The sequence below is a fragment of the Amblyomma mixtum genome, chromosome 7, assembly GCF_055824585.1.
Source record: "Amblyomma mixtum isolate Tamu chromosome 7, ASM5582458v1, whole genome shotgun sequence".
Taxonomy (NCBI): domain Eukaryota; kingdom Metazoa; phylum Arthropoda; class Arachnida; order Ixodida; family Ixodidae; genus Amblyomma; species Amblyomma mixtum.
In genome coordinates, this window is record NC_143018.1 from 149430930 (window position 1) to 149719287 (window position 288358).

At 48.2% G+C, this 288358-nt stretch overlaps 1 protein-coding gene, 2 long non-coding RNA genes and 2 pseudogenes across 11 annotated transcripts; 2 read left to right on the plus strand and 3 right to left on the minus strand.

Annotated features, from left to right (window-relative positions):
- Positions 1-58183: 58183 nt before the first annotated feature.
- On the minus strand, positions 58184-60683 carry LOC149337834 (uncharacterized). Its single transcript, XR_016284663.1, has 3 exons — positions 59715-60683; positions 59403-59492; positions 58184-58303 (listed from the first exon to the last, which is right to left on the minus strand). It is a non-coding gene; the product is annotated as an uncharacterized LOC149337834 (long non-coding RNA).
- A 12210-nt stretch (positions 60684-72893) lies between these two features.
- Positions 72894-199663, plus strand: LOC149337835 (mitogen-activated protein kinase 14A-like). 5 transcript variants are annotated; one of them, XM_089553547.1, is made up of 12 exons: positions 72895-73200; positions 88736-88865; positions 98749-98807; positions 116238-116349; positions 122949-122978; positions 123977-124024; positions 127193-127307; positions 132470-132541; positions 140266-140345; positions 158705-158783; positions 161537-161710; positions 198966-199663. In XM_089553547.1, the coding sequence occupies exons 1-12, from the start codon at positions 73073-73075 to the stop codon at positions 199073-199075; spliced, it is 1137 nt and encodes a 378-aa protein (XP_089409673.1). In that variant the 5' UTR covers positions 72895-73072; the 3' UTR covers positions 199076-199663. The 5 variants fall into 5 exon arrangements, with proteins under 5 accessions (XP_089409674.1, XP_089409673.1, XP_089409671.1 ...); XM_089553545.1 differs by lacking the exon at positions 140266-140345 and adding an exon at positions 139453-139532 and having other exon boundaries at positions 72896-73200; XM_089553546.1 differs by lacking the exon at positions 140266-140345 and adding an exon at positions 141950-142029 and having other exon boundaries at positions 72896-73200.
- LOC149337836 (uncharacterized) lies at positions 177396-192030 on the plus strand (annotated as a pseudogene).
- Positions 199664-219379: 19716 nt separating the features above from the next.
- On the minus strand, positions 219380-222093 carry LOC149337837 (uncharacterized). 5 transcript variants are annotated; one of them, XR_016284434.1, is made up of 4 exons: positions 221395-222028; positions 220574-220630; positions 220029-220461; positions 219380-219658 (listed from the first exon to the last, which is right to left on the minus strand). It is a non-coding gene; the product is annotated as an uncharacterized LOC149337837 (long non-coding RNA). The 5 variants fall into 5 exon arrangements; XR_016284433.1 differs by lacking the exon at positions 219380-219658 and having other exon boundaries at positions 219667-220194; positions 220346-220461; positions 221395-222093; XR_016284437.1 differs by lacking the exon at positions 219380-219658 and having other exon boundaries at positions 219671-220194; positions 220311-220461; positions 221395-222030.
- A 10704-nt stretch (positions 222094-232797) lies between these two features.
- On the minus strand, positions 232798-236322 carry LOC149337838 (uncharacterized; annotated as a pseudogene).
- Between the last annotated feature and the right edge of the window lie 52036 nt (positions 236323-288358).

Genomic DNA, 288358 nt, shown 5'->3' on the forward strand with positions numbered 1-288358 from the left:
TTTCTATGATACACACAAACGCTCGTAGTATGAGAAACAAACAAGACTGCATACATGATTTAATTGTACACACTAGATCTCGCTTTGACATATTGTTCTTCTCGGAGACATGGCTAACCGAACGCGATAGTCCCATGCAGGTTAAAGATTATGTATGCCACGTAAGAAACAGAGCCATCAACCGTGGTGGTGGCGTGGCAGCATATGTAAGAAAGACTATAAAACACGAAGTCATCCCTGAATTTTCCCTGATAAATCAGAATGTGGAATGCCTCCTACTTCGCTTAAACGGCGCCTTAGCCGCAGTGTTGTACAGACCGCCATGCGGGAGCAAAATCCAGTTCTTTTCTTTTCTTGAGGACCTGTTGACGTATCTGAATAACTCCGTCAAAGCGTTTGCAATTCTAGGTGACATGAATATAGATATGTTGATCGACGACACGTGTTCAAGGCAGCTTAACGTCTTAATAAACTCTTACGCATGTTCAAACGCTATCACTATACCCACACGTAACACCCAGCATAGTTCCACTCTGATAGACTTGTGTATCTCAAATGTACATCCCCCAAACTCGTCAGCCGGCGTTATGTCTGTAGACATTAGTGACCATTTACCAATTTTTTTCTTCATACCGCACCATGGTGAATACAAGGGGGGTACTGCGCACAAAAAGACAAGGACAAGAAGATAACAGAACAAGCGCAGACTCGCGACTAACTTTATTTGAAAACACGATACTCCTTTTATAGTTTCAAACTGTCACATCACACACATGTGGAAACCAAAAACCTTTCTTCATTCTGATACAGTTTGATAGACGGGTCACTTACGCAATCTTTATCCTTCAGTTTGATACAGAACGCCTCCGCCAACTCACGCGCCACCTGGTCACGGCTCCTCCTCAAAACTTTTGTATCTGTCAGCAAAGGCAGGCAAGGGTTATTGCGCGTAGCATCCGGGCATGCGCCACAATGCAGGGGTAAATTCGACCCTGTCCCTGATTTCATGGAAAGCTGGTGCTCTCTTAAGCGCTCATTCAGACATCGGCCTGTCTGGCCGATGTATACCCTGCCACAGGTGAGGGGAATCTGGTATACCACACCCGTCTGGCACCTGACAAATCGAGTGGCATGACGCTTCTCGCAGTCCGCTTTCCTCTTCCCTCCGGACATGACCTGAGGGCACAATGAGGCCAACTTGCATGGGGCGGTAAAAACTACCGGCACGCCGTAGCTTTTCGCCACGTTCTTCAAGTTGTGGGAAATTCTGTGAATATACGGTAGAACCGCTGGCCTCATTTCCTTAGAACGGCCACTATCCCGGCACGTCCTATCTTTCAGTTTGCGCAGAAGCTTCTCTGCCACTGCAACAATGATTGAAGCAGGAAAACCAGCCTTCGTCATCCTAATTACCTGATTGTTGAGGCTCTCGTGCACCAGGTGAGCGCAAGACTTAGACAAGGCGCCCTGCAGGCAATACGTTCCGATAGCCCGTTTGACTGTCTTGGAATGTGCTGACCTGAACGGCAACAGGTCTTTCCGTGCACGTGGTAAGTACATCCAGCAAACGTGATCTGGTGTTAAAGTCAGGTTAATATCTAAAAACTGTAGCTTGTCATGTTCCGGTAACTCGTGAGTAAAGGTTAGACGACATGGGAAGGGTCTAACCTTTACTCACGAGTTACCGGAACATGACAAGCTACAGTTTTTAGATATTAACCTGACTTTAACACCAGATCACGTTTGCTGGATGTACTTACCACGTGCACGGAAAGACCTGTTGCCGTTCAGGTCAGCACATTCCAAGACAGTCAAACGGGCTATCGGAACGTATTGCCTGCAGGGCGCCTTGTCTAAGTCTTGCGCTCACCTGGTGCACGAGAGCCTCAACAATCAGGTAATTAGGATGACGAAGGCTGGTTTTCCTGCTTCAATCATTGTTGCAGTGGCAGAGAAGCTTCTGCGCAAACTGAAAGATAGGACGTGCCGGGATAGTGGCCGTTCTAAGGAAATGAGGCCAGCGGTTCTACCGTATATTCACAGAATTTCCCACAACTTGAAGAACGTGGCGAAAAGCTACGGCGTGCCGGTAGTTTTTACCGCCCCATGCAAGTTGGCCTCATTGTGCCCTCAGGTCATGTCCGGAGGGAAGAGGAAAGCGGACTGCGAGAAGCGTCATGCCACTCGATTTGTCAGGTGCCAGACGGGTGTGGTATACCAGATTCCCCTCACCTGTGGCAGGGTATACATCGGCCAGACAGGCCGATGTCTGAATGAGCGCTTAAGAGAGCACCAGCTTTCCATGAAATCAGGGACAGGGTCGAATTTACCCCTGCATTGTGGCGCATGCCCGGATGCTACGCGCAATAACCCTTGCCTGCCTTTGCTGACAGATACAAAAGTTTTGAGGAGGAGCCGTGACCAGGTGGCGCGTGAGTTGGCGGAGGCGTTCTGTATCAAACTGAAGGATAAAGATTGCGTAAGTGACCCGTCTATCAAACTGTATCAGAATGAAGAAAGGTTTTTGGTTTCCACATGTGTGTGATGTGACAGTTTGAAACTATAAAAGGAGTATCGTGTTTTCAAATAAAGTTAGTCGCGAGTCTGCGCTTGTTCTGTTATCTTCTTGTCCTTGTCTTTTTGTGCGCAGTACCCCCCTTGTATTCACCATGATTGACCGACTAGCCCAACAACGTACGCTCTTATACCGCACCATAATAGCATAAGCAGAAGGGGTGTTTATTATTACCGCCGCATAAATTCAAGTTCACTGGAACATTTTCACATCCTTATTCAAAATGTCAATTGGGTATCGGTAATAAATGAGTCAAACTCAAATGATGCTTACAATAAATTTTTTAGTTTTTTTATTACTTGCTACGAAAGATCTTTCCCTGTGCAAACAACGGCTAGCCAGCATAAAAAAGTAAGGAAACCATGGATAAATGTCACACTGTACAGGAAGATACAAGAGAGGAACAAAATGTTCCATTCATTTATAAAGAGTCGCGATGCGAGTGAACTTGTTCGGTACAAGAAATTTCGCAATAAGGTTAATACGGAAATAAAAACGGCCAAACTTAAATACTATGAGGAACTATTTACGCGTATTTTTAATGATCCCAGAAAAATCTGGCATGAAGTGAGAAACTTAACTGGTAAAAATGGGCAGGAACACACATTGAGTGTTACTCAAGATGACCATAGTCTGAATGTTAAAGATTCTTTGGTAGCGCTGAATGAACACTTTATCAGTTGTGGAAATTATGTTCGCAGTCTCCATCAGCATACTCTTTCTACTGTCCCGCCAAGTGAAAGCGTGGTAAACTCGCTTATATTGTCCCCTACCTCTCCTCATGAAGTCAGCAAAATTATTGATAAACTAAAGAATGATTCTGCCTCTGATTTTGATGATATAAAAGCTGTCCCCATTAAACATGTATCCGACATTATTTCACCAGTTTTAACTCACATTATCAATTGTATGCTTGAGAAGGGAATATTTCCCGAAAGTCTTAAGATAGCTAGAGTATGTCCTATTCATAAAGGTGGGAATGATAGCTCAGTAAATAACTTAGGCCCATATCTGTCCTTCCAATTTTTTCAAAAGTGTTCGAAACTATCATAAATTTAAGATTAATAAGCTTCATAGATAAATACAGTATAATGAGCGATGCTCAGTGCGGTTTCCAGAAGAACAAATCATGTGAACTCGCACTACTCAACGTTAAGCAAGAAATAATAAAGAACATCGAACATCGTTTATATACAATAGGCTTATTTCTAGATCTTCGTAAAGCATTCGACTCCGTTAATCATGACATTCTTTTATGTAAATTGCAGAGGCATGGAATACGGGGCAATGCGCACAAACTCTTAGAGAGCTACTTGACGAAACGGTATCAATATGTGTCTTTCAATAAACTGTCCTCGCCACGATCAGTAATTTTAAATGGTATTCCTCAAGGGTCGATACTGGGGCCTTTGTTATTTAATCTGTACATAAATGATCTTCCATTAATACCTTCTTCACCTCGAATAGTCATGTATGCAGATGACACAAACCTATTCTTTTCAAATGCGTCACTGCCTTACTCAGTAAAAACAGTAAATGATTACTTAGAAAACCTCTCTTACTGATTGGACACAAATAAGTTACAGTTAAATGTAAGTAAAACCAAATATGTGATATTTAAACCTATAAATAAACAGTCTTTTGCAAATATTGTAATATTATTTCGCAACACGCGACTGCATGAGGTGACAGTTCAAAAGTTCTTAGGCGTATGGTTTCAAAATGATATGTCCTGGAACACGCATGTCAATAAATTAGCTGCAGAGTTAGGAAAAACCGTGGGCTGTATGTATAAAATTGGTAAGCTCATTCCTTTGTGGTTGAAGAAAACATAGACCCTTTGCAAAACTTCAAGCAACATTGTACCACAATGGCACCACTGTGCACCGTCCGCCATGGCGAAGGATAGGTGTTCGGATCGTCTATCTGTCGATGCTCAGTGACCTGCTTTATAGTTGCGTTTAAATTGTTATTTTTTGCGGCAACAGGTCCGTCGATGCTTTAATAACGTGTGTCAAATCCCTGCCACGAATGTAATTCAACATGCCAACTCACTGCTGCGTTCCGATGTGTAATCAATGCGGTTATGTCGACAAGGACGGACGAAAGGTACGCGTACTACATGAGTGTCTTTGTAGCGTTGATGCTTGTCGGTTTAAAGCGCAGCGCGCGCTCTATTAGACAGCTTTACAGAACCTCCGTATGTATTGCAGCATTTCACAGAGTTTCCAGTTTCAATCGGCAGAAAGCCGCGTTCTATACAAACTATGCTGTTTTGCAGCATCTTGCTGCTGCTCATTGCGAGGGTGCCACCTGCGCTCCTTTGGTGTGGCAGGTTTTGGAACACTAACACCTCCCTCTCGCACACTTCTCCAGCCTACAGCCTGTACAGAGCCAGCCTAAATGGTGCTTCTCCGAGGCACCCTCCACTGCTGGGGCAGGTCTGTACAGGAAATGTGATCGGGTGCTTCCGAAAAACCTTTTGACTGCAGTAGCTGGACAGTCCGCAACATCGCCATGAGATGGTTGCATGCCAGTTTGCCAGCTGGGCATTCACACGTCCCATGAACTATGTCGCCCTGGTCGTTGATGGCTGCAATGACTGTGTATGGCGGGCTGTTTTTCTTTCTGCTGCGATAACACGCAGCCTTTATGAAGACAAGCCCGCTACTGAAAAAGAACAAAAAGAGTTTATTTAAGCAATTAAACTGCATATTTCACATGGTGCAACTTCATCCCCAAATTTCACGTAATTTAATCGAGTGGCTGCATGCTAGCAATGCTTGGCTCCCACGTTTTGTCTGAAATGTAGAAAACACCCAGTGTCAGCTGGTGTGTCACTTATTTTTTTATTTATATCAGGGCCACGGTTCATTGAGTTACCGCAAAAAAAATGCACTAAACCCCACAAAGTACCGGCCATACGGCGGGGTTGAAAAGTTGTTTACCTTGCTCAAACGTTGGACGATTTTGGCAGCTTGCTAGGTATACAAAGCACCGGAGGCTCTTTTTAACATGGAACAAGCGCGCTGAACTGTGCTTAAGCCGCATGCAGGCTGAATGACATTTGCCGCATGGATAACATTGATCGAACTTGGGATGAAAGGACTTAACAGGCACCTTTAACTATGGAACGAAATGGTACATGGGGCTTAACGTCCCAAATTGATATCGGCTACAAGAGACGCCGTAGTGGAGGACTCCAGATTAATTTCGACCACGTGGGGTTAGCACGGTGCACGGGCGCCTTGCATTTCGCCTTCATCGAAACTAAGTCTGGGGATCAGCATTCGAGCGCCCTAATCACTGAGCCATCGGGGCGAGTTAACTGCTGAATGTCCACGCCGCAAGAGGTAAATGCTCCCCCAGCGAATGTGTGATCGCCCTGCATCTTCCACTCGCTCAGCTCAAACATTAAGTTTGTGGCGAAGAAATTAGCCGAGGGCATGTATGAAACCATCCAGGAGAAACCACAAAGCGCGTGTCTGTTCGAATTGGTTTGTTCCGCGACCTGCACAACTCTCGCAAGCTCCGTATTGACAACGATCGAAAAATGCATACGCCGCGCTCCAAACCGTACAGACGTAGAACATACCTTTGACTGGAACTGCATGTCTGCAGAGGCGAACGACGTAAGAAAGACTCGATGCTAAAATTGTAGCTTCGCCCGAGTGAGCGCTCCGATCCCGACCGGCTGCTATAGAAGAGCTGCATCTTCTGCTCTGTAAGGCGCGGAAGCACCGCGAGATTATTTTCCCATCCTGTGATCGGGATCACTATCGGGGCCGTAGTGCTCGCCATGCCCTGTAGCGTGCGCACGCTGTGCAAGTGACTGCCAGGCAGCTGTCGAACTCTACACATGCACGTAGACACACATGCGAGCAACACTACGCCGCGGGACGCCGCTCCTTCACGATGGCGGCGCTCTCAGGTTGCCAGACCGGAGGCTGACTAACTGCAAGGATTTGCAAAGGGTCTATTGTATTCCTCTCTTTTCCTCTCCAAGTTATCATATTGTAGTCTAGTTTTCTTGGGATGGCGTTGCGCACACGAACAAACGTACACAGGAAGAGGCAGAAGACAGAAAGAGCGCAAACTATCAACTAGATTTATTGCTTTCGCAACAGAATATATATGCAGCATACACACGTGCAAAACAGAATAGGGAGAGGGAAAGAAAGGACAGGGGGGAATGGGATATCAAGTCAGGCCTGCATAGGTCAGCGAAAGCTACGGATAAAATTCCTTTCCCTATCATATAAGGTGACCGAGATATCGCTAATACAATCTCCGTCTTTTTCCCTGATGTGGAAAGCTTCTAAAAGTTCGCGGGCTATTTTGCTTTTGCTCTTGCCCAGAATCTTGATGTAATTGAGCATCGGCTCACAACCAGAGCAAATCCCGCTCAAGTGTGGACGCGTGAATGTCGGCCAAACTGGACGCTGCATAAATGAGCGCGCAGGGGAGCATGCTCTATCTGTAAGAAAAAGAGACGGGGCGAACTTGCCTGCCCATTGCATTTCATGCTCTGGTTGTGAGCCGATGCTCAATTACATCAAGATTCTGGGCAAGAGCAAAAGCAAAATAGCCCGCGAACTTTTAGAAGCTTTCCACATCAGGGAAAAAGACGGAGATTGTATTACCGATACCTCGGTCACCTTATATGATAGGGAAAGGAATTTTATCCGTAGCTTTCGCTGACCTATGCAGGCCTGACTTGATATCCCCTTCCCCCCTGTCCTTTCTTTCCCTCTCCCTATTCTGTTTTGCACGTGTGTATGCTGCATATATATTCTGTTGCGAAAGCAATAAATCTAGTTGATAGTTTGCGCTCTTTCTGTCTTCTGCCTCTTCCTGTGTACGTTTGTTCGTGTGCGCAACGCCATCCCAAGAAAGCTATGCACCAACTCGCCCAGCAAGAAGTTCTTCTACATTACTTGTAGTCTAGTGTGCGGTACTACTACAGCTCATAACTATAACAAACTAACGATCCTCCAAAAAAAGGTGTTGCGAATATTTGAAAATTATCAAGGAAAACCATCTGATCTTCCAACAGACAAGCTATTTATTAAACATGAAATGCTTCCAGCTGCGCAAATATATTATTTCAAGTTATTACAATACATAAAAAACAATAAATTTTACCTCTCTGAAGCAAACCTCCAAGAATCAAAATACGCCTTACGTAAACACACAAGAATAATACCGCTCACTAGGACCAATTATGGCAGACAGATCTTACATTTCCAAGTTCCTTATTTGCTGAATTTCATAGGAGAAGAAATTAAATTCCAAAAACCGGAGTTTAAGAAATATGTCAAATCGTATTTGTTAAAAAAAAACATATTTTCTTCAATAAAACATTGTATAAGACATTGTTTGCTTTCATTAATTTTCGGTGTAATCAAGGTGTATATATATTATCAGAGTACGGTGTGCTATGTGTCTGTAATCTATGTGTGTGTGTGTTTGCAATTACATGAGTTTTCCAGAGTGCCGAGATGTGCATTTAGCGTTTCTTTTTTTCCCTTAAATTCTACTAATTGTTGTCTAATTCCGTATTTATATGTTCACTTTTATATGTTGAAATATTTATATGTTCAAATGTGTTTTTGTAATTGAGAGCTGTTTCCCTGTCTATCTTTTCTTTTTATTAAGTGTGCACTGAAATGCCAAATTGTGCTACCTGGGGCAGGAGCCTCTGTCAGGCTCGTAGACACACATGCGAGCAACACCACGCCGCGGGACGCCGCTCCTTCACGATGGCGGCGCTCTCAGGTCGCACAAGCCACACCTGTGGCTGCACCTGCCATCGCAGGGCAGTGGTGCATCGCTTAATCGTTGCACCACTGCGCCAGGAGGGGTATGAGGACTCACAGGGATCTATGAATGTAAAGTAGAGAATGACCAACTCCCTATATATGGGCATTAGCTTTAGCTCCTGCTCCTTTTTTCTCTGTTGTGAGAAAATGAAATGAAATAAAGAAAGAAAGAAAGAAAGCGACTAAGGCTATGAGAGACGCCGTAGTGGAGGGCTCCGGAAATTTCGACCACCTAATTGTATGCCGGTTCCCCCCATATGCATTTCGTGCTCCCACCTAAAGGCCACCCTCACCCGAATCCTCCCATCATGCCCGGCGTCTCCTTCCAAGGCCGGGCCGGTGCCTCTCGGAACCTGACAAGAACCTGACCCCACTGCGGTCAGCGGACCTGGCCAGGCAGAAGACCGCCGTCAGCCGGGCCGCATACGCCATGGCCAACACCAGATTAACGTTTAGATTGTGAGTGGGGTCATGCGGAGAACCAGGAGGCCTGCGGACATCGAATTCTTTGCGAAATAAAGATTTTTCATCAATTCATCCATCCCCGCTGCGCGCGCGCATGCGCGGATCAGCGCGGCAAACTCCATCGTCGGCGAAGTCAGCGCCTGGGAAGAAGACGGCGCCTCCACCTCCCAGCGGCAGGAACACTGGCCACTTCCCGGCCCTCAATACAAATGGCGCTGCCAGCGCCCGGGCATCAGCGCCTCAACGCGGCAAACAACCGGTGAGCAGCTAGGCTGAGATCGCCTCCTCCCCCTCCCATGCCCACTCCACCAGCAGTTACCGCTTATATGTTTTGCCGTACTAGTAGCGTGTCCCACCAGGCATCGGGTCCAGGAGCACCGCCGCAGTGCCGAAGGAGGAAGGGACGTGGACCGGAGACGGGGAGTAGGGGAAGTGAAGGAAAAACTGTATTTACATTTTTACATGATTATTTACAAAAAGACAAACATGGTAAAAACTGAGAAGACTCAGGAAACGTTGAGCGGATCGCTCAGGGAGTCGCTCCGGGAATGGCTTCTCGATGAACGGCTCGAGCGCTTTAAATAGACCCTCCCGAGATCTTCCCGCCTTTTTTAAACCAATCGTGGGGACTTCGTCCGGGTGCTCCAAGGTCGTTCACCGCTTCGTCGTCTTCCTCGGCTGAGGCCCCTCGATACTTGGAAATGTCCAGAAGAGCGTGTTGACGGGCTAGTCGTTTCCGGCCAGGTGGATTCCATATCTTTGTTCCAAGGAAACGTCAAGGGCGAACACCTACAGCGTTGTCAACTCGCTTCATCCGCTGAGGCCCTTGGATACTCGTAAATGTCCAGAAGAGCATGTTGACCGGCTAGTCGTTTCCGGCCAGGTGGATTTCATATCTTTGTTCCAAGGAAACGTCAAGGGCGAACACCTACAGCGTTGTCAACTCGCTTCATCCGCTGAGGCCCTTGGATACTCGGAAATGTCCAGAAGAGCATGTTGACCGGCTAGTCGTTTCCGGCCAGGTGGATTTCATATCTTGTTCCAAGGAAATGCCCCAAAGGCGAACACCTGCCGCGGCGTCACCCCGCGGTTGACAAAAGAGCTAGGACCGGTTGAATGGCAGGCGCTTGGCAGACGCTCGTCTCCGCAGGTATGCAGCTGGCGTTTGGGTCATTGTTACCCTGACAGATGCACACACAAAGTCGCAGGGTCAATACTTGGGTGCCTTGGGTGACGTTTAAGGGGAACTCCGGAGGACACGTCGTGGCAGCTAGGCAGAAGTGGTGGTACCAGGAATCCAGGAGTTGAATACGTCCCTTGTGTTCGTTTCCACCTGTTATGAGGTTGCACGGGAGCGCGTGCCTGAAGACCACTTTCGCAGAACGACGCACTGCATCTGGGCATGGCCTAAGTGGAGGCAGGTGTGACGGGAACACACAAAGAGAGTTAGGGGGGGGGGGGGGGGGTAGAAACACAACACCGCCTCCGCACCGGACGCGGAATATAAAATACAGATCGACGTGCGCCGAGCACAGAATGAGCTTTTGCTCAACAAAATTCAAAATTCACAGTCAAAATTGGCGTCCGCAGTTCCGAGCCCACAGAACTCGCAGCAATGGAGAGCGACACGGAGATCTCGCCTGCCCTCGTGACAGCCATCTCCGCGATTGAGGAGCGCTTAACCTCTAAATCGCGAGCTATGATCGAGACCGCCATGGACCAGATCTTGACCAAGATAAAATTTGCTGTCCCCGCAGTGGTCTACAAAACTCATCTTGGACAGCCCCCGCCTCCTCAGTCGGACGGGGACCATTAGGGACGTATCCCGTCTTTCATGTCTGTCGCCACAGCCAGCTACGCAACGCCTGTTGTACCTGTAATCAAGAAGGATGGAAGCATACGCCTTTGCGGCGATTATAAGACGACGTAAATCCTTGCCTTGATGTCACACGGTACCCTTGCCAAAAGTCGATGACTTGTTTGCAGCGCTTTCAGGCTGTGTACATTCCTCCAAGATCGACCTGAACCGCTCCTACCAGCAAGTTATAATGTCCGAATCGTCCAAGCAATACCTGACGTTGAATACGCACAAAGGTTTGTTTCTTGTCAACAGACTGCCTTTTGGAATTTCTTCCGCGCCAGGTTTTTTCGAAAAGTTTATGGACACAAGGCTGAAAGGACTAAATGGCGTTTTCTGGTACCTAGACGACATCCTCGTCACAGGAAAGACGACCGAAGACCATTTAGCCAATCTCGAGGCGGTTCTAAAGCGGCTTCTACACCGCGGCGTCAGAATAAAAAAAAACTGCTCATTTTTTCAGAAATAACTCCGTTGCCTGGGCCACGTAATCAGTGCTGACGGCGTCTCCCCATCATCGGACAAAGTTGACGCACTACTTCATGCTCCGGAGCCGCAGACAAAGCGACAGCTCCAATCGTTCTTGGGCATCGTCAACTACTACAGCAAGTTTGTTCCTCAATTGGCAACTGTCGCCCAACCATTTTACAGACTGCTACGGGAAAAGGTAGCATGGAAGTGGGACGCGCGTTGTCGGGGAGCTTTTCGTCAAGTCAAAGCCTTGCTGGCATCACCGCCTACACTCGCACACTAACCCTGAAAGGAAACAAACTTTCATGCGACGCGTCACAGTATGGCGTTGGTGCTGTTCTTTTTCATGTTATTGAGGATGGCAGTGCCCGGCCGGTTGCTTACGCTTCGCGAACGTTATCTGCAGCTGAAAGGAACTATAGCCAACTCGAAAAAGAAGCGCTAGCTATCATTTTCGCAGTAATGAAATTTCACTCCTACTTATACTGTCGCTTCTTCATTCTAGTCACGGACCATAAGCCTCTCCAGACAATCCTGGGCCCGAAAACCGGCATCCCTACGATCGCGGCTGCTCGCTTGCAGCGGTGGGCCGTGACGTTGTCGGCATACTCGTACGATCTTATCTTTAAGAAATTGAGTGAAAACACGGAAGCTGATTACTGCTCGCGTCTCCCGCTGCCGCATGGTGAAGATAATGCTCACAAAGAAGCATTTTATTCTTTGCGGCTGGAATCGCTGCCTGTTTCGAGCCGTGACATCGCGCGCGCCGCGAGTAAAGACAAGATTCTTTGTTAAGTGAAAGAGTTCACAAGTGTTGGCTGGCCTTCGACAATCGCTGATGAAAATTTGAAGCCTTTCTTTCGCAGGCGCAACGAGCTAACCGTACATCAAGGCTGCTTAATGCTTGGAAGAAGGGTGGTTGTCCCCGGAAAACTGCAAAGTTTACTCCTGGATGAACTACATGACGGCCATCCCGGCATTGTACGCTGTAAGGAACTAGCGCGAAGTTACGTGTGGTGGCCATCCCTGGAGACGGACATAAAGCGCCGCACTAAGACCTGCGTTAGTTGTCAAGAGCAACGTAACGCTCCAGTGAGCGCGCCGCTGCACCCGTGGGCATGGCCTACATCCCCGTGGCAACGAGTCCACATTGATTTTGCTGACCCTTTTCAAGGTACAATGTTTCTAGTAGTGGCAGACGCGCCGTCCAAATGGCCAGAAGTTCTTGAAATGCGGTCGACTACTACGGAAAGCACGATTCGTTGTCTGACCGAACTCATCTTCAGGTTCGGGCTTCCGGAAACTATTGTTTCTGCCGCAGTTTTCTTCCCAGGACTTCAAACACTTACTTACAGGGAATGGGCTCCCGCCACGTCCTCACGGCTCCCTATCACCCAAGCTACAACGGCCTCGCAGAACGTTTTGTTCAGACGCTGAAGAACGCTCTCCGTAAAAACGGCGCAAGCGAAACACTGCAGGTAAAGCTGCATAAATTTTTGCTCTGTATTCGGAACTCGCCTCATGAGATAACCCAGGAAGCACCAGCTACATTGTTTCTGGGGCGGCGTTTGCGCAGTCGTCTGGATGCCGTGAAGCCGGCGGTTGGGGAGAGGGTAGCCCACAAACAGTTCACGCAGGCAATACCTCGTCCGGGTCGCAAGCGTCACTTTGTGGTGGGTGAGCAAGTATTAGCGCGGAATTATTCCAGGAAGCCTAAGTGGGTTCTCGCGGTGATTATTGCCCAAACAGGACCTGTCTCTTTCCAAGTTCGTGCAGCCACTCCCAGGGGAACCCTCACTTGGCGTCATCACAAGGACCAGCTGCTGCAAAGTCCTGTGCATGGCGCCCCTCCTGTACATGGAGCCACTGACGAGGCTGATGCCAGGGAGTTCCTGGTTTTTCCTTAAAGTGGCAGCGCACGAGTACCCCCATGATGTCACCACCGTCCACGAGTACTCGGGACACGCTTCAAGTGACTCAAGCACCCGGGACAAGACGCTACCCCACACGTCATCGGCGTCCACCTGATAGATTTCAAGTCGGACTTTAATTGGGACAGTGTGTAACTAAGAGGGGAGGAAGTGTCATGTCTGTGCGCGCGCGCCACTGATAAGGCACACTGGTACGAAGTGCGCATGTGCCGCGAGCGCTTAAAAGCAGAGCGTCGCCTGGCTAGCGACGGCAGTTTCGTCGGAGCCACCAACCCACAAGCATGGGAAGATAAACACCGTCTAGGTGGCGCTGCAAGCAGCCGTCTCGAACAGACGCACGTTCGCATCGCTCCGACTTTTTGAAGCTTTTTGGCCCGGACGTTTTTGGGCTAGGCTCCAAAAAATGAATGGGCCACCCCCATCTTGTTCCTCGCCACCTGTGAACGACGGTTTCAACGCTTCCGCGTCAAACACTACCCCAGGAAACCATCCGGATGCATCGGATACGCCTACTGCCGAAGCCGCCATCATGGGATCGCAGCAGCCTCGGCAAGACGCCGCGGTTACATCGCTTTGCAGCGGCACAGATAACGCGGCCCAACCTGACGCCGTGCTCGGCGCCGACGAAAGCATAGCGGATGACGAAGCCATTCAAGTGGTTGCGACGATACCTGTCTCCAACCCATTCTCTGTTCTTTCCACGGAAAACAAGCCGGGAAGCACCCCTTCTGAGGTAGGATCTTGCACTTTTTCGTTTTCGAAATTTGCTAAGCAACCGAGGATGGGGTCAGGCACCTCGCGGATGGCTCAAGAAAGCACTCGCTTTGAGAACAAACGACACGGCGTAAAACATGGCCACTCGCAGATAGCTATAAATGCTCGCTTCGCGGATGCGCATTAGCGATCGCTAGGCTCTGCCTCAGCATTCATAGTCACCCCAATGGGCAGAATCGATCACTTGGCCGATAATGAACATACTGAAGAAGATGATTGGCAGCCTGTTAGGCGAAAGAACAAGGCCACAGCCGCCGATCCAGTCATTGTTAAATACACTGTGACAATTAAGCTAACCTCACCTGGACAACTAGGGACACTCCCCGCACACTGGCTTCACGAAGCTGTTGCCAATGAGCTTCGAAAAATTCATTTTCACTCTGGCTTTCAAGTACGGCCTCTTGAACGAAGCATTCAGTTTGCTGTCGGCATATCGCATATGCATGCCAGACACCATCTAATTGGACTGCAGTCTCTCCTAATATCTGGAAAGGAGACACCTATCCAAGCTTATGAAACCATACGCCCCGGCCAGATCCGCGGGGTCATTTATCGTGCCAACGGGTTAACAAACGAACAGCACATGGCAAACCTCACGAGCTACTCGTGCAGGATAATAAACGCCAGGCAAATGGGCAAGAACGGAGAAGCTCTAATCACGTTTGAGGGCTCCAGACTTCCCCGAAAAATTCATCTGTGCAGCATACTCCTTCCGGTGACAGCTTATCACCTGAAGTCTATCATATGTGAGACCTGTCACAAAATCGGACACAGGGTAATTTCATGTCCACTAGTCGACCAACGTCGATGCTCGTACTGCGGTCGCCTTGCACATGGAAACCTCGAGGTTTGTCCGACTGAACCACTATGCCGCAATTGCAGAGGTCCCCACGTAGCCACGGACCCAAAGTGCCCTACTCGGCGGCACGCCACAAAACCCTTGAGGAATGGCATTTTCCGTCGTATCCGAGTATCGCGACGAAAAGAACGTAAACAACAAGCCGAGGTTCTACGTGGTAACCAAACGGTGTCGGCGACGGCGCACAAGAGCCTTTTCAGTACACAGCAATCAGCCTCGGAGCCAAGTGTGCTTGTTAATCAGGACTTCCCTCCACTACAAAGTCAGCCGTTGCCGAAGACACGGGACAGCGAACATAAAACTAAACGGCAAGGCGCACACAAGCCCCCCACACAATCTGAGAGCAATAGGACTGCCACCTCATTCTCTAAACACAGTTTTTGAGCAGTTTTTGAGCAAAGCAGGCGCACATACATCGGGTTTACGCTGAAACTCTCCGTGATACGCAACGCGGCGCGCAAATGAATCTTACAAAAGATCGTTCGCATACGCTACACTTAGATGAAAACCAGCTCACGCGCATTATCGAGCTGGTCACTGCCGGGGTGATCAAGCGTTTGCTCCCACTCTTGGGAATGTCACAGGTTTCTCGGAATCAAGAGCCCGAAATTGGGCACACATCATCTTCACTTCCGCGTTCCTTTCAGTTTAATAATGGCAGGAATTAGCGTGAAACCACATTATATTTTTTTACTTCGGACTCTCCTATATGGTTCTTGCAATGGAACTGCCGGGGAATCCGTCGCAAACAAGCGAAACTTCAGAGGAGACTGTCCATCACGCCAACGCCTCCTCTAGCTATCCTGCTTCAGGAGACTGGCATTAATAAGCCCAATCTAATAGGGTACAAACCTTACTGCACCCCTTCCATAGAGCACCGACGTCCCGGGCCAGGATCGCGATCTGCGGCTCCAACGGCCAATGGGCAGGCATGCGTTCTTGTTCTGTCGCCCACTGCCCACACTGAACTAGATACTTCCGCGTGGTGCACGCAGACGCAGGAGGTAGCGGGAGTACGCCTTAGCTTAGATGGCGACCAACAAGCCTTAGTTTTTTCAATTTATGCGAAATCATTCGGTACTACGGCATATCGAGTGGATATGTCTTTTTTAGAACACTTTTAAGGATATATCCCCAGGATCGCGTTGTAGTTGGGTGTGATTTTAACGCCATGCACAGCAGCTGGGGATATTGCCACATATCTTTGTAGCGTCCGTTCGTTCGTGCAAGGCCGCAGAAAAGGGGTGTTATCATTTTTGTTCGTGACGCGAGAAGCGACCGGTCTAATCTCGATTGTTCACAGCCATGAACAGCTTCATCTACGTGTTTCCAGATTACTCTAGATGATCTCGACCTGTTATCTCGAAGTTTCCTTGCGGGCTTTAAATTGAACGATGCCGGGAGCAGCGGCCATTCGTAGTTCGAGGATTGACGAGCACGCTTGTTGCTTACGCCGCCACCGAGTGATTCAGTTCTTTTGCGGGCGCAAGTCAGCCCAAATAAAGAGCAATGTTTGGAAGACGTCCTCGCTGTATTCCTGACCTCTGGACTGCCGTCACTACAACGTGACATCTAGTGGAAGTGCCGGGTAGCCTTCTATGTTCCGACACCCCCTACAAGTCGTGACGCCAGCCCTCTGAGTCATTCACCGCAAGACCTGACTCCAGTCCACCGCGCAAGCCGACGACTACTAGGGGACACACCTGAGTACGGGATTCTGCCGGACCCTACCCGGAAGCGAAAACCAGTAGCAACGTCCACCATGAGCTTGCCCCAGACGACGACTCCAATCATTCTTCACCAGCCCCGGGTGCCACCAACCTTCGACGCTTCGCCTGGCGCCGACCCCGAAGAATGGCTGGAACAGTTCGACCGTGTGGCTGTCTTTAACAACTGGGATGATGCTACGAAACTTAGGTACGTCTTTTTCGCCTTGGAGGGACCAGCAAGAATCTGGTTTGAGAATGAGGAAGCTAGCCTCACGAATTGGGAAACCTTCCAGGAGCAGCTTCTGAAGATCTTCACGAACGTCGTGCGAAAGGAGAGAGCCCAGCAGCTGCTACAGTCTCGCATACAACATCCAAACGAGACCGTTGCAATGTACACTGAGGAGATGAAGCGTCTCTTCCGGCGTGCCGACTCGACCATGAAGGAAGATGAAAAGGTCAAGCTGCTTATACGAGGAGTTAAAGAGCAACTCTTTGCCGGCCTCGTCCGGAACCCACCGAAAACCGTCGCGAAATTTGTAGAAGAGGCATCCACGATGGAAAAAACTCTTGATGCCCGAGCCCGCCAGTATGACCGCCAGCAGCACGTTTTCTCAGCAAGCTGCCTGGACACCGCTAACAACAATGACCTGCGGGAGGTTATACGTCAAGTTGTGCGTGAAGAGCTCCGACGATTGCTGCCAACGGGAACGCAGCCGCAGTTTTCATCGCTCACTGACGTCGTCCGGGATGAGGTTCAACAGGCCTTGGGTGTGGCGCCGACACCCACGCATCCTCTGCAGCCCCCAGCCATGACTTACGCCGCAGCTGTGCGCCGTCCTGCACCTCGACGACGGGACCCAACCCCTATCGCCCTCAGCCAGCTGCGTTGGACCGCCGCCATCTCGCCCCAACCCGCCCGTCCTACGAGCGTCGCACACAGCCAAGGAAATGCGACGAGTGGAGAACTCCCGACCAGCGCCGCCCACTATGCTTCCACTGTGGTGAAGCCGGTCACGTCCTCCGGCACTGCACATACAGAAGACTGGGCATCCGAGGGTTCTCTTACGACGCTCCACGACCCCGACCCGGCCAGCGACCATCCGAAATCGAAGAGTTTTTGCGTCGGGAAGAATGCCCATCGCCGAGCCGCCTATCACGTTCCCCGTCGCCATCGTCACCACGCTTTTTATCTCCTAACCGAGGTTACGCCGTGCGTGGACGCTGCCCCAGCCCCCGAAGGTTAAACTGAATAAAGCAGCCTCTGGAGGTGAGGTTGCTTCTAAGCGCAAGGACAAAGATCCTCCACCGACGACAACTCCGACGACAACTCCGACGACAACTCCGACGACAACTCCGACGACAACTCCGACGGCGACGACGACGCGGCCAGACTTGACGCCTTCACCGCTACCCATAGAAGTAACGTCGGAGTACGCCCACCGCAGCCTCACTACTCGACGAAGCCGAGATCGGACACCGAAGACAACGTACAATACGAGAACGCGAACAAGTGATCTTGAAGTTACGGTCGACGGTCACGCGGGTACTGCCTTGGTCGACACGGGAGCTGACTACTCTGTCATGAGCGGCCCACTCGCTATCCGACTCAGGAAGGTAACAACAACTTGGGATGGCCCGCTGATCCGCACCGCAGGTGGCAACCTGATTACGCCGTCAGGACGCTGCACCGCGAGAGTTACTGTAAACGGGAGACCCTATGCGACAACCTTCCTGATCCTACAGCAATGCTCGCGAGACGTGATTTTGGGAATAGACTTCCTGAATGAACATCGAGCGATCATCGACCTTCGATCTAAGTCGATCAAGCTTTCCACGGACAAAGCCATATCTGCAGCGACGACAGCGACTCATCACGTCGCCTTAAACGTCCTCGACGAAGCATTGAGCGTGCCACCCCGATCAAGTTTCGTCGCCTGTATAGGTACTGGAGACATCGAAACTGCCGAAGGCGTCATCGAGGGGAACACCCAGCTACTCCTGGATCGAGGACTATCCGTCGCAAGGGGAGTCGCCCAAATCCGAAATGGCCAAGCCCAGGTGCTGCTAACCAACTTCACCGAAGAATACCGGCATCTAAACAAAGGTACGACGATCGCTTTCCTCGACGAGCTGGCAGACGTCAGAGACATATTTGCCCTACCCGACCAACCCGTAGAACCATCTGACCAACGCCATCAACCAACATTTGATATCAACCCAGCATTACCACGGAGCAGACAAGACCAAATACGCAGTCTTCTTCAAAAGTACAGCGATTGCTTCTCATCAGCATCGAATGTGCGACGAACCAGGCTTGCCAAGCACCGCATTGTCACAGATGACGACGCCCGACCACTGCGACAGAGCCCCTACCGCGTATCGCCGCTAGAACGCCAAGCTATCCGCAAGCAAGTTGATGAAATGCTTCGTGACGACGTTATCCAGCCATCAAGGAGCCCCTGGGCAGCACCAGTCGTCCTAGTGAAAAAGAAAGACGGCACCCTTCGCTTTTGCGTCGATTACCGCCGCTTGAACAGCATTACGAAGAAGGATGTCTACCCCCTCCCCCGCATCGACGATACATTGGACCGGCTGTGCAACGCTATGTACTTCTCTTCGATGGACCTGAAGAGCGGCTACTGGCAAATTGAAGTCGACGAAAGAGATCGCGAAAAGACTGCGTTCATCACGCCAGACGGACTCTTCGAGTTCAAGGTGATGCCATTCGGCCTCTGGCCGCCGCGGTGGCTCAGTGGCTATGGTGCTCGGCTGCTGGCCCGAAAGACGTGGGTTCGATCCAGGCCGCGGCGGCTGAATTTCTTTGGAGGAGAAATTCGAGGCCCGTGTACTGTGCGATGTCAGTGCACGTTAAAGAACCCCAGGTGGTCGAAATTTCCGGAGCCCTCCACTACGGCGTCTCTCATAGCCTTAGTCGCTTTGGGACGTTAAACCCCATAAACCAACCAAACCAACCAATCGGCCTCTGCTCTGCCCCAGCGACGTTCCAGCGAGTAATGGATACGGTGCTCGCAGGCTTGAAGTGGCAGATTTGCCTAGTCTACTTAAATGACGTTGTTGTCTTCTCCTCAAGCTTTGAAGACCACCTCAGAAGGCTTCGGATAGTGCTGGAAACGATCAAGTCTTCAGGCCGGACCCTGAAACCAGAGAAGTGCCACTTCGCCTACGAGGAGATGCTGTTCCTTGGTCACGTCGTAAGCAAGGATGGAGTTCGCCCAGACCCCCAGACCCCCAGCCTAATGACAAGAAAGCTATACGCAGCTTCCTTGGATTGTGCGCTTATTACCGGCGATTCGTCAAGATCTTTTCGCGCATTGCTGAACCTTTGACCCAGCTTACCAAGGCTGACGTGCCTTGTAAATGGGAAAGGCCGCAAGAGGAAGCTTTCAACGAGCTGAAGCGCCGCTTACAGTTCCATCCTGTGCTCGGGCACTTCGATGAAAACGCCGAAACCGAAGTTCATACCGATGCAAGCAGTGTGGGCTTAGGAGCGGTCCTCGTTCAGAAAAATGGAAGACAGGAGAAAGTTATCGCGTACGCTAGCCGTTCACTGTCGAGAGCCAAAGCCAACTATTCGACGACAGAGAAAGAATGTCTCGCCATTATTTGGGCCACGTCCAAATTTCGCCCCTGCCTATAAGGACGGCCATTCAAGGTTGTGAGCGATCACCATGCTCTGTGCTGGCTGGCCAATTTGAAAGACCCTCCGGCCGCCTTGCTCGTTGCAGCCTGCGTCTTCAAGAATTCGACCTAACTGTAGTCTACAAATCTGGCCGCAAGCATTCCGATGCAGACTGCCTATCGCGAGCCCCCGTAGACGCAGCACCAAAAGAGGAAGACGACGACGCTTTCCTAGGACCGATTCAGCCCGAGGACATCATCATCATCATCAAGCGCCAGCAGTTTCGCGCAGCAGCAGCGCTCGGATCCTGAGTTGCAAAGCCTGGTTGATTATTTGAAAGGCAAGACCGCATCGCCTACCCGAGGGTTCAAGTGCCAACTGTCGTCCTTCGTCCTTCACAATAATGTCCTCCTGAAGAACTTCGCGCCCAACAGGACACTGCATCTTCTTGTCGTGCCCAAAAATTTCAGGCAAGAAATTATGCAGGCATGTCATGATGAGCCGTCTGCAGGGCATTTCGGGATTGCTCGCACGTTGCACCGCATCCAGGAGAAGTACTATTGGCCGCGGCTAGCTACCGACGTTTCCCATTACGTGAAAACGTGCCGTGAGTGTCAGCGACGCAAAACGCCTCCGACTAGACCAGCCGGACTCCTGAACCCCATACCGCCTCCAACTAAGCCCTTTCAGCAAATTGGGATGGACCTCCTCGGCCCCTTTCCGACTTCATCATCAGGTAACAAGTGGATCATCGTGGCCACCGACTACATGACCCGCTACGCCGAAGCAAAAGCGTTGCCTAGCGGTACCGCAACAGAAGTTGCAAATTTTTTTGTCGAACAAATTCTCCTGCGACACGGCGCCCCCGAAGTGCTCATCACAGACAGAGGAACGGCATTTACAGCGGAGCTGACGCAAGCCATTTTAAACTACAGCCAGACAAGCCATCGGAGGACAACTGCCTATCATCCACAAACCAACGGACTCACAGAGCGTCTGAACAAGACCATCGCAGGCATGCTCTCCATGTACATCGACGCCGAACACAAGACGTGGGACTCCATTCTGCCCTACGTGATCTTCGCCTATAATACTGCCGTCCAGGAGACAACCAGGTTTACCCCATTCCAGCTGGTATACGGCAGGAAGCATACGCCAACACTCGACGCAATGCTCCCGCACGTTTCCGACGAAGACAACCTCGACGTCGCCGCCTACCTTCATCGCGCCGAGGAAGCCCGAAGACTTGCGCGGCTTCGCATTCAGGACCTGCAGCACACCGACGCCCGACGCTACAATCCGCGCCGACGAGACACGCATTACAAGCCAGGTGCGTGTTTGGATATGGACGCCAGTTCGTCGCCGTGGATTGAGTGAAAAGTTGCTGCGACGCTACTTTGGCCCGTACAGGGTTCTCCGTCGCATCGGTGTCCTCGACTATGAAGTCATCCCCGACGGCACGACAGCATCTCAGCGACGCCGCACACGCCTCGAAGTCGCACATGTCGTACGCCTGAAGCCATATTATGAACGCTAAAGGACTCGAAGTTCGCATTCTCCGTGTTTATTTTCATTTTAAAGCATCGAGACGATGCTTTTTTGGGAGGGGGGTAATGCCACATATCTTTGTAGCGTCCGTTCGTTCGTGTAAGGCCACAGAAAAGGGGTGTTATCATTTTTGTTCGAGACGCGAGAAGCGACCGGTCTAACCTCGATTGTTCACAGCCATGAACAGCTGCATCTACGTGTTTCCAGATTACTCTAGATGATCTCGACCTGTTATCTTGAAGTTTCCTTGCGGGCTTTAAATTGAACGATGCCGCGTGCAGCGGCCATTCGTAGTTCGACGATTGACGAGCACGCTTGTTGCTTACTCACTCAGATGCTAGGGGAAGGCGCCTTTGGCAGCAAATTGTCAGAGCGAAACTGACCAAGCCAACGACTTCACGCTACCCACTCGCCTTGGCCAGCACAAAGTTCAGCAAGACACTTCCCCAGACTTGACATTAGTGTGTCAGCCCAGTGATATCCTACGGTCGCGGGCTGATGATGTCATGGGCAGTGATCATTACCTCGTGGTAGTCTCATGGACCCCTCGAGGGCGAAAGTCATTACAGCGGCAACAACGCCGTCGAATAGAGGAGCACGCCTCATGGGACGATTTTCGTAGGATGCTCGGTACGGTGAACGTTCCCACAGGATTAGATGAGCTCATTACTCAGATCAGCGATGCCAAGAAGAAAGCTACAACGAAGCTTTCAGTCAAATTTGATTCCCCAAAGCCGGACTCCCACCTTTTGAGTCTTTGGAATCGTAGGCTTCGTGCTCTCAAGGCGTATCGCCGATCAGGCCGGACACCCCATCGGAGGCGTGCTCTCACTCGCATCAGTCAAGAAGTTGAGAACTATACTCTGCACCTCGCTGTCCAAGACTGGCAGCTGCTGTGCCACTGACTCAATGGAGCAGCTAACTTATCGAAGGCCTGGCATATATTTCGAGCTATCCTTGGACGCAAGAAGCCAATTTCTCCTGCCCAATGCTTGGCCTTGAAATTGAATGTCTCCCCGGCGAAGTTAGCTATACAAGCAGGGAAGGTATTTTTGCCCCGACCTGAAAATGCAGATGCCTCACCTGCGGACCCCATATCGGGTACATCAAATGATTACGACGTTCCCTTCACATTAGACGAATTGGAGGCAGCTCTGTATGACTCCAATCACAACAGCGCCCCAGGGCCGGATGATATACGCTACTCAACACTTCTGAACCCTCCCAAGTCACATAAAGTTGCCCTGTTGAAAGAGATTAACAAATACTGGGCCAACGGTGATCTTCCTCTTGCCTGGAAGAAGTCAGTGGTAATACCAATTCCAAAACCTGGCAAGCCAAGTCGAACATTACAAGACCTCAGGCCCATATCGCTAACGTCCAACCTTTGTAAGGTCATGGAACGTATCGCTCTAAGAAAACTTGAATGGTACTTAGGCAAGTACAACGTCCTGTCTCCTATGCAAGTAGATTTCCGTCGAGGGCTCTGTGCCCAAGCTATTCTCAGAAGGCTTCATAACGACGTTCTCGCATACCCTAGCAGCGCACAGCTCCGAGTGGTTGTTGGGGTAGACGTCAAAAAGGCGTTTGATTCCGTGCCCCACTCGACCATACTTTGCCGGCTCCGGAAAGTGGGGATAGACGGCAACCTCTACCGCTTCGTGAAAGCCTTTTTCGCAGAAAGAACTTTCTCAGTAAGGGTTGGAGATACTCAGGGAGGATGGCAACATAACCAAATAGGTGTCCCCCAAAGCGTCGTCATATGGCCAGCTCTTTTTAACATTGCTATGTCAGGTCTCCCGCCAATGCTGTCGTCGATACCCGGTCTTAATTTTGCCGTGTGTGCGGGCGATATAACGTTGTGGACTAATTCAGGGTCCCCTGCAGAGCAAGAACTAGCCCTACAAACAGGCCTTAATGCCGTCCATGAATACATCAAGAAGTGTGGAGTGGAAACCTCTCCGGAAAAAACCGAGTATGTGGTTGTCGTAAACGGTTCGCGGGTACGGGCCGAGGCCGAACGCAAACTTATCTCTCTTCATTTCGGGCACTCAGTTATCTGCCGTAAACAAACAATCTGTATACTCGGCATGCTCATTGACGAGGATGGAGGAGCCAAAAGCTGGCTTCACAACACGATGCATAGCTGTCATCAGGCTTTACACCTTATGCGCCGCGTCTCTGCGCGTGGGTTGGAAATCAAGGAGGTGGGGCTCCATCAGATCACCTTGGCACTCATAACATCAAAAATCCTGTACGCATATTCGTACATGCGGCTTAACGCAACCCAACGCCTTCAGCTTGAGCGAATCAATCGCAAGGCGATGCGCCTGATTACTGGTCTGCCGCAGTACTGCCCAGTTGTGAACCTACACGCATGCAGCAAAATCAATGCCCTGCAGGATCTGGCAGAGCAGCAATCGCTAGCCCAGCGAGTCCGTCTCTCCACAACGGCGGCTGGCCGACAGATCCTGCGAGCATTAGGCTACAACGTTTACAACTTAGAGCCACTTTCGTCCGCTGCCCCACCATGGGAACTGATCGACTTAGTAGATGGTATGTCATTACCAAAGAATGAGTTCGGCTAATCCTCAAAGGCGCAAAGCTGCCGCCAAACGACACGAGAAGACATCATACAAGCTAGCCCAGGAAGGAGCCATCCAACTATACACAGACGCCGCTCAGTGTCAACACTGCGCCGCTATAGCTTGTCACGATTCTGTGTCAGATACCTCTGTAGTTCAACGGCTTTCCGAGGAACACACGGTCACCAATCTCGAACTCATTGCCAGACGACTGGCCATTACTCGAATAGTAGAAAGACAAGATCTGGCTCCTTGCACCTACCATGTTTACACAGATTCACAAGCAGCGTACACCACCTGCCGCGCAGGGGGAGCTGACTATGCCGTTCTTAACACTATTCGAACAGAAGCCCGTCGCCTGCGAGAGGAGGGCTACACTTTAATTATCAAATGGATTCCTGCACACGAAGGAATCGCTGGAAACGAAAAGGCACACCAGGCAGCGCGCGCAGCAGCTCTTTCCACACCTTTGCCTGGATCCACATTCGTTTCCGCTTCTTGGCCCCCTGATGACGTTGCGCACCCGTCGTCGCCCCATATGGATTGGGCGGAGACATGGCATCGCGCACAACGCTATCGTCGCAGCATACTCCAGCACTTGGTCAACCCTGAGCAACTATATCGCCGTCCACATAGCGCATTCCGGAGAGTGGAGGCAGTGCTCCTTCGCCGAGCCCAGACCGGTCAGCTTCTATCACCAGCGAAGTTGCACCTCATAAACCCGCGCTCATACCCGACTCCTCAGTGCCCGACGTTCCCTGCCAGAGGCACGGCCGAACATCTCCTGTGGAGCTGCCCTACCTTTGACGCATCACGGGAGAGAGCATTGAAGTCCCTGGGCGGGCTTCGACCTGGAACACTGCAGGAATGGGTCGATCCGCCATCGCAATTCGGAAGCCAATTCCTCCTTCTCCCTTCTAAAAATTTTAAATCGTGGACAGACACCTTAATCAAAGGAGTTCCGCCATCTCCAATTCGGCCATGTCAACTTCAGTAACACAATGGAACAGCAGAGGCTTTAAAGACCGCACCAAGCGGGCCAATTTCCGCCTCTACCTTGAAACTTTCGAGTCCCTACCAGCCGTGGTTGCCCTCCAGGGGCCAGGACTGGGCGCCACACTTTCAAATTGCACGACGTTCAAACAAGATCCCGTGTCTTGTCTTCTCGTTCACAAAGCCTACACAGCCAACGTAGTGGATTTCGGCCTCAAGCTCGAGTACTCCTTTGTAATGGTGACTATCCTACCACTCCGCCGCAAGGACCCGCCGTTGCGTATACTCATGCAACGTGTACTGCTCTCCCAAACTCAAGCGAGTGACTTTTGCGGACCCCTTTAGCCACGTGTTAAGAGTAGCGGGTCGCGATCCCCTGCTAATTGTAGGCGACTTTAACGCCCCCAGTCACCTGTGGGGTATCGCTAGGAGGAGTCGCGCGGACGTAAGCTGGCGGAACTTGCGTCCACGATGGGCCTCACCCTACACACGGACCCCGTCCACCCAACACGGCTAGGGAGTTCCGTGACACGGGACGCACCTTCATTCGCAACATACGACACGCAGACTGGCTCAACCCCACGGAGACATTCGGTAGCGACCAATGCAACCTTAACACTACATTACGCACACGCCCCTCAAGCGTCCCAGTACACAAGCCCGTATCCCAGATTGGACGAAATTCAGACAAAATTTTCACTCACTTAATAATACACCCATTTCCGAGCGAGGCTACCTAGCATGGTCCCAACAGCTGCTGACACACCTTTGCTGGCATGAAACTCAGATACAGCTCTCAGAGGCGGTCACGGACGTGGATTACCACCTTCTACACCTCTGGGAAGCCAGTCGCAGCCTCATCCGCTGTTGGCGACGCCAAAAACACAAAAGAAAGCATGAAGCTCGAATTGCCCAGCTTACCCAGAAAGCGGCAGAGTACGCCGCCCAACTCGCCGACTCCAACTGGGTGGACAGATGCAACACGGCCACGCGACAAATGTCTAGCTGCAACACGTGGCGTCTCTTTTGAGCCCTAATCGACCCAACCCAAACACGAACCGAAACAAAAAACAATTCCAGCGAGTCATGCACGCTTTCCCTGGCAACACAGCTCAACTGGCACCGAAACTTCGGGACCAGTATCTGTGCACAGCCCAAGACCCCCGTGGATCTGTGTACTGTTATGCAGGCAAAGAGAACACGGAGCTGGATCAACCTTTCCAGCTGCATGATCTGCGGGCGGCTCTCGCCAAAATGAAACGGGGCACTGCGCCAGGAAGGGATAAGTTCACCGTCAAGCTTTTGATGAATCTGCCCGACTTAGCATACCCGTCCCTTCTCGACTACATCAATGCAGGTGTCCCTGCCAATCGACTGGAAGACGGCTCTGCTCACTTTTATTCTTAAACCAGGCAAACCAATTCGCACAGATAACCACCCCGCAGGGGGGCGTCTACAGCATGCAGACGTTGGTGAATGGCGACACCACGGGGTATCCCGAGCATCCGCAGGGACATCCCCGCAGGGAGATGATGGTGAGCCATGCGTCACCACGGACCCGAGCATCCGCGCCTAGCCGTGCGTGGCATCGCCGTGTCCGGGGAAAAGGGGATGCTGGTGGTTGAGCCGATGCCGAGCGTTTGGACCCTTAAGGCCCCTCGGCGGAGGCAACACACCACTTTGGCCCCAGCTTCCTGTAGACGGCACCTCCGGCCTGACCCGACCGGGGGAAATAGGCAGTCGCCTTTTCCTGTCCTCCCCTTTATCTTTAACTTTCCTGTCTTCTTTCTTGCAACTTTCCTGTATCCTCCTCCCTTCTTGGTTTTTCCTTTTTTTCCTGGCGGCGAGGGTTAACCTTGTGTGGCCAACTACCCTGAGTTGCGTCATATTTGGTTATAGTTAAGGCGTACAGCTGGCGTGGGCAGGACTTTCTTTCAAGTTCCTGTCGCGTCCCCTTGTCGGACTCCATGGCGGGTGGCTGGCACCATGACCGAAAAACAAAATTTTTTTATTGGCTCCCCCATTTCCAAACCAGATCGCCCTCAGAAAAGAGTGCGGACCGATGTTACAGCTCAGTACATCCAGAAATCTAAAGAAACTTTCACAAAATAACATGTGCTCCACAGCGAAGCGACAGATAAAACTGCCCGAACGATATCTCCTTTCTTGGTAGCAAAAAGCCTGACCGATGCCTTGGGCACGGGTTACAGGCTAAAAAAAATGCCCAGTGGCGACCTCCTTCTGGAGCTTAAAGACAACGGCCAACTTTCCAAGCTCTGCACCATATTGTCAGTCGGGGAAACCCCATTCTCAATAACTCAGTGAACTCAATGAACAGTGTCCGTGGTGTCATTTCTGAAGCAGACATTGTCTGCCTCACTGAGGAGGAAATCATTGGAGGTCTCAGTGACCGGAATGTCACAAATGTGCATCGCATTAAAACAAGGAAAGACGACAAAGAAATCCCGACGAAACATATTGTTCTGACATTCAACTCCAGCACACTTCCAGAGACAATTGAAGCAGGCTACTTGAAAATAAATGTACGTCATTACATACCGAATCGACGAAGGTGCTTTAACTGCCAAAGGTACGGACATGGGTCACAGAGTTGCCGTGGCCGCAAAACTTGCGCTAAATGCGCCTCAAAAGACCATGCTTCTGAGAACTGTGAAGGAGCAGCAGTTCACTGCGCAAACTGCGAAGGTGATCATCCTGCATATTCTACGTCATGTCCTTCTTGGAAGTCTGAGAAAGAAATCATTACAATGAAAACAAAACAAAACATCACTTTCAAGGAAGCAAGACAACTCTACCATGCGAAGAACACCTTCACGTTCTCCACAAAAACAAACTTTGCTGACGTGGTGCGCAGGGGCGGTGCACCACGCAGCACTCCGGCATCTGCCCAGGCTACCTTCACGGAGCCTGTGGCAGGGCCATCCACGCCCCAGGCAGGGACAGCGAAGGCTGCCCTGCCATCTCCAAAGCAGGGAGTACCGGCCCACGAGTAGGCACCCCGCAGGACTTCCCCCCGCCGGGGGAGGCCCGACACCAACACACCCGCGGCTTCGCGGTCCTCCAGCACCTCTGGTGAGGTGATGGATACAATTCCCAGTCCGCCCGCTTTGCAGCGGCGGACCGGCTCTCTCGAGCGAAGAAAAGAAAGAACCCCGGTAACAGGCCCAGAACAGTAAATTCCTTCCATTCCATTCCCACCCAAAAAAACAAACATGACATTTGTAGTTCAATGGAACTGTAGAGGAATGTTGAGGAACTACAGTGATATAACACATGTTCTAGGGTCAGTGATGCCTCTAGCTTTATGTCTTCAGGAGACCAATCTTGGTCCACAACACTGCAAATATCTTAAAACATTATGAAACTTTTAGGCGTGATCGCGAGCATGCAAATAGACTCTCGGGAGGCGTCGCAATCATCATCCAAAGCGGCGTCCCGGCTCAAGAAATCAAACTGAAAACAAACCTTGAGGCGGTTGCGGTTAGTGTCATCAGCTACAAAACCATAACAATATGTTCTGTATATCTTCCCCCACACATCACATTAACATGTCAAGATCTAGAAGGCCTGATCGATGAACTGCCGGAGCCATTTCTGGTAGTTGACAATTTTAACGCTCACTCTCCGTTTTGGGGAAGCGAACGGTGTGACTCTAAAGGCCAAACAATCGAATATTTTACACTTTCAAATAATATCTCTATTTTAAACACGGGAAAAGCCACATATTGCTGCCCGAGCTCAGCAAAAATGAGCTTCCTTGATCTAGCTTTCGCATCACCATTACTTTTTAACGATTTTAAATGGGATGTTTTAAATGACCCCATGGGCAGTAATCAGTTACCTACTGTCATCAGGCTATCATCGTCTACTCCAATCATTCCCACAAGACCACGGCGCTGGAAAATTCACCTCGCCGATTGGTCACTTTTTACAAGAAGTGCCACTCTGGAAAATGAATTTTCTGACCACCTCAGCACAGATGAAATTAATGAGAAGTTTACTGAATGCATAATATCGGCCGCAACACTCGCTGTACCACAAACAACAGGACTTGCACAAAAGAAACATAAAGTGTGGTGGACACAAGAATGCACATTAGCAAAAAAAACAACAAAACAAAGCCTGGAGCGCTCTCCGTCGATATCCCACTGCAGAGAACTTACTTACCTTTAAGAAGGCAAAAGCCAGAGCGCGGTATGTGCGAAGAAATGCAGAGAAAACCTCTTGGCGGAAATATGTCTCCTCAATAAATAGTTCAATAACATCAAAGAAAATGTGAGAAAAAGTTCGTAAATTTACTGGTGACCATACCCCTTTCACACTTCCGCTCTTGACAGCACCCGGGACAGAAACATCTTTAGAAGAACAGGCCAACATATTGGGCGAGCATTTTGCTGCTGAGATCTTAAGCTCATCCAACTACACAAACACATTCCAGAAACACAAAGCAATAGCTGAAAAACAAAAATTCCCATCCGGAGCAGGTATACATGAGGATTACAACCAGCCTCTCACACTGCAAGAATTAAATAAGGTATTATCTTCTGGAAAAAATACAGCACCAGGACCAGACAACGTGCGTTACGCTATGCTTGCCCATCTCTCCGAGGCTGCTGTAGAGGTACTGGTAAAATTCTTTAATAAAATCTTGGTAACTGGAAATATACCTGACCAGTGGAAAAAAGCAGTCATAATACCTTTTCTCAAACCCGGAAAACCACCAACAAGTCCTAGCAGTTACAGACCAATAGCCCTCACCAGCTGCATTGCTAAATCTTTCGAAAGGGTAATAAACATTAGACTGACCTTCGTACTTGAATCTCGGCAACTATTAGATACACATCAATATGGGTTTAAAAAAGCATGATCGACCACAGATCACCTTGTCCGCCTAGAAAACACCATCCGGGAGGCGTTCATCCACAAGCAGCACTGTATTGGGGTCTTCTTCGACCTGGAGAAGGCCTACGATACCACGTGCAAGTTCGGCATCCTCCGTGACCTACATTAACACTTCTTCTTGGGCGAGTTGGTGCGTACTTGATTTGAAGAATATAGCGCCAGAGCATGCATGCAGAGCATGCATTCTTCAAATCTCCGTGACCTAGCAGAGCTAGGTATCCGCGGCAGGATGCTGAACTGCTTGAACGACTTCCTGGCTAACCGCACAGAGTCCGCCTAGGAGCAACTCTCTCCATGACTTTCACCCGAGAGAACGGCGTACCACAGGGGTGTATTCTAAGCACGGCACTCTTCATGGTAAAAGTGAATTCCTTAGCTAAAGCAATACCCAAGTCCATAATGTATTCAGTTTATGTAGATGACCTACAAATAGCAGGCACGTCCTCCAGCATATCAACCTGTGAGAGACAAATACTAATCACACTAAATAAACTAGGTGCTTGGGCAGACAGAAATGGATTTAAATTTTCTCCTCAAAAACAGTAGCTATTCTTTTTTCATTGCGACGAGGCCTACAGGTCGATCCCAATCTATACCTGAATCACACTGCGTTACCAATTAAACAAGAACACAAATTTTTAGGCGTAACTTTCGACAAGAAATTCACATTTGTACCACACATTAACAACCTTAAAAAGAAAGCCTCTCAAGCCCTCAATATCTTAAAAGTGCTCTCACGAAAACAGTGGGGGTCCGATAGAGCAAGCCTTTTACAAATATATCGCTCTCTGGTGCGCTCCAACCTGGACTACGGGTGCATAGTATATGGTTCGGCAAGAGCATCCTACTTAAAAAGATTAGACCCCATTCATAATCTTGGTCTGTGCCTATCATCTGGAGCATACAGAACATCACCAGTAGCCAGCCTTTACGTTGAATCTAATGAGCCCGCTCTTGAGGATCGAAGAATCGCACTTACATACACATACGTCTTAAAAATCCGTTCTCTTTCGAAACATCTCTGCCATCCAATTGTCACCAAGTGCCCATCTAAAAGATTATTCATCAACAAACCACATTCTATCAGGCCATTACTACTGCGCTTTGAAGACAAATGCGAAGAGCTAACAGTACTAGATTGCTTACCGAATATTGCGCAAAGGAATGAATATTTGCCACCATGGTACAGCCTGCCTTCAGTATGTGACTTCACAATGACACATTTAGATAAAAAGCAAACGCCAAACGAGTGCATATTACAGGAATTCTTTGCACTGCAAGAAAAGTATGACACGTACATTGAATTTTATACTGACGGCTCAAAAACAAAGTCACGTTGGAAGTGCAGTAATCCAAGAAAATAATAAACAGATAATGTGATTACCAGAATGCGCATCGGTTTTCACTGCTGAGTGTTGTGCCATCTTTGTCGCTGTCGAATAAATAGTAAGAGAGAACATCAAAAATAGCATCATTTACACCGATTCCCTGAGTATGCTTAAAGCACTGCACTCCAGAAATGCTGCTGAACCCATAATAGGAAACATCATACATAACATAGTTAAAATCGCACAACAAAAGCATAACATTAAGTTCTGCTGGGTTCCTAGCCATGTTGGAATTGTGGGTAATGAGAAAGCAGATGTATGTGCTACACAAGCCCGGAACGGTCAAATAAAACAAGTGAACATACCAAACAAGGATTCCTTAAAGTTTATCTATAGTAAACTCAGAAATAAGTGGCAGGCTGCATGGGAAAAGCACGTAAACAACAAATTACATTCTGTGAAGCCCATTTTAGGGGAATGGCAATCATGTAGGCATCAAGAACGTTTTACCGAAGTTATTTTATGTCGGCTCCGCATTGGACACACCCACCTCACGCACAACTTTCTGCTAGCCAAACAAAACAAACCGCTCTGTGAAATGTGTAGTGCTGAACTCACAGTGAACCATATTTTAATTTCATGTAAAAAACTAGAACTAAGAAAGAAATATTTCACAACATTTTACAGGGAAAGCATCCCATTACACCCTATGTTACTTTTAGGTGATCGAGCACTGGTTGACATTTCATGTATTTTTAGGTTTCTCAAGGAAGCCAGCGTTTTAAACAAACTCTAAGTATAAAAAGCTTCATCTTTAGCAAAAACTCTAACCTTGTGTTTGGCGCATCATAGCCTCAGTTGCTTTGGCGCCATTAAAATCAATATAACTAACTAACTGACACAGATAACCTTCGCCCCATCTCTCCCACCTCCAATGTGGGCATCGGTTACAGGATCGGTTCTAAGCATATCTTTAGCACCAACATGTTTTTGCAAGCGCCATGTTCGGATTCCGCCCTCACAGATCCGCACAGGATGTCCTCCTGCAACTCAGTCGGAAAGTCCTTGACCCCTTCGAATGCCCCCATAATGACCGGGTAGTACTCGCCTTGGACCTTAAAGGGGCATTTGACAATGTGACACACGAGATCATACTCACTCACCTAAGCCAGATCGACTGTGGCCTCAACACATTCCGATACAGATGACAATTTTTAATGGACCGTCAATCCTACATCCGCTTCCAAGATAGAGAGCATGGTCCTTACCTACTTGGCACGCGGGGAAACCCCAAGGCGCGGTACTTTCCCCGCTTCAATCTGGCAATGATGCACCTGCCGGCCCAGCTGGCTGGTGTCATCGGCATGCCGCACACCCTGTACGCCGATGACATCACCCTGTGGGCCACGCAGGGCAGCACAGGAGACATTGAAACCAGCCTGCAAACAGCGGCGACGATATTACGTCCATGTGAAGGCTGAATAAGGCGAATGAGCGGCTCCTTCTCACCTATACATTTCTGTGCCCGGCAGCACTAAAACATTTTGACCCCTCCTTTAGCGGCAACTGCCCGCACTGTAGTGCGGTGTCTTCGGACTCCTATCACATGGTGTCGGCCTGCCCCTTCAACCCGGCCATTCCCCTCCCCCCCCCCCCTCCCCAACCCAACCCGGGAGGACTGGGAGGCGACTCTGCTCGGCTGCCACGATTTACAGGCCCAACAAGCCTTAGTCGGGCGCGCCCGGGCGGCGGCCACCGCCACCGGGGTCCCATGCTGGGGACCTCCACCTAGTGCTTGTAAGGATCGCCATTACGGGCTGATCCAAACATACCTCCTGTCCTTTCTGGATAAATGTTTTCACCACCCACCGGTAAACTGACTGTAGATCAACCTCCTTGCTGCAGACGCCCGTGCCAAGGGGCCGTGCGCACCGAAACATACCAAAACATTACGAACTGACTGGGAGAGTGAGACACGAGGGAGGGAGCGGCTTCACGAGCACTTGGCTTGCGAAAGCTGGCTGCTTGGCGCCGCGCTCCATCCTAAGTTCTTTTTCCTCCATGCGAATGACTAAGTATTCGGTCCGTAAAGTTTGCACACGGCACACACACGGTCGCAGTTGCTCCTTTCGCGGTGCTCACGGGGACCCACGAAACACAAAAAGTGCTTGTACAAATCTATAAGTCAACTGCACCAAGACGTTTTGAAGTCTTACAGAAGTATAGCCAATATTTTATATAGCTATAGCCGTCCGAAGTCTTGAAGACCTCCTGTAGCCTAGGCTAATGCAACATTATCTGTCGACAACAAAAGGTTTTTCTTGACATCTTTTAAACTTACAGGTGATACCTTGTTTAGCTGTATAGAAGCGTTTTTGCTCTCTTGTGGCTTGCGGCATCCGATGCTGGTAGTTGACTAATAGAGGTCTTACCTAGCTGTATAGCAGTATTTTGCCAGTTTTGTATCTGTGGGAATGTAATGCTATTAAATGAACGGAACTTTACGAAGAGGCCATCTATGATGCCTCACAAATAAAAAGAACTGTGAAGAAAATACTGACGTCTCACATGCTTGGGGAGACAAAATATGTGCATTGTGGATGTGTAAGAAAACTTGTTGCTATGCTATCTCTTGCCCCTGTCGTCTGACATTTGGCCTGTTATCACCAGATTAAATGCGTATTTTCTAGGTCTAGGTACCAGGTAATTAGTTCATGTTGCAGCAATTTCTTTTGCAACCAAATTTTGCTTATCAAGAGTGCAAAAGAAACTGCTGTGTCATTTCATGTATTGACTTCCTGGTACCTAGACCTCTGCTAAGTGCAAGCCCTGTTTTAACATTAGACAACTGGCCAAATGCCAGTCAAGAGGGACAAAAAAGCATAGCAACAAGTTTCCTCACACACCCTCAATACACACATTTTTTGCTCCCAAGCGCACGATATCCGTATTTTCTCCAAACTGAGCTCTTATTGCTCGTGAGACATCAAGGTGAGCTGTTCGTAAAGACCTTTCATTGGGGCTGCAGCGTAACTACGAGTGCATTGTGCAAACATGACATATTGTCACGTAGTAGTAACTGCAGACCGGAGAGCAAGGAAACAGCGAGGATGGCCTCCAAACGAAGCTCTTTATTTGGGCTGACCTGAGCCCGCAAAGAACTGATTGACCATGCATGCGGCGGAGTAGCAACTGGCGTGCTCGGCGGTCGTCGAACAGAATGCCGCCGCTCTCGGCCGCGCTCTTTTTAAAGCTCACAGCGAACTTTCGAGAGCGATAGAAAGTTTGGAAAGTTACTAGAACACTCTGGAACAACGTAGAATCGGCTCCGCCTGAATGCGATCAATCGAGATAAATCTGTTCCCGTCTTGCATCACCCTGCCACCGGCTCCGCTGCTTTCCGGCCTCCCTCGCCCCGCTACCTATATCCAGTTCACTATAACACAATGAAAAGAAAAATTTCAACTTGAGAGAAGCTCAAAAATCGAAAAGCGCGCCACAATAGTCGGAAATGCGCAGCCCGTGACGTCACTAAAAAGGTGTCACGCGGCTATGATGTATAGCCGTGCATGGCAGCAGCGATCTAGCCCCCCCCCCCCCCCCTTACAGCGCTGGTGCCACACGCGTGGTAGCAGCCCTTACTTATAAACAAAAGTGCATAAAATCGATATAAACATTTAAAATACGAAGGATAATAATTGGTTTTTTGATGAAAGGGATGGCGCAGTACCTGTCGCATATCGGTGGACACCCGAACCGCGCAGTAAGGGCAGGGAGGAAGGTGGGAGTGAAAGAGAGAAAGAGGTGCCGTAGTGGAGGTCTCCGGAATAATTTCGACCACTTTTAACGTGCACTGACAGCGCACAGCACACGGACGCCTTGCGTTACGCCTCCATATAGAAACGCGGACGCCACTCTCACTTCCCCGTATAATATGGAGATAACAGTAAAATTTGTCGATAAATATAAGTGCCTTGGCATAATCATTTCTTCAGACTTAAAATCAGACAAGCATATAGCATACATAACATCATAGTCCTTCAACGCTTTTTTCTGGTCATGAAACTCCCGCCTCATTTTCATATAGGGTCAGCGCTGCCCGCTAGAGGCGCCGCTGGGCACTGGAGGGGAGGGGCACTGGGGCTGTTCTCAGAAACATAGTGTAGAACTATATCGATTTTGGAAAAGGCAGATCAGGAAAGAATTTTTCTATGATAACTCAAGAGGCAGTGCCCTACTTTTTGAAGCTAGATCAGGGTGTCTTAGAACGCGCAGCTACAAAAAGAAATTTAACGAAGAAGATGACACATGTGCAGTGTGTGGTAGATCTGTGGAAACAATTGAACACCTCATAATCAAATGTGATGGTATCCATCCGGATGTCGATGCAGGCACAGTCACTCTTTCTGAGGCCCTAGGGTTTAAAGATCACAATGGTCGTGTAAATAAATCTGCAGTGGAAGTCAGCAAAAAGCGATTGGAGGATTGGTGGCTGAAAAGCAGAGATTTGGCATAAGGTTAGAATAGTAGGAAACCGTAGGCAAAGTTGATGGAGAATATTAATGAGAATTGCCAACACAGTAAACCAAAAAAAATAATAAATAAAGAAAAGCTGAGCATGGTGGCAATTGCCACCACCCCGTTTCAAAGGGGGCGCTCCTATCCATCCATCCATCCATCCATCCATCGGGTAGAGTTACTGTATATGCTACCAACTCTACTGGAGGGTAGGATGCCTCGATGCCAGCGCCGCCGTTCAGGGTGGTGCCATCCTTTGACTCTAGGTCACTCTACTTTGACCGCTCCAACGCCGCCTCTCTCTCTCTGCGGCGCCATTTTGAATCACAACGGTCGGTCGGGCTGTTCTCAGTTGCTTGGTGCAAGCAGCTGAGCTCCCGTTTTTCGAGGCCCAGCGGCTGCGGACGATCGCTGGTGGCTTTATTTGTTTGACAGTGCTCTGCCGCATGACTGAGGAGCTTGTCAAGTCCACCGAGGCCATCGTTCCGAGGCAGCATGACGGGTTGTTGTGTGCCAACGCGTAAAGGCCTACGCTGTTTTCGCTTCCCACGAGACTCCGAGCGAAGAAAAAAATGTGAAGCTCAAGGAAAGCGGGATCAGTGCTAGAGTACATTGCTTTAAGTGTTACACCCCACTGTGCTTTTTTACCACTCTGTCTCGTTCTGCTATTTCGTGGTTTGCATCTTTTTTTTTTCATACTTTGTATTCATGTTTGCGGCGAAGGTTGCACCACACTGTGCACAACATTTTTCCCCTAAGTCTTGTTGACTTATTTCGTGGCTTGAACCTTTCTTCATGCCTTTCTTTTATGTTTTCCTTTAAGGTTACACCCCATGATACATGCCCCACTTTTCTGTCCCAATGTCTTGCTTACTTATATTGTAGTTCGTGCCTTTTAATGACCTGCAATTACAGTTGGCGTTAAATGAATAATTTGCATTGTCTTTTGCTTTTTTCTCTGTGCCCTCTGCAAGAGGGTAGGCTGGAAAGCTATGTTACATATTGGTCTTCATCAGTAATGAAGATCAACTTTTAGGTAGGAGTTATTTTTCGAACAGCCTAACCCATCAGCACACAATTTTGTAGACAGAATAGGAAATACACGGATAGCTGTCACCCACACTTCGCGCACTTTTACGTGGGAAGCTCCCAGACACCCTTAGAGCGTGTGGGGGTAGCAGTCTCGGACTCAAAGGAGATGCCCTCGACTCGGCGTGGCAAGCTCAGCGGAGACCAGCTACGAAGTGACAAGAGGTTTTTGGGCGTTCGGTGCCCAGCTTTCGCTGGTCGCAAGCCAGAAAATGGGTCGGAGCCAAAGGTTCACAAAAAAAAACAAAGTTTATACAGCAAAGAGACGATACAGAGGATTTCACAATCACTAGTACAGACACATACAAAGTGATTAATAGAACAATGCAGCTCGTGCAAAGTTAAACTCGAGAGAGAATACAATTCAAAGGCAATATTGCACCTAAAGTGCACTAACACAAGAGAGAGAGGTAAACAAACAAAACACAATTTGTTCACCGGGCACTGCGGCAGTCCGACGACCAGAGTTCCACGACGATGCCGTCCCGCCGACTGGCGAACGTTGCTTCGTTGGTCCGATGCTGGCCGAGTGGTGTTTTCCCTGGAGTCGAACGGGCGCGCTTGGATGAAGCTTAAACGGCGGTCCGGACTGACTTGACAGCGGTCAACGTCCTTCTTTATAGGCTCGCTCTCCCGTCTGTTTGTTGTACGCGCCAAAGTAGGCGCGCACATACACGCAACATCTCCCGTGCAGGTTCCCTTCCTTTATCTCGCCGGCCGCGCGTCCTCATTGGTTAAAGTCAGAAGTCGCTTCGCGAAGGTTCCAGCGTGTTCTAGCATGGCGCCGTCGTGGCGGCGTAGCCGACGTCCGAGTGCAGAGGAGGGGAACATGTCTTAGCGCACGCAAGTGCTTCCCCTTCTTTCCCCGGTTAACAGAAGAACCGACTCGCACGTTCTAGACCAGATTTTTTTACCCTCGCACGCAGGCTGCGGGCGCGCTCCTACTCTCGACACCAGTCGCCAACTGTCGGCGCGCGCGGCCCGAGGGACTGCGGGTCGCGCCGGCGCCGCGCGTAGAACGCATGTTTACGTGTTCGCTTCTGCCGTTGTTGTGCTCCATCAGCTAAAGTATGAGGGTGTGGGCTGTGCATCACTACTCACATTTTCCTTCTTCCAGACAGTACTGCGGTTATCTTGCGCGCAGTTACTCGTTAACCTGACATCCATCCGAGGGTAGTCGACCAGGTAGTGTACGGACTGGAAACCGGCACTTCTAAGCAGATTTCTGCGCTGTCGTGCCGTTTGTTGTCGCCTTTTACGTGCGATATCATCTGTGCTAATTTTAGGCATCAGAATGTCGATCTATTGATTTGACTCAGTGGAGTAGTAACTGGATAGGCGAGCTGCAGACTGAAGGTTGTCCCGACGGAGCGCGCGTTTTCGATCACCAGTACGTGTTCGGCACCCTTGTGCTGAGCTTGCTCTTGTTCCCATTAAACACATTTCATGCACAGGATTGTAAGCACGACCGCTACCGATTTCAGCTGCTTTTTCCGCACGCATGTCAGAGGTATCTGGGGGGTAAAAGTTTATCTTAGTATCTTTCTGCTGTTGGTATCTACCTTAGTTTGGTTTGGTTTATTAAGGTTTTACGTCCCAAAGCGACTCAGGCTATGAAGGACGCCGTAGTAAAGGGCTCCGGAAATTTCGACCACCTGGGGTTTTTTAGCGTGCACTGACATCGCACAGTACACGGGCCTCTAGAATTTCGCCTCCATCGAAATTCGGCCGCCGCGGCCGGGATCGAACCCGCGTCTTTTGGGCCAGAGCCGAGAGCCGTAACCACTGAGCCACCGCTGCGGTGCGGTATCTACCTTATTCATAGGAAAATACGCGCAATTTCTTTACATTTTCCACACTTAGCCAAACGGCTACGCACGCTCTTACACACGGCGAGAGCTCCTGAATAAAATAACAAGACTTCGGACCTCAAAATTAGTGAAAGCTGGGTTAGCTGTTCATATCTATTCAAGCTTTTGATAAATTAAGCGAAAGTACGTTTTTATGCACCAGGTTGCATAAACCATGACAAGATTTGTTTTCTGTTTGCGCTGCGACTCAGTTGAGCTCACAGCGGTAATTTGTTGATACACTGGCGCGGCGACAAGAAAGCCCTGTTTGTGGAAGGGGGTTGCTTTATGGCCGGCCGGCAGGAAGGAATAAGAATGCATGGGAATTGGAACTGCATGCTAGCCGCACACCTAATGCTTGATATTGAACAAATAGTTTCTTTGCGGTGGAGCACCAAGACGGAATTCGATATAAGCACGAGCGCGTTCTAAGCGCCGGCACAATTAGCCTGAATGTCAAACTAAATGCCATTAAAACGCGTCAGTGTTATCGCTTTGATAACGTAAATACTTCCTGCAACACAGCCACGCAGCGGAAGTATGCTCGACAATGTTTTTTTAGCGCCCGAAGCGCGGCTATATGCAGGCGCGGCCGCGGAACTGCCGCAGCCCCGCAGTCCCCAAAAGAAACGCCCGCACCGCGGCGCGCCAGTCGGTGCAAAATGGCCGCGCCCGGGAGGGGCTCAAAATTCTGGTCTTAGCGTGGATGACTCATTCCCTCGGCGCACGCCGTGGCGTGAGCGGTGGTAGAGGGAAGAGAGAGACACGCGCTCGGCGTGGGCTTTCCCTCTCTCCCGTTGGGCTCGCGCCGGCGAGACGCCGTGCGCGCGGCGGTTTTTCTTTGTTTCCAAAATGCGCCGAATTTTGTGACAATAGCCAACGTTAAAATGCGTGTTTTTTTTAACAAAACCCTCTGTGGTCGAAAGCGTGACTTTTCAATGTCGATTAATTCGATTTCGAATTTAAAATTTTCAGTATTACTGCAGTTTTTTAATGACTAAAATCCACCCTTTTTTTAGCAGGTTAACATGCATGGTTTATTAATGAATACCGATTGGCTTGAATAAAATAAATATGAAAAAAATGTGCAGAATTGTGTTTCACAAACTAAAGAATCGCAGGAAAGCAACCGGTGCGTATGTCCATGGCGCAAGCGAAGTGTGCATTCGAACATTCGGTGGTTGTGCGCCCCACATAAAAATGAAACGAATGAGAAACTTCCACTAATCCTTTATGCTATCGCCAACGAGGAGCGATTCGTTTTCTTTGGCCTCGAGAAAGAAAACGCAGGAGCAGTGGCAACGTCGGTATACGGCGGCATCATTTCTAATACCAGCGCCCGCCCCATAAGCAGATGTTATTGCGCCCTTGTGAGCAATAAACGGGCAAGCAACTCGCAGTTACCCTTTGAAAGATTAGAAAGCAGACAGACACCAGTGTTTGCGAACAGAAGAAACGGAAACAGCCCGCGCGACGATAGCGAAACCAGCCGCAGCGCTCGGGCGGCTGACGACACGCGGGCGTTAACAGAACGTGGGAGTTAAAATCCAAAATATCGTGGAAAAAAAAGAGTCAGCAATTTCTTCTATCCGCATGGAGCAGCAGCACCTGCCCGGCAACAGATCGTAAATATTAGCGCGTTTTTCACACCAACAGACGGAACAGTAAATGTTCAACCTCGATCACGTGGGGCTGTAAAATTAAGTAATGCAATTACGTCTTCGACCCTCGGATGTTAAAATGGTTATTATGAGTGAAAAGATACGCAGTGCGATGTTGATGAAAAAGACTGTTCTAGTCAAAAGAACTCTCACGTCCGCCGAGAGTAAGAGTGGCGTCGTTACACACACTATTTCAATTTCAATTTATTTCCCATGTACACATGGTGAGGGCCGAGGGAAAAAAGCCAGAAATTTTGGCTTGACGTGCCCCTGTGATCCCGTGTGATTCAATATGGCGGCGCCCGCGATGTTGTCTCCACCCTGAACGGCGGCTCTGGCATCGAGGCACCCTACTGGAGGGCTGAATACAAATACCTCGGGATATGGCTAAACGAAGGGCCAGTTTTGTTGACGATTTTTTAATATTTTTAGACACCACTTCAATCCCCCTCGATGAGGCCGTGGGACGTATATTAGATCATTTTTCAGATTGTTCATCTCCACTGGTCGTCACAGATGAGCTGCCTGAAAACAATAGCATACGATTTCTTGACATCAGGTTAAAGTTTTTAGAAAATCACACTTGCTGGAGTTATCATCCTAGGGAAGGAAAAATGCCTTTGCTTTTCACTTCTGCGCATTCTAAGCTCATAAAACGAAACATAGCTCGTTTAGGGTTTCTAAACTGTATAAAAAAGTCATGCCCTCATGTGACTGAGGAGAGCCTGTTTCTGCAATCAAAAAGATTGCAAGACGCGGGTTATCCGCTTCATTTGCTGGTATCAGTGGCCGAAGGACTGGTCAGGAGGAAAAAAAGGAAAACTACGACCCAGCAAGAGCAGGATAAGACAACTGAAAAAAGAAAATTGGCTGTTATTCCATATAAGCATAGGCTATCACATAACCTGAGAAAAATTGGCAACAGGGTAAATGTTAACGTTTTGTTTTCAGCCCCGAATAAGTTGAGCGCCCTGTGCAAGAAAAGCACTTCTGGAAACCAGGGAAAGGCTGCTTGCACAATCAGGCACCAAAAGCCATTTGTGAGATGCGTAGAAGGCGTCGTGTACAGGGTGCCCTTGACATGTGGCAAATGTTATATAGGACAGACGGGAAGATGCATAAATGAGAGGTTAGGAGAGCATAGTTACAACGTGGAAAACAAAAGAGGTGGGCACTTGAGTATCCATTGTCTGAAGTGCAAATGGAAAAGCAAGAAAAGCAAGGAAGGCTGCCGTCCCGATTTTCACAGGTGTAAGGTACTTTTTAAAAGTAGATGTCAAATAACGAGAGAGATTGTGGAGGCTCTTGAGATAGCACGAGCGGGCGATGATTGCGTAAGCGCTCCGTCAATTTTGTTGTCGGATAAAGAGATGTCCTATCTTACATCGGGCATGCCGGTTATCTGAAAGAACGTGCCAGCTATCACTCGTTGGTAATGTTCTTGTAAGCATGCGCAAGTGATTACTATGAGTATAAAGTTGTTTTTCGCATGAAATAAAATCAGTTGAAAGTAAGCGCTTTGTATGTCTTTCCTTTTCTGTCGTCCTTGTCCTTTTGAGCGCTTTCACTGTCAAGATGCCTCCTATCAGCGACTGTGACCTCATTTCCTGGAATTAGCTCGTTCCCCTTCTCAGTATCGCCTCTCCACTTCCCAGCTGCCACCTGTGCGTAGCTGTTCCTGCCTGAACATGTCTGACCTACTGGCTTATCACTGTACATGCCAGTGCAAGCCCCATCCACGTGGCTGGCGCTGGAATGCCCGCCATTGTGGCTTCCAATGGCGGTGTCAGCCGTTTTTGACTCCAACTGACAAAGCTGTTCTTGAAGCTTGCGCTTCTCTGCCCTCTCTATCTGTAACTCTGTTTCTAGAGCATCCATCCTTAGCACTAGTTTGCTGTTCGCCTGTTCAGCCCTGTCCAGGCATGCACCTAATACGCAGAATTTGCACATAAAATCTACGCCTTTGGCCTCCTCCACCGAATCGAAACGCGTTTCTTTTAAAATCACCGACGCCTCACACTCTGTACATGTAACCTTCAGTAGCTTAACCATCTTAGCAACACTCGATTATTGCTTCCACCAAATGCTAAGATATCTACAGGCTCAATACAAAAAAACACTTGAAAACACGTGCATAAATAAAATAAAAATCTGCCTACCGCAAATGCCGATCGATCACATAGAAAAATATAGCTATCTCTGTAAAAGTTAACGCACAAAAAAGCACTGAAACAACTGCCGGCCGAATATAGGTCATTGACCTAAATTCTATTCCTTAACCTAAACACACTTTTAAAACTTTTAAAGGAAAGTACTCATCTATTTTACGCAGTCGCTCTCGCAGTCGGTCCGGTCCCGGTCTCCACGCGTGATCCGAAGAGCATCTAAACCTACTCAAAAGTATCTTCTTGCGGACTAGTTGGTCTGAATCGTTCATATTTATAACTGCGCAAACAAAAACAAGGACCGAGCATGAACACAGTAACACACACAAGCGCAGTGTGTGTTACTCTGTTCTTGCTCGGTCCTTGTTTTTGTTTGCGCAGTTTTAAATATGAACCTAAACCTACGTCCGCACAGCACGGCTGTCAACTGTCAACTCCATTGGCAGAGCGCCATCACATGGTGTCCAAGCAACCGTGTACTGCGGAGAAGACGACGCTCGATGGGCAAAATCGACCACTTTCGGTTCTGAACCGGTTTTACCGGTGTCGAGTGCTCCCCCGCCGCCTCTGTTCCCCGATTCGAGACGCCCTGCAGCCTTTCTTCTCCCTCTGAGAGCCTCCTCGGTACGGTGCATGTTTTGCCCATCGGACCAGGAACACTGATGACGTAGGCCGGGAGAGGTCTATTCCCGACGCCGCCGCGAACTGGATTGACAGCCGGCCAAGTTCGAAGCGGATCCACTATCCAACGGCTGTTTACGTTCGCTGCTATGTCGCTGCTGTGGGGTGTCAGCGTGCGTAGCTCATGCCTTTTTCTGTTTGTTTTTTTTGCTAAAAATCGCATTGAGGTTTCTTTACCGAAAACAGGCTGGACTTGCGGATCTGCGCTTTTTCGTGTACACTGTTGAAACACCTCCTATTGGGCTATTTGGTGCATACTTGAATTAGAGGAAAAAAACGAGACACAAGCGCTTGTGTCTCGTCCTCGTTCCTTTCTTTTGGTTTGCATGGTTTCGCGCTGTTTTTTTCCTCTATTTCAAACTGTTTAAACGCTAAAATAGAGCTCTGCGTTTCGGATTTATCCCTGTTGGCATAAAACCTGAATGGCAAACAATTTTTAATCGAGGGAAACATGTTTAGGCATCTGATTGTTTACTTCAGATGGTAACGTTCATCCAGTTTCGAGTGAACTGTATTTTGGATTTCTATACTGTTCTTTATAGAGTTCCGGCTCATAACTTTTTGCAGGGTTTCGTATTTAGAAAAGGAGACTATAAACAGGTTTTTTAACGCAGGTCCAGTGAATAAATATTGCCGCAAAGATAAATGAATGCTGCATTTTCATGCCGTATTTAGAATACTGAGTCTGCCCTTAGGTTATCAGGTAAATAGTTCAGGGAAGGTGGCTGTATGAATCCCTTGCTGCCGCAGCTCACGGTGCGCGCTAGAAAGAGCACCGTTTTTTCTTCGCTATATTTTTTGACTGCGTTACGCAGTCAGCTTTTTAGATGCTTTTTGTTTGCGATCAATCGAAAAAGTGGTTTAAAAAACTCGGAAAGCGCCCACGGTCGATCGGTGATGCCTAGGCATGTCGCCTGCAGAAACAGAGTGCGGCTTCGCCGCATAACTTCGGTTGCTTGACAGGCAAGATGGCGGACATGGAGGAAAAAAACTGTTTTTTTTCCTCCATGATGGCGGACCTACGCGCAACCAATGAGGATATATAAAACTTGCTGGAGTGGAAGCCGCCTATACGCGCCGAACGGGCGGCGGCCATCTTACCAGAAGCAAAAAGCAGCAGCGCGCAGCCGCAACTGGCCGCGCTTCTGATTTTTCGCGCTGCTGTAGAAGTTCCGCACATTCAGAAAACAATTAAAACAAGTGGTTCTAGTTGTAAGCGCTCATATCCCATCAACCAGCACCAAACTGCCGTGATGAACGCAGCTTAACTGCAGATGTATTAAGGAGAAAGCCATAGCACAGCCTGCAGAGGCAAAAAGCAGCGGATCGCAGCCGTGCTTCTAGTTTTTCGCGCTACTCATGAAGTTGCTAGCATTCAGAAATCAACGAAAACGTGTGGCTCTAGTTGTAAACGTTTCGTTTCCATCAACTAGCAGCCAACTGGCGTGAAGAAGGCAGTTTAACTACGGAAATATTAAGGAGAAAAGCATAGCGCAGCCGCGCTTTTTCGCGTTTACAAAGCAACGCAAACGAGTGGTTCTAGTTGTAAACGACTATTTTTCGTCAACCAGCGGCATAATGGAGTGTGTAGAAGGCAGTTTGCCAGCTCAGGTATTAAGGAGAAAAGCTTAGGGCTGCGTCGCATCGTGCTTCTCCGCGCTGCGGATGAAGTCGCTTGCATTTGCGGAGCAACGAATACGAGTGATTCTAGTTATAAACGTTTCGTTTCCATCAACTAGCAGCCAACTGGCGTGAAGAAGGCAGTTTAACTACGGAAATATTAAGGAGAAAAGCATAGCGCAGCCGCGCTTTTTCGCGTTTACAAAGCAACGCAAACGAGTGGTTCTAGTTGTAAACGACTATTTTTCGTCAACCAGCGGCATAATGGAGTGTGTAGAAGGCAGTTTGCCAGCTCAGGTATTAAGGAGAAAAGCTTAGGGCTGCGTCGCATCGTGCTTCTCCGCGCTGCGGATGAAGTCGCTTGCATTTGCGGAGCAACGAATACGAGTGATTCTAGTTGTAAACGTTTCGTTTCCATCAACTAGCAGCCAACTGGCGTGAAGAAGGCAGTTTAACTACGGAAATATTAAGGAGAAAAGCATAGCGCAGCCGCGCTTTTTCGCGTTTACAAAGCAACGCAAACGAGTGGTTCTAGTTGTAAACGACTATTTTTCGTCAACCAGCGGCATAATGGAGTGTGTAGAAGGCAGTTTGCCAGCTCAGGTATTAAGGAGAAAAGCTTAGGGCTGCGTCGCATCGTGCTTCTCCGCGCTGCGGATGAAGTCGCTTGCATTTGCGGAGCAACGAATACGAGTGATTCTAGTTGTAAACGTTTCGTTTCCATCAACTAGCAGCCAACTGGCGTGAAGAAGGCAGTTTAACTACGGAAATATTAAGGAGAAAAGCATAGCGCAGCCGCGCTTTTTCGCGTTTACAAAGCAACGCAAACGAGTGGTTCTAGTTGTAAACGACTATTTTTCGTCAACCAGCGGCATAATGGAGTGTGTAGAAGGCAGTTTGCCAGCTCAGGTATTAAGGAGAAAAGCTTAGGGCTGCGTCGCATCGTGCTTCTCCGCGCTGCGGATGAAGTCGCTTGCATTTGCGGAGCAACGAATACGAGTGATTCTAGTTGTAAACGTTTCGTTTCCATCAACTAGCAGCCAACTGGCGTGAAGAAGGCAGTTTAACTACGGAAATATTAAGGAGAAAAGCATAGCGCAGCCGCGCTTTTTCGCGTTTACAAAGCAACGCAAACGAGTGGTTCTAGTTGTAAACGACTATTTTTCGTCAACCAGCGGCATAATGGAGTGTGTAGAAGGCAGTTTGCCAGCTCAGGTATTAAGGAGAAAAGCTTAGGGCTGCGTCGCATCGTGCTTCTCCGCGCTGCGGATGAAGTCGCTTGCATTTGCGGAGCAACGAATACGAGTGATTCTAGTTGTAAACGTTTCGTTTCCATCAACTAGCAGCCAACTGGCGTGAAGAAGGCAGTTTAACTACGGAAATATTAAGGAGAAAAGCATAGCGCAGCCGCGCTTTTTCGCGTTTACAAAGCAACGCAAACGAGTGGTTCTAGTTGTAAACGACTATTTTTCGTCAACCAGCGGCATAATGGAGTGTGTAGAAGGCAGTTTGCCAGCTCAGGTATTAAGGAGAAAAGCTTAGGGCTGCGTCGCATCGTGCTTCTCCGCGCTGCGGATGAAGTCGCTTGCATTTGCGGAGCAACGAATACGAGTGATTCTAGTTATAAACGTTTCGTTTCCATCAACTAGCAGCCAACTGGCGTGAAGAAGGCAGTTTAACTACGGAAATATTAAGGAGAAAAGCATAGCGCAGCCGCGCTTTTTCGCGTTTACAAAGCAACGCAAACGAGTGGTTCTAGTTGTAAACGACTATTTTTCGTCAACCAGCGGCATACTGCAGTGTGTAGAAGGCAGTTTGCCAGCTCAGGTATTAAGGAGAAAAGCTTAGGGCTGCGTCGCATCGTGCTTCTCCGCGCTGCGGATGAAGTCGCTTGCATTTGCGGAGCAACGAATACGAGTGATTCTAGTTTTAAACGTTTCGTTTCCATCAACTAGCAGCCAACTGGCGTGAAGAAGGCAGTTTAACTACGGAAATATTAAGGAGAAAAGCATAGCGCAGCCGCACTTTTTCGCGTTTACAAAGCAACGCAAACGAGTGGTTCTAGTTGTAAACGACTATTTTTCGTCAACCAGCGGCATACTGCAGTGTGTAGAAGGCAGTTTGCCAGCTCAGGTATTAAGGAGAAAAGCTTAGGGTTGCGTCGCATCGTGCTTCTCCGCGCTGCGGATGAAGTCGCTTGCATTTGCGGAGCAACGAATACGAGTGATTCTAGTTATAAACGTTTCGTTTCCATCAACTAGCAGCCAACTGGCGTGAAGAAGGCAGTTTAACTACGGAAATATTAAGGAGAAAAGCATAGCGCAGCCGCGCTTTTTCGCGTTTACAAAGCAACGCAAACGAGTGGTTCTAGTTGTAAACGACTATTTTTCGTCAACCAGCGGCATACTGCAGTGTGTAGAAGGCAGTTTGCCAGCTCAGGTATTAAGGAGAAAAGCTTAGGGCTGCGTCGCATCGTGCTTCTCCGCGCTGCGGATGAAGTCGCTTGCATTTGCGGAGCAACGAATACGAGTGATTCTAGTTATAAACGTTTCGTTTCCATCAACTAGCAGCCAACTGGCGTGAAGAAGGCAGTTTAACTACGGAAATATTAAGGAGAAAAGCATAGCGCAGCCGCGCTTTTTCGCGTTTACAAAGCAACGCAAACGAGTGGTTCTAGTTGTAAACGACTATTTTTCGTCAACCAGCGGCATACTGCAGTGTGTAGAAGGCAGTTTGCCAGCTCAGGTATTAAGGAGAAAAGCTTAGGGCTGCGTCGCATCGTGCTTCTCCGCGCTGCGGATGAAGTCGCTTGCATTTGCGGAGCAACGAATACGAGTGATTCTAGTTATAAACGTTTCGTTTCCATCAACTAGCAGCCAACTGGCGTGAAGAATGCAGTTTAACTACGGAAATATTAAGGAGAAAAGCATAGCGCAGCCGCGCTTTTTCGCGTTTACAAAGCAACGCAAACGAGTGGTTCTAGTTGTAAACGACTATTTTTCGTCAACCAGCGGCATACTGCAGTGTGTAGAAGGCAGTTTGCCAGCTCAGATATTAAGGAGAAAAGCTTAGGGCTGCGTCGCATCGTGCTTCTCCGCGCTGCGGATGAAGTCGCTTGCATTTGCGGAGCAACGAATACGAGTGATTCTAGTTATAAACGTTTCGTTTCCATCAACTAGCAGCCAACTGGCGTGAAGAAGGCAGTTTAACTACGGAAATATTAAGGAGAAAAGCATAGCGCAGCCGCGCTTTTTCGCGTTTACAAAGCAACGCAAACGAGTGGTTCTAGTTGTAAACGACTATATTTCGTCAACCAGCGGCATACTGCAGTGTGTAGAAGGCAGTTTTCCAGCTCAGATATTAAGGAGAAAAGCTTAGGGCTGCGTCGCATCGTGCTTCTCCGCGCTGCGGATGAAGTCGCTTGCATTTGCGGAGCAACGAATACGAGTGATTCTAGTTATAAACGTTTCGTTTCCATCAACTAGCAGCCAACTGGCGTGAAGAATGCAGTTTAACTACGGAAATATTAAGGAGAAAAGCATAGCGCAGCCGCGCTTTTTCGCGTTTACAAAGCAACGCAAACGAGTGGTTCTAGTTGTAAACGACTATTTTTCGTCAACCAGCGGCATACTGCAGTGTGTAGAAGGCAGTTTGCCAGCTCAGATATTAAGGAGAAAAGCTTAGGGCTGCGTCGCATCGTGCTTCTCCGCGCTGCGGATGAAGTCGCTTGCATTTGCGGAGCAACGAATACGAGTGATTCTAGTTATAAACGTTTCGTTTCCATCAACTAGCAGCCAACTGGCGTGAAGAAGGCAGTTTAACTACGGAAATATTAAGGAGAAAAGCATAGCGCAGCCGCGCTTTTTCGCGTTTACAAAGCAACGCAAACGAGTGGTTCTAGTTGTAAACGACTATTTTTCGTCAACCAGCGGCATACTGCAGTGTGTAGAAGGCAGTTTGCCAGCTCAGGTATTAAGGAGAAAAGCTTAGGGCTGCGTCGCATCGTGCTTCTCCGCGCTGCGGATGAAGTCGCTTGCATTTGCGGAGCAACGAATACGAGTGATTCTAGTTATAAACGTTTCGTTTCCATCAACTAGCAGCCAACTGGCGTGAAGAAGGCAGTTTAACTACGGAAATATTAAGGAGAAAAGCATAGCGCAGCCGCGCTTTTTCGCGTTTACAAAGCAACGCAAACGAGTGGTTCTAGTTGTAAACGACTATTTTTCGTCAACCAGCGGCATACTGCAGTGTGTAGAAGGCAGTTTGCCAGCTCAGGTATTAAGGAGAAAAGCTTAGGGCTGCGTCGCATCGTGCTTCTCCGCGCTGCGGATGAAGTCGCTTGCATTTGCGGAGCAACGAATACGAGTGATTCTAGTTATAAACGTTTCGTTTCCATCAACTAGCAGCCAACTGGCGTGAAGAATGCAGTTTAACTACGGAAATATTAAGGAGAAAAGCATAGCGCAGCCGCGCTTTTTCGCGTTTACAAAGCAACGCAAACGAGTGGTTCTAGTTGTAAACGACTATTTTTCGTCAACCAGCGGCATACTGCAGTGTGTAGAAGGCAGTTTGCCAGCTCAGATATTAAGGAGAAAAGCTTAGGGCTGCGTCGCATCGTGCTTCTCCGCGCTGCGGATGAAGTCGCTTGCATTTGCGGAGCAACGAATACGAGTGATTCTAGTTATAAACGTTTCGTTTCCATCAACTAGCAGCCAACTGGCGTGAAGAAGGCAGTTTAACTACGGAAATATTAAGGAGAAAAGCATAGCGCAGCCGCGCTTTTTCGCGATCACAAAGCAACGCAAACGAGTGGTTCTAGTTGTAAACGACTATTTTTCGTCAACCAGCGGCATACTGGAGTGTGTAGAAGGCAGTTTGCCAGCTCAGATATTAAGGAGAAAAGCTCAGGGCTGCGTCGCATCGTGCTTCTCCGCGCTGCGGATGAAGTCGCTTGCATTTGCGGAGCAACGAATACGAGTGATTCTAGTTATAAACGTTTCGTTTCCATCAACTAGCAGCCAACTGGCGTGAAGAAGGCAGTTTAACTACGGAAATATTAAGGAGAAAAGCATAGCGCAGCCGCGCTTTTTCGCGTTTACAAAGCAACGCAAACGAGTGGTTCTAGTTGTAAACGACTATTTTTCGTCAACCAGCGGCATACTGGAGTGTGTAGAAGGCAGTTTGCCAGCTCAGGTATTAAGGAGAAAAGCTTAGGGCTGCGTCGCATCGTGCTTCTCCGCGCTGCGGATGAAGTCGCTTGCATTTGCGGAGCAACGAATACGAGTGATTCTAGTTATAAACGTGTCGTTTCCATCAACTAGCAGCCAACTGGCGTGAAGAAGGCAGTTTAACTACGGAAATATTAAGGAGAAAAGCATAGCTCAGCCGCGCTTTTTCGCGTTTACAAAGCAACGCAAACGAGTGGTTCTAGTTGTAAACGACTATATTTCGTCAACCAGCGGCATACTGCAGTGTGTAGAAGGCAGTTTTCTAGCTCAGATATTAAGGAGAAAAGCTTAGGGCTGCGTCGCATCGTGCTTCTCCGCGCTGCGGATGAAGTCGCTTGCATTTGCGGAGCAACGAATACGAGTGATTCTAGTTATAAACGTTTCGTTTCCATCAACTAGCAGCCAACTGGCGTGAAGAAGGCAGTTTAACTGCGGAAATATTAAGGAGAAAAGCATAGCGCAGCCGCGCTTTTTCGCGTTTACAAAGCAACGCAAACGAGTGGTTCTAGTTGTAAACGACTATATTTCGTCAACCAGCGGCATACTGCAGTGTGTAGAAGGCAGTTTTCCAGCTCAGATATTAAGGAGAAAAGCTTAGGGCTGCGTCGCATCGTGCTTCTCCGCGCTGCGGATGAAGTCGCTTGCATTTGCGGAGCAACGAATACGAGTGATTCTAGTTATAAACGTTTCGTTTCGATCAACTAGCAGCCAACTGGCGTGAAGAAGGCAGTTTAACTACGGAAATATTAAGGAGAAAAGCATAGCGCAGCCGCGCTTTTTCGCGTTTACAAAGCAACGCAAACGAGTGGTTCTAGTTGTAAACGACTATATTTCGTCAACCAGCGGCATACTGCAGTGTGTAGAAGGCAGTTTTCCAGCTCAGATATTAAGGAGAAAAGCTCAGGGCTGCGTCGCATCGTGCTTCTCCGCGCTGCGGATGAAGTCGCTTGCATTTGCGGAGCAACGAATACGAGTGATTCTAGTTATAAACGTTTCGTTTCCATCAACTAGCAGCCAACTGGCGTGAAGAAGGCAGTTTAACTACGGAAATATTAAGGAGAAAAGCATAGCGCAGCCGCGCTTTTTCGCGTTTACAAAGCAACGCAAACGAGTGGTTCTAGTTGTAAACGACTATTTTTCGTCAACCAGCGGCATACTGGAGTGTGTAGAAGGCAGTTTGCCAGCTCAGATATTAAGGAGAAAAGCTCAGGGCTGCGTCGCATCGTGCTTCTCCGCGCTGCGGATGAAGTCGCTTGCATTTGCGGAGCAACGAATACGAGTGATTCTAGTTATAAACGTTTCGTTTCCATCAACTAGCAGCCAACTGGCGTGAAGAAGGCAGTTTAACTACGGAAATATTAAGGAGAAAAGCATAGCGCAGCCGCGCTTTTTCGCGTTTACAAAGCAACGCAAACGAGTGGTTCTAGTTGTAAAGGACTATTTTTCGTCAACCAGCGGCATAATGGAGTGTGTAGAAGGCAGTTTGCCAGCTCAGGTATTAAGGAGAAAAGCTTAGGGCTGCGTCGCATCGTGCTTCTCCGCGCTGCGGATGAAGTCGCTTGCATTTGCGGAGCAACGAATACGAGTGATTCTAGTTATAAACGTTTCGTTTCCATCAACTAGCAGCCAACTGGCGTGAAGAAGGCAGTTTAACTACGGAAATATTAAGGAGAAAAGCATAGCGCAGCCGCGCTTTTTCGCGTTTACAAAGCAACGCAAACGAGTGGTTCTAGTTGTAAACGACTATTTTTCGTCAACCAGCGGCATACTGCAGCATGTAGAAGGCAGTTTGCCAGCTCAGATATTAAGGAGAAAAGCTCAGGGCTGCGTCGCATCGTGCTTCTCCGCGCTGCGGATGAAGTCGCTTGCATTTGCGGAGCAACGAATACGAGTGATTCTAGTTATAAACGTTTCGTTTCCATCAACTAGCAGCCAACTGGCGTGAAGAAGGCAGTTTAACTACGGAAATATTAAGGAGAAAAGCATAGCGCAGCCGCGCTTTTTCGCGTTTACAAAGCAACGCAAACGAGTGGTTCTAGTTGTAAACGACTATTTTTCGTCAACCAGCGGCATACTGGAGTGTGTAGAAGGCAGTTTGCCAGCTCAGATATTAAGGAGAAAAGCTTAGGGCTGCGTCGCATCGTGCTTCTCCGCGCTGCGGATGAAGTCGCTTGCATTTGCGGAGCAACGAATACGAGTGATTCTAGTTATAAACGTTTCGTTTCCATCAACTAGCAGCCAACTGGCGTGAAGAAGGCAGTTTAACTACGGAAATATTAAGGAGAAAAGCATAGCGCAGCCGCGCTTTTTCGCGTTTACAAAGCAACGCAAACGAGTGGTTCTAGTTGTAAACGACTATTTTTCGTCAACCAGCGGCATACAGGAGTGTGTAGAAGGCAGTTTGCCAGCTCAGGTATTAAGGAGAAAAGCTTAGGGCTGCGTCGCATCGTGCTTCTCCGCGCTGCGGATGAAGTCGCTTGCATTTGCGGAGCAACGAATACGAGTGATTCTAGTTATAAACGTTTCGTTTCCATCAACTAGCAGCCAACTGGCGTGAAGAAGGCAGTTTAACTGCGGAAATATTAAGGAGAAAAGCATAGCGCAGCCGCGCTTTTTCGCGTTTACAAAGCAACGCAAACGAGTGGTTCTAGTTGTAAACGACTATTTTTCGTCAACCAGCGGCATACTGCAGCGTGTAGAAGGCAGTTTTCCAGCTCAGATATTAAGGAGAAAAGCTCAGGGCTGCGTCGCATCGTGCTTCTCCGCGCTGCGGATGAAGTCGCTTGCATTTGCGGAGCAACGAATACGAGTGATTCTAGTTATAAACGTTTCGTTTCCGTCAACTAGCAGCCAACTGGCGTGAAGAAGGCAGTTTAACTACGGAAATATTAAGGAGAAAAGCATAGCGCAGCCGCGCTTTTTCGCGTTTACAAAGCAACGCAAACGAGTGGTTCTAGTTGTAAACGACTATTTTTCGTCAACCAGCGGCATACTGCAGCATGTAGAAGGCAGTTTGCCAGCTCAGATATTAAGGAGAAAAGCTTAGGGTTGCGTCGCATCGTGCTTCTCCGCGCTGCGGATGAAGTCGCTTGCATTTGCGGAGCAACGAATACGAGTGATTCTAGTTATAAACGTTTCGTTTCCGTCAACTAGCAGCCAACTGGCGTGAAGAAGGCAGTTTAACTACGGAAATATTAAGGAGAAAAGCATAGCGCAGCCGCGCTTTTTCGCGTTTACAAAGCAACGCAAACGAGTGGTTCTAGTTGTAAACGACTATTTTTCGTCAACCAGCGGCATACTGCAGCTTGTAGAAGGCAGTTTGCCAGCTCAGATATTAAGGAGAAAAGCTTAGGGCTGCGTCGCATCGTGCTTCTCCGCGCTGCGGATGAAGTCGCTTGCATTTGCGGACCAACGAATACGAGTGATTCTAGTTATAAACGTTTCGTTTCCATCAACTAGCAGCCAACTGGCATGTAAAACCTAGTTTATGTGCACAAATTTTATGGAGAAAAGCGTAGTGCAGCCGCGCTCGTGCCTTTTCGCTTTGCTGATGCAGCTGCTCGCATTTCGAAAGGAATGCGCATGCGCGGTTCTAGATTTAGACATTTATTTTCAATCAACCAGCAGCCAACAGATGTGCAGAGGACAGCTCAACTGCGCAGATATTAAGGAAAAAATCTTACACGCGGTCAGAAACATCATGACAAATACCCTAGTGGTGATTGAAAATAATCGCCCTCGACAAAAGTGGTTCTCACTTTGTTATTGATCAGTTCACGGTTTCGTTCTGTTGTCATGTGATGTATTCTGACTTTCACATATGCTTCAGGGATTCTTTTGCACAAACTATAAATATGGTTGTCAAGTGGGTCAATATGAAGGATGTGGTCCTCCAGTTTCTGAAACCACTTTTCTCTGTGGAGGTTCCCAGGACTTCAAGGATGAGTTGTTTCGATCTTGTCGTCACCATTTTAATAGTATCATATTCTGCCTGTAGCCGTCGAAGCCCCTTTTCAACTGCTTCACAAAGACTAACAACGTCTTGCGCCGGTGAAATAGTCCACCTTGGCTCTTTTGCCTAATTAAAAGTGGCAACTCATCCGAATGGAGTGCTGCGATGCACTGTTCACATGTTATCGTTGAACAAACTTTCCGTTTTTTTCATTTTTTCTATGCTGGTCATGGACACCAAAAATCTAACAAACCCAATTTTCTTCCGTCCCTGTATAACTGGACGCCCTGCCGGATCTCTTAGCCCATGTATGTAGGTACGGGCCTCGGAAAAGAATAGCTTCCAGCAGCCTTCATTCTCCTTCCGAAGAGGTGCCTTGTATGATCATGCAAAGGGATTTTGAGAGTTCATGATGTCGAACAAGTGGTCAAAAAGCCTAATGAACTTAGATGTTGCAACTGGCACCCTTGAACTGTGGCAGTTTGAGCACTTGTTCGCAGAAGTCCAAGGCGTCAGCAACTCAAGCACTCGGGGCTTGTACTGCATATCGTACTTTCATTTTTTGTTTTTAGCATTGGACGTGCACTTTTGTGAGCTTGTTTCCAAGCCACAACCCTTCGCCACGTTGTAATGCCTCCAATGCTACTATATAAGCCCACTTAATTCACGTGAATTCCTTCCATGTCAATAAGGTGGCTAACAGTTGCCAACGAGTTCCGCACAAGCTTTATCATGTGACACGCATCTAAGACAAACAATGTTTTTGGTGGATTCAGCAGGTGGAATCTGCAAAACAACTCCGGAAAACAGCGGCGCGAGCCGGCGTCGCGCGCGCTTTTTGCCTCTGGTAAGATGGCGGCAGGCGGCTTCAGTCGGAGCGCGCCCTCTCCACTCCAGCAAACGGACGGACGGACGGACGGACGGACGGACGGACGGACGGCAATTCTCATTAAGATTCGCCATCATCCTTACCTACGGTTACTTACAATTCTAACCTTATGTCACATCTCTGCTTTTCAGCCGCCAATCCTCCAATCGCTTTTTGCTAACTTCCACTGCAGATCTATTTACATGACCATTGTTATCTTTAAACCCTAGGGCCTCAGGAAGAGTGACTGCGCCTGCATCGACATCCGGATGGATACCATCACATTTGATTATGAGGTGTTCAATTGTTTGCACAGATCTACCACACACTGCACATGTGTCATCTTTTTCGTTAAATTTCTTTTTGTAGCTGCACTCTAAAAAAAAAAGGTGTGATCTTAGTCTTTTTGGGGGGTAAAACACTTGTCGCTGAGCTGACACCTTTTTGGGGGTAAGGTTACGCTGTTTCTTGGAGACTAAGTATTTATGCTCTCGCACATAGAGTAATGTTACGCTCTAATAGCCTAAACTTGCACTGACATAAGAAGAGTAACTTTAAACCAGTTAGGTATAACATTACACCTTTCTAAAAGGGGTAAATGTTAGCCTGAGGAAAGCATAAACATATCCTAGCATGCAAGGTGCAAGTTTGCACCTTTAGTAGGTAAATTTATGCTATGTATAGAAGTGCAAAGTTACTTTGTCAAAGACTAAACTTATACCGTCATAAACAGAGCAAAGTTTGCACCCCTGTGGTGCATGCTTATACCCTTACATGGTGGATAAAGTTACCCTTCTAGTGGTACAAAGTAATGCCCTACTGCAAAGGGTATCTATGCACTACTCGGTGGTGTATTTATACTGTCCACACGAGAGCATTATTACCCTTCTGTAGCGTAAACCTGCCCACTGAATGCAGAACTAAAGTTGACCCATATGGTAGAAGCCCGAGTCTTTCTGGAAGTGCAGGCAGTGTCAAAATGTTGCGACGAATCTTTCATGTGAGATGGTCTGTGTCATTGTGTGTTCAGGTGCAGGTACTACTGCAGAATGTACACAAAGGATTCATAAACGAATTGGAGAAAGAAACATACCGTCATATTTATTTTGTCACATGCTACACCATATTACAGCAATGACCCTGGCAGTCTTCTTCATACAGGTGGAGGCAGTATGTACCATGTATTGACCTGCACAGAGAAGAAAACATATAATGAATTTTGCAACCACAAAGCTCAGACGACGTGACCATGGGCTTAGTTAATTCAGGTCTAAAAGTGTAAACCACACAAAAGGCAGGGATAAAGGGCGATGCATGAAAACAATGCCACAAGTGCAGGCTTCTGTTTATTAATGAGAACCAAAATCAGAAAAGATATGCAGGAAAAACAAAACATGTCCTAAATGGCAGCTACTTAATCACTCACATATGCTGACATTATCACAAGCACACTGGCTTCTCAGGAAAAATCCAGAATATTGTGCCCAGCTGCACGGTCAGGCTGTAGGCATCCCGGATGCCAGACTAAGAAGAGGGTCATATCAAGAAACAGAAAAACATGTGCATGAAATGGAAGCTACTAAAAGGTGATAAAATGAAATGCCGTTTAACAAACCCTTCCCTCCATTCTCGTGTTTTTATTTCTCTGTATCTAGAGTGGTTAAGGTTTCATGCAGCCCTTGCTAACAATATGTCTCTGGTCTCTGATGCCATTATATGTTTTGTTGCCCATACAGTGAATTTTCTTCCTAAAAGGGAAGTGTAGGTGATTATCTGAGCATCAATGAGTGATACTTCCAATTGTTATTTTCCCTGCATATATTACCTGTGAATTCATTTCCGATTAGCAAACAGCAGGAAGCTTGTGCCTGTGATGGCATTTCTGGGTGCATTGCATTGTCACAGCCTTTCGATACAGTTTAAATACCTGGTGAAAGGCCTATGCACAAAGGCTATGCACTATAAATCTTAGTCTACCACTCCTGGAAAACAAGGAAAAGCTTTCGGCTAAATGTGAAATAATAGCAAGGGCAACTTACACATCTAAAGAGTTATCTCCATGCATGAGGTAACATCATACCAAAAAAATTATTTGGACCACATTATAATAAAGATACTTTTTGTTCACGTTCATAGCCTGTTTCATACTACACCTCTACATTATGCCTGTGCAAAAAGCTTTGGTTATGGACTGGCCTTCACTGACAGACTACATTAACTATACAAGCAGCATAGAACAGTCTCCTTCTAAAGCACTATTTTTGCTTGAGGAAATTACAAAGCTCGTCTTTTTATTTAGACAGTGCTGCTTCATCCAATGCTTGCAGCATATGCAGCAGCAGTAATTCTCATGAATTACATTTTGCTGGCACAACAGAATGTTGTGTTACCTTTACACATCTTTTCAGATGCTTAGCATAATGAAATTGTAAACACTGACTGACAGCATGCAAGAATGGCTATTAAACCAGTTGCCTTCCATATCTGCTTTCACATGCAGGGCACGTGAGCTTAGTTAAATTTTAAGTTCACTCCAATGTGAAATAGAACAAATATGGGTTCACGTGAGTTATTGGAAATTATTCACATCAGTGAACAGCACCTTCCTACTCAAAAAGAAAGTGTGAACAGTGCAAAGAAGATGAACAGCCTCACATAGCTTCATATCACATTAAGCTCTACATGCATAAACGACGGTGCTAGTCATATTAGCTTGGTAGCATGCCACCCTGCCAAGCATTACCATAACTCTGCCTCATTTTTTTCTGACTTCTCCAGCAACATGAATTGTAGGCAGCGCCTCTCAAACTAATTCAATATGAAATGTTTGCTGAAGTCCAGCCTACTTTTGCAGAAAAAAAACTGGATTTATACTTCATGCCATAAAAAGTGGTCACAATTATTCAAACCATTATTCAGAAATTCTTTCGGAACTAAGTCCTCGAAAACATTGAAAAGCTCTAAAATCTCTGTAATAGAATGGCTGCAGCTGCGCAACATAGCATACTATGTTCACGGATGGATATCAAGTGATGATGAACTTGCAACAATGTCCCAATTACATAAACACATACATACCACACACGTCTAGTCCCGGCCACTCGTACGGTTTTGAAGAATCCAGGCTGAACTTCGGTGCTAGGAGTGACAATGGTTGTGCACCTTTGCATCCCTCCTTCTCCCAGGTGCACTGCAATAGAGATGTCATTTATAGCGTTAGTGTAATGGTTAGTGATAACTTATATGTTCATTAAACCACGTAATGGCAGCACACATGCTCAAAAAACGACAGGAATAGTCTGAAAACGAGAAACAACTTTTTGTTCCAAACTTTATCTATTACAGCACTTGCCACATATTTATCACAGGCATAATTGACGCAGTGCACTGGCATAATAAGCCTAGACAAACTTCTACAGCACAATGGCCTATTACCAGTGAATTGTCACTAAGTGCCTAACATAATTAACATATCTTCTAACAGCCACTGCAGAAAAAAGAAAGAACTATACTGTTACTGCTTACGAGATTGACAGTATTCATTACAGAATTTTTTTTTCGTTGACAGATTACCGCAGTGCAACCAAAATCCTTATTGTTCTAAACAGAAAAGCTTAGATACTAGCGTATTCTTCTATTCAACCTCTTAGAGCAACATCAAGCCTAAAGTTTCACTCTTTCATAAGAGAATACAAGAGCACAAAAAGAGGTGACATAGACTGTATGCTTTTGTGAGCTAATGTTTGGCCACCAACTAGCCCTGACCCTGACTTTTTCACTAATAAAAAGAACTAAACAAGTTCACTTTTCTCTATTAGTTCTCAGCCTGAGTGAAGAGCCAGTTACATATCAACTTAACACCATTAGCAAGTGCATCTTGCCATTCGAATGCAGTAAAACTGCTGGCATGATAAGTCACATTCTGGGTTAGCAAAAATATTGCAAGGTGTAAGCGAAAACGGCCGCATGCCTGGAAGCGCAGAGCACAAATGAGCTGCTAATTTCTTGCCTATGAATAAATAAATTTCACGTTTACTGTTTTATCGTTTGCTTGCTACTCCGTGGTAAAGAAAAAAAAAATTGACGCCGTCCATTCGCAAAAAAAAAAAAAAAAGCGGCCTGGCAGAAGGAGTTGCCTTGCAGCGCTAAAATTATAAAGGGATTATTGTGCAATAAGAATCACATACAGTGCTGCAGTAGATGTGAGCACTGCGCGCAGTACGTGCCACAGAAGCGCGCACACTAATTTACTCGCCCCTTTCTGAACGGAGACTGCGGTTTGGACTTACCTTACTGAATGGTCGTGAGCAGGGACAAATACTTGGCGTTGAAGAGACGACCGGCAATGTTCTTTCACACGGCAGACGAAGGATCAGAGCCTGCAGCGAAAGAAAGCATGAGAAAGACGCCTGCAGATTGCGCCGCTGCGATCGTGTGTTGTACACGATAGGCTCCCTCCGGCCGCACGCGACCGGCTCAAAACAAGAAATAGCAACAAGCAGCGGCTCGCGCACACAATCCATGATAAAAAATCTGTATTGAACACACCATAACTTGATGGCAGGAAACAACCCGTATGACCAAACGAAAATGTCACTTACTTGTACGGTTGAAATTGGGCGCAAAGAATCCGTACGATGAGGGCGCCGCGACGATCTGGCGTGCGCTGTTTCTTTCAGACGTTGACTCTTTCGCGAAGATGTCGCCCACTGCAGCATCACACATCGATGAAGCTTGCACGATGAAGTAATCGCTGAACAGAACCTAAACGCACAGAGGCCCGTACTAAAAGATGAAAAGAGGAATGCGCGTCGCGACTTGCACGCACGGCACCCAGGCGCGGTAAACAGCGGCTTCGTCTTCGACTCTACGCGAGCGGCCAATCCAAATAGACAGGCACGTGACCTGAAGAGGGAGAAGGGAGAAACTACAACCCATCGCCAGCCATCGCTTCCAAAGCTTGCTTAGAGGAATTACAGAGGAGGTTTTCCTTCCTCCATGCTTCGTGCCTTTCTTTCGTTCCGCCGGACCCCGCGCTTCCCCTCTTTTCCTTTTCTCCGCTGACTAAAAGAACGTCTGCGTTCCCAGTAGTGTCCCAAGGTCAAGCTGCCCGCGTGCGGGGCAACAACCTTTGGTCTTTGCAATGTGCTGGTAGTTTATTATTTTTGCATGCGCCTCTCTGCCCTTGTGGCACGTATTTTTCCGCGCTTTCGGCGTGCGCACAACTCTTCGTTTATCGGAGACAACGAGCGCGGCGAGACTCGTCTTGTCAGTGCTTGCTTTTTTGAAGCTTGAAGCTTTTTACGCAGCCAGCTATTACGCAGTATGAATTACGCAGATGCTGCCGTAAATGTGTGGCGTATGCAACAGAATAGTTTTCAGAGCAGCTGCAGCTTAAAGTTACGAGCATCATTCGGAAGTTCTCGTACTACCGCGTACAGGAGCTACTGCGAAATATATATCAATAAACTGCCCTTCCTGTACTTCTAAAACCGATGTAAATGCTGCAGCATTATTGATTCAATGTCATTCTGTCGTAGGCTACAACAACAACAACAATGTCAGGTACAGTAACAGTTTTAAATACTGATATTGCCGCGTGATATTGCAATGTCAGGTACAGTAACAGTTTTAAATACTGATATTGCCGCGTGATATTGCTGCGAGAAATTTCAACTTTCTTTTGTGGGGCCGCACGTGTGAGTAGAATCCGAAGAAAGCAAAAAAAAGACCGCTCTGTTCAAAAATAGTTTAACTCAATCGAAATAGATACAGCTGTAGAGATATGGATTTAATAAAGCCGCATCGAGTGATCAGAAGCGTCAGGCAAACAAAGGGGATTCACAACATTTGAACATTTGAGGAAGATGGCGCAGAAGAGGGCTTCAAACGACAGTCGACCACTGCTGATGCAGCAGTTCTCACCTCTCATCGTTCCAGTGTTCGCGAAGTTCTCAAAATATTTTCAAAATGGGTCAACAGAGCAGAAATGGAACACTGCCAGCGCTATGCCAGCAAGCATCCGTTAAGACGCTTCAACCGACTGGTTATTCGGGCGATTCCGTCTATTTACGCGCTTTCATTTTATTCTATATAGGCAGTTGCCACCGCTGAATTTATGCTTTTGTTAAAGATTGGTTCGTCAGTGCGATACAATGTGTCCTTTAGCTCAGTTTTATTTGTGCATACAAGACAAAAGTCTCAGTCATCCGAAGCAACTTACGATGATGAAGGAAAACCTGCCGGTTTATACGCCCTAGTTTCATTTATTTTCGAGCTTGGGTCTTCGGGCTGCGTCTATCTAGTGCAATGTACTGTTTAGTGCTTATCATTAGCCTCTAAAAGAAAGAGTTATTTCCTGACGCATGAACCATTCCATAAGAATTCACAATGCACTGCCGCAATATAAGCGCCTTGATTACTGTTTCCTCTGGCTCCCGGTTTGTTGCGGAATTCGATGCTTCCATAGCGCTACAGTTCGAAAAAAAAAAATGGAGGCAGTCAACTTCATTTCTGACTATCAGTACTATTTGACTGCATTAAAGCTGCGCGGAACAACCAAAAAGCTAACAGTTACGTACACGTACACTGAGTTTAAGCTAATTTCTGCTCTTGTAGGTGTGCAGCACAATTTCATACGCAAGAGAAGTTCGAATAGACTTAAATCGCTTTGGTCGCCTCGCTCCCTGTTTATCAATTTAAAATAAGCTGAAATTGAATTGCTTCTATGTGAAACACTTGTATGCGCCAAAACATGATCAGGAAATGCAGCTATCTCGAAAACTGATTACTATGGGCTTCGCTATCTTGTGCCGAGAGAAAGGATCCGTACACTTGTTGGAAAGGAAACGTAGAAATGTCTTTTACGCTGCGTTGAGGAGTTTCAGAGCAGATGTACTACAAATGCTGGTGATCTCATAGTAGACCAGCAAAAGTGCGACTCTGAGGCCTGGCTCGTGTCTTGGTAAAAGTGCTCTAAACAAAAAAGTACCTATATATATGGAATGGTCAGGCCACGTTCACAACTCAGTTCAGATGCAGAATTATTCCTTCCCTAGTTTCTTTCATTTTGGTTTTTCAGCGTTGTCAGTATTAGTGGTGAAGATCACGCGGTTATCAGCGAGTAGGGCTCTTTTTTGTTGTTGAAATGGAGCAGAAATATGAGAGTGCAATTTATTCGGGATTTGCGTGACATTGCATCTTCAGCTAACATAAAATTACTGCGTCAACAATCTCGCTCGTTCGTCTGATTTTGATTTATTAACTTGTATGCATGTTAACCTGAACCCATTCTGTTATTCGTCTGTTATTTGCTCAGGAACATGTGCCACAACGAGGGGTTATTCGAAAAGTGGTGCACGTTATTCGAAATTGTACGGAGGGAATTAACCGCCCTGGTATTTATCGTACGCTATTAGAAAATGAAGAACAGCGCTGACTAATAGAGCTTACGTTGGCTGTGAAGCAAAACTGTTCCTTTTAAAGCTTTTATTACCGCTTTAATAAAAGCGTAACCACAAGCCGAAATTATAAGCGCAATAATTTTTATGCCTCTGGTGTGTTGAAGCGCTAAACTGTTGATTTCGTTCAGAGCTGCGATTGGTCAGAGGAGTAACACAGCACCGATCATGCCGTCTGTCTTTGCTGACTTACTTCTTTTTAAAATGATATCCAATCATGAGTATGAAAGCACATGCACCGAATATTAGTGATTATTTTAGGTCGTTAGCAACCAAGAGCATGTTTGCATGCGTGATGGTTGTCGTGGCTGATCGCGGCCAATGCACCTTTTTTCAGTAACGTTCTGTGCATCCGCCAAGCCGCCTCCAGGCGGAGATGGGCAGAAGATCGCTGTACGTGTTCTTCCAAGAAATAGCTTCTGGTCCCTTGAAGAGAAGCGAGGAGGCGCGGTCAGTGTCGCCAGCGCGGGTGAAAGGATCAATGCAGTGGGGGAGCGTGAGCCAGCGTAGCTTTTAACTATTGTCCTCAAAATAACCCCGCCACCCCGCTTTCGGGAGAGGGCCATCTTCGAGAGGGAGGGGAGGCGGTGAGGGCTGCATACTTTGCTGTACAGCGTCTTCGCGCAGAGGGAACACAGCTGGTTTGAAGAGTAAAAAAGGGGGTAAGTTTTCTGAAAGAGACTAACGGCCTCCACCACCTCCACACGGGTGTAACGATGCACTCTGCAAAGTGCTTCTTTAGTCCATGCGCCTTCAGATAGCATAAGTCGTGAAGATGCACCCTTCTTACACCCTTTTTTCTTAGAGTGTGCGCGTTCTAAGACACCCTGACCTAGCTTCAAAAATTAGGGCACTGCCTCTTGAGTTATCATAGAAAAATTCTTTCCTGATCTGCCTTTTCCAGCATCGATGTAGTTCTACACTATGTTTCTTTTCCATTGAATTCATCCAATTTTTAACTTCCGCGTTTTTAACCTGTCGTTTAATGCTCTTTCTTTCTCCGTCCTCATGACCTGCATACTTACTGGTTAGTTTTCTAGTTCTTTTCCGCCACTGTGAGTCAACGGTCTTTCTGTGTAAATATTTAAATACCTTAGCTGCCCACCTGTTATCGTCCAATTTCCTCAGGCGTTCTTCATATAGTATTTTACTCTTAGCTTCCCGTGCTTCGAACGATGCCCAGCCCATATCCCCTTGTACTGCCTCGTTTCTTGTCTTGCCGTGGGCACCTAGTGCTAATCTTCCAACAGCTCTCTGATTTACGTCTAATCTCGACTGAACTTCTGCCCTTAAGCACAGAACCGCATTGCCGAAAGTAAGTCCCGGCACCATTATTCCTTTCCAAATACCTCTTAGTACTTCATATTTGTTGTACCCCCATAATGCCCTATGTTTCATTATCCCGGCGTCTCTTCGTCCTTTTGCCCTAAGATCCTGTTCGTGCTTTTCCGTGTATATCTGTCCTTCGTTTAGCCATATCCCGAGGTATTTGTATGCGGCCACTTTGGGTATTTCGTGGCCTTGTATTGTAAGCACCTGGTCAGTTGTATCGTTAAAAACCATCACACCTGATTTAGTTGCGCTAAAACTGAATCCTAGAGCGTCTCCTTCGTCTCCACAGCAATTAACCAAAGTTTGTAAATCTTCCTGGCTATCTGCTAACAGTACAATATCGTCCGCATACATTAAACCCGGGAGTCGCTGTTCAACTACATTTCCGCCTAATCTGTACGACAGATTATAACCTAGATTACTTTCTTCTAGCCTTCTTTCCATATTTATCAAGTAAAACATGAACAGCAGCGGTGATAGAGGACAACCTTGCCTTAATCCTTTGTGCACCCCCACAGTTGTGGTACTTTTTTTTCCCTTCCCATGTAATTTCAACTTCATTATCTCGGTAGATTTCCTGTAGAAAATCAATTACGTCATGACCGATACCTAAATCTTTCAATATGCTCCACAGGAGTTCCCTGTTCACGTTATCGTATGCACCGCTTATGTCCAGAAAGGCTAAAAACAGAGGTCTGTTTTCCGCCTTAGCTATTTCTATGCATTGGGTAAGCACGAACAGGCTATCATCTAAACGCCTACCCCTTCTGAACCCATTCTGAAGTTCTCCGAGTATCCGATTACCTCTGCCCATGCCTGCATTTTTAATTCCGCCTGCATGGCCAGCCTCCATCTGGCGTATGGATGGATGGATGGATAGGAGCGCCCCCTTTGAAACGGGGTGAGGGCAATTTCCACCATGCTCAGCTTTTCTTTATTTATTATTTTTTTCTGTTTACTGTGTTGGCAATTCTCATTAAGATTCTCTATCACCTTTGCCTACGGTTTCCTACAATTCTAACCTTATGCCACATCTCTGCTTTTCAGCCACCAATCCTCCAATCGCTTTTTGCTGACTTCCACTGCAGATTTATTTTACATGACCATTGTTATCTTTAAACCCTAGAAAGAGTGACTGTGCCTGCATCGCCATCCGGATGGATGCCATCACATTTGATTATGAGGTGTTCAATTCTTTCCACAGATCTACCACACACTGCACATGTGTCATCTTCGTCGTTAAATTTATTGAAGCTCCGCCCACATTCAGCCTCCGCGCACAGAATTCCTCCACGATGAAAAAGTAATCCGCATCCGCTGCTTAAACTTTTCTTGTGACCAAAACAAGAAGCTCATCACAAGAAAAAGATTATAAGCTCTAGGATTTTCACGTGTGGATTGTTTGATATAGTCAAGCATTAAAAAGCTGATTTCGTTTACAGTTTGAAGGTTTGAAGGTTTATTAAAACGAAATACAAATGAGGTGTAAGTTTCATAAAAAAGTTAGTACAGTAGGAGGTCCCAAAGTGAAAACTGTCTGGGGGACCTCCCATCAGGAATACATAAGGAAAGTGCATAAGTTTGGCAGAGGAGCTATAAAAGTATACAATCAAGTTAAAACCTATTAGTGTAATTTGCGGCAATGAATAAGTTATACAATAGTTAGCGGGCATAATTTAACAAAAGAGGCATAAAATACCAAAACATAAGAGCAATAGAAAGAACACAAAAAGACATCAGATAACAATGGGCATTGAATAAATGCAGATATAATACACAGGCGGAGAAAGAGAAAAAAAAAAGAGGTTCCAGAAGATTAACAATATGACCGTTTGCTGTCAGAGTGGGGAACATAAAATAAGATGAATGCAACCTTAAGCATGGCATGAAGCTGAATGGGTTGATAGGAGATGTTTTTTTAGTAAAGTGTAGAAAGCGGGCTGCGAACGTGCGGATTTGATTGCTAGTGGTAATGAATTCCAGGTTTTGATGGCGGAGAAAAAAGCAGTTTGTTTTCCATAATTTGTGTTCACTTTTGGTAGAAGCATATTATTTTGTTCAGAGAATCTAGTGTTATTGCTATTAGAAAGGAAAGATACGGAAAAACAGAGAAGTTGATTGTTATTATTGCGAGCGCGGTAGATTAGAAGACCTAACCTAAGATTAAGGAGGCATTTCAATGGCAGAATGTTTAGGTCAGAGTAAAGAGGTGAAGCAGTGGCTGTGTATGGGCTGAAAGATAAAATTCGAAGCGCTTGATTTTGAAGATGAGAAATACATGACATATGGCATGAATAGGTATTACCCCATGATGATAGGCAATAATTAAGGTGACTGTTAATGAAAGCATAGTAGAGGGATAAAAGAACATGGCGTTGAAAGAAAAGTCTAGTTTTTATTAACACCCTTATTCCAAATGAAATTTTTTTACTGATAGATTTGGTGTGTAGATGAAATTTTAGATGACAGTCAAGCGTGATGCCGAGAAATGTAACGGATTCGGAGGCAGTGATAATATGATGTCCCAGATAAATGGCTGGGCTCGGGATGACATGCTTTTGATGAGAGCGGAATATCATGAAAGTGGTTTTTGTAGGATTAAGTTGTAGTAAGTTATTTTCACACCATAAAACAATATTCTGTAAGTCCATGTTTAATTTGTTTATTAGGCTTGTGAAATTGCTATCCTGAGTGAATAATGTATACGCGTAAAGTATACATCTTGTGTTAATTAAGGACAAAGGTAAGTCATTGATGAAAATGAGAAAAAGAAGCGGACCTAAAATGGAACCTTGTGCAAACAACCCATTATCAATATATTGCTTAATACTGTCTGTGAATTCGATTAAAGCTAGTTCTGTGGAGTAATTAGGCCGGAATCCAAATTGCTGATCTGCTAACAGCTGGAATTTAATTAGGTAGTTCATTATGCGATTAACAATTAACTTTTCTATTATTTTACTATAAAGAAAGGCAATATAGTTATTGGACGGTAGTTACTTAGGCATTCTTTGTCGCCTTTCTTGAATATCGGCGTCACCTTACCTTTTTTAAGTTCAGTTGGAAAAACACCAGTCCTAAATACTAAATTAATAATGTGACTATAAGAACATTAGACAGCTCACGACCCACCAGCTTTACTTTGAAAGAAGGAATTTCATCGATCCCAGGAGCGGTATTTTTTAGGCTAGAAATTATTTGGAAGACTTCGTCTGGTGAAGTAGGGCGCAAGTAAAAAGAGTGAGGGCATCGACGAGGGCCACAGTAACTACTTGGAGGCGGGGAACCGCGGCGCGAGAAGAAGGAATTAAATGCATTAGCAATGTCAGTTTGATCAGTTAAAGTACACTCACCGTCAGAGACTTTCGTTATGCTCGTTTTGTTTTCAGCTATATTCAGAAATTCCTTAATTGTTACCCAATTCTTACGAGTGTCATTTCCATTTCTAAGTATTTCATTTTGGTAGTAATCTTGTTTGGAGCGTTTAAGTGCTGCGGAGAGAGTATCTGAGTATTTTTGATAGCGCTGTTTTAGGTGCACGTTAAATGGCTGCTTTCTAACCTTTTTGAGAAGGTTATTGCGGAAGTTGCGGTTGCCAGCGGAGTAATACAGGACGCCGCTCCGCGAACCGCAGCCCAGTGTTAGCAACTGCTGTTTTTTTAAGTTGTATCTAGCGTCATGGAGGAAAAAAAACTGAGGAGGGAGCGTCCGGCGACAACCTTGAAGCCTAGTCTTATCAAGTAAAGATATAGCAAAAAAAAGAGAGTGTGTCCCCCCGTGATCGCATCACGTGATAGCGTGCGGTAAAGTCTAGCCCCGCTGCGAACGCGCATGCGCCGATTAGCACGGCAGACTAACTGTAGATCAACTTCCTTGCTGTAGACGCCCGCGCCGCGAGTCGCGCATACGCGCGCACTAAAACATACCGGAATCAAAACATAAAGGACCGGCTCGGAGAGCGAAAAACTGAGGCAGAAAACGACTTCAAAACACTCGGCTTGCGAACGCTGGCCGCGTGACGTCATGCTCCCTCCTTAGTTTTTTTTCCTCCATGTCTAGCGATGGATGGATAGGAGCGCCCCCTTTGAAACGGGGTGGTGGCAATTGTCACCATGCTCAGCTTTTCTTTCTTCATTATTTTTTTTGTTTACTGTGTTGGCAATTCTCATTAAGATTCTCCATCCACTTTGCCTACAGTTTCCTACTATTCTAACCTTATGCCACATCTCTGCTTTTCAGCCACCAATCCTCCAATCGCTTTTTGCTGACTTCCACTGCAGATTTATTTACATGACCATTGTTATCTTTAAACCCTAGGGCCTCAGAAAGAGTGACTGTGCCTGCATCGACATCCGGATGGATACCATCACATTTGATTATGAGGTGTTCAATTGTTTCCACAGATCTACCACACACTGCACATGTGTCATCTTCTTCGTTAAATTTCTTTTTGTAGCTGCGCGTTCTAAGACACCCTGATCTAGCTTCAAAAAGTAGGGCACTGCCTCTTGAGTTATCATAGAAAAATTCTTTCCTGATCTGCCTTTTCCAGAATCGATATAGTTCTACACTATGTTTCTTTTCCATTGAATTCATCCAATTTTTAACTTCCGCGTTTTTAACCTGTCGTTTAATGCTCTTTCTTTCTCCGTCCTCATGACCGGCATACTTACTGGTTAGTTTTCTAGTTCTTTTCCGCCACTGTGAGTCAACGTTCTTTCTGTATAAATATTTAAATACCTTAGCTGCCCATCTGTTATCGTCCAATTTCCCCAGGCGTTCTTCATATAGTATTTTACTCTTAGCTTCCCGTGCCTCGAACGATGCCCAGCCCATATCCCCTTGTACTGCTTCGTTTGTGGTTTTGCCGTGGGCACCTAGTGCTAATCTTCCAACAGCTCTCTGATTTACGTCTAATCTCGACTGAACTTCTGCCCTTAAGCACAGAACCGCATTGCCGAAAGTAAGTCCCGGCACCATTATTCCTTTCCAAATACCTCTTAGTACTTCATATTTGTTGTACCCCCATAATGCCCTATGTTTCATTATCCCGGCGTCTCTTCGTCCTTTTGCCCTAAGAGCCTGTTCATGCTTTTCCGTGTATATCTGCCCTTCGTTTAGCCATATCCCGAGGTATTTGTATTCGGCCACTTTGGGTATTTCGTGGCCTTGTATTGTAAGCACCTGATCAGTTGTATCGTTAAAACTCATCACACCTGATTTAGTTGCGCTAAAACTGAATCCTAGAGCGTCTCCTTCGTCTCCACAGCAATTAACCAAAGTTTGTAAATCTTCCTGGCTATCTGCTAACAGTACAATATCGTCCGCATACATTAAACCCGGGAGTCGCTGCTCAACTACATTTCCGCCTAATCTGTACGATAGATTATAACTCAGATTACTTTCTTCTAGCCTTCTTTCCATATTTATCACGTAAAGCATGAACAGCAGCGGTGATAGAGGGCAACCTTGCCTTAATCCTTTGTGCACCCCTACAGTTGTGGCACTTTTTTTCCCTTCCCATGTAATTTCAACTTCATTATCTCGGTAGATTTCCTGTAGAAAATCAATTACCTCATCACCAATACCTAAATCTTTCAATATGCTCCACAGGAGTTCCCTGTTCACGTTATCGTATGCACCGCTTATGTCTAGAAAGGCTATAAACAGAGGTCTATTTTCCGCCTTAGCTATTTCTATGCATTGGGTAAGCACGAACAGGCTATCATCTAACCGCCTACCCCTTCTGAACCCATTCTGAAGTTCTCCGAGTATCCTATTCCCTTCTACCCATGACTGCATTTTTAATTTCACCGCCTGCATTGCCAGCCTGTACATAACAGATGTTATCGTAATCGGACGGAAGGATTTTATGTTCATCTTATCTCCTTTCCCTTTATAAATCAAATTCATTTTACTCTGTCTCCAGCTGTGCGGAATTTGCTGATTTGTTATGACTGCCTCCAATGCTTTTATCAGCGCGTCCTTGCTTCTTGGGCCAAGTTCATTAATCAGCTTAATTGGAATTTCGTCTATCCCTGCGGATGTGGTTTTAGGAATATTCGCTTCCGCCTTTTCCCAGTTAAGACTAGTCAGTTCTAAGCTGTTCTCTTTTGTGCTGTCCTGTGTTGCCGCCTCACTTGGGGAGATTGCCCCATTGGCGTCGCTAAAAGACGCAGCTATAAATGACGTAATGTAGTCCACAGCATCGTCTCCCTCCAAACATTTTCCCTCAGCATCTATAATCTGTTCCTGCTTTCTTTGATTTGTTTTTCCCAACCAGCTTATATGGTTCCAGAATTTTCTTGGCCCCCCTTTATTTGCCTCGCGAACTTCAGCCAGCCATTTATCAGAGGACTGCTTTATTTTAGCCTGGACTAGGACCTGAACTTGCTGTTTCTTTTGTCGATAAGATTCCCATTTTTTTCCTATTTCCTCTACAGATAACTGCGCCCTCTTTGCTTCTCTGTGTTCCCTTGAAGCCACCCGTCGTTGTTCGATGGCCTCCTTAATTTCCATATTCCACCAGCTTCGTGGCTTCCTCTTTCCTCTCCAGCGGTTAACTCCTTTCACTTGTTTCATTTTTGTAGCGATGAGCAGTTCCAACTGATTATAATCCCAATTTTCTATGTGGCGTTTCTCAATTATTTCTTCTATATCGGCTGATATTAGCGCTATTTGTTCATCATTTAATTTTGCGTTGTCTTTTGGACTTCGTTGCATTTCTCTTTTGACTAGGGCTCCCAACTGTAGACTAATACGTTTATGATCACTTCCTAGGCTGTCCTTCCCCTCTTCGTCTATTTCCATTATTGCGAGCTTGCTATAGATGCCCTGCGACATTAGACAGTAGTCAATGGTTGTTTGCCTGTTACGGGATTCCCACGTGATTTGTCCCTCACATTTAGTTTCTCTATTGACAATAACTAAGTTGTGCCGCTCACACAAGTCTAGCATTAACTTCCCGTTACAATCTGTGTATCCATCCAGATCCTCGATGTGGCCGTTCATGTCTCCAAGCAAAATAATATCGACACCGTCTCCAATCTGCTTTATATCGTCATTGAGGCACTTAACTAGATCCTTGTTTTCTTGCCTGCATTTGTCCCCGGTCCCTAAATAAACTACCCCTAGCCATGTCCTTTTGCCAGCAATTGTACCTGATACCCAGACATGTTCTTTGCAAGTTGATTTTATTCTTTGCCAATTTGTTCCTTGATGTATCAGCATACCTACTCCTCCTCCCTTCTTCTCTGTTGTTGTTCTGTTGCACCCTTCCCAGACATAGCCATCGATGAAAGGTGGATCTTCTAGATCCCTCAGATGCGTCTCGCATAGAGCGTACACACCTACTGCTTCGTCCTTTAACTGCTGTTCTATTTCTAGCCATTTCGCTCTCTTTCTACCCCCTTGCATGTTTATGTAACTGATCCTGGCGTTAAATTTCTTTTTCGTAGTTTTCTTTCTGGGCCTCCTAGTGGCCATTTTGTTGGGATCAGCCGCCATTGTTACATTTACATCGCTTCTACCTACACATACGCCCTGAGCCACCGTGGACCCCCTAAAAAAGCTACCGCTCGGCCTCCCAGGCGCCTGCCTATCTCTTCTCCTACCCTTCCACTGAAATGGATGCCATCTCGTCCAAAGTCTCTGCCCGAACCTGCCCTGTGCACTTCCTTGTTTATTTCTACCACCTCAAAGCCTTTCTCGAGGCCTAACTGCCTTATCTCGCGATTAAGATTCACAACGTCTTTAGCAACCTCTGCATTCCTTCCTTGTACCTCAGGCACTGTACACACCACGATCTGCGCTTGCTGTGCTATCGCCCTTATACCGTCAACTCCCTCAGCTAATGTTTTCCCTACTTGTGCAGCGTTACCATTCAGGACATCATTTAGCCCCGCCGCTACCACTACCAAGTTACGCCTTGCAGCCTTCTCGGAAAGTTCACTTTTAGTCGCTGTCAGGACATCGTCCATTGTCTTTCCTGGAAACACCCCGACTGCTACCCGCCTATCACCCTTCACCCGGTCCAGAATAGCTCTTTTGCAGCGCCCCATGTTTGAGTCACCAGCGATAAGCACTAGGGTACTCTGCCCCTCCCTCCTAACTTCCGGATCTCGCTGCCTCTTATCAGCGACTGTGCCCTCATTTCCTGGAAGTAGCCCGGACCCCTTCTCAGTACCGCCTCTCGAATTCCCAGCTGCCACCTGTGCATAGCTGTTCCTGCCTGAACATGTCTGACCTACTGGCCCCTCGCTGTCCATGCCAGTGCAAGCCCCATCCACGTGGCTGGCGCTGGAATGCCCGCCATTGTGGCTTCCAATGGCGGTGTCAGCCGTTTTTAACTCGATCTGAGATAGCTGTACTTGAAGCTTACGCTTCTCTGCCCTCTCTATCTGTAACTCTGTTTCTAGAGCGTCTCCACTGGCGCAGCGCCATCTGGCGAACTGTCAGGCAACCAATATCCCTGTTTGGAGCAGGAGTAGGTCTCGCAGTATCCCAGATGGCGCAGCCTGTCAAAGCGGCTGCTCACCTCGCCCTGGCAAAAATTCTCCGCGCAGTCGACTGCAGTTTTTCGCCGATTCAGGACAAGTGAGGCAATTTCAGATGTTTAAATTCATCGAAAAACGGAGGCTAATAAAAACTACCTGCGGTCTGTGCTTGAGCCGAAAAAAAAAACAGTGGTTCGCGCAGGATAATTTTTACATAGGCAGATAAATACGGAACGGCAAAGCTTTCATCACTTTCATTGAAAAAGCCGTACCTCATTCTCAAAACGCTAAAAACCGCACCAAATAGAGTACGCCAAAACTAATTCCATGGCGTACCGCTGTTACCGTTTTACAGCCCTCTCTTTACTGAACTAAAAAACTTTTACTTTAACGCTGCGCAATGCAAATAAAAAGTAATAAAAATAAAACACAACTTCTACCGCGGTCCTGTTATTATTGTTATATTTTTCACGTCGGTTGTTTTCGCCGCTTCCGATAAGGGCGCACTCGCTCGCGCGCTGTTGTTGGCTGTCGCTGCCGCCGCTCGGAAGCCGCGTCCGCTGCCGAAGGAGGTCTGCGTGATCGGTGCCGTGGTGGTGGACGGGCGATGGTGCGTGCGCGTAGTTGTGCGTGACTTAGTCGAAGCCCGTGCTCAGCAGCGCGTTCAGAGCGATGGCCACTGCGATGCCTGCCGTAAGGAGCGGGTTTCACCGGGTGGAGTTGAACAAGACGGTATGGGAGGTTCCCGTTCGCTACACCAACCTTTCGCCCATCGGCGTCGGCGCCTACGGACAAGTCTGGTGAGCGCTGCCGTACTCCTCTCTAGGCCTAAATAAAACGAATCGCCGCGGGAGGCGGTGTCGTATTACGCGGTCCCCGCCGCACGCGGGTCCGCGTGCGGCTGCGCCCTTGGACGGGCTGCTTCGGCGCGCGCCGACCCGACCCACCCGGGTCGCACTCGGTCGCTGACAACTTGCCCAATGCTCGCACCGCTTTTCAGGCGGTCGTACCAGCTGGCAGCGTCGGCGGTTATTGCTCAAGCGTTTTCTTCTGAGCACGAGGAACAGCGGATTTGTTTGTGCGAGCATGTTCCTGGTAAATTACCGTCCGCCCCTGACCCGGCAGGCCAACCATTGTCTCGTGCCATTGTTACTGTGTCGGCGCAGGCACGGTCGCCGGGCACATTTCAGCTCATTCGACGTTTCTTCCGCCATACTGATGGAGCAGGTTGAGCGCGAAGGAAAAATGTGCAGCCTGACCAAACTAGTACTAGTTTGGGCGAATAGGTGGCGGCAGTAAGTTATGTCAAACAGCGCAGTGGCATTAGACAATGTCTTTTCCTGTCTAGATCCTATCCTTAGGCTCTGGTGTCGTACACACTGGCTCTAGCTCGCTTGTGCCGAGGAAAAAGGGGAGATGATAGATTCTGAAAAACTTTTTGCTAATGGGCTTTTAACAAAACTTCTGTTTGGGCTAGATGGTGCATAGCTATAAATGAAATGAAATTTAAGCGCACACGAAAAACGCACACAAGAGGAGATACACACAGGACAGGCGCCTGTGTGTATCTCCTCTTGTGTGCGTTTTTCGTGTGCGCTTAAATTTCATTTCATTTAATGGGCTTTGCATTATGCATTGCAATCGTGTGTGGTGGCCACATTTTTGTAAAGACAAAAGTGCAGAATTTTGGAGGACGTTTTTAGGTTCGCCTTTTAGGACTGCCAGGGAGTCCACAGAAAGCCATGCCCATTGCGAACACCTTCGAGTGCAACCGTTTTTGAGGAAAGGAAAAGCGCAGTAATTGTCACATCTTGGTGGACGCCCAAACAGCAAGGGAAGGTGGGAGTGAAAGAAGAGAGAAAGAGGTGCTGTAATGAAGGAAATGAAAATTGGATTTAAGGAAAGGAAATGATGCAGTAACTGTCTCCCATACCTCAGTGGACACTTGCAGCCCTTGATTATAAGTGTATAGGGCATTGGTTTGAAATCCTGCGGCATGCTAGACTCTAGCTTAACTAGTAAGCTTATGCTGCACAGAATGCGCAACATTTCATTCCGCGGAAAACGGTGGGCATAGTATTAATATATGACGCCGACGGCTTTTCAACCGAATGAGCTGTATACTATATGCTGTGGCGTAAAACTGCCTCTAAGCTGTGCGCTATCACTATCTCTAAGCTGTGCTATCACTGTGCTGAAGCCTACTGGCACAGAAATGAGATTGGGAGGCATCTTGTGCCAGATTGTTGACAAATGCAAATAAAGGATAATTGAGTACGGTTACGGTATCAAAGATTTTAGGCATAGGCAAAAGCAAGATGTATGCGTTAAGAGACAAAGAGGGCAGTGTCATCAGCAATATGGATAAGATAGTTGAAGTCGCCAAAGAGTTTTACACAAGTCTATGCAGTAACCAATGTAGTCAGAACGTTGATGAGAGAGGCAGTAGCGCGCAGCTATGGGACATCCCGCCGGTAACGAAGCAGGAAGTAAAGAAAGCCTTAGGAGCTGTGCAAAGGGTAACAGCAGATTTGTTGAAGGATGGAGGAGAGATGGTGCTAGAAAGGCTGGTCACCCTGTGTAGGCAATACCTAGTGACCTCAAGAGTACCAGAAGCTTGGAAGAATGCTAACATTATCTTAATTCATAAGAAAGGAGCCGTTCAGCATGTTGTCCATGCTAATGGACAGTCAACCAAATGATCAGGCATGCTTTCATAAGGGATACTTGACAATTGACTACATTCACACTATGAATCAGGTGATAGAGAAATGCACAGAATATAACCAACCCCTATATATAGCCTTCATTGGTTACGAGACATCCTTTGACTCAGTGGAAACATCAGCAGGCATTGCGGAATCAGGGTGTAGAAGAACCTTATGTCAAAATACTGGAAGATGTCTATAACAACTGCACAATTGCCGTAGTCCTTCACAAAGTCGGCAATAAAATTCCAATACGGAAAGGTGTCCGGCAGGGAGACTCGAGCTCGCCTATGCTATTCACTGCCTGTTTACAGGAAGTATATAGGGGCCTGAAATGGGAACAGTTGCGATAAACGTTAATGGAAACTACTTAAGTAATTTGCCATTTGCTGATTACATTGCTTTGCTGAGTCACTCAGGACATGAACTGCAAAGCATGATCAATGAGTTAGACAGGCAGAGCAGAATGGTGGGGCTAAAAATGAACAAACAGAAAACCAAAGTAATGTTCAACAGTCTTGCAAGTTAACAGCAGTTCACAAATGGTAGCGAGGTGCTGGAAGTAGTACGAGAATATGTCTACTTAGGGCAGGTAGTGACTGCTGATCCGGATCATGAGAGGGAAATAACTAGAAAAATATGAATGGGGTGGAGCGCATATGGCAGGCTCTCTCAGATTATTATTGGCAGTTTACCAATATCCCTCGAGAGAAAAGTATATAACAGCTGTATCTTATTGGCATTAATTTATGGGGCGGAAACGTGGAGGTTAACGAAAAGGGTTCAGCTTAAGTTAAGGACAACGCAGCGAGCTGTGGAAAGGAAAATGAAAGGTGTAACGTTAAGACATCGGAAGCGGGCGAAATGGGTGATTGAACAAACGTGGGTTAATGACATCCTAGTCAAAATCAAGAGGAAGAAATTGGCTTAGGCAGGGCATATAATGCGAAAGCAAGATAACCGGTGGTCCTTAAAGGTGCAGTGAGGAGGAATCTGAACTCGTCTTTCTGCCGCGGGAACTCAGTCTACATGTTCCGAGCATTCTTAGGAACCTCGACTTATTGCCCTGTGTGGCTGATTTTCCTAATTAAATCGGATTAACGTCCAGCTCCCGCCTTTCTTTCTTAATTCTCCCTGTACGGTGGGTGGAGTCTGCTAATGCGTGCAGTGTTTTTCAACCAGCTCCGTGGAGGCTTGTCGCTCTGCCAGCGGCGGAGTAATACGTAGTATTACGCGAAAGCAAATAGTCCGCGCATATTTTTATTTCTGCGGGCTTGTTTTGCGGCTATGTTATCTGCGAATGAAACTATTTATTCACGCCAACTTAAAAAACAAAATAAAGCGAAAACAAAGCCTCCATGGAGCTGGCTGAAAGGCACTCCACGCGTTGGTCGACTCCGCCCACCGTACGGGGAGAATTAAGAAAAAAAAGGTGGGAGCCGGACGTTAACCCGATTTAATTAGGGAAATCGGCCACACAGGGCAATAAATCAGTTTCTAAGAATGCTCGGAATGTGCAGATCGAGTTCCTGCGGCAGAAGGACGAGTTCAGATTCCTCTTCACTGCACCTTTAACGGTAACGGAGTGGATCCAAGAGAAGGCAAACGTAGCAGGGGGCAGCAGAGAGATAGGTGGGCGGATGAGATTAAGAAATTTGCTGGGATAGGATGGGTGCAGCTCGCAAAGGACAGGGTTAATTGCAGAGACATGGGAGATGCCTTTGGCCTGCAGTGGGCGAAGTCAGAATAGAGATGATGATGATGATGAAGTCGCCACAGTGCTCGCTAGTGATTTATTTTGATCTTTTTAGCAAAAATTTCTGTAGCCAAAGTAGCCAAGGTTTGTGTGGCTGGTGAAAGGAAGTGCAGTCGATCTGAGAAGAGTGCAACCTAAAGTGTACTGCCCAGTGAATTTGTTTCTGCCCAGGCATTATGCGCCAGGTGCTCGCTTTCTATGGACATGCTCACAATGGGCAGTCTGGTCACTACTGAAATGCCTGGCTCTGGAGAGGAGTCATATTGGGGCTGCCATGGTAGTGCGTAGCTAGGGCATGTTCCTTCATGTGATGGTAATGGTCATCATCATGTCCACTTCATCTGCAGCCGCTACCTTATCTCTTTAGCCAACTTGTTCAACTGACTCCCTGTCATGCAAGGGACACGCACGCCTTTGCTCTGCCCATTTCTTCTATAGATCTTTCCGACTGAATGTTACACCTAACATTTTCCTTTCACTGTGTGGTTCATTTCCACCCATTTATTTATTTATTTGAATTTCCGGCAGTGCCGTGACAGCATAATTGCAGGGGGGGGAGATACAGGCATAGATACATGTCAAACAAACAACATGGGCTACCCAGTCAGTGATACATGGCAGTGACGAAGAAAATAGAAAGAAAGTAGTGGCATCAACTGGGAGTACACATCTGTCAGGTTTACTGGGGGCACCAATGCAAAACAGAAAAGTCGATAAATTATAAGTGAGCATTCACGCTCGCCTTAGCCTCGACCCATAAGCCTCACAGGTGGGATACGCCACTCACACAGTTGCACGAGACGCTTCTGGCTGCAGCGAGGTGGCATCCCCAATTTCCAGGAGGAGGCCAGGGTCATTTTATTTGGAAGTTTACGAAGTCAGGCCGATAGTCAGCCGGTCCCGAAACGTCGTGTATTTCCTGTATTTTACTTGGTTGGCGTCACTTACCTTCTCTTAACATTAAATTTCCCAACCAGACAGACTTCTGTCGAATGTTTTCTTTTGAATTCCAATAGGGCAGGGTGTCAGGCAGAGAGACACGATCTCGCCAATGCTCTTCACTGCCTGCTTACAGGAGGTATTCCGGGGACTGGAATGGGAAGAGTGTGGGATAAGAGTTAATTGAGAATACTTCAGTAATCTGTGATTCGCTGATGACATTGCCTTGCTAAGCCACTCAGGACAAGAACTGCAAAGCATGATCAATCAGTTAGACAGGCAGAGCAGAACGGTGGGGCTAAAAATTAACATGCACAAAAACAAAGTAATGTTCACCAGCCTAGCAAGGGAACAGCAGTTCACAATTGGTAGCGAGGTGCTGGCAGTAGTAAGAGCATGTGTACTAAGAGGCAGGTAGTGACCGCAGATCCGGATCATGAGAGGGAAATAACTAGAAGAATAAGAATGGGGTGGAGTACCTTAGTAACAGTTGATGTACGCAAAGCTTTCGGCCACGCATCACACGACCACATCCTCACCATACTAGCTGACACGCAATGCGGACATAACATGTACATAAGAGCTTTCCTCTCCCACCTTTTCCGCCCGTATCCGCTATCTTGGCAAGCTGTCTCCCCCTCCACCCCACTCACTCGTGGCACTCCACAGGGTGCCGTCCTCTCTCCCATTCTCCTTAACCTAGGCATGGTCCCGCCCACCCGAGATTTAGCCGATATTCCCGACCTTCATTTCCTCTTCTAGGCACACGATGTCGCCTTGTGGGTCACCACTGGCTCACCTCGAGAGGTCCAAACCACACTCCAACAGGCACTTAACACTATTTCCTCACACCTCTCCCAAGCGGGCCCGCAACCCGCTCCAGAGAAATCTGAACTTGTACTCATAACACGCTGTAAATATCAACGGACGATGAACCTCTCCATCTCTCTCACCCTTGCCATACAGCGCATCCCCCGCGTAGACTCTTGTTGCATCCTGGGTATGCCACTGACCTCCAACACGTTCACCCCTGCCCTCAATCAGTCCATACACATGCCACTCACACACTTACTCCGCTGCTTAGTCTTAAAACATGCCGGCCTCTCAGAGACACACGCCAGCAGCCTTGCTCAAGCGCTGGCCCTGAACAAACTCCTGTACTACATCACCTACTGCCCCCTTACAAGTACACAACAAGACAAACTAACCTGGCAGGATGCGTTGTTGGGCAAGTTGGCTCATATTGCTTTAGAATGATAGGATACGCACATTAAACAATCACAAGAAAGAAGACGGGACGGGCGCCCATCCCGTCTTCTTTCTTGTGATTGGTCAATGTGCGCATCCCATCTTTCTAAAACTAACCCGGGCCCTCAATACACTGAAAAGTAACACTAGGACTCCCCCTTCAGGCTTCTTCCCCTGAAGGGGCATCTGCTTCATGCAGATTTTGGTGAGTTGCGACACCATGGATTCCCGAGCATCCGCAGGGACATCCCTGCAGGGGGATGATGGTGAGCACTACGTCACAGTGGACCCAAGCACCCACACTTAGCCGTGCGTGGCATCGCCGTGTCTGGGGAAAAGGGGATCCCAGTTGTTGAGCCGATGCCGAGCGTTTGGACCTTCAAGGCCCCTCGGCGTAGGCAACACACCACTTTGGCCCCAGCTTCCTGTAGACGGCACCTCCGGCCTGATCCGACCGGGGGAAATCGGCAGTCGCCTTTTCCTGTCGTCCCCTCTGTCTTTCTCTTTCCTATCCCTTTCTCACGGCTCTCCTGTCCCCTCTCTTCTTGGATATTTCCTTCTTTCAGGCAGCGAGAGTTAACCTTGTGTAGCTAACCACCCTGCGTTACGCCATATGTGGTTATAGTTACAGTGTACAACTGGCATGGGCAGGGCTTTCTTCAAAGTTCCTGTCCCGTCCCCTTGTTGGGCTCCGTGGTGGGTGTTTGGCACCATGGCCGAAAAACTTAAATTTTTTATGTCTCCCCCCGTTCCTAAGCTTGATCGCTCTCTAAAAAGAGGGTGGAATGAAGCAGGTGACTTTTTTTCAGAAGAGGAAGATAACATTCCTGAAATTTCATGTCATACATAGTGAAGGTGAAGACAAGCATGACTTGTATCCCCATTCCTGGTAGCAAAGTTCTTGACGCCTTAGGCCTTGGATAAGATATCAAGAATGGCTGGCGGTGATTTACTGCTCGAACTACGTGACACTGCCCAATACTCCATACTCTCAAACCTCGTGTTCATAGGGGAAATCCCTGTCTCAGTCACTCCTCATCGATCTCTGAATAAGTGTGGGCCGTCATCTCTCAAATCAATTTTGTACACCTCTCTGAGAAAGAAATGCTGGAGCGCCTCACTGACCAAGACATCATAAACGTTCAGCGGATAAAGATCCGGAAAGATAACAAAGAAATAGACACAAAACGCCTGATCCTCACGTTCAATACCAGCACGTAGCCCGACACAGTCGAAGTGTGATATTTGAAGGTTAATGTAAGATCATATATACCCAACCCTCGAAGATGTTTCAATTATCAGAGGTTCGGCCACAGTTCACAGAGTTGCCGCGGTTGAAAAACTTGCGCGAAATGTGCTTCGAAATACGCTGCCCCTCGCTGGGTAAACTGTGAAGGAGGCCATGCTGCATACTCCGGGGCATGTCCATCCTGGGAGAAAGGAAAAGAAATTATTACTCTCAAAACTACTGAAAACCTTTCTTTCAAAGAAGCAAGAAGGTGATTCGCCCTAACAAACACATTCTCCTTCAGTGCAAAAACAAACTTCGCCAATGTGGTGTGTGGGCGTGGCACACCACACCAGGACCAGGCACCTGTCCAGGCCACACGCAATGAGCTTGTGGCAGGGCCATCCCCTGGTGGAGTAGCCAGCACTATTCCACCAACTTCAAAGCACGCTGCGCAGACCCCCGGGTCGGCGAGCCTGAAGACCTCTTCCCACAGGTCTAGGTCAAACAACATGCCCTCTGCACGGTCGTCCAGTGCCTCCGCAGAGGCGATGGACACGACCCAGGGCAGCCCCGTGCTGTTCATGTCGGACGGTCGGAGGAGCTCCTTGGATCGGTCAAAAAAAAAGACAGGCCCCGAGTCACGGGGCCATAAACAGCTTGATTTAGTTTTTCACTCCATTCAAACACAAAATTAAGATGGCTTTCATAATATACTATAGTATACTATATATAATATAATGAACAAGGGAGGGGAAAACCTCAGGTTGCTTCAGCCAAGCAACCTTAGGTTTTCCCCTCCCTTGTTCATTTTGTGATCGCCAAGGACCACCTTCCACACCCTCTCTCTACCATGTATATAATATACTCTAATATACTATATATATACTTCATATATACATGATATATTTTATTAATACTGTAGTTATTTTCACTTTTTGCTACGCTGCCATACTTTTGATTCTTTTGCTTATTTATGTCATGCTAATTGTTTTATTTGTGGTTTTATTGTTTTATATTTGTGGTTTTGTTTTATTTTGATCAATTGCCTGTACCCCCTTCTCTATTTAATACCCTCTCGAGGGCCTTTAGGGGTATTTTGTATAAATAGATAAATAAATAATGATACTGTAGAGGACTTCTAAGCACTACAGCGACATAAAAGGCATACCAGGAGCACATGCTCCTGTTGCCTTATGTCTACAAGAGACAAATTTAGGACCTAAAAAAATTAACTTTCTTATGAATTATAATGTTTTCTGCCACGACCAAGAGCAGGCTGTCGGGAGACGTAGCCATCGTAGCTGTCGCAGCCACTGGGCTTGCTCATAAGACCATTACATTGAGCCACAGCTGACGGTAACAGTCCATGACTTAGAGGAGAGGTTATTTCAGAGAAGCTGCCAGAGCCATACCTGGTAGTTGGAGATATTAATGCACATGCATGTTTTTGGGGCAGCAAGAAAACTGACGCTATGTAGAGGATTTTATTCTATGCAATGACGCCTATTTACTGAACTCGGGTAAACCTACATACTGCTCTCCAACAGCGGGGAAAATGAGTGTTTTGTGTTTGTCTTTTAGTTCACTGTCTGTTTTTATTCATTTTAACTAGAGTGTTTTAGATAATCCATATAGAAGTGATCATCTCCGTCATAAAAATTCAGGGGGCACTTTGCTCACCTAAAGTGCGGTGAGGCAAAAGCCTTAAGCGTGGTGTTGCTGCTTGTGTCACTGATGTGTGGTTAAGATGTTAAGCTTCGGCAAAGCAGAAATCTGGGCGAGTTGGTAAGTATTCATGATATTTTTCACAGCGCAACAAGAACGGGAAAAACGAAAGACGATTTGTGTTGTTTGTGTTTGTGTTACTCTATCGTCTTTCGTTTTTCCCGTTCTTGTTGCGCTGTGAAAAATATCATGAATGTTAAGCTTCGCCTCTAAGAGTGGAACGCGACAGCGCCTTGCAACGCTGCCAGGGAGTCTATAGAACGCCATCGCCCGTTCGGCTCTGTGCATTGCTCGTCGGTGAATTGGTTTTTGAGGAAAGGAAATGTATCTGCATCGCATGTCTCGATGGACACCTGAACCTCGCCTTAAAGGAAGGGAGAAAGATGGGAGTGAACGAAGACGCCGTATTCACTAGACGCGCCTTTGTTCATTCGAAACCGTCGCGCTGGCATGGCGGAGTGGTTAGTGTGCTTGTCTTGCGCTCCGAAGACCCTGGTTCGATTCCCCAACTCTACCAATTTCCTACTCTGTTTTATTTATTTATCTGGTCAGACTGGAAAGGTTAATTAGGCTAATTGGTTAATTAACCAATTAACTAAACTTAGTCCAACTTACTTGGAGAATAAGTAAACCATCCCTTTAATTGGTTGCATGGTTACTAGCCAAGGTACAATTGGGCCAGTTTGAAATTTGCGCACTGTGACGTCGCGACCATTTCAACCGATTGAAAAGCGTGACATTTCTGTCGACAACTCCTGCTTACAACGATGAGGCATTAAAGGCTTCCACCTTAATAAGTCTGTCATCCTCGCCAGCAGCCATTCCCTGCAAACTGCAGTGTTGGAAGCTACATTTAGCTGACTGGTCATTGTTTAGAAAAAAAGCCAGGTTGGAGGATATAATTTTAGAAAATCATACCATAGATCAGATAAATGAAATGTTCGCAGCATGCACTCGTAACATGCATCCTTTCTGCCGCGCATGTATCAATTCCCAAATCCACAAGAGTGGTGCGTCAGAACCACTAAGTGTGGTACACACAAGAATGTAAAGAGGCAAAAAAAAAAAAAAGACGGAATAAAGCCTGGGGAGTCGTTTGCAGATGTCCAACACACGAGAATCTTATTTTCACAAAGGCGAGACCACAAGCGTGGTCTCTTCGGCGCAAGGCCAAGAAAGCCTCATGGCAGAGTTGCATCTCACCTGTAAACAGTCAAATCACATCCAAAAAAATGTGGGAGCAGCTACTCACCCTTCACAATCCCCCTTTTACCAACACCTGGTACGTAAATACATATAGGGGAACAGGCAGGGGAGCACTTCGCTGCACTTTGTAGTTCGTCACACTACAGCCAGTTATTTTTAAAATACAAAAACCTAGCTGAAAACCTAGCCTAGTACTAACAAACAATACAATAGATTAATTACCCTCTAGGAAATCCATAGAGTACTGTCTGCTGGCAAAGAAACTGCTCCAGGACACGACCGGATACACTACGAAATGCTGGCCCATCTCTCTCAGCCTGCCATTGAGACATTAAGATTCTTTTGGATATCGGGGAAAATACCTGATGTCTAGAAAAAGCTATTATTGTGCCTTTTCTTAAACCCGGGAAGCCACCAACCTCTCCTAGCAGTTATAGCCCTTAACAGCTGTCTCGCCAAGTCCTTTCAAAGTGTCTTGACTATAAGATTAACTTTTGTCCTTCAATCGTCCGAACTTCTTGACAGCCATCAGCGTGGTTTCAAAAAGGGATGCTCCACTACAGATCACCTGGTTCATCTCGAAAGCACTCTTCGAGAAGCTTTTGTTCACAAGCAGCACTGTCTTACTGTCTTTTTCAATTTGGAGAGGGCGTATGGCATGACCTGGAAGTTCGGCATTCTTCACGACTTAGCTCAGCTTGGCATCTGTGGCAGGTTGTTAAAGGGACAGTGAGGAGAGCTCTATTAATATTTTTTTTTTATAGCAAAATCCGATAGTTCGGCATTTCATGGCTTTGTTGCCACTTGGCCGGCAGCGAAAGATGCATTTATTTCTGAGAAATTTGGATTCCAAGTTGAAAAAGTTTTTCCTGCCGCTCAGATTCAAACTTGGGATTCTCCTATGACGACACAGGACTAGGTGGCGTGAAACATGACGTGCACATGACGTAGCGCAGACTCCGTGATTTCTGACACCCAGCACAGCGGCCTAGCAGCAGCCGAAACGAAAGCTACCGCCGGCCGCACGTTGAAGGCATCTATCGGCTATTGTGGCCGTCGCTACCGTCGCTTCACTTACGTTTGCACCGGCGTTTTGCTAGCGTTACGATGGATCCTGTTCTCGAAGTCGTCAAAGGAGTTCTCGCAAATAGACACCTTTAGCATACCATGTACCTTGTTACCGTTAGCGGAATACTGGGAGCCCGCCTACTGCCGGTGAGCAGGCTCTGATTGGTCCCGATGCCGCAGAGGCGCGCGTAGCTGCCGGGTGCGTGGCGCCATCTGGCGACGTCAAGGAGATTTGCACATGCATTGACTGCGCCTCAATGATTCGAGGCTTCTCGTGACCTAGTGTTGCTAGAACCAATGGCTCTAGCAACACTGTTTTGTCCTATGACGTCATCACGCTTGTACTTGCGAGTTTGGCCTGTGGCGGCGATACCTGTATTTTGGCTCTTGCTCTTTTCTACGTCACAAGAGCTTTGTTGTCAGTATGAATGGCGTTTTTGTAATCAGGAGCTGGTATTCTGTCGATGCAAGTCAACTTCAATTTCTCCTCAGTGTCCCTTTAAACTGTCTAAAACACTTCTTGTCCATCCGCTCTTTTCATGCACGCCTAGGTTCAACCCTTTTGAAGAACTTCGTCCAGGAGAATGGGGTACCTCAGGGGTGTATTTTAAGCACAACGCTCTTTGTTGTAAAAATGAACTCTCTTGGTAAAATAATCCCAAGGTCCGTTATACATTCAGTGTATGTAGACGACCTCCAGATAGCTTGCACATCCTCCAACATATCAACATGGGAAAGACAAATACAGTTAACAATAAATAAACTGCCAACATGGGCACACAGAAATGGTTTTCGTTTTTTGCAGTGAAAACAGTAGCTATTCTTTTCTCATAAAAACGAGGCTTTCAGGTGGATCCCTCCCTACACTTGAACAAAACAGAATTTCCCTACACTTGAACAAAACAGAATTACCCATCAAAAATTAGCATAAATTTCTAGGTATAACGTAAAAACCGGTATATAGGTCGGACCGGAATATGGGTTGACCCCCCAACTAATAATTCTAAAAATGAAAAAAATCTTTTTCAACGGCAAACGTACCGAAAGACACCCTTACCTTGCAACAAATGCGACTCAACCAGCTGCACAATGGTGACAGTGTTTATTTTGATTTAGATGCTGCTCGTACGTACACCCAGCCAATTCTTTAACACTATCGCACGACCATCAACCCGCGTTGTTTATTAACAGTGTTGAACGGCAAAACAAGCGAGGTATGCACATCTGTACACATGCGCTTACTCTAGCTTCTTTCGCCGCTCCGTGATAATGGGCTGACAAACACGCGAGGCAATGGTCGCGCGATACAGTTAAAGAATTGGCTGGGTGTGTAGCACAGAGAAGGGCACGAAGTGGGCAAGCATTACTCCGAGTCATCAGAGTTTTCCGAACTCAGGTCGGATGACAGTTGCTTCTCGCTGCCCACGTCCCACAGAGCATCATCCTCTGTGCCATCTGGTGCATTGCTTATGCTGCATTTTCTCAAAGACTTGCGCACCATCTCTGCAGGGAGAGATTTTCATGCTGAAAACACCCAGCCACGAACTAAAATAACTTTGTGACAATGGAAACACAAATTTGCAGTGCTACAATGTCGCCATACCGTGCTGCTGCTGACGGCGATGGTGATGAAGGCTGTTGACTTCAGCCACCCTTTGTTGCAAGACTTCCGTAGTCTTTCCGCCAGTGGGGTCGAATTTTTGCCGTGGTTTTTTGGAAGAAAGTTCGACCTATATTCTGGTTTTTACGGTAACATTTGACAGAAAACTCCCTTTCTTTCCTCACATAAACACATTGAAAAAGAAAGCCTTTTGATCCCTCAACATACTCAAAAGTACTGTCACAAAAACACTGGAGGTCTGATCGGACATGTCTCTTACAAATTTACCGCTCCGTAGTACGCTGTACTTTAGATTATGGATGTATGGTGTGTGGGTCAGCACGACCATCGTACCTTAAACGACTGGACCCAGTACATAATTTAGGTTTGTGTCTTTCCACTGGTGCATACAGAACGTTGCCAGTAAACAGTCTTTATATAGAAACTAACAAACCATCACTTACGGACAGAACAATGATGCCCACATGTTCATACATTCTAAAAATCTGTTCAGTACCTAAATGCATCTGCCACGAAATAGTTACGAAGTGCCCATCTAGAACATTATTTAACAAAAACCGCAGACTACTAGGCCACTCCACTTGCGTTTAGAAGAGATGTCATTTGGGCATGGCGGCATTGCAAGGATGTGGACGCTTAATCCGTTCCTCTTCATTCGACAGTTTTGGACCGACGTGCTGTTGGCTACCACCACCAGCTTCGCCGGGTCATTGTTGCCTGCAAACGAATATGTTTAACATCACCGCCTTCCATGTGGATCCTGTAGTTCACCCTAGGCCCTGGGATAACCTGATAACTAGGGCCCGGAAATTTAGGCATTTGCCTAAACATGCCTATAAATGCCTAAACGGGGGATTTTTGCACTTGCCTGCCTTTTTGACATTTTCTAGGAAATACTACCTATTTAACCGCATTTTTTGCCTATAAATGCCTAAATCCGGTACTTTGGTCCTCGGTGATTGGTGAATTGGTTTTTGGGGAAAGGAAATGGCGCCATATCTGTCTCACATATATTGGCGGACACCTGAACTGCGCCGGAAGGTAGGTGCCGTTTTTCAATTTTGAGACATCTGTCTATTTATGGTGAAAGCTCGCTGAACATTTTTCTCGAATTGCTACTTGAATGCAGTGTAACGAAGTGTTTATCTCGAAGTGTAGCAAGAGACGAGTTTGGAAAGAGACCTGACATACATTAGTGCAAACTTCTCAAAATTGACAGAAAGGATGACAAAGTTGGAAAAGGCTGGACTCTCAATAGATGAATCGTTGAAGGTAGTGGCAGAAGTACCAGCAGCACTTCGGGGACTGGAAGGGAAGGGTGCTACTGCTTCTATGAAGATGCAACAATTAGTAGAAAAAGATATGCTTAGAAACAATTTCCCAAATCAGAGACTTTCTAGGCGGAGATGATACGGCCACATCACCTGAACTCTCATGTTTTAGGTTCGTGCCACTAACTTCCTGTGATGTCAAAAAAGCCTTTTAAAGTACAAAGCTATGCGTAGCGAAAACCGAAGGGGCTCCAAGTTCGAAAACCTGAGAATGCGCTTTATTGCTTCAGTTGAAAACTGCGTACGCTCCGTGCTTGACTTACAAATCTTGTACATATGAATAAAGAGTATTATTCAAAGTGCCTATTTTTGCTTTATAGCGCCTATTTCAATATTTTTAGAGCCTAGCTGCCTGCCTATTTCGGGGTTCTTTAGTGCCTAAATTTCCGGGCCCTAGTGATAACCGAATCAGTGGCCACAGCGTGCCGATGGCACCCCGCATGTCCCAGGAACAACGCCCTCACTCCACCCGCCTATAAACGCCCCACTCGGGACCAGCGCCTCCATTGGGCACGGTGGCATTGCAAGGATGTGGACGCTTAATCCGTTCCTCTTCATTCCGCAGTTTTGGACCGACGCGCTGTTGGCTACCACCACCAGCTTTGCCAGTTTTAGAACGGAAACCATTTTTTTCAACAAACCAGTGCTTCTCTTAAGGAGTGGCAAAATCATCACTCAGAATAAAAAATAAAGCAAACGAATCACTCATGAATTTTACTGCAAGTGAAACGGGATAAAAGGAATGCCTGATGCTCCATTTATAACCAGGGAACGTACTGAAAAAGGCTAATTCAGTCCGAAGCAAGGAGTACGTTAAGGCCCAATTTGAAATAGCGATTACCATTTTATACTGGCACTACATCCTGCAGCGTCCACTGCAGGTGTGTGTGTGTCTGTGTGCAAGTGTGCGTGCGCATGCGCACAAGTGCACTGAGGCCATGGTGGAAGAAGGCTTTGTTTGCTGATAGTCTGCGCACACAGTCTGCTTGAGAAATTCCATTCGAGCTCATTCCCTCCCTCCCTTTCTTTGTGTGCATTGGCCTTCTGAGTGCATGGTACCACTTTATAAAACTATGCACCATCTAGCCTGCCTGCAGGTTTCTGTGTGGAAGCCTACATGCTGTGGAGCCTGCACACTCGGGGCTGGCATTTGGGGGCCGCCAGTTTACATCTGAATAAAGGCAGTTTATTTATTTCTTTAGTTACACCGTCGGCCTAGTTTAGGGCCTGGGTTGGAGTGATGTGTGAAGAGAAATGAGAGTGGAATGGCACACCACAACAAAATACAGTCAGCCAGAGCCAAATGAAGTTGCTTAATATAAAACATCCGGTATCGGTGATGCAAACATTTGATGAGTTTCAGCAAGTGTTTGTTCTGCCAGCTTGTTTGAGTCTCCTTCTAGTGGATTTTCTGTCTCATAGTCCTAAACGTGTGTCTTTTTCTCATTTGCAACACAATTTTGTCATTGTCTGCGTACACGAGTTTGGTGGTGTTGGCACAGTTCGGCGCTGGACAAGGAGCGGAAGCACAAGGTGGCCATCAAGAAGCTGTCACGGCCATTCCAGTCTGCCATCCATGCCAAGCGCACTTACCGGGAGCTGCGCCTGCTGAAACACATGGACCACGAAAATGTGAGTAGTGGTGTGGCCTCCATTCTTCACAGTTGACACCATCAGCAGCCAGGTTGTTCTCTCCTCTTAGCTCTGTATTGCGCCATTCACCAACTCCCTTGCTGCCATTTGCCAAATGCCCTACCTACCATCCCCTGGATAGGTGCATACCCTGTTTCCACTGCCTTGCTGCCATTTGCCAAATGCCCTACCTACCATCCCCTGGATAGATGGATACCCTGTTTCCACTGCCTTGCTGCCATTTGCCAAATGCCCTCCCTACCATCCCCTGGATAGGTGCATACCCTGTTTCCACTGCCTTGCTGCCATTTGCCAAATGCCCTCCCTACCATCCCCTGGATAGGTGCATACCCTGTTTCCACTGCCTTGCTGCCATTTGCCAAATGCCCTACCTACCATCCCCTGGATAGATGGATACCGTTTCCACTGCCTTGCTGCCATTTGCCAAATGCCCTACCTACCATCCCCTGGATAGATGGATACCCTGTTTCCACTGCCTTGCTGCCATTTGCCAAATGCCCTACCTACCATCCCCTGGATAGGTGCATACCCTGTTTCCACTGCCTTGCTGCCATTTGCCAAATGCCCTACCTACCATCCCCTGGATAGATGGATACCCTGTTTCCACTGCCTTGCTGCCATTTGCCAAATGCCCTACCTACAATCCCCTGGATAGATGGATACCCTGTTTCCACTGCCTTGCTGCCATTTGCCAAATGCCCTCCCTACCATCCCCTGGATAGGTGCATACCCTGTTTCCACTGCCTTGCTGCCATTTGCCAAATCCCTCCCTACCATCCCCTGGATAGGTGCATACCCTGTTTCCACTGCCTTGCTGCCATTTGCCAAATGCCCTACCTACCATCCCCTGGATAGATGGATACCCTGTTTCCACTGCCTTCCTGCCATTTGCCAAATGCCCTACCTACCATCCCCTGGATAGATGGATACCCTGTTTCCACTGCCTTGCTGCCATTTGCCAAATGCCCTACCTACCATCCCCTGGATAGATGGATACCCTGTTTCCACTGCCTTGCTGCCATTTGCCAAATGCCCTCCCTACCATCCCCTGGATAGGTGCATACCCTGTTTCCACTGCCTTGCTGCCATTTGCCAAATGCCCTACCTACCATCCCCTGGATAGATGGATACCCTGTTTCCACTGCCTTGCTGCCATTTGCCAAATGCCCTACCTACCATCCCCTGGATAGGTGCATACCCTGTTTCCACTGCCTTGCTGCCATTTGCCAAATGCCCTACCTACCATCCCCTGGATAGATGGATACCCTGTTTCCACTGCCTTGCTGCCATTTGCCAAATGCCCTCCCTACCATCCCCTGGATAGGTGCATACCCTGTTTCCACTGCCTTGTTGCCATTTGCCAAATGCCCTACCAACCATCCCCTGGATAGATGGATACCCTGTTGCCACTGCCTTGCTGCCATTTGCCAAATGCCCTCCCTACCATCCCCTGGATAAGTGCATACCCTGTTTCCACTGCCTTGCTGCCATTTGCCAAATGCCCTCCCTATCATTCCCTGGATAGGTGCATACCGTTTCCACTGCCTTGCTGCCATTTGCCAAATGCCCTACCTACCATCCCCTGGATAGATGGATACCCTGTTTCCACTGCCTTGCTGCCATTTGCCAAATGCCCTACCTACCATCCCCTGGATAGGTGCATACCCTGTTTCCACTGCCTTGCTGCCATTTGCCAAATGCCCTCCCTACCATCCCCTGGATAGGTGCATACCCTGTTTCCACTGCCTTGCTGCCATTTCCCAAATGCCCTACCTACCATCCCCTGGATAGATGGATACCCTGTTTCCACTGCCTTGCTGCCATTTGCCAAATGCCCTACCTACCATCCCCTGGATAGGTGCATACCCTGTTTCCACTGCCTTGCTGCCATTTGCCAAATGCCCTACCTACCGTCCCCTGGATAGATGGATACCCTGTTTCCACTGCCTTGCTGCCATTTGCCAAATGCCCTCCCTACCATCCCCTGGATAGGTGCATACCCTGTTTCCACTGCCTTGCTGCCATTTGCCAAATGCCCTACCTACCATCCCCTGGATAGATGGATACCCTGTTTCCACTGCCTTGCTGCCATTTGCCAAATGCCCTCCCTACCATCCCCTGGATAGGTGCATACCCTGTTTCCACTGCCTTGCTGCCATTTGCCAAATGCCCTCCCTACCATCCCCTGGATAGGTGCATACCCTGTTTCCACTGCCTTGCTGCCATTTGCCAAATGCCCTACCTATCATCCCCTGGATAGATGGATACCCTGTTTCCACTGCCTTGCTGCCATTTGCCAAATGCCCTACCTACCATCCCCTGGATAGATGCATACCCTGTTTCCACTGCCTTGCTGCCATTTGCCAAATGCCCTCCCTACCATCCCCTGGATAGATGGATACCCTGTTTCCACTGCCTTGCTGCCATTTGCCAAATTCCCTCCCTACCATCCCCTGGATAGATGCATACCCTGTTTCCACTGCCTTGCTGCCATTTGCCAAATGCCCTCCCTACCATCCCCCGGATAGGTGCATACCCTGTTTCCACTGCCTTGCTGCCATTTGCCAAATGCCCTCCCTACCATCCCCTGGATAGATGGATACCCTGTTTCCACTGCCTTGCTGCCATTTGCCAAATGCCCTCCCTACCATCCCCTGGATAGGTGCATACCCTGTTTCCACTGCCTTGCTGCCATTTGCCAAATGCTCTACCTACCATCCCCTGGATAGATGGATACCCTGTTTCCACTGCCTTGCTGCCATTTGCCAAATGCCCTACCTACCATCCCCTGGATAGATGCATATCCTGTTTCCACTGCCTTGCTGCCATTTGCCAAATGCCCTCCCTACCATCCCCTGGATAGATGGATACCCTGTTTCCACTGCCTTGCTGCCATTTGCCAAATGCCCTCCCTACCATCCCCTGGATAGATGCATACCCTGTTTCCACTGCCTTGCTGCCATTTGCCAAATGCCCTACCTACCATCCCCTGGATAGATGGATACCCTGTTTCCACTGCCTTGCTGCCATTTGCCAAATGCCCTACCTACCATCCCCTGGATAGATGGATACCCTGTTTCCACTGCCTTGCTGCCATTTGCCAAATGCCCTACCTACCATCCCCTGGATAGATGCATACCCGTTTTCCACGTCCTTGCTGCCATTTGCCAAATGCCCTCCCTACCATCCCCTGGATAGATGGATACCCTGTTTCCACTGCCTTGCTGCCATTTGCCAAATGCCCTCCCTACCATCCCCTGGATAGATGCATACCCTGTTTCCACTGCCTTGCTGCCATTTGCCAAATGCCCTACCTACCATCCCCTGGATAGATGGATACCCTGTTTCCACTGCCTTGCTGCCATTTGCCAAATGCCCTCCCTACCATCCCCTGGATAGATGCATACCCTGTATGCATGCCACCAGGATGGTGCCTTATCACCCCGGGGGTTTTGTAAGAAAGAGAGTCGGGGTTTGACACCCCAGCGGCCAGTGCTGACGAAGTTTGGGTTGGTGCTCATGAACGCTGGTCTGCTGAGCAGCACTGTTGTAACAAAGACTGTGGCCGTCCACACTAATTGTGTGAGTTGCCTCTTTACAAGATAAATAATCATGAATAGCAGTCAACCAATATCCCTCAAGAGAAAAGTATATAAAGTCAAAACTCGATTTAACGAAACCCGATTTAACGAAGATATCCTAATTCCCCCTCAGATGCCCATAGGGTTTGAGACAGAGAAGGAAAATAGCGCTGCAAAAAAGACGTACACAAGAAAGACTGACACAGGACTGGCGCTAACTTCATCTGATTTTATTTACTGCAAAGACAGCAAATATATAGAAAATTCAAGGCATGCGCAATAGAAACACCGGTACAACAGCATCAACAAAACCGTTCAAGATATGCTATCTCAGTCTTGAAAAGGCGGACCGAGGTATCACTCACGCAATCTAATCCCCTCTTCCTAATGTGGAATGATTCTAAAAGCTCCTGCGCCTTCGTATCTCCACTCCTGCCCAGAATCTTTATCTCCCGAAGCCCATAGGGTCCAATGCTTTGACTAACCCGAAATAACGAAACCGATTCCGTGATCTGTCCCGATTTAATGAACCTTTTTTCGAGAAATAAAGGTGAAAATGTGTTAATTTTTGATCTATTTTGCAGAGAGCACCCCAAAATTTATTGATTGCGAGTCAGCGGTAACAGCGCGGAGCACCTTCGTCCCGCTTTTTTCAAACTGCTCGGTGCAAAACGAGAGTTTTAATGTTGAGTCGAGCTCACCAGATGGTGCCAGTGGTTTGTGCCCCATTTCGTAGATGGCGCTGTTGCAGTTCAGCGTGTTTTTTTTGTATGTGTGTTGTGGTCGGTGTTCTCTCACTGTCGTCTTTGAGCGGATATTTCCCCGTGCCTTTGAGCGCATGTCTTTGTCAAGCTCAGCTTGCTAGGCCTCGAGTCACTCTAGCCTTGCTATCGTGGACGCAGACGTGGTGTGTGCGAGCAAGCGCGCCACTAACCCTCCTGACTAGCAGATGGAGCCCTGCAAGAAATGAAAAAGGCTTACCCTGGACGAGAAAACGGACATAATTCATGCTGTGACAAGTGGACAGAAGAAATGTGACGTGGCTGCAGCACATGGCATTCCGGCGAGTACTCTCTCCGCAATATTGAAAGGGAAAGATGACATCCTCTGTGGCACTTCGTCGGGGAATCTCTCGTGCAAAAAAACGCTGAAGACTACTCCTCAAGGCAAAATGGAAGAGGCCCTCTTCGCATGTTTTATGGATTTGCGGGCGAAGAATATTCCCGTGTGTGGAGACCTGCTCCAACAAAAAGCTCGCTCTTTCACGTGCTTGCTGGGCGGCAACGAATTCAAGGCAAGTCCCAGCTGGCTGTCGTGCTTCAAAGAACGACACGGCATTGTTGGGAAAGTGCTCTGCGCTGAAGCGAGCAGCATACGCATGGCTGTAGTTGGTAACTGGCAGTCTGAAAACGTGGCCGACATTCTGTGAAAATATGCCCCCAGCGACGTCTACAACGCCGATGAGAGCGGTCTCTTCTGCCAAATGCTGCCTAAAAAAACACTCGCCCTGAAGGGGCAGGCGTGCCACAGCGACAAACAAAGCAAACAAAGGCTGACTCTTTTGCTGTGCATCAACATGGACGGTACCGACAAACGAGACCCGCTTTTCATCGGAAAGAGTGCGAGGCCGCGATGTTTTAAAGGCACCAAAAAGCTTCTTGTGAAGTACATTGCCAACTCAAAGGCTAGGATGTCGCGTGCCATTTTCGCTACATGGCTCAAGAAATTTGACAGCGACATGTGTCGCCAGAAAAGGACAGTGTGCCTGTCACTAGATAACTGCACAGCCCACTACGTGGCAGAGGTCGAGCTAACCAGCGTGGAGCTTCGCTACTTCCCCCCAAACGCAATGTCTGTGGTTCAGCCCTTGGATCAAGGAATAATTAATAGCGTGAAGTGCGCATACAAGCGTCGAGTCGTCAACAGAGTTCTCCTCAACCTGGAGCTGAAGTGTGAGACGAAAATAGATATTTTTATGGCGGTTGAGACGGTGGCGGCGGCTTGGTGAGCATTGAGGCCGTCAATAATTGTCAACTGCTTCAGGACTGCCGGTTTCGGTACACTAGGCCCTGAAACTGCTGAAGGTAGTCCGGACTGCACAAGTGCTGTGCACGAGGATGAAGATGCCTAGCGGCGCCGGTCACTTCTGCGGTCCGCAGTTTCATTTTGGGAGCATTTACGCTTCACAAATATGATGCTGCGATAGCTTTCTGGATGCTGCCATACCATATAGTCGAATGTACCGAATTATGTGCCCAAGAAATGCCTCATTCAGTTTAACGAAGTGTTCGATTTAACGAAATAATTCACGGCTCCCCTCAACTTCGTTAAATCGAGTTTCAATTGTAGCAGCTGTATCTTGCTGGTACTCACCTATGGGGCAGCAACATGGAGGCTAACAAAAAGTTCACCTTAAGTTGAGGACAACAGAGTCAGCTATGGAATGAAAAAGTGATTGTAGTGAAGAAGTGTAGCTTGATGGGACAGTTGGTGCATGATCACCAAATGTCCTTTTTTGTTGTTGCTATGTCTTGAAGGCGTGTTTGCTTGCGTGCATGTGCGCCCGGCGTGTTTACGTTGTGGCAAACTTCACCGAGTAAAATTGAGCTCTGTTTTCAGCATCGTTCTGTCAGCTCCTTCTTCTTGTGAATGCGTCCTGTTCTGCTGGTTTTTTGTGTGAAAAGTGATAGGTGTAACATTAGGAGACAAGAAGAGGGCAGACTGGGTCAGGGAACAAACATGGGTTGATGAGGCGGGTGGATGAGATTAAAGAAGTTTGCGGGGATACGGTGGCCGCACCTGGCAAAGGACAGGGTTAATTGGAGAGGCCTTTGCCCTGCATTGGGTGTAGTCAGGCTGATGAAGCTCATGATTGAACAGGTCTGGAAAAAGAAACTGTACAGATATGCTTTCGACATTTTGGTCTCTGTTATCCCGAGGAAGACAGAGCCAATTCTTCGTCGGGTGGAGCCATCCTGGGTCTTGATGGTTTGTGGAACCAGGTGTCCAAATTTGCTGGTGCTAATGGGACAGGTGCAGGTGTCTCCGCAGACGAAAGCGTTGAGACCGCGGGAGAACTTGCGGATGAAGGTATCATTGCTGATGTAGCAGACAGCGAGGACACCACTGGTGTGAATTGTGACTAGGACTTGAAAGAATGTGTGCCCACATGCCTCGACGTGCTCTGTGCGCTCGGCATGGTTCGTCGCTATTGCACGTCGATAGAAGTCTGCTCTCAGCTGTTCAGAATCCATCGATAACACCGAAAAACATGTCCTCTCTGAGGCAATGACAGTTAAAGAATGTAAAAAATTCATGACCGTTTCACTCGGTATTCTGCGTGGAATAAATGAGTATCGCAGAAATTCATTCTTTCCCATCTCGGTATGTTTGTATGTTGTTTATTTTACTGCTACTTTATTAAATGACACGTTATATTGAGCAAAGCGGAAAGTTGGGCAAGTTGGATAACGTTCATGATGTGCTCTATTTTTTACATCATGAACGTTATATTGAGCTTGGAGGAGTTTTTTTTGCGAGTTCAACTGTACTAAAATATCTCTTCTTTCTTTCCATTGTCGGCATAGCCACGAGGGTACTACTTATACAATTGCCAGTATTCACTACTTGACTCCTACAAATACCTTGGTATTCACTTAAATAAAGATTTAACCTGGTTGAATCACATAATTTCATCAAAAGGACCAATTCAGGTGATCAAGCCCCCCATATTCAGTAGAACTTTTTGCTTACTTAGTATCTGTGCATTCAGAACTTGAGTTTGCATGCGCCGGGCACGATGCCCTACATGCTAATCTTATCACCATGCTCTAATCGATCCAAAACTGTGCTGCCAGATTCATTTGCGCCATCTATTCTTATCATACTCTCGTTTCGGCACTAAAATCTGAGCTCCAGCTCTGTCATCGCAAATTCACCCGTCGTTTTTTGTATCATTAATTTAATCACGCTTTCAACCATGAAGCACAGACCCGTTTGTTGGATTGTTCATAATAGTCACCCCAATGCCATCTGCCCCGAAAAACCACGTACAAAAACATATCATCGGTCTTTTTTTTCCTTGGAACAGCCAGTGCCTGGAATGGCCTTCATCATCGGTCTTTTTTCCTTGGAACAGCCAGTGCCTGGAATGGCCTTCATCATCGGTCTTTTTTCCTTGAAACAGCCAGTGCCTGGAATGGCCTTCATCATCGGTCTTTTCCTTGAAACAGCCAGTGCCTGGAATGGCCTTCATCATCGGTCTTTTTTCCTTGGAACAGCCAGTGCCTAGAATGGCTTTCATCGGTCTTTTTTCCTTGGAACAGCCAGTGCCTGGAATGGACTTCATCATTGGTCTTTTTTCCTTGAAACAGCCAGTGCCTGGAATGGCCTTCATCATCGGTCTTTTTTCCTTGGAACAGCCAGTGTCTAGAATGGCCTTCATCATTGGTCTTTTTTCCTTGGAACAGCCAGTGCCTGGAATGCACTTCATCATCGGTCTTTTTTCCTTGGAACAGCCAGTGCCTGGAATGCACTTCATCATCGGTCTTTTTTCCTTGGAACAGCCAGTGCCTAGAATGGCCTTCATCATCGGTCTTTTTTCCTTGAAACAGCCAGTGCCTAGAATGGCCTTCATCATCGGTCTTTTTTCCTTGGAACAGCCAGTGCCTGGAATGCACTTCATCATCGGTCTTTTTTCCTTGGAACAGCCAGTGCCTGGAATGCAGTTCATCGGTCTTTTTTCCTTGGAACAGCCAGTGCCTAGAATGGCCTTCATCATCGGTCTTTTTTCCTTGAAACAGCCAGTGCCTGGAATGGCCTTCATCATCGGTCTTTTTTCCTTGGAACGGCCAGTGCCTGGAATGGACTTCATCATCGGTCTTTTTTCCTTGAAACAGCCAGTGCCTGGAATGCACTTCATCATCGGTCTTTTTTCCTTGAAACAGCCAGTGCCTGGAATGGCCTTCATCATCGGTCTTTTTTCCTTGAAACAGCCAGTGCCTGGAATGCACTTCATCATCGGTCTTTTTTCCTTGGAACAGCCAGTGCCTGGAATGGACTTCATCATCGGTCTTTTTTTTCCTTGAAACAGCCAGTGCCTGGAATGGCCTTCCTTCTGAAGCGGCAACCATCATCAGTCTTGTTCACTGCAGACCTACCGTTCAAAACCATCTGCATTCATGGTCATGCTTTTTCTTCTTTATTTTTGTCAGCCCAACCCTCATGGAATGTCCTCTGGAGACCTTTGAGGAAGAAAAAAAAAAACGACCGATATTGTTTTCAGTTTGGACAATGTAACTTTGTTTCATGCTTTCTTTGTTGAGCTACTTGATGCGCAGTGCCATGCATCTGTTCTTTTCACTGCAGGTCATTTCATTTATTTTTTTCATGTAACACGTATTTGAGCGCGAATAGCATGCTCACATATCTTTTTCTAGGTGCATGTCTGTTAAGATGAACCTCTGATAAGAGGAACAAATTCTCTGGTTGCTTCAATTTTGTCTTAAAGGGAGTGCATCGGTCAGGTTGAATGCATGATGTCAGGACTGAAACAGACTCCATGGTCGGTTCCCATGTGGAAGCGAATGGTGATGTAGGCTAACAGAAGGAATCTGCCTGAATGTCCGGATGGGGTGATGCTGGTATTTAATCTTTTCATATTTTGTGTCTTAACAAAACTCCATCCTCAATGAAAGCAGTGTCGCTAGAATGCGATAATATAGGGATGGATGCAAGTGCCGTGAATGAATGTCTTGTTGCCTCGAGCAGTTCATATCATCCTTTGTTTTCTGCTCTATTGTTTCTTTGGGGAGTTGTTATGCGATGCCAGTGTCACCCAGCGGAATCATTTGTGAGGTGACATTCTAATCTGCTGCAACATCTCGTGTGATGTGCTCTGTGCTGGACACAAGGCATGCTTATCGGGTCACGGAAATGAGGCACCTTGGAAAAACTGCACTAAAAGTGACTGTGGAAGGGTGAGAAACACTGACATGTTTTTATCCTTCCATGCTCGTTTTTGTGTGTGTGCCTCTTTTTTTTCTTGAAGTTTTCAGACATGAGCCTGACTGCTGTATCAGAGATTAATTTCTCTTTTTTTTTCAGTGACCAGTAAAGCAGTTGCCAGGACATTGGAAAGGCTGGGCCAGTTGTTGTCACCTTGGCAATAGGGCAGTGGGATATTGACCTGGGCTGTTTGATTCTCTGCTCTGTCTGCTCTGGAGACGAGCCTCTTCCTGCGGGTGTTTGACTTGCTCACGGCTGCGTCCCTCCCTGTGCAGGTCATTGGCCTCCTGGACGTGTTCACACCGTCGACCACGCTGGAGGACTTCCACGATGTGTGAGTCTGCCTGGGACCACCGCGGTGACTTAGTGGTTATGGTACTTGGCTGCATTGGTCGCATTTCGTAGGAGGTGAAATGCTCGAGGCCCATGTGCTGTACGATATCGGTGCATGGTAAAGAGCCCCAGGGGTTTGAAATTATCCGGAGCCCCTCATAGCCTGAGGACGTTCAGCCGCACAAAACCCAACCAAAAGCAGACCTTGTTTTCCCCCAGGCTGGGCTGCAACCAGTTGCCGAGGTGGCTTCTGTTTATCTTTGGTTACAGGCGTGAAAAAAAAGACAGAACACATGGCAGAAAGACTGGACGAAGCGCCGTTCACAGCCGATATAATAAATCAGTTGTGATTTAATTTAATTAAACTGATTTAAGAGATCAGTTGTGAGTGGCGCTTCATCCTGTCTTTCTGCCGTAAATCAGCTGTGAATGGCACTTCGTGCCTTGTGTTCTGTCTTTTTTAAGTTGAACAGTTACCAACTTGCCAAGCAAGATGTTCTTTTAGGCTTCTGTTTGGTGGCCATGGCTCCTTGCAGAGGTGGCACAGCGAATGGTGGGCTTCAGAGAACTGAGATCTTGGGCACCAAATCGGGGGGGTGGAATACCTTGCGCTGGTGTGAAACCACCATGGGTCAACAAGTATGAGGCCGGGATGTGAAAAACATTGGCAGCAGTGCCAGGGCTCAGTGCGCTGCCTTGAGCCAGGATGCCCCTCTGTGCAGCCTTCTTCATCAGTCGCTGACCAGTGCTGCTGCTACAGCCCCGCTAGTGAAGGATCCCCGTGGAGCTGGAACGAGACGTGTGGAGTAGCTTAGACGGGCAGCCGGCCATGTGGGCAGGCAGAGATGTCATCTATAAAAGCTGGCTTCAGGTGCTTTGTAGAAACAGAGTCAGGGCGTCCGTGAACGTTCGCGATGGAAAACTTCGACTGTAGTTTGACTACACAGAACGGGCCGTCATGGGGATGCTGATGTAGCTTGCGAACAGTCTCTCCAGACGAAAACTTGCGTGCAAGTCGCGAGCCCAGTAGGAGCGTGCGAACGTAGACGTGTCTGGTGTTGAGGTGCAGGAGCTCGGAGATGACAAAATCTGTGCTGCTGCGTCACATGATCGGTGGGATCAGTGCTTGGAATCAAAACAGTGACATCCAAACATTCACCAGGAAGACGACGCAGGGCAATGCTGAAGACAAGTTCTGCTGGAGTGCAGCAGGGATTTTGTTTCAAAGTAGCCCGGAGGCGAAGCAGAACAAATGGTAGGGATGTAGTCGAGGGACTGGTATCCACCTGTGCTTTGGAGAATGCCTTTATCGATCGTTGGAACCTTTCAGTCATGCCGTTGGCGATAGGATTAAGTGTTGGCAATAGGATGCCATTGGCAATTGGGTTTGAAGTTCCAAGCAAAGTCATCATCATCATCATCAGCCAGACTACACCCACTGCAGGGCAAAGGCCTCTCCCATGTCTCTCCAATTAACCCTGTCCTTTGCCAGTTGCAGCCACGGTATCCCCGCAAGCTTCTCAATCTCATCCGCCCACCTAACTTTCTGCCGCCCCCTGCTACGCTTGCCTTCCCTTGGAATCCACTCCGTTACCCTTAAGGACCAGCGGTTATCTTGCCTTCGCATTACATGCCCTGCCCAAGCCCACTTCTTCCTCTTGATTTCGACTAGGATCTCTTTAACCCAGTGTTTGTTTTCTCACCCACTGTGCCCTCTTCCGATCTCTTGAAGTTACACCTGTCATTTTTCTTTCCATAGCTCGCTGCGTTGTCCTTAACCTAAGCTTAACCCTCTTTGTTAGCAAAGTCATAAGGTTCTTGAAAAGGAAAGATTCAAACTGGGGGCCATGGTCGGTGTGACTGTCAAGGGAGCCCCGTATCGTGACACCCAAGTCAGTGACAAACATTCTGGTGATGACGTCACTGGTGGCATCTGGCAGAAAGCTTCTAGCCAGTGAGTGAAATAATCATTGCACATAAGCAGATACGAATATCCAGCAGAAAGGTGGCCAAGATATCGATGTGGACGTTGTTGAAACGTTTTACCGTGTATTGCCGATTATAAGTCGACTGCGATTATAAGTCGGCCCCCTTTGGGCAAAAAAAAAGTTAGACTCCGAATTTAGGTCGACGCTGCCACACCCTGCAGTCCCAGCTCACCCAAAAAGTTCTTCAGAAGGCTGAGTCATAAAGAGGCATTTATTCGTTCACGAGACATCTCTGAATCATCATCTTATGAGCCACTGCTGCCGCTGGTTTGTCGATAACAAGTTGCAATTATATTAAAACAAACCTTTGGTGCATATCTCAATTAAATTCAAGTTTTTTTAAGCAGATCCACTTTCGCACCGTGTTTGGCAACAACTGGGATTTTGAGCGCACGGGGCGTGATATTATCCGTGACTTGGTCGAAATTACTTTTGACCCCGCATATAGGCTGACTCCACATATACGTCGACTCCGATCATAAGTCGACCCCCCAACTTTGGAAGGACATTTTAAAAAATAACGTCAACTTATGCGCACCAATATTACAGACTAGGCAGGTACAGGCCCAGGAGCACACGTCTTTGTTGATGCCAGGCCAGGCGTAACACTGCGTAATGACATGCTGCATGGTGCGAGTTCCAGGATGGGGGACAGACTGTGGAGGCCGTTGAAAACAAGGCGACGGAAACGCAGAGGGGACCAGAGGGCAGTGAGTGTCTGTCGCAAATGAGGGGGCACGGAGGGAGGACAACTTCACTGAGAACCAGTGGAACCTAGAGAAGGTGTTCCACATCCTGTGGCGAGGGCGGTGAAGTCGAGGTTGGCTGCCAAGGAGGTGAGGGAACTGGTGACATGTGACAGTGGGTGATCTAGGGCAAGGCCTCGCACATGGCGTGAATTCCGCCACGTACGAAAGGTGATGGATTTCACGTGGCAAGGATTTACAGGCCTTGACTTGATGGCAAAAGTGAGGGGTTTGCAGTCGGTGGCAATGTGGAACTGGTTGACCTTCGAGGAGGGGCTTGAAATACTGAACAGACATGTGGGTGGCGAAACTGTAGCGTCTTTCAGCTGGGGAGTGAAAGGATAGAAGGCTCCAGGCACCATTCATGACCGGTGTTGGAAGCATCAGTCATGAGGTGCGTCAGGACGCGCATGGGGCAGGAGCGCGACAGCTTCACTTTGGCAGCTCCGAAAGAATGCAAGCGGTGGAAGACTGTGTAAGTTGTGCAGAGTTTGTTTGCTTACCTTGCAGCATGTCGGTCAATGGTGTCCGGAGGGCTGCGCACTGAGGGATAAAGCAGCACTAAAAATTGGTAAGCCCAAGAGATTCATGGAGTCTGCAGAATGAAGAAGGAAATTCTTGAATGGCCTTGACTTCGGTTGGAAGAGGACAGACAGCTGAACGGTCAACACGATGGCCAAGGAAGTCGAGCTCCGATTTGCCGAAGCCACATTTGGCCCTGTTGATGATGAGGCCGTATTCAGAGAGAGGCTGGAAAAGCTGCCAAGCATCGCCACAGAGGACGAGTAGATCACCATCAGCCATGCAGAAGGGTAGGCCCTGAATCGCAGTGTCCACATAAAGTGTTGAAACGTTTGTCCAGAGTTACGGGGGCCAAAGGGCATGTGAATGTATTCAAAGCATATAATGGCAGTCTTGGGCACGTTGGATGGTTCCGCGGGGATTTGGTGGTAGACCCTGACTGGAATAATTTTAGAGAAAATGGCCTGCGGCAATGCTGTGAAATCCGCAGTGTGAGGTAGGGGATGGTGGTCTGGACTTGCAGCATGGTTGAGGGCACAAGGCCACCTGGGGATTCCTGTGGTGGAAAGGTGAGGTTAGAGGATGGTCGGATAATGCCAAGCTTGAACCCATTGTGGGCAGTGTAGAACTGCTCTGGAGCAAGGGAAGAGGCAAGTCAGTGTTCTCTGTCCTGTCGTTTCCAGGGAAATTTCCGCACTGGGCGATTAGAAGCGGCGAGTGGTGTTGGCACGGAGCTCAGCTGCTTATTCTGCATTCGTGACCGCACCTCGTGACCTTAAGGGTAATGGAGTGGATTCCAAGAGAAAGCAAACGTATCAGGGGACGGCAGAAAGTTAGGTGGGCGGATGAGATTAACTCTTTCGCTACCGTGGAAAAATGCACGATTTGGAGTGTACTGAACGAAAATTTTTTTTCCCAAGAACTAATACACTCAGCACATATTGCAATGCATGAAATTGTAGCTTATTAGTTACACTTCTGAATGAAACAAACACCAGAGTTGTGTGTGCAAAAGTAAATGAACATTTATTTGTGAAATTTGCTAAAAACAAAAAAAGTGTATAGCAAAAACAAAAATTACCGGCTGCACTAAGCCCGAACTTGATTAGAAGAAAACTGGAATATACAAATTGTTGCACATGTTTATAGCTGTCATTATTCACAGTTTCAGCTATGAGAAAAATTTACTGCACTTTCCATGGCTTGTCAAGTCAGGGGTCAGGACTGTGGCGCAACTGTGAAGAGCAATCAGGGGTGAAGATGTGAAGCAGAGGTAGACTGAGAAGTGCTTCACATAAGGTTTTATCTTTGTTCCTTCCTTGTTCTCTGATAGCCGAAATTGCAGTTTCTTCTTTTTTTTTTTTCATTATTTTCGGTTGGTGTTGAATGGATTCTATGAGAGGATTGGGGGCGTGGACTTCTTTTCCCTCATCATACCCGAAGATTTCTTGAATGAGCTGCTCCCTGAAAGCAAGCTGATAAAATTTGGTATTTTAGGCAAGCTCTAAAACATCAGGATCGATGAAATAAGTTTTATCGATGTGGTTCAAAAGCCAGGACACTTTCCAAGTGTTGCCAAGAGAAGCTGCCGCCACTGAATCATCCGGGTCCGTTACGTGCAAAAAAAAAGCAAAAAACCAATTTTGAGAAATTATTTTTGATGGCAGAGGGCCAGAATAGATTATTCTGGTATTTCAGTAGAGATACAGTCGTGCCAGGTCAACAATTCCAATGTATGTGATGATTCCAATGAACATCAGAATCTCCAACAGATTCACGTCTTCTCATGAGCCGTCACGCCGAATTTGCTGAAAATCTTCATCCATGCATACTTATTAGTGTTTCCGCACACGGTCTTCATCATTTCCGCCGTGAAGAGCATCAAAAAAAAAGTCGAGAAGTCGAGTGAATCTCCGAGCGCCGCTCCGCAGCGATGTGCCGATATGGACACCTAGCTGTCGTCTTGGTTGAAAAACGCGACGCGACCTTGAGCATTTAGCAAACTGTCTTCGCTATACGTTGTCAAGACCCTGAAGCACAAAAATAAACCACTGTCATCAATTACAAACCGTATGCACCGCAGAAAACACACAGCCAACGAAAACAGAACTTACATGCAAGTACGCGCTGACGTTCCAGGCTCCCGAGGCGAAGTCTTGCTGTCGAAACCGAAATCCCACGTTTGTACATTGTTGCCCGACTAATAACTGCTGCATTTGTCGCAAAAAACGAAACCGAAACCGGCCGACAACCTCGACAAGCTTTCGAGGAGCGCGCTGTGACGCGGACGCCATTTTCTCCGGCTGACGCTGCCGCTGCCGTTCAAAGTTTTATTTTTCACGGCGCCCCCTCATGTCAAAACACTAAAACCAAGGCTGCAATCGAAAGAGCAGTTGTTGAGCTCACTAACTAGATGGCGGAGCACGTCCACGACGCTCTAAATTGAGCTTTTTTGCGCGGGCGATTTGAATCGATCATATGCGAACGATGGCCTATGGCGCGGTAGCGAAAGAGTTAAGAAGTTTGCGGGGATACAGTGGCGGCAACTGACAAAGGACAGGGTTAGATGGAGAGAGATGGGAGATGAGGCCTTTGCCCTGCAGTGGGTGTAGTCAGGCTGATGATGATGACCGCACCTCTGGCCTCCGTTTTCTTGTCATCACTGGGGAGAGGTGAGTGTCTCCCCCTCACCCTTAAATCGTCACCCCCTCGCCGCTCCGGCCCATAGCTCCAAGCTGCCAGTCTCGCTCCCATCCCTACGTAGGGAGAGCATGCTCTGATACTAAATTTGGCTTTCCGACGTGTATTTCGATGGGTTTTCCTCATCGTGGACGTGCGCTATCCAACCCTAGGAGCTGATTGCCTGTGCCACTGCAACCTGCTGGTCAATACGCACTGCCAGCGTTTTGTGGACGCCACGATGAGCTGTTGCTATGCTGTGACACTGTTGTTCGCTTGCTGAGTGCAGCAGCCAACATGTCAGAGGGGGCGGGTGGCATTATGAGAAGACTGCGTACCTCGGCGGCAGTCTCGGGTGGAAGTGACGTGATGGAATTTCTGGGAGGTAATGCGGGCAGTGATGAACTGGCTGCTTACTTGGGCGAGCCACAGCTGAGGATCGGCTGCAGCCCAGAATGGGGCAACGTGAAGGGACTGCGTGGAAACGTCGCGGGAAGGGCCAACACTGGGCAGGGTGGGTGTTCCAGCTGACGTCACCAGTTTGTTGCGTCAACAAGCGTGAGGAGAACATTGACTGATTCATTGGCAGTAGTGCCAGGGTTCAATGCACTGCCTTGAGCCAGCCAGAACAGACTCGCGTGAGGCTCCAGCGTAAGGAGGGGCCCAACGAGGATGCGCCTCGGTGTAGTCTTCATCGGTGGCCACTGCGTGAGACCAGTGCTGCTACGAGTTCTGCGCAGAGGTAGGCATCCTCAAGAGGATTTCGCTCGGTGAGAAGTGGGAATGATGGAGGATCGGTGCATGGAAATTCGTGAGGGTGAGATCAACGCGTTGGCAAGATGCACAGTCTTTTCGAGTTAGAAAATTGGCTTTATGAGTTAGAACAGGGCTTCTTTCGGCATAGTATTGTCAGTGGTGTGGTACATCAAAATACAGCTAAGACATGCTAACTAGCGAGCTGGATTACTAATATTGTGTATTTAACTTTTTAACTATTACTTTTAGGGCACTGCCGCGGTGGCTCAGTGGTTACGGCGCTCAGCTGCTGACCCGAAAGACGCGGGTTCAATCCCGGCCGCGGCGGCCAAATTTCGATGAAGGCGAAATTCTGGAGGCCCATGTACTGTGCGATGTCAGTGGACATTAAAGACCCCCAGGTGGTCGAAATTTCCGGAGCCCTTCACTACAGCGTCCCTCATAGACTGAGTCGCTTTGGGATGTTAAATCCCTATAAACCAAACCTATTACTGTTAGGCTCTTTAATTATTGAGTAATATCCGTATCAATTAATCCATATAAGCTCCATCCGTATAAGACCCAGGTTGTTGTTCCTGGAAAACCTTTAGCGACTAATCATTAATTGAACTGCCATAATGGGCAGTTTGCTCACAATCCTTTGAGCAGGTTGTGATGATGTCACGAGGTCACGTGACCTAGATGACAGGTGCGGCACCTGCTTTAAGTGCGTTAGCACTGGTGCTTCTATTCAGCTTCTTAGCCGTTGTCTGTGGGGTCTCTCTGACCACAGGGTTGTGAGTAACCTGCCAGAAGCAAGCTTTAGACAGGTAGACAGCTTCAAGTAGAGGGCTGAGTCGGGCTGGTTGGTTCATGTTGAATGGTACGGCAAAACAGCACTGACGGACGGGACGGAAGAAGATGAGACAAACACATGCGCTGAACTAACGACCAAAAAAAAAAAAGTTCAGCGCATGTGTTTGTCTCATCTTCTTCCGTCCCGTCCGTCAGCGCTGTTTTGCCGTACCATTAGACAACAGCTTTTCGGCGCAGTGGAAGCCCTAGGGCACTAAAATGGCACCCACAGGAATTGTTTACTCGAGACTCGGGGAGTTATTGATTACCATAATTCAGCCCAAATGCGGCATTTTGGGCAACCCTTTTGATTTTCAATTTGCCAGGGTAATGTTTTATTTTAAGCCTCACTGCAGTGTTAGTAAGGTGGAAAGTTGGGCGAGTTGAATCTTATTCATGATGAAGTTAGCGCCAAAAACGAGGACCAAAGAAGGAGAAAAAGACACAACACGAGCGCTTTTTCGCAACTAAAACTTTAATGGAAGAACACATGACATATATATCCATCTCGTGAAGTAAATTTACTTCACGAGATGGATATATATGTCATGTGTTCTTCCATTAAAGTTTTAGTTGCGAAAAAGCGCTCGTGTTGTGTCTTTTTCTCCTTCTTTGGTCCTCGTTTTTGGCGCTAACTTCATCATGAATGACTGCAGTGTGCAAAGAAGGCACTGACGTCTGAGGGCACTGCAGAAACCGCACTGGAGTAATGCGAAAGCGTTGACGCCTTCTCTTTGCCCCTCTGTGGATTGTGACGTCGCGTCTGACAATCGAATCACATAATTCACTTTATACCACAGTTAATGCACCTCTATCTCTAATTCATTCACATTTAATTCACAATCAATTCATTGAATTCACACTCAATTCACTATTGATTTACTCAATTCACCTTTAATTCATTGCAATGTATCATTAGTCATATTATACCCACATTAATCTACCTTAATTTATAATTAATTCACTATAATGCACCTTAATTCATCTTCATTTACGCAGTGATGTGATAGCTGCGCCAATTGCGCCGATGTGCGCCAAAAGGCAAAACCTGCTACATCCTGCTACATTTTTGTTATTCTGCGCCAAAGCTGCGCCAAACGCGTATTTTCACATTCCGAAAGCAGTGCGAGGGGCAAGCAAAAGGTACAGAGAACGTTTGGCAGCTGAAGAAGAGCAGGCTGCGAAACGGCAGCGTGCCAATGTGCCCAAGATGACACCAAGTGATGCTGACAAAACCCTCAAGCTGGAAGTAGAAACAGCAAAGAAAATGCTGGTGAATGCAGAGCTGCTCATCAACAATGGCATAAAGACGAAGAATTCTGGTGATACTGAAAGTGGGCAGGCCTTGGTTGCTGAAGGGAAAACAAGGCTTTCAGCTGCTGTTGACAAAATGTCGCCTAAGACAGCCAACTAGGCAGTATTTTGCAGTTAAAGACTGAATGATGTTGCTCAGAGAAAAAAGGCACAGAATAGGTCCACTTCTTTTTGATAGGCCAAGAAGCCGAAAAGTTGTGCTGTCGTGTACATAATTATTATTCAGTTCGAAACGTTGATAGTGTTTTTTTCATTGTTTTTCTGTAAGCTTGTGATCTGCATTCTAGTCATTTTTAAATAAAAGTTCCAGTGAATTCCTTGTTGTCCATTTATAACTGCTGTCCTATAGGGGCTTGGCGGCTATAACACAGGGCTGATCTATACTTGGTCGCATAAAAGATTACATGACACTGAAGTTTTAAACTTAGTTATTTGGGCCAACATATGATGTTTCACTTTTGCCTCTAATTTAATTAAATTATTGCCAAAACCACGATCTGATTATGAGGCACGCCGTAGTTTGGGACTCCAGAATTTGACCACCTGGGGTTCTTTAATATGCACCTAAATCTGAGTACACGGGTGTTTTTGCATTTTGCTCGCATTGAAATGCCCCTAACATCCTACTGAACAGCACCTTTTTGTTCCAAAAGGTTTACTCCTTACTTTACTATTTTACTTCTCGCAAAGTCAATTTTTTCACTTGGCAATGAGCTTTGAGCTGCTCCAAAAGCTTGTTTCCCTGCTCCAAAATTCCCTTTTGGCTGCTCCAAAAAGCTGCTCCAAAATGGCTTCAGCCAATCACATCACTGTTTACGACTATAATTTCTACAATTTGGTATTATTGATTAGATTTCGATTAACTCCAAAGCCCCCATTGTTTCACCTTGGTATGCATTTCGGACATCAAAATTTCGTGCTGCGAGTTGGCTCCGCCCACTTTTCCGGTCATGTGGGCCAATCACGTGGTACATGACACGGTGTGTCACGTGGCACCGCACTTCTGGCAATTCAAATTTCCGACTCCAGCCCAACCACGCCTACTGTTGGTCACTTTTTTGGCTCTGAATTTATTAACTAATGATCCGATCGGCACCAAAATGTTTCCACCGCATGCTCACATCATCCTCCTTCAATTATAACCACTTTTGAGACGATATGCCTTTATAGTTTTCCACAGTCGCTGCGGACACGGTTTTGATAGTAGAAAGCCACCGACATAGCCTAGTGATGCTTTCACATTAATAAAAATTGGCAGTACCTTAGCTCTGCTATGCCAGGATATACGTAGCATGAGGTATTGGTATATCTTGGTTAACTCTTTCCTGTCCGCGGGGAAAATGGTGGTTTTCAGGTCATATCATTAATATTTTTTTTTCTTTAACAAAACTTGCTTGGTACAGGAGTGTATGGTATCGAATTGTAGAGGAGGAAATTCTCTTCACATTGTTATTAGTCACAGTCAATATGTTTATTGAGTAAGAGATGAAAAAAAAATTATCAGAAAGAAAATTGTAGTTACAAAGAAAAAACCCACAAAAACATCAAAGTTTCGTCACAAAAATAAAACAAAAAAATTTCAAAATATACATTTTTTGAAACAGGGAACGATGCAACATTGCAGCAAATTTTAGTTTGCTGCGAACAGTATTAGCTGGGCTAGGAAAGGAAACAGTAGTCCTAGTGACTATCGTGCCACCGCGCGAAACAGTTCCTTGTTGCAGTGAAGCAGAGGTTGGCCGCACATGTCTCACAGAAAACATTTGTTTTTTGTTACACCTTTTTTTCTTCGTAACACAATTTGCAGTTCCGGTACTTTGCATTTTCTGCAGCTTGTGCTGCAGCCCCTGAGGTGAATCACGAGGCGGAAACAGAGGGCGAACATTGGGGTCCTCAGGATGTGGCTTATCAAATCCGAGGAGTTGCTCGATCAATTCAAGTCTGAACGCGAACTGATCAAGTCTTGATGTCCTCGACAATTCTGGCGCTTCGGGATGCTCCTGGCGATGCGCGTCAAAAAGTATGAAGCTGTTGACGACCCTGCCGCCGAGCGCCGTGCGACACTCCGGCGCGCAACGCCGAGGTCGACCCCTGGCTGTCTTCGAGCCGAAAACACGACTCTCTGCGCTGCCGGCGGCAAGTAATCCCGCCCGAAAGACGTTGACACCCTGCAGATAACAGTTATGACCTTCAGAACACTCTGATCTTTTCCGATAAGCGCGCAGCAAAAGCGGAACATTTCGGGGGAGAAAGCGAAACTTACCGAGGCATGGCTGTTGACGTTCCGGGTCGGTCTGACGCAGTTTCGCTGTCGGTGCTGAAGTCTGAAGAGCCGAAGTCGTCTTCTGAATGCTCACTGCTGCTGTTCTCGTCCAAAAAAGAACTCTCAGGAACATCAATTTCTGTGGAAACGCGCGGTTTCGGCGCAGCAGCAGCGCGCGACGTCGACGCCATGGTGGAAACAAGGAGCGCCGGTCAGCTGACTCCGGAGGGGCTTCAAAAATCACCGCTTGGCGGAAAAAGCCAAACCAAACGCGAAACTGAAAGAAGAGATCCTTTATTTCATACTGGATGGCGCTACTTGTCCAGGAACGCTTCAAAAAACGAGAAAATACGAACTTGAAACCATCGATAGCGGGCTATCGATGGGAATAGGCGCGGACAGGAAAGAGTTAAGCTTGTTATTATCTTGGTTTCCCCCCTGTTGAACCTTGGGTAACCGTTCTTCCCTTTGCTCTAGACCCTGCCGCGGTGGCTCAGTGGTTATGGCTCAGGAGAGCAATCTGCCGGGCTAGTTGGTGAAGCATGTTAAATATAAAAATAGAATACTTCGTCCCTTGTCCGTTTTTTTGTGCTGAATTATATTTAACAGTGGTTATGGCTCTCGGCTGCTGACCCGAAGGACGCGGGTTTGATCCCCGCCGTGGTGGTCGAATTTCGATGTAGGCGAAATTCTAGAGGCCCGTATACTGTGCGATGTCGGTGCACATTAAAGATCCCCAGGTGGTCGAAATTTGTGTCGCCCTTCACTGCGGCGTCCCTCATAGCCTGAGTTGCTTTGGGATGGTAGACCCCAATAAACCAAACCTTTGCTCTAGCGTCTCCGCCGTATGTTTGGCCTTGTTACACTCATTCTTCCGTTCGTTATTTCTACGCTCAACGACCAACTGCCACGCGGCAACCTCGGGGTCCAACGAGATGAGATTGTCAAGTCTCCTGCGCCGCTTGACCTTCTTTATCCTCCATGGAACACGACACATCGACTATGTATCTCTGCACATTTATACACGCGGCGCAATCTCCTCGCACATGTCCAGTAGCGCACAGCGGCGAGCGCGTGTGGCGAGGCAGCACGCCAGCTGTGCTCAGTGACGTCACTCGCTCCTCGCACATGTGCGATATGGTCGACGGAGGGAGCACGTGAAATGGCGAGACTGTGGGCAATGTAAGCTACAAAAACATTGTAGCCGGGGGAGCAGGATTCGAACCTGTGGCAGCATGAACAGATCAGTTCTGCTCGCCACCGCGTCAGACCACTACGCGATCATCGCAGCTCTTTTTTTGAGCATGGTATTTATTGCACTGAGAGTGTGTTCTGTTTGCACGAACTACATTTACAAAGCTTTTAGGAATCGCCCTGAAAGACATCTCGAAAACACAAGAGTGCAACACAGACAGGAGGGAAGGCTGAGCACATCACCAGGAGGGAGTGCCACTCCGGTTGAAAAGTCGGTCGCTTCTTGCACTTCCCTCAGGTGAACAATCAGTTCACATTCAAACTGCCAGGCTCTCGAGCTGTGCTTGCAATGGTGTCGCTTTCGTCACTGTTGTGTTTGGGATGCCCCCCCTCCTGCCTGGGTGGATTAAAGCAGCTCGCGCTTCCCTCCTGCCTAAGTGGATTAAGGCAGCGGACCCTGACCGGCGAAGGCCGAAGATGCGGCGGGGGTTGGCAAAGACGGCGGCAGCGGCAGAAACAGCGGCGATGTGGTGGCGACGTGGCGGTTGAGTCGGCCCTCGGGTCGACGGACAGAGTGGTGATGTGCTAATTGAAAGACGGCTGTGTCCTCGGCGTCTCGTGTTTTGGACATCCGGCAGGGAAGCGTCCAACATGTGCACAAGGAAGGTCGTTCACCTGCGGGAGGTTCATTTCCAGATTGTACCCTTTCCCATCGACCGAGCTGCGAGGGAGCGGGACAGCCAGCACCGCCCTTGCCGTGGGTGGTATCAACAGTATCCACAACTGTCGGTCTGATTGGACGTCATTCTTCGAACTATTTCCCCAGACAGGGATCTGGGGGATCCGTGTGCTATTTAACGGGTGTTGTTTTGAGGACTCCAGTGCACTCCTGTTGACTCCTGAAGTAGTTTCCTTTCACTGAGAGCCACTATCAGTTACCCTTATGTAAATAATGTAAATATTCTTGTATAAAGTCCGCCTTTCTTGTTTTCTTCTTCGTAACCCCGTCTCCCGCCTTCCTCATCCCTTCTCCGGCCCGACCACTCTCACCCAATCCTAATATCACCTACCCGCGTTCACGTGTGCTAAACGGCCAGTCTCTCGCGCTGTAGTTTCAGAATGTGGTCTCGATCATCCTTTATCCATGATTGTGGAAACACCATCAGACGAGCTTGCAGTGAATCACACAAAACGGTGGGAGATCAGAAGCAGTGAAATTCAGTTAGATCTGATGCCATGTCATTGGGTACTGGTAATTAAACGACCTGCAAACTTGTTCTGAGTCTGTTCTGTGCTTAGCACTATTGTGATTGTAACGGTAAATGCTGCCGCATTGTTTTCTGAGCATTCTTGGCGTATGTTCCTTTTTTTAAACATGTGCAACAAAGTGCTGACTCATTTTAGCAGTGAATGCAGATAAAAATGAAATGTTGTGTAAGTACAGGGTACATGTATGCATGCAGTACGTGCCAGAAGTAAAGGTAGAGTGATATTTTTTGGGGGTTAGCCCGTAACTGTTTCGGATTTGTCTCGCATATTAGCTCAAACGACACGCACACATTGTAAGCATCCAGCCTCTCGTTCAGTATTGCCTTGAGGGCTTGTCTTACATGTTTATTACTCCGCAATGTTGGCAGAAGTTGTCCAGTCGGAAAAATAAGTCGACTTTTAAGACAACTGTTGGTGCAAGTGAGGGACCAGCAAAGACAAAGGGCCGCTTAATATTTCAAAACAAGGGAGAGCCATGAGTTCAAAAAATTACGAGGAACTTTAGCAGCTAAAGTGGTGAAAGGCAGAAGCCTGAGTGCTGTATTCTGCTACGCAATTGTTCACTTCAGATTCTGTTGGTGCATTAATTAACTGCCAATTAATGACGCTTAAACTTTGCCTTTAGGAGTGGAACGTGAAAGCGTGCTGTAGTGCTGCCAGTAATTCTCTGCCATCTCAGTGGACATCTGAACAGCACTGTCCAGGAAGGGAGGAAGTCAGAGTGAAAGAATAAAGAGGGGTTTGAGGAAAAGAAATTGCGCAGTAACTGTGGACACCCGTCAAAATTCGTGACAGTATGAGCTATTAAAGGCCTTAAAAGGTGCCAGTCTTGTTGTCCCCGGAGTGGAGGAAGTACAGAGGCAGGCATTGGTGGCAGGGAGAACGAGTGGACCACGTCTTTGCAGTGGGGCTCTGCTTATCAGCCACATGAGAGCCAGGCATGACTGCTTTTAGACGCCCTTTTGACTTTTTTTGTGCACCATTTTTACATGGGCCATCACTGCAAGCGTCCAGTGTGGGGAGAAACTGCCACGCATTTCCACCTTGCTGGGAGTGGAACTGTTTGATCAGACGCCTTACTTTAAGATGTCTAAAGGGGCAGCACATGAGATGCCAGTCTAAAGAAGAGACTGCTTTTCCTGAAGGGGATATATATTTGTACGGGCTGCACCCACGGATGCTGTGCAGTCATCTTCTTCTCTCGCACTGTCCAGAGATACCGTTGTGGCTTTCATGGGCTGTTTTTCTTGAACTGCCAGCGAGCATTCCCTCGTACCAGGCCTTGGTGGCATTTGAGTACATGTGCGAGGTACTACAAGCTTTTCCCCTCGGCTTCCTTTGGGTGAAATCATCATCAGACAGGCAGAGAGTTTGCTCTGTTGGACAACAAGTGACCACAGTTCAACCATTGAGGAAGAAGACAAGCTGCAAAAAGTGGACTTTCCAAGGCAGGCTACGCGAGTTTCCCAAGGACTCGGTGAATGACAACGAATGACCGCATCATAAATGCTGCTTGATGTGTAGTTTTCACTCTGAAAAAAAAAAAATCTTTTTTGCATATCACGTTCATGGGCCTCACCCCCAAAATTGGATCTCAAGTCTGGAAAAAAAAATGCGTGGCCCTTGCATGGTATAAATGACCAGATATGGTAACTAAGCTTTGACTGTGCTGTGGGAAGCAGGAGCGCACCTTTGGTCACACGTTTTCCAGCGCATCTCAAAACTGAGTGAGCCCACCCTTGATCTGTTGTTCCGTACTGTCAGTGCGAGCAGCTAACCAGAGAGATGGTTGAAGCTTCTCTGAACTGGAACCAAGTGTGTCGGGGGCCCACTGATAACTTTATCTCGGAAGGAACTTGAATTTTTGGTGTGAATGGCTGGTATTGTGTTCTGATGATGTCACTGTTCCCTTTCTTTTTGTTTTTTTTTGACATCTCCCAGTGATGCAGTATAACCTGGCTTGAATGCTAGCACTTGTCCGTGTCTTCTTATCCATGCCCTCTTCTTTTGGTGCGCTATTATTTCTTTTTAAGTATGAGCAACTTACGTGCACAGACTTACTTTCATCCATGGTTTTGTCAATGAGTACTTCTTGAATTTTTTTCACATTTCTTGCCTGTTTGGCTGAGACTGTGCCCTTACCTATCATTCACTCACCTAGTGAAGCTGTCCCCCCGTTTTTTTATTCAGAATTGTCTTTTTTTTTTGCAACCTTGTGTAAAAAACAACATGCACCTGATTCTCAGAGCCGCTGTGTTCACTTTATCTGTAGCAAAGCAGACATTTGGGCTAGTTGGTGTGAATTCATGGTGGAAAAAACAGTGCAAACTAAGACAGAAAACACAGAAAAGAGGGGAGACACTACAAGCGCTGACTCGCAACTAAGGTTTATTGGAAAGAACAGAACACAATATATACAAAAACCACCCACGACTGCGTACGTCATAACACATTACGTGTAAGCGTGCAAGATAATCTAAACAGAAGCATCGCGCGTGTGCACCCGGTTATTTAAGTACCTAAATTCCAATTCTGACAAGGCCACTGAAGGATCACTCACGCACCGTTTGCCGTTTTTTCGGATAAAGAACGCTTCCATCAGCTCCCGGGTCACCTTATCTTGGTGGAAAAAAGCACGTTAGTTTTCGGGAAAAGGGGTGTACATTTGCAAACCCGGCAGTGTGCGGGAAGGTTGTCTCGCGAGTCGCTGCCGAGTAGGTTGCGGTGCTCAAAGAGCCTTACATTTACGCAGCGCCCCGTTTGCCCGGTGTACTCCTTACCGCAAGACAGTGGCAACCGATATACAACACCCTTTTTGCAAGGAATGAAAGGCGCCACATGTTTTGTTGTACAGGCCTTGCGATTCTTGTGGACACCAGCCGCCAGTTTTTTGTCCTCTTGTGGACAAATTGCACTTTATCTCACTGCAATTATAGCCAGCCCCATCCACCAACACAAAATTATCTGATCGCGCTGTGGTTCAGCAACTTGAAGCAAACACTGCTGAACACACAAATGCGAGTGATGCGGGATTGCAACTTGTGCTTTTGTTGATTGAGGGTGGGCAGATGGATGTACGACGCGAATTTTTTACTGTGGCGAAAAAAAAAAAGAAATCTGTCGACTGTTCTTTTCTGCTGTAATGAACCCTCCTCCCAAATTTGTAAAAAAAGGAAATAGTGTGGGCTCGCTGTGCAAATAAATGGGAAGTGCTTCGATCAGCTTGCTGAGGGACTTGAGTAAGTGCCAGATACATTGTTGGATTTTAACCCTTTCAGGTGCTTAGTATGCAATTGCGTAAGCGGCAGACTTACAGCTTTTTCTGAGAGACTGAAACACTTAGCAGTGATTCATTATTTCAGTCAAATTGAGCACCCTTTTCTTGTTGCAAATAAGTTTTTTTTTTTTTTGTACCATGTTGCGAATGCAGTAAATAATGTTTAACATAAGAGTGAGCTAGGTAGCACTTTGTCCGCCATTTTTGTGCAGACACATCTTGCCGCGAGTGGAAACATAGATTGTTTTTGCTCTATTTCAAGCATAATGCGAATCTTCGAAACACAAAGTGATTCCACGATCCTTACCTGACACATGAGAACATTTCAATGTTACTATTTCTAAGAAATCTGGCACACTGTGTGGAATTCTCCACATCTTTGTAAGAACTGACCTGCTGGTCTTTCACGCTCGAAAATTAACTAATGCCCTTTGTTGAGGCCGGAATATACTACTTAGATGAAAAAAATAACTGATTTCAGTCGAAGCAAAAAATGGCGCCTGAAAGGGTTAACCGGTGTAGAGAAGTGTGCAGATTGCAGTGCCTTCCCGAAGCATGTGAGGCCATCAATGGGGTTCCTTCCCGACAGCTACCTGGTGAACCACCTGATGGGCTCTGACCTGAACAACATAATCCGGACGCAGCGGCTGAGCGACGACCACGTCCAGTTCCTCGTCTACCAGATCCTGCGGGGCCTCAAGGTCAGGCATGGTCTACGTGCTACGCACACGTGTCACAATGGGACTGACCACACTGTCGTTTCGGATATGCTAAGCACTGAGACCTATCTTCACTACTGAGGCTGCCTTTTTGATGCGACATAATGTTCCACACTTCCCTTGAGAAGCTTTGAGTGACTCAAGTCAGATCTCATTAGGCTTTCTTAGCTTCTCACCAGCGTAAGTAATGAGAAGCATCTCTCTGGCATCTTGTGTGTGAAATCTCACAAGCACCTTTCGTGTATTGCCACAGTGTCTTGTGTGTGAGCACACCATTTCTGAGCTTAATGCGCTGTCTCCTTTCTCTTTGTGTAGGTTCTAAACCGCTATAAAAAAAATGCAAAGCAGTAGCTGTTTGTTGTGCACTCTGCTCACTTCACATGCCTCAGCAGTGGCTGTACAGGATAGAAACTGTGGGTTGAAAAAGAAAATGTCATAGCATTTAGGCTGCTTGCTATGTCATGGGCACAAGGAGTGACTGACGTTCTTCGAGCCCTGCCAAAACTCCTCTTGCAACTGGTTTCACTGCCCTTATACGGCATGCATGAGTCATATCACTTTCTAGTACCTTTCAGTGTGCAGATGTTGGTCAGTTGTGATGCCACCCTGAGCATCCGCAGGGACATACATCCCTGCGGAGGGACAGTGGTAAGCAGTGCATTATCACGGACCCGAGTACCCGCGCTATCACATTCACACTATCAATCAGGTGATAGAGAAATGCGCAGAATATAACCAACCCTTATATATAGCCTTCATTGATTACGAGAAAGCATTTGACTCGGTGGAAATCTCAGCTGTCATGCAGGCATTGCGGAATCAGGGTGTAGAAGAGTGTTATGTGAAAATATTGGAAGATATTTATAACGACTGCACAGCTACTATAGTTCTCCATAAAGTCAGCAATAAAATTCCAATACGGAAAGGTGTCAGGCAGGGAGACACGATCTCGCCAATGCTCTTCACTGCCTGCTTACAGGAGGTATTCCGGGGACTGGAATGGGAACAGTTGGGGATAAGAGTTAATGGAGAATACCTGAGTAATTTGCGATTCGCTGATGACATTGCCTTGCTAAGCCACTCAGGACAAGACCTGCAAAGCATGATCAATCAGTTAGACAGGCAGAGCAGAACGGTGGGGCTAAGAATTAACATGCAGAAAACCAAAGTAATGTTCAACAGCCTAGCAAGGGAACAGCAGTTCGCAATTGGTAGCGAGGTGCTGGAAGTAGTAAGAGAATATGTCTACTTAGGGCAGGTAGTGACCGCAGATCCGGATCATGAGAGGGAAATAACTAGAAGAATACGAATGGGGTGGAGCGCATATGGTAGGTTCTCTCAGATCATGAATGGTAGCTTACCAATATCCCTGAAGAGAAAAGTATACAACAGCTGTATCCTACCGGTACTCACCTATGGGGCAGAAATGTGGAGGCTAACAAAGAGGGTTCAGCTTAAGTTAAGAACAACGCAGCGAGCTATGGAAAGGAAAATGATAGGTGTAACGTTAAGAGATCGGAAGAGGGCGGAGTGGGTGAGGGAACAAACGCGGGTTAATGACATCTTAGTTGAAATCAAAAGGAAGAAATGGGCTTGGGCAGGGCATGTAATGCGAAGGCAAGATAACCGCTGGTCCTTAAGGGTAACGGAGTGGATTCCAAGAGAAAGCAAACGTAGCAGGGGACGGCAGAAAGTTAGGTGGGCGGATGAGATTAAGAAGTTTGCAGGGATACAGTGGCGGCAACTGACAAAGGACAGGGTTAATTGGAGAGACATGGGAGAGGCCTTTGCCCTGCAGTGGGTGTAGTCAGGCTGATGATGATGATGATGATGAGTACCCGCGCTTAGCCGTGTGTTTCAAAACCGTGTCCAGGGAAGAGGGGATCCCAGTGGTTGAGCCGATGCCGAGCGTTTGGACCTTCAAGGCCCCTCGAGGGGGTGGAGGCAACACACCACTTTGGCCCCAGCGGCACCTCCGGCCTGACCTGACCGGGGGAAATCAGCAGTCGCCTTTTCCTGTCCTCCCCTCCATCTTTCACTTTCCTTTCTCACAACTCTCCTGTCTCCTGTTCACTTCTTAGATTTTCCCTTTTTCATGGCGGCTAGGGTTAACCTTGTGTGGCCAACCAGCCTGTGTTACACCATATTTGGTTATAGTGTGTTGGAAAATTTCCAGTGCACACAGGACAGGGACAAAGAAGAGAACACCACAAGCTCTATGGTACAGGCGCTATAGTGGTTATAGTTAAGGTGTACAGCTGGCGTGGGCAGGACTTCTTTCCAAATTCCTGTCCCGTCCAATCGTTGGGCTCCATTGTGGGTGGGTATCTGGCACCGTGGCCGAAAAACCGATACAAAACACATACAAAAAAGACACTTTGGAAATTCTACAGTGTGCTTGGCGAAAGCCTTGTGGTCAACCCACTGCCGCTTCCCCGAACTGCTTGGTGCGGAATCACTGGGCCGCTTCGAAGCTATGCGTCTCACTCCCTCGACCGCAACGAGATGTCTGGCGAAGGAGCGAAGGAAATCCACTGAAGGATTTCGCGTTAATACATGTACAGAACGATCACCCTCAAAAGAGAGTGCAGACCAATGCAACAGCAGAATTCCTGCAAAAAAAAGTTTTCCCTAGGTAGTATGTTGTAGATAGTAAAAATGGAAACCAACCAGCTAGAAAAGCGTCTCTGTTCATTGTTTCAAAATCTCTGACTGATGCGTTCGACCTTGGCTAGAAGGTGACGAAGCTGAACAGTGGAGACCTACTCCCCGAAACCCGCGACAATGAGTAATATTCTAAACTTGCAACCATATTATACTTTGGAGAAATTTCTGTATCCATGACGCAGCAAAGGGCGTAATATCTGAACACGATTTTCTCAATCTCTCTGAACAAGAAATGTTGGAAGGTCGAAAAGACCAGAATGTCACAGATGTCTATCGTAACGAAATTGAAAAAGGCAACAAGGAAACGCAAACAAAGCACATAGTCCTGACCTTTTCCTCCAGCCATCTCCCCGAATCCATAGAACTAGGGTATCTCAAAATAACTGTAAGACCATACATCCCAAATCCCAGACGGGCAATCACTCGTGGCGTACAGGAAACAGTCCCCACCACACAAATGCACTCAACAAATGTAAAATCTTTCGCCACTACCAGGAGAATGCAAGCTGGCTCTCAGGCGGATTATAGTAGAAAGCGGCGTCGCAGCTTATATTAAAGACTAAAATCAAAGCTGCAGCAGCTACCCTACTTACATGAAAAACACCAACAGTGTGTTCTATATATCTGGAGCCTCACCCCATTCAAACTGTGCATGAATTAGCCAGACCCACATTGGGTGGTTGGATTCCTCTTTTTGGGGAAGTCAGAAAACACTGACTGAAAATGAAGGAACCAAAAAAATGAACTTTTTAAATGACGTTTCAGCTCCGCATGGGAGCCTTGTTGACAAACGTCATTTGAAAAGTTCACTTTTTTGGCCAGTGATCTGCCTTCATCTTCATATACACCCCCCGACCAGACGGGGGTTCTGTTGCAACTTTGAAAACGCTGACTCAAGAGGCCAAATCTCAAAGGATTTTATTCTCTGTACTAACACCTTCTTAATGAACATTGGTAAGCCTACATACTGGTCCCCGATTTCAGGGAAAATGAGCTGTATATACAGTTGAACCCCTCAATAACGAAAGCCCTCAGCAACGAAATTCTCGCGGCAACGAAAAATTCTGGCGCCCCCGGCGAACTCCCATAGGGTTCAATGCATTTGTCCCCTCTCAACAGCGAAGGGTTTTTAAAAAGCAGTCCCGCACTAACGAAAGTTTGAGGTAGGGATCTGCAACATTTTTTCGGCACATCAGCCAGTCGGGAACATAGAATGGGCAAAACTGCAGCAGCACTCATCCGACAAGTCGGACCCGTTCATTTCAACTGCCAACAAGCACCAGCGCAGCCATTTTTGTTTACTTTCGGTTGGTTTGGTAATGATGATGATAGCAAAGCAATTTTTTTTTTGCCCGCTGAAAGCGGCTTTTTGCTAACCCGTCTGTTGGCAAATACGCACGCACGTGACGTTTCACGTGACGACAATGCCGGCCAACCGGGAAAGAGCAGGGAACCCTTTTTTTTCTTTTCGCTAGTGCGCCCACCACGCTATCTCGCCGATCTCGCCGTCCGCCTTGTGCAAGCCGAATTCGCCCGCGACTTGCTTGTGTACAGTGTTTTTTGTTGTTTTTTTGACTGTCGGAAACATGCCGCCTCCTGTGAAGAAGCGCAAGTTTTTGACGCTGCAGGAAAAGGCTGCAATCATCGCCGAAGCTGAAAAAGGCAGAAAGAAGATGGACATTGCGGAGGATCTTGTAATAAAAACAGCGCAAGGACACGGGACGAGAACGGAGAGTAGACACACACGGCGCTGAACTTGCAACTAAGTTTATTGGAAACACACGCTGCTTTTCAAGGCAGGGCGTCAAGAAAGCGCGCGCATGCGCTTTGTCAAAAATACACTTATCGGGTAATAAAATGTCTCCTAAAGGCACGTGTGATTATCGGTGCTAACCACTGTTAAGCAACTTCATTTCCTTAGAGGACAATGCTACTGAAGGCTGGCTGACACATCTGTTTCCTTTCCTCAAGATATGAAATGCCTCTGCTACTTCCCTCGTGATACGATCGTTATGTATGAACAAGATTTCGGTGTCAACGAAAAACGGGGTGCACTTACACTCGAGACAATGCTTGGCCAAGTTTGTTGAACTCTTCCCCAAAGAATTTTGGTGCTCCAAAAGCCGTACATTAATGCAGCGACCTGTCTGGCCAATATAAGTACGGCCACAGGACAGAGGAATCTGGTAGACCACAGCAACCTTACACGAGACGAACCTGTTTGCATGATTAATTTTACACCCTGTTTTCTTTCCCATTCCATCCCTCTTCCTTTGAACAGCTGCCCCCACTTTGCCTACCTTATTAGGTGCCGAGAACACAACGTTGACACCATACTTGGCCCCCACTTTCTTGAATCTGTGCGAAAGGGAATGTACGTACGGCATTACAGCTATATTCTTTGTTCTATCGTCCACACTGGCGTGCTGCTCAGAGTCCCGTTCGGCGGTTTTCAATTTTTTCAGGATCTTTTCCGCACATGACACAAGAACTGAGTCTGGGAAACCGGCCTGCTTACAGCGGTGTACCTGGGCGCAGAGGCTAGTCATCATTTTGTGAGAACAGGATTTCTTTAACGCCATACTCATGCACCCTGTTACTATCCCGTTTTTTACTAGTTTCGAGTGGCAAGACCTATAGTTCAGCAGGGGCTTCTCACTCCGAGGGGAGTATTGCCAGCACACGTGGTCTTTTTCGAAGACCAGCAGTAAGTCCAAAAATTGTAATGTGTTATGCTGAGGAATTTCATGCGTAAATTTCAGTCCGGACCCTTTCTTTACAAAACAATCTAAAACACTTGACACGGTTTCTGCCTGAGGGGACTTCACAATCACAAGGTAATCATCAACATACCTAAAAATGCGTATAAAACCACCTGCCAATTCATTCGCCACTTCCTTGTCAACATGACTAAGGAAGATGCTGCTGAGCACCGGGGCTACTTTAGATCCTATACACACGCCAGACTTTTGCAAGACTGTTTGGTTTTCCCAAGAGACATACGTATTCTTGAGATAGAAGGTGAGGAGTTCCAAAAAGGATGCCGTAGAAATTCCGCATCTATCTTGAAAAGCATGCTCGTCATTTTGATCTTCAATGGATTGCTGTACATATTGCAGGAGAGGCATATGCGGTAGAGAAAAGAACAGATCTTCCACATCTATACTAAAACCAGAACAGTCTCCAGGGTTGTCACTGAGTAGAAAGTTAACAATTTCCTCTGAGTTTGGAACCAGGAACGGGTCATTCACATGCAGTGTTGAAAGATGTCTGTTTAGGTACGTGGAAACCACCAACTGCCAAGAGCGATGCTCGGAAACTATTGCCCTGAACGGAATCTCCGGCTTATGTGTCTTGGCCGCGAAGAAGATTTCCAGAACCCCTAGCTCAGCATCTTTCACCTTCTTTGCTAGCCCTTCTAAATTAAGTTTAAGCAGCAGAGCCTCTGCCTTCTGTTTACAACGTGCTGGTTTTACCTTGGCGGTCCTGAAATTCTTCATCACTGTATGGCGGGCTTTCTCGGCATAAAGGTCTTCCGATAAGACAACAAAAAACCCTTCTTTGTCCGACTGCACCGCTCGAAGCTGCCTATCACACAGATAGTTTACCAAGGAACTAAACCGGTTACTCTGTCCTTTAGTAGTCTCACAATGACCTACAACATCTACGCACTCAGAAACACATTTTGAGCGGTCATCTATTGCTGCTTGGATCGTTTATGCCATCCTGCTCTGTATAAAAGCGACACGTTTTGCGAAGTTACTAGTTGAAAGTCGCACTTCGTCCATCTGTGTTTTTGTCTCTCTGTGCCTTTCAGCGCGTTCAGTTGATCAGTACGAAGCACCAACTAGCCCCCCGCTCTTGCTTTGTTACCATTGTTATGCTCACAGCCGTGTGTTTCCCCTCCGTTTCAGTACATCCACTCGGCAGGCATCATCCACAGGGTAAGCAGCGCTTGTTTGCTTCCGGGGGGGGGGGGATATAGTATTTACAGTCTCTTTTAAGTTTATTTATCTATTTATTTATTTACAAATACTGCAGGCCCTTCTCGGGCCCGTGCAGGAGTGGATACAAAGGAGACAGTACAGGGGGAACAAGTTAGGTGAACACGTAATACAAAATAAGAATTCATCATCATAGCGGCATCGTGGTGGTAATGATGCCCATTCAGGGAAACGAAAATAGCGGGTTCAGCACGGAAGCAAATATAGTTCCAAAAATAATACAAAATGAAAGTCAGCATCAAAGTTTTATCACGGTGGCATCACTGATGAATCAATGCTATTGACATGCTCTATGTGAATGGTTCAACTGAGTTGCAGTTTACAGCAGCCGAGCGTAGTTTGTTCCAGCTAGATATAGCCGATGGAAAAAAGAATGTTTACGAGCATTAATGTGGCTTATGGGTTGATGAAGTGCTTTCTCATGGCTAGTAGTTCTCAAAGAGTGACGAAATGGTTCCTGGAGGTATGCTTCTCTTCATGTGTTCAAATTACTGTCATAAAGTTAGAACAGAAATTTTAGTCTTGATATTGTTCTACGATGTGCCAAGCTGTGAAGATCTGCTTTGGGAAGTAGATTAGATACGCTTGAATGTTTGGAAAAGTTTGAGTATACAAAGCGTGCTGCTAAGTTTGCTAAGTACTGCTAAGTTGGTGAGAAACCGTTTTGAGAGCCTTGCAGAAATCTAAAATTACTTCCCTTCTGGGGCTAACTGCACAGCCCCTGAGTTTTTTGCCAAGTTTTTCACTGCCTATGTGCAGAGTGCATTCTAGTATCATGCATGTGAAGTAGGGGCACAGTTGATTGCATTTTCTTTTTTTTACTGCCTTTGCGCACCAATGTCCCTCAAGAGGAAAATGTCCCTCTGGTCCTCAGAAGCTGAGGCCAACGAAAAGGCTTCAGTTGAGAGGTGATACAATGTTTTCCTTCCTCCTTTCAGGATCTCAAGCCGAGCAACATTGCAGTGAACGAAGACTGTGAGCTGAAGGTGAGCGTATTTTCTGCTGCAGCAACGGGAGGTGGGTGAGAGAGGCTTGCGAAAAGGGTGCAGCTTGGTGGTGTGGAAAGGAGAATGGTGGGTGCATCGCTGAGAAGAGGCAGGTGGGGCCAAGAAACAGACGCGGGTAGTTGAAATGAGGAACATGAAATGGCCTTGGGCAGGGCATGCAATGCAAATGCAGGATAATCCAAGGCATGGATGAACCAAGAGAAGGCAAGCATAGCTGGGGGCGTATAAAAGATTGAGAAGAAGGGCATGGAAGGGAGAACGTGTTGTCAGGCTAGTTGGTTCAATACTTCACACATGGTACTCGCACGAAACACACAAGACAGGGTATGGGACGAGCGCAAGCTTACGCCTGATTTTATTCAATGGACACAGCACATATTTGAAGGAAAATATAGCACACTTTGAGCATGCGGAGCGAAAGGGTACAGCATGCGTTAGTAGCACACCAAGGCCAGAACTTACATCGTCTTATCGAGGAAGGCTACCTCACTATTGAACAGTACAACCAAAGAATCACTGATACATGCATCTCCTCTTTTCTTTGTGAACAAGGCTTCCATAACTTCACGTGCGATTCAATCGTCCCTCTTGACCAGAACTCTGATCTCATTCAGCCATGGCCGACAGTCACTGCAGGACAGGCAATGCTTAGCCAAATTTGATCCCTCCCCCGTTGTTAGCGATAAACCATGTTCCCGTGCACGATCGTTCAAGCAGCGTCCAGTCTGGCCTACCTACGTTTTTCCACAAGTCAGTGGTATTTCGTGGACAACTCCGACGGCGCATCCCTTTGTGGGAGGGGGGAGGAATCCAATTTGGCAAAGCATTGCCTGTCCTGCAGTGACTGTCGGCCACCGCTGAATGAGATTAGAATTCTGGGCAAGAGTCGCGATTCAGTCACACGTGAAGTTACAGAAGCCTCGTTCACAAAGAAAAGGGGAGATGCATGTATCAGCGATTCTTCTGTTGTACTGTTCAATAGTGAGGTAGCCTTCCTCGATAAGACAATGTAAGTTCTGGCCTTGGTGTGCTACTGATTGTCACATGCTGTACACTTTCGCTCCGCATGCTCAAAGTCCACTCTTTTTCCTTCAAATATGTGCTGTGTCCGTTGAATAAAACCAGTTGTAAATTTGCGCTCATCCCATACCCTGTCTTGTGTGTGTGTGTGTTTGGAGCAACTACCATGTCTGAAAAATTAATTGCAGGTGTTTGTCTTGCAGTGGGCACAAGTTAGGCTGTTTCTGATGATGGTGATGATAAAAGGTGGTGGCTTATTGTTTGGGTGGCAGCTTCCCACTAATGGTCTCGCCTGGCTGTGAGGCCCTCGGCACTTTATTGCTCCTGAATGCAAGCCATGTGGAGCAAGTGTGTCACATTGCATGCATTTTGAGTTGACTGCTTGAGATGTATGAAAGTGTGAGTTAAAAGTGTAAATACTCCCCTAGAATTTGACTCATTGAAGAGAACTTGGATATTCCACAGAATGAAGTTCTCCTTGAGTTGGGCACAATCTGTGTACCTCTGCCGTTTGCTGCATGCTGAGAGTGGATGAAACTTTGTGGGGAGTTTTCATTGGACGAAAAAGCTCCATTTCTGCGTCTAAGCTGACTTTTTGTTGCTTAAGGGGGAAAGAGGGTCTTAGAAATAAATTTTTATTATTGAAGTGACAACCATGAAATCTTGAGGGAACATGCATTTTTGTGTGCTGGTTCCAAATATGTAATTTAATTTTATGTACAACAAGTCCTTGTGCGCTTAGGCAATATGTTAGGCAACTTTTGCTGAGAGATTGAAAGAAATTGTATTGCAGGGAACTTGTTACATTGCATGCCATTGGTTTCTCTTGGCATCAAGCTATGCAATAAGGGTAAAATTATCATCCTGCCTGTGATAGAAGGAGAGTTACACCTCTGTCACACTAGCAAATTTAATGTCATTCGAACCTAATGGCATTCGGTGCATCGAGTGTCATTTGGTCTCTTTCGGTGCTGCACAGAAAAAAATAATGTCATTTGAAAATGGTGGCATCGACAACGAGTGAAGAAAAAGTAGTCCAACTGAACGACATCAGTGCGCATAAAAGATGTTTGAAATTGTTGTGCAGTGTTTCAAAAGTGAGTGAAAACATTTGTGTGCCGTGTTATAAGCTTAAAATAATATTTCTGGCCATTCTGCACCACTTTAGCTATCAAAAGCCAAGCCAAGTACAAAGTCAACCACAAATCCGATAAATGTAAACAAACCAAATGGCTGACATGGCGGCGCGCGGACACGCGCGGAGCTTGGAAATGACTTCCAAAAGGTGAACTGCTCAGTTACGTCTTTAAGTACCTTCGAGCTTAACAAACATGGCACGCCTACCAGCAAGAATCACGCAACCCAAAATGACCGACGGTCGCGGGAAAGACGCTGCTTCACGCTCGGCCGCTGCTGTTGGCTGCTGCTGAGACCGAGAGTAATAGCTATCCACGACAGCCTCTAGTGTGAACAGATTCACACCAACATTACCTTTTTTTATCAGAACTAAATAAATGCACTTCCTAAGTTTGGCAGTGTGCACATTATTTTTTCGCGTCGCTTGTTTCTGCTGCGTATCCGATGTCCAGAGTATGCATTCGGTTCTAGATCGAATGCGAATGAGTTCCCCTAACTCATTCGATGGCGAATGTCATTCGAACCTAATGGCATTACATGTTCCCGTGTAGCAGCTGATTAATGACATTAGGTGCTAATGTCATTCAATTCGAATATCATTAAATTTGCTAGTGTGACAGGGGTATTATACGATTTTGAAGTGATCAGTTTCTTCCCGTTTGGGAAGTGGCAAATTCAAACCCCTGTAACTCAACTTCTGTGATAGGCAGGATAATAATTTTGCCCTCATTGCTTGGTTTGATGTCAAGACAGTCCAATGGCATACGTCCCAGCAAGTTTCCTGCTCCAAAATCTATTGAAAGCTCTCGGCAAAAAGTTAAATAACATATTGCATGAGTGCACAAGGACTTGTTTTGCATAAAATTAAACTACACATTTGGAATCGGCATGCAGAAGAGGCCTGAAAGATTGTGGGGCCGGTTTTTCTGCGTGGATGATGGCAGGAAACTCAGTGCTGCCTGGTGTACACTGCAACATTGTGTCATTCAGATCCTGGACTTTGGGCTGGCACGCCATGCGGAGGTGGAGATGACTGGCTACGTGGCGACACGGTGGTACCGAGCGCCCGAGATCATGCTCAACTGGATGCACTACAACCAGACGGGTGAGCTGGCTCAGGAATTCATCCCCGACTGCAGGGCTTCTCCCACGTCTTGCCAATTAACCCTGTCCTGTGTTAACTGCGGCCACCTTATGCCCGCAGACTTCTTAATCTCAACCCCCTGCTACACTTGCCTTCTCCTGGAATCCACTCCATTACCCTCAAGGAAGGACCAGCGGTTATCTTGCCTTCGCATTACATGCCCTGCCCAAGCCCATTTCTTCCTCTTGATTTCAACTAAGATGTCATTAGCCCGCGTTTGTTCCCTCACCCACTCCGCCCTCTTCCGATCTCTTAATGTTGCACCCATCATTTTCCTTTCCATAGGTCACTGCGTTGTTCTTAACCTAAGCTGAACCCTCTTTGTTAGCCTCCACATTTCTGCCCCATAGGTGAGTACCGGTAAGATGCAGCTGTTTTATACTTTTCTCTTGAGGGATATTCGTAAACTGCCATTCATGATCTGAGACAACCTGCCAAATGCGCTCCACCCCATTCTTATTCTTCTAGTTATTTCCCTCTCATGATCCGGATCAGCGGTCACTACCTGCCCTAAATAGACATATTCTCGTACTACTTCCAGCACCTCTCGACCAATTGCGAACTGCTGTTAACTTGCGAGACTGCTGAAGGCAAGTTTGTTCAAATGGCTGCATCTGCAGCCCCTCAAGTAGAGGGAAAATGTTGGATGGCTCTGTCGGATGACACGTTCCACTCGCTCCGAACTCGGAGCTCCTGGGTCTGCATATTCATATAGTGCCTGCATCGCTCGTATGAAGTTGACAAGTGATTCATCCAGGGCCTGTGTTTACAGCTCGAGCTCTCGTCGCACACGCAGCTTGTAATCGTATGTATGGAAAGAACTCCCTGAACAAGCATCGAAAATCAGCCATGTTGCCCGCTGTGTGGCCAGCCAACTGGTACCACCGGGCAGCTTGATCAACGAGTGCGACGGGGAGAACTCGTCTCAGAATCTTGCTCTCGCTCAGGTCACTCGCTAGCTTGTACCGGCACTGGGCGAGCAGAAAGTCATTTGCACTTTGCTTGTCCCTGTAGCCACTGTAATTTGGTATTGGCACTCCGATCCGAGGGCCGGATGAGCACGCCAATTGTAGCATCTGTTGAAAGGTGTTTGCGAGGACGTCTGCAATGCTCTCTCCCTCTGCTGGACACACTACACGCTCTTCAGCCACCTGGCTGGGTGCACGTGCCACACTTGCGGATGTCGATAGAGCAAAGCCAACTGGCCGGCTTTTGTCTGAGGTGGGGAAAGGGTAGCCTTCGCCAACTGGCAGTGGCTTGTAGTGCTGCTCGGGACCTCCTGGAGCCAAGTGCGCTGCGTCACCCTCTGCCACCTGGCGGGGAGCGCTTCCCGCATCTGCGGGCGTTGACGCAGTTAGATCACCTGGCCTGAATGCGTGCGCAGGAGTCGAAAGGAGCGAGTAGCCAGTGCCAACTGGCATTGGCTCGACGAGCAGTCCAGGATCTCCTGGGTAGAAATTTGGTTGGCGAACCGCATCTACGGACGCGCCTGAGACATAGGGGAACATTCGGAAGCCACCTGGCTTGGGCTTTCCTTGCTGGCTGGGAGCTCCCAGCATGTAACCAGTTGCGCGACCCGCATCTGTCGGAGTGCTTGGGGACATGTTCTCCAGAACGGAACTCCTGTAGCCACACCCATCTGGCATTTCCAGCTCGGAGTATTCACCAGGGACTCCTGGTGCAATATTTCGGACGCCAGCCGCGCCTGCGGCTTCATGCATTGCACCCGACAGACCTTGCGCTACCGCATCCACAGTCGGTTGAGATGTGGCCTCGGGAAATCGTCAACATATCGGAAGCATTCTAGAACATTGTAACCTCTGAATTGTTTAGTGAGCAGTCTGCCCTTTTTTGCTAAGTACAGTGGAACCTCGATTATACGACGTTCAGGGGACCGCGCGAAACCGTTGTATAATCCGGGTGTCGTATAATCGAAAATCAAAGAATGCGGCCAGTGGCGCTCGGCCTTGCGCCGAAAACTTTTGACCGGCTTCAAGCCCGCGGCAAGTACGCCAATCAGATTAAAAAAGACAAAACCCAACATTTGTTTGAAACAGATTTGTAAAAAAATCTTTATTACCGTTTAAAAAAAATCGGTAATTTTTTTTTTGCACCTTTGCCCAACCTCGGCGCATCAACTTTCAAGGGCTGCCACGTCGGGCAGTAGGTCGCCAACATCGTCGCGTGCGCAAGCAAAGCGCCGGATGTTGTCGACGCTCTGCAACACGTCCGCGTAACTAGGAATGGGAGCGCAAACCTCTGCATGGTTGTCCACTTCGGAAGTTTTATCGTGGGGCACAAGCATCCATTACTTCCATTACAAAAAGCGCCGTGGACGCCGCTGTCCTCGCTTGGGCGAGCGCGGCCTCGCCCGCTTATCTGTTTTTTCATCAGCGTCGGCTCCTGCAGACGCATCTGTTGCTGGGACGCGCGTCTTATCTTTTCTCTTTATCTTTCCTCTGATCTTTAAACTCTCCTCGGCAGCGGTGGTGGCTTGGCTCACGCCAGTAGGCGGGCCCGTGCGCTTTCCTTTTCATCCTTCTCTCAGTCGCAACAACACCCAGGCCGCGCCTCCTTGGGACTCCGACTGCACAGGCTCGACGAAAAAGAGAGCAAGTGCACTTGGCGGCCTCGGCAACGCTCTCTTCCGCGCAAAAACGGGGGTGCTTAGATTCGCATGCAGTTTTTTTTTTTCAGAAACTTTTTTTCCGAAAATAGGGGGGGTGCTTAGAATCGCGAAAATACGGTACATCCCGGCCTGCGTTTGCTGACGACCTTTTTTGACGGACGGTACGAGCCAGCCGTCGTACGAAGCGGGGTCCTTCTAAAATTTGCGTCCTATAACCGAGGTTTTTAATGCATTGTCTCTATGGGGGTTTTGCCGGGACCGCACAAATTCGTCGTAAAATGCGGGTCGTCGCATGACCGGGGGACGTATAATCGAGGTTCCACTATACAAAGCACAAACGCTATACAAGAACCGAAGCAAACACCTTGATTATGCAAGAAAATCTTCTCATTCCAGGTGTTAAAAGTAGATTCTAAGTACAGTTTTAGTAGCTCTAACAGCCCTCCTACCGAGATGCCTGCCTCATTTTGGAACGCAACTATGCCGGGCTTGTCAGTATATTCCTCAATACATGAAAAGAGTTCATCATGCAGCAGTGAATAAAACAAATATTTTACATCAAAAAAGCAGCCTAAGAAACCTTTGTTCTTGTGCGTTTCCAAAAGCTGGATTATGTCCTGTGAATTTTTCACCTCATACGGGTCGTCTAAGGTCAGAGAGTTTAAAATCTTCTCAAGAAAAACTGAAACAGTCTTTTGGCATGTTCTATTCTCAGAAATGATTATCTGTCTTGTGAGTTTTCGCACTAAAAAATAGCTGTAAGCTGAGTCCTTTGGTTTTGTCTATTGATTTACTTAATGCTTCCAGATTGAGGCGTTTACAAACTTTCTTAGCCTTTGATTTGGCCTTAGCCAAAGAAACATTCTGAACACTAAATGATTCAGAACCTTGAACACTAAATGTGTTATTTTGACAGTCCAAGCAATAAAAATTTTGGTTGCTGGTTAGCACCTGTCTATGCGTCTTCCTTCAGTCTGCATCCAAGTTGACGCTGTTCTTCAAAAAAATGTCATACCAACTCGCCCTAGGCACGTGTTTTAGCATCTTTTATTTCCTTCCCATTCTGGAGATGTTTGGAGATACTGCATTTCAAAAGTTGAAAACAAAAATTTGTGCCCAGCAAGAAAAAAAGGAACAAAGTAAGAATGTCTTGGCGTGTAGCAAGCCAGTAGGAACGCAGCCTTCCACAACATTTTTGTTAATTCTGCAGCCTTTTTACAACATTCATAGTAAAAGTATATATCATAAAAAATTTCTTGGAGATATAACAGTGAAATTTTGGGAGAGTAGTCATAATATTATACATAATTTGCTGCAAAAATTTTGTATAGACAGTATATCAAGAAATAGAAAAATATTTGCGGAAAGCTGCAGGGTCTCTGAACAGAGAAAGAGAGACTTTAATGAATAATGGAGAGGTCTGCCTGGTTATAGGCCTGGCATGCTACTCCAGCTCTGAACAGGGTGTTAGAGGTTGGTGGCTATAATACGCTTGCATTATGTAGACTATTGGCCACCGAGCATTCACGCTGCGTACAAGACGGAATCCCGTCTGGCGAGGGAAATTGCTACTGATTTGTCAAAAAAAAAAAAAATACACTCGCCAATGATGCAAAGAAAATCAAAGGAATTGACGTTTTGGCGCCCGTACGGGTGCCTTGATCACAAAGAAGTGAAGGACGGGCTGCAGGTATATCTGGGAGATTGCCACGTGTCTGGTTGATTGTGTGTGGAGTTGAGTGAATGTACAATGATTCTATGAGAAGGCGTTTAGGTAATGATTTTTCCTTTGCATGTGCTGCGTCCCAGTCGATGGTATGGTCAGTTTCCTGGTGATCTTGCTCTAAAGCGTTTGAGTTAGATTTTCCTTTGGCGACGTCATTGTGGAGCACCATAATGACGTCGCCAAAGGAAAATCTGACTCAGATGCTTTTTTGTTTTTTGACAAATCATCATTTACAGTGTGTGTCAAAAATTTGTTCTTGTGATTGGTGCCGGGCGCAATGCGTCTGCAGCCAAGGGTTCGCCGTGCCAACTCTCTGCGATGTCACGCGGGTGCTGTGGCTGGAAGGGAACTCCTACAGCATTGACATTTCAGTGCACAGGAGAGAGAGGGAGGCACGGAAACTCAAATTTTAACTACGGGCAACAAAAAGTGCTAGTAGCAAAGCTGGAGGATATGCATCCTAGGCACACCGAGATGACAGCTGCATAGTCATTCAGTGGTGACTCCTGTGATGTCCTGTGTGTGGAGGGAAGGCAAGCATAGCAGCTGGTAGAGGGTCGTCCCAGTTGGGAGACACTGCTCCCAAAACCTCCGACCTGCTCAGAACCACAATTTTGGCCTGGCCACAGTGCTGTATTTCAGTGCATACGTTCTACCGGGAGTCATTGTCTAAAGGTTAGCCTTTGTCCTTTCCCGGGCTCTGTGTGCCTCAAGCAGTCCGTTTCACTGTGCGGTGCTGCGTGAGTGATACTGACTGTGCTGTTTCAGTGGACATCTGGTCGGTGGGCTGCATCATGGCTGAGCTCATCACGGGCAAGACGCTGTTCCCGGGCAACGACCGTATCCTTTCTCTCTCCCTCTCTTGTTGGGAGGAGGCTTGGTGGTGTGTGTGGGGCCTCCCGAGGTTTTGGTCGGAAACAAAGGGTGAATTTTGGGGAGAATCGGACACGTGGTTCTATAAGACAACACCTAGCAAAACTCCATTGCTGGGGCCCGCATATCTGTCTGTTCATTATTTGGCCCCAGTGGGATTATTTATTTTTAAGGGGGTCTTAAAACTAACTTCTTTATCTATGGCTAGAATGTCATGAAATTTTGCACACAGATGGGTTTTTTTTCTCCTGATTCCAAATATGTAGCCATAATTGAGCTGGTGGTCTTAAATCTTAGAGTCTAGAGTGTAATTAGGTAATTTCCTACACAGCTTTAATGAACCTTCTCATTGCATTTTGTTGCTTTTAACTGCTTGAATTGATAGCCACAGAGTTCCCATACCCGGTGACATTCTTCGTTTTTCTCTAAAGGCATGTCATCCTCATATACTATGTTGAGAGTAAAAGGTCGCTGTATTTGACACTGCAACTCGTTAAGCTATTTTAAATTGCTAGCTATACGTGGCCTAATTCAAGAAGAGCCTTCTGGCGGGCTAGTTGCTGCTTTTCGTTCATGGTTAAACTGCGCGAAGAAAACACGGACAGTGCGTGCTCTACGCTCAGTGTGTGTGTGTGTTTTTTCTGTCTCTGTCCATGTTTTCTTCGCGCAGTTTAACCATGAACGTGGCCTAAAAAAAAAAAAGTAAGAATATCATTGGGCATACAAACTCTCTGGCTATCAAATCATGTAATTAAAAGCAACAAAATGCAATGAGAAGCTGTGTAAGAAATTACCTGATTACACTCTAGAATTTAAGATAACTTTTGACCTAAGACCACCAGCTCAATTATGACTGCACACATGGAATCAGAAGAGAAAAACACATCTGCATGCAAAATTTCATGAGATTCTAGCCACAAATAAAAAGATCAGTTTTAAGACCCTCGTCCCCCCTTAATCAGCTGAGCTATTACAGGTGTACAGGCTCCTGTATTTTCAATAATAATGTGTGACTGTCGATGATTTGGCATTCATGTGCCTTGCAGTAGCGACAAATCGGGAATTCACCAAATGTTCTTACAGGTGCGTCATCTACTGTGCCGTTCCCTAAAGCGCTCACTCGGACAGTTGTGCGCTGTTATTAAAAGTAGGGAAGACACCCTGTACACCCTGAGGAGATTCTGTTGAGCATTCTTTGCTCGCCTGTTTTTCAAGTCGCTGCTCACATTAGGCCTAAGCAGGCAGTGTCACCCTATTCGCACACACGAGAGGGTTGCATTGAGCCACTGTGTGTGTGGAGATGTTGTGACCTCCTCCTCACCTTGTATAAAGTAGTGGTATAAAAGAAACAGTGGGCTTTACTGCCGCCTCTCGGATAGATTTTCTATCGGGGAAGGGTGTTTAACCCATTAGAGAACTGCTAGGAAGACAGGGCCTCTGTAACTCTTGTCTCTGGAGCAGCGTCTGAGAACTGGACGCACCTGAACAGCTCACCGTAATCACAAAGAACCACCAGTGGCCATAGAAATGCACATTTATATTAGTGGTATCCTCTAAACAATGAAAATTACCAGGGGTGTGAAACGTTCTAATATGAATTGAATGCTTAACCAAATACGAATGTGAAGAAAAAGTGCCTATGAATATTTGGCAGAATATTGAATATCAGTTTAGTATGAAAAAGATATCAGAAAAAGGTGGATAGGCAGCTGTTGTCCTTATTTTTTTTTCCAAATAGTTTATGGCCTTTGCCGCCAAAACAAAACCAAAATGACTTGACAGCGTACTTAAATAAAATTGCCGTAACAGTGTGCAGCTTGTGTAGTGGCCATACAAAATAAGCAAAAAAACGAAATCCATAAACGATGTATGACTGGCAGCTAGATATTATGATGGGGAGCAAAAACTCATTAATATTTATTTATTTATTTATTTTATTGCTGACTGCCTTTTGGCAGTCAAGGCAGGAGTGCACAAAGTTAAAAAAGAGAATTACAAAGTAGTAACAGCAAATTAGCAGCAACAAAGGGTGATGGCAGCACAAGGACATAAATGCAATAAGACCAACGGGAACCAAAAAAAGTACAGGCAAATCATCCGACGTCAACCAGACTGAGTGAACAGAATAAAAATAAAGAAACCGAAATGCACTTCCGAAATAATATATAATAACCGAAATAGTATAGACTTCAGGGGCTGAGAAGAAATGCCCTGATTATCCAATGGTCAAGTTATATGGATGGTTTTTGGAAAGGTGTGTTGCCCCCTGCAGTAATGCCCGTGGCACTGCTGGTTCCTTTCGAATAAATAAAAAATGCTCTCAAGCCTTAGTGGAAAGCCCAGGACAAGTGAGGGGAATCCCCGTTGGTGTCAGGATGGCTTGCAAAAAGAAACAATGACGCAGCAGTCGGTGTCTGAAAGCGGCTTGCCTGGCAGATTCAGACAGCTGTCACCACCACAGTCTGGGGACATTGCTGAGAAATGAAAACTGCATCATCTTTTTGCCCAGCCCCCTGCCATCATCGTCCTGTCATGTCAGAGATGGTGCGGGTCGCAGTGCGCCATCAGTGGTTTCGTGTGGGCAAGTTTCTTCATGATTTTGTTCACAGCGCAACAAGAATGGGACGGGAGACGAAATAGTGACAGAAACAAGCGCTGACTGTCAACTAGTTTTTATTGAAGAACGAAAGGCAGCAGAAAGCAGGCAGTTTAGATACCTCACTTCCCTCTCGGATAAAGCAATGGTGAATTGGGTTATCAAAACTCCCACATGCCTTCCAGATAACTTCTGTTGTCGTGATAAGTGTTTTAATGTTTGTATATATACGCCTTTCGTTCTTCAATAAAAACTAGTTGATAGTCAGCGCTTGTTTGTGTCACTCTTTCATCTCTCGTCTCGTTCTTGTTGCGCTGTGAACAAAATCATGAATACTTACCAACTCGCCCAAATTTCCGCCTTGCTGATGTTTCTTCAAGTTGCTTAGGGAAGACAGGGCCAAGCAGAGTGACACAAACGACACAGCACAGTGTCCAACTATTTTATTTCAAGAAAGCAGCTATGTTCGTACCGTGGGGGGGGGGGGGGGGGGGGTCGTTGGCAGGCGAAGTTGCTGTAGAATTAAAGTGATGGTTTAATCAGTAGTCACCATCTATTTGAGGTTGGAGCCCAAACAGCACTCCGGTCTCACCTCCTCCTGAGCCACCAGCATAGGCAGCTGCTGCATGTTGACAACTTGTTTCTTCTGGCTGTTCTTGTTTGGCCAAGTGGATGCCATCTCCTTGCTCGACATTACTGTTGGGCTCCCCTGTGGAATGATTGTGTCTCGACTTCTTGCTTCCCTCTACTTCTGGATGACATTTCTGCGGCTGTACTGATCGATGTCGTAGTGGTGCCTCCGGTTCCTGCCTCATTCCAACCATGTCGTCTAAACCAGCTTCAAAACCACTTGCAGTTGCATCAAAATGAAGACTGCAACCGAGGGAGCCACTTGATGCAGAACAGTGACCGGTTTTGCCCCGCACTGAACACCGCATACTGGTCAAATCGCGCTAAAAGGCACAGAAAGATGAAACCACAGACGGATGAAGCGCGTTCAGTTGATCAGTATGAAGCACCAACTAGCCCCCCCACTCTTGCAGTGTCAACTGAACACTGCAGTGGCTTGAAGGACTGACGTTTGCAGTTGGAGCTGTGCCGAAAGTTGCAGGACTGGACTTGAATGGACGCTCCAAGCGTACGGACCAAGTTAGCAAAACTTTGCATTGACTTGAGTCGTGCAACTTGGCTGTTAAACTGGGGACACACGCGCCAAACTAACCATCGTCTCCAATCTAGTGATGGTCTAACAACATTGAAATTCGGGCTTGTTGGTTCATACTTCGGAGCAATAGCGCAAACAGGACAACTCTTGGCTGCTCAGCTGTCCGACTTGTTTCCTGCCTCGCAAGTTTCTCGCCAACTCGAGCAATTCTTCCACATTGCGGCTCGCACCACCGAGTTCTTCTGGACCACGCAGTTGAACCAGCGTCAGAATGGAGTCAAGCTGCAGCAGCAGTCAGATAAGGACCAAATGCATGTTCTAGAACTGCTGGATCTTCCTCCCGTTGTCTCTCGTGTCCTCACCCTAGGACCCAAGTTCGCAGTTAGCGCTGTGTGTGTGTGTCTACTCGTTCTTGGTCCCTTGTCCTGTTTGCGCTATTGCTCCGAAGTAGTGGTGGTCCTTGAAGGAACAGAAATGAGGTTTCGGGTTGACTGGTAGACAGAAGACCCTTCAGTGTTAGAAGAGGATGCCGGTACAGTGTATTGCCGTGAATGTTCGTAGTGTTTGCGTGTTCATTCTTCAAAGCTGCCTCTTTGAAGCGGGGTGTGTGTGATGCAAGACGCGCCTAGATTTATCTTGATTGATCGCATCCAGGCGGAGCCGACTCTACGTTGTTCTAGAGTGTTCTAGTAACTTTTCAAGCTTTATCTTGAAATGTTCGCAAAGAAAACTGGAACAACATAGAGATGGCTCCGCCTGGATGCGATCAATCAAGATAAATCTAGGCGCGTCTTGCATCACAACCAAAGCGATAAAGCGGCGTGCCGCTTCGAAGTGGCAGCTTTGAAGAATGAACACGCAAACACTACAAACATTCGCACCAATATACACTTCAAGCACATGACACTTAAAGCCAGTTACCAAGTACAGTATATACAAAGACAAGTCACAAGACAATACACTAAACACAAATCAGAACTAAATTGCATATGTACCAGCGAGAGGGGTCACAAAAGTAAAAAAAAAATGAAAGGAAAAAAGGAGACAATGCAGTTGACAGGATTTTTGCTCAATCAGTCATTGACTCCTGGCCCCCTTTTGGGCCACCTTGTGATATTCTACAAGTGCGCTTTCCATGTATCATTGTTGAACAAAACCATGGGGTCATTTCAGAAGAGTTGTAAAGGTGATAGGATGAATGCCGCGGGTGGCAGGTATGACATTGTGGGAGGATCAAACAAGAAGAAAACAAAAGCGCTTTCGCTCTGTAATTGTTCGAAGCAGATAGTCAGCCATCTGGTTTGCATCACGTGTGATAACAAGCCTAGTAGCATCCGAATGTGATCGGTCCACACAATAGACAACGGAGAACAAAGCAAAGAGGACATCTTTGGGCTGTTTTTTTTTTACTTTAACTCGAACTTTGGGTTATTGCTGAAATGCTGTGATTTTGTCCCGGGTAGATTTCTGAAAGTCTGTTCGGTATTAAGTCACTGATGAAAGTTTGGAGATTAAGGGAACAATAAATGAAAAATGAAATTTTCAATATTTGGAAATAGTTCAGTATCAATTTCTGAAATATGAATATCAACCGAATTGCAGAACAATTCGATTAATATTCAAAATTTCCAATATTCGTAAACCTCTACTGCTTGTGAAGAGGATGCTGATAGCTGCAGCCAGGCACTATATTCGGTGTGTAGGAAAACAAACTGTGCATTTGCTGCGTAGCCTTGGCTTCATTGTAAAGAAAAGTTGTCAGAGTATAGTGCTGAGCAAAGCAGTAGCCTGTGTATTTTTTTAGATTTCTTTGTGTGGTCCAGCAAAATATTTTGATTTTTTTTTAAGAGAACCAGTTTTTGGAGCCTTCCCGAATGATCGATGAAGACGAATCCGTAACAGCGGGCAGTTTGGCCATGTGCAATGACAGATTCAAATTTAGTTCTGAATTAGTTTAAAATTTTACAAATTAAATTCAGATTTATTATAGGTACAAATTCTTGATTTCAGTGCAGGTTAAAATTTGAAATTCAGAAATTTTAGATTCAATTTGAAATGAATTTAAATTTTACAGCTTTAAATTAATAAATTCAGATTTCAACATTTAATTTAGATTGAAAATGAATTTCATTTGAATATACGTATAAGTTTTGTATTTTAATTTTAAAACTGAATACAAAATTTAAATTTCAGATTCCCCACTTCAGAAATTAAACTAAGAAAATGAAATTTGAAAATGGTTGTTACTGAAAAAAAAAAGTTGCAAGCCTCTCCTTTTGAAGAAGTTATATAATTGGATTCATCAATTTAATGGAAGGAACGCTGACCAAAAGGTTGTTGTTAAATAGCCCGGGAAGAAGCATCAGTCATCTGAAGAGAAAAGAATTGGCTGTCACGTCGATATCTGGAATCCCTTTTTGGCTTGCACGTGGCACTGATGATAATCCATTCATTTTTTGGTGTAAATGTCATGTACTTTTTCCGGAATAAAATAGTTGAAAGTTTGCGCTCCGTCCTGTCTACCTTGTCTTATTGTGTCGTCTATCTGTGCGCATAAAAGAAATCTGAGTATGAACCAACTAGCCCCACAACGCATATTACTAATAATCCAAACAACAGCAAGAACCCTTAACCACAACGCAGGCAATCTCCCACCTATGTACGCAAATGCCCAGTGATCAAGGCTTGCGTATGGAAGCCGTAACGTCTTCGTATTGACAACAACCTTTGGTCGGCGTTCCTTCCATTAAATACATGAATCTTCCGCCCGACCAGACGAGTTTTCGTCGAACGTTAGAGTTCGTATATAATTGGACTGGTGCATTCCCACTGACTCCTTTTCTGGGCAGGGCAGGGAGTGCAAATGAATCTGTGAACAAGAGTGTTGGGGGGGGGGACTCGCAGAATTTTGTGCATTGGAGGTTGTGGTTGGCAGAAGAGCGCCTTAACAGGGTCTAGTTGTGCAGAGGTGTGTGCAGAGTTGTGCAGAGATGTGTGCACTCGATGGAGGAGCGTCTGACAGTTCACTTTCTAGATGTGTGCAGAGTTGCCATTTTCTGGTGTGTGGCCAGCGGAATGGGGTAATGCAGTGTGTGTGTAGCCCTTAGCGTCGTGCAGACATCCACCTTCTGAACATGATCATTCGGCTCTTGGGCACCCCGCCGGAGGAGTTCCTCGAGAAAATTAGCAGTCTCAGCGTGAGTGCCCTCCTGGAACAACCAGTTCTTTTCTCTTAAAGTGCTTCTGTCTTAAGCAGGTAACCATCTCTCACCTTGCTTTGTGGCCGCCGCGGTGGCTCAGTGGTTGCGGTGCTCGGTTGCTGACCCGAAAGACGCGGGTTCGATCCCGGCCGCAGCGGCTGAATTTCGATGGAGGCGAAATTCTAGAGGCCCATGTGCTGTGCAATGATCAGTGCACGTTAAAGAACCCCAGGTGGTCAAATTTCCGGAGCCCTTCACTACGGCGTCCCTCATAGCCTGAGTCGCTTTGGGACGTAGACCAAACCATCACCTTGCTTTGGATTTAATTCAATTCAATTCGTTTATTTTCCAGAGCGGTACAAATGCAAACTGCGAATATTTTTGTGCCACCCCGCACTGGTGTGCATGGTATCTCAGCACAGGCATGGGAGCCCCACTGGGCATGCTGCCAAGCGTATGGTCGTCACGAAGCTGTGTGGACTACACAGCAGACAATTGAGCAGCTTGCAACTTTTAATTATCTGTTTATTCGGGCAATGCAAAATTCTTACCCTTGAAGCAGTAGAAAAGGGCCCTTGCAAACCAGATGGAAAGAGGCATTGTGCTTGTCAGCAGCAGCACACTGACTGTTGGCTGTAGAAGAGGTCGAAGACTGTGGTGAAAGTAGACAGCATTGTGCTTCATCGGAGAGAGAGCGGTTTGACCTTGACAGCGTTGTTCTCCCTGCCAGACATTGACCAGCTCATGCACATCATGAGTGTGACGGGGACACCCGACGATTCCTTGCTCTTGAAAATGACCAGTGAGGAGGTAGACGGATTTCTCTTCTTCTGCCTGGCTTTGAGCATGCTCGACTAACTGGCTGCTGCAGTGCCCTTCAGTACGTTACTCACTGCAAAGTCCCTCCAGCCTTTCGGTCCTCAGTCTGTGGATGTTCAGTCACTTTGCTGGGACAACCTCGTAGGTGTCGGACCTAAGCGAGCCTCGTGAGGCGAACAGCCCGTGCCACACAAGAAATGGCAGTAGATGCTTCGTCAATGTCATTACTTCCAGAGTTGGCGCTACACATTTCATGTCATTATATGAAAGTCTTGATGTTGATTTTGCCCGTGAGTAAATATATACTCAGCGTAACATATACTCAGAGTAAATATATACTTGAATATACTCAGCGCAAATGAGCATATTATCTCTGCAAAGTCATAGGGATGTAGTATAACAATTATTTTGCCCAAAATGCTGCTGTTCTCGCTTGGCAAGTCGAAAAAGAAAACCAACCCACCGCCGGGCACCCACCGGTCAAAAGGGTACAAGCGTCCCCCGGCCTGGCGCTCGGCTTCCTTTAGGGGTCGTACGTTTGGGAGAAGTGAAAAAAAAATCCGCAGTCGTGGCGTAGTGGTTTGAGCGCCCGTCTCGGCTGCGGGAGGTGGGTGGTTCGAAACCAACTCACCGCCGGGCACCCACCGGTCAAAAGGGTACAAGCGTCCCCCGGCCTGGCGCTCGGCTTCCTTCAGGGGTGTACGTTTGAGAGAAGTGAAGCACCGAAGCGTGGCCTTGTGGTAGAGCATCCGCCTCGCATTCGGGAGGTGCTGGGTTCGATCCCCAGTGGCGCCGGGTACCCACCGGTTTCTTTAATGGGTACAAGATTTCCCCTGGCCTGGTGCTCGGCTCTTCTAGGGTCAAATGCTTGGGAAAAGGGTCTTGGACCAAACAGTTGCCTTGGCGGATGAGTGATAAGTTCCCCTGCAAAGCAACCATAAGTCCGCCTCGTGCGGCATAAGCCCAATTTGTGGCCCTTTTTTTCACTTCTCCCAAACGTACACCCCTAAAGGAAGCCGAGCGCCAGGCCGGGGGACGCTTGTACCCTTTTGACCGGTGGGTGCCCGGCGGTGGGTTGGTTTCGAACCACCCACCTCCCGCAGCCGAGACGGGCGCTCAAACCACTAGGTCAAACCACTGACGTGTCAGCAGACAAGCGAAGAGTATCTGACTCAAATGTGAATACACTTTGCATTGATGAATGCAGTAGAGATCTGACTGACTGTTATGAATAAAAAATTTGCTGCTATACGACAAGTTTATACTAAAAAAGTGGCATGACACGCCACTAGATAGAGCAGTGCGTACTCTCGGGAGAATGAGTTGTGGTAAACTCACTAGGTCACAGATAGCAGTTAATTAAAAGACTAGCGCATAAAACTAGGACAAAGACAGAGAAGGAGACAGGACGAGCGCTAACTGCAAGCAGCTCCCACAGATAGCAGTAAGACTGACGGCATTAAATTTGTGCATGTGGCATTGCGAAAATGGCGTTAAAATTCAAGGTCCATACGGCACAGGTATAACAACTCCTCTGTCTGAACCCACCGGCTTTGGTAGTTTGGTAGTTGTGTTGGCCTTGACCCCCGCACTAGACCTAAACCAGCTCAACAGGATCATGGAGCTGTGCGGCACCCCTGGTGGAGACCTCCTGGCCAAAATCTCGAGCAAGGAGGTGCGTGTCCTGCTCTCAGCCTGTGTGGGCTCGTTACCCACGGCCACTCGTTTGGCCTCCTTTTCTCGGTTGCTGGTCTTCCTGGTCCTGCACAGTTTCATTTTGCATGATAGTCTCTGCTTGCAAAAGCGCAGCCACGCATTTGCACGGCTCCTCCTGGACCTAATGAAACTTGGATGAGATCTCTCTGCACTTTGTATGGGTTCAGTTGTCTTTGCACTTGCCTCCCAAGCATGGCTGCGGAACGTTCAGTGGATTTCCTCTTGACTTGCATGTCTCGCTCTCTGTAGGCAGCTTCAGTTGAAAGCTTGGAAAAGGGTTTGATTGAAGCGGCTGATTAGCGTTTTTTTGGGGGGCCTGATACTCTGGCCACAAATACGAGCATCCTGTGCAACTTGCATGATTGGTCGCCAACTTCTAAGTTGGGGAGGACACTGCAAGCAGCTCCCCCTGGACCTAATGAAACAGATCTCTCCGCCATTTTCAGGCTGCACTTTTATGGGTTCAGTTGTCTTTGCACTTGCCTCTCAAGCATGGCTGTGGAATGTTCAGTGGATTTCCTCTTGACTTGCCTGTCTCGCTTTCTGTAGCGAGCCTCAGTTGAAAGCCTAGAGAAGGGTTTGATTAAAGCGACTGATTAGCGTTTGTTTATTTGTGCCTGATACTCTGGCCACAAGAGCATCCTGTGCAACTTGCATGATTGGTTGCCTACTTGTAAGTTGGGGAGGACACTGCAAGCAGCAGTGAAATTACAACCGAAAACTCCAGAGGGACGCCAACACAGTTTGAATTATGTCCACTTCAAACTACTGTATTTGCTCGATTCTGAGCACCCACTCTTATGTCACGATCGTAATACCCGAGTGGTGCTTGCACTCGAGAAATCTAAAATGACGTCCCATCCCCCCCCTTTTTCATGGTGATATCTTGACAAATTCGATGCTGAATTCCACTGCAGTGCTCTGGTTTCTATTGTCTTCAGCAAACGTGATTACTATTTGCTTTGACTTCAATGTGTAGGCAGCCCTTTTTGAACTGATGCCGACTTCCATTAGGGCTCCCGGACAGCTAACACCGTCCGCCTCCTCAGTGTTGCACATGCGCAGAGTGATGTCACAGCCTGCAGCTCGTGTGCACGCTACGCCGATGGTGGAGCAGATGCCGCCCGCCTCATCAGTTGTGTGCATGCGCAGAGTGACATCACAGCACGCAATTGGTGTGCACGCTGTGCACCTTGCCGCTGCACTGACGGTGGAGCAGATGCCGCCCGCCTTGTCAGCTGTGCACATGCGCAGAGTGACGTCAGAGCACGCAGTTGGTGTGCACGCTGTGCGCCTTGCCACTGCGCCGATGGTGGAGCAGATGCCACCCGCCTCGTCAGTTGTGCACATGCGCAAAGTGACATCACAGCACGCAGTTGGTGTGCACGCTGTGCACCTTGCCACTGCGCCAATGGTGGAGCAGATGCTGCCTGCCTCATCAGTTGTGCACATGCGCAAAGTGACATCACAGCACGCAGTTGGTGTGCACGCTGTGCGCCTTGCCACTGCGTTGACGGTGGAGCAGATGCCGCCCGCCTCGTCATTTGTGCACATGCGCAGTGACATCACAGCACGCAGTTGGTGTGCACGCTGTGCGCCTTGCCGCTGCACTGACGGTGGAGCAGATGCCGCCCGCCTCGTCAGTTGTGCACATGCGCAAAGTGACATCACAGCACGCAGTTGGTGTGCAGGCTGTGCGCCTTGCCACTGCGTTGACGGTGGAGCAGATGCCGCCCGCCTCGTCATTTGTGCACATGCGCAGTGACATCACAGCACGCAGTTGGTGTGCACGTGTGCGCCTTGCCGCTGCACTGACGGTGGAGCAGATGCCGCCCGCCTTGTCAGCTGTGCACATGCGCAGAGTGACATCAGAGCACGCAGTTGGTGTGCACGCTGTGCGCCTTGCCACTGCGCCGATGGTGGAGCAGATGCCACCCGCCTCGTCAGTTGTGCACATGCGCAAAGTGACATCACAGCACGCAGTTGGTGTGCACGCTGTATCGGTGACCGCTAAAACTGTACGGTGCACGCCAGCCAGTCTGGCAACGAGCTCGGGCACTTCCGGTGAGCGGGCAATAAACGTCAGTTGTTTCATGGCTACCGCACGTGTCGGTCTCTTGTATACATGGTGTCAGAAGTGACCAGTTCCCGCGCCACAAAATGACAGAGCTTCCGCCTCCAGAGCCGTTACGTTTCGGGGATAATGTGGCGGACAACTGGACTCGATTCAAGCAACGGGTAGAGCTCTACTTCATCGCCACTGAGTCAACAGAGCCAGGAAGACAACGCAGCAACGCCCAGAAAGCCGCCATTTTGCTTCACCTCGCCGGTCAAGAGGCAATAGATGTGTACAACACCTTCGATCTTACCGCTGAAGACAAGAAGGACTACGACAAGCTAGTGCAAGCTTTTGAAGCCTACTGCCTACCGCAGAACAATGAGACGTTCGAGCGCTACGTGTTCCGGAACCGCACGCAAGCCGAAGGTGAGCCGTTCGAGCACTTCTATCGAGACCTGCAACTGAAATCGAAGACCTGCAATTTTGACACCCTTCGGGAATCGATGCTGCGTGACCAGATAGTGTACGGCACATCTAGTAAGACGCTGAGGGAAAAGCTTCTAGCCAAAAAGGACTTGACACTCACCGCAGCCGTCGAGTGGGCAAAGGCTGAGGAAATCGCTGCCGCACAAAGCAAAGTGTGGAGTGAAGACAAAAGCGTCGACGCAGTGGGTGAAGAGAAAAACAAGCATCAGCAGCACAGGAACGACGCGCTGGGTTACGGCAAAGGGAGACACCAAGAAAAGACATGCGGCTACTGCAACCGCTCGCATAGGCCTCGCGAGTGTCCAGCATATGGGAAAAAATGTGCTAGGTGCGGAAGGCAGAATCATTTCGCAGTTTGCTGCAAAGCAAGAGCAGCGGATGTTAACGAGGTTGCCGAGCGGCCGGACGACGACGACGGCTTTACCGTGCTGCACGTATCTACAGCATGCAAGAAAGCGAGCGCTGCTGATGCGCGCGACTGGGAGGTAGCGACTCGTATTTCGGGACGGGAAGTGCGGCTGAAAGTCGACACCGGCGCGCAGGCCAACCTGCTGCCGCGCGGCGTGTTTGAAGCCCTGGGAACCAAGCAGCAGCCAGAGCCAGCCAGGGCTGTACTACGCAGCTACGGCGGGAATGAAATCGTGCACATGGGAAAGGTATGCCTCCCGGTTCGGATTGGCGCCGACACTCGACTAGTGGAATTCTTTGTTGTGAAGAAGGGCCGTCAGGCGATCTTGGGACTGCAGGCTTGTGAGCAGTTTGGTCTTGTCAAGAGAATCAGAGCAGTAAAAAAAGATGAGGCTTTGTCCGAGTGCGTTCGCCGGCAGTATCCCAAGTTGTTCACGGGCATCGGAAAACTGAAGCGGGAATACAGCATGACTCTTCAAGATGGCGCCCGTCCAGTCGCCGAGCCTGCGCGGCGGGTACCACACGCAATTCGATCGCGGCTGAAAGAGGAGCTTGATCGCCTGGAGGCTGCAGGCATCATTGCCAAGGTGCGAGAGCCATCTGACTGGGTAAGCCCACTTGTTATTGCTCGAAAGAAGAACGGCCAACTTCGCGTTTGCATGGACCCCAAAAAAGTGAACGAGGCTTTGAAGAGGGAACACTTTCAGCTTCCGCGCAGGGAAGAGATCGAAAGTGAACTGGCAGGAGCGAAATATTTCAGCACGCTTGACGCCAATAGTGGATTCCACCAAATCCCGCTTGATGACATTTCCTCGAGAATTTGCACATTTAGCAGTCCATTTGGTCGTTACCGGTTCCTAAGGCTGCCTTTTGGTATTTCATCGGCTCCAGAGATATTTCAAAGGACAATGACAGAGATTTTCGACGGACTACCAGGGGTACGCATCTACATCGATGACATTTTGGTTTGGGGTGCCTCATGGGAAGAGCACCAGGAAAGACTGTACAGAGCCTTGGAAACGGCCAGTGCTGCTGGCTTAACTCTTAATTGGGACAAATGTAGGTTCGGAGTGAAACAGATCGACTTCCTTGGAGACAGAATAAGTGAACAAGGCATCAAACCAAACCCAGAACTGGTAGAGTGCCTAGCCCATTGCCAGAAGCCAGCTACGAAAAAGGAAGTCCAGAGGCTACTTGGAGCAGTCAACTATTTCAGCAAGTACTTGCCGAACTTAGCAAGTCAGACAGAATCACTTCGTGGTCTGTTGCGGGAGGACTCTGTCTTTGAATGGACTAGAGCGCACGACATCGAGTGGGCCCGTCTAAACGAAATGCTCACGCAAGCTCCTGTACTTGCTATATTTGATCCATCTTTACCTACAAAGCTGTCCACTGACGCATCCGCCTTTGCACTGGGTGCAGCCCTTTCCCAGCAGCATGGTAGCGACTGGCGGCCTGTGGGCTATGCGTCAAGGGTCCTGACAGAGACCGAGCGCAGATACGCACAGATTGAAAAGGAAGCCCTTGGAATAGTGTTTGGCTGTGAGAAGTTTAATGAGTTTGTCTTGGGCCGAAGAATCACTATAGAGACCGATCACAGTCCATTGATATCTATCTCGAAGAAAGGACTCGGAGACATCCCGCCTCGACTTCAAAGGCTCTTCCTGCGACTGCTGAAATACGACTACCTGTTGCAATTTGTTCCTGGGAAGAAACTGGTTATTGCTGACACTCTTTCCAGGATGCAAGGGAAACGCTTGTCAGATAACTTATCAGATGACTTGGAAGTACACGCCATAAGTGTCTTGGAGGACCGGGTGAGCAAGAGAACAATGGACAAATTGAAAGATGCCACGGCTAGGGACCCGGAGCTGCAGCAAATCATGGCAAAACTGCAGGCGTCACAGTCTTTGAACGGGGAGTGGAAAACGCACACCAGTGAACTGTCAGTGGTGGAAGGTGTGTTGTTGAAAGGTACCAAAGTTGTCATTCCTTCCGAGCTTCGAAAGGAAATGCTTTGTCGGTTGCATCGAGGGCATCTGGGCATAGCGAAATGCACATCACGAGCACGCAGCCTCATGTACTGGCCCAGGATGGCAGCCGAAATAAGAGAAATGGCTGAGCGGTGTCCGACCTGTCAGATACATGCTTACAAACAGCCTGCTGAACCTCTGCTGTTACGGGATACGCCCAGTCGCCCATGGTACAGGGTGGGAGCTGACTTGTGCGAGCATGCTGGGAAGCATTACCTTGTTGTGTACGATGCCTACTCTAACTATCCGGAGGTGGAGGAGTTGAACGGCACCACAACTACTGAGGTCATAAACAAACTATCTCGGATATTTGCACGTTATGGCATCCCCCACGAAGTCTGCACTGATGGAGGTCCCCAATTCACAGCCAAGGAATTTAAAGACTTTGCAGTGATGTTTGACTTTGAACACATCATTTCCAGCCCTTATTATCCGAAATCGAATGGACTCGCGGAGAAAGGCGTACAAATAATCAAGAGGCTACTCAAGAAGGCAGGAACATCAAAGGAGGAGTTTTGGCTTGGCCTCCTCAACTATCGTGCGTCTCCGCTGCAAGACGGTGTCTCACCATCCAAGTATCTCATGGGTCGCGACAGCAGAACGCCGCTCCCGGACCCCTGCTCGGATTCAGCTCAGCAGCTCTCAAAACCTCGAAAACATAAGCAGGATACGAACAAAGGACAGCAGCTTCCGCCATTACAGCCTGGAGACAGCGTTCGGATTAGGTGCGGAAGCAAGTGGGGCACAAAAGCTATAGTTTTAGATCTTGTGGCCCCCCGATCATACAGAGTAATAACAGAGGATGGAAGCGAATTTAGAAGGAACCGTCAAGACTTGCGAAAAACGAGAGAGATTTACAACCCAACATCACAACAGCTTCATCCTACAGGACGCAGCGCTGGAGACGTGGAAAGTCGCCCAGTGTTGCAGAGAGCGACAAGACCCCAACAGGCCCTCATGCGTGTTGACACTCCGTTATCGAGTGCAAGATCAACAGCCCCAGCAAGGGAGCTGTGTACACAACCTAGACTACTAAGACCGCCTACAGCATCCTCGCCAGCAGCAGGAGAAAGGGGTTCAGCAGAGTTCGTTCCTCTCACACCCCCTAGACCAGCTGGAGTGTTGGGTTCAACCACACCAAGCGTGTCGCCCAAGCAACAAACAGGAGAGCAGCCAGCGGTGCAACCTCGAGGGGGAGCAGCAGAGACTGCTACAGAACACACTACATCCTCTGGACCGACTAGAGTGGTTGATGCAGAACTAAGACGGTCCTCAAGACTCAGAAGGCCTCCCCGCCGGTTGGCCTACCAGAATTAAGGCGCCCCGTCCTGCATATCACCCGTTCCCTATTGTGAAGGACTTACTCTGTAGTCACCTTCTAAATGTTTCAAGAAAAGAGGATGTATCGGTGACCGCTAAAACTGTACGGTGCACGCCAGCCAGTCTGGCAACGAGCTCGGGCACTTCCGGTGAGCGGGCAATAAACGTCAGTTGTTTCATGGCTACCGCACGTGTCGGTCTCTTGTATACACACGCTGTGCACCTTGCCACTGCGCCAATGGTGGAGCAGATGCTGCCTGCCTCATCAGTTGTGCACATGCGCAAAGTGACATCACAGCACGCAGTTGGTGTGCACGCTGTGCGCCTTGCCACTGCGTTGACGGTGGAGCAGATGCCGCCCGTCTCGTCATTTGTGCACATGCGCAGTGACATCACAGCACGCAGTTGGTGTGCACGCTGTGCGCCTTGCCACTGCACTGACGGTGGAGCAGATGCCACCCGCCTCGTCAGTTGTGCACATGCGCAAAGTGACATCACAGCACGCAGTTGGTGTGCACGCTGTGCACCTTGCCACTGCGCCAATGGTGGAGCAGATGCTGCCTGCCTCATCAGTTGTGCACATGCGCAAAGTGACATCACAGCACGCAGTTGGTGTGCACGCTGTGCGCCTTGCCACTGCGTTGACGGTGGAGCAGATGCCGCCCGCCTCGTCATTTGTGCACATGCGCAGTGACATCACAGCACGCAGTCGGTGTGCACGCTGTGCGCCTTGCCGCTGCACTGACGGTGGAGCAGATGCCGCCCGCCTCGTCAGTTGTGCACATGCGCAAAGTGACATCACAGCACGCAGTTGGTGTGCACGCTGTGCACCTTGCCACTGCACCAATGGTGGAGCAGATGCTGCCCGCCTCATCAGTTGTGCACATGCGCAAAGTGACATCACAGCACGCAGTTGGTGTGCACGCTGTGCGCTTTGCCACTGCGTTGACGGTGGAGCAGATGCCGCCCGCCTCGTCATTTGTGCACATGCGCAGTGACATCACAGCACGCAGTTGGTGTGCACGTGTGCGCCTTGCTGCTGCACCGACGGTGGAGCAGATGCCGTCCGCCTCGTCAGTTGTGCACATGCGCAAAGTGACATCACAGCACGCAGTTGGTGTGCACGCTGTGCACCTTGCCACTGCGCCAATGGTGGAGCAGATGCTGCCTGCCTCATCAGTTGTGCACATGCGCAAAGTGACATCACAGCACGCAGTTGGTGTGCACGCTGTGCGCCTTGCCACTGCGTTGACGGTGGAGCAGATGCCGCCCGCCTCGTCATTTGTGCACATGCGCAGTGACATCACAGCACGCAGTTGGTGTGCACGCTGTGCGCCTTGCCGCTGCACTGACGGTGGAGCAGATGCCGCCCGCCTCGTCAGTTGTGCACATGCGCAAAGTGACATCACAGCACGCAGTTGGTGTGCACGCTGTGCACCTTGCCACTGCACCAATGGTGGAGCAGATGCTGCCCGCCTCATCAGTTGTGCACATGCGCAAAGTGACATCACAGCACGCAGTTGGTGTGCACGCTGTGCGCTTTGCCACTGCGTTGACGGTGGAGCAGATGCCGCCCGCCTCGTCATTTGTGCACATGCGCAGTGACATCACAGCACGCAGTTGGTGTGCACGTGTGCGCCTTGCTGCTGCACCGACGGTGGAGCAGATGCCGTCCGCCTCGTCAGTTGTGCACATGCGCAAAGTGACATCACAGCACGCAGTTGGTGTGCACGCTGTGCACCTTGCCACTGCGCCAATGGTGGAGCAGATGCTGCCTGCCTCATCAGTTGTGCACATGCGCAAAGTGACATCACAGCACGCAGTTGGTGTGCACGCTGTGCGCTTTGCCACTGCGTTGACGGTGGAGCAGATGCCGCCCGCCTCGTCATTTGTGCACATGCGCAGTGACATCACAGCACGCAGTTGGTGTGCACGTGTGCGCCTTGCTGCTGCACCGACGGTGGAGCAGATGCCGCCCGCCTCGTCAGTTGTGCACATGCGCAGTGACATTACAGCACGCAGTTGGTGTGCACGCTGTGCGCCTTGCCACTGCGTTGACGGTGGAGCAGATGCCACCCGCCACATCATTTGTGCACATGCGCAGTGACATCACAGCACTCAGTTGGTGTGCACGCTGTGCGCCTTGCTGCTGCACCGACGGTGGAGCAGATGCCGTCCGCCTCGTCAGTTGTGCACATGCGCAGTGACATCACAGCACGCAGTTGGTGTGCACGCTGTGCGCCTTGCTGCTGCACCGACGGAGGAGCAGATGCCGCCCGCCTCGTCAGTTGTGCACATGCGCAGTGACATTACAGCACGCAGTTGGTGTGCACGCTGTGCGCCTTGCCACTGTGCCGATCGTGGAGCAGATGCCGCCTGCCTCGTCAGTTGTGCACATGCGCAGAGTGACGTCACAGCACGCAGTTGGTGTGCACGCTGTGCACCCTGCTACTGTGCCGATCGTGGAGCAGATGCCGCCCGCCTCGTCAGTTGTGCACATGCGCAGTGACATTACAGCACGCAGTTGGTGTGCACGCTGTGCGCCTTGCCACTGTGCCGATCATGGAGCAGATGCCGCCCGCCTCGTCAGTTGTGCACATGCACAGAGTGACGTCGCAGCACGCAGTTGGTGTGCACGCTGTGCACCTTGCCACTGTGCCGATCGTGGAGCAGATGCCGCCCGCCTCGTCAGTTGTGCACATGCGCAGAGTGACATCACAGCACGCAGTTGGTGTGCACGCTGTGCACCTTGCCACCGCACCAATGGTGGAGCAGATGCTGCCCGCCTCATCAGTTGTGCACATGCGCAAAGTGACATCACAGCACGCAGTTGGTGTGCACGCTGTGCGCCTTGCTGCTGCACCGACAGTGGAGGAGATGCCGCCCGCCTCGTCAGTTGTGCACATGCGCAGTGACATTACAGCACGCAGTTGGTGTGCACGCTGTGCGCCTTGCCACTGTGCCGATCATGGAGCAGATGCCACCCGCCTCGTCAGTTGTGCACATGCGCAGAGTGACATCACAGCACGCAGTTGGTGTGCACGCTGTGCACCTTGCCACTGCACCAATGGTGGAGCAGATGCTGCCCGCCTCGTCAGTTGTGCACATGCGCAGAGTGATGTCACAGCACGCAGTTGGTGTGCACGCTGTGTGCCTTGCCACTGTGCCGATCATGGAGCAGATGCCGCCCGCCTCGTCAGTTGTGCACATGCACAGAGTGACGTCGCAGCACGCAGTTGGTGTGCACGCTGTGCACCTTGCCACTGTGCCGATCGTGGAGCAGATGCCGCCCGCCTCGTCAGTTGTGCACATGCGCAGAGTGACATCACAGCACGCAGTTGGTGTGCACGCTGTGCACCTTGCCACCGCACCAATGGTGGAGCAGATGCTGCCCGCCTCATCAGTTGTGCACATGCGCAAAGTGACATCACAGCACGCAGTTGGTGTGCACGCTGTGCGCCTTGCTGCTGCACCGACAGTGGAGGAGATGCCGCCCGCCTCGTCAGTTGTGCACATGCGCAGTGACATTACAGCACGCAGTTGGTGTGCACGCTGTGCGCCTTGCCACTGTGCCGATCATGGAGCAGATGCCACCCGCCTCGTCAGTTGTGCACATGCGCAGAGTGACATCACAGCACGCAGTTGGTGTGCACGCTGTGCACCTTGCCACTGCACCAATGGTGGAGCAGATGCTGCCCGCCTCGTCAGTTGTGCACATGCGCAGAGTGATGTCACAGCACACAGTTGGTGTCCACGCTGTGTGCCTTGCTGCTGCACCGACGGTGGAGCAGATGCCTCCCGCCTCGTCAGTTGTGCACATGCGCAGTGACATTACAGCACGCAGTTGGTGTGCACGCTGTGCGTCTTGCCACTGTGCCGATCGTGGAGCAGATGCCGCCCGCCTCGTCAGTTGTGCACATGCGCAGAGTGACGTCACAGCACGCAGTTGGTGTGCACGCTGTGCGCCTTGCCACTGTGCCGATCGTGGAGCAGATGCCGCCTGCCTCGTCAGTTGTGCACATGCGCAGAGTGACATCACAGCACACAGTTGGTGTGCACGCTGTACGCCTTGCTGCTGCACCGTCGGTGGAGCAGATGCCGCCCGCCTCATCAGTTGTGCACATCTGCAGAGTGACGTCAGAGCATGCAGCTGATGTGTGCGCCGTGTGCCTCGCCGTCTTCGGAGAGGTCATTTCGGAGGGGGATATGTCTTCTCTCTCTACTACAATGGGTTCCATGCCGCCGTTGAGGCGCCGACGCGCCAGTGGTCTGAATGCGAAGTGGCGTCTCTAGTGGCATTTGGTATCGGTGACTGCTGCGTCTCGTTGCTTGGCCTCTTAGGGCAACGCTGTGAGGAAAAGATATGGACTTGACTCTTCATGTGGTAGTCCAAACTGGGAAAAGTTGGTATCAGTAGGTTCCTGACGAAAAGCGGAGGCTGATAATACTAACTTCAGACGGCTGGGATGAGATAATCCGGTCATAAAGGATATGCGGAGCGCATGTGAAGCACGTCCGCTCACACGGCCGCCGAACGCCGCTTCGTGGGTGTTACTTTGAAGCGAAACCTAAGCATAGCCAGAGGTATGTACCTGTCGCTACTCTACCGATTTAACTAGAGCTAAACCAGGGCGAATTTTTTCTTAAGTTGTATCCTGCTGTCTTATCAAACCTGTGGACGGGCAAGTTACAAGTGATTGCCGATGTGGAATGCCAATGAGCTGATCTAAGGCAGAATACGAAGTGATCGTCGATTTGGGTAGTTAGGCCTCACCCGGATGGGGTGCGCTAGTGCAATATGGCTGTTATTTTGCATTGTGTATTGTCCACGTGACTTTATGATGTCATCACAAGCTGCCAGATGTGTGTGCTTGTCTACACATATACACACGGGCAGGCGGCCTGCAACAAAGCAGGCTTCAGGCCAACAAACACATTGTCTCTAAATGTGGGCACTATAAGTGCCATCACACTGGGAAGAACTTGCGAAACATGCACATATTGGTGATTTGACAACAAGCAGTATTTGTTGGACCTCACTTTGATTTTAGCTAAAGACGATATGCTGGTGTTGTCTGAATAGCATGAATAATTGAATCTAGTGAAGTTATCAGATAGATTTGTTTAGGCATCCAGATGGAGGATGCATGTTTGGTATTTCACGCACGGAACGTCACAATGTTCTACTTTAGCAGTAAGAGAAACAATGTACTGATCATGTTTTTCCACAAACGAGAAAACAAAGTGGATGCAGAAGGGCCCCAGTGGTGAGAATAAAAACCAAATACTATACGCATCGTGCAGGATGTGGTGCGCCTCGGGAAGGTGCATTGTAGTAATCATAGAATGACAAGGTCTCGAATCAGCCTATACTGAGTAGTGAAGAAAGATTACCAGCCCATATCACTCACCAGAGCTCTGCAGTTTCTGGATCTAAACAATTTCGCAGCATGTGTGGGGTACTCCGCCTGTGAAAGTCAACCAGCCCTTTTCTTTCATGACCTGCGCGCCAACCTTGGTGCAGTTTTCCTCGACTTTGCTAAGGCATTTGACAAAGTACCTCATAATTGCTTACTTGTCAAGCTTTTCCACTTAAACTTCCATCGTGACATAATAGCATGGACAAAAGAATTTTTAGCCCACCGCTCCCAGGCAGTCATCGCCAACAAACAAATGTCTAAGTCCTTACCAGTCTCCTCAGGCGTGCATCCGTCCTTGGGCCACTTCTCTTTGTAATCTATATTAATGATCTACATCAGAAATTAGATTGCCATATTCGGTTGTTTGCAGATGAGGTTATTTACAAAACGGTCACTAGCACTTCCAACCAACAGTTCCTAAAAAGTAACCTAACTCAAGTACAAAATTGGTGCAGTTACTGGCTAATGACACCTAACACAAGCAAATGCAAATATGCGTCTCCGCCGTTGCCGTAACCCTCTCCTGTTCCACTACAGTATATCTAACGTTCCTCTCGACCTTGTCTAATCATACAAATATCTTGGTGTGCATCCTTGTCATGACCTTACGTGAAATACACATATTTCAGACCCATTTCAATCATATTTACTCGCATAATAGGCGCACCCCCAGCTTGGTCACGAAAAATCAATTTTTTTATTTCCGCGCATAATGGGCACACCCCGAACTTGGCACCATGATCAGCCGACTTCTCCCCCCCCCCACCCCCCCCCCCCCCCGTCTTTATTTCAACAAAGGTTTTGCTTAACAAAGTTTTTGCTGAACTGACTGATAGTGTTGCTGCTGTCGCAGCTGCTGCGGACCCACACACATAACAGCGACATCCCACGGAACAGCCACACACAGTTTTCAGGGATGCTCACTTTAAACGTCTGTTTGGGAAGCTTCATCTCCAGCCGGAAACCTTCCTGACTTAGGCCCCCGAAAACCTCGGCGATGGGAGTCGCATACGAAAATTTATGCACGCCGCAGCCGCAACTGCTGCACTTCTTGGTCACGCCGAATTTCCGGCCTGCCGCAAGCTTGCCATGTCTGAGAGCAAACTCCCAGCCATGTAGCTACTAAGGTGCTTGCCCATCGTGCTAATATAGCAACATTCGGCAGCAGCTTACAAAACCCACAACTACGATGAACTAACACGCTACCACAGATCCCTGGCCACAAAAAACTGGAGCTGGTGATGCTGATGCCGAAATGGATAGCGAAAGCTCGTGGCGGAGGAAGTAGTTGATGATGATGATGATCTTGGCCTTGGGCGCCATCTGTGGGCGGCACCTGGAAGCTCCTGTGCGCATGTGTGGCTTCCGCGATCAAGCGCCCGTTGCTCGCAGCTGGAGCTGATGGCGGAGGCCACGGCATGTGGAGGCCACGGAGGCTATTCCCGCTTGGGTCATGGAAAGTTTGGGCGCGGTCCTTACACAGGTCTTTTTTTTTTTTAAATATTTGCTTCGGGAAAACAGTGCGACCCGCATAGGGGCGCGTTTATGTGGTATGTTCAATTTTGCGAGTCAAAAATTTTCTCGAAATTTTACCCCACGTAATAGGCGCACCCCAAACTTTCAGCCGGATTTTCTGGCAAAAAAGTGCGCCTATTATTTGAGCAAATACGGTATCATCCGCCAACAAGACACTTGGAATTTTAAACCGTCATCTCCACTCTGCCCTTCAGCATGTGAAGCTCCTCTTATACAAATCACTAGTCAGATCAAAGTTAGAATGCGCATCTCCCATCTGGTCTTCAAAGCAAGCGTATCTCTGTAACTCAGTTGAAGCAGTGGAAAACTGAGCAACTAGATTCATCCATTCCTCGTACTCTTTTGATATCAGCATATCATCTTTAACTTCACAGTCCAACCTTGCTCATTGTCGCCACATTGCTAGTTTATGCTTGTTTCATCAGCTCTTTTATTCTGAACTACGTCAGGAACCCTAAATCTGCGCACTCCCGCTACGCATCTTCCTTTGCCATCAGCAGCAACGGCCGCACAACTGCCGCCATTCTTCCCCCAGCGACTGGAATGAAAGAGGGCTGCCCGTCTGTGTTCCTCGAACGAATTTCATGTGTGTTTGCACAATTAAAATTGTTCTTGGAAAATATCTGTACTTCCTGCATTTTTCATTTCTGCGTGCCCCACCTCTTATGTAATGCCCTCTGATGAGGATCTTTAAGGTATTAAAGTGAACTGAACGAAGCCCATTAACGAGGTACAGGTTAGAGGGAAAGTAAAGAAATTCAGAATATCATTGCAGAACAGATATTCAGCTTTAATTGAGAATGAAAACCTGAATGTTCGAACAGTTAACATTAATCTCACAGCTATCAGTAGAGAGTTATCATTAGAGGTTGGTTCGACAGGGTACGGCGAGCTGTATCAAGGGGCAAAAGATGACTAGGAAGTGCCAAAGGCCTCTAACATCACAGACTGAATAGAACAGGCAGAGCTATCAAAGCTAATCAGCAAGCACAAAGTAACAGAGATAAGGAGGTTTAATGCAGAGATAATCGAGCGTGCATCTCTAATAATGGAGGTAGCCTAGAAGTGGTGGAGGGGAAACTAGCCAACTAGGTCCACTCGTGAAGAAGACAGATGTGTACAGAAAGCGCAGAACTTCCAACTTGTGTGTGCTCTGTGTGCATCTTCTCCTCCCGTCCCATTTTTGTCGCAGAGTTTAATATTTGCTAATCCTATGAATCAAGTAGTCCAACATGCTTAAGATCTGTTCGCTAAGAGACAAAGAGGGCAATGTCGCTAGCAATATGGATGGGATAGTTAAAGCAGCATTTGCACTGGGACATCCCACCAGCAATGAGGGAGGAAGTAAAGAAAGCCTTAGGAACAATGCAAAAGGGGAAAGCAGCTGGTGAGGATCAGATAACAGCAGATTTGTTGAAGGACGGAGGAGAGATTGTGCTAGAAAAACTAGCCTCCCTGTACAAGCAATGCCTTGTGACCTCGACCATAGCAGAAGCTTGGAAGAACGCTAAGATCATCTTAATTCATAAGAAGATGTCAGTGTCTTGAAAAATGAGACTGGTCAGCTTACTGTCCATTGCCGGTGAGGTACAGTACAGTAAGGTACAGTAAAACCTCGTTGGTACATTTTTTAAAAACTGTGAGAAAAAGAAATTATCCGGAAAAACGCATGATCCAAAGTGCCTAATTTTGAGAAATGCAACTGCTGAATGAGGTACATAGACATTGACAATTTTATTTCATAAAAATTTAGATTAACAATTCTTGGCACAAGATCTCAACTGATCTCAACAGATAAAAGAAAGCGTTTATGCAACACCCATGACATCATTGGGCAGCCTATTTCATTCCTTTATGATTTGGGAAAAAAAGTCATCCTAAACAATTCAATTTTCGTCATAGTTTCACATACGTTAAGATCATGGTCAACATGGCTGGATTTATAAAAAGGCTGTTGCAAATACTTTTCACGCTCAATGTGAACAGCTGAATAATAAATTGCATGAAAAAGCTTCAAACACAGTTTCATTCGGCACGTGTTAAGCAGTTCCCAGTTGAGCACTGCTTCTTTCGTACGCGGGGCACTGTATTGGGACCAGATGCAAAACGTGAGGCAATGTTCTGCACCCTCGCCAACTTTATCTTGAGTAGTAGGCGGATCCTGAAACATGCATGCATATTCCAGAGTCAACCTGACATAACTCATAGAATGTCTGGTCATGACATTGGAAAAGTGCTTGCATTTTGGTGGAGAAATCCCTTTAGCAGTGACATGATCGACCTGACGGCACCAGTTCAAATTGGGGGTAAAATACGCGCCTGAATATTTAAATTGGGATATCTGTTCCAACGGCATATTCTTAATAACATATGAGTGCACGTCCGGATTTTTCTCTCTTGTACAGCTCATATGAACTCCTTAGACAAATTCAACTTCATATTCCATTTAACACTCCACTCTGAGATTCTATTGTGGTCTTCCTGATACCTTGCAACATTGCGATCACAAGTTTCTACTCTATAAAGAACGCAGTCACCGGCAAATAACTGCATTTGAGACCCTATTCCATCACTAATGCCATTCACATAGAGCATAAGCATTGTTGCTAATCCTGTCCACTGCAGCTCCAGTGCTGCTGTTGCATATGTGGCGGCTGTGTAAAATGTGCTGAGGCTAACTGGAATGTCTCCTATTTTATGTGTAACTACGGAATTGCATCTCATGAGATTTAGAGCTGCTCTTTGCACAGATATAATCAAGAGACTCTGTGTGCAGTGTAAATGCAGTGGAGTCATTGGTTGAGGCAACAGAGGGATAAGTGTATTCAGGTGCCCATGACTCTTCATATGATTGTTGAAAGTGGGTTCAGCGCAAAAGACTAGCACAAAGAAAGGAAACGACACACACAAAGCGCCTTTCTTCCTTTGTGTTGATCTTTTGCGCTGAACCAAGTTTCAACAATGTCCTACCAACTAGCCCAGCACGAAGTTTTGTCTTCATATGAGCTGGCAATGATATGATTGCTAATTTTGTTTAACTTGTGGCCAGAAAAGGGGAACTTGTCACATGAGCCCAAAGTTGCCAGTGATGCCATGTGGTGTGCCTGCATGTTAAAGAAGCATCCTTGGGAAACCCTTGGCAGGGGCTTTCATTATGAAAAGGGGGCTCCAGTGCTGGAAGGTGGGGTGCATTTCAATTCCTGGGTGCAGCATGTGCTGGCACTTCTGGCCTCGTTTCCCCCCTGAAACGCATGCACTGTGGCTAGAGCAGTCCTGAGGGGTGATGTGCGTGTGCCAAGAATAACGCCCAGAGTGGTGCACTGCTGTCGGAGCCCTACTGATCTCGCCACTGTGGCTGTGCCCCCTCCCCAGGCGAGGAACTACATCCGCAGCCTGCCCGTCATGAGGAAGAAGAACTTTGCTGAGGTGTTCCAGGGTGCCAACGAGAAAGGTGAGCTTGTGTTCAGGGAGGGGTTGGGGCCCTGTTTTAGACCCCGCTGGGTCCCTGGGGCACTGCGCCGTCCCGCACTGCATCAGATTGACGTCGGCAGCCTGAGTCGGGTCTGCAGACATGAGCAGGACCTCCCAGCTCGAGGATCAGCAGGACTGGTCTGGAGGCGTCTGAAGAGGAGCTGTTGGGAGTGCGTAAGAGAGGGGAGGGGGGCTGAAGTCCCTCGAGAATTCCGGATCGAGACTGTCCTGAGCCCAGCAGATCAAACCTTGGGCCAATTTATCGGCAGCCTTGTTTCCAGGGTCCCCAGAGTGAGCCGGCACCCTCTACCCTGTGTGGTAAATTTTGGGTAGGGGTGCCAGGCAGGGGTGTGGATGCTGCCTCTGGCAAAGTTGGACAGGAGTTGCTAAAGATGCATTGAGCATCCAAATGTGCGATGGTGGCCTCCTTCGCAGGCCCGGGGGAAGACGGTGAGTTGGGCGGTGGGGTAGGGTTGGATTGTAGTCAGCTGCCACCGCTTCATGCGCTTTACATGCAGCGCCTACCCAAATGGCATCGTGGTCTTGCCCGGAATACTTATGAAGGGCATTGTGCAAGCTACATGGCGAGGGATATGATATTGGGTATGGACGTTTCGAGGAAGGGGTTTCACAACTAGAGGTGTATGTATGTGTCGAGGCATAGCTGTAAGGGTTGACCAGTTAATATTGGCGCTCGCGGCACGTCTAATGTACTGTGTCTGAAGGTGCGCGTCATCTAGTTCCTGGAGGGTGGTATGCATGCCTGGTGCGGGAGTCTGGCTGTGCTAGTGCTACAAGGTAGGTTTAGGGCTGCCTTAGTCGTAAGGAGGATCATGGCGTTCGGTTTCCGTATGGCTCAGTTTGAGATATGGGGTAGGGTATAGAATGTGGCTAAGCGTAAATGGATGCACTACTTTCATGTTTTCCGCTTCGTCTAAACCCTTGCTAAGGGCCCGGAGGATACACCACGTAGAAGGTGCAACACTGATTGTGTGGAGGGCTTGAGTGTTTTAAGGGTTATGCTCATTTCGTCCAGAATCCTGCAAGTGGAGGCCAAGGAATGGGGAGGGTGGGTGTGTCGTTGCATAGGAGATCTTTGTAAAGCAATTTGGATGGGCAAATTAGCATCAAGTTTTGGTCTAATTAAGAAGAGCGCAGTATTGTAGGGGGGGTTGGGGGGACATTCAAGCCCGATGGCTGGCGTGTGAGCGGAGATGGCGTCACAGAGCTCACTTCAGTGTAGTATCTCAGTGGTTGGAGCTCTGCTCAGTGTAGGAGTGCACAACATTGGGAGCTGTGTTTAGTGTAAGAGAGCTGAGTGGTTAAAGCTCTGTTCAGGGCAGTAGAACACAATAGCTGGAGCTGTGTTCAGGACAGGATGGATGAAGCTGTGTTCAGTGTAGGAGAGCACAGTGATTGGAGCTCTGTTCAGTGTATCAGATTGCAATGATTGGAGCTCTGTACAGTGTAGTATTGTACCATGTTTTGAGCTGTCTTCAGGACAGGATGGTTTGGATCCCACCGGTGGCATGTGCTTGTTTTTTTTTCTGCTTTTATTAATCTCCCATTGTTCGAAAACTACAAATTAAAAAAGAGATCCCCTTGCTTTCGGTAGCTGTTGGCCTCGATCGTGTATGTGTAACTCATTGTGTGTTCTTACTCTGTTCGCTGTAGGAGCACACCATGGTTGGTGATCTGTTGATTGCAGCAGCCCGCGATGTTTGGAACTGTTCACTTTAGGAGAGTGCTGTTCAGGAAAGAATGGTTGTTGCTGTCTTTGGTGCAGCACAAATTTGTTGGAGCTCTGTTCACGACAGGATGGCTCAGTGTGGCAGCCACACAGCACAATGGTTGCAGCTCTGTTGAATGCAGTGGAACCAGGGTGGTGGGAGCCAAGTTTCGTGGGTCCTGTCAGCCCCCAGTGTAGTGGCTGCCCTTGTGGTAGGCTGGCACGGGAAGTGCTTGAGGCAGTCTTCACTGGAAGCAGTGCCTATGGTGAAATCTCTTATTACATTTCACTGGAGCAGCTGACTGAAGAAGAGCAAGCCATGTAGGAGATTAAAGTGGTGCCCAACTGCAGGCTAGCCTACTCAAGCAGGTTGGGCAATTTGGCGGCAGAGAAGCAGTTGCCTGCTTTTTGTCATTCGCCACTAGTCAGCCACTGTCACCCTATCTCCAGCAGCATGTCACCCCTGAATTAAGCTAAGGACGGCCGAATTCCTCCGAATCAATGAGAGCTTCACGCATTAGAATTGTACATGTGTGGTGTTCGAATTACCCAGTTTCCTGAACTAGCGAGAGCCAGATTTTTGAGGTTTTTCTGTTTTGGTGCACCCTCCATACTAAAAGAGTGTGTGGTGCTGAATGCTTTGCCATCACATGGCGCCCCTGAGAATAAGAATAGGCAGAAATGGACCCCTACCTGCAAGCAGGTAGGAAGTGTGTGCATGAAAAGGGATTATTATTGCAGGATTAGAATGCACCCTGAATAGCTAACATTCCTCAACAGATGATTCTAAAGTAAACTCGGGAGGACTGTGCAGAGCTGCACATGTGTGCCCACGCAGCACAGCAGTGACAACCAGCACATTTGGTGCTTTTACGAATGCATGTCCGCACATGTGGTTCTCCAGGCCCAGTTGGGCTGTGGTCTCTGACATGACACTATGGTGAGTGTAGACGCGTGTCAGTGGTGAGGGGAGATGAGGCTGATGAGGGACCCCCCCCGTGCAGCCATTGACCTGCTGGAGCGCATGCTGGAGCTGGATGCGGACAAGCGGCCCACGGCCACCGAGGCCCTGGCCCACCCGTACCTGGCCAGCCTGGCCGATCCGTCCGACGAGCCCTCGGCTGAGCCCTGCGACCAGTCCTTCGAGGACCGGGACCTGAGCGTCCACGAGTGGAAGCGTGAGTGGGCCTGGCTTTCTTGGGGACTCCTGGGGGGACCGTGTGATGGGAAAGGTCCAGATTTCACTCGGTATGGCTTCCAAGTATGCCTGGCCCCAAACTTGTGACTGCAAATGTGTGCGCTCATCACTTAGGAGGCACAGTTGTGGGCCATTTTGTCGGACATAAGATACCAGGCGCAGGACGAAGGTCAACACGCATAAAGCACCTGATATGACATAACCTGGACTCGTTAGCGCTCATGCTGTAAATGTTTGGACATGCACTGTCGCTCGCCATCAGCATGGCTGCACCGCCAGTTGCAGTGCAGAATTGTCTCATGTGCGAGGCTCCTCAGCGATGGTACTGCAAAAATAGCCTCCAGGTGTGGGTCTGATCACTGCTGTGCGTTTGATGAAAATTCAGTATTCATCGACAGATGGCATACTGGCTATGATACGAAGTCACGGTGGCCTCACTTTGTGCTGGGCTCATGTTTCTGAAGTTGCTGGCTTTGCTCTTCGCATTCCCAGCAGCCCTTTCTGCAGTGCAGCTCTCTGTTGTGCACCACATGAAAACGTTCAGGCAGTCTTGGCTGATAAAGAAAGTGCATATTCAGCATGATATGCAGTTCTCTGGCTCATCCCAGCTGTGCCTGTTGTGTACAGGGGAGCTTTGAGCGGCCGGGGGGAAAAAAAGGCAGGGGCGAGCCCTGGAGGAAGTGGGCAGGCCGGGCCCTTTTTCCCCCCCAGTTCGCTCAGGGCTGCCCTCTCGTTCGGTCGGACGGCAGTGTGACCCCTGCCTTCTTCCTCCAGGGCTGGTGTACGAGGAGACCACTAACTTTGTGCCACCGGCCGACAAGTCGGACCTGTAGCCAAGCACCAAGCAGGAAGAGGCTGGGTGCCACCGAGGGAGGAGGGACAGCTTGGCAGAGCACAAGAGTGTGGTTGTTGTTGTTGTGGCTGAGACGAGTGAGCACATGTGATCTGCTAGCATAGGTGCCTTCCTGTTTTGTCAGGCTCTTCTCCTGCCCGTTTCACTGCTTGTCGAAGGTATGTGGAGCTAGTGCAGGACAACAAAGACACACAAAAAGTGCAAGACAGAGCAAGAGCTCCAAGGTCAACTGGATGTTACAATGAATGTATGCATGCTACATTGGTTGCATCACGGCTCCCAGCATTCTCTCGTGAAATGCAATCTCATGATCCTGGAGGGTGGTAGACAGTTTGCTGTGCTTGAGTAAATTTTATTTGAATGGGCTATAAGCCGCAGCCGAAGGGACGTCCAGCTTGAGTGGCCTGTTGTTTCCAAGCCTTTTGAGAAGCAGCTCCTTGCTGTTCGGTCACATGAATGTTGCTAGTTCAGGCAGGGCTGAACACATTGTTCTGAGTGTGCATTTCGGGAGCTCTGGTTTGACGAGCCTGTGCATGCTCGGTTATGCCATACGTGCCTCATATCCTTGCCCTGAATGCAGTAGGTTGTGCATGTCTGTCTCCTGGTAGCAGTGGGTCAAGAAGGGACGGACGTTCTTTTATACATGCTCCGGGCATTTTTCCTTTCCTTGAAAGCACTTGTGTTCTCAGCAGTGATGCCTAATAAGGTGCAGTGAAGCCACATTGATGCATTCCACGCGCTCAATGTCGCGGCCATTGAAATGTCCCTTATTCTTCCTGTTAGCTCATTCCCGGATTACACAATTTCCGGCAGCTACTTTCAAAATTCTGACCAATCACAATGCATGAAGTGAGCACATGCTGACACACACAAGTGCGTTGAACATGAGGAGTTGGGATGCAGACTGCTCTTGGGTGCCAAAGGCTGAAGCGTTAAATCTGTTGCTGCAGGAACACAACATTTGAGACAACACAATTCGGTGAAAGGAGCAGTTCAGACCTTGTGCTGGCAAATACTAACCGACATTTTTATGAAATGAAATTCTTGTATTTCTTTAAACAGTTACAGTTTTTCAAAGGTGGGCAGCTGAGATCATGTGTTTTTCTAGACAATACATTTCTTTTTTTTTCCCCAGGGTAATGTTCGAAGAGGTTTTACTGCATTCGGTAGGGATCTTGTGTTGTCGTACTTCTCTGTTGTGTGAGTGCACTGAACGTGGTTAGTTGGGTTGCCAGCAGTGTGCTGCCCCTGCGGTATTTTCCGTGCTTCTTCTGACGGAGCATTGCCTCAGAAGTGGGTGCTGTTATGCAGGAGCACAGCCTGTGCTCCGGCATAACAGCGCCCACTTGTGCGGCAATGCTCCGTCAGAAGAAGCACAGAAAATACCGCAGGGGCAGCACACTGCTGGCAACCCAACTAACCACGTTCAGTGCACTCACACAACAGAGAAGTAGCCCATGCACTTTCAAGGGGGCTGTCTTTTTTTCTGTTTCTCTTTATATCACAGCTTTACTGTTATGAGGTGCTTGGACAACAGTTTGTGCTCTCCAATGCAGGCCAACTGTAGCTGGTCACTGTATTGATGGCTAAGTGGTGTGAGGGAGCTAGGAAAGAAACGATGCATGCATGACACAACACATTGTTCATTCTAACTGACCTCGCATTTGTTGTCCTTCTGTTCAGGACTTGTTGCCCTTCAGTGTGCAAAGCCGAGAACCATTGAAATCTCTAGCAGGTGCTGGTCAAGGCTAAGCACGACCTGCCTCTTTATTTCACTTGTTTTCAATCGTAAGGGAGCTCATTGTTCTTAAGGAGGCAATATGGAAGCGGTATTGGAATCCTGCCTCATGGATATCTGTAACCTGTCTGTCGTAACCAGGATCAGTCAAGATCAGTTAACAGGTTGGAGACATGCATCACTTCTTTCGTGCCTTCCTTAAGCCATCCTGTCAGCGCAGTAAATACAGTAATCCCTCGTTATAACGAAGTCAGCGGGACGGCGAAAAAATTCGTTATAAGCGATAATTCGATATAAGTGACCGCTCGAAAAAAAACTAAAATAGTCGAGATTTAATTGCGCCACAACTGCGAGAAAGTCAAAATACGATGTATTAAGTGCAGCAAAACTTTATTCAAGTGAAAAGAAGGCAGTGAGTTTTGCCTGTTTCATGTTCATACCGGGCGCGAGCAACCCCTGCTCCAACTTGCCCAAGCATTGCAAGAGGCCGCGGTCGCCGCCCGTGCACTCAACCTTATTTCGCAGGAGGCGTAGATACTCGCGCGTCTGCACCATAGTCGGCACTTCACGTGGCTCTTCGTCCGCCGACCCTTCGTCCTCGTCGGGACCACCAAGAGTTTCAATTATATCCGCATCCGTCGCTGGGGCAACCACGGGAGCTGCTGCATCAGCCAACGCGAATGTCACAAAGTCTCCTTCAACCTCTTGGCCAGAAAGTTCATAAACGGCCTCGTAAAGATCGCTACAAGTCCGGTCATCGTCAGGTTGGTCATCCTCAGGCTGGTCATCGTCAGGGCCGCTGACGACGGCACGGGAAAAACCGGCGTGTGCAAAACAGTTCGCGACCTTCGAAGGTGCGAGCTCTCTCCAGGATAAGTTCAGCAAGTGGATTGCACCAAGCAAATTGATGTTGTAGCTCTTGCTGGCGTCATATGCCGTGAGCATGCGCTGCAAAAGAGCCTTGCGGTACAGCTTCCGGGTGGTCTCGATGATGCCCTGGTCCATCGGTTGCAGTACCGCGGTTGTATTGGCAGGCAAAAATTCTATAGTGATTGCCGTCAGGTTTTCGATCTTCCCGTGGCTCGGGCAGTTGTCAACTATAAACAGCACTTGCCGATTCTTTGCGCGGAACCGTCTATCCATAAGGCGCACGTAGTCTTCGAAAATAGCTGCTGTCATCCAAGCCCGCTTGTTGTTCCTATAGATGCACTCCTTAGGAATCGCTGCATTGCGGAAGCACCGCGGTTTCTCTTTCTTCCCCAGTATTAACAAGGGAAGCTTGTCTTCGCCTGTTGCATTGGCACCAAAGAGCACCGTGACACGCTCCTTACTCTGTTTTCCTCCGGATGAGGATGCGCCAGGGGTAGTGAACGTGCGATTCGGTAGCATCTTGTAGAAAAATGCTGCCTCATCTAGATTGTAGACGTCTTTGTCTGCATACTTTTCAAGTAGAGCTTGGAGCCGATGTTGGCGCCATACGTCTACAGTGTCACGGTTCACGGCTGCGCTTTCGCCGACGATCGACTTCGAGGTCACGCCGTGTCGTTTCTTGAACCGTTCCAGCCAGCCATTGCTGCACTTGAAATCTGTATGGCCCATTTGAAGGGCGAGAGCTTCGGCTTTTGTGGTAAGAGCAGGTCCATGTACGGGGAGATTTGCACTCCTGGCGTTCTTGAGCCACTGTAGAAGTGCACCTTCCACTTCCGGATATTTCGAATCGTGATTCCTCTTTCTCTTCGCAGAGAAGCTCTTTTCAAAGCCATCCAGCACAGCTTCCTTGTTTTTCAACACAGTTGACAAAGTAGAAGGCGGTATGCCAAATTCCTTCGCAATGTCGGTTTTCTGCCGGCCGCCTTTTTCCACTTCTTTTATCAGCAAAACTTTCTGCTCCAAAGTCAGACACTTTCGCCCGGAGACTGACGGAGCCATTTAGGATTGAATACCACAAAAGCACACGCGAGGCACGCTCAACTAATCACACGGCCTACAGCCGGGATCCAAACGCACGCGGCGGGCGACGCAGAAGGCAGAGCGCGCTACGTCGTAGCTGGCAGCGAGGAGACGAGCGAGCGGAGTAACTGGCGTGCGAGAGGCTAGCAGACCGAAGAGCGAAAGAAGAGGGAAGAGAAAGAGCAGTTGACCTTGGAAAGAGCGTTGAGGCGCCGGCTGCGGCAAGAAAGAGGAAGTGAAAGGGCTTGCCTACTCAGTGTAGGGGGTGTTCGTCCACTGGTGGCTGAGCCGCCCGCTGCCTGCGTGTCGACAGAAAGGAAGTGGGATGGGGAGGAGAGAGTACTGGGAGAACGGGCACAAATGCGCAGCTGCCTGCCTAGCCAGCGTTGTGACATTGAGGGGGGAAGGCGGGGGGGGGAGGCAGTCGCCACTTTTGTAGGGGGGTGCGCGGGTCACGAAAGACTGAGAGTGTCGCGCTGGAATGTGGAATGCGCGCTGGAATGCATGTGCAAAGGGTCGTTGCCACGGCGGCGATGCCTGCGCTCGGCGGCGGCGATGCCTCCGCTCGCCACTTCGCTCTAAGCGGGTCAAGCCCTTCGTGCGCTTCGAGTAATGTGGCTTAAAATGCATGCGTTTGGGTCGGGACCGGAAGAAATTTCGAATAAAGCGATATTTCGAGTAAATCGATTTCGTTATAACGAGGGATTACTGTATTTCTGTTGTTGGAACACTCTTTGATGGAATTAGTTCTCACGGCAAGCGCAGACCCCCTCATTGAGACTTGTGAGAAGGGCACAGGCTCGCTTGTGGAGAGCTGTACTTGGGGCACATTGCATGCACAGCTGCAAGGGATGGAGTCCATTGGGCGCACGGAGATCTGTCGTGCCTTCACCATCATCATCATCATCAGCCTGACTACGCCCACTGCAGGGCAAAGGCCTCTCCCACGTCTCTCGAACTAACCCTATCCTTCGCCAGTTGAGGCCACCGTATTCCCGCAAATTTCTTTATCTCATCTGCCCACCTAACTTTCTGCCGCCCCCTGCTACGCTTGCCTTCTCTTGGAATCTGCTCCGTTACCCTTAAGGACCAGCGGCTATCTTGCTTTAATGGGTGGTAAATTTTTTTAGAAGCTGGAAATTAGTCTGTCAGTTTCTCATAGTGTGACAAAGCTTTCTCCACCCAGTGGATCCCACAGTACTTAATAATTTGGAAAGTCAGTAGACAGGAGCTGATGATGTTGGAATAGTGCAGAACAAGGGGTGAGTGGAAGAGAGGGACTGGGTGATGGCGAAGGGAATTCAACATGTGCAGTGTGATGCTGGGTGATAAATGTGTACCTAGGGCTAGCTATACCTTTTGAACAAGCTAATGGAAAGCATTAGCTTTCCATTAGCAGCATTGCACAGCAATATTGGTGTTTCGTGTGCCCTATGTGCATTACACCTGTGTCTTCTGGACTTTGTTACTTCTGAGCTTGCACATCTGCGTGGTGTATAAATTTTTGTTGTGTGGCTTGCGTGGTGCTTCCAAAATAAAGCAGTTGTCCAAGCACGGTACATCCGATGCTTTTTCTAGCCGTACTGTTGTGGCATCCTGGGTGTTTGTGTGTGGGAAGGTGTTCTTTCTGTTCCTCACCATGGTGGTCACATTATAATGCACTGTCTTCGTGTGGGCCAGAAGTTCTGGCTGACGAAGTGACACTGAGAATGGCACTTTTAAGGGGGCACACTGGTCTTAGACCTATTTTTCTTATTTTTATCCAATCCTAATGAAACTGTACCTCCTTGCTCAGTTTTTTATGCTGATTTCAACAACGAAGTTACCTTTCTCATAAATTAGTCAGTTCCCAAGATAATTAATATTAATTAGGCATTCATTAGTACCTCGGTGCAAAAAAAACTGCTCGATAAAAAGTCATTTTTAATCCATGGCTACATAGTATGATGAGTCAAGAGTGTAATAATCAAAACTGTTTTTCTATTTAACCCTCATTAGAAATTTTACACTTAGAATATCAATGTTCAAGGTGTGAATGTAATGCATCGATAAACATTGCAAAACTATAAATTTTTGAAGTGTGATTGAACAGATCTGCTTTCATTATTGCAGACACTGTGCCTTCAGCTTCCCTTAGCAAAAAGTCTGACATCTCTATCTGTCCTAGATGTTGAAACATCTAGTACATTCTAAGACAGCCAGATGTCCAAAATTTTCATGCCGTTAAATTATCTACTCCTGCATAAATTTAAACCAGACAATGATCTTAATTTAATACTGTGGTCAAATGTTGATTTCTTTAAGGAAAAAAATTGGTACAGTTTGAAAATAATAGTAGATTTCCTAGTCAAATTTATTTATTTATTTATTTATTTACAGATACCTGCAGCGCCCAAAGGCATTAACGCAGAGGGGGGGGGGGGGGGGGTGGCATACAACAAAATCAAGCACTGTAAGTGCTATAGTCGGGTAGTGAGACATTCAAACACACGGAACAGCCATAAAATACAGCACAATCAGGCACACACACACGTACATTAATGATACAGAGTTAAAATATTAAGTGATTCAATGAATGAGCACGAGTAAAAGCATGAAATGCTTCAGCAGATGTGCAGTCAACAACATTTTTGGGGAGTTTGTTCCAAACTGATATGACATGCGGAAAGAAAGAGTTCTGATAAACGTTTGTTCAACATTTGATTTCACGCACCTTAAAAGCATGATCACAACGTGCAGATACAAAATGTGACTGCTGGACATACAGAGTTTTGTCAATCCCGGTTTTGCTGAAATAGATGCGATAGAACATATGTAGTTTACTCCGCATGCGCCTATTACTGAGAAGTTTCCAACCAAGAGATTCCTTTATTGCTGTAACGCTTTGTTGAAAGGCATAATCATTTGGCAAAACGGGCTGCACAGTTCTGTACGTGTTATAAACCATCCGATAGCGTAATCATACATGAATCCCACACCACGCTAGCATACTCAAGATGTGTGTGAGGTACAACAATTCTTTTATATTTCCGTCCCTGGTCCGGGCATGGAAAATCTTGCAGCACGTACTGTTGAACGTAGTGCCGAGGAAACTACGTTGCATCTGTGTGGCCGTTGCGGGTGCCAGGCTTCTTTGGAGTGTTTGGTGCACCATCGACACTCGCCTATGCCGGACATGAGCTGTTGGATGCCAAAAAACAAGGAAAGCAGTGGCTTCGCAAGCACTCGCTTGCGAAGGCTGACCATGTAGCGAGGATTTGTTTGAGTGCCTCAATGGCGATGTAAAACAGTTTGGAGACTGTGCCGAAATTATTCTGCTTGGTGGCATGAACGGCCACATCGAGGATCTGGATGGATACACAGATTGTAACGGGAAGTTAATGCTAGACTTCTGTGAGCTGCACAACCTAGTTATTGTCAATAGAGAAACTAAATGTGAGGGACAAATCACGTGGGAATCCCGTAACAGGCAGACAACCATTGACTAATGTCGCAGGGCATCTATAGCAAGTTCGCAATAATGGAAATAGACGAAGAGGGGAAGTACAGCCTAGGAAGTGATCATAAAGGTATTAGTATATTTTTTGGTATAAATATCATGTACTTTTCTTGACTAAAACAGTTGAAAGTTCGCGCTCCGTTGTCTCCCTTGTCTTAATGTGTCGTCTTTGTGTACGCAAAAAGAATTCTGGGAATGAACGAACTAGCCTCACAACGCATATTACTGGAATACGTTACGGAATAAGGAAGGTTGTCCTCTACCATCGCTCCTGCTCATGCTTTCTATGATAAATGTGCAAAAGTAGGCTACAAGAAAGTAGTCTAGGTTACAATCTGTCGTACAGATTAGGCGGAAGGGTCGTTGAGCAATGACTGCCGGGTTTAATGTATGCGGATAATATTGTAATATTGTACTGTTAGCCAGGAAGATTTGCAAACTCTTGTGAAGACGAAGGAGACGCTCTAGGTTTCAGTTTTAGCGCAACTAAGTCAGGTGGGATGATTTTCAACGATACAACTGATCAGGTGCTTACAATACAAGGCCACGAAATGTTGAGAGTGGCTGAATACAAATATCTTGGGATATAGTTAAACGAAGGGCAGATATACACGGAAAAGCACGAACAGTCTTTTAGGGCTAAGGGACGAAGAGATGCCGGGATAATGAAACATAGGGCATTATGGGGGTACAACAAATATGAAGTACTAAGAGGTATTTGGAAAGGAATAATGGTGCCGGGACTTACTTTCGGCAATGCGGTTCTGTGCTTAAGGGCAGAAGTTCAGTCGATATTAGACGTAAATCAGAGAGCTGTTGGAAGATTAGCACCAGGTGCCCACGGCAAAACCACAAACGAGGCAGTACAAGGGGATATGGGCTGGGCATCGTTCAAAGCATGGGAAGCTCTGAGTAAAATACTATATGAAGAACGCCTGAGGAAATTGGACGATAACAGGTGGGCAGCTAAGGTATTTAAATACTTACACAAAAAGAGCGTTGACCCACAATGGCGGGAAAGAACTAGGAAGCGAACATGTAAGTATGCCGGTCATGAGGACGGAGAAAGGAATAGCATTAAACGACAGGGAAAAAACACGGAAGTTAAAAATTGGATTAATTCAATGGAAAAGAAGCATAGTGTAGAACTATATCGATACTGGAAAAGGCAGATCAGGAAAGAATTTTTCTATGATAACTCAAGAGGCAGTGCCGTACTCTTTGAAGCTAGGTCAGGGTGTCTTAGAACGTGCAGCTACTAAAAAAAAATAACGAAGAAGATGACACATGTGCTGTGTGTGGTATATTTGTATTGCAATGGGTTTTTCGGGCACAAATCGCAGAACAGCGTTCACTGACAGTCAGCGGTTTTAGCAGCACCAACCCGAAGCACACGCTCGCCGAGAGCAGTCCCACTGCCGCGTGGGCACTTCTTCGTCATTACAATGGCTCCTAGTGAAGGAGGAGCCATCCTGGCAACTCAAGGCGTCGTGCACATCATGGGTTCGTGCTTCAGGTGGCTAATGTGAACAGTTTCACGGCCACGGCGGCGGTGGTCAGAGGAGGATGCCCCCACAACGTAGTCTACGGGGGAACTCTGACTGACAACACGGTGAGGGCTGTGATATTTGGTGAGGAACTTGGACGACAGGCCAGGAGGACCAGAAGGGACCCAGAGCCAAACAAGGGAGCCGGCAGGTAGGCGGGTAAAGGGTTGACCAGAAGTTGGTGTCATTCTTCGGCTTGTTGTGCGATTTCAGAAGCAGACGAGCAGTCAGGGGCATTAGGATGGTAGGGGAGAATGGTGTCAAGCAGGCAGATAGGTTCGCGTCCATAAAGAAGGAAGAATGGCGAAAACCCAGTAGTAGACTGGACAGTGGTATTATAGGAGTATGTAACAAATGGGAGTACGAGGTCCCAGTTAGAGTGGTCGGGAGTGACATACATCGTGAGCATGGCACCGAGCATCTGATTAAACCTTTCGGTTAGCCCGTTCATCTGAGGATGGTACGCCGTGCTTGTTCTGTGAACTACGCGGTATTCTTGTAAGAGGGCCTGGACAACATCTGATAAAAACACGTGGCCACGGTCGCTAAGAAGCTCATGGGGAGCACTGCGGCGAAGAACGAGGGTGCGAAGAATGAAGAATGCTGCTTCCCTGGCTGCAGCCTCCGAAAGAGCGGACGTCTCGGCATAGCGCGTAAGATGGTCGACGGCTACGACAATCCAGTGGTGACCAGAAGTAGAAGGTGGCAGTGGTCCATAAAGGTCAATGCCCACTCGATCAAACGGACGGGCAGGGTAAGATAAAGGCTGCAATGGCCCGGAAAGGCGCTGCAGCATTGCCTGTCAAGGCATGAGCGAATGTACTTTCGTAGAAAGGTGTACACACTGCGCAGTAGTACTGGTGCCGAAGGCGCGTGTATGTTTTGTGGGGTTTTAATGTTGGGGGAGATAAATAGGTTCTCCCCGCTTAACCGCGGCTGACCCAGTTCAAAACCACATGACCCCACATCGTGGTCGCGACGGGCCTTGCTCTGCGGGAACAAAGGAACGACACACTGGCTGACACAAACAAGGCATTTATTGCTGTAACAACAATAACGCCAGCTAGCAACAAAATACACTGAGGAATCGAGTATGTCCGACTCACCAGCACGGCTACGAGCGAACGTTCGCCCACGGCAGGGCAAGGGAAAAGCTCCGAGGCCGGACGGGACGGGGTGGCGGGAGCGTTCCGACCACGAGGCACCCGTCAACAAAGAGCGGAGCCACGAGCGAAACGTCCACGCGCTTCCCAGGTCCCAGGGAGAAGAGAACCGGCTATCCCCCGCGCGCGCAGCAAAACGCCATCCGTGGCGCTGGTGTCGCTGCGACGCGAGCGCCCTCCCTTGTTAGTTTAAATAACCCAGCTGAGAAGAGTGCCTTGCTGGGAGCTAACCACAGGGAACTAGTGCGTTGCTGGAAATTGAACACAGGGTACGAAGGCGTCCCCGCAGTTTTTGAGACCAGCATGAGTGTTCTGGGGTTCGGCATGAAAAGATGCACAGACTTCAGTGCGTAAGTGGCGAGGTATGACAAGTAGCCATCTTCGACCGTCTGGCATGTAATTCCGGTGGTAAAGGAGACCGTCTTGCAGAGTGAAGTGGCTGGCTTGACGACGAAGCGAGCAGGAGGGCGCTGGCATAGTGCGGCCGGAAAGGAGGCGCACGAGGGTGATCCAGGCGTCTTTACACTCCTCCAGAAGCATGTTTGGAGGGTGTAATGAAGGCAGCACGGGGTCAGTGCTAGAGAGGGTCGCACCTTCGGCAAGCAGCGATGACCGGGAGAGGGCGTCAGAGTGCTTGCGTCCGGAACGGTAGATGGCTCAACTGTCGTACTCCTGAAGTCGCAGTGCTTAACGACCAAGTCGGCCGGATGAATCCTTCAAGGACAACAGCCAGCATAAAGCATGGTGGTCGGTGACTACTTTGAACGGGCGGCCGTAGAGATATGGTCGAAATTTGGTCATTATTCACAAAATGGCCAAGCATTCTGTTTTGGACACGGAATAATTGGTCTCGGCTTTAGACAGTGTGGAGCTGGCATAGGCGACAACATATTCATGAAATATAGGCTTCCGTTGTGCAAGCACAGCACCAATGCCGGTGCCACTAGCATCCGTTTGGATCTCGGTTGGAGCATTCGGGTCGTAATGGCATAGTATGGGTGGTGAAGTAAGGAGCCGGCGTAGTGGAGCAAAAGCATCATCACATTTGGAGCACCATGACCAGAAGGAGTTTTGGGCCTGAAGTCGCGTCAGAGGTGAAATGATAGAGGCGAAATTCCGGATAAAGCGCCGAAAATATGAGCATAGGCCAATGAAACTCCGCAGTTCTTTGGGCGTGGAGGGCTTTCGAAACTCTGCAACCACACGAAGTTTTGCAGGATCCAGAAGGATGCCGTGTTTAGAGACGACGTGACCGAGGATGGTCAGTTGGCAAGCTCGAAAATGGCATTTTTTCAAATTTAATTGCAGCCCTGTGGTGCTGAAGCAAGTCGGCACTTGGCGCAGACGAGTCAGATGAGTTTCTCCCACCGCACCACCAGCCGCTCGTGTGCGCCGTGGCTAACCGGAAAGTGGGGTTGTTCTCTCGAAGTCGGTGTCCGTTCCGACGGAGATGCTCGCATTCCTCGTCGCCAAACAGGGATGTGCTCGCTCCTTTGTCTAGCAAAGCCATGAACTTGCGTTGAGCAACTGTTAGCTCAATAATGTAAGCACCCGTCTGTTCTGTTCTAAGCAGCAGACAGACGCTTCGGTGGCAGCAACGCAAAAAGCTCTTTATTCGAGGCAGCAGCGTCCTTTTATAGGTAACGCTGCATGCCGGTCAGGCACACGTCAGTTCCGTTACAATGTTATCAGACCAACTGGCTGATACAGAACATTCCTTCCTCCTTAATCAAAGCTACACGCGTTTCTTTCCGCGTTCATAACTGGAGGCTTGATAGCAATCAGGAGGACGTCTTGTGCGATTACTTCTTCGCAAATGGGCCTCTTCGAGTGTAGCCATGGTTTTCACCGGAACAGCGCGCACTAAGACACGGACAAGAAGGGAGACACGACACACACGAGCGCTGACTTTCAACTGGTGTTTATTGTTTGGAACGAGGCATATATACACAGTTCCAACAACACAAGGAAAACAACCATCCATTCATAGATTCATAGTCAATTCATGCATGTCACACTGAACAAGAACGATAACAACATTATCATTTTCCCTTCACTAAAAATGCCAATTCTTTTGAACTGATCGATAGAGGGCTACTGACGCATGCGTCTTTAGACCAGGCGATGTGCGCTGCTTCGATTATTTCGCGTGTTAATTGGTCACTGTGTTTACTTAAAATTCGTGTGCTAGTGAAGTCAGGGTGGCAAGTTTTGTTTTCACAGTCTCTACAATGAATCCCGAGATGCCCTTTTACTGTGTTATGCACGTTATTATTGTGCTCCTTCAGGCGTTCATTGAGGCATCTCCCCGTCTGACCCACATACAGCTTGCCGCATGACAAGGGAATGGCATACACTACACCTTCTTCACATGACACGAATCGATTTTCATGCTTGATGTCGCAATCTCTGGGAACGAAATCAGTATTAACCATTTTGCACTTCTTCCCAAGCTTATCTGGAGCCGAAAATATAACCTTAACTCGTGCTCTATTCGCTATCTTTTTTAGTCTGTGGGAGAAATGATGAATGTAAGGTACAACAGTAAATTTTTCTTTTTCCTTCCGCGTCTCTGAATCTGCCTGCTTCCCTTTTCCCTTATGAATCTATGAATGGATGGTTGTTTTCCTTGTGTTGTTGGAACTGTGTATATATGCCTCGTTCCAAACAATAAACACCAGTTGAAAGTCAGCGCTCGTGTGTGTCGTGTCTCCCTTCTTGTCCGTGTCTTAGTGCGCGCTGTTCCGGTGAAAATGAGTTACCAACTTGCCCAAGCATCTGTTTTAGCCATGGTTGATGCGGTGGAACTTGAAGGCTGCGCTGCCATGTGTCTTGCCTCAGGCTGCGATGCCGGTTCCTCATTTGAAGTGGCGTCATCTAAGCGAACATCCTCAAGCTTGTCCGCAGTGGGACCACTAATCACGGAGCCAGCAGGGGAGTCTTATTTTCGAGGAAGCTGATGGCAAGTCTCACTGAACAGCGGCACTTGGAGTGGACTCAGGATGCGCTTCTTTTGCGACGTCGGGATGGAGTGATGACTTTGCACCCGATATCCAGCTGGGTCTCAAGTGGTTGATATGCACAAAACGAAACTGGTCACCGACTTTGACTACAAACGTAGAGTCGCTTACACGTTGCATTACGACCGCTTCCTCCCATGACAGGGTTTCCCCTCTCGTAGTCTTGACGAGAACTGCATCACCGGCTTCCATCTGCGGGTCCCTTCCTCGGCCCTCGTTGCGATGAGTGGCGTCTCTGGCTTGGCGGCTGCGCATGTCCTGCACAAAACTTGGCTTCAGGAGCGAAAGCTTCACTCGGGGTTGTCGTTTCAGGAACAGCTCAGCCGGCGTTCTTCCTGTTACGGAGTTCGGGGTGTTCCTGTAAGCAAGCAAGAAGTCGGTAAGTCGTTGGTGCAGAGTTCTGTTCTGCCCTGTTAGGTTGTCGTGAAGCACTTGCTTGAGTAGAGTGGCCTTGGTCGTCTGAACTAGCCTTTCTGCTGCCCCGTTCGATGAAGCGTGGTAGGGTGGCGTACACGTGTGGCGAATCCCGTGAGAAGAGGTGAAATTTGAGAACTCCTGCGCAGTAAACTGAGGTCCATTATCACTGATCAGTTCCTCCGGGTAGCCATACGTTGCAAATATCTCCATGAGACAGTCGATTGTTTTCGACGTCGTCGTAGTGCGGAGGCATTTTACTTCTATCCACTTTGAGTAAGAGTCTACTAGAAGGAACAAGTTCGAGCCATCCTTCATGGCGAAATCGACATGGACTCTCTGCCAAACACGAGTTGGATAAGTCCATGGATGCAATGGCCCTGGTGCCTTCGCAGGCATGGTCGTTTGGCACACTGTACATTGACGGACAGTGTCTTCTATGTTCTTGTCAATCAACGGCCACCAAACAAACGACCTAGCAAGCATTTTCATTCTTTGCATTCCAGGGTGTTCTTCATGTAGCAATGTTAATACTGCTTCTCGAAGTTCGTCCGGAATGATCACTCGCTGGCCCCACGTGATGCAGCCTTGCTCATACGATAGTTCGTTTCGGCGAACGTAAAAGGGCTGAAATTTATCATCGTGGTGCGCGGGCCAGCCAGATAAGGTGAACTGCACGACTTTGGAAAGAAGGCGATCCCTTTTAGTTGCAGCAGCAACCTGGCTCGCAGTGAGAGGCGTTGACTCAAACACTGCAAGACATTCTTCAGTGTCGTCTTTATGCTTGACCAGAAGTGGAAGCCTTGAAAGAGCGTCGGCAACTTCCATGTTTTTGCCGTTCCTGTAGCGCAGTGTGTACTGATAAGCTGCTAAGGTGATGGCCCAACGCTGAATCCTAGCTGCAGCCAAAGAAGGAATTGGTTTATCTGATGCCAAGATCCCCAACAGTGGTTGGTGGTCTGAATACAGCATGAATTTGCGCCCCTACAGGTATCTATGAAACCTGCTCAGACCAAAAATTAATGCTAGGGCTTCCTTCTCGCCTTGCACATAGTTGCGCTCCGCTGCACTCAATGTTCCGGAGGCAAATGAAATGGGTCTTTCCGATCCATCAGGCATGACATGACAAATTACTGCCCAAGACCGTAGGCCGACGCGTCGCAGCTTAAACCGATTGGCTTTTTCACGTCGTAAAAAGTCAGAACTTGACAGTCTACAAGACGCTGCTTGGCTTCCACGAATGATCTTGAACATTTGTCCGTCCACGCCCAACTCGTGTCTTTTTATAGCAGATCGTACATTGGTGCAGCTACTGTGGCTAAATCTTTGATGAAGACATGGCAGTTGCGCGAAACACACACACAAGACAGGTTACGGGACGAGCGCAATCGCTCGTCCCGTAACCTGTCTTGTGTGTGTGTGTTTCGCGCAACTGCCATGTCTGAAGTATTCAACCAACTAGCCCGACAACATGTTCTACTTTGATGAATTTGGCGTAGAAATTCAGCAGACCCAAGAAGGCTCGTAGCTCAGTTACGTTGCTTGGCTGAGGTGCTTCCGTGATGGCTTTTATCTTTGTTGATGTTGAAAAAATGCCATCAGCTGTCACTTTGTGTCCAAGATAAACGACGGACTGCTTGAAAAATTCACATTTCTGTTCTTTTACAGTGATATTGTGCTTTGCCAGTCGTTGAAGTACCTTTTCCACAGTTTCTTGACAGTCGTCTATATTGTCGCCTACGACGATGACGTCGTCGATATAGCAACCCACTTTTGGAATCCCTTTTAAGACTTCGTCCATTAACGACTGAAAGATAGCAGGTGTGCTAGAGATGCCGAATGGTAGGCGCTGAAACTGGAATAATCCGAGATGAGTGTTTACGGTTAACAGCGCTTTGCTTTCCTCAGCAAGCGGCACTTGCTGATAGGCTTGTGATAGATCCAGAACGCAAAAGATTTTACCTCCTGCGAGCATGGAATACAAATCTTCCGGCAATGGCAAAGGGTAATGGTCAGTTTTTAGAACAGGATTAACCGTGACTTTGTAGTCGCCGCATAACCTTAATCCTGCGCCGCCTTTCTTCGCGACCACCACCAGAGGCGTTGCCCAGTCACTTTTCGTGACCCTCTTTAGTATTCCGGCTTGCTCGAGCTTTTCCAGCTCCTTTGCTACTTCCTCTTTGATGGCAAATGGTATTGGCCGTGCTTTTGAGAACACTGGTTGAGCCCCTTCCTTTACAAAGATGCGAGCTTCGAAGTTTTTGACGACTCCCGGGGTGCTCTTGAAAACCTTGGGATACTTTTTCCGTAAGGCTTCTACCCTCTGCTCCAATGACTTATCCGTGGACAGGCTGTATACTGCTTTCCAGTTTATCTGCAGTTTTTCCAGCCAGTCTCTTCCCATGAGAGCGGGCATCGGCGTTCCGTTTCCCTTCACTACCACTACAGGCAAAGAGATTTCACTTGCGTCCTGCTTGACTAAGACGTTTGCTTTTCCAATTACCTTCAGCTTTTCTCCGGTGTAAGTGCGCAGCGACACATTGGATTCCACACATTTAACATGCGGGAAACACTGCTTATAGAACTGCTCTGGTACAATCGTGACCGCTGCACCTGTGTCAATTATCATCAAAACAGTCTTCCCTTCAATGCTCAGGTCGACGCTGTAGCCCCTTGAACTTTTGCCCGAGAAGAACACAGTCTGAAAACTCAAGTCTTCGGATTCGTTGTCCGTAGTGTCGACGTATCTGACAGCTTTTGCTTTGGCTCCGCTTTTGCAGATGGCTTGAAAATGCCCTTTTTTGTTACAATTTCTGCAGGTGTGGTTGCGATACCAACATTTTTCTCCCGCATGACGCTTTCCGCAATGCTTGCAAGCACTTCGCCGCTCTTCCTCGCGTTTATCTTTTGGCCGTGCAACCGTCCTCGATTTCTTTTCCTTATCACGGCGACGTTCACCCTGAATGACGTTGACGCTGCACGGTTTTGTGTCAAACTCATGCATTTGCTTCGCCTGTTGTGCCGCTAGCTCTTTATCTAGCGCCGTTTGGCACGCCAGCTCGAACGTCAAGTCAGGCTGTGCAAAAAGAGCCCGTTGCGTTTCCTCGTCACGCAAACCAGCTACAAGCCTGTCCCTTAAGGCATCATTTAAAAACGTGCCGAAATTGCAATCTCTTGCAAGATGCTTCAGTTCAGTGATGAAATCTTTGACGCTTTCATTTTCTTGCTGCATTCGGCGATTAAATTTACAACTCTCTGCGATAATTGAATGAGGTGGGCTGAAATGAGCTTCCAGAAGGCGTTTAATTTCTTCGAAAGTCTTCTGAGAAGGCAAATGAGGCACAGTTATCTTCTTTAGCTCTTCGTATGCTTGCGCACCGAGTACGTTCAGAAACAACTTCAGTTTCTTGTCTGCAGAGACATCATTTATGTCTACGAAGTTCTCGAAGCGTTCAAAATACGAGCGTATGTTGTCGATTTTCGGGTTGAATTCGGGCATTCTGCCGAGCTTAGGACCATGTCCAGGTTCTGCCATAATGAGCAAATTTCACTTATCTGCGTTCTTGCGCACCTCCGGCGTTCCTGCGCTCCTCCAGCGTTCCTGCGCTCCTCCGCCGTTCCTGCGCTCCTCCAGCGTTCTTGCGTTACTCCTGGCCTCCGATGAAATCATGGCTGCAAGGGCTCCGTGTCAACTTGCACCGTAGGCTGTTCAGCCTCGTGACCGCTGCTGGCCGGCAGCGGTTTACTGCGCGCCGGATCCCATCCTCGTCGCCAGATGTTCTGTTCTAAGCAGCAGACAGATGCTTCGGTGGCAGCAACGCAAAAAGCTCTTTATTCGAGGCAGCAGCGTCCTTTTATAGGTAACACTGCATGCCGGTCAGACACACGTCATTTCCGTTACAATGTTATCAGACCGACTGGCTGATACAGAACACCGGCGACAACTGGCGTGTCGCTGGGTCGTTGCGAATGATAAGCCAGCGGGGCGAGGAGTTCGTGTGACTCACTGAGCACCGCTGTTGACGCCACCGGCTGTGCGGTGTTGCTCACTGGCGGCTCCGTTCGTGTCCCGAAAACGCGCGCTCTGGCGTAGTGCGCTCGTTGGTTGCACCGGTAGCAGAGGGTGCTCGGCCCGTGCAGGGCGGGGCAGTTGTTGCCGCGCGCTGCTTGATCGTTCCTCCTTGCCTTAGCTCTAGCGTCCTCGGGTCAGTATGTCGGTCCTGATTCTGGTTTGGTTTATGGGGTTTAACGTCCCGAAACGACTCAGGCTATGAGGGACGCTGTAGTGAAGGGCTCCGGAAATTTCGACCACCTGGGGTTCTTTAACGTGCACTGACAATGCACAGTAGACGGGCCTCTAGAATTTCCCCTCCAAGGAAATTTGACCGCCGCGGCGAGGTTCGAACCCGCGTCTTTCAGGTCAGCAGCTGCCATAACCACTCAGCCACCGTGGCTGGCCCGCTACCGATTTTGAGTACCTTGGCCAGATGAAGCTTGTGCATAGCATATGTGTACGGGTCGAGGGCTCGATCAGATAATTACCAACCGTTTCTCAGCTGCCCGTCACTGAATGGAACCGTTTCGACTCCCCGGGAACGAGTGCGAAAAGTGTCTTCGTTCCAGGCGCATCGCGGCTCAAGTGCCTGCGACGCCGGCGGATGTGGCCGATACGCGCGGGAGGCAAGTATGTCCGCCTGTATGCGCTTGGCTGCCGAGGCGAGTTCGTCCAAATCCTTGAACTGTACGCCTCATAGGTAGCCTGAAAAGGTAGGGTGAGCTTGTCACGTGACACGTTCTACGTTCTCGCTGTTCGGAGCTGAAGGGTCTGCGAAACGATGAAGTTCGTCCATCGCCCTCACATACTCACGCAAGGATTCGTTCAGATGCTGAGTACGCCGCTCCAACGGCACAAGGCCAGAGGAAAAGAAAGGACGATACACAGCGCTGACTAACAACAGAATGTTTATTCAGTAAGCCATGCTTATAAAGGCTCCAGTTCGCGTCGCAGACAACGCTCGTAATCTGCGGGCAACAACTCCTCGCTAAACCTCGCTCGGAACTGCCCCGACTGGTGGCCAGTGAGGCGAAACAAGCGGGCAGCCTGATCAGTCAGAACCTCGCTATCGGCAAGTCCCGTCGCCTGCTGGTAAGTCAGCATGCGCTCCAGGTGCTTGTTGGCGCTGACAAGATCGTGATAGCCGTCATAGCTGTGAACGTCCATCCGTAGCCTCGGCCTCGGTGTTTTCGGGGTGTTCTGCACGATGCCCGTGAGGCTCTCTATGAGGCGCGAGGCGTTGCACAGCACAGCCTCTTGGGGGTTGGCCTGGCCAGGAAGGGGCCGCGAGAAATGAGCACGGTAGCAGAGGTCGCTCGGTGCTCTCCCTACCTGGCGGCATAGCGCTTGGTGAGAAGTTCCTAGCACCGCCCCACGTCTGAGTGGTGTCGCGTGAATCACCGCTCGGCTCAAACGATATTAGATCGCAGGGGCTAGCGTCAGCCTCTGGGATGTGGGATACAAGAGTATGCTTCATCGCCCCCGCTCCGGAGTCACGAGACGAGTGCGCGCTGCCAGACATGTGGAGAGAAGGCACTCGGCCACTCTCCTCGCTCCCTACCATGACGTGACATCACGACAACGCACTGGCCCTGTAGGGAAGGGGTGAATGCCTTACCTTGGACGCAACCGGTTGCTTCAAGCGAGGAATGCCCAAGGGGTTAAAAGGAGGAGCTCGCGGCAGGAACACTCTCTTGTTGTGGCCCTTCTTCGAGATCCCCCGACGGACCCCGTCCTGCCCGCGACCCCCGGACGACCCAACGTCGGTCGACGACGACTTGCTGAGCTACTGAACCTTATTTTTTCGGATAGAACATTTTTCCGCAGTGTGCTTTACCTGGCGTTAGGTTAACCTAATAAACTGTTTCCTAGTGTCCTCTGCCGTTGCCTATTTCGGCCGAACCTGCCGTGGCTGCGACTCCGTACCACGGGTTGGGGAAACATGTCGCGTACGAGTAAACGTCTGCGTGTAGCCGGTATGGAAGCTCGCCTTCCCGGCCAGCTGGTCACGGAGTGACCCCGTAGGAAATACGCCTGTGGTAGTTGTTACTGCCGCGTCAAGATGTTGCTGAGATGCTGTATGAGACAACCACAGCAGGGACGAGAAGTCAATTCGGCTGGCCACCATGGCTAGCCTGTGTGTCGGCAGTCGGTTTGTCACACCTCTGGCCCCACGTTGCGTGCCAGGAAGGGGGGGGGGGTGGGTTATCCTTGTAATAACGTTCAAAGGGCTAGAAGCAGTAGTCACTTTCTAGCACCAGTGTGCCAGCCCTAGCAGTCAGAGCTGTGACCCCCAACCCACTGTGTGGTAAGTCGCCACCACGGCGGGTTTGCGCCAGAGGGGACAAACACGAGTATTCTACTCGGATGAGCGTTTATTGCTCCCGAGAAATACAAAACAGCAGCAAAACAACCGCCGTAACGAGGGAGTGTTCCACTCCCATACAGGGGGAAAAGCACGAAAAGGGGAGAACGTACGCGAAATGGTGGAAGAGGAAGGTTCCGCTCACCTCGCGTGGCTCCTCGCTCATTTCCCGCGGCAGTCAAGTCACACGCGGTGACCGGGCGATATGGGCACGGCAGCGGTCTCCGTGGCAGATCTCTGTTCCGTGCATGTGCACGGCTGCCGCCAGAAGACGAGCGAGCCTCGGAAGAAACGCGCCTTCTCCTGGGCTGTGGAGAGGAGATCTCTCCGTTGTGAAAGGGGAAAGTCTCCGCGGCGGCGTCGCGAAAGGAAGCGGGTGCGGCGTGAGTGCCCGCCCCCGCAAACCTCTCGAACGGCGCGTGCATAACATCGCGTGATGATAATTACACGCGACCGTTACTATGGGATTCATGTGTATCACCACAGGGTGATCAACACTTCTCGGGAACTCCGAGGCGCCCATCTCCTCAACCAATACACGCGCCTATCACAAACGCCGTCCGGTCGCCGCATTCTTGACCGGCTCCATATCCAATGCACCATCTCCTTTGAGGAACGGGTACGAGCGCCAGAGCACTGGAGATGCGCCATCAGGGTCCACCTATTCCCCGCAGCATGTCGCATTCTGACCATAATCACGACCAAACTCCTTGAGCATGTAATGCATCAAATTTAATCGCTCACCTTGAATCACTGAACTACTTTTACCCGCACCAACGTGGCTTTCGAAAGCTACTATCATGCGAAACGCAGCTCACCGAATTCACTCACAACGTCCTTCAGTACATGGACAATCGCTTACAAATTGATGCCATATTTCTCGATTTTTGTAAGGCTTTTGACCGTGTTCCGCATAATCATCTGCTAGCCAAACTTGCTTTAATTGGAATCCCACAAACATTATTCATCTGGCTCGAGCACTTTCTGAAAGGGCACGTGCAATCTACATTCGCCAACTGCTGCAGCTTATGACATACTGACTTCACATCAGGTGTCCCTCGGGGCGCAGGATTATCACCGTTGTTATTCTTAATCTATATAAATGATCTCCGTACTAATACAAGAACCAAACTTCGACTTTTTGCGGATGGCTGCGTCGTTTATAACATCATCCATGCCCATGAAGACACCATTAAGCTACAAAGTGATATATACACAATTGCATCGTGGTGCGAAAAATGGCACATGCCACTTAACCTAAGCAAATGCCAACTCATGTCCTTCCCTCGTACACAAACCTCCTGAAATCAGACAACTGAAATCAGACAATATCAAACGACCTGCCTAGCGAGGAACTTCAATTTCACAGTGCTGCGGAATCCGTTTGGTGTCGAGTGAGCCTCCCAAAGGGAAATAGACTAGTATTTGGATCCTTCTACCGTCCACCCGATAATAATGAAACTCCAATTCATAATCTTGCTGACATTTTATCAGTGCTATCTGATACCGTTTTTCTGGGCGGCGATTTTAATCTCCCGGAGATAACATGGACTTCCAAAGGTGCAATAACTAATAAAGCACGAATTAATACAACTTTTCGTGACCTGATTACATTGAATAATTTAACCCAATATGTTTTAGTTCCTACTAGACAACAGGCTACATTAGATCTAGTACTTTGTAACGACCCGAACGTTGTGACCAATTTGTCTACGTAACCTGGCCTCAGTGATCATGATGCGGTGATAACGAACTTAAGCATTTCAGTAGTACCGACTCGTCTGCAACCCCCACGGCAGGTATTTATATACGAGAAAGGTAATTTTGACGCCATCCAGGGAGAACTAGTATCGTACTTGCCAATCTTTCAGCGTCTCTCAGAAAGTAACGACGCTGAGCATTTATGGTCCGCGTTTCGCATGAGAGTATTGGAACTCCTAGAGAAATATGTCCCTAAAAAATTCCTGCGGCTAAGGAAAAAACATAAACCATGGTTTAATTCGGATGTACATAGGTTAATACGGAAAGCTAGAAGTGCGTACAAAAAGTGCTCTAAATGTAATACTTCCCTCAGCCGCCAACATTTAAAGGATGCGAACCGGATGGTAAAACTAGGTATCAAGAATGCGAAGCGCTTATTTTTTGCCCGGTTAAACACAGATCTGAAACAAAACCCCAAAGCCTTCTGGAAATATGTAAAGACAAGTAGAACCGATGACACTTCCATTCCCGCACTAATATCGAATGATACCACTATAAAGACAGACGCTGAAAAGGTTGAAATGTTTAATCAGTACTTTAAATCGGTGTTTTCTGAGGAACTGATGCCTGCCACAACCGCATCACTTCCTCCTAACTGTGCCTCTGATCACTGCATGCCTGAAATTAACATCGATGTACATGGTATTGACTGTATTTTACAAGAACTGGACCCCTCTAAATCTACGGGTCCTGATAGAATCCCACCCTACATTCTAAAGAAATGTCACGGCATAATTGCACAGTATCTCTGTATCATATTTAGAGCCCCGCTCGAGACCGGGTTGGTTCCACAGGACTGGAAAGTCGCGGCTGTCAATCCGATCTTCAAATCTGGAGACAAGAAACTGGTGGAAAATTATAGGCCTATATCTTTGACTTCAGTTTCCTGTAAAATTTTTGAGCATATATTGTAGTCAGTTATTTAAATACCTCGAATCCATTAACTTTTTTACTGCTTCACAGCATGGTTTTCGTAATGGGCACTCATGCAACACACAATTAGTCGAATTTCAGCACTTTGTAGGTAACTCCCTCGACAAGAATAAACATGTAGACGCATTATTCCTAGATTTCCAGAAAGCGTTTGACACAGTTTCGCACCCCTTGTTAAATATCAAGTTAAACTCTTTGAACATACACAATAAAACCCATAACTGGATATGTAATTACTTAAACAATCGTAAACAGTGTGTTGTTCTGAATGGCTGTAGCTCATCATACATAACCGTATCTTCAGGAGTGCCCCAGGGCAGTGTCCTGGGGCCACTCTTATTCCTGATATATATAAATGACATTGTAGATGGCATACAGTCTTCCATAAAACTATTTGCGGATGACTGCGTTGTTTACAGGGAAATAAATTCACCATCAGATGCATCTATCCTGCAGAGTGACCTTGATAAAATAGTAAATTGGTGTCAGCGTTGGCAAATGAATCTGAATATTAGAAAATGTAATCACGTCCATTTTTCAAATAAAAAGTTAGAACTTCCTACACAATACATTGTTGAAAACATAATCATAAAAAGCGTCTCAGAGTGCAAGTACCTTGGTGTTTATTTTATGCAGACTCTTAAATGGAACACACACATACAGCAGACAATATCTAAGGCAAGTAAAATGTTGTACTTTATTCGTAGAAATTTCAAATCAGCATCAAAAGATGTTAAAGAAACACTTTATTTCTTGCACGTCAGGTCTATCCTCGATTATGCATCCATTATTTGGGACCCATATCAGGCATACTTGATTGAAGCAATAGAAAAACTCCAAAATCAGGCTGCACGCTTCGTATCCAATAATTATAACCCCTTCCAAAGTATCACTGAGATAAAATCACTGCTGGGCTGGGAACCGTTAAACAACAGAAGAAAAAATTTGAGACTTAAATTCTTCCACCGCATCTTCTATAATCAAACAGGAATTGATAGCCGTAACTACCTTTTGGAACCAACTTGCGTCTCGACTCGGCACGACCACTCCAAGAAGGTGCGCGAATACAATACTAACACAAACAGTTTTTCTAAATCATTCTTTCCACAAACTGTGAAAGACTGGAACTTGCTGCCGGAAGAGTGTGTTTCAGTCTTTGATAATCGCGATTTTTACTGTCGACTGTATTCCTGACAATCTAATCCTTTCCTACTATTGTTCAAGATTTCTGTTACCTTTAATAATGTTCACTTATTGTTTTGTTTTACTTTGATGTTAACTTCGCTTAATGTTCTTGTTGCTTTTTGTGTGAAAATGAATGCGTTGTTTTGAAACTGTCTCCCCTGCGGTAATGCCTTCGAGGCGACGCAGGTATTCTGTAAATAAATAAATAACTAGCTTATCAGACATACGTACGCCCGAAGCTCGAATACACCTCATCTATCTGGCACCCTTCGCAAGTATACCTTACAAATGAATTAGAAGCCGTTCAAAGCCGAGCTGCGCGGTTTATCATGTCCGAGTACTCGCGTGATAGTAGTGTCACTGCACTAAAACGAGCCCTTTCCCTCCCAAGTCTCCAATCACGTCGCATCGTATCACGCCTATGCCTCCTTCATTCCTTTTTCTACCGGCCTATTGACAGCCATCCATTGCTACAGCCGCCATCAAGAATATCCCCTCACCTAAACCACAGTCATCCCATAGCTCCCATGGAAGGCCGCACATCAGCGATGAATGATTCATTCTTTCCAGATGCAATAGCCCGATGGAATGCCCTGCCTGATAATATTGCTTCATGCACGGATCGAGCAATTTTCCGCACTAAACTAGCAAGTGATCTGTGACTTACGTGATGTATTCGGCTTTACCAAATAATCTGATCCTGATTCTCTTTTCATGATTTTGAAGCGAAAAGCTTCACTAGGCTCGTCAACATCGCGCTTCGCCAACACCTCCTCTATACTTGTCAAGGCCTGCGCCTCCACCTCTGACGTCACTAGCCACCAGCCTAGACTGGCCTACCCAGCAGCGCAGCCCCAGCGGCAGCGCTATCACTCTGCTTGCTTCCGCCGCGGCGTGTTCGTCCGGCTGTTAGGCTTTGCCGCTGTCGCTGAAAACGTGGTTCCTTGTTTTGTGCTTCGTCGGCTGCAGCTGAGGTGGATAATAGTTCGCATCGTTGTGTCCTCGACGGCATGTACGATGCCAAACAAGTGTTGTGTGCCGGGATGCACTGGCAATTACATTACTGGGAAAAAAGTGCAAGTTTTTTCGTTCCCTAAAGACGCTAAAAAAGTGGATGCGTGCCATTCCTCGAAAAGACTTCACGCCAACTGCGTACACCAAGGTAAAACTCTTTCATTAGTATTTATGCGGCTGTTCTTCTTCTACACGCACTGTTTGTTGGAGAATGTCATGCTTGTGCGTGCAGTCTGCAAACAGTCGGACGTGCTCTGAATTTATCGCATTGCTGACATCGCTTTAAAAATAGTTAGCCGCTGCTTTTCTTTATCCAAGACGAATGTATTTCTGAAACCCATATTTTTTCTATGCAGGTGTGCGCTGATCATTTCGACTCGAAATGCATCGAGCAAACGACAGCGTACACTGATTCAACGACTGGGAAGGTGATTGAAGTGTCATTGCCGGTGCCGCATTTACGCCATGGTTCAGTACCCACTATATTTCCGGGCCGCCCTTCGTATTTTTCGAAGGTGCAGCAGACGTCGAGAGAGGCGCCCGATGTGAAATGAAGCAGGGAGGAAGCTTGTCATCTCTCGCGTGCGCTTGAGGACTCTCTTGCTTCGTCCGCAGCCGAGAAGAAAAAGTTTTGTTTTTCAACACTTGAAGAAATGAAAACATGCCTTCTAGCACAATCAGTGCCAGAACCCTGGACTGTAATCTATGAGAGAAAGTGTACAATGTTTTTGAACATAGTGGACAGAAGTGAACCGTGCCTGAAAGCTTCTGTGCCAGTGTTTGATGATCTCCGCATTTCCGCATGTTTTCAAGGAGCTTCTATCACGAGCCTTGGGAGCAGTGTTGTACCTGAAAAGGTTCATGATGTACATTCACTGCTGTTGATTTTGGAAAATCTTTGCTTGTTATCCACTGAAAACCAGGCTGCTGAAAACCAAAGCTGTGAGCACTTATTCACTGCTATAAGTGCGCTTCTTGAGAAGCTGGAGATTAGTATTGCACATCAAAAAAAAGAGGCTGTAAAATTTTTAAAAGATCAGTTATTGCTGCTTAGTAGAAGTCGCATTCAGTACAATGCACAGCTGATGGTGTCTGCGTGCATTCTGTACACAATATCAGCTCATGTTTATAAGTTCTTCAGAAGTACAAGCGCACTGACCTTGCCCCATCCGAGCACCATAAGGAAGGTTTGCTCCTCATTCCAAATGTCTCCTATTGTCCTCAGACAATACTTTTCTACAGTATGTGGCACAGAGACTCAAGCAGCTGAAGCCCCACGAGCACCAGGTCATCTTGATGCTAGACGAAATACACATTAAACCTTGGCTAGATTATAAAGGCAGAAACATTTGTGGTGCTGCAGTCAATTCTAGTGATGCTGCAACGTCTGCTCATGTATTCATGATTCAAATTCTTCTCAGTTGTTTTAAAGAAGTGGTACACATTGTTCCTGTGAAAACGATGACTGCCGACCAGCTGCATGACATTCTGAAGAAGGTTATTCTACGCTTGGAGCATATGGGCTACAAGGTTTTGGCAGTTGTCTCCGACAACAATTCACTGAACAGAAAAACTATGATGATGTTTTCAAAACCATATAAATTAAGAATTCTTTACCCACATCCTGCAGACCCTTCACGACCACTTTTTTATGTGGTTGATGCGGTTCACCTTTTGAAAAGCATACGGAATAATTGGATCAATCAAATAAACCCAGGCACATGTCTTTTTACCCCCATTTTGACCTGTCCAACAACAGCATCCATCCTGATCGTATTGATTGGGCATCATTTAAGGATGTAAGAGAGCTGTATAAACAAGAAGCAGCACAACTTTTGAAGTGTGGATATGGATTAACCTCTAGGGCACTAAATCCCAGCAATTTGGAGCGCCAAAATGTCACGTTGGCACTGCAGGTTTTCAGCCCATTTGTAGCGGAAGCCTTGAGGGCTAATAAGAGTGAACCAGCTTTACACCATGCGGAATCAACAGCAGACTTCATCACGATTATTGTTCGGTGGTGGAGCATCGTTAATGTAAAGACACCTTTGAAGGGCATCCACCACCGCAACATTTTTGAAGAGCCAATTTCAAGAACTGAGAATGATCTCAAAATTCTTTTTCTGAATGCCATGATCACATGGCTGGGTGTTTGGGAATTCCTTAAACATGACGCTGGAATTCTCACCAGAGAAACACTGAGTGCATTGAGGTTATCCATGTACTCACTTTCGGAGTTTGCAAAGTACTGTTTGCAGGAGCTTGGCCACAGATATGTGTTGCTCGGCAAAATTCAGACTGACTGCCTGGAGAGCTGCTTCGGGCAATATAGACAGCTGGCAGGCAGCCAGTATCATATATCAGTGCGGCAGCTCTATGAAAGTGAGGGGAGAATACGTCTGCAGAGCACACTGCCTGTAGTAACTGCTGATGACTTGCAGAACATAGAAAGCAGTATACTTCGAGCAGCGCGGAGAGCACTTTCTCTGTTTCTGTCACTGGGAGTGACCTAGATGCTTTAAGTTCTCGCATGCCTGTTGCCTACGTTGCGGGATACTGTGCGCATGCTGCATTGAAAGCACTCAAGTGCGACACTTGCCAGGAAAGTCTGGTCACTGCCAGAGAGCAGGCTCAAACAGAGGATGATGATGATGACACTAATTCATTAATCAGACAATTGGATCGAGGTGGTTTAAAATTTCCATCACCATTTGTTGTCACCCTTGTAATGCATGCAGAAGTGATAGTGAAGAAGCTTGCTGAGAAAGAAAATTGTGCAGAGTTCCTGAGTGGTTCTAACCAAAAGAAGCTGGTCATCAAACTCGTAGTGGAATCTCTTCCGGAAAGTGAGGAAATGATAACATGCATGAAAGGGCACACATATGAACATTTAACCAGTTTGCTAGCAAACTGTGCAACAAACATACTTTTGAATAACCTCTGCAAGCAGAAAAATGACCTTGCACGTGTTGCAAAAGAAAATGAAAAAAAAAGGGAAGCTCGTATCTTTACTGAGAAATCAGCATTTGAGGAGTTTTTTTTCGAAATGAGCCAAATCCACAAACCGAAAGTAACGCAACCCCAACTGTAGTGGCAAGCTAAGCCAGTCAACTTTCCTTTAAAAAACAGATCAGAACAAAATGGGTCAAATCACACCTACTGAGCTAGCCCGCAGAACACGTTTCAAATCGAAAATGAGCCAAATCCTTCCACTGCGTGGATCGAAATGAGCCAAATCTGTTCAACCAATAGGAGACTGACTCGGAGACCACGTGATTCAGCCAACATGGCAGCCTCCTTGTAGGCTCGTGCCGGCGGTGCTCGTGCGTGATAGCGCGGACTGCGTGGTCTGTTTCGCGAGCTCCTTTGTTTTTTCAAGACTTTTGCTTTGACGGACTTAGTTCCGCATGGATTGCGACGAGTATGAAGAGGTCGGTGAACGTTCCCTGGAAGGCGTACTGTACGGAAGTAATGAGATCAACGTCCAACCTGCCTTTCAAGATTACTGAAACGAAGGTTTTTTACATTCAGAGAAATGTGACAGGCCAAAGCCCTCAAATTAGAGCCGAACCCCACTACAGGGTTTCGGTGTCTAATTTTGTATCAGTCCTAAAGGGGGGAAAGACCCTTGTACAAACACCGAAACAGTTCGAGCTGTATGCACACCACCTCAACGAACTGAAGGTGAGAGACGTGACCAACCTTCTGGTGACTCACTTTGGTGTGTCATGGAAAGAAAACAAAGAACTTGCGTATTTTGAGGCTGCCTTTCGTCGCTGTCAAGAAAAGGAGACCATGGCAGATTGCGAAGAAGGCTGCTTATGCTGCCAGGAAGACAGGCCTGCTATCCATGTATGAGTGTAAAGCGGGTGACGCATACTTGTAATTTCTTTTTCTGCTGAAGTCACAGCACAAGCATTTGTCCATATTGTTTTGAATGTAACCTAAAACATACTGCAGTAATAATAAAGTTTCGAGAAGAAAGCTGGGTCGAATCTAATGCTTCGCTTTGATATGAGCTAAATCCAATATTTCCATTGCTGTATAGGCCAAACTATGCACGTAAATTTTTGGCGATTAATGCTGTTCGACTGCTCTATCTGCCCCATAAAACTTGTGAGGTACTAGGTTGAATAGCAGCGCATTCCTTTCAGACAAGAAATTATGGCCTTGTTCTAAGTTTCTGTTTTGGTGGATCTGGCTCATTTCGAAAAAAAACTCATTTGTGCTTTAGTACTACACTGATGTCTTTCCATTCTGTTGGCTGTTGTTCAAAATGAATGATTCTCAATGTTATGTATGCACTGCTTCTGACTTGTTTTCATGTGCCATGTACATTGTGTATTGTGTGCTGCTGCTTGTAACCAAACCGGCTTATTTTGTGCGGTTGAGCACTCTTTTATTTTAACTTTGGATACACTATTTTCTTTTTCTGCTCCAAATCTATACGTTTCTTGTGAATTTCAATGTCAGTGCAGTGTTTAAAGATGTGGTGAATTCAATTAATCACATAAAGAGCAATAATTGACTGTATTGCAATAAAAAAAAACTTTTGATACCTAATTTATGCTGTACATACTTGTGAGTATTCTTTGCTGATATCCCCACACTCTACTTTAACTGCCTTGTATGTATGGGTTACACATTGCAATAATTTGAATTTCAGAGGCATTACAGTTCACGGTACTTGTTCTTTTGGGCTTATTTTGCAAACTACCCTCTTGTATGCTCCTCTTACAATGTGTTAATGCTGTGTCACTAAAGCTTTGTGAATCATTTCAAATAAATGCTGCACATTGCGGTTTCTGTATGTATTGCGCCGGCGTTGAGGAGTCCTTCTTTGCTCGCGTGCGGTCCGGCAGCAGTCCGTATTCAGGCGAATGCCTGTGAAGCCGACGGCTGCTTCGTACTCCGTCTTCGGATGGGACGGCTTCTGCGGCTTTCTCCTGATCTTCTTCGAGACGGTTGGGGGTCTGCTGTGGCGGGTCTCAGGGGGTGAGGGCGACAGGGACATTCATTACCACCTCCACCAGATGTCACGTAGTGGGGACCACAGTCCGGCGAGCAGGAAGAGAGCGTAAGGGGCTTCCAAACGAGCCTCCTTATTTGGGCCGACCCGCGGCTGCAAAGAGCTAAACGAGACGGTGGCGGTGCAGCAACAAGCGCTCTCGGCGGTCGTCCAACCGAATGCCTGCCAATCTCGGTCGTGCTCAAGTTTCAAGCTGATAGCGAACTTTCGAGATGAGGCGTACAGTCACTAGAACATTTTGAAACAACGTCGAACCGGCTCCGTCTGAATGCAATCAATATATGGTCGCATCACAGACAAAGCGATAACGAAGGTAAATCGTTCTTTTTAGCTTGTGTTGATGCCATATTCGTGCTTAAACTGTGATGCCCTACTTTTTTGCTTAGCTTAACAGTGGCGACAAAGAAAAGTAGGGTATATTATTTATATATATTAACTTCATAAGTCGAAAACGTCCAGAAAGCACATATAGAAAACAAAGCAGCTGCAAGAAAACAGAATAGTATATGGGCATGTGTTTTTTGCGGGTTTTTACTTCTTGCTTTGTTTTCACTTTTTTTCAGTAAACACTCAACGGTATTATAAGAAGACGTCGTTCCACTTCTAGTCGTTTATACGATGATGTCAGTAACATCTCTGGTCAATATTTTAGTTCGATCGGCTCTTTCTTTATTGGTAGTTTTCAAACACCCTGAAAGGAGCACGGCAGCTGGCGGCCCTTTTTAGGAGTAACTGCCAGGAACATGCTCGGCCTGTAACTGTTGGCCACTACGATTACTACCAGGGATAGAGCCGGTACAACTATGACCAGCTTGTCTTGATGTCTTTACTGAAGCAATACATCGTATCTTACCAATTCGTTTTTGCAGGTTTTGCAGTGGTCTGCAAGGAAACTTTCACGTTTGTTGCGCACATTTCGCAGGTGTTCAGTGGTGCGTTCGTTGAAACAGCGACCAGTCTGACCTATGTAGACGAGTCCGCAGCTTAAAGGAATCTTGTACGCTACTCTTGAAATGGTGACTCATCAACATAGGGTGAACTCATCGTTGTTTCAACGAATGCGCCACTGAACACCTGCGGAATGTGGGCAACAAACGTGAAAGTTTCCTGGCAGACCACTTCAAAACCTGCAAAAGTTGCCGTCCGAAATTAAACAAGATATGTTTTTGAAATCTCGTAGAGAAAAAGTAGAGCGGGAGATAGTAGGGGCCTATTATATCAGAAAAGCAGAAAGCTTGTGCGTCAGCAAGCTATTCATCTTGATCAGTGACGTAGAGGTGGCTTTCCTCGAAGGGTCCCGTTAGGTTTTACAATCGCGATTCTCGCGTGGCTTTGCCATCTTCTCGAATTTTAACCCATAGCAGCATATCCTTTCACTTTGGCACCGAGAGTGTCTCTCTAAGTTTTAAAGTTCGTTAGCGCCTTTGTCCCGAGTTCATGTTGGTCATTTTGTTTTCCATCGTCGCTTGCTTTGTTATACAAAGAGCACTGTTTCATGTGCACTCTGTTTTTTCACGTTCTGTTTGGCCATTTTAGTTTTCCATTGTCACTCGTATTGTTTTGTTCCTTAATGAGTCTGTGAAATGAGTACTCGCTATAGGTTGCTGCCATATGTGTTCTAATTTACCGTGTTCTTTATGGCTGTGTTAGTTCACTCCTCCAGAAGCGCTGAACCGGGGAACATTTCAAGGAATCGATCCTCTGCCATCTCCGAATAGACCACGCACATATTACACACAACTTCCTGCTGACAAAACAAGACAAACCTGTTTGCGAAGAATGCGGCGATGAACTTACGGTTAACCACACTTTATTCTCGTGTGTGACACTGGAAAAACTAAGAAAAGAGTACTTTGCTCAGTTTCCTAATGAATTGCATTCCTTTTCCACCCGACACTGCTCTTAGATAAGAATGCCATTTTAACATGCCATCCATTTTTAGCTTTTTTAAAAAAAGCAGGTGTACTTCAAAAACTCTAAATTTTGATCCCATGGTTCGCTTTATCATATGATACGCCTTAGCCGCTTTCTGATTCCTGAGAAGGCTGAGGTTTTTATCTGATTGATTTGAAGCCTTTAGATTCTTGCCCAGCCAAGGATAGCCACTGAGGCTACCTGACCTTCTTTAAGGCTTTTACCATCAGTCATTTCTACATTTCTTTCCCTTTGTAGTACAATCTAGGTAGTACAATATTTTTCGGCCATCTACAACACCGATGTTTTTTCTCACATTTGTAAAAATTCTGCAGAAATCTTATTCTATGCCTTGAGCTTGGCGCATGATGGCCCCACCTGCCTTTGGCCATAAAACTCAGCACAACAGAGCACCATGTTATTTTCAATATCTGTTTCCTGATGCATAAAACAAGGAAACTGCTCCAGTTTGAAATTTCGCCTGCCACAAAGGCTGCTCCGAAACGCTCTTCGTTATTCCCACCATTGCCAATTACTGCGCACTAAAGGTTACTTCCCGAAAGTATGAAAAAATCTTCAATTATCTTTTTTTTTTGTTTCGACACAAAAAAGCCTTCTGATTTCCACACACTGAAATTTCCCTAGTGGTTGAGAGGGCGGTGACGTCATCAGCGCCGCCTAATTTAATAATGTGATGTCTAGAATTTTCGGTTTGATTCCAGTTTGTTTTCATGGGGTTTAACGCCTCAAAGCGACCCAGGTTATGAGAGACGCTGTAGTGGAGGTGATCTGTAGTGATCTGGATCATAAGAGGGAAATAACTATAAGAATTAGGTGGAGCACCTGCCATATGGCAGGTTCTCTCAGATCATGAATGGCAGTTTGCCAATATCCCCCAAGAGAAAAGTCTACAACAGCTGTATCTTACCGGTACTCACCTATGGGGCAGAAACGTGGAGGCTAACAAAGAGGGTTCAGCTTAAGTCTAGGACAGCACAGTGAGCTATGGAAAGAAAAATGATAGGTGTAACGTTAAGAGATCGGAATGGAGTGGGCAAGAGAACAAACGCGGGTTAATGACATTCTAGTCGAAACCAAAGAGGAAGAAATGGGCTTGGGCAGGGCATGTAATGCGAAGGCAAGATAACCGCTGGTCCTTAAGGGTAACGGAGTGGATTCCAAGAGAAGGCAAGCGCAGCAGGGGGCGACAGAAAGTTAGGTGGGCAGATGAGATTAAGAAATTTGCGGGGAATACGGTGGCCGCACCTGGCGAAGGACAGGGTTGGAGAGACATGGGAGAAGCCTTTGCCCTGCAGTGGGCGTAGTCAGGCTGATGATGATGATGATGATGTAGTGGAAGACGCGAGATAAATTTGACCACTGGGGTTCTTTAACGTGTGCGCTGACATCACACACTACACGGCGTCTAGCATTTCGCCTTCATCGAAATGCGACCGCCGCGACCGGGATCGAACCCGTGTCTTTCGGGTCAGCAGCTGAACATCATAACCACTTTGCCACCACGGCGGCCTTTCTAGAATGTTCGAGTGCCTTGCATTGGTTTATGAATCTGTAAGACAGGCCTTCCATCGGCGACATTCGTCACACCCGACGGGCTCTATGAATGTAATGTCGTGCCTTTCGGCGTCTGCAATGCCCCCGCCACATTCGAGCGCATGATGGACAACCTACTCCGCGGACTTAAATGGCACATATGCCTTAGTTACCTAGATGACATTGTGATCTTTTCACCAGATTTTTCGTCTCACCTCCAGTGCCTTGAGGCTGTTCTTCGCTGCCTGGCCGAAGCTGGCCTCGAACTCAATTTAAAAAAGTGCCGCTTCAGAGCTCGGCAGCTCACCATTCTCGGACATGTCGTGTCCAAGGATGGCGTTCTAATGGACCCGGCAAAGTTGTGAGCTGTAGCAGAATTTCCGAAACCTACTTCTGTAAAAGACCTCCGCAGCTTCATCGGCCTCTGCTCCTACTTCTGCCGCTTTGTCCGCAACTTCGCCACTATCATCGACCCTCTGACCAAGCTCCTTTCCGGCCACGACCTTTCAGCCTGCTCGCCAGCCTGTGATGAAGCCCTTATAACACTCTGTCGCCTCCTGACCACTCCGCTAATTCTGCGTCATTTCGACCCTCGTTCTCCTACGGAACTCCACACCGATGCCAGTGGCATCGGCCGCGGCGCAGTCCTCACGCAGCGCAAGCCTGGCTTTGGCGAATACGTAGTCGCTTACGCCAGCCGGACACTAACAAAAGCTGAAGCGAACTATTCTGTCACCGAGAAGGAGTGTTTAGCCATCCTGTGGGCGATCGTCAAATTCCGCCCTTACTTGTACAGGCGCCCTTCTGACGTTGTCACCGATCATCACGCCGTCTGCTGGTTGTCCTCTTTGAAAGATCCCTCTGGTCGACTGGCACGGTGGGCTCTGCAACTTCAAGAGTGCGGCATCCGCATTGTTTATCGTTGCGGCCATAAACATGCCGATGCTGATGCCCTCTCACGTTCCCCTCTGCCGTCTGAGGCAGTGCCTTCTATATCCGCCCTTCATTCTTTGACGTTTGAATCCGCTATATAGCTTCCGAGCAACGCAGAGACCCATGGATCGCTTGCCTGTTGGATTTCTTATCTGGCCAATCGTATCGACCTCCTTCCCGTGCTCTTTCCGTCCACCATTTCGCTATCAGAGACGAGCTTCTTTACCGCCGGAACTACCTTCCGGATGGTCGAAAGTGGCTGCTTGTCATTCCGACCCATCTGCGCTCCTTCATTTGCTCTTCCTACTCCGATGATCCCCAGTGTGCTCATGCCGGCTTCGTGAAGACCTTAACCCGTCTACGACATCGGTACTACTAGCGTGGGATGTACCGTTATGTGCGCAAGTTGGTTCAGTTCTGCACCGCAAGCCAGCACCGAAAAAACCCACGTCGCCGACCCGCCGCTCCTCTGCAACCGCTGCCTTGCCCATCGCAGCCCTTCAAGCATGTTGGCATTGACCTCTACGGACCTCTTCCCAGCACATCAGCCGGCAACCGCTGGATCATCGTTGCCATCGATCATCTTACCCGCTACGCTGAAACTTCGCCTTTACCATCTGGTACCGGCCACGACGTTGCATCCTTCATCCTCCATTCTTCGCCATCGCGCTCCCTTCCGAGTGATAGAGGTCCGCTGAGTTGCTGAGTGATAGAGGTCCGGCCTTTATGTCTGAAGTTGTAGAAGCTCTCCTTCAGGAATGCAGCATCGTTCACCGCACCACCTCCGCCTACCATCCGCGACAAATGGCCTGGTTGAGCGTTTTAACCGCACTCTTAGCTACATGCTGGCCATGTATGTAGCTTCCGATCGCTGCAACTGGGACCGCGTTCTACCTTTCGTCACCTATGCTTATAACTCCGCTGCTCAAGCCACCACCGGATTCTCTCCATACTTTCTCCTCTACTGCCGTGAGCCTTCTTGCACATTGGACACCATTCTCCCTTACCACCCTGATGATTCTGAATTTACGACTCTTTCTAAAGCCGCCACTTATGCCGAAGAATGCCGCCAGCTTGCCCAGTCTAACTTCACTCGCCCAGCAGCAGCAGAAAAGCTCCCGTGATCCCTCTGCACTACTTCCCACTTATCATCCTGGGTCTTTGGTCTGGCTCTGGGTGCCTTCCTCAAGTTCCAGCCTTTCCTTCACACTTCACAGCAAGTACCGGGGCTCCTACCGCATTCCTACGCAGACCTCCCCCGTAATTGTACTTGGTGGGAAGACAGCGCAAAAAACGACAACCACAGGGGAGGACAAGACACAAAAGAAAGCTTAGCGTTCTTTTGTGTCCTGTCCTCCCCTGTGGTTGTCGTTTTTTGAGCTGTCTTCCCACAAAGTATGAATTACCAACTAGCCCAGCACCATGTTTTATCGAACTCCCCCATAAATTACCTCATCGAACCCCTTACTCCGTCCACTGATCCTCGAGGTCGTGAAATTGTCCACATGGACCATCTCAAACCATACTGCGACCCCGCTGTCGTCACATCACCCTACGCCGCTAGGATGGCGCCTTTTCGCCCGGTGGCAGTTGTAAGACAGGCCTTCGGCTCCCGAACCATCGGCGGCTGGCGCTTAAGGAAGAAGACGACGAAAAGTGAAACAACTTTCCGATGCTCGTGCGTGCTCTGGACTGACCGCTGCCTCCGGTCTGTACCAGGACTGCACCACTAGTCGTTCGCGACGCAGCGCCTTGGAAGACGTCCTGCACTACAATGCTAACAGGACCCACTCCTCCAGCTTAATCCACCCATTCCGCATAATCTGCCACCAAAAAATCGTTTTAAACCACCCACTAATCTCAAGTAATCCATCCTGATTCACCCACTCGTCCGCCTTAATTCGTTTTCTGGGTGGGCCTTTTCTGTTTGGAATATTTAGGGGTTGGCTAACTTCCAGATGCGCATATTCTTTTGATTAAGAAGTCTCCAAGTTTTTTTTTTTAATTCACATTACTGCAGGGGGCAGCTGACATTCGAAGTGGGCCTCAAAGATTCTGCCTCGCTTTGCCGGCACAAAGATGAAACAAAGGGCAGCGTTCCATTTTTAAATAAAAGTTATTTAGTAGCTGATTGCCAAGAAAGTAGCGTGTTTATTACATCACTAAATTGCTTGAGCAGAAATGTAATTCAGTGCATTAGAAACTACTGGGAAGGTAGAAACTACTGGGATTAGAAACTGCTGGCATTAGAAACTACTGGGATTGTACTGCAGCATTATAATTGTTTTCCTGAATGGCTCCGCTTGCAGAGATGGTGCACAAGGAGGTGATGATGTTCGAGCCCAAGATTCGTCAGATCAGCGCCGGGATCTCGGGCCTCGCACAGGACCTGCAGCGCAAGATGAAGGTGCTCTGGTGATCCCCAGAGGACTCTTTGTGTGGTCCACACTTCTGCCCGGTGGCTCTTGTGCTGCGCACACTTCAGGAGGGCTGCATCGAAGATCAGAACACAGAGTATATCACCTTCACTGCCAGCTACTCCAGATCTTGCTCAGAGCCAGTTGGCTCATGTTACGAATTTAAACGGCGTGAAGGACACGAACACAGAGCGCACAGAAAGAGCGCCAACTATATTGCGAAAACAGCACCTTTTTTGATATGCCAGTACATTATTACAGCTAGAACGACACAACAGGAAAAAACACAGAATCACCATACAGGGCCGAGCTTTCTGTACATAAGCCTCCGTTATTTCCCTTTTAACCCGCTCCTTGGCTTAGCCGATAAACATTGCCTTTTCGAACACTGGTTCACATCCTTTACAACCTCTGCAGTGATCTGGAAGGTTCCGCTTTGCATTGTTTTTCATTGACTGTTGGCGTTCGCTTGCTGTCTCATTGAAACAACGGCCAGGCCCGCCGATGTAGACATGCCCGCACTTGAGCGGTATCTCGTAGGTGACCTGAGATTGGCAGTCAGTAAAGTGCAGCCCATGCTTGATAACGCACCTGGGGGGTCTTCTGGCCACCATGGAGCGCAGATTTCCAAGCTTGCATGGTGCTGAAAAAACCACGTTCACTCATATCGACCGGCTATCTTCTTCATATTGTGTGCTAGTTTATGTATGGACGGGATTAGCGCTGCAGGTCTCTTGTCTCTGCTTTTTTTTGCAGTTCACCACTTGACGTGAGTTTCATATTCTGAAGCTAAGTTTCAGATACGCTAGTTGTCAACAGGTGCGGGTAGCCAGCGTTATCCAGTCGCTGAAGCTGAAGCTGGAAGCCTGCACGGAGTGCTCGCAAGATTTCGAGAGAGCTCCGTGTAAGCACCTCAAGGCAATGCTTCGTTTCCCCAGTTTGAAATGGGCACTGCTGAACGGCATGAGGCTTTTCTTAGACCTAGGGTGGTATACCCAACGCACACGATCTTTAATAAGAGAGTAATTACTCATTGATGTCCACCCGAGCACAGCCAAATTCGCTCTCGCCCTACCATAAGCTTGCCGTCCCGGTTAGCTCAATTGGTAGAGCGACTGCTCCGGTGAAGCGGTGGTCCCAGGTTCGAGCCCCGGACCAGGACGAATTTTTCTTTAACTACGAAGTTTCTGAGAAAGCTGTATAGATTTCCTTTGTAGCCGTATGGCTGCGCTCGGGTGGACGTCAATGAGTAATTACTCCCTTATTACAAATCTACTCCACCTTGGGGGATTCCCCTAAACATTTGGTCGACACACGATCTTTACCAGAGAAGTCACTCGGAACAATCAGAAACTAGATTTTGCCCTCGTGAGGCATTTCTCAAGTGAAGGTAAGCCCTTGAGAACTGTGACTAAACATGCTGAGGACACCTGCAACCTCTTTGTCAAACTTAAAGAATAGGGTTGCATTAAAAACAATGAAATAATCATTCACAAAGCGGAACACCCGTCTAACAGATATCCCGTTCAACTGCGCACAGATGTGCTTGTCAGTGTAAGATAAAAAAAAATAGGGTAAAATAGGGGCAGTAGACGAGCCAATGCAAATTCCTGCTCTTTGCAGATAAAACTTCTGGTTAAAATCAATGACAGTTGTATGAAGATAAAATTAAAGCAAATACATAAAGAGCCCCAGGTGGTCGAAATTTCTGCAGTCTTTCACTACGGCGTCCCTCATAACCTGAGCCGCTTTGGAACGTCAAATCCCCACCAAACCAAACCAAAATGGTCACTGTTAATCCCTATAGCATTCTGAAATCTTACTTCATCAAAAGATTTGTGCTGTCACGTAAAGTGAGTACAAGTTTTCTACATCTTTTGAAAATGCACAAGTAATATCGTCCAATCCTGTTTTCATTTCAGAAATAACTTAGCCAAATTTCTAATAAGAAAACAGCCATCAACACAAAGATTCTTCAAAGAATGTTACAGATATCAAGACTCATGGGATTGCCAAGATCCCTTTTCAGAAACAATGACTTGATTGGGCATTCAGGATTATAGGTTTTGCCAGTCAAAAAGTTTCGAGAACACCTTTTTTTTTTTGCTGTGCTTACGAGGCTGCGCACTGATTATAAGTGCAGTGCCTCTTGTACTTTCAAAGCCACCTTCTTTTGCTTGTTAGGATGAAATTTGATGGGTTTGAAATTTTTATGTATATAGCTTGCTCCAATTTGTGTCGCATTAGGTCGTCAGAAATTACAACAAAGCCTCCTTCTTTATCTGCTACAATGACTGAAAGATCGGCTTGTCTTAAAGATCTGAAAACATGTTTCAATGGCAGATTTCTAGAAGGCCTCTCACTCACAGAGAGGATAACGACATCCACACCATCCCCTATAGCTCTTTCTGGGTGTTGTACACTTGCTCGGGCTGTGGCTTGGCGAATCTTACCAGGGAGTTGGGGTGTGGAAGCCATTGGCTGAAAACTGCACTTTGGGCCTTACTGCAAAGTGTCAAATATATTGCAGGGTAGCTGAGCATCGCCCAACATGGCGAAAAGGCAAAGAGGAGTGGCCACGTAGGTTCCCTTTGGAAGGTTATGTTCTACCTGTGTCAGAAGAACTCGGTTGTGTTGGCAGTTAGCTTCTTGAATAGCAGAAAATTCTGCTGAGTGCTTTTGGGGTTCCTGGCTTTATGCACAAAGACAAGTAACCAGTCTTGTAGCCGACGGCGGACTTGTCTCCACTTTTCTGAGTCAAAAATCTAGTAAATCCTTCAGGCGTTGCCCCGACGTGGTTGTGAACAGACAAAAAGGCGTAGAACTCCTGCTAAATTGATGCGATTTTTCAGGCAGTATTTGAAGATCCTAGAATGGCATGTAGCAACTGCGATGAGGTTCGTGCAGGAAATGACAGGTGTATGTAAGAATGGCGAACACACAAAAAAGTACAGAGTAGAAGAAATTCGTTGCAGTAGTACTTGCTCCAGGGCCAGTTTCATTTTCGTTTATTTTCTCCTTAAGGGCCCAAGGGGATTACATAGGGGGGAGGTGAATTAACATGATGTATATTTCTTAAACGTGAAAAAAGGTGAAGAGAAAGATATAAAATACAATGTAAGCAAGCAAAAACAAACACAAGAAAAAAAGATACAATAAAAAATGCAGAAATACATCTAAGTGAAATAACAGCAAAGAATCAAGTGCAAGAGAAACAAGAATTACACTAAGGCGCAGAAATGCAACTAAACGAAGTAACAAAATAATGCAAAGTGGGCAGTCTATTCAGGATGGCTGAAGTTTTAGCTTATTACGGAATTGATTTCTATCTGTGCATTCGGCTATGTTTTCAGGTGAGGAATTTCATAAGACTACTGCATGAGGGAAAAATTAGCTACTCATTGCAAAGGTGCGGGTGGAAATTCATGCTAGAGACTGGCTGTGGCTCAAACGGGAAGATCTTCTTAGTGGTGTTGTTAGTAGCGCATGTCTAGACCGTGGGTGATAATAAAATGTGTGAAGAAGGCACAAACGAGATACGAAGCGGCGTGATGCGCGGGACGGTAAGTCGAGGTCTCTTTTCATTGAGGGGACGCTGGAATGTCTTGAATAGTTCGAGGTGATAAATCGTGCTGCTCAGTTTTGAATGGCTTCGAGGTTTGCGGCGAGGTATGATTGTGACGAGTTCCAGATGGCTGGTGCGTATTGAAGCTTTGGTCTGACGAACGTGAGATATGCTAGTTTTTTTACTGTCTGGGGATGAGTCGGAGAGACTACGCTGCATGTAGCCCAGCACGAGGTTAGCCTTCGGAGAAAATAGTTTCAATATGTCTAATCCATGATAGCGATTTTGTCATGTGCAGGCCAAGATATTTGTATGATGATGCGTAGGCAACGGGGATAGAGTTGAGGTGGTAGATGGTCTTAATCTGGTTGCGAAGGCAAGAAAATGTCATGACTTTTACATTTGGTCATGTTTGAAGGCATGAGCCATGTTTCACACCAAAGTGAGCATTTAGATCTTGTTGGAGGGTGCACGTGTCGTCTTGCTTAATTATGGCGCGGAATACGACGCAATCATCGGCAAACAGTCTCAGTTTAGTTTTGATGTTGGAGGGCAGATCATTGATGTCAATTAGGAACAGTAATGGGGACAACACGGCACCCTGAGGGACACCGGATGTCGCGCTCGAGAGAGGAGATGTGTAATTGTTAGCGCATGTGCACTGAACACGTCCTTTCAAGTAGAGCTCTAACCATTTCAGAAGGGTATATGCTTGGGCTTGTTGGATCATAACTGCAAGGTGAAAAACGTAGCGCAAAGAGACAAGGACACAGAAAGACGGACAACACACGGCGCTAACTTCCAACAATGGTTTATTTCAGAAAGAAAGGTGGTTTTATAACGACATCACGACCAACACGCCGTCAAACCATGAGCTAGCAAAGCGTATCAGCCAGATATGCGAGCTCTTTCGCCATCAATGATACAGAGAGAAAGCCTATGCGCTTTCTCTGTGGACATAAAAGATCTGTATTATTCCATTCCGCATGATGCTTTGTTATCCTGTATTGAAGAATGTATAGACCAGCAAGGGCCGATTGCTTTTCAAAATGCTTCTGGCATCTCGGTGAATGGATTTATAGAACTTTTGAAATTATATCTCAAGTCAACGTTCATAGTATGGGATGAAAAACCTTATCTTCAGAAAGATGGCATCTGTATAGGTTCCTGCATTGCACCCATCCTCAGCGATTTGTTTTTAGCCCGTTTGGACAGGTCTTTTGCTGATATTGTAAAAGATACCAATGTAATCAAGATTTTTAGGTACGTTGACGACTTTCTGATTGTTCTTAACAGTAATGACAGTTCCTTTAAGGATGACGTTCTTAATGTTCTCACCCTTTTTCGTAACCATTTTAGTCCTCTTGAACTAACGTTTGAACTACCTGAAAACAGGGTTATCCAATTCCTTGACATCAGCATTACAATGCATCATGACCGGACGTGCTGGATGTTCAAACCTCGCGGCGAAAAACCATTGTTACCTTTTCATTCAGCCCATTCTAAGCTCGTAAAAAGATCTATTGCTAGCCTTTCATTTTTTAATTCTCTGAAGAAGTCTTGTCCGCACCTCATGCATGAAAGTTTTTCTCAGCAGTGCAAGAGGCTTGAGAATGCTGGATACCCTTCCCATGTCCTAGTGTCTGTGGCGGAAGGTGTTTTGAAAAAAGTCTGCAATAAAAAAGGCCAGGATAACCAGGAAGCCATGAGTAAGAAAGAAAAAGTTGCCGTCATTCCTTATTTTCATAAGTTTTCCCATAATCTCAAAAAAATAGCGCAACGTTCGGGAGCTAGAGTGGTTTTTTCCGCGCCTAAGAAGTTGAGTCATCTGTGTACGAAACATTTCAAAAAATCTAAAAAGGGTGTTGGTTCTACGAAAAAACATAGGAAAAAGTTTGTCAATTGTATTTAAAATGTCATTTATCAAATTCCTCTTTCCTGTGGCAAGCAGTATGTAGGGCAAACTGGCAGATGCCTGAATGATAGGCTTCGAGAGCATGGGCCTGACGTAGATGATATGCGTGGAAAAGGGTTGTCAGCCCACTGCCGGTCGTGTCACTGCATACTGCTTCTTGAACAATGCTTGGTTTTAAAAGTGCACTATAACCGGTTGACACGAGAAATCATAGAAGCGGAATGGATATCACTTTTGAAAGATGATTGTGTTAGTACCCCCTCTGTATCATTGATGGCGAAAGAGCTCGCATATCTGGCTGATACGCTTTGCTAGCTCATGGTTTGACGGCGTGTTGGTCGTGATGTCGTTATAAAACCACCTTTCTTTCTGAAATAAACCATTGTTGGAAGTTAGCGCCGTGTGTTGTCCGTCTTTCTGTGTCCTCGTCTCTTTGCGCTACGTTTTTCACCTTGCTCTAACCATGATAACAGTTTTTGTGTTAAACCAAGGCCGGACAACTTTATCAACAAGTGATTATGGGGGACATGGGGCCCTCAATTATGGGGCCCTCGAAAAATCTAAAAAGATGGAATCAATCTGGTAATGGTCGTCCATGTACTGTAATCGGTCATGAGTAAATATGGCTAGGTGTGTTTCACATGAATGTAGCTTCTGAAACCGTGCTGTTGAGGACAGAAGTTAATTGATTCAAGGTGTGCCATAAGGTTAGATGCTATGATATGTTCAAACAGTTTTGAAGGAATACTAGTCGGGGATATTGGGCGATAGTTAAATGGGCTTGAGCGCTCGCCTGATTTAAAAACTGATATTTGGGATTTTTTCCAGTCGTCAGGTACGTTCCCAGTGTCCAGTGATTGAGAAAAGATTACGCAGAGCATGTGGCTCGACAATGATGCGGTGTTTTTTAACAATTTGCTGTTTATTTTGTCGCAGCCACCTGATACTGATAGCGGAACTGAGCTAATGAGGTTTGATATGTACTGTGCATTAATTTCTGTTTCTGTCATGGGGTGTGAACGAATACTAGGTGTGTGATTGACAGGGGTGATGCTGGCGGGTGTGAAAACAGAAACGAAGTAGTTGTTTAGTGGGTTCGCGCATTTTTCAGGGTCAGTAGTGTCGCCACCGGGATCTGCGAGTTAGATTTGGTTAGGACGGGATTTGTTCAATAGAAGACACCAGAATTTGTCCGGGTTGCATCGCAGAATTGAAAGCAAGTCAGATGTCCGGAATTTCTTCTTAGCCTCAGCTAGCTCCTTTAGGTACTGTTTTACGCATAAGTGGCACCGGTCCCATTTTTCAGGATTGTTACTCTCCTTTGCAGTCCTGTAAAGACGTCTTTTGCGATTGAGTAGATTTGAGGCGTTTATTAAACCAGGGGTTGTTATTGTCAGATTTTGCCAGAATTGTAGGAATGTATTAGTTTTTTAAGTTCACTAATGTGTTCTTGAACAACTCCCAATTAGCATTTACCGTGCGAGATAAATAAGAACTGTGGAAAGTTTCCAAAAACTAATCAAGTCTGTGATTAATGCTTTCAAAGTTTGCTGTTGTGATTAGTTTTCTTGTGGGTGATTGTTTTTTGATAGCTAACGAAATGGTAATGGGAAGCAGGTTGTGATCGCTGATACTGGGCCGGAGATTTATACCTTTTACATTATCGGGGGATGACATCACCAGGAGGTCTAGAGTGTTATCGTCTCTAGTAGGCCTAGGCCATGATACCTTTTGCTGGAAGTAATTCTAGCACTCGGTCGATAAATTGTCCGGAGTCGGCTGACGAACCATTTGAGATAGACATGAGAGACCAGTTGATATTAGGGTAATTTAAGTCGCCAAATAAAAAGATAGGTATGCCAGGAAATGTATTTTCAGTATCGGTTAGAGCCTAATCTAAGAAATCACAGAAGGCTGGGATTACGTCAGGTGGCCGATAACATATGCCAGAGATCGCCTTGGAAGGCGCATTGTCGATTCGTGTCCATGTAAGTTCCAAGTTTTCGTCATGACGTATGAGTGAAGATGATAAGCGCTTTTCCACTGCCATGAGAACTCCCCCTCCCCTCCGATAGTTCCTATCTCGTCGGTATAAAGTCTAATTTGTGTTACAAGAAGAAACTTCATTGTCACTAATGTTATCGTTCAGCCAGGTCTCGGTTAAGAGTAGGATGTCAGCGTCAATATCTCGGACGAAGCTTAGCAGCCGATTCTGCTTAGGTATGATGTTATGTATGTTGGCGAGTGCGATGTTAAGACTTGTACATGACAGTGTTTGGTGCCGGGATGGGAATACGGGAAGCCGAACTGACCGTCAATTATTGATATGCGAAGCAGTATCGCTAGCAGAACTGCTTGAGGGAATGATTATTGCAGTGGTCTTGGTGGTTTCTATCACGCTGTTAGAAATGGTGTTGAAAGCGTAACATTTGTCGCCAACGTGAGGCTTGTCGAATCGAAGTTTGAAGGGGCATTTCTGTGGTCGGATAAACTGCAATAATTTTGATCGTGCCATCCGTGTGGGAGAAGCAAACTCTTCCCTGATTGCAGTTTTGGTGCCTTTTAGTTTAGTTGCACATGCCAGGATGTTTTCCTTAGTTTTGAAATGAGTGAATTTAACTATTATCGGGCGATGCTTCGATTCCGAGAATTTACCTATGGGATGCGTGTAGCAATTCCAGCACCATTGCTCGAGCAATGGTGCTGAAATCAAGATGAAGATTCAGTTTGTCCGCATACAGTGTTAATATTTCTTGTTCTGAATCTTGCCATGTCTCGTCTTTGGTGCCATTTAAGCCAATGAAAACAGGATTATTTCTGCGTAGCCTGTTACTTGCATCAGTGCTTGCCGCTTTAAGAACGGCAATATCTTTCTTGATCTGAGCGGTAGCGCTATGTTCAGAGGTAGGCGTTGGGGGATGTGTTGATTCTAGTGCCGCAACGCGGTTTGTTACGGACACTAGTAATTCATTGTGGGAGGATTGTGCGGTTTTAAGGTGTTGAATTTCGTGCAGGATAGTTGGCTGGTTTTCCTGTATTTGTTTTATTGTTTCCATCAAAGACTTGAATTCGGCCGAACTGGAAGGGCCCGGATTAAGCTCGACATTGCCAGAAATCAACACCACCAGTTCAAAGAGCATTTCTGCGAGCATTTCTGCGCCGCAACAAGCACTAGTCAACAGCCTTCGCCATATCAAGTTGTCGGAGCACGACACCGCAATCAAGCAACTGCTGCGACATTCTTTAGACAGGCTTAAATAACTAACCTGAAACGTGAGAAGGACGTTCGACATTTTTCCTTGAGCGGTGTCGCGCCCTGTCTGGTCCGCGTCGGCGAGTGGCTTAACGCCTGCCGAGTCCCGTGACCGATGACGTGATTGAAGATTGTTGCGAGATGAAGTGGGATCCGAGCGCCAAATCTGGAATGCAGTGCCACGGCAAGAAGACGGATGCCGTCTGGGGAATAGACGCTTTACAGCGCGGGAGCATGGGCGCCGCCATATTTGGTCACATGACCATTCCGCCATCGCTGGCCTTCGGGCCTTCTCGTTTCGACGGCTGCCGGCGCGCAGGTGTCCGGCTGCAAGACGCTTCTCCGGCTCTCACTTTGGATAACGAGCTGCCGGACAGCACGAAAATTTCTTGCGCATAGAACGTGTTGGTGCTGGAAAATGTTTGCCTCAACCAGCTGATTTACTTGTCTCCTTCAGACTGCCGGCATCGGCTAGAATGTGTCAACATACCGCGGTCAGCTACCTGCATGTTCATATTTATTCAATCAATTCACCACGTAACAATATCTGTGGACCGCATAACTTGTTGTCAAACTGTAGATTAAAAGCGGGCCAATGCCTGCAAGCGTGCTTTTTAGAGCTCGATATTTTTGCCGAATGGAGCAATATGTGTTCACAGCTATCAAGAACGTTCGCTGCTCAGCACTGTGCATGCGACTTACAGCCGAACGTCCACGTGCGTGTGATGACCGGCCGATTGTCTAGATATTTACTTTATCCTCCGTTAACATTCCGGCTTCCAAAGGAAGAGTGTGGATGCTTTTCAAGGACCCCTTCAGAAGCTCAGCGATGTTTGACTGTGCTCTCTTGCTAAGTAAAACTGAAAACTGCTCAGAGTTCAGCACCCGCAGATGTAAGCAGTCGGAATAAGCTGGAATATTCGAAGCCCTGTCATGATAAATTTTACCGTTGTCCCGTGCATTAGCGCACTTCTGTAGAGCTTTGCACTGGGTGACAGAACTGCATGTCGAAACTCCTTCTTTGAGGACTTTTGCAAACGCTCAGTGGCCGCTTCCAGCGTTAAGACGGCACGACAGTTTAGTGAGCATCGTGCTGACGCCATGGAAGCACTTATTGCAAAGGTATGAAGAAGCACCGATCATTCGATGTATTGGATCAGTGTTTGTTGAAGGTGAGAAAGGTTACAGGCATATGTACGCTCGTTCTGCCATTCCTGCAGCTACTGCTGACATTGAATTAAACTGGCGCGCGGCGTTTGTGATGTTTATTTTTTTCGTGGAACAACACATTAACGTTCTGTTCTGCTTGGAAGCAACATGAACTCGCAAGACAGCTCCTCCAAAAACGGCGGTAATTGTTTCGCGGTTTCGTTTATGTAACAAGCGCGTCTATTTTTCCGACATTACACCGCAGGGATATGAGATCTAGATATTAATTCAACAAACAGCTAAATTCATTCACCGCTAAATAAATTCAACAATACGCATGACATCCGTATCACAGTTGGGTTGTTTAAGAGTCACTTGACGTTCGTACACAAGCTGTGCAATAGCGTTTCGCACTGCGCGGTGATGCTGCTAGCACCGGCTTCGAAGGCCAGAAGTGGCAGACCTCCTAGTGGCGCTATCTGTCATGGACAGAGCGAACTGCTCTATGTAAACGGTCTATATGGCGTGCCGGTTTGGAAGCGGGAAATTTAGAAGCAGGCGGGCGTTGATAGGTTCCAGGAAGGGCATGTGATGACAGGTAGCCAGCATGGCAGCGCCTGAAACTTGAGAAGGGCGTTCAACATTGTTCCTTGAGCGGTGTGGCGCCCCCTGGTTGGTTCATGTTGCAAATTTAAACGGCGCAAAGGACACGAACACAGTAAATACAGGGTGTATAGAATGAACGCCTACTACCAACTGAGTTTTTTCATCTTTTTAATACGCCAGTGGATTACAGCACCCAAAACAGCGTATTCGGAAAAAATACAGAATCTGAATACAATGACAGATTGTCAGGTTCTACACGTGGCACCGGATCGCATAGAATTCTGTTTCAACCGCGTCTTCAGCGTATAGTGTGGCTTCTCTTGAGCCGTACATTCTGCAGTGCTGTTGGTCGCTATTCCATCAAGAAACCTCCTGCGCATTCCGCTACGGCAACGACTCTTTCTTTCTGGGCTCTCCAAGCTGTCCAACCTCGCGGCGACCGCAGGGAAGATGAGCACGCAGTTTTCGATGACAAGCGCGTGTGCTGTCTGGCTTCTCTCGAATTCCAGCTGCTCAAATTTAATGTAGTCAAATGTGCGTGCTCCAACTCTTCCATCCATCTGTGAACGCTAGTGCTTGTGCACAGGCCCAAGGAGGCCGCTGGAGCTTTCGCCTGGAATGATTAGTACTGGTGCAGAAACTTAGCCCTGAAGATCCGTCTTCGGAGAGTGAGGGATTCTGTTTTCTAGCGGGTAAACCTGGAAAACACCGTAGTTCTTTATAACGCACGCCAGCTTACATTTAACAAGTCGCATCCGAGGTTATTCACCGGAGCCAATCATTATGCGTTTGATTGTTAGCGCCTACGTCTTGCTGATAAGCGCATGGAAGCTTGTGGATCACTACTTTAATACATGAGCCAGCATTTCTCGGTGATTGTGATGTAACTTGCTGCGACTACGCTGTGCGATTTTGGAGGTGTTCAGCGCACGTAGAAGTAGCGCCACAAACAGTTACCGCAAGTGCTATGCTTGGTTAATGCATATCCTTCTTGTACATCACCTGTCATGAATAAACATTTGAGACAGCCACGCTTCATTTCTGCTTACACTTGATACACCCTGTATGCTTGCTTGGGGAAAGTGAGATATAGCGCTGCTTTGTGTGCACGCTGTTATCTTCACCAAGGCTTGGCGCTCAGTTTTTCAAACTGCTGCGCTGGCTCTTCTACGCCTATTATTACTACGCTCGTCTCCTTCGAGGCTGCATGAAGTCTAAACAGAGGTGGAGGGGAACCCTATCGGTTGTGGGGATAGCGGTACGCCAGTCCGCATGCGTTCATGGACACCAACCTGAGGGGCTTTATGGACCGACGCACTGGCGGCCGGCTATTCCGCTATCCCATAACCGATAGGGCCCTCCTCTATTCTGCCTACGAAAGGCCAAGCCTTCAACTTGGCCCTTGGTGAAACGCGGTGTGTGGGGGAGAGGCGCACACAGACTTTAAATTTTACTTTATTGCTGTTTTTCTCGCGCTGATGGAAGGGAGGATTAGTAACTGAATTGGCGCCCTGCATGTATCATTGCAGTGTGTGTTCGTTCACGCTCAAGGCAGCAGGAAAGGGTCGTTATCACTTGCGCGAGAAGCGACCAGACTAATCTCGATTGTTCGCAGCCATGAAATTTTTCCAGATTACCGTAGATGATCTTGACCTGTTATCTGGAAGTTTCTTTGCCGGCTTTAAATTGAGCGATGCCGCGAGCGGCGGACATTCGTAGTTCGACGACTGACGAGCACCCCAAGCAACCACAGATATCCGTCGGACGTACGAGCTAGATCCGAACGTCCTTTGCCGAGATCGGACGTCCATCGGACGTACGAACACACTCCGATTTCGGATGTCCGTATTCGTACATCCGCCGGACGTACGGACAGTGTCCACTTTTGTACATCCGCATGAGAGACAAGGTGTACGTCCGAAGGATGTAAGGCCGAGTATTTTCCCAGGCCATGAGTATGGACGTTTTTTATTTCACAGAAAATTCGCGTCTTTCGTGTATGTATACTGTTTTATTTGCATCAGTTGGAGGGCTTAGACGCGAACATGGAGGAAGGAAAACTAAGGAGAGGCCCTTCGTATTCCCAATGCATTTTGGGCTTTTGGGCCGGCCCGATCCCGTGCAGTGCACTACTGCCAACTCGGTTCGTCGGGGAACGGCGGCCGCTTGCCACCGCGCGCCGCGCTCCTCCCGCTAGAGGCGCTAGTGATGTTATGGCATGACGTCATACCAGGAGCGAGAGACGGGCTGCCAACTCGGCTCGTCGGGTAACGGCGGCCGCTTGCCACGGTGCGCCGCGCTCCTCCTGCTAGAGGCGCTAGTGACGTTATAATGTGACGTCATACCAGGAGCGAGAGACGGGCTGCCAACTCGGCTCGTCGGGTAACGGCGCCCGCTTGCCACGGTGCGCCGCGCTCCTCCAACACCACCTAGAAGACTGAAGGCCCCCGCGTCGCCTCCTCGCACAAGCGTCTACGTCACCAAGCTCAGATCCTCACTCGGATGGAACGCTAGCCTGGTGGCGGGAGCGGACGCATGTCGGACCGCCTCCCGCATTGTGGGCTAATTTTACCAGGTTAAAACGGACGTGGCCCAACCATTTTTGGTGTGCGAGGAAAGCAAGATATCCGACGCATCTGGATACCAACTTCAAAACGGTAGGCCAATTTTGCGACTTTTTATCGAGTTGTAAAATTCGCAAGCGACCCGCCGCAGCTAAGCCTAACGAGACGAAGGCCTCCGCTAGACCAGCGCCGAGACAGAAGCCGACGGAGGGATGCTCGCTAGTCCAAGCGGGAGCGGAAACGCTCCCAAGGGCGTGCAAAGCGAGGATTCACAGTGCGAGGATTCTCACATGGAAGACGAAGTTTCTGAGGACGAAAGTTCTACCGAAACGTGCCGGGAACGCGCGAGCGACGCCAACACGGACGCGGAGGAAAACGACAACGATGGCGCGGATAACTGGACGCCAGTTATGCGGGCCAGGGCGCGACGACGAGAAAAGCTCAAACAAGCAAAAGAAGAAAAGAAAGCCAGAGCGGAAGCCAGGAGGCTACAGACGCCAGTCGGACGGGACGCAGCGGCCAATTTGGAGAAGACAGGCGCCATCGCGGAGGGTACCACCGCTACCTAAGACCGACGTGAAAGTTATTATAAGACCTAAGCAAGGACTGCAACTGAAACAGTTTCCACACTTTCTCATCTCGAAAGCAATCCAGGCGGCTACCGGCCACCACTAAGCATGCGGAGGAGAGAACTTCATTACCAGAATCCGACCTCGATCCAACATAATCATCACAAGCACGCCATCTGAAGAGACGGCAAGTCATGCATTACATTTTGAGTGCAGCAGCAAACACCCTTTTAAACAACTTGTGCAAAGCAGCAAACGATAAGTTAGCAAATGACAAGTTGTCTGCCGCAAAGGCAAAGCGAAAAATTCAAACTGTTAAAAGTTGAGGTGTCATTTATGCAGTTTTGTTTACACGGTATGGTTAGTAAAAAAAAATACCTTTTTCTCTCATCAATGTCAAATAAAATGCCCTTCATCCTACCTACATTCTCAAGATGGTTTCTCGTGTTCTAATCTGTTTCTGTTCTGTGTCACGAAAAATTGTGCACGCCTGGTTTTGCAGGCTTGAAGCAATAGTATGTGCCAAAGCAGTGAAGTGTATTCGCAGAAAAGTTACTCTACCAACTTTTTTCTGACACTGACGTGCATCACATTTATGTGCACTTTTACCAAAATGTATTCTTGTACACCGACAAGACTGTCAAGCTGTGTACAATAAACGACCCTGTATTGCTGCTGAGCAGAAATGAGTGTCATTTTATGAGTGTTCATTTCTTCCACCTTGAACTCTTGACATTGTAGTTTCGTGTAATGTCAAATTTTGCCATTTTCATAACATCCCTGATAGGGCTTTTGAAACTGTAAACAAAAAACATCAGGAAGTGTTAACTATATTATAATCGTGGCGGTAGGTTGAAAAGTGAATAGCTTATACTTACGTGACAAAGAGGTGATCCCCAACAGTGATGATAAAATTTTAATCTATCGCATCCAATTAGTCAGAAACTGTTTCTTACATGTGTAAGCATGCAAAACGCCTCCTTAAGGCACGAGGCTACAAACCGTGGCGATTTTTCCCGTCCAAGCTTCGTACATAACTGTAGATACGACATTTTAGTCAGTTCCTACGTGTAACAAGAGCCAGCGAATTTAGTTTTATTTTGCGGCAACGCGCCGCTTACATGCAGTATCGGGCGAGGTGAAGCCCACTTTCAGGACGATCTGACCTGCGTGACGTCACGCCGCCGTGTGGGGGCCTTAAGTCTTCTAGGTGGTGTTGGCTCCTCCCGCTTGAGGCGCTAGTGACGTTATAGCGTGACGTCATACCAGGAGCGAGAGACGGGCTGCCAACTCGGCTCGTAGGGTAACGGCGGCCGCTTGCCACGGTGCGCCGCGCCCCTCCCGCTAGAGGCGCTAGTTACGTTATAGCGTGACGTCATACCAGGAGCGAGAGACGGGCTGCCAACTCGGGTCGTCGGGTAACGGCGCCCGCTTGCCACGGTGCGCCGCGCTCCTCCCGCTAGAGGCGCTAGTGACGTTATAGCGTGACGTCATACCAGGAGCGAGAGACGGGCTGCCAAATCGGGTCGTCGGGTAACGGCGCCCGCTTGCCACGGTGCGCCGCGCCCCTCCCGCTAGAGGCGCTAGTTACGTTATAGCGTGACGTCATACCAGGAGCGAGAGACGGGCTGCCAACTCGGCTCGTCGGGTAACGGCGGCCGCTTGCCACGGTGCGCCGCGCTCCTCCCGCTAGAGGCGCTAGTGACGTTATAGCGTGACGTCATACCAGGAGCGAGAGACGGGCTGCCAACTCGGCTCGTAGGGTAACGGCGGCCGCTTGCCACGGTGCGCCGCGCCCCTCCCGCTAGAGGCGCTAGTTACGTTATAGCGTGACGTCATACCAGGAGCGAGAGACGGGCTGCCAACTCGGCTCGTCGGGTAACGGCGGCCGCTTGCCACGGTGCGCCGCGCTCCTCCCGCTAGAGGCGCTAGTGACGTTATAGCGTGACGTCATACCAGGAGCGAGAGACGGGCTGCCAAATCGGGTCGTCGGGTAACGGCGCCCGCTTGCCACGGTGCGCCGCGCTCCTCCCGCTAGAGGCGCTAGTGACGTTATAGCGTGACGTCATACCAGGAGCGAGAGACGGGCTGCCAACTCGGGTCGTCGGGTAACGGCGCCCGCTTGCCACGGTGCGCCGCGCCCCTCCCGCTAGAGGCGCTAGTTACGTTATAGCGTGACGTCATACCAGGAGCGAGAGACGGGCTGCCAACTCGGGTCGTCGGGTAACGGCGCCCGCTTGCCACGGTGCGCCGCGCTCCTCCCGCTAGAGGCGCTAGTTACGTTATAGCGTGACGTCATACCAGGAGCGAGAGACGGGCTGCCAACTCGGGTCGTCGGGTAACGGCGCCCGCTTGCCACGGTGCGCCGCGCCCCTCCCGCTAGAGGCGCTAGTTACGTTATAGCGTGACGTCATACCAGGAGCGAGAGACGGGCTGCCAACTCGGGTCGTCGGGTAACGGCGCCCGCTTGCCACGGTGCGCCGCGCTCCTCCCGCTAGAGGCGCTAGTTACGTTATAGCGTGACGTCATAGCAGGAGCGAGAGACGGGCTGCCAACTCGGGTCGTCGGGTAACGGCGCCCGCTTGCCACGGTGCGCCGCGCCCCTCCCGCTAGAGGCGCTAGTTACGTTATAACGTGTCGTCATACCAGGAGCGAGAGACGGGCTGCCAACTCGGCTCGTCGGGTAACGGCGGCCGCTTGCCACGGTGCGCCGCGCCCCTCCCGCTAGAGGCGCTAGTTACGTTATAGCGTGTCGTCATACCAGGAGCGAGAGACGGGCTGCCAACTCGGCTCGTCGGGTAACGGCGGCCGCTTGCCACGGTGCGCCGCGCTCCTCCCGCTAGAGGCGCTAGTGACGTTATAGCGTGACGTCATACCAGGAGCGAGAGACGGGCTGCCAAATCGGGTCGTCGGGTAACGGCGCCCGCTTGCCACGGTGCGCCGCGCTCCTCCCGCTAGAGGCGCTAGTGACGTTATAGCGTGACGTCATACCAGGAGCGAGAGACGTGCTGCCAACTCAGCTCGTTGGGTAACGGCGGTATGGTGACTAGAGGGGGAGGTTGCAGCTTCGGCGCGGGCGAGCTGAAGCAGGCATTCAGGACGCAGCGGCGGCGCTGCTTTGGGCAGTTAGATCGCCTCGCAGGCAAGATGCGCAGAGGCGCGATTGGTCAGCCCTCATCGCGGCATTTTATGCGCGCGCTTAGACTGCGCCTCAGTTATTGTTTTTGCATGCAGTATAAGCTTTTTTTTGCAGATTTATGTTCTCTGTGCAAACTATACTGGAAAATAAAATTACGAACATAACCTGGACGCGTGATACGCAGAGCTGAAGCAACGGACCCAACCTGGTCAGCTAAAGGATATGAAGGTCACTTGTGGACTTAAAAGATTGCTTGTATTTTATTTTTGTTGCCTATAACTTTTTTTAACTGGTCATGGATCAGTGCATCAGTTTATGGAGTCTACTTATGAAGACACTTGTAGCCCACTGAAAATAAATGCATAGCGTCCGCGAGAGACTGCAGTAGTACAAGCAACGGCCAGAAATAGAAACCGTTATTTACATTGAGGCATTTGCAGATCACAGAACTTTTATTTACATTGAGGCATTTGTAGATCACAGAAATTGAACAATATATGTACAGGCAACAAAGCAAACTATGTAACACGTCGTAGTTTTAGCAGCCGCGCCTTCTCTCTTTTTCCTTGTATGTTTTTGTTCTCAGCCTGAACAAGGAAATACAATCTTGCAATGGCATAAAATTTGATTGCAGAATTCGTCACCTCTTTGTTGTGTTCAGGACAGCCAACAAAGTTCAGCTGATTTTTTGCCAAGCATGATACAAGATCCATAATGCTGTTTCCTTTGAGCTTGTTAAAGCTGAAACAATGAGTAAATGAATCCTTCATCTTCAAGATGAGCGTTTCAAGCTCCTTGTAAGGATACAGCAACCCTCCTCTATCCACCTCCATATTTAAACAGGCTTCATTGAGACGGTCATATCTAGTGGCTGAGCAAAGCAATGATTTGGCACAATCCTCACACTTTGTGTTCTTCGACATCTTGCGGGCAACATATCCAGCCACATAATATGTGATGCGGGCATCACTCTTGATTGAAACAAGACAAGTGTGGTCGGGCAAATTGTTGGTGCTTTTAAGCACATCGTGCACTTCATTAAGGCACCCAATGTCCATGAGCTCATCGAGCTTGTTAATTATATTGTTTGACGCACCGGCGTCGGCAGACAGCAAGCTCTTGATCATGCCTGGAGAGACATTTCCGCCAGTAGGTGCCTTTGCCAAGCTGCAAGCTGTCGGTGTTGGATGATCATTGCATCCAGACATTTGTCGCAGGATTCCAAACATATTTTTTAAAGGGTCCTGACTGAAACGAGCAGTCATCAGGTATTTGTAACCAAGCTTGACAGTAGCATAGTCAAGGAGGGATATAGTACTGGCAAGGGTTACTCGAAGACCCTCTGCGGTTGGACCACTAAGAAAGCCCAGTTTGCCGACTTCATTCTTCTTGTAAAAGCTACAGTAGCAGTAGTTGACCCAGTGCTGCACATGCTTTTCACTTGTTCTTTATATGTATAAAGGCCCTTCAGAACTTCGTCGCTGAAAAGAGCACAAGCAAAATTTATCTCCATTTTTTCAAAGCCATTTGGCTCAATCACCGCCCGTGTAACATGTGGCATTGCTCTGAGCCTCACATCTCTGTTGTCACACTTCCATGCCTCCTTGATGACATCCATTCTCACCCTCCCTTCTGGTGTTTCAAGGCCTTTTGAAACAGAGTTGTCGACACACTTCAGTAGATGCGGAAAATCAGAGAGAAAGTGTAAACTTCTCCCAGAATCTGCAGGGTGCTGCACCTTGCATACCGTCCGCTTTGCAGACCGTTTCACCCCAAGTGCATGCCACATGCTTCTACTCCACGAGGCACCGTCTGTGGTGACAAAGTCCACGAAAAGGCCGGACCTCTTTGCAGCTAGCGTGGCATCAACAACAATCCTTGAAAGCAGATCTGCCTTCACGTTACTGTGTGAGCCAAATACTCCAAGGATTTGCTGAAAATCTCCGGAAAACGGCTGGAAAAGCACTACCAAGCCACGATCGCAGGTCTCCTGGCTCTGGGTTTGTGAAGAGTATGCACCAAGGTCAACAAACCTTTCAATAATTCCTGTGCTCGTTACCTTTAAGTTTTCAGACAGTTTCATTTCATCTATTAGGATGCCTCCATGCGGGTGGTACTCATCCATGGATTTAGTCCATTCCGCAATTGCACTGAATATGTTTTCATTGAAACCAAAGCTGCTTCTGTAATTCTTGGTGTATTTTAGGAGGCAGCTTTTACTTGGCAGAACCATTACTTTATGTTTACGAATGTGTTCATACAACTTGGGGCTCTTCATTCTCATTACAATACATTCAAGAAGCCACTCTTCATTGTACTTCATCCCCTGAGTGCCTTTCCTCCTGGAAGCATCAGAGCATACCTTCACCTGCTGCTGTTGCTTTAAAGAGCAACTCCGGCGATTTTTCGATGAGCATCGATCGAAATGAAATTTTAAGTCTGTATTCTTTATGGTAGTGTGATGCCTCATGTAAAATTTCGCACCTAAAAGCGGCGTAGTTTTTCTGCAAGCGAGTTTTGAAGACAAGCGCTCCTCGACGCGAGCGGCACCCACTGATCGAGCAACTTCTACAGTCCACCCTGTACTCTGACGTCACCGGCGTGGCGGCGTGTCAAGCTGGTCGGGCGCGCGCTGGCGCTCGCAGTGCAGAAGAAAACTGAAAATTGGTTTTGAGGAAAGTAAATGACGCAGTAATGGACACCCGAACCGCGACGTAAGGGAGGAGTGAAAGAAGAAAGGAAGAAAGAGGTCCGTAGTGGAGCTCTCCGGAATTATTTCGACCACCTGTGCAATTTCGCGCCATCTCAACGTGCCTGATGTGATTTGTACGCCAGAGTGATAGGTCACGACAACTTCTGTAGTGCTGTGGGGTGCACAAATTCTTGATCTGTGACAACGGGCGTGATCTAGCGTAGGTTTCCTAGCGATAAGAACCTTCGCGACAAGTTGGTGAGAGCTGTCCGCCGTGTAAACTGGTCTTCTAGCTTGTGCTCGGAACGTTTCGTGCCAGATTGCTATGAAGACAGCGTGTACTTCAAAGAGAGCTTTGGATTCGCTAAGACTTCGTTCAACTGGCGCTTGAAAGCATATTCTTACCAACGTTAGTCGAGTACAACCCACGAAACACGAAAAGCGCTAATAGACGTCTAAAAAAAGTCTCGGAAGAAAAAGCTTGACATCTAAAAGAAGTTTCATCTAAGCAGTTTTTTAGACTTCGACGTCTACTAGCCCTCTATTAGCTCTGCTAACGCTACGCTTGTATACGGCTAGAAAACTTCTGAGGTAGAACTTTTTTAGAATTTTTTTAGACGTTCCTTTTTTTTCGAAATGGGTGCCTGTAATATCTTACGCATTTCAAGACTGATTTTTAGTGCTGCCTTTAAACCCTCTAAAGCTTTAAAAATGTTATAGTTCATTTTTCTGGTATACACTCAAAAATGAACTCAAAGCTGATTTGCAAAGACCGGAAAAATGAGCACACTTTTCAGTCACTGCATTTCTCTTTATTGAATCCAGTGCATACACCCACACAAAAAAAGAAAGGGACCAGGAAATTAATGTTAGAAGCCATGGAGGAGGTTGCTTCACTGGTTTGGCTGACATTACAACGGTAAGCGGGAAAGTGTCGAGCAGCAACCAATTGTTAAATCAAAAATTCATTCGGCCCCAGGCCTTGTTCACAACGGATGCGTTGACGATCAAGTTGCTGTGATGTGGACGGCAATGAAGAGATCGCTAGGTGTTCCAAACATCGCTTTTCTTGCAAGGAGGATGCCAACTAGACGGTATACAAGGGGAAGTCAAATCCAGCTCTGTTCGGCAGCCTGCAGAAGTGAAAAATATTAGAGTAACCAAAAGCACAGTCAGTCAGGTGCATGTAGAATGGCCAATGAGGAGTCGGAAGCAAATAAGACCAGGAAATGGCAAGGAGTGACAGCACAGGGAATAAAATAAGCTAACCAAAAACATATATGCATATGATGTCATTGCAAGCGGCATTTCAGCAGAGTGCTACGGCTCACCATAAACTCAAGAAGTCAACCACTGTGGAGGCCTTTAAGAGAAGCAAAATTCAAACAGCGTGCATGGACACTGAAAGCCAAGCAGTCAATAGCAAGTGCACTGCCTTACTGTGATGCACACTGTACTCACAGAACCTCCTAAGCTGCATCTCGCAAACAGGCTTTCTCTTACCTGAAAGAAGTGGCTGAATCAAAAGTGGTTGATGGTTGACATCTTGCACCGTCGCACGAAATCATAGAAGAGATGCTGCTGTCCTGGTAATGCCTGCATCACTTCAGTATACACAAGAGATGCGTTAAATATTGGACCTAACCTTGACAGCCACACAGGGGCACATCTGAAAGATAAGACAAATAAAAGTGCGTGTGTATAAGGCTCTTAACACTGCATTGCCAAACAAGCCCTTTCTAATCTGTACGATGAAGCTCAAACAGCGGGCAAGAGATTACTTACACCACTGCACAAGAAGCATTTGTCCAGATTCCCACCTCAGAACTGAAACAATCTCCAGGCCAAGTCTTCTGAACAACCAAGTACAAGGTGCTGCGATTCATTTGCGTGAAACTAGACCAGGTCCTTGCTCCTCCGGCCAACAGTTGGGGTCCTAAAGGACAAACACATAATGGGGCTTGTGGAATGAACATTAGCAAACAGCCTAGACCTATACAAGAAATCATGAAGTGAAAGAAAAGGTGTCAGCTGCAAAGCGTGCTTACCAAAACTTGAGAAGTTCAGCAGGCAAGGAGGTCCTCTGAAAACCATTGTTGAACAGCCTGTACCCAAAACGAAATGCACACAGTGAAGCAGGGACAACGCCAGCTGTGCACGGCGCAATGGTTTTCCAAAAAATAAAAGCTGCCACGCCTGCAAAGCGCCGTAGTACTTCACTGCACTGTCAAACAGCCGGCACACATACAGAGCAGCACCACTGAGTAAACTACCTTTGTGCCGGGGCTCTCAATCGTAATGAAATAAAAGCTTGACGCAGTTAAGATAACCAAAAACTGAAGGCACAGCGCACGAAGGACAGGACAGGTCCTTCGTGCCTTATGCCTTCAGTTTTAACAATGTACCGACTAGCCCAAACAAATACCTTAGTGAAGATAACCAAAGCCTTTTTAACGGGAGTTTCACTGACGGCAATCACAGCAAGGAGAATTGGAGCACACAGGTGGCCAGATGAGAGTCCTTGGCAAGAATAAAACCCTGCCAGAATGCAATAGAGCACAGACTTTGTCTAGGAAAAAATTCGCGCCTTATCAACGTACGCTTAAACAGAGCTGGTTGGTTTGAAGCTTTGTCACGTTCATATTGTCACCGCCTTGGTAAAGAAAGTAACTCGCATAGCCTAGCTGTATCCACTTAACAAAAGCTCAAATAGCACTTTGGTATGTAAAGCACTGGCTGATACTGTTTTGTGATTTGTAAACCAAAGGAGTGACACACTAGCCGACCGTTCAATCAGGCGCGTTAGAGGCTTAGCTAAAGCAAGGCCGACACTTCTTTCACCACAGAAAAGAAATGGAAGGTTACTTACTTTTGCGGAAAACGAGGCTCACATCTCAGTGCAAAACTGGTAGTAAACGATACCGCAGAAAAAGGGGAAACTGTTACTGCAGCGGCGTCAAGTGCCAACCAGCGCGGAAAAAAGTGCGCAGCGAAACGTACGCAGCATCCACTTTGCGCGCGTAGCTATCGCTAGCCTCTGCAACGCCAAATGAAGTACTAAATTTCTAAACGTAAAAATAAACAAATCATCAAAGAACCAAAAAAAAACAAACTGAATCTAATACTTTCATGTAAAACTAAGCACTTGCAGCTTGCACTAAGATTTATTTCTGCTTGAAACGGTTAAAACCACTGTGGCAAACTAGCCTGCATCGCCACCGTGCGGAGCGACACCAAGCAGCAAGCTGCGGCGTGACTGAAGAAAGACTATTGCCTCCAAGATCTGCCGACACGATAGCGCGCGGGTGACAAGCACGCGAGCGAGCTCGGCGAAGGCGGCGGGAAGGCATATGGGAAGGCGGCGTAGGCAGCGTACGCTGCGCCTGTCCATCCGCGTGCTGCCGCCAGCTAGCCGAGGGGTAACAGAGGCGTTCGCAACATGAAGCAAATTTTTTCGCTCGCGTAACTACCGTCGGCTTTCAGGGCCATTATATGTTACCTAAATCCAGCCTTACGAGTGGCGGCTTAGCTGCACTCGATGTGGAACGTGATTCGGGCTCCGTAGGAGAAAACGCGCTTTCAGTGTTCGAATACAAAGAGCGGTCTGTGGAGCGGCGCGCCTGCTCTTCGAAACGTCAAGCAGGAGAGCCATCTAATTTATGTGCCGTGATTTACAGCATGTTTAATCCACGGCGGCAACTCCCTGCTGATTGCTAGGCGCGTCTCATTGACGTGGTCTCAAGTTCCACGTGTTAGAAACAAGTCTAGAAAACATCTGACTTCAGATGTTTCACAGAAGTTTCACAGCAAACATCTGACTGCAGATGTTTAAGAGACGTCGCAGAGGAAACTTCTTCTTGTCGACATCTATGAGACGTTTGAACGCAGCGCAAGACGTTTGTAGTCATTTTTAGCTGTTCCGAGACGTTTGTAAGACGTTTTGTGTTTCGTGGGAACCGTCTATCGCAGCGGCCAGCTGAACGAAGCGCGGCCGTCAAGAGGAAGCGGTATGTTGGATTGTAGAACTGTAGCTGGCGTGAACTCATTTCCAAGAGCTCGCCGTCGAGACAAAGCTTCGCAGAGAGGACTGTTGGTGATGCATGCCCCTGTAAAGACGTTGTGCACCGCAGCAACGTTCCGGCAGCAGACTCTTTCATCAGGCTGGGTCGGCCGGCACTGGCCACACGAACAGCTGTTAGCGGGAGCATCCCATTAACTTTTGTTCTGACGACTGTGTCACAAATGCATGCACGAGAAATAACTCAAGTAATTACTTCTCCGAGTTCAGACCGTCTCCATGCTGCAGGTAACGCGGCCTGTGGTGTGACTCGGCTGGCTCGCGCGGCGGGGGATCATACCTGAAAGGCAACTCGTCCAGTCCAAAATCGTAGAATGAGTCGTCTTCTAAAGACTCGCTGGTCTCGGAAAAGCTGTCTTTCACGCTTTCAGTCATGTCGACAGCGCGCTCACGGTAGTTGTGATATCTTTGGAGACTTCACAGCGCGGCGAACCCGCTAGTGACGTCACAGTCAATACCGCACGAAGGCACCTCCCCGGTTTCGGTTTTGCGGTTTCGGTTTCGAATTTTGTGTTTTTTCCTTTTTAAAATATATTTTACGGTTGCTTTTGAAAACCTTGTACCGTACAATTACAGGAGGTTCTTGGGAACACAAAACAGTCATTAACTGAAAATGGCTGAAAAATCGCCGGAGTTGCCCTTTAAGGGTAAAGCAGAAATGCTTTGCTGAAGGTTTGAATGTGAAATGGATGCATTCTCTTCCTTCATAGTTTCCAAAGAGGATGTCAGTTTTCGCACCTTCTTCCTTTCGCGACGAAGCTGCATGTTACGTGTCACCAGCTTTTTGAACACAGTCAAACGATTATTTTTTTCCCCATCCTTCGGTAGGAGGCTTGATTTAGGAGAAGTTTGGTATCTGCACTGAAGGCACGGTCCTTCATTCTTTGATGCGCCGAAGCATTTCGCACTGTGCAGCCTGGCTCCATGAAATCTATTGTCACGTTGTAGTGACGGCAGTCCAGCGGTCAGGAAGACACCAGCCAGTCTTGGAAACGAAGCTCTTTATTTGGGCTGACTAGAGCCCGCAAAATAACTGAATCACTCGGCGGCGGCGTAAGCAACAAACGTGCTCGTCGGTCGTCGAACTACGAATGTCCGCCGCTCGCCGCATCGCTCAATTTAAAGCCGGCAAGGAAACTTCCAGATAACAGGTCAAGATCATCTACGGTAATCTGGAAAAACCTAGATGCAGCCTTTCATGGCTGCGAACATTCGAGAATAGTCTGGTCGCTTCTCGCGCCACGAACAAAAGTGATAACGACCCTTTCCTGCTGCCTTCAGCGTGAACGAACACACACTGCAATGATACGTGGCATTACCCCCCTTCCAAAGAAGCATCGTCTCGATGCTTTAAAACGAAAATAAACACGGACAATGAAAACTTCCAGTCCTTTAGCGTTCATAATATGGCTTCAGGCGTACGACATGTACGACTTCCAGGCGTGTGCGGCGTCGCTGAGATGCTGTCGTGCCGTCAGGGATGACTTCGTAGTCGAGGTCACCGATGCGACGGAGAACCTTGTACGGGCCAAAGTAGCGTCGCAGCAACTTTTCACTCAATCCACGGCGGCGAACTGGCGTCCATATCCAAACACGATCGCCTGGCTTGTAATGCGTGTCTCGTCGGCGCAGATTGTAGCGTCGGGCGTCGGTGTGCTGCTGGTCTTGAATGCGAAGCCGCGCAAGTCTTCGGGCTTTCTCGGCGCGATGCAGGTAGGCGGCGACGTCGAGGTTGTCTTCGTCAGAAACGTGCGGGAGCATTGCGTCGAGTGTTGTCGTGGGCTTCCTGCCGTATACCAGCTGGAATGGGGTAAACCTGGTTGTCTCCTGGACGGCAGTATTGTACGCGAAGATCACGTAGGGCAGAATGGAGTCCCACGTCTTGTGTTCGGCGTCGATGTACATGGAGAGCATGTCTGCGATGGTCTTGTTCAGACGCTCTGTGAGTCCGTTGGTTTGTGGATGATAGGCAGTTGTCCTCCGATGGCTTGTCTGGCTGTAGTTTAAAATGGCTTGCGTCAGCTCCGCTGTAAATGACGTCCCTCTGTCTGTGATGAGCACTTCGGGGGCGCCGTGTCGCAGGAGAATTTGCTCGACAAAAAATTTTGCGACTTCTGCTGCGGTACCATTAGGCAACGCTTTTGCTTCGGCGTATCGGGTCATGTAGTCGGTGGCCACGATGATCCACTTGTTACCTGATGATGAAGTAGGAAAGGGGCCGAGTAGGTCCATCCCGATTTGCTGAAAGGGTTTAGTTGGCGGTGGTATGGGGTTCAGGAGTCCGGCTGGTCTAGTCGGAGGCGTTTTGCGTCGCTGACACTCACGGCACGTTTTCACGTAATGGGAAACGTCGGTAGCTAGCCGTGGCCAGTAGTACTTCTCCTGGATGCGGTGCAACGTGCGAGCAATCCCGAGATGCCCTGCAGTCGGCTCATCATGACATGCCTGCATAATTTCTTGCCTAAGATTCTTGGGAACGACAAGAAGATGTACTGTTCTGTTGGGGGCGAAGTTCTTCTTCAGGAGGACATTATTGTGAAGGACGAAGGACGACAGTTGCCGCTTGAACCCTCGGGGAGGCGATGCGGTCTTGCCTTTCAGATAATCAACTAGGCTTTGCAAGTCAGGATCCGAGTGCTGCTGCTGCGCGAAACTGCTGGCGCTTACCGGTCCTAAGAAAGCGTCGTCGTCTTCCTCTTCGGGTGCTGCGTCGACAGGGGCTCGTGACAAGCAGTCTGCATCGGAATGCTTGCGGCCAGATTTATAGACTACAGTCATGTCGAATTCTTGAAGACGCAGGCTCCAACGAGCAAGGCGGCCGGAGGGATCTTTCAAATTGGCCAGCCGGCAGAGAGCATGGTGATAGCTCACAACCTTGAATGGTCGTCCGTATAGGTAGGGGCGAAATTTCGACGTGGCCCAAATAATGGCAAGACATTCTTTCTCTGTCGTCGAATAGTTGGCTTCTGCTCTCGACAGTGAACGGCTAGCGTACGCGATAACTTTCTCCTCTCTGCCATTTTTCTGAACGAGGACCGCTCCTAAGCCCACACTGCTTGCATCGGTATGAACTTCGGTTTCGGCGTTTTCATCAAAGTGCCCGAGCACAGGAGGGGACTGTAAGCGGCGCTTCAGCTCGTTGAAAGCTTCCTCTTGCGGCCTTTCCCATTTAAAAGGCACGTCAGCCTTGGTAAGTTGGGTCAAAGGTTCAGCGTTGCGCGAAAAGTTCTTGACGAATCGCCGGTAATAAGCGCACAATCCAAGGAATCTGCGTATAGCTTTCTTGTCATTAGCCGCCACGGTGGCTCAGCGGTTATGGTGCTCGGCTGCTGACCTAAAAGACGCGGGTTCGATCCCGACCGCGGCGGCTAGAATTTCTTTGGAGGAGAAATTCTAGAGGCCCGTGTACTGTGCGATGTCAGTGCACGTTAAAGAACCCCAGGTGGTCGAAATTTCCGGAGCCCTCCACTACGGCGTCTCTCATAGCCTTAGTCGCTTTGGGACGTTAAACCCCATAAACCTAAACCAAACCTTTCTTGTCATTAGGCTGTGGAAACTCTGCGATCGCAGCCGTCTTCTGGGGGTCTGGGCGAACTCCATCCTTGCTTACGACGTGACCAAGGAACAGCAGCTCCTCGTAGGCGAAGTGGCACTTCTCTGGTTTCAGTGTCAGGCCTGAAGACTTGATCGTTTACAGCACTATCCGAAGCCTTCTGAGGTGGTCTTCAAAGTTTGAGGAGAAGACAACAACGTCATCTAAGTAGACGAGGCAAATCTGCCACTTCAAGCCTGCGAGCACCGTATCCATTACTAGCTGGAACGTCGCTGGTGCAGAGCAGAGGCCGAATGGCATTACCTTGAACTCGAAGAGTCCGTCTGGCGTGATGAACGCAGTCTTCTCGCGATCTCTTTCGTCGACTTCATTTTGCCAGTAGCCGCTCTTCAGGTCCATCGATGAGAAGTAATTAGCGTTGCATAGCCGATCCAGTGTGTCGTCAATGCGGGGGAGGGGGTAGACATCCTTCTTCGTAATGCTGTTCAGGCGGCGGTAATCGACGCAGAAGCGAAGGGTGCCGTCTTTCTTTTTGACTAGGACAACTGGTGCTGCCCAGGGGCTCTTTGATGGCTGGATGACGTCGTCACGTAGCATTTCTACAACTTGCTTGCGAATAGCTTGGCGTTCTAGCGGCGATACGCGGTAGGGGCTCTGTCGCAGTGGTCGGGCGTGTTCGTCTGTGACAATGCGGTGCTTGGCAAGCCGGGTTCTTCGCACATTCGATGCTGATGAGAAGCAATCGCTGTACGTTTGAAGAAGACTGCGTATTTGTTCTTGTCTGCTCCGTGGTAATGCCGGGTTGATATCAAACGTTGGTTGATGACCTTGGTTAGGTGGTTCTACGGGTTGGTCGGGTGGGGCAAATATGTCTCTGATGTCTGCCAGCTCGTCGAGGAAAGCGATCGTCGTACCTTTGTTAAGATGCCGGTATTCTTTGGTGAAGTTGGTTAGCAGCACCTGGGCTTGGCCATTTCGGATTTGGGCGACTCCCCTTGCGACGCCCAGTCCTCGATCAAGGAGTAACTGGGTGTTCTCCTCGACGACGCCTTCGGCAGTTTCGACGTCTCCAGTACCTATGCAGGCGAAGACACTTGATCGGGGCGGCACGCTCAGTACTTCGTCAAGGACGTTTAAGGCAACGCGATGAGTCGCTGTCGTCGCTGCAGATATGGCTTTGTCCGTGGAAAGCTTGATCGACTTGGATCGAAGGTCGATGATCGCCCGATGTTCATTCAGGAAGTCCATTCCTAAAATCACGTCTCTCGAGCATTGCTGTAGGATCAGGAAGGTTGTCGCGTAGGTTCTCCCATTTACAGTAACTCTCGCGGTGCAGCGTCCTAACGGCGTAATCAGGTTACCACCTGCGGTGCGGATCAGCGGGCTATATCCAAGTTGTTGTTACCTTCCTGAGTCGGACAGCGAGTGGCCCACTCATGACGGAGTAGTCAGCTCAGGTGTCCACCAAGGCAGTAACCGCGTGATCGTCAATCATAACTTCAAGGTCACTTGTTCGCGTTTTCGCATTGCACGTTGTCTTCGGTGTACGATCTCGGCTTCGTCGAGTAGTGAGGCTGCGGTGGGCGTACTGCGACGTTACTTCACTGGGCAACGGTAAAAGCTTGAAGTCTGGCCGCGTCGTCGTCGCCGCTGTCGGTGCTGTCGTCGGTGTTGTCGTCGGTGTTGTCGTCGGTGTTGTCGTCGGTGTTGTCGTCGTAGTTGAGGCATGGACTTGGGTTTTCGTCGATGGAGGATCTTTGTACTTGCGCTCGGAAGCAACCTCACCTCCAGAGGCTGCTTTATTCAGTTTAACCTTCGGGGGCTGGGGGAGCGTCCGCGCACTGCGTAGCCTCGGCTAGGAGATACAAAGCGCGGAGACGAAGGCGACGGGGAACGTGATAGGAGGCTGGGCGGTGAGCATTCTTCCCGACGCAAAAACTCCTCGATTTCGGCTGGTCGCTGGCCGGGTCGGGGTCGTGGAGCTTCGTAAGAGAACCCTCGGATGCCCAGTCTTCTGTATGGGCAGTGCCGGAGGACGTGACCGGCTTCGCCACAGTGGAAGCATAGTGGGCGGCGCTGGTCGGGAGTTCTCCACTCGTCGCATTTCCTCGGCTGCGCGCGTCGCTCGTAGGACGGGCGGGTTGGGGCGAGTGGGCGGCGGTCCAACGCAGCTGGCTGAGGGTGATAGGGGCTTGGGTCCCGTCGTCGAGGTGCAGGACGACACACAGCTGCGGCGTAAGTCATGGCTGGGGGCTGCATAGGCTGCATGGGTGTCGGCGTCACACCCAAGGCCTGTTGAACCTCGTCCCGGATGACGTCAGTGAGCGGTGAAGGTTGCGGCTGCGTTCCCGTTGGCAGCAATCGTCGGAGCTCCTCTCGCACAACTTGACGTATAACCTCCCGCAGGTCATTGCTGTTAGCGGTGTCCAGGCAGCTTGCTGAGAAAACGCGCTGCTGGCGGTCATACTGGCGAGCTCGGGCATCAAGAGTTTTTTCCATCGTGGATGCCTCTTCTACAAATTCCGCGACAGTTTTCGGTGGGTTGCGGACGAGGCCGGCAAAGAGCTGCTCTTTAAGTCCTCGCATGAGCAGCTTTACTTTTCTTCTTCCTTCATGTTTGCGTCGGTACGCCGGATGAGACGCTTCATTTCCTCAGTGCACACAGCAACGGTCTCGTTTGGGTGTTGTATGCGAGACTGTAGCAGCTGCTGGGCTCTCTCCTTTCGCACGACGTTCGTGAAGGTCTTTAGAAGCTGCTCCTTGAAGGTTTCCCATTTCGTTAGGTTAGCTTCCTCATTCTCAAACCAGACTTTTGTTGGTCCCTCCAAGGCGAAGAACACGTACCTAAGTTTCGTGGCATCGTCCCAGTTGTTGAATATAGCCACACGGTCGAACTGCTCCAGCCATTCTTCGGGGTCGGCGCCAGGCGAAGCGTCGAAGGTTGGTGGCACCCGGGGCTGCTGAAAAATGATTGGAGTCATCGCCTGGGGCAAGCTCATGGTAGATGTTGCTGCTGGCTTTCGCTTCCGGGTAGTGTCCGGCAGAATCCCGAACTCAGGTTCGTCCCCTTGCAGGCGTCGGCTCGCGCGGTGGACTGGACTCAGGTCCTGCGGTAGATGACTCAAAGGGCTGGCGTCTCGACTTGTAGGGGGTGTCCGGAACATGGGAGGCTACCCAGCACCTCCACCAGATGTCACGTTGTAGTGACGGCAGTCCAGCGGTCAGGAAGACACCAGCCAGTCTTGGAAACGAAGCTCTTTATTTGGGCTGACTTGAGCCCGCAAAATAACTGAATCACTCGGCGGCGGCGTAAGCAACAAACGTGCTCGTCGGTCGTCGAACTACGAATGTCCGCCGCTCGCCGCATCGCTCAATTTAAAGCCGGCAAGGAAACTTCCAGATAACAGGTCAAGATCATCTACGGTAATCTGGAAAAACCTAGATGCAGCCTTTCATGGCTGCGAACATTCGAGAATAGTCTGGTCGCTTCTCGCGCCACGAACAAAAGTGATAACGACCCTTTCCTGCTGCCTTCAGCGTGAACGAACACACACTGCAATGATACGTGGCATTACCCCCCTTCCAAAGAAGCATCGTCTCGATGCTTTAAAACGAAAATAAACACGGACAATGAAAACTTCCAGTCCTTTAGCGTTCATAATATGGCTTCAGGCGTACGACATGTACGACTTCCAGGCGTGTGCGGCGTCGCTGAGATGCTGTCGTGCCGTCAGGGATGACTTCGTAGTCGAGGTCACCGATGCGACGGAGAACCTTGTACGGGCCAAAGTAGCGTCGCAGCAACTTTTCACTCAATCCACGGCGGCGAACTGGCGTCCATATCCAAACACGATCGCCTGGCTTGTAATGCGTGTCTCGTCGGCGCAGATTGTAGCGTCGGGCGTCGGTGTGCTGCTGGTCTTGAATGCGAAGCCGCGCAAGTCTTCGGGCTTTCTCGGCGCGATGCAGGTAGGCGGCGACGTCGAGGTTGTCTTCGTCAGAAACGTGCGGGAGCATTGCGTCGAGTGTTGTCGTGGGCTTCCTGCCGTATACCAGCTGGAATGGGGTAAACCTGGTTGTCTCCTGGACGGCAGTATTGTACGCGAAGATCACGTAGGGCAGAATGGAGTCCCACGTCTTGTGTTCGGCGTCGATGTACATGGAGAGCATGTCTGCGATGGTCTTGTTCAGACGCTCTGTGAGTCCGTTGGTTTGTGGATGATAGGCAGTTGTCCTCCGATGGCTTGTCTGGCTGTAGTTTAAAATGGCTTGCGTCAGCTCCGCTGTAAATGACGTCCCTCTGTCTGTGATGAGCACTTCGGGGGCGCCGTGTCGCAGGAGAATTTGCTCGACAAAAAATTTTGCGACTTCTGCTGCGGTACCATTAGGCAACGCTTTTGCTTCGGCGTATCGGGTCATGTAGTCGGTGGCCACGATGATCCACTTGTTACCTGATGATGAAGTAGGAAAGGGGCCGAGTAGGTCCATCCCGATTTGCTGAAAGGGTTTAGTTGGCGGTGGTATGGGGTTCAGGAGTCCGGCTGGTCTAGTCGGAGGCGTTTTGCGTCGCTGACACTCACGGCACGTTTTCACGTAATGGGAAACGTCGGTAGCTAGCCGTGGCCAGTAGTACTTCTCCTGGATGCGGTGCAACGTGCGAGCAATCCCGAGATGCCCTGCAGTCGGCTCATCATGACATGCCTGCATAATTTCTTGCCTAAGATTCTTGGGAACGACAAGAAGATGTACTGTTCTGTTGGGGGCGAAGTTCTTCTTCAGGAGGACATTATTGTGAAGGACGAAGGACGACAGTTGCCGCTTGAACCCTCGGGGAGGCGATGCGGTCTTGCCTTTCAGATAATCAACTAGGCTTTGCAAGTCAGGATCCGAGTGCTGCTGCTGCGCGAAACTGCTGGCGCTTACCGGTCCTAAGAAAGCGTCGTCGTCTTCCTCTTCGGGTGCTGCGTCGACAGGGGCTCGTGACAAGCAGTCTGCATCGGAATGCTTGCGGCCAGATTTATAGACTACAGTCATGTCGAATTCTTGAAGACGCAGGCTCCAACGAGCAAGGCGGCCGGAGGGATCTTTCAAATTGGCCAGCCGGCAGAGAGCATGGTGATAGCTCACAACCTTGAATGGTCGTCCGTATAGGTAGGGGCGAAATTTCGACGTGGCCCAAATAATGGCAAGACATTCTTTCTCTGTCGTCGAATAGTTGGCTTCTGCTCTCGACAGTGAACGGCTAGCGTACGCGATAACTTTCTCCTCTCTGCCATTTTTCTGAACGAGGACCGCTCCTAAGCCCACACTGCTTGCATCGGTATGAACTTCGGTTTCGGCGTTTTCATCAAAGTGCCCGAGCACAGGAGGGGACTGTAAGCGGCGCTTCAGCTCGTTGAAAGCTTCCTCTTGCGGCCTTTCCCATTTAAAAGGCACGTCAGCCTTGGTAAGTTGGGTCAAAGGTTCAGCGTTGCGCGAAAAGTTCTTGACGAATCGCCGGTAATAAGCGCACAATCCAAGGAATCTGCGTATAGCTTTCTTGTCATTAGCCGCCACGGTGGCTCAGCGGTTATGGTGCTCGGCTGCTGACCTAAAAGACGCGGGTTCGATCCCGACCGCGGCGGCTAGAATTTCTTTGGAGGAGAAATTCTAGAGGCCCGTGTACTGTGCGATGTCAGTGCACGTTAAAGAACCCCAGGTGGTCGAAATTTCCGGAGCCCTCCACTACGGCGTCTCTCATAGCCTTAGTCGCTTTGGGACGTTAAACCCCATAAACCTAAACCAAACCTTTCTTGTCATTAGGCTGTGGAAACTCTGCGATCGCAGCCGTCTTCTGGGGGTCTGGGCGAACTCCATCCTTGCTTACGACGTGACCAAGGAACAGCAGCTCCTCGTAGGCGAAGTGGCACTTCTCTGGTTTCAGTGTCAGGCCTGAAGACTTGATCGTTTACAGCACTATCCGAAGCCTTCTGAGGTGGTCTTCAAAGTTTGAGGAGAAGACAACAACGTCATCTAAGTAGACGAGGCAAATCTGCCACTTCAAGCCTGCGAGCACCGTATCCATTACTAGCTGGAACGTCGCTGGTGCAGAGCAGAGGCCGAATGGCATTACCTTGAACTCGAAGAGTCCGTCTGGCGTGATGAACGCAGTCTTCTCGCGATCTCTTTCGTCGACTTCATTTTGCCAGTAGCCGCTCTTCAGGTCCATCGATGAGAAGTAATTAGCGTTGCATAGCCGATCCAGTGTGTCGTCAATGCGGGGGAGGGGGTAGACATCCTTCTTCGTAATGCTGTTCAGGCGGCGGTAATCGACGCAGAAGCGAAGGGTGCCGTCTTTCTTTTTGACTAGGACAACTGGTGCTGCCCAGGGGCTCTTTGATGGCTGGATGACGTCGTCACGTAGCATTTCTACAACTTGCTTGCGAATAGCTTGGCGTTCTAGCGGCGATACGCGGTAGGGGCTCTGTCGCAGTGGTCGGGCGTGTTCGTCTGTGACAATGCGGTGCTTGGCAAGCCGGGTTCTTCGCACATTCGATGCTGATGAGAAGCAATCGCTGTACGTTTGAAGAAGACTGCGTATTTGTTCTTGTCTGCTCCGTGGTAATGCCGGGTTGATATCAAACGTTGGTTGATGACCTTGGTTAGGTGGTTCTACGGGTTGGTCGGGTGGGGCAAATATGTCTCTGATGTCTGCCAGCTCGTCGAGGAAAGCGATCGTCGTACCTTTGTTAAGATGCCGGTATTCTTTGGTGAAGTTGGTTAGCAGCACCTGGGCTTGGCCATTTCGGATTTGGGCGACTCCCCTTGCGACGCCCAGTCCTCGATCAAGGAGTAACTGGGTGTTCTCCTCGACGACGCCTTCGGCAGTTTCGACGTCTCCAGTACCTATGCAGGCGAAGACACTTGATCGGGGCGGCACGCTCAGTACTTCGTCAAGGACGTTTAAGGCAACGCGATGAGTCGCTGTCGTCGCTGCAGATATGGCTTTGTCCGTGGAAAGCTTGATCGACTTGGATCGAAGGTCGATGATCGCCCGATGTTCATTCAGGAAGTCCATTCCTAAAATCACGTCTCTCGAGCATTGCTGTAGGATCAGGAAGGTTGTCGCGTAGGTTCTCCCATTTACAGTAACTCTCGCGGTGCAGCGTCCTAACGGCGTAATCAGGTTACCACCTGCGGTGCGGATCAGCGGGCTATATCCAAGTTGTTGTTACCTTCCTGAGTCGGACAGCGAGTGGCCCACTCATGACGGAGTAGTCAGCTCAGGTGTCCACCAAGGCAGTAACCGCGTGATCGTCAATCATAACTTCAAGGTCACTTGTTCGCGTTTTCGCATTGCACGTTGTCTTCGGTGTACGATCTCGGCTTCGTCGAGTAGTGAGGCTGCGGTGGGCGTACTGCGACGTTACTTCACTGGGCAACGGTAAAAGCTTGAAGTCTGGCCGCGTCGTCGTCGCCGCTGTCGGTGCTGTCGTCGGTGTTGTCGGCGGTGTTGTCGTCGGTGTTGTCGTCGGTGTTGTCGTCGTAGTTGAGGCATGGACTTGGGTTTTCGTCGATGGAGGATCTTTGTACTTGCGCTCGGAAGCAACCTCACCTCCAGAGGCTGCTTTATTCAGTTTAACCTTCGGGGGCTGGGGGAACGTCCGCGCACTGCGTAGCCTCGGCTAGGAGATACAAAGCGCGGAGACGAAGGCGACGGGGAACGTGATAGGAGGCTGGGCGGTGAGCATTCTTCCCGACGCAAAAACTCCTCGATTTCGGCTGGTCGCTGGCCGGGTCGGGGTCGTGGAGCTTCGTAAGAGAACCCTCGGATGCCCAGTCTTCTGTATGGGCAGTGCCGGAGGACGTGACCGGCTTCGCCACAGTGGAAGCATAGTGGGCGGCGCTGGTCGGGAGTTCTCCACTCGTCGCATTTCCTCGGCTGCGCGCGTCGCTCGTAGGACGGGCGGGTTGGGGCGAGTGGGCGGCGGTCCAACGCAGCTGGCTGAGGGTGATAGGGGCTTGGGTCCCGTCGTCGAGGTGCAGGACGACACACAGCTGCGGCGTAAGTCATGGCTGGGGGCTGCATAGGCTGCATGGGTGTCGGCGTCACACCCAAGGCCTGTTGAACCTCGTCCCGGATGACGTCAGTGAGCGGTGAAGGTTGCGGCTGCGTTCCCGTTGGCAGCAATCGTCGGAGCTCCTCTCGCACAACTTGACGTATAACCTCCCGCAGGTCATTGCTGTTAGCGGTGTCCAGGCAGCTTGCTGAGAAAACGCGCTGCTGGCGGTCATACTGGCGAGCTCGGGCATCAAGAGTTTTTTCCATCGTGGATGCCTCTTCTACAAATTCCGCGACAGTTTTCGGTGGGTTGCGGACGAGGCCGGCAAAGAGCTGCTCTTTAAGTCCTCGCATGAGCAGCTTTACTTTTCTTCTTCCTTCATGTTTGCGTCGGTACGCCGGATGAGACGCTTCATTTCCTCAGTGCACACAGCAACGGTCTCGTTTGGGTGTTGTATGCGAGACTGTAGCAGCTGCTGGGCTCTCTCCTTTCGCACGACGTTCGTGAAGGTCTTTAGAAGCTGCTCCTTGAAGGTTTCCCATTTCGTTAGGTTAGCTTCCTCATTCTCAAACCAGACTTTTGTTGGTCCCTCCAAGGCGAAGAACACGTACCTAAGTTTCGTGGCATCGTCCCAGTTGTTGAATATAGCCACACGGTCGAACTGCTCCAGCCATTCTTCGGGGTCGGCGCCAGGCGAAGCGTCGAAGGTTGGTGGCACCCGGGGCTGCTGAAAAATGATTGGAGTCATCGCCTGGGGCAAGCTCATGGTAGATGTTGCTGCTGGCTTTCGCTTCCGGGTAGTGTCCGGCAGAATCCCGAACTCAGGTTCGTCCCCTTGCAGGCGTCGGCTCGCGCGGTGGACTGGACTCAGGTCCTGCGGTAGATGACTCAAAGGGCTGGCGTCTCGACTTGTAGGGGGTGTCCGGAACATGGGAGGCTACCCAGCACCTCCACCAGATGTCACGTTGTAGTGACGGCAGTCCAGCGGTCAGGAAGACACCAGCCAGTCTTGGAAACGAAGCTCTTTATTTGGGCTGACTTGAGCCCGCAAAATAACTGAATCACTCGGCGGCGGCGTAAGCAACAAACGTGCTCGTCGGTCGTCGAACTACGAATGTCCGCCGCATCGCTCAATTTAAAGCCGGCGATGAAACTTCCAGATAACAGGTCAAGATCATCTACGCGGTAATCTGGAAAAACCTAGATGGAGCCTTTCATGGCTGCGATCATTCGAGATTAGTCTGGTCGCTTCTCGCGCCACGAACAAAAGTGATAACGACCCTTTCCTGCTGCCTTGAGCGTGAACGAACACACACTGCAATGATACGTGGCACTATACTTGACCTGGCCAGTCCTGGGAAATTTTTCTTCCGCCAAGTCCTTCAATCCCGCGCATTCATTCATCTCGTTTACAGAGCGAAGGAGGCCTTCCACACTTATAGCGTCAAAAACGTCCACTTTCTTTACATATACACCCTGAACAAACACTGAACAGTGATAGCGACCTCCGTGCGCGGAACACAACACGAGTTTTCTGAAACACAAGCTATCGTTGTCTGGCGCGCAAACGCTAAATGCGACTGTTTCCGGCGATAAGGCTTTTTGACCAGTACTCGGTCGGTAGGTTGTCTCCGCTAAGATGCTCCAGCTATCGTAGGTTACATGTGTCATGAACCGCTGTTTCGCCAGTACTCGCGTCGTCGAACGAAGTTGCCTCCTGTGGCGACTTTCCTTTTCTTCCCCAGAATTTCTCCGCTGGGTGTCTTAGACTTTCTTTTCGGGGGTAGTCGTTTGGACAAATGAGATGGTGTGCTGGGAAACAACGTGGGTACAGCGTCGTCACTGAGGCAGGGCCGGCCACGAGGAATCTTCACCACCTCTCCATTCACAACGTGGGTGTAATCCCGTACGATGAATCTCATCGAAATGCAGTTCGCAGAGCACCGACGATTTCTCCAAGGGCTTGTTCGCGCGAGCAATCACTCTCCGCCACGCTCGAAACCTCTCCTCATCATTTGACACTGAAAAATCGGAGGCTTTGTTTCCCTTCTTTCTTGCGGAAACATACTCCGTCGTGCACCCAGGGGCAAAACAATGAGTCTGGCGCTTTGAATTCGCAGCCATCTGCAGTCATTACAGCACACGACCTATTCACAAGACAAGCGGGTGAAACAAACACAGTTTGCAGCCCGACGAACGAGCTGAGAAGAAGCAAGACAAGACCACCGACCGGGCTCCACGCCTTCGCCAGCCCACGCCGCGGGAGAGCATGCATATGGATGGACGGACGGAGGGACGGAGGGACGGATGGACGGATGGACGGATGGACGGAGGGACGGATGGATGGATGGATGGATGGATGGACGGACGGACGGACGGACGGACGGACGGACGGACGGACGGACGGACGGACGGACGGGTGGGTGGATGGATGGGAGCGCCCCCTTTGAAACGGGGTGGTGGCAATTGCCACCATGCTCAGCTTTTCTTTCCTTTGTTATTTTTTTGTTTACTGTGTTGGAAATTCTCATTAAGATTCACCATCATCTTTACCTACGGTTTCCCACAATTCTAACCTTATGCACGTCTCTGCTTTTCAGCCACCAATCCTCCAATCGTTTTTTGCTAACTTCCACTGTAGATTTATTTACATGACCATTGTTATCTTTAAAGCCTAGGGTCTCAGGAAGAGTGACTGCGCCTGTATCGACATCCGGATGGATACCATCACATTTGAGTATGAGGTGTTCAATTATTTCCACAGATCTACCACACACTGCGCATGTGTCATCTTCTTCGTTGAATTTTTTTTTGTAGCTGCGCGTTCTAAGACACCCTGACCTAGCTTCAAAGTGTAGGGCACTGCCTCTTGACTTATCATAGAAAAAGTCTTTCCTGATCTGCCTTTTCCAGTATCGATATAGTTCTACACTATGTTTCTTTTCCATTGAATTCATCCAATTTTTAACTTCCGCGTTTAATGCTCTTTCTTTCTCCGTCCTCATGACCGCCATACTTACTGGTTAGTTTTCCAGTTCTTTTCCGCCGCTGTGAGTCAACGCTCTTTCTGTATAAATATTTAAATACCTTAGCTGCCCACCTGTTATCGTCCAATTTCCTCAGGCGTTCTTCATATAGTATTTTTCTCTGAGCTTCCCGTGCTTCGAACGATGCCCAGCCCATATCCCCTTGTACTGCCTCGGTTGTGGTTTTGCCGTGGGCAACTAGTGCTAATCTTCCAACAGCTCTCTGATATCGACTGAACTTCTGCCCTTAAGCACAGAACCGCATTGCCGAAAGTAAGTCCCGGCACCATTATTCCTTTCCAAATACCTCTTAGTACTTCATATTTGTTGTACCCCCATAATGCCCTATGTTTCATTATCCCGGCGTCTCTTCGTCCTTTTGTCCTAAGAGCCTGTTCATGCTTTTCCGTGTATATCTGCCCTTCGTTTAGCCATATCCCAAGGTATTTGTATTCGGCCACTTTGGGTATTTCGTGGCCTTGTATTGAAAGCACCTGATCAGTTGTGTCGTTAAAAATCATCACACCTGATTTAGTTGCGCTAAAACTGAATCCTAGGGCGTCTCCTTCATCTCCAAAGCAATTAACCAAAGTTTGTAAACCTTCCTGGCTATCTGCTAACAGTACAATATCGTCCGCATACATTAAACCCGGGAGTCGCTGCTCAACTACATTTCCGCCTAATCTGTACGACATATTATAACCTAGATTACTTTCTTCTAGCCTTTTTTCCATATTTATCACGTAAAGCATGAACAGCAGCGGTGATAGAGGAGAAGGCCTTGCCTTAATCCTTTGTGCACCCCCACAGTTGTGGTACTTTTTTTCCCTTCCCATGTAATTTCAACTTCATTATCTCAGTAGATTTCCTGTAGAAAATCAATTACCTCATGACCGATACCTAAATCTTTCAATATGCTCCACAGGAGTTCCCTGTTCACGTTATCGTATGCACCGCTTATGTCCAGAAAGACTAAAAACAGAGGTCTGTTTTCCGCCTTAGCTATTTCTATGCATTGGGTAAGCACGAACAGGCTATCATCTAAACGCCTACCCCTTCTGAACCCATTCTGAAGTTCTCCGAGTATCCGATAACCTTCTACCCATGCCTGGATATTTAATTTCACCGCTTGCATTGCCAGCCTGTACAAAACAGACATTATCATAATCGAACGGTAGGATTTGATGTTCATCTTATCTCCTTTCCCTTTAAAAATCAAATTCAGTTTACTCTGTCTCCAGCTGTGCGGAATTTGCAGATTTGTTATGACTGTCTCCAATGCTCTTATCAGCGCTTCCTTACTTCTTGGGCCAAGTTCATTAATCAGCTTAATTGGAATTTCGTCTATCCCTGCGGATGTGGTTTTAGGAATATTCGCTTCCGCCTTTTTCCAGTTAAGACTAGTCAGTTCTAAGCTGTTCTCTATTGTGCTGTCCTGTGTTGCCGCCTCACTTGGGGAGATTACCCCATTGTCGTTGCTAAAAGACGCAGCTATAAATGATGTAATGTAGTTCACAGCATCGTCTCCCTCTAAACATTTTCCCTCATCATCTATAATCTGTTCCTGCGTTCTTTTATTTGTTTTTCCCAACCAGCTCATATGGCGGCCGCTTGCCACTACGCGCCGCACTCCTCCTGCTAGAGGCGCTAGGGACGTTATGGCGTGACGTCATACCAGGAGCGAGGGACGGGCTGCTAACTCGGCTCGTCGGGTAACGGCGGCCGCTTGCCACGGCGCGCCGCACTCCTCCTGCTAGAGGCGCTAGGGACGTTATGGCGTGACGTCATACCAGGAGCGAGGGACGGACTGCCAATTCGGCTCGTCGGATAACGGCGGCCGCTTGCCACGGCGCGCCGCACTCCTCCTGCTAGAGGCGCTAGGGACGTTATGGCGTGACGTCATACCAGGAGCGAGGGACGGACTGCCAACTCGGCTCGTCAGGTAACGGCGGCCGCTTGTCACGGCGCGCCGCGCTCCTCCCGCTAGTTGTGCTAGTGACGTTATGGCGTGACGTCATACCAGGTGCGAGAGACGGACTATTAACTCGGCTCGTCGGGTAACGGCGGCCGCTTGCCACTGCGCGCCGTGCTCTTCCCGCTAGAGGCGCTGCATATGCAGTATAAAACACCTCCTTTCGCAACCTGCCAGGCTTAACCAAAGCTAAGTCCCCGCCAATTTTATAAAGCTGATAGCGAACTTTCGAGATAAATATTGGAAAGTTACTAGAACACTCTGGAACAACTTAGAGTCGGCTCCGCCTGGATGCGATCAATCGAGATAAATCTAGGCGCGTCTTGCGTCACAACCAAAGCGATAAAGCAGCGTGCCGACAGCTTTGAGAAATGAACAAACAAACACTACAAACATTCGCGGAAATATTTGCCTTTCACAGGCAAATTTCCAAAAAGAATGCAGGTGGCAAAGGTGCTTGCTCTTTTCAAAAAATGTGCCAAAGCTCAAATTTCTAACTATAGGCTCATCTACATACTTCCAATTTTTTCCAAAGGACTGTAGAAGTTCATTTTTTGTAGGTTATCTACCTTTCATAAGCATAAGATAATGATCCCGCATTAACACGCCTTCCGCAAAGGCATGTCGACCGAACTGGCACTCCTTAAACCGAAAGAGCTAATTATAAAGAAGTTTGAGGAGCGCTTATTAACCTTAGGCGTTTTTCTCGACTTTTCTAACGGCTTCGATTCCACTGACACAAACTTCTGCTCTGCAAATTGTCTTTATTACGGCATTCGTGACATCGCCATCAACTTGATTGAATCATGCCCAAGTCACAGAAGGCAGTTTGTGCATGTGAATGGCAAATCATCTAACGCCCTTCCTGTTGTTGTAGATGTCCCCCAAGGAAGCATTTTAATCCCTCTATTGTTTAACATTTTCTTCAACGATCTCACTAACATTGACCCCAATACCACATTCATTATGTATGCTGATGACAGTGCACTTCTCTTCTCATACAAATCTCCAAATGACCTAACCCTACATGCTAACCACGTGCTTTCTAAGTTACATCGGTGGTCTATTGAAAACGACCTGTTAATAAACACCGTTAAAACCAAAGCCTTACTCTTTCAACCGTAAAACATGATCACGGCGTTACCTGATGATATACTACTATTTTTAAAATCGAAGTTGTACGAACATTCTAATGTGTCACAACTATCGCTCGTCAATCGGCTGCCTACGCAAACCGTTGAGGCACAGGAGCCGCTTTACGCTTCCCTGTGGCCTATAAGCGAGCGTCAGACAACATTTATTTGTTGAGGTCGGTCAGCCCGTGCGTGGTGCACGTGTGTCGGTGCGTCGGTCATCGAGAAGGGACTCGCGGGGCTTAGGGTTTAAAACAAGTCTTTACTTGCAGGCAGGGAAACACAAGAAAGGTAAAAACGAACAGCAGGAGTAGCAGAAACAACTATACAAAACACGAAACGCGACAAGCAGGAGACAGACAATGTAAAAACAAACAAATCCAACTACAGAGAACAAGAAGGCGTACAGAGCATTGAATGAAGGAATGCACAAAACGTTAGGTAGGAAAAAGGAGAAATTCCGGCGGACAGTTCACATACGGGGGCTGCGGTGATGACTCCGGTTCGGGTGGCTGTCGATGAGGCGATGGCTCGAAGGCGGCGGGCCTTGCGCGATGGAACGCGCGTACCTCGGCGCGGTAAATCGGCCCTCCACGCCCGCAGACACACCACCCAACCTCTTCAGCTGCCTATTTCGTCCCGACTGTCCTCCCTACAACCCGGACGGGCCGGCAGATAGCAAACCCAGACAACACCAAACATCCTGAGGACGTCTTCAAATGGTCCAAATGTCCTCAAGGCTTCTAAAACATCCTCAATAAGTCCTCATAATGTCCTAGGTTGGATTGTCCTGGAAACGCCCTCAGAACGATGTCCTCAGGTCATACGGGTGGGTTCGTGGTCCTCAAAATGTCCTCTCGAGGACATATCTGCGAACACGCATGCATGAAAATCGCCAGCAAAATAATGCATGTAATTTGCATTCTAATATATAGCTCTATGCTGTCCTAGTTTTCCAGATGCATTACTGCGCGGCGCTAGTCTTTAGTCTGAACAGTTTCTCTCCCTTTGACAACCTCATGTAGAAAAGGTTTGTTTGGTTAACGACAGCAAGCCTAGTCTGCAAATTTCTGCGAGCGGAAACGAGAGTAACAGCATTCAGAATGCTGCGCATTCGTGCAGGCTTTTTAATGTAAATACGTTCTACTTGAACAAAGAGCATGCTTGCAGCGCACGAAGTGCAAACGACACAGACAAAAAAGTCTGGGCCGCTCCAATTCGGGCACGGGTAATACAACGTCGTACAACCCGCATCGCTGCTGGTTGATGCCTCGCAGTTACGAATGCCGTTCTTTTATGCGATGATCTTATCGTGCTTATCATTTCGGCTAATCGTTTCCAGCCCTCCATAATGTAAACAGTGCCGCTAGCCATGCCGCTAGCTTTTCCTTTGGCGAAAGAGCCCGAGCACCTGGGGCCCATCTGTGTGTTGCTTGTAGACAAATTTCGATAAATAGTTTGCATTTTCGCAATAAAAAACTGTTTTTCATAGAATCAATCGTTCCGTACCTCATAAAATCGCATGCCGACCGCAAAGTCATCATCATCATTATTGTGTGCGGCCAGTTTGAATTCAAGCCAAGCCTAAGTTTGAATCCACAACATCGACTCACGCAAGACGCAAGTGACTCGCACGTGCGCGTTGTGGTGCGCAAATCATGGATACACGCAAAGAAAAAGTGAGTGATGCCTTTGTATATTTTCACGATGTGTGCCGATAGTCATGCGCGGCAATTTCGCCGCACAAGGAAACGAAGCGTTGACGCTAGCCTGTGCTCGCTGCGTGTGCCGAAGCTGATCCTGATCAATTGACAAAACAGTGCAACCAGTTTGAGGGTGAATTCTGTGTGTAAGCAAACATTCTTTGCCAGACAGAACGTGTCGAGGCCTCATTTCAGAAGCGAAGGCATTGAACCTGGGGCAGTATTGATTTTGTAGATGCAAGCGCTGATTGCAGTCAAGACCATTTTTCTCAGGTTGATGGCTGTTGGTTCTGAAGCGGATCACGAACGCGATGACGAGGGCATAGCGACTTTTCAACGTTAGCTTCAAACGCGACACCTGTTAGAATCTGGGTCGTCGCATGCCGCTGCCACGTCGCTTTTGAAAGTGCTCCGCAGCCACAGGTGTTTTTCTTCACTTCCTTCATCGGCGAGAGCTTAGCGGTTTAGCTAAGCTCTCCGACTCTAAATTCCGAACTCTCTCCGAGCTCTCTAAACTCCGAAAAAGTCGAGTGACCTTTCCGAAATGTCGGGAGAACAGTACCGTCGTTTAGGTGTAGAAGCAGGGATACATATTGCAGTGATTAACTTTTATGGCAGTTGCTCATGCTGAAGGGCAGTGTTGCACTCTAAGTTGTAACTTGTATGTTCAAATATTACAAGTCATATTTGCAGCACATTATTGTACTAGTAGCATTAAAAACTTTTTGCTTCCGTGCTTGAATGCTTGAACTGAATTACACATAATCAACTGCTGACTTTCCATTTATATTTCTTTAGGCAGCACAGAAGACAGCAGCTCAGAAGAGACGTAAAGAGACCGGCACAGCGCACAGGGATGGCGGCAAACAGCAGTGAAGCAACTGAAGACCTCAGCAAATAAATGATTTTCATGAATTTTTCGCATTTTTTTTATGCAGCTTGACCAGTTATAACCTCCTCAGAATGTACTCAAAACATCATATAATACCCTTCTGAGGCTGTTCTGAGGATGTCCTGAGGCCGGACACGAGGACCTTTTCAGTACATTTTGAGGATCATTTGAGGACGTCCTGAGGATAAAGAATGTCCTCAGAAAAATATCCTCAGTATGTCCTCAGGATATTTCAGTGTTGTCTGGGAACTTTCTTTCTTCCCCTCATCATCGGGGCGCTTGTTTTTTCAACGCGGTGACGACGGGGCAGAGGGTACGCATTAACCCGCGCAGCTCCCTCGGAGCGCTGCGCGGGAGAGCAGGATGGAACGCAAAAAAAAAGTCTTCCGTGACAGTCGTCGCCGAATCGTCCATGCCTGCACTCTCCACTCTCAAAAAAAAAACAGCGCACCCGTACCACCACCCCTGGAACTCCATTGTCGGCTTCGTCGCTGATGGCCGAGCCCCGAGAGATACCTTGACCCAGCAACAGCCGTGCTACGTGCCTGCTGCTCTCTCCTGACGAGACACGTTCCGCTGGTCTGTGACAAAATGTTTGGGCGTGCACTTTGCTCATAACACGTCTCGGCACTACCGTATACATTTTCTCACCGCTAAAGCTCAAGTGCTGGGTCTAGATGCCTTTCTTTTTCCGTAAAACTGTTAATATATTGTCACCGACAAACGCAGCAGAAAAACGGGAAGCACAGCGTTTCCTAGGACGAAGCCCGCCGAACCGCCGAGCTCATGCAGAACGAAGACGACGCACGGCCATGCGCCTGGAGCCAAGGTTCGGCCACCAGGTGGCGTCGGCAGAGTGCCAGCAGTAGGGTGCCTCGATGCGCGCGCGCCCTCTCTAGGGTGGAGCCACCCTTTGGGAGGGCGAGTGCCGCCTCGTCGGCCTTGACAGTCCATCGGCGGCCATTTTCATGCCCTTTCTCGCGGCGGCGCGGCGGCCGTAACACGTGCGTTCGCTTTGTCGCCTTTTCTCTTGGTGCTCACCGGGCGCACATCGAAAAATGCCGGGTTGTTGTGTGCCGCAGTGCACCATCCACCTCCAAGAAGCTTGTTGCTGGGAAATGAGGGGTACAATTTTTGTTACCAGCAGACTATTACAGGATTGTCTCGAGAACCTCTTTTCGGTGGTTCGACTGAGAAAACCTGTGCCCAGTGCGTATGGCATGAAACGCGCTCTGAGGCTTGTGAGCGTGCGCCAGTTTTTATTTACCCCACGGACGACGAGCTACCATCTCGATGTCCGCGAATATCTGGTAGACCTTCTCTCCCAGGCAAAGAAAGAAAGGACAGAAGTGGAAGCTGACGAGATAAATGACTGAGAGATTCTGTTCATTGAAGAACTGTCCACAAGAGAATGCAGCATTCTGCACTACATAGGAGGCTTCATTTTGAAAGGAATCTTGCCGTCTGTCAGCTGCCAGCAATGCAAGGATGCCCTACTGGGATGTGCTAGTGACAACATGCGCTTCTGACTGCTCTGAAGGAATATGTGTCAGAAGGTGACAACCTAATTTATCCCAGTAATGACGTGATGCACATGCTCAAAATCTACGAGGAGCACTTTGTTGGAATAAACTCATGGTGCACAGGCAAATTAGTGACAATGAAGTCACCTCGCCGCTCACTTACAGCATACCGACCGCGCTTGAAGCTCTGCGCAAGCCATGACGAAGAAATCTGGAAAACGCTGACCGACAGGTAGGCAAGACTGAGACTGCGCATCTTCCTCCGACACCTTCAGAAAGCTCGTCTTAACGGTCACGCAAACAAGACGTTTGCAGGAGTTAATTTAACCTAAGCTGCTATCCACACTGAAGTACACCCATGCTGCTAACATTAGCAGAGTTCCTATTTGTACACCTAATAAGTGTCCTAAATTGCATTGTTTGTTTTGCATTGACTCCTGGTTTTGAAGACCAGGATGATTGTGCAGACATACCTTCAAAGTACCCTGAAATATTTTTTTTTCAGGGCAACTAAACATTTTTCATGGTTATAAACACTATTAATGATTTTTTGGTTTCAACTAACCTCTGATCGCGGCAACAGATTGTTACTTTGTCTTTAAAACACTGTCTTCAGTGTGCGTTGAATTATACTAATGCAGTCGACTCTCATGACACCAAAATTTTGATTCCACAAATTTCGAGTATAAACGAATGTATTTTCACTGTGACTAATAACTTTCCTCATCATTTGACCAATATACAGTGGTCCCGCCAAGTTCGAATGGCCGACTACACGCGTATAAAAATACCTGGAGATATTTGGGGTTTTCAGTGCACAATGCATGCATGCGCGGCCCAGGTACTGCGATATTTCAGAAGTACTTGTATTTAAGCGTGTTGGTTCATAACTTTTCAGGAGGACACAGGGGCGCAATAAAAGACACGGACATAGAAGTAGACAGGGACGAGCGCTTCGTCCCTGTCTACTTCTATGTCCGTGTCTTTTATTGCGCCCCTGTGTCCTCCTGAAAACTGCGATATTTGGTTCGTGTACGTGTGGCGAATGCGCTGGCCTTTATTAGGAAAAGATACGTAAAGCACATTAATCTTTTTTCTTCTACAAAAAATCGTCATTCTAGTACTGAGGTTGATTAATGTGAATAAGGCAATTGGAGCGTTCCTAATTAGTTACACAATTGAATGCAATCTACCTGCTTATGATATTGCTGTTATTGTTAATTTATTTTAATCCTGCAGTTAGGTTTCTAGTGCGCTCTATGAACTCTTTCCTATCTAGCACCCGAGTCGTGGTGTGCGAGGAGAAACGACCGTCCAAATCTTAAAATATTTGGACAGTTGTCCCCTACAAGCCTATCCTGTTGACACTTCATTAGGAAAGGCGTGAAACGCAGTTGTGTTTTCTTATGGTCGCGAAGACAAGCGCGCTTTTGCGGCGGCCAGTGCACAAAGCCTGTTGGCGCACGCCCCGCGCCTTTGAAGTGGGCATGGCAATGGCGGCCGCCGTAGCAGACGACGCAGTTGTCTTCACCCTCAGCGGAGCGCGCGCGCATCGAGGCACCCTAGCCAGCAGTGTGGCATTGCCCCCCCTCTTTCAAGAGGCATCGACCCGATGCCGCACGGGCGGAAAAAAAAATAATGAAGGGAAGGCGGAAAGTGAACGGCGCGAGTGTCTGCGTGAAAAGGGGCTAACGGGAGTAATACGGCTTCAGTCGCGCCACGTGGACTACTTCGGGCGTCGGTTGTGGTGAGGACCGGACAGTTCCTTGAGGGAGCACCTCGTAGGTCACCGCGCTGAGGCGGCGTAACACCTGGTAGGGACCGAAGTAACGGCGAAGAAGCTTCTCAGAGCGCCCCCGCAAGCGGATCGGGCTCCACACCCAGACTTGATCACCGGGTATGTAAATCACTTCCTTGCGGCGGAGCTTGTAACGCTCGGCGTCGCGTTGTTGTTGGTGCCGGATTCGCTGTCGAGCAACATGGCGAGCGGCTTCGGCGTCACGAGCAAATTGGTTCGCTACGAAAGAAGAGGGAGCAGGATCCGGAAGAAGCATGGCGTCCAGCATGGTCAAGGCTTCGCGACCGTGCACCAAATGGAACGGAGTGAAGCGTGTCGTTTCGTGTAGAGCAGTGTTGTAAGCGAACGTGATGTAAGGCAGTATCCGGTCCCAGTTCCCATGGTCATCGTCTACATACATCGAAATCATGTCGGCAATTGTCTTGTTAAGCCGCTCAGTCAGTCCGTTCGTTTGCGGATGGTAAGCTGTAGTCCTTCGATGGCTGGTGCCACTGAGTCGAAGTACCTCGCTCGTAAGTGCCGACGTGAAGGCGGTGCCCCTGTCAGTTAATACGACTGTAGGGGCTCCGTGACGAAGTACAATGTTGTGAATGAAGAAATGTGCAACTTCGGCTGCGGTATACCACGGGGAAGGACCTTGGTCTCACAGTAGCGGCTAAGATAGTCAGTGGCAACAGCAATATACCGGTTACCCATGGAAGACGCCGGAAATGGGCCGAGTAAGTCCATGCCGACCTGTTGAAATGGAAGGCGTGGGGGATCGATCGGCTGCAGGAGCCCGGCTGGTTTAGTCGGCGGCGTCTTCCGGCGCTGGCACTCACGGCAGGTTCGGACGTAGCGGTGGACAACCGTAGCAAGCCTGGGCCAGTAGTACTTGTGACGTATGCGCGCCAACGTGCGGGAAAACACGAGGTGGCCCGAAGGAAGGTCGTCGTGGCACGCACGCAGAACTTCGTCACGAAGCGCTGTAGGTACGGCAAGCAGATAGGCAGCGTCCGTTGGGCCGTAATTCTTTTTATAGAGGACACCATCGCGGAAGCAAAACGATGACAGCCCGCGCTTGAAGATTCGAGGAGGAGATGGAGCGGTTCCTTCGAGATACTCGATGAGAGGAAGCAGTTCGGCGTCGGCCCTATGTTGGCGGGCAAGGGTGGACGCGGTGACAGCACCGAGAAAAGCGGAATCGTCGTCGGACTCGCCCGTGGAGCAGGGAATAGGAGCGCGGGATAGACAGTCAGCATCGCTGTGTTTCTGGCCGGACTTGTACACGATGGTGACATCAAATTCTTGTAGCCGAAGGCTCCAACGAGCAAGCCGCCCCGAGGGATCTTTCAGATTCGCCAGCCAACACAGGGAATGATGATCGCTCACAACCCGAAATGGGCGGCCATGCAGGTACGGACGAAATTTCGTAACGGCCCACAGCACAGCCAGACATTCCTTCTCCGTGGTGGAATAGTTGACTTCGGAACGAGACAAAGTGCGACTGGCGTAAGCAATCACGCGTTCTAGACCATCCTGCCACTGAACAAGGATCGCACCGAGGCCAACGTTACTGGCATCAGTATGTAGTTCCGTGTCGGCGTCCTCGTCGAAGTGGCCAAGCACAGGGGTACATTGGAGACGGGACTTGAGTTCCGTGAAGGCTCTTTCCTGGTCCTGCCCTCACAAGAAGGGTTCAGCGTTTTTCGTCAGGCGGGTCAGAGGCGCAGCTAGCTTGGAGAAATTATGAACGAACCGGCGATAGTACGCGTAGAGGCCCAAGAAACGACGCAGGCTCCGTTTGTCTGTGGGCTTGGGGAAGGCAGCTACGGCGGCCGTCTTTTCGGGGTCTGGACTAACGCCTCGAGCGCTGACAATGTGACCAAGAAACTTCAGCTGATGAAACGCGAAGTGACATTTCTCTGGCTTGAGAGAGAGACCAGCGTAACGTATGGCCTCGAAAACAGCACGCAAACGTTTCAGGTGCTCATAGAACGTGTCGGAGAAGATCACGACATCGTCGAGATATACGAGGCACGACTGCCACTTCAGTCCAGATAGCACGGTGTCCATCATTCGTTGGAATGTGGCAGGGGCCGAGCACAAGCCAAAAGGGAGCACCTTAAACTCGTATAAACTGTCAGGGGTAATAAAGGCGGTCTTCTCTCGGTCGCGTTCGTCGACCTCTATTTGCCAATACCCACTGCGGAGGTCAAGAGACGAAAAATAGGTGGCATGGCGCAGGCAGTCTAGAGAGTCATCAATGCGTGGCAGAGGGTACACATCCTTTTTCGTGACGTTATTGAGGCGCCTGTAATCCACGCAGAACCTGAGGGTGCCATCTTTCTTCGTGACGAGGACAACAGGTGATGCCCAGGGGCTCGTGGACGGTTGTATGACGTCGTCCTGGAGCATTTGTGTAACTTGGCGGCGGATGGCGTCACGTTCTTTTGAAGATACCCGATAAGGGCGCTGACATATTGGTCTTTGGTCGTCAGCAACGACAATTCGGTGCTTTGTAAGCGGCGTCTGTCGCACCTTGGAAGTTGATGCAAAACAATCGCGGAAGGAATAGATGGGGTTTTCTACGCAGCGTTTCTGACTGGCCAAGAGGTGCGGGTTGACGTCGGTCGGGATGGCTGTAGCTGTCGCCTCGTCGTGGTCTGACGTCGTGGACAAAGAGCACTGCCTGGTACACTCTCCGAGCTCGTCAAAATAAGCGACGACCTCTGTTTTCGTGAGATGTTGCGATTCACGGGTAAAGTTCGTAACTAAGATGTCGGTGCGACCGTTGGTAAGATCTACTAGGCCTCGAGCTACACAAACTTGCCGAGCGAGTAGCAGCTACATGTTCGCTTCAGCGATGCCAAGGGTGCCGGTGCTGCCATTACACTCGACTGTGACGAACTTGCTGGCTCGCGGAGGGATCGTCACATGGTCGTCACATAGGCGCAACATTACTCTGCAGGGCTCGCTGTTGGGGTCAACGGCTCGCTGGGCGGAAAAAGATACCATGAGTTCCCGAAGGTCGATGACCGCACCATACTCTTGAAGAAAATCCATGCCCAGAATGAGGTCTTTAGAACAGTCACGTAAGACGGCAAAGGAGCCAGTGAAAGTAAGACCCCGGATCTGGATGCGGCAGGTGCAGGCGCCAATCGGCGTCACTACGTGGCCACTGGCGGTGCGAATCACGGGTCCACACCAAGGCGTCAGAACCTTACGGAGAGTCGTGGCGAGGTGACTGCTCATCACAGAAAAATCAGCGCCGGTATCGACGAGTGCGGTCACTTGACAACTGTCGGCGCTTACAAAAATTTCAGATGAAACTAATCGTTCGCAGCACGTCGGTGAGGTCGTCGGAGAGGTCGTCGGATCGGGTCGCCACTCCCCCGGGCAGGGGCGCCGAATCGTCGGGTGGAGGCTGTTGACTCTGTACAGCGGCGGCGGCCCTACCCCCGGAGGACGCCGTCTTCAGATTTCCCGGCGAGGGGACGTGCGTCTGAACTGACCAGATGTTGAGGGCCGACTGGGCGAAGCAAAGCGCCTCGGGGATGGCGATCGCGATTGGCGCTGCTGCGAGGCCGGGGGCAGCACGTGAGCGGCGAGGTACTCGTCGATGTCCTGCAGTCTTTCGCCATAGCGAGGTCGAGGCGCGTCGGGCGGGAATCCTCTCAAACCCATACGCCGGTACGGGACATCTTGAGAACAAACAGCGCTTACAGACACAGGACCAGAACAAGAAGGACACACAACTGCGCGGACACACAACTTCTTGTTCTGGTCCTGTGTCTGTAAGCGCTGTTTGTTCTCAAGATGTTCCCCAACCAACTCGCCCAGCAACACACCTTGCCGGTACGGGCAATGCCGCAGAATATGGCCAGGCTCCCCGCAGTGGTAGCAGAGCGGGCGGTCGTTGGGCGTGCGCCACACGTGCGCTTTGCTACGTGGTAGGGGGCTTTGTCGCAGTGGTCGGGCGTGTTCGTCTGTGACAATTTGGTGCCTGGCAAGCCGGGTTCGTCGCACATTCGATGCTGATGAAAAGCAATCGCTGTACCTTTGAAGAAGACTGTGTATTTGGTCTTGTCTGCTCCGGGGTAATGCTGGGTTGATATCAAACGTGGGTTGATAGCCTTGGTCAGATAGTTCTACGGGTTGGTCAGGGAGGGCAAATATGTCTATGATGTCTGCGAGCTCGACAAAAAAAATAACAATCGTCGTACCTTTCTTTAGATGCCGGTATTCTTCGGTGAAGTTGGTTAGCAGCACCTGGACTTGGCCATTTTGGATTTGGGCGACTCCCCTTGCGACACCCGGTTCTCGATCCAGGAGTAGCTGGTGTTGCCCTCGACGACGCTTTTGGCAGTTTCAATGTCTCCAGTACGTATGCAGGCAACGACACTTGATCGGGGCGGCACGTTCAATGCTTCGTCGAGGACGTTTAAGGCAACGTGATGAGTCGCACTCGTCGCAGCAGGTATGGCTTTGTCCGTGGAAAGCTTGGTCGACTTAGATCGAAGGTCAATGATCGCCCAATGTTCATTCAGGAAGTCCATTCCCAAAATCACGTCTCGCGAGCATTGCTGTAGGACCACGAAGGTTAAAGCATAGATTCGCCCATTTGCTGTAACTCTCGCGGTGCAGCGTCCTGACGGCGTAATAAGGTTACCTTTAGAAGTACAGAAAGGTGGGCAAGTTGGTTATTACTATTCATGGTAAGGTTACCACTTGCGGTGCGGATCAGCGGGCCATCCCAAGTTGTTGTTACTTTCCTGAGTCGGACAGCGAGTGGCCTGCTCATGACGGAGTAGTCAGCTCCTGTGTCGACTGTGGCAGAGTGCATCGTCATCGGCACGCGCCACACAAGACGAGCACTGCGCATGTCTGAGCTGAACAGCTGCCGGTATAAATACCGGAGCACTTCTTAATAAACATTCATTCCTTGTTCCCACATGCTTGCGTGTTACATGGTGTCAGAAGTGGGCGGCGGTTTTTCACCGTCGTTCTTGTCGTCGAAATAGCCTGGCAGTTTGAAGACACCCCCGCAGGAACCGCCGCGAAAGCTCGGCAAGCATGGCGTCGTCAATAATTCCACCGCCGAAACCGATAGACACAATGGGAGACGCCTTTCACAGCTGGACCGTCTGGAAAAAGGAATTCGACCTGTATGCAACGGCAACGAAGCTGAAAGAGCAAGCAAAGGAGGTTCAAGCTGCAACGTTCCTGATGGCAGTCGGTGAAGAAGCAAGGCGAGTATTCTTCACTTTCACGTTGGAAAAGGAAGACGACAAACACGACATCAAGATTCTGACCCAAAAGTTTGAAGCGCACTTCAAGCCAACAACCAACTTGACGTTCAATGAATTCCGCTTTGGCTCCAGGAACCAGCAAGAGGGTGAGTCGTTCAACGTTTGGCTCACGGAGCTTCGGTCGCTAGCACAGCAGTGTGAGTTTGGCACATTAGAAGAACGAATGCTGCGCAGCAGAATTATTCTTGGAACCAGTGACAAAGTTCTGCAGCAGAGACTAGTTTTGGAAAATCCGTCATACACCAAAACTGTCGCAATCTGCCGTGCAAGCGAACAAGGCAAAGTACGTTTCAGTGAAATACAAGACGCATGTCCTGCTAGGATAGTTGTAGTGAAATCAAAAGCCGACACGTGCTTTACAGTTTCGACAGTCACAAGAATGGAAACTGTCCCGCCTTGGGTAAACAATGCAGGAAATGCGGAGGCCGCAACCATTTCGCACGTAGATGTCAACGGCCGCATCCACAACCGAGGAGCGAAGAAAGAAACGTACAAGCGTTCAGATAACAACCGACGAATAATTGTTTCTTCAAACACTTGAAATCAATACTGTCGATCAGGTGGATCGTTGGTCTTCGGGAGTCGTTATCGCAAGCATGCATGTAAGATGCAAGATTGACACAGGTGCAAACTGCTGTGTAATGCCCGAGGCGCTCTTACGTCGCATAACATCCCAGCCTGCGCAGCCATGCTCCGCTACACTGCGAACTTTTTCGGGCACAAAAAAATGGCATCGAAGAAGATTAAGCTCCCCCTTAGCCACAAAGGACTGTGCACGGAAGCGGAATTTTTCATCGTAAAGCCGGAAGTGCCAGTGACACTGAGTGGCTGCGTGGCTGAATGCCCTGGCCTGATAAGCCGCGTAAGTTCAATTGATGCGTCCGGCTGCAAAGAACCCCGTGGATTTGAAGATGTCTTTCAAGGCCTAGGGATATTTTGTGTCTGCTATCGTCCACCGGGTAGCAGTTCTGCTGAGCTCTTTTTATTTCTTGATTCATTCCTAGAATTTGTTAACATCAACCAATATCAGTTAATTTTAGGTGGCGATTTTAACATTGACATGCTGGCCAACAATAACACAACAACCGAGTTCAATACTTTACTTAACGTTCACTCCTGTGAAAACGTCATCATGTCACCTACACGGATTACGACAGAATCAGAAACACTTTTAGATCTGTTCATAACAAACTTCAAAACAGAAAGCTTGAAATCTGGCACCATCGCTTATGCTCTAAGTGATCACATGCCAATATTCATATCTGTCAATCTCACTCTGAATTCTCAACGACCACCAGACCAAACATCCTGTTATCGAGTTATAAATGATCACACGTTATGCCAGTTTAAGGAACGCTTATCTATTGTTAACTGGGAACATGTTCTTGAGGAAAGCGACCCTGATGAAGCTTACGAAAAATTTTTAGAGACATTTACTGACATTTATAATGCTTCCTTTCCACTGAAGAAATTCTCCCAATCAAAGAAAAGTAAGAAACCATGGGTCGACAAGGACATGTTGCAGTTGATAAAAAAACGAGATAAACTTTATAGACTGTTTTTGCAAAGTAGGTGCCCTGAAGAGCTGAAATCGTTCAAAAAGTTTAGGAACTTCGTCACAAAGCAACTTCGCGTCGCTAAAAAGCAATATCTTTATAACCGCTTTAATTCAACTGCTGGACAATCTGAAAGAGTTTGGAAGGTTTTAAAATCTATCGTCGCTAATTCTTCCGAACCGACCACAAAAATTATTCATGGAGGGATTGAACTAAAAGGTGCTGATCTAGCAGATGCCTTTAATGACTACTTTCTTTCCTTTGCTGACACATCAAGCGGCGACGTAAATCTGTCCTATATGAGTGCCCGAAATGGTAAAACAATATTTCTAACACCGGTTACAGTAAATGAAGTAATTACAGAATTTTTATCGCTTAATAATAGTAAAGCTACAGACGCGTCAGGTTTCCAGATACAGCCCATAAAATTTACCATCGACATTCTTGCACCTTGCCTCGCCCATATCTTCAACCTCTCCTTGGTTTCCGGAGTTTTTCCGCGTCTTATGCAAAGGGCAAAAGTGACAGTAGTGCATAAAAAAGGAAACAAAAATGAAATGGCAAACTATCGCCCGATATCAATCTTACCTGTATTTTCTAAAGGCCTCGAAAAAGTTATTCTTAAACGACTATCCTGCTTCACTGAAAGATATAACATTATCACTAACGCTCAATATGGCTTTCGTAAAAACAGATCGACTGAGTTAGCTCTCCTTGCTCAGAAAGAATTCATACTAAAACATTTTGAGTCAAAAAACATGGTACTTGGATTATTTTTAGATTTTTCAAAGGCGTTTGACCTTGTTAATCACTCTGTGCTGCTTAAAAAATTAGATCACTACGGTATTAGAGGCATAGCCCATATGCTGATTTCCTCATACTTGCGACATCCTCATACTTGCGACATAGGTCTCAGTTTGTCAGTATTGCTGGTGAATGCTCCCATTTGAAAGCGGTAGCTTCTGGCGTTCCGCAAGGAAGCATTTTGGGTCCGTTTCTTTTTGTTCTTTACGTCAATGATATTGTCCGCATTGATAGCACTGCTAAGTATATAATTTACGCAGATGACACTAGTCTGTTTTTTTCGGGTACTTCAACTGCTGATCTTGCAAATCGAGCTAATAAAACCTTAAAAGCAATAAATACTTGGACGGTTGATAATCACTTAAGAATTAACGTTAGTAAAACGGCAGCAGTCATGTTTCACCCACGTCACAAACACTTTGAACTACCTCTAATTGAATTAAACAATACCAGAATAGAGTTTGTGCAGTCTGTTAAAACTCTGGGCGTTTACTTTGCAGCAGATATGTCATGGAATGACCATATTAATTACGTAGTTCAGAAACTTTCCAGAACAGTTGGTATCATGCGCCGCAATTGCTTTAATTTTCCTATTTCAGTCAACATGTTACTTTACCACTCTTTGTTCTCTTCTATAGCCAACTACGGATGTATGGTGTGGGCAACAACAACAGCTGAAAATATTAACAAACTCACAGTGTTACAAAAACGAATTATACGCATTGCATGTAAAGTGCCATATTCCACACTGCGAGCCTTTTCCATCGACACAACGTCATACCAATGAAGTCCATGTATAACTATAGGCTGTACTATAAATATAAACTCGCCATAATGAAAAATGATGACTCCTTACTTACACTGGCTGGGCTAGAGCAAAGCAGAACTGTGTATGATACCCGCGCAGCAGAACCTTGGAATGTTAAGAAATGCCGCACAAACTATGGCAAACAAATGTTGCAGCATACCTTACCAACACTTCTGAACCAGTTGTACTGCCACAAGAATCTTGATCTATCCAATATTTCTTGAAAGAATTGCCCCAAATGTTCATGTAGTTTTTTTTTTCTTCCTATTACCACTTTGAGTGCACCTGTCAATTTTGCTGTCATTTACTTTCTCCTCCCTGTGTTTGCCTTTATAGTCTCTTTGATCTAATGTAGTTCTTTCTTTTATAAGCACAATGTACTGCGTATTGAACGTACATGTCTCATTCTCTGTACCGAACATACTTTACTTACATTTTGTTTGATGTCGTACTCCGCCACCGTCAATGCTGCACTGTAAGAGGAAGCCAGGACCTCTCAAGCTGTCTATACAGCTTTTTCCCTGGCTGTCCTCGCAACACCCAGTTGCGGAAATAAACCTTCAAACCTTCAAACTAAAGGGCGTTGCCTACCACATACAACTAAAGCCCGATGCTCAAGCTACCGTCAAACCAGCAAGAAGTGTTGCTGTTGCCCTTCAAGGCCGTGTGAAAGCAGAGCTCCAAAGAATGGAAAGTGACGGAGTTATCGCAAAGGTAACTGAACCAACTTCCTGGTCAAGCCATATGGTAGTGGTAGTTAAAAATGAAAAAGTACGAATATGCATAGATCCGTCAGATTTGAACAAGGCTCTGCTGAGAGAGCAATACCACATGCTAACCTTAGAAAACGTAGTACCAAGACTGTCTGGAGCACAGTACTTTTCCACCTTGGACGCGTCATCGGGGTTCTGGCAGGTAAAGGTAGACGACCAGAGCGCACGAATATGTATTATGAGCACCCCTTAAGGCAGATATACGTTTTTACGTTTGCCGTTCGGCATAGCGTCGGCTCCAGAAGTTTTTCAACGACCTATGCACGGAGTAGTAGGCCTTACTGGTGTAGCCGTTGTTATGGACGACATTTTAGTCTGGGGAAACACTCGCGAGGAGCACGACAGCAACCTGTGTAATTTGCTGATGCTGTGCAGAGAACACAATTTGAAGCTTAACAGAAAAAAGTGTCACTTCTTGCAGTCTGAAGTGCGTTACATGGGCCATGTAATCACCAGAGAGGGACTCTGCCTGGACCCTGAGAGGGTGGAAGCCGTCCTACAAGTGCCAGCGCCAAAAAATCGTAAGGAGCTTCAAGTTTTTCTGGGTATGGTCAACTTTGTGGCGCGCTTCGTGCCCAACATGTTCACTTTGTCTGCCCCACTTAGAGAGCCGTTAAAGAAAGACATAGCGTGGATTTGGTCAGACGAACAGGAAAATTGTTATAAACAGCTCCGGGAAAGTCTTATAAAGGCACCAGTCCTGGCATACTTTCAGCAGGACCAACCCGTGGTACTTTCGGTTGATGCTAGCCAGTACGGTGTTGGGGCCGTGCTCTTGCAAAACGGACGGCCGGTCGCGTACTCGTCCCGTTCGCTAACCGCAGCCCAACAGCGGTACGCGCAAATTGAAAAGGAGACTTTGGCAATAGTCCATGGCTGTACAAAGTTTCAAGATTACATATTTGGTCAACCAGAAGTAACGGTTGAATCAGATCACAGACCACTGGAAATGATATTCAAGAAGTGATTGTGCGAATGTCCGATACGCCTCCAGCGCATGAGGCTAGTGCTTCAAAAGTACCCAATCACAGTCAAGTACAAACCAGGAAAAGAACTGCTGTTTGCTGATGCCTTGTCGCGTTTTCCACGTAAGGTGGAACTGCTAGAAGAAACTGAGCAGTTTCAGGTCAATATCGTTTCTTCTCTGCCCATTGCAGACGATCGACTACGAATCATTCGGGATGAAACCAAGAACGATCCACTGATGTCGCAGTTGTTTTGTTATTCGAGTACACAATGGCCCGAGGACAGGTTACAAGTTCCGGATACCTTGCGCCCCTTTTGGGCCTACCGCGACGAACTGCACGTCGAGGACGGTCTGCTGCTTCGGAGCAACAAGTTGGTCATCCCGGCAGCCAAGCGCCCGGAGGTCCTCCGCTTACTACACGCAGAACACGGGGGAGAGGAGAAAATGAAGGCAAGGGCATGGCAGGTAGTGTTCTGGCCTAATATGAATGAGGGCCATTCGGGCACTTGCGAAAGCTTGCCCAGTGTGCCAAAAACACAAAAGCAGAAATGCAAAGCTTCCCATGATCAGTCATCCGGTGCCCAGTTTGCCTTGGCAGTCTGTTGGTACGGAGTTGTTCTACTACGGCGGCGCCCAGTACCTGCTGATAGTAGATTTGGCGGAAGCCTTTAATGCCTCATCGTTGTAAGCAGGAGCTGTCGACAAAAATGTCACGCTTTTCAGTTGGTCGAAACGGTCGTGACGTCACAGTGCGCGAATTTCAAACGGGGCCAATTGTACTTTGGCTACTAACCATGCAACCAATTAAAGGGATCGTATAGTGATGTTCCAAGTAAATTTGACTGAGTTTAGTTAATTGCTTACTTAACCAATTAGTCTAATTAGCGTTTCTAGTCAGACCTGATAAATAAAGAAAACCGAGTAGGAAATATGCCGAGCTTGGGAAAAAAACCCCGGTCTCCGGAGTGCGAGTCGAGCTCGCTACCACTCCGCCATGCCAGCTCATGACATTGCACAACAAAAATACACATAACGCTATATACATACGACACTGTCGTGGTCAGCCAGCACGAGACTGGCATGCCAGCTCGATGGTTTGGAATGAACAAAGGTGCGTCTAGTGAATATGGTGTCTTCGTTCACTCCCATCTTCCTCCCTTCCCGTTACGGCGAGGTTTAGGTGTCCACCGAGATATGAGAGACAGCTACATTTCCTTTCCTCAAAAACCAATTTACCGACGAGCAAGGAGTATTTGTCCGCGTTTCAGATTGGTCCAAATTGTCGTGACGTCACAGCGCGCGAATTTTGACGGGTGTCCACCGAAATATGTGAGGCAGTTACTGCTCAACTTCCTTTCCTCAAATACACTTTTCGACTAGTGTCTACTGAGATATGTGAGACAGTTACTGCGTAATTTACTTTCGTCAAATACAATTTTCATTTTCTTCATTACGGCCCCTCTTTCTTCTTTCACTCACACTTCCTCCCTTCCTGTATGGTGCGGCTCAGGTGTCCACCGAGATGACGGAGATTTACAGCGCCATTTGCTTTCCTCAACAAGCGTTGCGTTCAAAGGGCAACACATCGCGCCGAACGGGTGGTGGCGTTCCTTGGACTCCCTGGCAGCGCTACAACACGCTGTCGCGTTCCACTCCTAAAGGCGAAGCTTATAAGCGTCATTAATTGGCATTAATGCACCAACAAAATGTACAGTGAACAATCGCGTAGCAGAGTGCAGCACTCAGGCTTTCGCCTTTCAACACTTTAGCCGCTAAAGTTCCTCATAGTTTTTTTTTTCGAAATCCGAAAGCTCCCCCACACAACAGCGCAAGCGGTCATCCAAGCATGCATGGAAGTTTTCGCAACACACGGGATCCCTGTCAACATCTGCAGCGATAACGGGCGCCCGTTCAGCAGTGCAAAGTTCCGGTCGTTCACGTCTTACTTCCACATCAACCATGTCACATCCAGCCCCTACTATCCACGTGGGAACGGCATGGCGAAGTGTGCCGTTCAAGAGGCAAAAAAGTTGCTTAAAAAATGCTGTTTTCGCACCTTTGCATTTTGCAGCGCCATGCTGGAATGGAGGAACTCGCCGAGAGACGACCTCCTGCAATCCCCAGTCGAAAGATTGATGGGCCGCCGCACCAGAACGAGGCTGCCGGTACTGGACTGTCATCTCGAGCCAAGGATTATTCCTACTGCAGATGTCCGAACTCGTCTAGAGGACATCAGGACAAGGCAGCAGAAGTACTACAACAGGTCTGCTAGACATCTGCCAGAGCTTCACAGAGGGTCTACAGTGTCTGTCTATGACACCTTCTTGATGGAACAGCGCAAAAGACAAGAGACAAGCGACAAGCGACAAAGAGACAAGCGCTGTCTCTCAGCGCTTGTCTCTTGTCCCGATGTTTTGCGCTGTTCCATCAAGAATGAATAACCAACATGCCCAAGCTGCTGTCCTGTATGACACCTTGCAGAGAACATGGGCTCCAGCAGTAGTTGCAGGCACGGCAGCCACGCCGCGATCCTACATAATGGATACCAGCGCAGGACATCTGCGTCGCACAAGAGAGCATCTAAGAACTACAAAAGAAGAAATGCAGGACCCTCCTTCGGAGACGGAGCCGCCACGCGTCGCTTCGACTAGTCAGGCAACACCTGCAGACGGGCTTCGCAGAAGCAGTCAGCAGCGTAGGGAGCCACAACGTTATCCCTTGCCGGAACGGCGAACGTAATCGCCTATTTAATTTTTTTCCCTCTCTCCTTCCGTACTTTTTTTTTTTCGATGAAGAGAAGATGTGGCAGAATGCATCGTCATCGGCACGCGCCACACAAGACGAGCACTGCGCATGTCTGAGCTGAACAGCTGCCGGTATAAATACCGGAGCACTTCTTAATAAACATTCATTTCCTTGTTCCCACATGCTTGCGTGTTACAGTGGTCGATCTAAATTTCTCAAAAACATGTTGGGACGTTGACAGAATCGCCTTTTGTAGTCAGAAATTGCGTAATTCTTTTAGGCAATAGTTTCTCGAAGAGTGTTCATACAGCTAAGAATTTAGATTGGCCTATAGTTTCCGAGCTCATTAGGTTTCCCACTTTTGTAGATAGGGGCTACCTTGGCGAGCTTCAAAATATCAGGATAGATGCCGGACAGACACGCTTTATTAAATAAAGAGGCTAAGGTGGCAGGTATGACGCCACTGTTTTTAATCATCGACACCGGGATACCATCGAGGCCCGTGGCCTTAGTGGCATCCATTGAATTAAGTGCACTCATTACTTCGTCGCTGCTTATTTCTATAAAATTTCAGGGGCACTTTGACTTAAGACATGAAGTAAGACATGATGTTGGGCTAGTCGGTTCATGGTTAGAGCGAAACAAAACTGCGCGAAGAAGACGGGACAAAAGAAAGGCACGAATACACACACACAAAGCGCAGACTTCCAACTGACTTTATTTTGTAAAAGCAGGGTGCTTATAAAGGCAATCACAGCAAACTAGGAGACAAGCAGAAGCAACGTGCGAACGGCAATGACAGAGTCAACAATACCACGTGTGATTACGACGCATGAAAAGTTCGAATGTGACCATCTAAGAAATTGATTTCTTGACATGAAAGAGATAAAGAAGGGGCGCTAACACACTTATCACCCCTTTTAGAAATGAAATAGGCCTCGATAATTTCTCTTTCGGTTTTAGTTTTGGCTTTAGAAAGGAACTTTGTTTTTTCCAGGTAAGGAGAACAGGTTTTCGTGTCGCAGCTCTTACAGTGCAAGGGTAGATTGCTGCCAGTGCCACTGCTAAGGGATCGCCTGTGTTCTAAAGCGCGCTCATTAAAGCAACGGCCAGTCTGGCCTATGTAGGAACGACCGCATGACAAAGGTATCTCGTAAACAACTTCGGAAACACATTTTGTAAACTTGTTCCGGTGGTTCTTCTTGCAAGTGGTGGGTTGCTTTCTTGTTCCAGCCAGTAGAGGGCACACTTTTTTCAGCTTGCAGGGAGCCGAAAAAACAACGCGTATCCCATACCTTTCTGCTACCTTCTTGATGTTATGGGAAAAGCAATGAAAATACGGCATGACAAATGGTGGCTTGGGATCCGAGCATCCTTTATCTTTTTCATGTGAAGATTTTAGCCTTTGAAGCAGGCTTTCGCAGGTGCCAAGAAGTAGATGACGGGGATAGCCAGCGGAAAGAAGGCGCTCAACTTGACAGTGAAAACTGGATGACATGGTGTGGGTACAGGATTTCTGCAGGGCAGAGAGGCAGGCAGACATGATGATGCCACGTTTGACTAGCTTAGAATGAGCGCTTTTATAGGGTAGTAGACTCTTGCTCGACCTTGGGCTATACGACCAGCAAACGTGGGCATCAGTGAAGTGCAGATTTAAGTCTAAAAACTGTACGCGGTTGTCCCTTGTCAGTTCATGAGTAAAAAGTAAGCCTTGCCCCTCAGAGGAGAAGGCGTTAAGAATGTTAGTGACAGCACTGTCAAGGTCATAGTTAGAAGAATTGTCTAGAATCACTAGAAAGTCATCGACATAACGAAACACATGTGATACAGGGTGGTTTAAAAGCTCTTTTTCTAAGCGTCTGTCTAAAAAACCCATAAAACTGTCTAAAGTGCGTAGAGGCGAAAGCGTTCTCTGCACCACTTTCACTGCTTCTGTGGCACTGGTGGCGTCACATATATTTGAGTACTAATTCCTAAGTGATGACAAATCACTAATTAATGGTTAATTACTAATTAATGCCTGAATACTAATTAACTGCTAATTAATGACTCTTAAGCTTCGCCTTTAGGAGTGGAACGCGACAGGGTGTTGTAGCGCTGCCAAGGAGTCCACGGAACGCCACCACCCGTTCGGCGCGATGCGTTGCCCTTTGAACGCAACACTTTTTCGGGAAAGGAAATTGCGCAGTAATTCTCTGTCATCTCGGTGGACAACTGAACCGCACCGTAGAGGAAGGGAGGAAGTGGAAGTGAAAGAAGACAAAGAGGGCCCATAATGAAGAAGATGATAATTGTATTTGAGAGAAGGAAATTACGCAGTAACTGTCTCACATATCTCAGTGGATACCCGTCGAAATTCAGGGGGTCACTTTTTTGACCTAAGTGTGGTCTTGCGAGTATGTTTTTGCAGGATAGTTGTTGCCTAAGCATTGTGGGTTTTTTGCGCAAAAGACACGACACAAAGAAACGAGGCAGACTGGATGGGCTGGATGGGCTAGTGCACTCTGTAGAGAAAGCTGAGAAGTTATCCCTAAATATGTTCTTCAGTGGCAAGACACACAAGGATGCATGCCCTTTCCGAGTGATTGTTTCCGAAAAGGGGTCCTGGCAGCAAGCCGTAGCCAGGTTCTTGCAAGAGAAGTTGAGTGTTTTAGAAATTAACGATCCCTTTAGGGTAAAAAATTCGGACGAAATAATTGAGTTCTTAAAATCAAATAACAACAAACGCATGTCAGCCCTGTCAGTAGATATAAAGGACTTGTATTATTCCATACCTCACGATTGTCTCTTAAAAAATGTCCGCGATTGTATTGACAGCCATGGTGCAACAGCCTTCCAAAATAATGCAGGTTTATCGGTTGACAACTTCATCGAACTGTTAACAATGTACCTGACTTCCACGTATGCGCAGTGGAAAGATATGACATTCATTCAGAAACAAGGAGTATGCATTGGATCGTGCCTAGCACCATGTCTTAGTGACATCTTTTTAGCGACACGTGACAAGATGCTGCATGACTGCCTTCACGACACTAACGTTTTAAAGGTTTTTAGATTTGTTGATGATTTCATTGTGCTCGTGGATTGTGACAAAGATTCTTTTTCGGCTAGTGTACATAAGCATCTAACGACGTTTTCAGAGTGCCTAGCACCATTAGAATTGACGCACGAGTTACCGGAAGATAATTGCATCAGGTTTTTAGATATAGGGCTTCATTTTTCAAGTGAACACGTATGTTGGGCCTTTGAGCCCAGAGGCAACAAGCCCCTGCTTCCCTTCAGCTCGGCACACTCCAAAGCCGTGAAACGAGGCATTGTGAAATATTGCCTTTCCAACGCTCTGAGCAAGTCCTGCCTGCATTTGGTAGGACGCAGCTTTGACATCCAGTTGCAGCGCCTTTCGAGCGCAGGCTGCCAGACGGCCTTGCTGGCTTCAACTGCCGAGAACCTGCTGAAGAAACCAGCCAGCAAACCCGACCAAGTTGACCGGAAGAAAGTGGCGGTTATTCCGTACATACACGGAATCTCGCATAATATTAAGAAGATCGGTGCTAGGGCTGGTGTTAGAGTGGCTTTTAACGCTCCTGAAAAACTCTCCAGGATTTGCAAGAGAGTGAATGCGGAGGATACGGCCGTCGCTTGTTCGAAGCGGCACCAGCAGCGATTCGTGGCCTGCAAAAAGAGCGTTGTGTACTCGATACCACTTGCCTGTGGTAAGCAGTACATTGGCCAAACTGGCAGGTGCCTTAATGAAAGGCTGAGGGAGCACGCAAGAGATGTAAAGAACAAGTCAGGTAGCAAAATGATTGACCATATTCGGAATTGCCGCAACTGCACTCCCGCGCTCGAAAAAACTTCAGTACTGCGCCGGTGCAAGACACAACTTGGAAGAGAGATAATTGAGGCCAATGAGATAGGAAAATCGGGTAACTCGTGTGTCAGCAATCCTTCAATTTTGCTCTCAAAAAAAGAAATCAGTTATCTTGCGCAGAATTAGAGCTCGAAACATGCATTCACTCGTGCGATGGTGGGATCTATGCTGATCTGATATATGTATGCTAAGTCTCTTCTTTCCCTTTTCGTGTTTGATAAGAGCAGCTGCTGTATTTAAGCAAATGTTATGTCAATAAACACCTGAGTTGTTAGTAAGCGCTTGTCCTGTCTGCCTCGTTTCTTTGTGTCGTGTCTTTTGCGCAAAAAACCCACAATGAATAAGTGTGGTCACTGATGTGTGGTTAAGATGTTAAGCTTCGCTTCTAAGAGTGGAACGCGACAGCGTCTTGCAACGCTGCCAGGGAGTCCATAGAACGACATCGCCCATTCGGTTCTACGGCTATCCCCTCTATGATCGCTCAACACGTCGCGAGTAACCCCCGCCTTTCTCGCAGAGCCGGTCCCCTTAAGGACGTATCTGGTCGGCCCTCTAGATTATCCCGGCGAGTCAATGACCTCGACGATGACGAAGACAGCTGCCCCCTTCCAGGTGCTGAGCTTCAGCCCCTGGTATCTGGCTCGGGGGCAGCCTCACTACCACCTATCACGTCAAAATCTGAGCATGGCGGGACGCCCTCGGTGTAGGCGCTCCCCCCTTTCCAAATCGGCTTCCCCCATTACGATTACTCAATGGAACTGTCGGGGGCTCCGGTCCCGTTCCAAGCGCGCCGACCTCCGGCTTTTCCTATCAACCTTTGAGCATTTGCCAGGGGTGGTTGCCCTCCAAGAGCCAGGGAAAGGCGCCACACTAACAAATTATACGACGTTCCAGCAGGACCCCTCGTCTTGTCTCTGCGTTCATAGAAATTATACAGCCAACCAGGTCGACTTAGACATACAACTTGAATACTCCTATGTAATGGTGACCCTCCTCCCACTCCGCAAGCAGCACCCACCGTTACACATACTCAATATATACTGAAATCCGAAATTGCCGAATGTATCATTCGCGGACCTCTTTAGCCGCGCGCTGAGAGTTGCGGGTCGGGACCCCCTCCTGATTGTGGGCTATTTCAACGCTCCCGCTCGGATGTGGGGTTACTGCCGTGAAGAGAAGCGGGGACGCAAGTTGGCGGAGCTTGAGTCCACGCTGGGCGTCACTCTTCACACTGACCCCATCCATCCAACTCGTATAGGCAACTCCGTGACAAGGGATACGTGTCCGGACTTGACCTTCACCCACAACATTCAGTACGCGGACTGGGTCAGCACCGAGGAAACCACTGCCTCCTGAACATTACGATTAGGACCTATCCTTTCGCGCGACCAACAACACAAGCCCGACTCCCAGATTGGACCAAGTTCAGGCAAAATTATAACACTGCCACACTAATACATGAACAAGGCTACCAGTCTTGGTCAGAACAATTGGTCTCTAGCGTTCGCTCCTCGGAAACTCAAATTCAGCTCTCAGAGGCGGTTTCTGATGTGGACAACCACCTGCTCCACCTCTGGGAGGCCCGGCATTGCCTCGTCCGTCGGTGGCGCCGGCAGAAGCACAACCGGAAACTTAAAGCTCGCATCGCCGAGCTCACTCAACGAGCGGCTGAGTATGCGGCCCAACTCGCCGACTCCAACTGGGTGGCACGATGCAACACGGCCGCGCGGCAAATGTCCAGCCGGAACACGTGGCGACTTTTTCGCGCACTAATTGACCCCACGCAAACACGCACGGAAACTCAAAAACACCTCCAAAGAGCCATACACAGCTTTCAGGGCAACACAACTCAGTTGGCGCACAAGCTCCGGGACCAGTACTTGTGCACCACCCAGGACCCCCGCGGGCCGGCGTACTCTTATGCAGGTTCTGAGAACGTTGAGCTGGATCAACCGTTCCAGCTCCATGACCTGAGGGCGGCCCTGGCAAAAATGAAACGTGGCACCGCTCCGGGTCGGGACAAAATTACAGTCAAATTGTTAGCCAACCTCCCCGACCCGACATACTTGTCTTTACTGAATTACATTAACTCAATCTGGCTTGGGGAAGTACCACTCCCCATCGACTGGAAGACCGCCCTGGTCACCTTCATTCCTAAACCTGGAAATTGCATCAACACGGACAACCTCCGCCCCATCTCTCTGACTTCTTGTGTGGGCAAACTCATGGAGACGATGGTACGCGACAGGCTGTCCGAGTTCATGGAATCCAAACATCTTTTCGCAGACACCATGTTCGGGTTTCGCCGACAGAGATCTGCACAGGTGCTACAACTCAATCGGGCTGTCCTTGACCCCGTCGAATGCGCTCACAATGACAAGGTCGTACTCGCCTTGGATTTGAAGGGAGCATTCGACAACGTTACCCACGAGATCATTCTCACCCACCTCTCTCAAACTAACTGCGGCAGAAACGCCTTTCAATACATTCGGCAATTTTTGACAGACAGACAGTCTTACATTCCAATCCAGGATAAGGAACATGGCCCTTTTCATTTAGGAACCAGGGGTACACCACAGGGCGCGGTGCTCTCTCCCCTTTTATTCAATCTGGCTATGATGCGCCTACCGGCCCAGCTGGGCGCTGTCACCGGTGTACAGCATGCGCTGTACGCCGATGACATCACCCTGTGGGCCACACAGGGTTGCCTTGGAGACATTGAGGCCAACCTGCAGGAGGCGGCGACCATAGTGGACCGTTATGCTCGCCGCTGCGGCCTCCAATGCTCCACCCAAAAGTCTGAATTTGTGCACATACGCCCCTCACCAAAGTGCACAGCCAAAATTTCATTGTCTCTTGAGACAGGTCCAATCCCTGAAAAAATCGAAGTCCGGGTACTGGGGCTCTTTATACATCAAGACAGACGGTCAGAAACAACATTGGCCAAACTCCGTCAGGTGGGGGACCGGGTTTCTAACAAGCGCGGGGGGTTACGATGTAACTTGACATGTTTACGCAAAAGGCGTACTGGCGCTAAAAAACGAAGACAACACACACAACAGGACAGGACTGGCGCCATTTCAAGGGGTGACTTAACAAAGATGCACGTGCCAAACGGACCAAAGGAATGATTATAACGCTGCAAGAGACCCACTCAGAAACCTAATCTCTTCTTCTGACAATGACACAGATGGCTTGCTTATGCAGATATCGCCCCTCTGTTTGATGTAATAGGCTTCTATTATTTCACGCTCTAATCTGTCTTTTGATCTTGCAATGAATTTGGTGTTCTCAAAACCAGGACGGCATTTGCAGCTTTTGCAGTGAGTGGCCATGTGGCTGCCATAGCCATTTTTTACAGCAATCTTGTGCTGCCTCACTCTTTCATTGTAGCACTGACCTGTCTGGCCGATATATTCCTTGCCGCAGCTTAGAGGAACAACATACACAACATCAGCCGTGCATTCAGTGGCGCGAATTTGGTGTTTCTTTTTGCACTGCTTAACCTTTCTTACTCTGTTGAAAGTGCAAACGCGCGACAGCTTGCAGGGAGCAGAAAGCACCACGTTGATCTTATATCTGCTGGCCACTTTCTTCAGGTTGTGCGAAAGCTGGTGAATATAGGGAATCACCACCGTCGGTTGTTTTTCTTTATCCTTGTTTTTTTGACCCTGTTCTCCCATCAACATCCGCTTGCGCTTCTTAACCAGGTCCTCACTAATGCTAGTTATGAGGTGTTCTGGGTACCCGGCTTGATGAAAGCGTTCAATTTGCGCATCGAAGCTCTGTGCCATCTCATGCTCACACGATTTATCCAAGGCTGCATTCAAGCATGTCGCAACGATTCCGCGCTTAATTAGCTTGGAATGTGCACTACTAAAAGGCAGTAGCTCTTTGCACGATCTCGGGTTGTAGGACCAACAAACATGGCGGTCCTGCTTAAATTGAAGTTTCAAATCAAGAAACTGCAGGCTATTGTTGTGGGGAACTTCATGCGTGAAACGGAGCCCTTTTGATTCACTGGTGAAAATGGTGACTATGTCTTCAAGGATGGCGCTTGGTTTTGAACCTACATGATCGGTTAGCACAATTAGGTAGTCATCCACGTATCTAAATACCCTAACAACGTTAGAGGTCAATAAAAGCCGGTCACTAACACGTTTGTCAACACACGATAAATAAATGTCACTTAAAATAGGGGCAAGGGACGACCCAATACAAACACCATCACGCTGAATGTAAAACTGATCGCTGAAAAAAACTGCAGTAGATGAAAGGTAAAATTCTAAAAGTGTTGTGTGTGTTGTCTTCGTTTTTTAGCGCCAGTACGCCTTTTGCGTAAACATGTCAAGCTACAACCAACTAGCTCAAATCAAAGTATTGCTGTTACGATGTAAGGACGCCTTGCGGCTGGCGCATGCATTTGTAACCAGTCGAATTCTATATTCGACTCCATACCTCCACCTGCGGAAGCAAGACGAGGATTCACTCGAAGTCATCCTCCGCAAAATTATTAAGCGGGCTCTGGACCTCCCCGTGACCACCTCCAACAAGCGCCTCCTGGGGCTGGGCATGGTGAACACATTTCGGGAGCTCCGGGAAGCTCACTTGACCAACCAATACACACGTCTCTCGAAGACATCGTCGGGTCGCCGCCTTCTTGCCCGACTACACATCCAACACACCACTCTCATGGAAGAGCGCGTACGTATTCCATCCCAGTGGAGATGCACCCTCCACGTGCGCCCTCTTCCCGCGAACATGAACCGTGAGGACCATAATGGCCGGCGCCTGGCGCGGGCGGAAGCCCTGGCCCGCCACTATGGATCGAAACCCGGCGTATTCTACGTGGATGCCTCCGGCCCCCACCATGGGGGATGGTTCACGGCCGCAGTCGTCCACGAATCCAAAACAGTGAACGGCCTTACTCTCCGAGCCCGTGACATAACACACGCGGAGGAGGTCGCCATTGCTTTGGCTGCATCTCATTCCAATTCAAAAACAATTATTTCCGACTCGCGAGGGGCATGTCGGAACGTCGAGCAGGGCTGGGTACCGTATCTAGCCTACCGCATTCTCCAAAACAGCGTCTATACCGGGGACCCCGCTCACCGGCGTATCGTTTGGGCTCCTGCTCACATGGGCCTTGAGGGAAATGAGGCAGCTGACGCCGCCGCCTGCGCGCTCTCTCACCGGACATTCCCCTCCGACCCCGACGATCAGGAACTCGAATTCACCCCAGCTTACTCGTTTAAAGACATTTCTTTACTTTATCAATCTGGCCATAGTATTTATCCCCGCCCGTGTAAAGGTCTCTCAAAGGCGAAGGAGCGGCTTCTGCTTCGCCTATATACAAATACTTTGCTGTGCCCGGCAGCTCTAAAACACTTTGACCCTTCTTTCTCTGGCAGCTGTCCGCACTGTGCGGAGAAGTCTTCGGACATCTACCACATGGTGTGGGCCTGCCCCTCCAACCCTGCTATCCCCCCTCACCCCAACCCAACCCGGGAGGACTGGGAGGCGACCCTGCTCGGCTGCTCTGACCTGCAGGCCCAACGGGCCTTGGTCGCGCGAGCCCGGGCAGCGGCCGACGCCACTGGGGTCCCGAACTAGGGACCTCCACCTAGTACTTGTGAGGGCTGGCCCCCTTTGGGTCAGCTCATACCTCACCTCCCGAAGTTTATCTGTAAATAAATGTTTTACACCACCACATCGCTCGTCGGTAAATTGGTTTTTGAGGAAAGGAAATGTATCTGCCTCTCATATCTCTGTGGACACCTAAACCTCGCCGGAAGGGAAGGGAGGATGATGGGAGTGAGCGATGACACCGTATTCACTAGACGCGCCTTTGTTCATTCCAAACTGTCGAGCTGGCATGGCGGAGTTCTAGAGGGAAAGGATTTCTTTTTACCGTGGGGATCGAACTGCTTAATATGTAAACAGCCTGAAACAATAGACCATGCTTTTTTGCATTGCTGGGAAGGGGTTTATTTTTGGGACGTGTTACAAAGGACCATAAAGAAAGAGCTACCACTTGATGCGCACGGAATTCGCTATTTAAGCACTGATAATGAGGATGGGGCACCTTTTGATCTCATAATGCTCTTGGGCCTCCACTGTATATGGCGCTCCAGAATGGCAGGCTACCATTGTGACAAAGACGCACGACCGGCCCGAATTTATTTTCGGGAAAGCATGGACTGGTTTCTTGCAATCCAAAAAGCAGCTGCGGAGCCTCCCGAGTGGCTCTCAAGACTAGAGCCGTTGTGTATGTTGCGGGAATTTTAAGCTGACGAAGCCAGTCTCGTGCTGGCTGACCACGACAGTGTCGTATGTATATAGCGTTATGTGTATTTTTGTTGTGCAATGTCATGAGCCAAAGACAGGCAATAAAGAAAAAAAAAAGCTGGCATGGCGGAGTGGATAGCATGCTCGTCTCGCACGCTGAAGACCGGGGTTCGATTCCTGAGCTCGACGAATTTCTTACTCGGTTTTATTTATTTATATCGCCTGACTAGAAAAGTTAATTAGGCTAATTTGGTAATTAAGTAATTAACAAAGCTCAGTCCCGCTTACTTGGAGCATCACTGTACGATCCCTTCAATTGGTTGCATGGTTACTAGCCGAAGTACAATTGGCCCCGTTTGAAATTCGCGCACTGTGACGTCACGACCGTTTCGACCAATTGAAAAGCGTGACATTTCTGTCGACAACTGCTGCTTACAACGATGAGACATTAAATGCTTTCGCCTTAAAACCGAAGGTCTTTTTAAGGTACTCAGGCAGAGAAGGTTCGTCTGTGAGACCCATACTTAAGAGTAAATCAGCACCCACTGAGCAGAAATGATCGTTAAACTGACCTCATAGCAGGTGTTTATCTTCGGAGAGGGCCAGGTGAGGAAATATCCGGTTTGATGAAGTAGGCCGAATTATCGAGTTCACTGTAGCCCAGAGTTTCTTAGAATTGCCGGCGCATGCGTTTATTTGGTTACTAAAATATAGCTTTTTCTGTACACGCATGGTAGCAACAGCTTTATTTCTATGAATCTTATACTGAGCACTATAATATGCGTTCCCTCTGTTTTGTTTCATTTTGGTGTGCCAGTGATCGCGCGTTTTTATCATGTTTAGCACAGCTGCTGTCATCCAAGGGCACACTGGATGTGTATAGTACGTTTTTTTCTGCGTAAAACTACAATCATTTATCACAGCTTTAATTCTATCGACAAGGCTGCAGCAAGGTTCATTGGCATTCATATCGGCGAGGTCTGCAAAGGTCATTTCAGAGAGCCTGAGTGCGTATTTTTGATAGTCAATTTTCTTCACAAGTCCGCACGTGTTGTCAGAAGTTCTACGGCTACCTCTATCGTCTACGCGGTACAAGAAGGGAATGGCGAAGTGATCTGCTACTGCTGCATCATATGCCCCAGGCAAATAACAAGGTGGCACGAAACTGCATAGCACATGGTCGAGGCATGTCGATCTAGAACCTGTTATTCGGGTCGGAGTAGATGTAAGATTCGTAAATCCATATGAAAATAACAGGTCAGTTTATTCACTGTGGTTGGCACCTAAAGTATCAATATTAGTATCGCCGGCGATGATTGATTTTTTGTTCATATCTGTTACGTGTATAAAACAGATTCCAGATCATTCACAAACTTACTGCGATCTGCGTGGGGGGCTCTATAAACAACACCAACCATGACACCTTCACGTTCAACAAATAGAAATTCCGAACTGCTACTGACCGACGCGTCAAGAAACGAACATTCGCAGTGTACAAGGGTCTCTTTAGTGTACAAACCTACCCCTCCTCCTCGATTGTTAAAAATGCGGGGACGGGACAGTTGAGTTGCCGGGCTGCGGCTCAGGGACCCATCGAGCACGCACCCCGAAGCCGGTAGCCTGGCCCCCTTGGTTTTGTGTGTGTGTTGGCTGTTCTTCGGGTCTCCTCGAGAGGCCGCCATCCCGGCGCCGCCGAAATGGGTTTGTTTTGAGACAAACGCGGCAGAGGGCGGCAACGACGGTTAACCGACAGTGAGGAGGCCCGGCCTTGCAAGGTTGCGTTCGGGCCGCAAGACGCGGCCGATGCGCGGACCCCTGGGGCTTCGAGAGGGGGTCGCGTGCAAATTTATTGCTTTCGACAGCAGACCGCGTGACAGACGGGATGCCCCAGGGACGAGCGGCGAGGGGGGAGAGCGCGACCGGGGCAGGGCGCGTGGTTCGGGCTGGGTGTTTGCTTTCCCTGTGCCGCCGCTGGCGTTTTTGTGTGTTTGTATGGGTCGGTGCTGTAACCAAGCGGAAATGCGTAACGTCTTCGTGGAATTCGCGCGGTGCTCGCGTAAACAACAACCCCGTGAGCACTGGCGTGCTATTGGCTCCTTTAGTTTGAACAAAATTCTCCTGATTGGCTCTGACAAGCGCATTTCCTATTGGTTACAAAATGGTCCCCAGAATGCTGTGAAAGTGCATTTAAGGGCGAGTTTTTGGCGCGAAACGGGAGAGAGAGATCAGAGATTGGACCGGGGGAGACCGGCGGAGATCGGACCGGGGGGGACTTGGAGATCGGAGCTCGAGGGAGTCCGGAGAGACCGGCCGGCACCGCAGCGGAGACCGGGCGAGGTCTGAGAGAGGGCTCGGAGAGAAGTCGCTGATGAGCGCTCGTGAATAAACTACATAGTCCCGAAGAAGTGTCCTGTCTGTTCCGCAACGTGTCGCCGGATCACCGAACCATTAGAAGGCACATCAAGATCAACACCATCGATCTGGTCGACCACCAACATCGATCATCTCAAAAATAACTGGGACAGAAATACATAATTGGGAATGTTATAGCTTTCGCCGGGCATCAGCCAGGTTTCTGTAATGGCTATAACATCTTAAAGAAAGCTGTGCTCTGCTAGAAACGTACAAAGGCCGTGAAAATTTCTAGCTAGGTGCCTTACATTGCAATGCAGTACGGTGCGTGATTCATTGAACGTGTAAAATTTGTGAGTGGTTTGTGCAGTCAGCATTTTGAATGAACTAGACTATAAGGCCGAGGTCGGCCTCTGTAGAAATTCGGATCACGTCCGAGTTGTCTGCTTTTCGCGCCAAGATCCGGCCACGAGATACCCATGCATACTTCCAGTTGTGAAGTTTCTTTGCCGCTATAGCCCTAGCAAGCAACACTTTTTACTCTGGGCAAGGATGTTCGTTTACAAACACGGATGCTGATCCAGAAATGCCAAGGTTCGATGTGATTAAGCGAGTTTTTTTAAGCCGATTCGAGCAGTTTATCACGGTCATCAGTTGAAGTGAACTTAACGATGATACTCGATTTGTCTTTTGTTGGCACTCGATGCACGAGGTCAATATCGTTCACCGTGATTTCTGCTCCAATCTTCGTGGCAAGAGAGGAGACAATGCCTGTCAGTGACTCGCTGTCAGTAGTAGGGATGCCTTTTAACTCAAGGTTATTTCTGCGACTATACTGCTGAGGTTCAGTTAGCTCAGCTCTAGTACACTGCAGCTGTTTCGAAAGTTCACTGTTTTCATGCGTTAGATAATTCTGCTCTTCCTTAAGCTCGCTTATCTCCTCACGAGCCTCGGCCAGTTCTTTCTTAAATTCTTCAAAACTTTAATTCATAAATTCGACTGATCCCCGCAGGGTACCAAGCTCATGGTTCAGGTTATTGCCCAAGGCTTCCAACTTGCTATTAAGCTTCACAAGAAAACTTCCAACTTCTTTCACAGTAGTTGGAGCCTTATCGAATAGCTTTTCACCCTTTTCTTTCGTGTTAGACGGGGTACCAGACCCTTCATCATCACCCATTGCTTTAGGACGACCCAGGCACAAACTACAAAATGTGTGTACGAGTAAAGAGTATTACAGACCTGTAATACGAGAAGTAGGATAAGCGTCGGGCCGATGCGTTCGTGCCTGAATCGTCCTCAGCAATGGTTCGTCCAGGGTCAGGAGTTCAGCTTTTATACGCCCCGCTGCATCACTGTGCCACAGTCGGAGAGCTGGAGTATGCTCACATGCGCCGACGCAGTAACCACTGGGCCCGGTGTGGCGAAGTCAGTAGAAGCCAGCAAGTTGCGTCGGCAATCGTTGGCACGTGTTGGCGAACGGGAAGCCGCGACGGTGATGCAGGCAGCCGAGACAGCTGTAATACGAGAAGTAGGGTGAGCGTCGGGCCTCAGAAATAGGCGGCGACGTTATAGGCGGCTCAGCGATGTGCATTCTTCCGGTCGCAAAAACTCCTCGATTTCGGTGGTCGCTGGCCGGGTCGGGGTCGAGGGGCGTCGTAACAGAACCCTCGGATGCCCATTCTTCTGTATGGGCAGTGCCGGAGGATGGGACCGGCTTCGTCACAGTGGAAGCATAGTGGACGGCACTGGTAGAGAGTTGTCCACTCGTCGCATTTCCTCGTCTGTGTGCGACGCTCGCAGGTCGGGAGGGTTGGGGCGAGAGGGCGGCGGTCCAACGCAGCTGGCTGAGCGCGATAGGCGCTTGGGTCCCGTCGTCGAGGTGCCACTGCGGCGTAAGTCATGGCTGGGGGCTGCAGAGACTGCGTGGTTGTCGGCGTCACACGCAAGGCCTGTTGAACTTCGTCCCGGATGATGTCAGTGAGCGATGTAAGCTGTGGCTGCGTTCCCGTTCGCAGCAATCGTCGGATCTCTTCTCGCAGAACTTGACGTATAATCTCCCGCAAGTTATCGTTGTTAGCGGTGTCCAGGCAGCTTGCTGAGAAAACGCGCTGCTGGCGGTCGTACGGGCGGGCTCGGGCATCAAGAGTTTTTTCCATGGTGGATGCCTATTCTACGAATTCCGCGACTGTTTTGGGTGGGTTCCGTACGAGGCCGGCAAACAGTTGTTCTTTAACTCCTCGCATAAGCAGCTTGACCTTTTCATTTTCCTTCATGCTCGAGTCGGCATGCCGGAAGAGGCGCTTCATCTCATCTCAACTACAACGGTCTCGTTTGGGTGTTGTATGCGAGGCTGTAGCAGCAGCTGGGCTCTCTCCTTTCTCAGGGCGTTTGTGAAAGTCTTGAGAAGCTGCTCCTTGAAGGTTTCCCAGTTCGTAAGGCTAGCTTGCTCATTCTCAAACCAGATTCTTGCTGGTCCCTCCAAGGCGAAGAAAACGTACCTAAATTTCATGGCATTGGCCCAGTTGTTAAAGATAGCTACACGGTCGAATCGTTCCAGCCATTCTTCGGGGTCGGCGCCAGGCGAAGCGTCGAATGTTGGTGGCACTTGTGGCTGCTGCAGGATGTTTGGAGTCGACGTCTGGGGCAAGCTCATGGCGGACGTTGTTGTTTGCTTTCGCTTCCGGGTAGGGTCCGGCAGAGTCCGAACTCAGGTGCGTCCCCTAGCAGACGTCGGCTTGCGCGGTGGACTGGACTCAGGTCCTGCGGTGAATGACTCAGAGGGCTGGCGTCGCGACTTGTAGGGGGCGTCCGGAATATGGAAGGCTATACCCAGCACATCCAATAGATGTCACCTTGTAGTGACGGCAGTCCAGCGGTCAGGAAGAGAGCAACAAGACTTGTAAACGAAGCACTTTATTTGGCCTGACTTGCGCCCGCAAAAGAACTGAATCACTCGGCGGCGGCGTATGGAACAAACTTGCTCGTCAGTCGTCGAACTATGAATGCCCGCCGCTCGCTGCATCGCTCAATTTAAAGCCGGCAAGGAAACTTCGAGATAAGAGGTCGAGATCATCTAGAGTAATCTGGAAAAACGTAGACGCAGCTCTTCATGGCTGTGATTTATCGAGATTAGTCCGGTCGCTTCTCGCGTTACGAAGAAAAATGATAACACCCTTTTCCAGCGGCCTTACGCGAACGAACAGCCATTGCAATGATACGCGGCATTGTGATCGATGTACACGCGATACAGCTGCATGCGCATAGTGACTGGGTTAGAAACTTCCCGCTCCTCTTTGTTTCTTTTGTTTTTTCTAAGCTGCTAAAGTATATATACAGGGTCTTTCACCTAAGACTTTCTGCAATTTTTAAAAATAAGCTATTTGAATTAGATGCGCGCTTTTTCTGGCATAGCATTGTCAGTGGTGTAGTACATCATAATGCAGCTAATATGTGCTAACTAGCAGGCTTGTTAACCAATATTTAATAGTTAACTTTTAAACTATTACCGTTGGGCTCCTTAATTATTGAGAGGCATGTAGCCCACCGTAAGTAATGTCCATATCCGTTTTTAGAATTTCGAGAACGCGATTATCGTCGGCGCTGTGGCCGAACAAATTTTGGCTATTTCGACGAGTTTGGTTCACTGGAGAGGTTGCTTTGCCTGTAAGCTTCTCAAACCGCATGTATTTTGGCGCGATGTAGGCGAAATTTGTTGGGCTACAGCGCCGAGGATAATCGCGTTCTCGAAATTCTAAAAACGGATATGGACATTACTTGCGGTGGGCTGCATGCCTCTAAATAATTAAGGAGCCCAACGGTAATAGTTTAAAAGTTAACTATTAAAAATTGGTTAGCAAGCCTGCTAGTTAGCACGTCTTAGTTGAATTATGATGTACTACAGCACTGACAATGCTATGCCAGAAAAAGCGCGCATCTAATTCAAATATCTTATTTTTAAAAATTGCAGAAAGTCTTAGGTGAAACACCCTGTATACGCTGTTAGCATCCGGAATAAACATTTGCTGTGAGTTTGAGCGTTGTGTTTGTCCCTTTCTTTTCTTGGCCCTGTGCCGTTGCGCTGCTTCACTAGATATGTCAGACCAACTCGCCCACCAGTTCATGTTAGATCTTTTCTTTGTGAACGACTGTATCGGGAACAAGTCAAAGTGCGAAATAGTAACGGGAATTTCTGATCACCAAGCCGTACATCTAACATTAACTGGTGCAAACGTTAATAGAATTTCGAGCTTATCCTTTCCGAACTTTTCACATGCAGACGGCACTTCTATAGTTGACCAGTTATCTTTTTACTTCGACAATTTTTCAAGCTCCTGTGCAAATGTGCATGCCTCATGGACAAATTTCAAAGAGCTTGTTACGTTATGTATTCACTGTTTTGTGCCAGTTATTTGTTAAGAAGAGAAAACGAGAGAATCCCTGGATTTTTCCACTGCATTACAAATCCACAGGAATTTAAAAAGATTAAAAAAAAGCAAGAAGTTAGAATCCCTGGGTGCTTGCAGGAGAAGATTTTAACTTTTTCATTACACCTGAAAAGTCAAATAGTACAGGATAAAGCACATTATTTTGGCCACTGTTTACCTGATTATATGGTGACCTCACCTGAAAAATTTTGGTGCACGCTTTCACTCGCGTCCAGGGATCCTCTCGAATTTGAAATCAATGGTACTCTAACCCAAGACGAAAACGAGATCGACAACGCATTGATGATTACTTTAAATCTGTTCTTACTAAAGATGATGACACTTCACCAGCTTTTGAAACATGTTTACCTCCGTTGCCTGACCTTGTCATCAGTGAGCAAGGCATATTGAAGATGCTCCTGGAGCTGAATGTAACAATGTCCCCCGGGCCTGACGACATACCCAAAGCATTGCCACACATGTATGCGGAGTGGGTAGCTAAGTACCGATACATAATATTTTCCAGGTCTTTAAACGATGTGCAGGTTCCGAATGACGGGAGGATGGCCATTCATAAAAACGGAAAAAGATGGTGTATTTTTAAATATCGCCCAATTTCACTGGCATCCACCACTTGCAAAATAATGGAACACATAATGCATACACACTTTTGTGACTTCCTCGAGACGCATCAATTTTTTACCAACTTTGAGCACGGATTCAGAAGAGGTTATTCCGCATGCACCCAATTAGTCCAAGCTGTACACGACTTTACGAATAACGGTAACCAAATAGATGCCATTTTCATGGATTTCACAAAAGCCTTTGACAAAGTCTCTTATAAAAAGTTGCTTTACAAAACTCATAGCACAGTTAAAAAAAATCTCTGCCTCTCCCGTAACCGAGAGTAGAGTAAGCATGAGAAGTTTACGGGCAGAACACATTGGTTGTAGATGGTACTAGTCAAATTCTTGAAATGGGTCTAGTGTTCAATACACCACACTCATCTTGTTGCGTCGAAGCAATCGCCTGCAATAGTGCGGGCTTAGGTAGGCAGCCCAGCGGCCGGTCTTTTACATGCGTGAGTGCGGGACCGCAGCGCCATCCTTGGGGACGGCGCGGAATTCTGCCTAAAGCCCTTCTCTCCCTGGAGCTCCCCTCTTGCTCTAAGCGGCCCTCTCTCAAAGCCCCTAAAAGATCACGTCTGAGACTCGTTAAATCTCGTACGGTGCCCGGATGTTCTCGTTTCAGTGCCCGGATGTCGGCTCTCGGTCTCGGCGTGACGTCACCACACTGCCGACAACGGGAGCTAAAAGCATTTGATGCTTAATAACAAAATCGTTACCTGAATTTCATCATACCTAAATAACCGTCAACAATATGTATCGTTTGGTAACCACTCCTCTGAAACTATTTCGGTTGACTCTGGTGTTCCTCAGGGTTCTGTGTTTGGGCCACTCTTGTTCTATATATATTAACGACATAGTAAAAGACATTCCAGTTCACCTTAAATTGTATGCGGACGACTGTGGGCTATATTAAGAAATAAAAAATAAGACAGACCAGCTGATACTAAACGATGCTTTTCAAAAACTTGCCGCATGGTGTGACACATCACAAATGCCAATCAACTTTCAAAAAACCGTCTCTATGAGGATAAAACGCAAAGAATCCGCTCATATTCCATTATTCCTCCGCCAATAACACATTCTTTCCGAGGTTGAACATTGCAGATATCTGGGTCTATGGATCACTAATACTCTTGTCTGGACCAGGCGCATTATTCAGGTCTGAACCAATGCAAACCATAGACTTTTCTATCTGAGGCGTGCACTGAAGTTTCCCACCCCCGAAGTTCGGCTTCTAGACTACAAATCAATTTTCTTCCCAAAACTTGATTATGCGGTCGTAATTTGGGATTCTTTCACAAAAACAAACACTGATAAAGTTGAAAGAATGCAAAAGAATGAGTGGGCATGGCGGCACGGATACGATGGGCCACACTCACCTGCGAATCTTTCCCGTCTTGTTTGTGCAGTTCTTCGGCCTGTGGGGCATTGAATTTCAGGCGCTTCCTGGAAAGCCATCGCAGTTCCCGTCGCCCTTCGTTGCGACAAGCAGCCATGCTGATGTTCTTGCTCTGACACGCCTCCCTTGTGCAGAATTGCTGCACTATCAACACTACTGTCACAAAACCAGCACATCTGCTGACTGCGCATCACTTTGCGCGCAAGTCCAAGTGCACCCGTTTGTCCTGGATGAACCACCCTGGCTACACCCACGTGGAACCTGCCTCGTGATCAGGCTATCATCCTTTCCACACACCTACATAAGGCGCCCCCCCTGCATTGTACCCTTCAGTGGGCTTGGCGGCACGGATACGATGGGCCACACTCACCTGCGAATCTTTCCCGTCTTGTTTGTGCAGGTGAGCAATTGTCATTCCATATATGCAAAACGCTCTAGTAACCGCTTTTTATTCGTGCTGCCAAGCCCACACTGCGCATGCGATACTGTCTGTGAATGCTCTCGTGTCATATTTGACTTGCTCCTGATGGCCGGTGATATCGAGTCAAATCCTGGACCCACTGAGCCATCTACATCAGATTTGCTGTCCAGCAGATCTGATGTCCAAGCCGTCCAGTCCGGGCAGTTAACTGTCTTAGAAGAATTAAAATCATCAATCAAATCATCTCTGGCTGACCACGAAAACTCACTCAGCGAAGTTAACAACCGCCTTTCTAAAATCGAAGCGGATTGTGCTTCCTTCTCTTCCATAAAATCAGAAGTAGAAAATATCAAATCCACTACAGCCGAATGCAAGGCTGATATTGCAACATTGACTGCTCGCCTGGACGACGCTGAATCCCGAGCACGAATAAACAACTTAGTGTTTTATGGTGTGGAAGATTCTAGTAGTGAATCATGGCAGGATAGCGAAAAAATAATCATCGAGCACTGTAGCCAGCACCTAGGTGTATCTATCGAGCCTCGTGACATCGAGCGCGCCCATCGCCTTGGGGCTTATTCTTCAAAGAAAAAACGACCTATCATAGTTAAATTGGCTCACTTCAAAGACAAACAGCATGTACTATCATTGAGCAGCAAATTTAAAAATACTGGCTACAGCGTCTCTGAAGATTATTCCCCCAACACTCGTCTTGCGCGTAAGCACCTCTATGAATATGGTAAACGTAATAAGCTGACTTTTAAAATGCGATATGACAGGCTGATATCCGGTAATAATACATATGTATTTGACCCTACGACTAACAACGTAATTGAGGCCAAGCCCTAGCAATTACCTCGAACCAATCGCACAGTAAAGCAGTCTGATCGCTCCCAGTTATCTTTCTTGTTCACAAATATCCGTAGTGTAATCCTAAAACGCGACTCATTATGTAACCTGGTTGAATCATGCTCCGCTAATATAGTTTTATTAACCGAAACTTGGCTTACCTCTGCAATTAATGACACGGAGATATTGCCCTCCCTTCCCAATTTTGATATATTTCGAACGGACCGTAGTGACCTGAGGGGTGGAGGAGTTGTTATTGCTACTGATCGCTTATTACGTTGATCTCGTGTGGACATTCTAACCCCGCTAGAAATGATATGGCTTTGCTGTGATGCATCATATCCACGTGTTATAGTTGGTATATGTTAGCGTCCTCCAAACTGTGAGTCTTCATTTAATTCTTCATTTCACGACGCCTTGAGCAGAATAACAACCCTCTATTCCAACACTCCAATTTTATTGTTTGGCGATTTCAATTTCCCATCTATCATATGGTCTGATCTTGCTTCCACACTTTCGAAATCTAACCCTGCCAGCGATTTTGTGCACACCTGTCTTACTTTCGGGCTGGATCAGTTAGTGGACCGTCCCACTCGAGTGACTGACCATTCTGCTAACATCCTGGACCTTGTGCTGACGTCGAAACCTGATAGCTTCTCACCCATCACTTATCTAGACGGTCTTAGCGATCACTTGGACATTCATGCTACATTTTCTTGCCGCATACAAAATAACAAAAGGATAAAGAAAACGCTTACTCTTTACGACAAAGGTGATTACATAGGTTTCAACCGCGACCTCACTGCTTTTTCTGAAAAATTTACACCTAGTTTTTCGCTCCGCTCTCTTGAAGCTAACTGGTTACTTTTCAAGTCGGAAATGCAACGCCTAATCAGCATATATATTCCCACTATCACCATAACAGAACGCCCAAATTCCCCATGGTATAACAACACACTTAAAAGACTAGGCAACAAAAAGAAGCGACTATTTCGTGCAGCTAAAGGTATAGGCACGGCCCAGGCTTGGAACAAGTATCACACTGTCGCTACTATTTATGACACCGAGGTAGCTCGAACTAAGAATATCTTCTTCTCTACCACCTTACCTAACATGCTGCACGATAATCCCAAGCGCTTCTGGAAAACAATAAGCCCCTCTACTTCTAATGTAATTTCATTGACAGATAATTCTGGAACTTCCATTTCCGAATCAGACGTTCCAAATATCCTAAACCACACTTTTTGCTCCGTATTCACAGAGGAACCTCTTGATAACCCCCCTGAAGCCCCATACCTTCTCCATCCTCCTATGGAAAACATCATCTTCGACCCTTGCGGTATTGCTAAAATCATAGACACACTAAAGAATTCTTCATCCGCAGGTGTGGGCGGCATAAACGCTAAAGTTCTCAAAAACACCAAAGACCTTTGCAGTATCATCTTATCTTTAATTTTTCAGCAGTCGCTTTCTTTGTGCTCATTACCACGCGACTGGCGGATCAGGAAGGTCATTCCAGTCTTCAAAAAAGGTAAACGATCTTCACCACTAAACTATAGGCCAATTTCATTAGCCAGTGTTTGTTGTAAAATCATGGAGCACATAATTTATTCGCATACTGCCCGGTTCTTATCATCGAATAACTTCTTTCACCCTAACAAACACGGCTTCCGTAAAGGCCTCTCCTGTGACACCCAACTTGTTCTCTTTCTTCATGATATACATGCATGCCTCGATCGTAACATTCCCACGGATTCCATATTCCTAGATTTTGAAAAAAGCATTTGATAAAGTCCCCCATAGGCGCCTAACACATAAGCTCTCACGCCTAAATCTGCATCCCTTTGTTCTGGATTGGATTCGAGCTTTCTTAACTGACCGCTATCAATTCGTCCACGCTAATTCACACTCGTCATCCCTCTCTTGTGTCTTGTCTGGCGTTCCCCAGGGCACCGTATTAAGACCACTTCTATTTCTAATCTACATAAATGATTTACCGTCTAACATCAGGTCTAATGTTCGATTATTTGCTGATGATTATGTTCTCTACCGCCCAATTACTGATCACACTGACATCACCATCCTTCAGGAAGATCTTGTTCGTATCGAGGATTGGTGCCGCACTTGGCTTATGTCACTAAATAGTACTAAAACGTCCCTTGTTTCTTTCCATCGCCGTCGCAACCACCAGGATAATACTTACATTATTAACACTATTCCTATCATATCAGTTGACTCCTACCAGTACCTTGGCATCCACTTAAGTAAAGATTTAACCTGGTCCCATCACATTCATCATGTTACTAATTCAGCAAACCAAGTTCTCGGGTACTTACGGCGTAACTTATCATTAGCTCCCCGTTCCATAAAACTTCTTGGTTACTTAACTTTTATACGTCCTAAACTTGAGTTTGCATGTGCAGCGTATGATCCTTTCAATGCTAACCTTATCACTATGCTCGAATCTGTCCAGAACCGTGCTGTCAGATTTATTTGGTCTGACTGCTCTTATCACACTAGCGTTTCTGCATTAAAATTCCAGCTCAGTCTTCCCACACTAGCCTGCCGTCGCAAAATCGCCCGTCTTTCCTTGTATCACAATTTTTTTCACACCTTTAACCACGATGCCCCCCGTATCACACGCGCTCATCGGATATCCCGTAACTCCCACCCAAACGCTGTCTACCCCGAGAAATCTCGTACTGTAACATATCAGCAGTCTTTCTTTCTTAGAACAGCCAACGACTGGAATGGCCTTCCATCCGAGGTGGCGACCATCATCAATCCAGTACTTTTCAAATCCGCCATCGAAGATCATCTGTGTCCAAAATAATAGAATTATGTCAGCCCACCCCTCATGTAATGTCCTTCTGGACCTTTGAGGAATAATAAATAAATAAATAAAAGAGCAGTTCGTTTTGTTTACAATAGTTCTTGACGTACAGCAGGAACTAACCTGTGGCAAAGGCTGGCCTGATTCCATTAGCGGAAAGGAATCACGTCTCTCGTCTCAAAGTTTCGTACCAACTTGTAAACGGTCATTTCAAGGTTAACCTTGGCGAAATATCTTTTTCTTCAGGTTACAGCACTAGGCAGCGACACAATCAGACAATTACCCCTTTTAGTCCTCGTAACAATTGCTTCAAATATTCTTTTTTTCCCAAGAACAGTAACGGACTGAATCGGCTTACCAACTATTTTAAAAATTTGAAAGCAATCTGTGGCATCATTTACTAGATGTCTAAGTTCGCCGTAATTTCTGCTTTATTGTGGCGTTTCGTTGTACTTTCTCATCATGTTTAAATATTTTTGTTACTGACTGGTTTTAATAGTTGCACTACGTATTATTTTCTTTGGTTACAGCCGATGAGCAGTTCTGTAATACTGTTGCTTCTTTGTGGGAGATTTTTTTCCTGCACTGTGGAGACCTCTGCCCCGTATTATTTTCTGTTTAATGCCGATGAGCGGTTATTAATTATTGTGACTTTTATCTGCGAGCTTTTGTTTGCCTGAGACTTCTAATTTTCCTTCTTTTGTATTCACATACCCACCATGCTAAAATGTCTTGTGAGGTTGCAGTATTCATAAATAAATAAAATAAGTAAAACACACTCACGACACAAGCGCAAAATAACAACTGTTTATTCCTCATGGAAGATGCGTTTATGTACGCAAAGTCAGTCTAGGAAAGGCAACGTTCCCTTCATTCATGCACGTTACCTCACCACGACCTAGCATCTGCACATATCATATATATTTCGTTTTTTGTAAGTGCAATAGATGGAGGGAGGGCTTACACACGTTCCATTTTCCGCCTTTTCCATCTTTTCTCTTTCAATCCTTTCTTTCTGCTTACCTACAGTTGTGGCCCTGTGGAACAGTGGTTCACAATTCTTTTTGCTTAACGCTCTTTTTAACGCTTGTGGAAAACCTGCTTTCCACCCCTCATTCGTTTCGACGCGGCCGGCCATCTTCGTCATCGTGCGTCAGGACAGGAGGGTAGTCTTCCTCATGGGGGAAGCGGAAGCAGTGACGGGAGCGCCACTTCGAAGGCTACGCGGAGCTCCGCGGAGCCGGTTAGAGTCGCTTCGAGATCCGGCCAGCGTCACGAGCGGTTACAGCCGCACGCTCTCGTCGCCTTCCGCGGCAGGCGCACGGAGATCTGTCGTGCCTTCACCATCATCATCATCATCAGCCTGACTACGCCCACTGCAGGGCAAAGGCCTCTCCCACGTCTCTCGAATTAACCCTATCCTTCGCCAGTTGAGGCCACCGTATTCCCGCAAATTTCTTAATCTCATCCGCCCACCTAACTTTCTGCCGTCCCATGCTACGCTTGCCTTCTCTTAGAATCCACTCCATTTCCCTTAAGGACCAGCGGTTATCTTGTCTTCGCATTACATGCCCTGCCCAAGCCCATTTTTTCCTCTTGATTTCAACCAGGATGTCATTAACCCGCGTTTGTTCTCTCACCCACTCCGTCCGCTTCCGATCTCTTAACGTTACACCTAACATTTTTCTTTCCATAGCTCGCAGCGTTGTCCTTAACTTAAGCTGCACCCTCTTTGTTAGCCTCCACGTTTCTGCCCCGTAGGTGAGTGCCGGTAAGATACAGCTGTTGTATGCTTTTCTCTCAAGGGATATTGGCAAACTGCCATTCATGATCCGAGATAACCTGCCACATGCGCTCCACCCCATTCTTATTCTTCTAGTCATTTTCCTCTCACGATCCGGATCAGCTGTCACTACCTGCCCTCAGACATATTGTCTTACTACTTCCTCTTATTACTACTTACTTCATCTTACTACTTACTTTTGTGCTTTGCTGGTGGACTTCTGGTTCCGGGCAGCGAAGTGAGCGCAGCAACTGCGCGCTCTCCTCACCTCCCCCAGCAAATGCTCGGGAATGGCTTTTCCCCAAGAATGTGGCGCGCACGGGAAAACCCGGTAGCCATTGTCGGCGCGTACAAACGTTTGCCGAAGTGGAGCCCCTGCCCCAGCCGGTAAGTCGGAAACCCTTCTTACGTGGCCCTCTATTTCCGAGGAATGCCTTGTTGATGTTTTGAAGCTAGCTGGCCCGCTCTGTGTATTCATTGCAAATGTAATAAATAGCATATGGCTGTTCAAGCTGTTTGTTCCCTCGAGCAAATCCCTCTCATATTTCTCATATTCTCACAATGGCAGCCCAACGTGTTGCAAGCTCTTGGAACGAGGGGCGACAGTCAGTTCGGTTCGTGGAATGCCCGCCCACATTTATACAGCGATAGGCCTGACCCTTATTCAGAGTTGCTAGCAAGGCTAAGATTCTTTCTTGACAGCGAGATGAGCAGAATAGCAGCATGAGGGAATTGTCGTGCATGCTACGCTTTTGATGAGCACTTCTTCGATACACCTGTGGAAGGTGAACCTACGAGGTCCGCACATGGAGGACGAGACCGAGCTGTCCACGGAGTACAGCAAGCCAAAAGCGAGTGAATGCGGAAGCCTGATGGGTGGCCCGATTTTTCTTTTATATAGTTGTAAATATTCTCCATTCTGTCTCTCTGGCTCTGGGAGCCGGGTGCCGTAATGTGCTGACTTGTACTGCAGCCATCATTCCAGGAAAATGACCGGAGCGCTCCGACACTGCGGTAAGCGGGGTCGTCGTTCGCTCAGACGTTGCTGCTATAGCAGCAAGCGAGTAGGGTTACCATGGCAGAAACGTATCTCCTCGTGGCGTTGTGTTCTGGCTGTTGTCCTTGGCCCTTTGGTGTCACCGGCAAGTGTCAGAGCGAGTAGGCGAAGGTTCTTCGGAAGCTGCCTGTCGCTTTTGGGAGGAAACAGCCGTACCGTGGAACAAGCATGCGCGAACGGGTTTGCTTGTTTTATATTAACCTCGCTGGAGCAAAGAAGCCTCGCTCAACTACAGAAAGCTCACTGTGTTCAAACGAAACGATGTTTTATTTTCGGCTGCGAAGCGAATTGACAATTTTGCCTAACCAGAGACGGTAATGCAGTTCAATTGAGCTTAGCATCACCATTCCGGAAAGCGAACCGCGGGTGCGCTTCGACGCAGAGAGCCAGCTGGGTTCAAATGAGCCGAGCGCTCGGGCGGCGCCGGATAAAATTGTATGGTACTCGCATTATCGCACATTTTACCAAATGGTCATTTTGCGCTGTATTCATTGCCTTTCGTCAAGCTTTTGGGGAGCGTAGGATCGATACGCAGAGTTCCAAAGAAGCTGCCCCGACCTGCTCTCTTTTGTCTGCATTCCTGCCTGCTGCCCTGAGCTCGGGGGTGGCTTTGCCCAAGAATGCGGCACGCAAGAGAAAACCCGGCCTCCATTGTCGGCACGAACGAACATTTTCCGCCGGTATACCCACCGAAGTTGCGCCCCTGCCCCAGCCGGTAAGTCTTAAGCCCTTCTTACGTTAGCCTTCTATTTCCAAGGAAGGCCTGGTTGATGTTTTGTAGCTAGCTGGCCCGCTCTGTGTGTTCATTGCAAGTGTAGTAAATAGCATATTATACTGTGCGATGTCAGTGCACGTTAAAGAACCCCAGGTGGTCGAAATTTCCGGAGCCCTCCACTACGGCGTCTCTCATAGCCTTAGTCGCTTTGGGACGTTAAACCCCATAAACCAAACCAAACCAAACCAAATAGCATATTAGTTTTCACGCTCCGCCGTCCCTCCCTTTTTCCCTCGAGCACGAACCCCTCCGCGGTTGGCGAGCGGAAGCGCCCCATCCGCGGAGTGAATGCGCGGGGCGGAATGCTGACCCCCTTTCAATCCTTGGCAGAAGTGCTCAAAAAACAGCCCGTGAAACTTTGGAAGCTTTCTTTATCAAGAAAGGGGGACAGGACTGCGTTAGTGACACGCCTGTCGTTCTGTATAATGCCGAGACAAATTTTCTATCCCGCCTCACATGATTTCTTATGTAATTCCAAGTTCCTGGGTAGGTAGCGCTGGCGCAGGCCAGAAGCGTATGCATATGCCTCGTTCTCGCTTCTATAAAGCAGTTGTAAGTAGTGCCCGTGTTCTTCCTGTCTTTCTGTCGTCCCGTCTTTTGTGCTAAAATAGTCCTGTGAAGCCCAGTATCCGTCTCCCATGGCTGCGAAACCAGTATAGAGGTGTCTTGGAAAGCAGATAAAATTTGTAAATTGGTTTTTGAGGAACGGAAATGCGCAGTATGTCTCACACATCTCGGTGGACACCAGAACCAGAGGGAAGGCACATAACTGCCGTTTTGGAACAGTGGACACCTCAATCGTGCTCTAAGCTATGTGGCGGTAGTGACAGATGTGCGCTGCATGCTTTGGCATTGACAACGTTGTGCCAGAAATGCTGCCACCTGCCAGGGTGGCAGGATGGGTGGAGACTTTATGTAGATATAAAGACAAGCGGGAATTCCTTACCACTCATGCGGGAGAACATCCCGTTCCTCTCGCTCGTAAGGGCTCCCACAGTTGTGACAACCTCACGAAATACTCGCGCTCACCTCGCCTTTGAGAACCAGGCACTGGTGCAGCAAGTCGAGCATATATCGATCTGTTTCTCCGTCCACAAAGCTTCCTTCATGGCAGTCAAGGACTGTAAGTGGCGTGTGTCTTGAAGAAGGAATATGTGTAAAAATAACAAGTTGTCTGTAATTGTACATACATCTCTTGCTCGAATTCTTTGCCTCAATCTATCAAAAAGCTGAAACAGCTGATGAGCTGCGCTCAAATTTTGCATTAGGAAGTAACTAATCGTGGGCATTTTTTTCTCCTTGTGCCCACTGATCCATTGCCTGTGTTTTTTAATTCTGTTTTTCTTACCATATATTACAACGTTGGTGCAATGATGTGTTTGTCTATATTACCACAAGTGCGATTGTAATGGCAATCTAACTGATGCCTCTTTTATTCAGCTTACCACTTTGGTACTGTCCTCGTCCCCCCTACTGTAATGCGCAACAGGGCGATATGCAGGTACTGGAATAAATAAATAAAGAAATAAAAACGTCACAGATCAGTGCGGTGACCCGCATTGGGAGCAAGCATTGACGCTTCCACGGCGCTCGACGTCTCTTTGTCCCCCTTTGCTTCGTTACTGGGCCTTCGTGCAGCATCGTCTTGACGCCGTTCATGCTATTCCGCTTAATTAATAGCCTAATTAACTGCACTATGATTGCATCCCTGCACCTTAGTCATATACTTTTTTTTCAAATTTGAAGCTAACGCTCCTTTTGCGTCCGCCGACTATATCCCCGTCCAATGATTTTTTCCTCATAATTCATCATCATCATCATCAACCTGACTACACCCACTGCAGGGCAAAGGCCTCTCCCATGTCTCTCCAATGAACACAGTCCTCAAACTTCTTAATCTCATCCGCCCACCTAACTTTCTGCCGTCCCCTGCTACGTTTGCTTTCTCTTGGAATCCACTCCGTTCAACCAAATTTTTTACTCGGTTAATTATCGCTCACCACACACATTTCAATTCATTTCAAATGTTATTTTCACTCGTTTTTTCACGCCTATTTTTTCACTATTTTTCCGTCCACGGCTGAATTCCCGTCCACTCTCTATATTGACATCAGCGCTATTTCGACAATTTTTTTGATAATTTTGGGCTCTAATCACCCTATTCACATCAATTTTTTTGCACATCATCCTCACATCATCGTCTATCGATTACAACATTCGTTAGATCGTCTCTCTTCTGAGAACGCCACAATTGCTCCCTACATTTTTTCATAACGCGGCACCACCCACATAGCCTAGTAATCCTTCACATTAAAAAATGAATAAAAAGCGACACTGACACCTTAATTGTGTTTTGGCGGTGGGGAGCTTCCGTTCGTTGTACGCTTTCAACCTCCCGAAGTGAGTGCGTCGACCAATATGCCGGTAGGCCAAATTATACCTCAATACTCAGCCATGTTGAGCTGACACTAGCCTAATCTCGGCGAGC

Coding starts and splice junctions, on each gene's coding strand:
- LOC149337835 (XM_089553547.1), top strand. CDS start 73,073: ATGGCCACTGCGATGCCTGCCGTAAGGAGCGGGTTTCACCGGGTGGAG. Junction 116,350..122,948: donor AGATCCTGCGGGGCCTCAAG/GTCAGGCATGGT, acceptor CCTCCGTTTCAG/TACATCCACTCGGCAGGCAT. Junction 161,711..198,965: donor GAGCGTCCACGAGTGGAAGC/GTGAGTGGGCCT, acceptor CTCCGCTTGCAG/AGATGGTGCACAAGGAGGTG.